Source organism: Lissotriton helveticus, chromosome 10, assembly GCF_964261635.1.
Source record: "Lissotriton helveticus chromosome 10, aLisHel1.1, whole genome shotgun sequence".
In the NCBI taxonomy this organism is placed as follows: Eukaryota; Metazoa; Chordata; class Amphibia; order Caudata; family Salamandridae; genus Lissotriton; species Lissotriton helveticus.
This window is the reverse complement of record NC_136071.1, coordinates 518,488,766-518,777,123: the sequence shown is the minus strand read 5'-3', so window position 1 is coordinate 518,777,123 and position 288,358 is coordinate 518,488,766. Positions and strand designations below refer to the sequence as shown.

Genomic DNA, 288,358 nt, shown 5'->3' with positions numbered 1-288,358 from the left:
CCAACTGGTTGTCAATCATGAGAGTCTTCCAATAATGAAAGTTAATAAAGACACATTTATAATGTCTCTTACCTATGTGCTTATAGCCTTTTCTGATATATTTGATGCATGGTTGGCCTCTTTTTGTTTTATAGTATGGGACACACGCATGACAAGAAGTGGTCAATACTTGTCTTAATAGCAAAACATTTTTTTTTTAGCAAGGCTAGTAAAATATTTTGAAGTTACTGACAGACATTTTAAAGAGCTGGATTGATAAATATTATTTAATAATTGTGCATGCCTCTTTTTTCTTATTTTTGTCTTTCATTCCCTTTTTAAAAAGGTTTCAAGTTTTAATTGTAAATTGCTGTTTTACTGATCAGTTATTTTTTAGATGCAGTACATCATTTAGGGCAGGTAATACTGTTGAGATTTTGATGTAGGTGGCATGATTGTAAATCCTCACATAATAAACCTTGAACTTTAAATTTCGGTGCACTCATCATGCACCTGTAAGTCTATAGATTCCTTGCACCTGTAGTTCCTACAAGTTTCTCCAGTCTTGCATATACCACAACTAGAATTGGTATTAATCCTTACTATGCAAACGGGAAAATAAAAGCAGAGATGAACCAGCCTGATGGCAATTGCATATGTGAGCTACACAAAAAATGGGATAATTTGCACATATTAGTGGATTGCTTAAAGGTGTTGCCCTTGTGGAAATTGATTTTACGTCCAATATTTTTTAAATATGGAGCAGTAAACCGAACGCAGGCTGTAGAGTTTTTTTATGGATATGTGCCATTTGAACACTGCAATTGCTATTAGAAGGTTTATGAATGCAATGAAAAAGCCATACACGGATAAATAAAATTAATAAAGTGTCATGATGAAATATTTTTAGCAGTTACAATACTATATGAAATGTAATATATATAATTTGGAATTTTAAATGTCACTGTTTGTACTATGGCTTTAAATGAGAAACTCCAGAGGCGCTAACCTTACATAAGAAAATGGAAATGCATTTATCAAACAACATTGATTGTTGAGGCAGCTAAGAACGATAAGGCTCGAGTACCCAATTTTAAAATTAGGAACCCTGTTCATTTTGTAGGAATGTTATAATTACATATATAAGGGGTATCTAATATTATGGCATTTTACATATTTGAACTTGTATGGCTGGCATATGAATATTGATGCTTGAATAATTATTTAATTTATTACATTTTTAGATAAGGTGACTACATTTGCTCTATGTTGTTTCAAGATCATTGACCTAAATAAACATTCCTTTTGACTTGACTTGCTGTTTACCTGATTCATTATTTTTTCGATTCTGTACATCTTTTAGAGCAGGCCAATACTGTTGAGGTTTTGATGCAGGTGGCATGATTGTAAAATAAATCACACAATAAACCTTGAACTTCAAATTTCAATCCATGCAACTGTAAGACTATAGGCTCCTTATACCTGTAGTAGTTGCTACAAGACTCTCCAGTCTTGCACAAATGTAATTGTTTGGGGGATACATACCATAGTCAAACATAAACCAGACCTGCGGCTCCTTCCTCAGACCAGCAATGCTATTTAACAGACACCAGAAAACATTTGGCAACTGTACAACTGAATGTTCCACCACACCTGACCATACAGAAGACACAAAAGCCTTTCTGACAACCAAGTCTAGGGTCCCCATACTCTACCCTATGACATGACCATCACAGTAAGCAACAACTACCCACAATTCAAAAACACTTCAAGTGTGACCAAAACACACCAAAGTCAGCCACATTGATTCAATGACTTATACCTCACTATGCCCAACAAACATAATTGCCTCACTCATTTAGCATACACCATGCACAAAGTCTGTGCTCATCAATTTCACAACGACTATGCAACACAAAAGCAGAAAAATACCACACATACTTATGACACCGATTGACCCAACAAGGTGCATCACAGACTACATACATCTGACTGCACTGCTACACCTAACATTCCTGAGCACAACAATACAATTACTTCAAACTTACACAAATTAGGTATTGCAAAATAACATCAGCACATATAATAACATAATTACTTGTCAACTGTAACAAAGACAAAAAACACATTTTACTTAATATCGGATGCCCCACATCTTCTGTAAAAGAAAACATTTGCATATATTCCGATGTCAACAAAATTCTGAATCTCTGCTTTTATAATTATTACACAGCCTTGTGTAGAAACAATACTGTTTCACTGTACACAATAAAAACGGTAATATTTTACAGACTGACATATATAGCCTCTTTGCAACTCAAAGTGTATCTGAGAAAAATTAAAAATCCCTTCCACTATATACAAAACGGTCTTTATTTTGGCAATATAACTAAACATGTAAATTGTTTCCGGAGAGAAAATATTTCCACCTGGGGCTGGAAATACTGACCTCATCCATTTAAGAATATCTTCCATAAATGTGTTATTCATCCAGTTCCAAATTTCCATCTAAAGTCTTCATTTGGAGTATTCAGTAATTACGTTTGTGCACTCTTGTAACATTTTGTTAACTGAAGATAATTTAATTCTTAGAGACCTAAGCCTCCTTTTGTCTCTAAAGGAAAAATGTATTAAATATCAGTTGCCTTCTCATAATGGGATGTTATCATACATTTTTGATTTTATCTACTTTTTTTTCACCTTGCGTTGTCCAACAGACGTATCAGCCACAGCACGAATAGCTTTTACATGTAGCCCTTTTTCATTTCTGATATGCAGAATTTAAGTTCTTTAAAAAGATAAAGTTTGATCTTGTTAATCATAAATTCAATATTTCTGTCTGTTTTCTAAAATAGGCTGTATAGTTTAAGTCCTGAATCTTAAGTACCACTAACCTCATCGTATTTATTCCTTTGCTCAAATAGAACAGATTGGGGTAGATTTACTAGATTCTCACGGAGCGCAGTGCAGAAGCCGCAAATGCTGCACTGCGTGAGGAGTGAGCAGGAGAGCACCATATTTACAGAAATATGGCGTTCTCGTCTCCTCTCTAGTGCTGGCACAGAAATATGCTGCAGTGCGCTACAGACACTCCTTTGCACCATAGTGCAAGGGTGTCTCCTTGAGTCTAGTATAGGTTTTGTACTGGAAGGGAACCCTTCAAATACAAAATACCATGCATAGACTAACTTGAAAGCTTTTTCCACTTTGTTTGTGTACTGTACAGTGCAGCAGACCTAAAAAGTTGGAAAAGCTTCATAGCGCTTATTTCAAATGGGTGCTATTTTCTCTCACTAAACTATATCTACTTTTTAAAGTAAATTGGGCTTAGCATCAGAAACCTTGAGTGGGTGCACAGGAATGCCCATGCGCCACCATGGTAAGCCCCCTTGATGCTAAGTAATGCAAAACAGCGCTATGGACTGCTGTGCGTTACTTTCAAGTTATTTTCCGCCATAAAACAGGTTTTATGCTGGAAAGTAAATTGGTGAAAAAAGTTTTTGCATTGTTTAGCGTCACTTTTCTGACTCAAACAACTTGTTAAATCTTAGTAAATAGAATCCATTATGTATGTCTCTTTCTGTATTCTTCATTAAGGGGGTGGAATCGGTGTTTCTTGATCGTTGTCCTGGTAGTCATTACTTTCTCGTACATGTGCAGTGCCAATCAGCCAAAAACCACTGCCCATCTTTCTGGCAAATATGACATTTGTACTGACTCCAGTTTCTCTATGTTCTATGTTTAGCCATGGGATTCAAAATGATTCCCAACTCACACTGATCTCTTCAACCTAACACTTTATTCACCATATTTAACTTAATACATTCCACTCTATCATTTAATGCCATCTAAACTCTAAGAAATCCAACTATATTTATGCAGTGTCCATCGCAGAATTCTTGACTGATATCAGATTTTTCCATTTCTTCCAGACTGAATGTGACTCCAATGTTTTCAATACATTTCTGCTTCTTAATATTTGTCCTGGCAGAACTTGGGTCAGCCATCACATCATCTCCCACCCATTGAGGGGTACCATACACAGGAGATTCATGCAGTGTTTCTTCCAGCTGTGTTTGTTTTTCCCCAAGATAAGACAAAACCATGTTCCGTTAGACTTCCCTCACAATTCTTTTGTTCCTCTTCCATACTTTCAGAAATTCAAGCTACAGTCGCCTTATTCCCTTTCCCATTTTCCCAGGCTCTTTACTCATTCTTGTAAAGTACCCACATTTACCACACTTTTTGCAGTCCTTGTTAATTGTAGAGCAGCATTCTTTTGAATCTACAAAATGCAATTATGTGCAATATTCAAAGTACATAATACTTGTCTCTCAAATGTCACAGAACCTTCTGTCTTTTTCCCAGGCTCAGAACCTGAGACCTGCAAAAGGATCTGTATTACAAACACATGACCACACCTCCAGATACATTTTTCTATTGTTCATCAGAGTGAAATATAGTTACACACAATCCCTGCAGAAGGTTCATTAACCTTCAGAGCTGCTGTATTAAGATTCAAACCTATGACCAGTAGATTGAATACTGAACCCTGCAGTGACAGCATTTTCTGCCAGTTTTCTGTCCAGAGACACCTGCATCTCAGCAACAGGCACCTTAATCCCCTGTGCTATTCTACAAGCAAATAAGCATGGATTAGTTCTATTGTAGTAGTGAACACATCATAAATAACGTTGGGACTTCCCCAAAGCCGTGGTTGCTAGCACTGTGAAATCGCCCATACAGGTCCATGAATTCAATTACATTTAATTTCTTGATTTGCTTTTTCAAACAAAGGTGCAGTGTATACTACAGTTCAGGGTCACAGCATTATCCTAATCGTGAGAAAACGTGTTTGTCACACAACTGATGGCAGTAAGTTATGGAGACACAATGTGTACCTTTGGATAACCTTTTCATGGATATTTACTTTCACTTTTAAAGGAAAAACGTTCATCAAATTAAGCTTTCATACAAAATAACATCTCCTGTATCCCTCTCTCCAGGAGTCAGCTGGTCTTCACATTGCAAAATATCAAGCACAGTAAAATAAGTATTATATAAGCATTGATTTTCAGATGTTAACATGTTCTCTGTCTGATCTTACCAAAATGAAGTTACTTGTTATAACTGTTTTATTCTATGTCAGTACCAAGCATTGTCAATAGATGTCACCCGAGGAACGTGGGATATCTAATCAGAAGGCACATTGAAAACAAAGAAGCCACTGTAGTTTCGAAAAGCTGCTCCTCTAATTGATCCAATTTGAATATTGTTCATCTCCTTCAACCCCAAGGGGGAGAGAGGGTTCAATGTAATCAGGAAAGGATCCATATGTTCACAAAATATATATATAATTAGCCCGGTTGAAGGAGCAAGCCAAAACGCGTCAGCTTTCCATTGTGGGGTCTTGCTAAGATGCAAGAATAAGAATAAAATCACCCAGCACTTGGACCTGTGGTCACGCGGTCGTCTTTTTTAAATATGAGGGAAAGTGCGGCTGGACTGGCTTGGAAGAGTGGATAGTCGCCTTCCACACAGATACCGACACAGCTAAGGATCAGTTCTCAAATCTGATTTCATTTAATCTCAGTATGGTATTACGCATTTCGGCAGACACAGCCGCCTTGTTCACAATACAAAGACGATGCAGTCATAGTTTAATATACACATGTCACTCAGTTTACCACTCCTTCTTCATTGAGATGAGAATTTTAAGAGAGTTGATTTTCATTTTAAGAACTTTTTCAGCATTATGTAAATGCAAGTGCTAAAAACAAAAATAAATATTGTAATAAACTTACATCCGTTCATTATATACATAAAGTGCAAGTGCTCTAAAACATTCTGTAAAGATGTTGTATTTACTTCAGTTCTAGTGCTATGGTCTTGCAAATCATGCAGCATTGCAGTTCACCTTTGATACATCTTCTTTGTACAATAGCAATAATATTGAACTCATGATTGCATATTCAAAGTTTTGCTATCATCTCTATTCACTAAATCAATAAAGTGCTAAAGTGCTTCATATCAGTGCTAAGTGTCTTAAGTTTATGTGTCCTAAAATTCACGTCTTATCATGAAACTGGTGTTCTTATCTAAAAATGAGCCAAGATCATACCCAATTCTGATTTCTAGATGTGTATGTAAAGCTCTTCATCTGATTTCAGACCAAATGGGTTTTTCGAGTTAAGAATAACAATATATCTTGACTTGAGCTGTCTTAATTTTAACTCCCTATTACCTCCCCTCCTAGTTTTTGGTACTAAATCGAAGATAAAGTACTGTAAACTTTCACATCTGCCATTGTGGTGTTCATGGATATGGCAGGCAACTGGGTAAGTCCTGTCATCATTTCTGATTGCTCGCAAGTGCTGCAATATCCTTACATGGACCAAGTAAATATTGGAACAGGGACATTGCAGTATATACACACCAAATAATCACTTCTGCCAATGCAGGGATTACATATCTTCAATGGGTTTTTCAAAAGCTGTGAATCTATTTCTTTTATGTTTATACCATGTTTGCAAGCTTTGCCTTTCTGACATATATATACACACAAACACACATACATCCACAATTTGCGCATGACCACAAAAAAACATGAAAAATTGATTGCTACACCATAGCTGCCAAGTTTTCTGATTGCTTAGGTGCGACATTTCAATGGTTTCACTGCACTTATGATTGACATTTAAGTTTCAAATATGTGAGACTTGGAGTGATACTTTCACGCAACTAAAACCAAGCAATGAAGTGCTAAGAAAGAGATTAATATTAGAAATGACACCCTTCTGAGCAATGAGAAGCTCTAAAATATCTTGAAAAGGCTGCAAAACCCATGAAATAGAAGGTTAATATTTACTTTTTAACACTAAATCCCTGCACACTTTGCTGCAGCCTATCTTATACAGAATGTACTACAGTTTTAAAACAATGTGCATATTCAAAGTGCTTTCAGTGGCAGGCTTAAACCTCGCAGCACTATAATCTAGGCCACAGCTATCAAATTGCGCACCACTAGACTATGCCCAACACTGCAGGAATGAGGATTGCCCCATTCCTCTGCCACTACCCCGTAACGTCCACTTAAACACACACACAGTGATCCTGTCGCTGGAGTACTGGGAGAGGGTGGGAAAAAGGTAAGTGGGAAAAGATAGGACACGTAGATTGAGACAAAACACCTCTGCTGGCCTCCTCCTTCCCCTATTCTATGTAACATAGGGCGCGGACAGCACCTGCATAAGGAGACAAACAACACCCTTAATACATGCAGTTATATGTCTCAAAGTACATGCACACACAAGCCCAGTCTTCAAAATACAAGAAGAATCCCTTACCAGTCCAGGCTAGTAGATGTACTTTATAATGGGGTTCAGGGATTCCACAAAGACTCAATGTCCCAGGATACCACTCCTCTCTTTAGCTGAAATGAAAATAGCTCCAGGGGAAAAAAAACTCCATAAAAAGAGAAAAACCCCTACTTATAGCAAAAACAAAAATAAGGCAACCCGAAAAACACAGCGAAATAGTGGCCACTATAAGAAAAACAAAAAGGAAAACGCGATAAAACAACACACTCGCATTTCCGCCCGAACTCCACACAACAATGTAGAGCGGTAACACAAGTTCAGGAAATGAAAAGAACGCGATTCACCTGCAAAGCAATATCGCGTTAACTACGTACAAACACAAGGGATTCTATTACAGGACCGGAGGGTTCAGATTATGCTTCTCAATCTTTACTGCAATAAACACAGCGGCCAATAAAAATGTATATTTTCATAAATAACAGTAACACAAACTACATTTCCCATGAGTACACATGAGTATAGGCACGCCCCCATAGTCCATAAGAACCCCTTGCGTGCTCCCATCATCCTCTTTCTTTGCTGCTCACAGCAAGAGTTAAGTGCACTTATTTACTAGTCCCCTCACTCTGCTGTAGCATGGGGAATTTTTGATGGAATGTTACGCTATGATTCTATGCTTTATTGCTTGATTACCTGATTACTTGTACTAGTGGCGCTGTTTGTAGATTTACTTTGTGCACTTGCATTTGTTAAGTTGGGGCATTCTTACGGAGCCTGTTGTCGCGCTCCGAGACGATCAGGGACTTCAGGTTCTTAGTCGCTGGCTTTTCGCCGGTTTTTGCAAACTGTTCCCAATCGCGCTGCGAGCGCATCTAGTCACGGTCTCTGACCGGCAGGGAGCCGGTCGCATTCAACAGAAGAGCCCGTTTTTTTCTGGTGGCGCTTTGGCGCGAGTTGGGCATCCCTCATACGCCCTTCACATTGTGTACCGGGTGGCTCACGGCCAACGCGCGCGCCCAAAACACGACCCAATTGGGCTTGTTTTTAGTTGGTTTTGGTCGCGTTTGGGCTGCGCGCCTCGGCACGATCCCCAGGCAGACTCAAAACGCATTTGCTGAGCGTTTCCACACCGGCAGGCTCCCTGTGTGATCGCCTTTTGTCACAAGAGTGTTAAGGTCGTAAAATATGAGGCCATTGAGTGTGCACACGCTCTTGGGATAATTGGCCAAGGTCTCTGACCATACTGACTACAGCATTGCTGAGGGGGTTTGGGTAACGTTATAGAATTGACTGTGTGCTGTGGGCTGACCCCCCCCCCATTACCCCTCCTGAGTGTGGACAGTAGGGAACTGTCCCAGTGTATCTATACTCCAAACTTTCTCACCATGGAAGAGTGGGCCCAGGCCCCTGAGGAGTATTATGGAGGAGAGGAGGAAATTGGAGAGGGACAGCAGGAGGCTGTGCTAGAGGACAATATTGTTGAGGCTTTAGATGCCTCAGTCCAGGCTTCTGTTAACAAAGCCATGGAGACTAAGGTTCCTCAAACTGTGCAGCAGGCACTAGCTGTGGCCCTTCGCCCTATTAGGAAGCAACTAGAAGGGTTTGCCAAGCGTCATGGGTATGACAAACCGAAGAAACAGAAGAAGGAGCAAGCCTCTTCCCCCGCCACTACTTCAAATTCCCAAGATCAGTGGCCGCACTCTCAACCACTAGCATCTTTGCCAGCGTCAGGTACGGCGGACCACGCTTACGCAGGCGGGAAGGTGAAAGCTAAGCGCCCGGCTCCGGTGGATACTGACACTACTACCACCAACACGGACACAGACACTGATACTTCAGAGGAACCCCCTCCTAAGAAAAAGGCCAAAGTGGCCCCTAAGGCTGCGGTGGACAAGGTCAGCACTCCTTTCAATTTTGACCCATCAGACATTATGCATCCCCGGTCCTCGGACTGGATACCACCCACTGCGGTGTCTGAGTATCTTCATGACAATCTGCGGAAGAGCTTCTCTAGAGAAGTCCGCAGTCGTTTGAAATCCGAGTGTGCCCGTCCGGATCTGCCGGACAACGGGGCAGAAACTCCAGAAATTGATGCCAGCATGCTGACCTTTCTGAAAAAATTCTCGAAGGACCCCGAATGTGGGCTCGACCGTGCTTGCCGCGGTTGCCAAGATAAAACGCTCGACGTCGTGGGTCCCCTAGCTAAGATACTAGAGATGGCTCTGGCGGCCAAAAGGTGCAACACAAGCGCGATCTCAGCAGAGAGACCCAAGTCCTTACTCCTTAGGATGGACAGCAACCTGGCGGAACTGGCTGAGGCCAAACCAGGCCCCCTAGCTGATGGTCACTTGTTCGGAGACCGATTTGTCAAGGATGTGTCCAAATACGTTGGAACATTCACTGCTTTGGACAAGGCTCAGAGTGGTATCAAACGAGCCCTTACCCAGGGTGTTTTCAACAGGTCCGGGCAAGGCGGGGGCCGCTCGTCAGGCCGGGGCTACCAACAAGGCTCCCAGAGAGGCGACTATGGCCGCGGAAGAGGAGAATGGGATTCCACCCGCGGTGGTAACTTTTACCCGTCCCGCAGAGGCTTCAACAGAGGACGTTTCCAATCGGGAAACAACAGGGCAAATTTCAAGTCCCAGCAAAAGACAGGTGAGTGTGACAGATCTCGCTCTATTTCCACGGGGGTCGCACACAACATTGTCTTCCACAGTGGCAGACTCTGACTCAGGATGCTTGGGTTCTGCAGACTGTACAAGGGTTTCAGTTGGAATTTTATTCTCATCCGACACAAGTGTCCCCCCCCTGATCTCCATTTTTCCCAACAAGATCACAGTTTCATAGAAGAGGAAATTGCAGACTTGCTACAGAAGCACGGCTACAGACTTGCTACAGAAGCCAAGGCGGACCTCACGGTTTCTGCAGCAATGTCTTTATTGTTCAGAAGAAAGGGGGTGGCAACAGGTTAGTGCTCAACCTCAGAGACTTCAACCAGTATCTTACTTAGAACCATTTCAAAATGGAAGGTATTCATCTGTTGGTGGATTTGTTACAGGAAGGGGATTGGTTGGTCTGGCTGGACCTCAAAGACACTTTTCTGTCCATACCAATTTTTCCTCCACACCGCAGGTTCCTGCAGTTTCTCTGGAACGGCCAGTGTTACGAATATTCGGCTCTTCCTTTCGGGCTCTTCTCAGCTCCCTGGTGCTTCACCAAGGTGATGAAGCCAGTGGTAGCTCACCTCAGAGAGAGGGGGGCCGGACTTATAATTTACCTAGACGACATACTCATTCTGGCACAATGCCAGTCCACGCTCAGGCAGCATTTAGACATGACGACGACGCTGCTTCAGAGCTTGGGGTTTGTTATCAATCAGAAGAAGTCTGTGATGGTGCCGACACAGGTAATAGACTTCCTAGGGTTCACGATAGATTCCCAGGCAGCACAACTGTGTCTTCCTCAGGCAAAATTGAGAGACTTGAAGAAGGAAATCCTGAAGTTGCTGGACAGCCAGACGGTTACACTCAGGACGATTGGCAGAGTGGTGGGAATATTGGCCTCATCCATTCAAGCAATATTCCCGGGCCCTCTTCATTACAGGGCACTTCAGCGCCTGAAGATCAAACATCTTCAGAGAGGTCTGTCGTACACGGACTCCATTCCACTGTCGGAGGAGGTCCGGACCGAGTTACAGTGGTGGCTCCGACATGTAGAGGCCTGGAACGGCAGGGCGATCTTCGGATCCCAGCCAGAGGTGGTAATCGAATCGGACGCCAGCAGATGGGGCTGGGGCGCGCGCTGCGGAGATATCTCCACAGGCAGATGGTGAACGCAAGAGCTCGCTCTCCACATAAACTGCTAAGAGCTGCTCGCAGGATCGTATGCGATCCGCACGTTATCCCCGAGGCAGACATCTTGTTGTATCCTACTGCGTTTGGACAATGTGTCCGCAGTGAGATATATTAACAAGTTGGGCGGCACGAGGTTGTCGCTTCTTGTTCAAATGGCCAAGGACTTTTGGCATTATTGCCTCGAGAATCAGATCTCGGTGATAGCGGAGTACATTCCGGGGCAATCTAATCAGGTAGTGGACTGGAATTCCAGGCACCTGAGGGACTACAGCGACTGGAAGCTGCTTCCCCAGGTGTTTCAGTGGTTACAGACAATTTGGGGTCCTTTTCAGACGGACCTATTCGCTTCCAGGCTGACCTATCAGATTCCCAATTTCTTCAGCTGGAGGCCAGATCCGATGGCGACTGCAACCGATGCCTTTCTCCAGGATTGGTCGCAGGGGATTCAGTATGCTTTTCCCCCGTTCTTGTTAATCCCCAGGGTAATGACACAGGTGATCAGACAACGGGCGGAAGTCGTCATGGTGACACCGTGGTGGACGTCTCAAGCTTGGTTTCCCAAGTTGTTGCAGTGGAGCTGCGATCGCCCACGGTTGCTGCCGGACTCGGAGTGGCTATTGCAGGGCCCTTGTCAGGAGCAGCATCCTCTGCTGTTGGAGGGCAGGCTAACCCTGATAGCATGGAGGCTTTCAGGGAGAAGTGGCACCTGCCAGGAGTTTCGAGCAAAACTTCAGAATTCATCAAGCAAGCATGGGCACCATCTACCAGGAAGCGTTACTCCGCGGCCTGGAAGAACTGGGTGGATTGGTGCGTGGGAAGACGGGTGGATCCCGTGGGGGCAGAGCTACCCCACGTGTTAAACTTTTTGGCGGATAAGGCAGCGGGTGGCCTAGCCTATCGCTCGGTAAACAATTTCCATTCAGCCATTTCTGCGGGGCATGCCCAGATAGACCGGTAGGCATGCACCCGATGGTTTGTAAACTGCTGAAGGGGATTAGGGTAGCTAATCCCCCTAAACCCAAATATACGGGTTTGTGGGACGTTTCGTTAGTCATCTCTTTGTTCAACAGATGGCCTGATAATGCACTCTTGTCCAGGAAGCAATTGTCAGCAAAGTTGACCATGTTACTTTGCCTATCAGCATGCAGACGATCTTCGGATGTGAGAGCACTCGACGTTACAGGTAGAGTGTTTAACCCGGAAGGGGTTTCTTTTACTATTACAGGTCGTACCAAAACAATGTCAAGACACATTGATTATAATGCATTTCCTGCAATGAAAAAGTATGTGTAGTCAAATGTTTAAAAGCATATGAGGAATGTACAAAGGCCTTGAGGCCTCAAGGTTGTTCACAATTATTGCTTGCTTTGCAAAAGCCATTTAAACCTGTGGCGGCGGCCACAATTGCCAGATGGCTTCGCTTCATAATGAAGGAAGCAGGTATTGATACGCAGATCTTTGGTGCTCATTCAGTGAGAGGCGCTATGGCGTCAAAGTCTTATGGTTTAGGATCTAGTATCCAAGACATTATGAGATGTGCAGATTGGTCTTCTGAATCAACGTTTAAGACGTTTTATTATAAGCCGGTGGGAGATATTACTTCTGTGGTTTTTAAAGAGCGTTAAACTAGCATAATCTGAAGCCTCCGGTCCTGTAATAGAATCAAAGATTTGCTAGCATTCGCGCCAAGAATTTTCAATTCTATTAAGGACACGGAGGCCAGGATTATCCCACCCGGCTTAATTTACAGTAATAAGTTTGCCCACCCAATTATGCAGTGATTACGGTGGTGTTATTTCCTTTCTTTCAGGATCAGATAAGAAGTATGATTGATCGACGACGGACGACAGGATGTTTGGCCTGAAACCTTGTTTCATCCATGTTGGAGGAGTTATTCATTATTCAAGTTATTGTTGGACTTGGTTCGCCTCAAAGAAAGAGGATGATGGGAGCACGCAAGGGGTTCTTATGGACTATGGGGGCGTGCCTATACTCATGTGTACTCATGGGAAATGTAGTTTGTTTTACTGTTATTTATGAAAATATACATTTTCATTGGCTGCTGTGTTTATTGCAGTAAAGATTGAGAAGCATAATCCTCGCCTTCGTGTCCTTAATAGAACTGAAAATTCTTGGCGCGAATGCTAGCAAATTTTTGATTCCAGACAACGTGAGTCTTATTGTTCAATCATAAGGCTCCTCAATGCTGCACATATGCCCCCATATTGGCCAGGAACAACAGCAAAGAACTCAACACGGAGGCACTGGAAACTCCAAGACCACGATCCTCCGGGTGAGCTTTAACACTTTAGATAACAAGCACCGGGATCTGCTCCAACACTCCCTTTATAGGCAGTTACCCAGACATGTGACCTAAATGTGCATGGACATAGAGACAGGACTGCGGGAAACAGGACTAATTCCTAACAACAACCAGGGGGAGATTTTAGGGCTGGGTCAGCCCATATAATCAATGCCCCCCAAATGACAGAGGCATCTGGCACAATATTTATCAAAAACCCAGTTTAAATTTAGTTTACCCAAAGAAAGTGCATTCACATTTGAATGCATACTGTCTGATTGGAAAGAAACATGCTGAAGTTCAGAAGGAGAATGAACAATAAAAATGTTTTTTATCTTGTTATTTTTGCTGCATGTTTAAAGTTGCTGCTTATTCTTATTAAGTGAAGATGTAGTATACTTTTCTTTTTCCTTCTGAAAAGTGGGAGGATTTAGTAAAGTTAACTATGTTACTACTGTACAAGCAGGGCAACTGGAATTATGCAGCTGGGAGGCTCACATTATGCGCCAAGGTTGACTAAATTATGCAAGAACAAAACACAAATTCTCAAGCTTAATGCAGCACAATTTGTGATATTATTTATAATTATGTGGGAAACACTGCAGAAACGCATAATTCCAGCAGCCATATGTACAGGGAGTGTGAAAAGAAAGACAGTGGTATGCCAATTTTGTACACAAAATATATAAATAGCTTAAATGAACGGTACAGATATTTCAACATATATCAGCAGTTATGAAAGCACAAATGAACCACATTTTGTTTTGTAATCTTTAAGTGTGATGGAAATAAAAGATTGTAAAAGAAACAAAAGAAATCTTGGTGAAGCACATATGAGAAATGTCATATTGTATTGTAATGCAGCATTTCTATAGCACTTACTACTCCAGTGCGTGGTACTGAAGTGCTTATGCACATGGGCAGCAAGCTACGCCATATAGGGTAGTGTGTGGTTGGAAGGGTGTTGTCTTTGTTTTTTGATCCTATGTGGGAAATGTTTCCATGGTGTGCATGATGACCACAAAGGTGCAGTTTTGATGCATGTTATGGAATGCAGCACATACCAGGGAGTTGAATTATGTGGTGTAAGATACACACATGCCCAATTTAGGGTTTTTCAGTATGCTGGAAGATTTGACCAGCTCTGCATGTTCCTAAATGGCATTTCTTATTGTTATAGTCTGCTTAGCTGGTTACTCCACTACACTGTACAATCAGAAATGTGTGTATAGTGTGGGCCTGTACTGCCATTGTTGGAGGGAGAGAAAAATGACGAGGTCTGTGGGAATGTGCATTGTTACTATCATCCAATAAGGAGTGTCATTGTGAGATGTAAAGAAGGGGCCATAGTATATAGATATTTCAAAACTGCAGCTGTGGTCTATATTAAAGTCCTCTGATTGACCCAAAGTGTGACAGCTCTTTTCAGTTACTCCATGGCAGATAATATAGTGATGGCTGGTTTATTGGTTGAACAGTAATGATGATGGTCAACCCTTGTAGCTCAAATGTCCTAAGTGGAATTCACAGGTGTAAGTTAAAGTTGGCTGCCGACCGCTGAGTATTATGGTAGTAGTATTAGTGTGAGCCGGAAATGTTATATATGAAATGACATAACTATATATAACCTTAGTGAACCATAGGTTATTCCTCCTAAACTTACCTGCCTTTCGAAAGTCGTTTGCTGGTTGGGTTGCTTCCAATCTGTACATTGTAAGTTCAAGATTGAGCTTAAGGGTGTGACTCTCTTTTTGGGTTCTGTTGCAAGAATGGTGGTGGTGTAGTGGTCTTGGAAATCACCATGTTTCCAATTGTCTTGGAATGTGTAAATGCTCTTGGATGCTTTTCATTCTGGATGGTAATCACTTTCAGAGCTTGGTAGTTAGTACTGAGAAAACAATGCCTCCTATGGATTTCTTATAATAAGGTGGTACGATGATAGGTGGTGCAAGCCTGGAGCACAGTGTCTTGTTTTGTTTGAGTTGCTTAAATTTAGCTTATATGTTTTTATCAAACTTAGCAAAGGAATTTTTTGAGATATGGGGTGAGACATAAGACCACGGCACTTTATAACCCAAGTGGTAACGGAACTGTGGAACGGTTTAACAGGGTGATTAAGGGTGTCATTCAGGCTGCTGTTAGCAAACACTTAGACTGGAAAATTCAAGTACATAAGGCTGAGTGGTCTTATAGGATTACTTCACAAAATAAAAATGGTTTGTCTCCTTTTATAATGATGAGAGGAAGGATGCCTAGGAGTAAGTTTAATCCTGGTTGGCTTATGGTTGGAGAGGTAAGAATGGTCACCAGCTGAGGTGAAGAGGGATTTGGTTTCTTTACATGAAAAAAGTAAAGAGTATTACGACAAGCCGCATGGTGCTAAAGATGTTACTGTTGGTGTTAGAGATTGGGTTTGTGTTAAGAAGCCGGTTAGGGTGCCTAAATGTGAAAGCAGATTTCAGGACCCTGAGCAGGTTACAGAGGTAATTCGCAATGCTGTGAAACTTGATGGTGGAAAGGTTTGGAATCTTAAGAGAATTGCCATGGATCCCTGTCAAGGTAAAGGAGGAAATATTTCTGGATATGGTGAGGTCAAGGATTTTGGTTGGGTTGAAGATCATTTTGAAAACAGTGATGTACAGTCACAGTTGGCTGCTGGGGTTGATGGTAATCACTGTGCTGGGGAAAATGTGGTTTTGGACTCATCCTTAGGTGGTGGTAGCCCTTCTTTTGTTAGGGGGGGGATGGGTCTGTAGATAATGGTCATAGCCTTTCTCAGGAGGTGGTGGAATCTTGTGGGGTTCCTGGTGTTGTTGGTGGTTCCGAAAGGAAAAGGTTTTTGCCTAAGTGGCTTAATGAGTATGTTATGCAGTTTGTGTAGTCTTGTTTTTTTTTTTTTGGTCTTTTGGATTTGTTGTTGTTTTTTTTATTGTTATTATTCCTTTCCTTTTTCTTTCAAGGGGGGGGATGTGTTATGTATGGCTTGTATTGTATTTTGTGGAAGATATTGTTATTGTACTGTGTTCCTTTAAGCTCACGTGTTATAGTTGGAATGTAGAATGGATGGTGATGTGTAGTGTTCCAGGGCTGGTCAGTTATCACTGGGTCCTGAGGTTGTAACTGTTACTTGGCACTCACCTGCTTCCTATACTTATTATAATACCAATAAAAGGTATTTATACTCTTTATCGGACTCTGTCTCATCACTACACAAATGTTCACATGTGTTTATACCGATAACAATGGATTTTGTGGTACAAACGAACCGTTACAAAGTGGATGCCGCTGTAATCATGCATTTGAGGCAGCGATGTAGTCCTTTGTTAATGTTGATTACACTTGGGTGCACTATATCACATGGTAAACACGAACTTCTGATTGACCCGTGACAAAGGAACTGCTATTCCGAAACGCGCCGGGCAGTGTTTGCCATTGCTTGTAAGCACACTAAGAAGGACTTTGGGCTTGGCGCAATCTTTTATATTGGAAGATTGGTGTGTGAGAAAAATTTGAGGTCGCGACCTCACCGGCAGCCTGCCACTATTGGATGGCAGAGGGACAACATGAAAAAACGAGTTGAAAATTTTAGAGTATTCCTCTGCCCGCCTGAAAAGCTCCGCAATCTTATCGAGGAAGTGGGAGGATCATCGCAGTGGTAACGTGAACACCGAGCGTGACTGTGAGGTCGGCTGGCTTCAACTTGTACCACAGCAGACGGCACCACTGGGCATAAAAAACAAAAACCTGAATCCAAGAGTGAAAATGCGGTAAGCCCCGGGGGCTGGTGGACGCAGTGTGACAGGCGAGTCACAACTGTAGAGCGTGGACGTACTGGGAGACACCAGAGAAAGGGAACTCTTAGTATCGGGTTCCCTTTTAATTAGTAGAATGCTGGCAAACAGAGAGGCAACACGGCAAATGGCCGAGTGAATGATAACAATCTTAATAATGCAACAACGAATGACTCACAAAGCAAACGAGAATTGTGGGATAAGTTATGGAAAACGGCAAAATCGGAACAGGCAAAGTGGTGAGAGGCAACAGCCCTCCAGAAATAAGTAGATCATGGGAGAATCCAGAGGAGCTTACGCATTTTTATTACCCCCACTTTTATAGATCCTGATTCCAAATCTGATAAAAGAATGGATGCAAAATAACCACGAGTGCTCTACTGTGATGCTTAAACTTCTACTCAAATATGCAGTAAAGTATAGAGAACGAATTTCCTTGGAGATAGAGAGACTATCAGATTTGCTCAAAGAAAAGTGTACTGAGAGTGAATTAGACACTGAAATTAGCAAATTGAAATCACGACTTGAAAAAGCAGAGGAGGAGATTAAGCTGAAAAAGCAGCGGAAATTTAACCACGATGAAATTGATTATAATCAAGGCCAGATTTTGACATTTGGCAGGAAATTCGATCATTTAAGGGAGAAACTGAAACCACACATTGGAACTGCTCAAGAGGCACAAGAGGTCCAGAGGGCCAACATTGGAGCCGTAAATGAAGCAGCTGCGACAGCATGACCCCGGACAACTGAGCCCATAATTATTGAGAAGGGAAATAATAGAACCCCAGACAAGCAAGAGGCAGTGGGAGTAAAATCCAGCATTTTAAAAGAATTCAACATCATTGCCAGGGGAAGACAAGAATCAGCGAGTCCCCAAGCAGCAAGAGGTCGAGGCGCCAGAGGCACCAAGCAAGGCGCAAAGCAGCAAGGCAGTATACAAAGCTTCATGGGAATGACAACAAGAGGCAAAACAACAACAAAATGAAGGACACCCTTATGGTACTAAATTTATCTAATGTTTTACTGACTGATGACCAAATAGATGTACTTTCTTTAGGACTAACTTTTTGTCCCACTAGTAGTTTTAATTACACTGAGAGCAGAATAGATTTATTTTTCTTTAAACGTAAACCTAAATTGAAAAAGTGGCATGCCAATCAACAGAGGCGAATGGTAGATACAACCACAGATAAGGAGCCCAGGCTAGCGATTGAGGATATAGAGACCCTGCACACACTCAGAGATCTGGGGGCAGATGATTGGGTGGACGACCCTTTAGTCAGTTTGGCACAAGAAAGAATCTCAATTGACCAATCCTGCACTAGTGGATTTAAGCCTAAATCCATGTTTTTGCCCCAGATATATAACAAACCAATTGAGGTATTTGAAAAAGGAGTTCAGAAAGAATTTAAGAAACTAGCAAAATGCAAAATACATTTCCAAAGCAATCTCACCCGGAAACAACAGATAGCTATTTAAGAATTACAGGATAATAAATCCCTTGTAATAAAAAAATCAGATAAAGGGGGGAATGTAGTTGTATGGCCTCTCACAATGTATCTGGAGGAAGGGAGAAGACAGCTTAACCTCTTGGATGCTATGGGAATTCCCCTGCTGTGCTGGGATTTCGCGATCCTCGCACATTCATGACGAGCTGGGCTCGTCATGAGCGTAGCAGGAGGCTACTGCATGACGAGCCCAGCTCGTCATGAGCGTCGAAGGGGTTAATGAAACAGAAAGTTATGTAGAAAGTGATAGGCAATGTTACGAAATCAGTAATGAGATGTTTAAGGAAAGTGTGGGGAAAATGGAAGAATGAAAATTTGATATAATGATGAGTACACATTTCTGCACGGTGAACATCCAAGGTTATCTGCAATGTATTTATTGCCTAAAGTTCATAAAGACAAATGTGTTCCACCCGGGTGGCCTATTGTATCTTCAATAGGGAGCATGTTTAAAAATACTTCAAAATACATTGATCATTTTCTTAGACCTTATGTACAAGCGTTACCTTCGTATGTACAAGACAGGGGGCGTTTTCTGAGAATGATTGAGAATGTAACCGGGGAACAGTATATACTATTCTTAACATTGGATGTGAATAGCCTCTACACTTGTATACCTCACAAATTAGGCTTGGAAGCCTGTAGGTATTATCTCAAACGTCGACCTGTCTGTCACCTCATGCATACCGAAATGTTGCTTAGTATGATATCTACTTGCCTGAAAAATATTTTTTTAAATTTCAATCATGTGATCTACTGTCAAGCCTGGGTAACGGCGACGGGAACCTGCTTGCTCCCAGTTATGCGGGCCTGTGCCTGGGCTGGTGGGAGGAGCAGGTGGCAAATAACATTGTAGCCTTTAACCATCAAGTCGTCCTCTGGGCCAGATATATCGATGATATATTTTGTGTTTGGAGAGGGCGGAGGAAAGGGACGCAATTACATTTGTGGATTCCCTGAATGACAGCAGTTTTAATCTTAAGTTTACCTGCTCAGTAAATAGGAATGCTATTGAATTCTTAGACGTAGAGGTAAAAGTGAATGGAGATCGGCTGGAAAGTAAACTGTTTCGAAAGAGCACGACTGGAAAACAGCATACTACATGCCAAAAGTTGTCACCCTACCAACCTCATAAATAGTATACCCTATGGGGTACTATTAAGGGCAAAACGCAATTGTAGTTCATAGATCGCATTTGTGGAAGAAATTAATATCATGAAGAATAGATTTGAAGAAAGAGGTTATTCTCAAAAAGTAATTAAAGCCTGTGATAAGTCAAAAGAGATGAATTGCTTAAAATTAAAGATGATGTTCATCCAGAGAAAGAGCCTATAAGATTCATTACTTCCTTTAGTAATCAGGCAGGAGAAATGCAAAAATGTTTAAAAAGATTTTGGAATGTATTAAGCACTGATGAAACTCTGGCGAAATGTATTGATAGTAACCCTAAAATTACATTTCGCAGATGGCCAGCATTAAAAGATATGTTATGCAAAAGTCTTTACCCCCCAGAGAGAGATCTTCGATTAAATATTCAAGGGTTCTACCCCTGCACATCATGCGAGGCATGTAGGAATAGCAAGAATTGCAAACAGATCAAATTATCCAAATCATTGAAACCATTCATTATCACAAAAAACCTGAGTTGCAAGTCCGATTTCTGTGTGTATGCCCTAATGTGTCCTTGCTAGTGGATTTATATTGGTAGTACCATCCACCAGGTTAAGAGGCGAATTTTAGAACACATGCGGGCGATAACAAATGAAGATAAGCAATATCCCATTGCTCGGCATTTTAAAGAATGTCACAACAAAGATGTGAGTTTGCTCAGATATTGTGCCCAAGATAGAATTCCCATTTCGGAGAGTGGTGGGAATCGGATTCAAGACTTACGGAGATGAGAATCAAGAATGATTATAAAATACGAATCTATGTGTCCTGAGGCCATTAATAAAGATGAAGAGTTATCAGTACATCTCGACTGAGATGTATTAGAATCATGGTTAGTGAACTGATGTTAAAAATATAAAACCCGCAAGATTGCCTCTTGTAAATGATGTTTGTGTTTTTATATTAGCTAATAGATCATCTAATGAACGGTGCACTTGGTTTTATTTACCTTGTAGGAGATGGAGCTCATGCCTTGTTGTGGAGAAAAGCAGAATAAGCTACCAGTGACGGTGTTATTTCATGAATTGAAAATATGCATGTTTAATTCGGTTATTAGCCCACTTGGGATGAATTGGAAATGGGTAGAATGTGATTGACACTATACCAGCACAGTGTGAATCATTTAGAGAAGAGGGACCCACTTGGGTGGAATTGTTGCAAGCTTAGCAATTGATGTTCGGAAAAATAAACTATTGAACATTCATTTATATGTTTTGTTTCCACATGGAACAAAATCATTAATGAGAATGATTTGATTTATGTTAAATTATTGTATCAAATACAAATGTTCACATGTGTTTATACCGACGATAATGCATTTTGTGGTACAAACTAACCGTTACAAAATGGATGCTGTTGTAATCATGCATTTGAGGCAGCGATGTAATCCTTTGTTAATGTTGATTACACTTGAGTGCACTATATCACAAAGGAACTGCTGTTCCGAAACGCGTAGGGCAGTGTTTGCCATTGCTTTGCATTAAATAAAGCACGCTAAGAAGGACTTTGGGCTCGGTGCAATCTTTTATATTGGAAGATTGGTGTGTGAGAAAAATTTGAGGGTCGCGACCTCGCCGGCAGCCCGCCACCATTGGATGGCAGAGGCACAACGCAAAAAATGATTTGAATATATGAAAATATATATATATATATATATATTCCAGCTCCGAAGTACCCAACGTACAAAGGAGCACCCGGACCTCAGCTGCACACAAGGAGCCTTGAATGGTAAGCACGCCTCCAGCACAACGATATCCTTTGACTGTTCAAACTGCCCTGGATGCCTGACGCGTTTCGAGGTGTCCCCACTTCTCTTCAGAGGCTTTGGCAGTTATGAAGGAGCGCTTGAGGCACCACACCCCTTCTTGCTTAGATGCACGCCCTGGATGGGACTTATGGGACTTGTAGTGTCTCACATCGCGCTAATGTTCAGTTGGTAACTATTTAGAGCCCACAGATGGGCCTCGCTGTGTGGAATTCGTGCAGAATCCATATGCTGCTGTCCCATGTTCTTGGCCCGTAGTCAAGACCGCATGGCCCCCGGTTCTTTGAGGGTGGTGCTCCTTCCGCGGCATGGGTCGCCGCGTAAATATTCCAGCTCCGAAGTACCCAACGTACAAAGGAGCACCCGGACCTCAGCTGCACACAAGGAGCCTTGAATGGTAAGCACGCCTCCAGCACAACGATATCCTTTGACTGTTCAAACTGCCCTGGAGGCCTGACGCGTTTCGAGGTGTCCCCACTTCTCTTCAGAGGCTTTGGCAGTTATGAAGGAGCGCTTGAGGCACCCCACCCCTTCTTGCTTAGATGCACGCCCTGGATGGGACTTATGGGACTTGTAGTGTCTCACATCGTGCTAATGTTCAGTTGGTAACTATTTCGAGCCCACAGATGGGCCTCGCTGTGTGGAATTCGTGCAGAATCCATATGCTGCTGTCCCATGTTCTCAGCCCGTAGTCAAGAACGCACGCCCCCGGTTCTTTCAGTATGGTGCTCCTTTTGCGGCATGGGTCGCCGCGTAAATATTCCAGCTCCGAAGTACCCAACGTACAAAGGAGCACCCGGACCTCAGCTGCACAGAAGGAGCCTTAATGGTAAGCACGCCTCCAGCACAATGATATTCTTTGACTGTTTAAACTGCCCTGGATGCCTGACGCGTTTCGAAGTGTCCCCACTTCTCTTCAGAGGCTTTGGCAGTTATGAAGGAGCGCTTGAGGCACCACACCCCTTCTTGCTTAGATGCACGCCCTGGATGGGACTTATGGGACTTGTAGTGTCTCACATTGCGCTAATGTTCAGTTGGTAACGCCCATCCAGGGCGTGCATCTAAGCAAGAAGGGGAGTGGTGCCTCAAGCGCTCCTTCATAAATGCCAAAGCCTCTGAAGAGAAGTGGGGACACTTCGAAACGCGTCAGGCATCCAGGGCAGTTTGAACAGTCAAAGGATATCATTGTGCTGGAGGCGTGCTTACATTTCAAGGCTTCTTGTGTGCAGCTGAGGTCCGGGTGCTCCTTTGTACGTTGGGTACTTTGGAGCTGGAATATTTACGCGGCGACCCATGCCGCGAAAGGAGCACCACCCTGAAAGAACCGGGGGCCATGCGGTCTTGACTACGGGCCGAGAACATGGGACAGCAGCGTATGGATTCTGCACGAATTCCACACAGCGAGGCCCATCTGTGGGCTCGAAATAGTTACCAACTGAACATTAGCGCGATGTGAGACACTACAAGTCCCATAAGTCCCATCCAGGGCGTGCATCTAAGCAAGTAGGGGTGTGGTGCCTCAAGCGCTCCTTCATAACTGCCAAAGCCTCTGAAGAGAAGTGGGGACACTTCGAAACGCGTCAGGCATCCAGGGCAGTTTGAACAGTCAAAGGATATCGTTGTGCTGGAGGCGTACTTTCCATTCAAGGCTCCTTGTGTGCAGCTGAGGTCCGGGTGCTCCTTTGTACGTTGGGTACTTCGGAGCTGGAATACATATATATATATTCACTGAAAAAACCATAGGTTATAGACCATATATAGTTAGGAATTAGCATTTAAAAAACCTTATTTTACTCACACAAAACCATTGAAATTCCATATATAGTTAGTTGCACTAACTATATATCGCGCACCCGCAATCCACTGCTGATCATGTCACATATTACATCATTCATGACATGGTCAGTGACATCACTGATGACAACATCCAGTGATTATGTGTTTCTGTAAAGTTTAAATATGTTTTACATATTGAAGAATGAGTGGATGTATAAGTGTCTGAATAAAGGTTTTAGTAGGTGCGTGATTGACTGTATGAGTGAGTGATTAAATGCGTCTTACTGAATGCACGGGTTAGTGACTAAACTGTCTAAAAGTGTGCATCAGTATGTCTGTTGTTGTGCAAGCTGCTGCACGTGTTAATCAGTAGCTATATAAGTAGCTATATGGGTTATTGATTGGTTGCACAAGTATTTGTATGGGAGACTGAGTGTGTGTATGGCTGGCTGGGAGGTGTGTGACTCTGTGCAGATCAATGTGTACTTGTATCAGTGATTCTATAAGAGAGTAACTATGTGTTAGTATATGTTTCAAAAATGCAAGGTGTTCTGTGTTTAACTGTATAGATGAGAAAATGGAAGTGTGATTGATTCTTTTCAGGACTGACTAGGTGTGTGAGTAACTCCATGGATGAGTGGCAGAGTGTGAGTGTCTGTATGGGTGTATGAGTGCATATGATAGTGTTGTAAAGATGAGTGATTGTATGTATGAATGATTGTATGAGTGAATGTGTGTGTAGACATAGGAATCAGTGAGTGTGTATGTAGTAACTAGTATTGGTGTGTCAATGGTTTCAAAAATGATACTCTCTATTTAACACTGGGTGTAACGGAGGTTATATTAGAGTGTGAGGAGATGCATTGTATTATCACATGAATGATATCATCAGTGATGTGATCATTGATGTCAAGTGAGATGTCATCAGTGATGTCATTTGAGATGTCATCAGTGATGTCATCAGTGATGTCACTGACCATGTCATGAATAATGTAATATGTGACATGATCAGCAGTGGATTGCGGGTGCGCGATATATAGTTAGTGCAACTAACTATATATGGAATTTCAATGGTTTTGTGTGAGTAAAATAAGGTTTTTTAAATGCTAATTCCTAACTATATATGGTCTATAACCTATGGTTTTTTCAGTGAATTTTCAAGGTTTTGTAAATGCTAATTCCTAACTATATATGGTCTATAACCTATGGTTTTTTCAGTGAATTTCATTGGTTTTTTAACAGCTAATATCTGTAGCTGTAAAATGTATTCTTCTTTAAATCCCAAAAAATATTTTATATGTTTATTAATAACTTTTTTTTTAAATATTTTTTTTTCTTCGTTCCCGCTTCGCGAATCGGGAAGCTTCCCGTTAGCTGACCTTGATGCCGTGAAATAGACCGCGAGCCGGTAAACGTTTCTTTACCGCAACTGCCGCGTTAGAAAACAACATCGTGACGCCTCCCGTCCGCATGACGTTTCGCGTTGTCGCGTGATACGTCATATGACGTGCTACGTTAGCGAACTCGTACGCTTACCGAGTCGCAAAGCACAGGTTTCTGGAAGCAAACCGGGAGGCCCTGCAAAGCGCGTAACATACACACAGCAGGTCATGTGACTTGGTAATAACACTTTTCATTGGTTCATTTCACTTTCGGTTTCCTAATGATGTAAGACTAGGTCATATGATCTAAAATGAACACTTTTCATTGGTTGAGAACTATTTTTTTTCCCAAATGGTGAAAATCCCTCCTTCTTTCCTCACTCTGACTTTCATCATTGTGAGAGAAAGACCCTTTGTTACCAGTGAGCAATGGCTTCTTTACTAGCTTCAGCTGGTGCTTCCCCACCACCTCCACCACATCCAAGGAAGAGTGGACCACCTGCTAAAGTTATAATTCAGCAAGAAGAGGAAGAAGAGGAACAGGACGACCTAGATAATCTCCCTATTATGGCCAGAAGATCTGTTGTACCGGAAGTAACGGGACCAGAGGGCAGGGAGATGGTGCCAAATATACAAACGAGATTTCGTGAAGTAAAACAAGTCTGCGTACATTGCAGTGGATTCATTTGCTACGCAGAAAGTAGCATCACTCTGATCAACAGAGCTATTGACAATCATGCTCATGTTTGTCCGAAACTCCCCAAACAATAAATTCTTTTTTTTTGTTTTCTTGCTCCTGTTGAGCCCTTTACAATGAATCGTTTTCGTTGCCCCCTCCGAAAAAAAAACAAAAAAATATAAAACTGTTCAGAAAAATTCAAAAAAAGTAAAAAAATGTTCAGAAAAATAATAAAAAAAATATAAAACAACAAAAACAATTTAAAAAAAAGTTCTTTTCAGAACTACCTCCCCGTTATTAAAAAATTGGTACAATATTTGCAACTGTGCCAACCTCTATTTCTCTTAGTTCGCTTCCCAGTTCGCTCCCCGGTACGCGAACCGGAAGCGAACCCAAACATTTTTTTTAAAAAAAAGAACAGTAAGTATAAGGGAAGGAAACAGACACTTATGTTAAAAGAAAGACAGCTATAAGGGAGTAAACTAGAGATACTATTACCCGTAATCCACTGCTGATGATGTCACATATTACATCATTCATGACATGCTCAGTGACATCATCAGCAGAGGATTGCGGGTAACAGTATCCCTAGTTTATTCCCTATAGCTGTGTTTCTTTTAACATAACTGTCTGTTTCCTTCCCTTATACTTACTGTTCTTTTAAAAAAAATTTTTTTACATCAGTCAGAAACAGTGAAAGTAATGAAATATAAAAGACTACGTAGAATATGAGCACTGTATGCAACAACTTTGACACTTACAGAAGCCTCACCTTCTCCATGCCTCCTACACAGTTCTACATGTACATCATAAATGCAAACAGAACAGAATTAATTATACATGTTAAATGGTTTATTTTTGCTGTTCTCAGAATGTATCAAATTTCACTAAAACAGTGACTTGAAGGTATTCATCATATAACAGCGGGGAAAAAAAAACACAATCAAAATGATTGTGTTTAAAAAACCCATACAACATTAGAAATCAGAATTCAGAACTCCTTAAAGTTAACTTACTTTCCATGACGGCCAAGGATGTCCTATGAACAGCTTACACTCTGTTGTGCTGTTATTACTTTCAACCCGCCACTTTCTGAAAGAAAACCTCCATCGTTTTCAAAAACATGTTACATACAATAAATTACTTCTTGCTCTCTACCACAAGATTCCACAAGGCCAAATCTTGTCAGAGCCATGTATAACTCTTGGATTTCTTGTTAGCCAATCCCGTCTTTTCGCATTTCCACAACTTTCAGAATTAAAATGTTGAAGATCATTTACACAATCCTGGACTAGTAATATCTTCCCCTTCTTGCTCAATCATGTTCTACATTTCCTATCACACTGATACTGCTTACTATGAAGCAGACTTACACTACCTTTATGACTAGTACAATTATTTAATTCTCTACATCACTTTTAATCACAAAGCAATGTAAAACAGTAGACAGCATTGCAGACTTACATTCCCTCTACTCCATGTTTTGATTCGCTGCTTCAATTAGCTTATAAAAAGAAATAGTTTTTCTGAACTCATTCAAAGTGCACATATTTCTCAATAACGTCCAGTGTTATGGTAAAAAGTTATGTCTCTGTACTACACTTATCTTCAAGGCCAAATAGTGTAGGAGCCATGAGAACTTCTTGAAATTCCTCAGAGCACACCCCGAGATTCTTTCCCTAAAATTTTGGTTTTAAAAACACCAGGTAAGAGTTTTTAAGGTCATATGGCAATTTGTTTTTGAAAATTAAAACAGAATCATTGCAGAATGACCAGCCATTTCTACACTTTAAATAAGCTGTATAATGTCCTGATGTTATTGAAGAACCATCATGATATATAATTGCTACAGTTACAAAAGTCCTTCCTGATATTGACAACTGTGAAGCCACAAAATTTTTAATTAAAGTTGTCAATTTTGTTCCATCAGGCCTACATCGTTGGAACATTAAAATGACATACTGGCCATATGTTCGTATAAATAATGTGGACATCATTTCAGATTTACATTGCCTACACTCCATATTGTGATCAGCTGCTTTTACTAGCTTATTAAAAGAGACTGATTTACTGTCTGGCAAAGTTAAATATATAAATCTTTCTGAGTCTACACTAGTACTACTTGATACCCTACAGTTCTCGCAGTCATGCTGCCATTGATAAGAAAGCCCAAACAGATGATCTACATCTACACCTTCAGCATACAATACATCAAGCATATACATTAAAAACTCCTGACAATCTTGCTGACTATTTTGAGAGAATTGTGTTTGGCCTGAACATCTGTCTAACAGATTTCGAATTTCAGACACACTTTCTATGTTTGTTCTATCAGTGCTACATTTCTCTAACACAGAATTTAACAAACTGCAAAATCTTTGATCAGAATTGACCACAATCTCTTCTTTTACATTTTGTAGAGAAAACAAAACATTAATCACTACATTAGCATAGCAGTTGACACCAGAACTGTTTTCAAATTGAAAACCAACAACATCTTCAACAGAATCCTTTTTGTTTCTGCTTATAATTTCAGGTTCATCGACTTTTCGTCTTTTTGCTACAACCTCCCCAGTATTGGTCACATTTCTTCGTTTCCGGCCTACCACACGTTTCTCAAACAAAGGATACTGAGGCAAATGTGGCGCATACTCTCTTCTCAACCTATTGTATTCCTTAACACAATCTAGATCCGCACAAATGTTTGTGACATCACACTCAATCAAGTACAATCCCGATAAAGTCCTAACTCGTGACAATGCCACATATGCCATACCCTCCTTGAACACAGAACTGCCAATATTCACCAATGCACAGTCTACACTTAAACCTTGAAATTTATGGATTGTCACCGCATATGCCAAGCAAACAGGAAACTGCTTACGACGAACATATAAGTCTTTTACAAGCAAAAATCTAGCAGAACAACAAGCAATTAGCTGTACTTCCTCAATGCCATCAAATTTAATTTTTAAAAATTCAATTCCATCTCTATTTCTGTATTTCACAAAATCAACAACATTACCCATTGATCCATTTACCAGACCTCTTTCAACATGTAAATTCCTTCTTAAAATTATACGGCAGTTCAAGCACACATTCAGAGTCTTTTCAAAACCCGCAGTTTTAGATATACTCTTCTCTAATGAATCCAATTTTGTTTTCAGATTCTCAGACAAAATAATTGTTGATCCCATATGCTCTACTCTGTCAATAGCTTCCAATTTCACAATCTCTTGCTTTTCTAAATGCAACATTTTGTTGTTGAATTTGGCACATTCTGCAAGAGTTGGCATCAAACATATTCCAGATTTTTTCTCAGTAACTTTCTGAAAAATATTCTCAGGCACAACATCTTCGTCTGGATATAAATTTGTCAGTAATCGTGCATGTAAAGCTTCTTTCCCATGCTCGGTCACTTTTCCAATTCTAACATCTTGTAGAATAGTCTTGTAAACTTCATCCTTTGCCTGACGCATATTTTCATGCAGTTCAGCATAATTGAAGTTTAACCATATATTGACGTTGCCAATACTCCCTAAGCACTTCCTGGTATCTTCATGCGTGAGCATTTTGAACACAGGTTGCCCTTTCACTGGTGTCAGCTGCAGAAGATCTCCGAAAACAATGATGTGTTTGCCACCAAATAACACATCATACTCTGTTTTGAGAACTTCTTGCATTCTCAAATGCACAAAGGCAAGCATGACATTGGAAACCATGCTTACTTCGTCAATGATAAGAAGTTTCATTTTCCTCAAGACTCTTGAAACTTCAAAACAAGCATCTCCAGATAGCTTGTGATATTCTAATTTGTTGTCATGCTCCACTGGCAGCATCAGTAAACGATGTAAAGTAATCCCTTTAATGTTATGTGCTGCCAGTCCAGTTGGAGCGGTGACAACACAAGACAGCGATGACTCTGTCCTTTCCTGCAAATAACATGAAATTGCTTTAATAAGGAAACTTTTTCCAGTTCCCGCTTCTCCACTCACGTACAGTCGGACAGGCTTCAACGACGTACATGAGCACTCTTTCTTGTCATGACTTAATCCATGATCAATTTGCATGGTAAGTTCGTCATATATTTTCCTCTGCTCAACGTTGAGTTGTCTTTCCAACTCTTCTAAGTTAACCGCATCCTCCTGAGCATGTGCCATGGCTCTTTCCACTTCATTCATAGCAGTGGCAGCTTCATTTTCGATAAGAGGTCCTCCTAGTGGATCCTGACTCAATGAAGCAGAACTCTGACTGTCCTGAGAACTGTCTCTGGCAATCTCGGCTGCAATCGTTGCTTCCTGCTCAATTTCCACATTCAACATTTCTACATATTTGGGAAAAGCAGGACATTCTATGGTCTCCTTGGCAGCATTGAATGAGTCTTCGTAACAAAGGAAATCTCCAAGCAGTTCCTCTTCTGCACGCCAAGGCTTAAAAAGTTGCAAAAGTGCTAAATAGAAAAACTCCTTTTTTTCAGGAGATTCGCCACTCAATTTTCGATGGTTTATCAAGTGGCATTTTCTTTGCTTGACCAGACATCCCTCACTTCCTATTACAGCATACACTCCTTTCTCAGTATCTTCTTTGATGTTCCTCTTGAATATGTAATTTTGCAGAACCTCATACAGACAAACATTCTCGAGGTGACTGCTTCGATTTGGATAATATGTATCCAACATGTTGCTCTTCAAAATGTCGGTACTGTTTGGCTCCTTTTCCGCCAAATACTCAATTTCCCGCACGGGTTTCAGAACTCGATTACGCGTTGCAGCAAGACCAACACTCGCCCAAACGATACTCCTGGACTTGGCATAGAGACTTGCTGAAGACAACCGGTCAGAACATTCGTAAGCTCCGATTTCTCGATGCGACAACATCTTCAGACTGAAACTGTACAACTTCTTGCTGAGGCTCTTTTCATGGGAAATGTCCTCCCACATATCCTTCAATTCTGTCTTCTCTTTTTTGGTGATGTAAGATGTCACATACCGAGCCACAGCCATACAGTTATCAGCCACAAACTGTATATCCATGTTAGCATTCCACATGGACAAAATCACCGGGTTGTAGTCGTTAATGTACTTAGACTCTTCGTTCCTCTTCAAATTGTATGTGTTTTTAGGTGATTTCTTCATCACATTATGTCGCAGCGAAGACATCAAACTGTTCACTCTTCCTTTAGAAATCACCGATCGTGGAAAGCCGAAACGACATTTGGTGTAGAACTTGTCTTTGTTCCGGAATTTACGACGACAGTACTTTCCACATCGATGGCTTTGGAAACGTAGAACTTTTTCTCTTAGGCTTTTTTTCTCCTTTGCGTTTGGAACAGCACACGTAGAATACTGTTCTATGAAACTCATCACTGAGTCGTCTGCATCCGTTCCAAATTTAGGTGCATCCTTGATCCACAGCAACATATGTATATGAGGAGCACCTCTTGCTTGGTACTCCTTCCTCCAGAAGAAATCCAACACCTCTCCAAGAGGTGGATTCTTCTTATTCATGATGAAAGACATCATACCTTCAAATCTATGATTGAAGTACCTACATACATTGACTGGATCCAAAGAGCACAGTTCTCCGGGTGTCTTGAATTCGATGTTTTCTACGTTAGCATTTGCCTCTCGTAGAAATTCAAGTAAGTCTTCCCAGCCATACTCAGCACAGCTCAAAGTGAGGAACCATGTGGGAGTTCCTAAGTTCCTTAGCATACATTTTAAATCACCATGACGACGGTACCAGTACTCATTAGTACCACGCTGACACGCCATGAGATTAATCAGGTGAGAATCCAAAATACTGTCTTGGACATTGACTTTATCCATAAAGTCACTTGCCGAGATGTTTTGCATGTGTATACCACTTTTCAAGATGTGGTTCACTGCATATGACAGTCCAGACAGATCGCTTTCAAACAGGAGATGAAACAAATAAGGAATGCATTGTCGAAACCTAGGATCTCCTGCATACAATCGCAAAGTCCGGTATTCAGAAGCAGGAATTTGATGAGGTCGCTCATCATATCTTCCTCCCTGACCTGTTGGAAAAAGCTGTGGGAAACACCGAGCTTCCAAACTTTCCTCCCAAACACTAATGGGACTCCCTTTCGCTTGTTTCATTTGAAACAACTCAATAGCATTCCCCATGACTTCCTTGGAATGCAAAGGATGAACACTATAATGTTCATATATTTCTTCACTAGTACAGGGTTCTACTTTCTCAATTTGACCAGCACACAAATCGTTATCCTCTTCCTCACTTACTTCCTCTTCTGCAACATATACATTTTTATAGTACTTATTATATTTTTTCAAATACAATGTTGCCCTTTTGACTTTCCTAACATCTACTAAATCTTGCCATATTTTCTTATTCTTTGTCGGAACCCCATTAACTAAGATAACAAGAGGTTCCTCTTCCACTTTTTCTACTCCAATTGTGTTAATGTTTTTCTTCAAATCTAGAGGCAAATAAACAACTCTTCCCTTTAATCCTCTCTGTAAATCTGATGGAGGCAATTTCCCTGTCTTTAGCTCCATTCTTACAATAGCCTGAAAGGGATGGATACTTTGAATCAAAATAGATTCATAAGTATTTAAATCCTTCAATTCAGAAGGAATCTCAACCAATTCCAGATTATTATGAACTGCTCTAGCAGGCATCTGGTTTTGGTTTAATTTGTTACAACAATAAGTACACACACGTTGATCCAATCCCAAATCAAAACAATTTTCTACCATCAAGTATGTTGTAAAATCCTTCCATTCACTATTATTTTCCCTTTCACTTTTTCCATATAAATCCACTAACTTAGTCTGATTCTTATAAGTGCGTCGACAACACACACAAGTGAAATTTGGCCTCTCACTTGATTTCACCTCAAACGTCGCAATTTCCCTCTGGAAATTATCTGTACTGGAAACCTGTACACTATCTTCCACATTACTCTCTTCTTCTTGGTCAATTTCAACATTCTCCTCTTTACTTCCAAAGTAACAAAACTCAATTTCTTCACATATATTCTTCACATCTATTTCAGAACCATGCAAAAGAGCAGCGCATAATTGTTTAAGCATAATTGCTGGACTCTTAGCATAATACAACATTCTAACTAATTTCCTCACTTTATTATGATGCACTGCTAGCATCCTGAAATGATGAAAAACACTCTGGCATACTCTCCTGGAAAGACAAGCCAGTGAATGACCATGCAAACCTATCACTTCTCTCACTCTGCAAGGATCTAATTCTTGCAACAACTTCATTTTCTGCTTCAAACTGTTCTTACTAAATGACCGTATAAAATCACAAAGCAAATTGATGGAATCCTGTCGTACACTGCAAATACTACTACACTTCCAGGTGTACACAGGACCCTTAGGACGTCTCCCTAAAACCTCATTACCTAACACCTCTTCTATCTCTGTTCTCACAAGTTTTTCTTGTTCAACTGGACAACCATCTTTCACTTCATAAGCTCGACCACTGGTGTCAACTGCATGCACCAAATCATTATCCTGGAAATAACTCTCCTCATTAAAAAATGCCTCAGAGCTTGAACTATGCATCCATTCTCCAGAAAAAACTTCACAAAAATTACTACGATTAACTATTCTCTTCCATCTACTATTTCTTTTGAAATCAAAAATTACCTTGTTTAGCTTCCTAATTCTATTGATTGTCAAAATAAATAACTTACGTTTAATTTCAAATGCCTGATCAATAACTTTCTCAACTATTTTTTTTCTCTTATAAAAAACCACTTTCTGCTGACCTTTCTTAATATTTTTTAACAAATTCCCAATTATCCTGTTGCGGAACATTCGTTTACGAATATCCCTAAACTCTTGTTTCCTTCTACTTTCATGCATAGAGTTATCTCTTACTCTAGCAGTAACATTTCTCATTGGACTTTCCTTACCATTTGAATTCTTTCTCCTTCTCTGGACTGAAACATTTTCTGTAGTAATATTTTTTTTACTACACATATTTCTTATGACTGTTTTTCGACTCTTACCCGGTGCTTTCTTGGTGACTTGACAAATCTTTTTGTTAGAGGACTGCTGCATTATTCCATAGTCCTGCTGTCTTTGACGTTTTGCAGCCTTTCTTACTCTTTCTTTGCTAGGCATCCTAAAATCTTGAAATAATCTGCAGTTGAATCTGTGGTAAAATATAATAAAAAATGTTATTAACCACTATTACCCAACAGTAAATTAATAACAGTCATCAAAAACTTAACACACTACTTAAGTATATAATATACTGAAGCCTATCTCCAATTTTTCACTGAACAAGACTCATCTCTTCTTAACCTTGGATAAACCTCACCTACTCTGTGTCCCCTGCACATAATTAAATGTAAAGGGGCAGATTTATATTAACTAGCACATCCCCAGGGATGCACCAGTTAACGTGCACCACTGCTCTGCCACCCACGGTGTGCCGCATTTACAATCAGATAGGACAAAGCTACATCAAAACCCTGCGCCTGCTTGAAGCAGGCATAGATCTTGACGCAGGTAGGCTGAAAGCTAAAGCAACAACTAAGTATCGTGTGCAGAAGTTACAAAAAAGGAAAAATGGCGTTTAAACCAGTAATGAGCCCATGCTAACGTAACACAGAGTAAAAATATCCAGGATCTACATCAGTTTGGGGTTCACGAACCTGGCAGGTACAAGGCACTGAGGCTTTCCACCGTGCATGTCTCATCCCAAATCATATGTTGTTTGTGAATGAAACAATTTCCCAGACCAAATGCTTTGGATTGGCTACTTCTAAAAAATTAAACACCCCTACTATCCCGGAGTTAGAGGAATATGATGGTTGGAGTAATTTTACTCGTTGTCCATTAAAGATTTACAGGCCCTACTCCGTAATTCTTCCTTTAACATTTCCAGTATAAATCCAAAAGGTTGACTGCTTTGGCAACGTGCCTTATCCACGGTTTAATAACGCTGCCTTTTGCTTTATATAAGTTTTCAAATTGTATGAAATATATACCAATAGGTCGTTATTAACCTTTAGGTAGTGGTTTTCTTCATGAGGTCTGGTCGCTTCCATACACATACAGATTTTCAAAGATGATCAAGAACTTTATCTGAATGGAGAGGAATGCACTGAGACGCCACATCATTCACTAATGTGTAGGCACATACAGTTACACGGTTCATGCAACAAACACCGACCAAATATGGCTTGCGTGTTGCAAGGCACACCAGTTCCTGCTATCATCCCCACGTTCAAGTTCTTGGAAAATGGTAGTTATTTGATGCTCAATAATGAAGATTGTTCTGGGTTAATTAAAAGTATTCATTTTATCGTAACAGTAAATGAACGGGTTATTTGCTGCAGAAATGTTCTATTTCCTCCCACACATGAACATAGGGAGTTTTCAATCTGGCCACAAATACCAACCTTGGGAGCACATTTCAACGGCATGGCAAGAATAAGAGCTCTTTTGTCTCAGAGAGAGGTGGCCTTGAGTTCGGCCCGTGAAACTTTCGTGCTTCACATAGCGAACACCCGTACAGAGGTGCAGACCCTTTTAAATACAGATTCGACTTTGCATTTCAGCAAGATTACCCATTCATTTCCATGCAGCAGGAGGCCCATAGGAATGAAGGTGCAATTTGCGATTAGCAATTACCTCATCGCAAATTACGAATTTTTCCGACGGTGCAGGGGTGTCTCAAGAACACCCTGCTGCACCCCTGAAAAAGAAATTTGGGGTCATATGGTGCACATAAATTTTGAAAACATTCCTTTACCTCAAAAACGATTTTCAACTCATAATTTGAAAACACTGCACATGGGGAAATGACTTAAAATGTCCTTAAGACACATAAAAGCATTTTTTGATTGCCTTTGCAGCATATTTCAGTCACCTTTAACATGCCTATGTAACGGAAACTTTCAAAATCTAAATTTGCCATGCACAGGTGGGAGCATATTTACAAGCAATTTGCTCCACAGACAAACTTCTTACATTGAAATGGGAAAAATAACATCAGAGACTCTCAATTACCTTATAAAGAAGCAGACACCATTATGTCCTTCTCATCAATATTAAAACCATTGCTTTTTCTCAAAAACGATTTACAAGTCATAATTTGAAAACACTCCACAACTCCTATGCACATAAAAGCCCTGTCAGTACTAATACTTCACATTTTCTCCAATTACAATTTCTCAAAGAAACAAAATCTATTTGTGAAACACTTGAGACAAAGCAACATTTGAAAAACACAACTTTCTTCATAATTTTCTCCTTAAAGCACACTATTTTCTATCTAAATTAAAGAAATTTTTTCTCACCTTAGCAAATACTTTGAGTTTCAAAACAGTCTCAGAAACACACCAATTTGTCTTCAGCAGAGCAAAAGGTATGCACTCCAGAGTCTGCAGCTATCAAAAGCACAGAAATGCTGTAATTCCTCACACAGATCTCTCATGTCACCCAATCAAAACTCTTCCCTCACTTTTTTTCAAAGCAAAACCCTTCCCCCCTCTGCCCCCTCTCTGCTTTTTCTGCATAGCAACCACCTCTTGCAAGACCTCTCACACAACAATGTTGCAATTGAACTCTGAACTCTCAGTGCACCTGCATATCCAGAGCATTCTTTCATTTAATGATTTTTTCTTCGCCACTCAAAATACATCTTTCAACGAACTCATCCATGCACACTAACTTTCTGTTTTCAGCAATCAAAATCCACCAATCACTCTTACTGCTTCATTAACACAGAAACTCCTCAGTTTTTTTCATTTTACACTCTCATTTTTTCAACTGCCATTTCATTGCCACACTTCATCTGACTGCAGGAGAACCTTCTCTCGCCATGTTTTCTGTCTGGATTGCTGGACATAGCTACATCTATTGGGCTCAAAGGTACGCTGAAAACAGGAATTTACCTAACCTCAATTTACAAGATGTGGAAATTAAGTGGTTTGGCCACAGAGGATTAAAATGTCACCAATTGATACCATTGGTGAAAACCTTTATGCATTTGCCAAAACCTGACCTGTTAATTGTGCACTGTGGAGGTAATGATTTGGGCACTTTGACTGGGGTAGGTCTGGAAATGCTTTTAAAGGACACCTTTGAGCAATTGATGGCACTTTTTCCTCAGACTGCCTTGGTATATTCAAATATATGCCAAAGACAGAAATGGAGGTGGTCGAACCAATTTTGTCCACAAATTGAGAAATCGAGGAAGCATGTAAACAAATCTGTTTCAGCTTACATGAGAGACCATGGAATGGGCTCCCAGTACAACAATAACTTGCGTTACTACATGCAAGATATCTACAGAGCAGATGGAGTTCACTTCTCAGATGAGGGCAACAGAGTTTTCACTCTGAATTTAAGACTGTGCATTGGTACCTACTTATAAGTACCTAAATGTACCATAAACCCAAAAGCTCTTCTCAGAGCTACCCTACATCTGATCACTCACAATTATTATTTTACTCTAACTTTTTTCGCTAATTTTCAAGAAAGTACGCTCCCCAGACCGCTTCCCGGTTCGCGAACCGGGCGCACTCCACGCAAAAAAACTAAAAACTAAAAAAACGGTATATTTTTTTTTTGCCCTGCGAGACCCTTTCAAAGCCTCCACATCAAACCTAGGGGGTCAGGGAGGATCTACTATGCCCCCTTATGGTCATTTGCCCCTTCGCTTTGGCCTCCTCTTGTCTCTCGATCCTACCGAGAGACAAGATGGCGGCCGCTACGGACTGTTTGGAATGTTGACAGACGCCGGAGAACCAATCAGCTTCGCAAACCTCCGTAACGCGAAAAGTACGCGAAGCGGAGCGCTGTTACAGATATATATCTTTTTTTGAACGTTAATTTCTCAAAATCCACTAGAGCACATATATTGAGACCTAGCAAAGGCACATCGGGCTACCAGTCCCTACAATTTTGCCAAGTTTCGTGCAAATCCATTCAGCCGTTCGATTATTATTATTTTTTTTTTTTTTGCCCCGCGGGGCCCTTTTAAAACCTCCACATCAAACGTAGGGGGTCACCGAGGATCTACTATTCCCCCTTATGGTCATTTGCCCCTTCGCTTTGGCCTCCTCTTGTCTCTCGATCCTACCGAGAGACAAGATGGCGGCCGCTACGGACTGTTTGGAATGTTGACAGACGCCGGAGAACCAATCAGCTTCGCTTCACAAAGCTCCGTTGCGCGAAAAGTACGCGTCCTGGGCCGCTGCCAGGTCCGCTGTTACAGATATATATCTTTTTTTAAACGTTAATTTCTCAAAATCCACTGGAGCACATATATTGAGACCTACAAAAGGCACATCGGGCTACCAGTCCCTACAATTTTGCCAAGTTTCGTGCAAATCCATTCAGCCGTTCTGGCTAAAAGTGAGGCCAACCGCCCTATGGAAATTAACATGGGAAAAACGCGTTTTGGGACCCCCCTTTTTTCTCGGCCCCCCCTTGACGAACCCCCCCAAAATTTTCAGGGGCTGCTCAGACACAAAATGTGCCATTTTCCTGAAAATTTCAGCCAATTCCGTCCACAAACGCCAAAGTTATTAGACATAGAATTTTCAAAAATCCCATAGAGAAAAAATCCTAACTATATATACCTACTGGCGACCGCCAGTAGGTAATATATATATATATATATATATATATATATATATATATATATATATATTCACTGAAAAAAACATAGGTTTCAGGGACGTTTTAGTTAGTTGGACATTTGACTCATACAAAACCATAGAAATTCCGCTGTTCTAGTTAGTTGAGCTGACTATAACTCACGCCCCCGAATGCACTGCTGATTAACAGCGATAAGACAGAGATCCTGGTTATGGGCAATCAGTCACATTTCCGTCCTGAGACGCTGTGGCCTCCATGCATGGGCTCGCCCCCAACCCCAAAGTCTGACATCAAAAGCCTTGGGATCTGGCTGGATCAAGGTCTGACACTTAACTCTCAAGCTAGGAAAACAGCCGGGGCCTGCTTCGTCCTCCTCCGCACCGAGCGAAAAATTCTCCCGCTGCTGCCCACACAGTCTAGGAAGCTCTTGATTCAGGGCCTTATACTGTCCAGACTGGACTACGGAAATGCGCTTTTTCTTGGCGCTCCAAAGAAAGTGACAGCCAAATTGCAGGTTGTACAAAATACCGCTGCTCGGATTCTCACGTGCACCAACAATCGTTGCTTAGCGAAGCCAGCCCTCAGGTCACTGCACTGGTTGCCAATACTCGAAAGGGTACACTTCAAGGCTCTTTGTCTCACCCATAAAATCTTGCATGGCAAAGCCCCTCCTATTCTAAAAGATCCTATTACTCCACACAAAACCAGCAGAACCCTTCGATCCACGCATCTCCATCTGACTACAATACCTAGGATTAAGAGGGCCCGGTCAGGAGGACGCCTTTTTTCGTATAATGCCTCCAGACTCTGGAAGGCACTTCCACTGGACATTCGGTCCCAGCCCAATCTTCTTTCCTTTCGTAGGCTTCTGAAGACCTGGCTGTTTCCCTAATTTCCCCTCACCTGTTCTCACCTATTCTATCACAAGCGCTGGGACTCTCACGGGCAGCCATGCGCTCTAGAAATCTACAAACATAAACATAAACATCACATATTACATCATTCATGACATGGTCAGTGACATCACTGATGATATCACTGATGACATCATCCAGTGAATGTGTTTTTCTTTAAAATTGTATTATATATATATATATATACCAAGCTGTACTGAAGAATGAGTGGATGTATAAGTGTCTGAATGCAGGATTTAGTAGGTGTGTGACTCACTATTTAAGTGAGTGATTAAATGTGTCTTACTGAATACATGGGTTAGTGACTAAACTGTGCGAATGTCTGTATCAGTCTGTCTGTTGTTGTATAACGTGCTGCATCAGTTGGTCAGTAGCTCCACAGGTTAGTTGCCTGAGTAATTATATGGGTGACTGAGTGTGTGTGAGTGGTTGGGTGGGGGGGGTGTGACTGTGCATAGATGTGTGAGTGCTTGATTCACTGGGTGTATGACTTTAAGAGTGCATGTGGAAACATTTGTATGGGTGAGTGAGTGTGTGTATGGATGTGTTGATGAGTAAATGGATCTCTCAGTTGTAGATGTCCAAGTAAGTGCAAAAGTAAAAGGTAGTTCATGTGAGAGTTGGACTATATAAATGACTATATATGAGAGTCAACGATTGTGGGAGTGACTGTATGGATGAGTGTATACTTGTATTGGTGATTATATAAGAGAGTAAGTATGCGTTAGTACCTGTATGAATCAATGAGGTGGTGTGTGCATAACTGTGTAGGTGAGTAAATGGAACTATGATTGATTCTTTGCATGACTGACTACGATGAGTGCATGACTGACTAGGATGAGTGCATGACTGACTAGGATGAGTGGTGGTGTGTGAATGTCTGTATAGATATATGAGTGCATATGATAGTGTTGTAGTAATCAGTGACTACATGTATCAATGGTTGTATGAGGGCATGTGTCTGTAGACTAGGAATTAGTGAGTGCGTTTGTAGTAACTGGTATTGGCGTCTCAATGGTTTTGAAAATGGTAGTCTGTATTTTACAGGGGGTGTATCAAACATTATATTAGGGTGTGAGGAGGTGCATCAGATTGTCATGTGGATGATGTCATCAATGATGTAATTTGAGATGTAATTTGAGATGTCATCAGTGATATCACTGACCATGTCATGAATGATGTAATATGTGACGTCCTCAGCAGTGCATTGCGGGGGTGCGAGTTATAGTTAGCTCACCTAACTATAACGGCGGAATTTCTATGTTTTTTTATGAGTGAAATGTCCAACTAACTATAACGTCCCTGAAACCTATGGTTTTTTCAGTGAATTTCAAAGGTTTTTTAAATGCTAATTTGTAACTAAAGCGTCCCAGAAACCTATGGTTTTTTCACTGAATTTCAAAGGTTTTTTAAATGTTAATTTCTAATTATTTTCTTCTTTAAACCTCTAGTTTTTCAGTGATTGTAAATGATCACTTCTTTGTCAACCTAGTGAAAACAGCCAATATCCCCAGTTTTCCAGCAATAGCTTCCACAAAAAAAAATTGTCACAAATAAGAACAACTAACGGTAATAATATAAAGAGTAGACCTCCCCATGCAAAAATAACACAAAAGCACCAGTTCCCGATATTTTCAACAAGCAGCCAAATCTGGGGGCGATCCAAAAACAGGGAATACGCCACGTTTGCAGTAGGAATCTAACATCTGCATTTTACTGGTGTAAACCAGGACGACTACCTACAATGTGAAAGGGATCGCAGCCCAGAATCACATCTAAAGTGCAACATATGTCATAGAGTAACTGATCACGCAGCTAAAACACCCATGAAGACCGCAACACTCACTGCCACCAGTCTCAGCAAGTCTCCCCGGACCACCCCTCTACCTACTACCATAGAGACAGTGCAGAACAGGACAGCGGACCTTCCAAAAACGGTATGGTCCCTCAGCCACACAATACTTGAATGTTGGCATATATGGCAAGCAAGTATGTGTGAAGGACGCAACTCATCCATCAATAATAATAATGCACACAATACCAAGTGTAGCGGTGATGTGATGGACAGACTGCACTATGCAGATCACAAACCTCTCCATGTGTACATATACTGCTGGTGCTTGTAGCGCTGTGCACAATAGATGCAACCATATTACCTAGGTAGTGGGGAAGATCTCGGACAAGTAGCTGTGTTGTCCCCCTCTGGAAGCGGAAGCGCAGTGGACAGGTCCAACGTATGCCACTCCAGCATAGGCGTATAAATAAATAAGCCGGGGCTCTGGGCGTAGTTCACTTGTGAACTCTGAAGACCAAGGAGTCTGCCAGAGCAGCGGGCCTCACCCTGCCACGTGGCTGCCACCATGACCGTGGGCCTCCTCGACACTGGCCCCCTGCGAAGCCAGCGGCACAGCAGACTTATGTCTGTACAGACTAGTGCCTTCGATCTACACTGCGGACAGCAGGGCTTACAATTCAGATCGAGTTGCGATTGCAGATGACGCAGTCCAGTACGCAAGACACATTGCTCCTAGTGCGGCCCCCGCACTACGCATCATCGCAGGCTGTGCACACAATGAGCGCCAGAGTTACCACTAACTCACTGCACCATAAGTCATCGCCACATGGCCTTATTGATGCAGAATTCAACAGACAAAAGACATTGGTCCCTCTGCGGCCCCCGGACTACGCATCATTGCAGGGTACGTACATGTTGAGCACCAAAGGTACTACTAACTCAGTGCACCATAAGTCATCGCCACGTGGCCTTATTGATGCAAAATCCAATAGACAAAAGACATTGCCCAGAGTGCAGCCCCCCCAGATCACGCATCATCACCGGGTACGTACACGCTCAGTGCCAAAGGTACTACTAACTCAGTGCACCATAAGTCATCGCCACGTGGCCTTATTGATGCAAAATCCAATAGACAAAAGACATTGCCCAGAGTGCAGCCCCCCCAGATCACGCATCATCACCGGGTACGTACACGCTCAGTGCCAAAGGTACTACTAACTCAGTGCACCATAAGTCATTGCCAAGTGGCCTTATTGACGCTGAATTCAATAGACACAAGATATTGCTCCGAGTGCGCCCCCCCCGGACCACGCATATTTGCAGGGTACGTACACGCCGAGCGCCAAAGGTACTACTAACTCAGTGCACCATAAGTCATCGCCACATGACCTTATTGACGCTGAATTCAATAGACAAAAGACATTAGTCCGAGTACGGCCCCCCCGGACCATGCATCATTGCAGGGTACGTACACGCTCAGTGCCAAAGGTGCTACTAACTCAGTGCACCATAAGTCATTGTCACGTGTCCATATTATGGCAGAATTCAATAAACAAAAGACATTGCTCCGAGTGCGGCCCCCCTGACCACGCACCATCGCAGGGTATGTATATGCTGAGCGCCAACGGTACTACTAACTCAATACACCATAAGTCATCGCCACATGGACTTATTAAGGCAGAATTCAATAGACACAAGACATTGGTCCGAGTGCGGCCCCCCTGGACCACGCATCATCGCAGGGTACATACACGCTTAGTGCCAAAGGTACTACTAACTCAGTGCACCATAAGTCATTGCCATGTGGCCTTATTGACACAGAATTCAATAGACAAAAGACATTGCTCTGAGTGCGCCCCCCCCCGGACCACGCATCATCGCAGGGTACATACACGCTGAGTGCCAAAGGTACTACTAACTCAGTGCACCATAAGTCATTGCCACGTGGCCTTAAGACAGAATTCAATAGACACAAGATATTGATCCGAGTGTGGCCCACCCCCGGACCATGCTTCATTTCAGGGTACATACATGCTCAGTGCCAAAGGTACTACTAACTCAGTGCACCATAAGTCATCGCCACATGGCGTTATTGACGCAGAATTCAATAGAAAAAAGACATTAGTCGGAGTGCGGCCCCCCGGACCACCCATCACCGCAGGGTACATACACGCTCAGTGCCAAAAGTACTACTAACTCACTGAACCATAAGTCATCGCCACGTGGCCTTATTAAGGCTGAATTCAATCAACAAAAGACATTGCTCGCAGTGCAGCGGCCAGGACCTTGTATCATCGCAGGATGCCTATACGCTGGTTGCTTCAGGTGCCACTAACGCAGTGCACCACTTATCATCGCTGTGTGCACGCACGCTGAACTGCCAATACTGTGCAGCTCTACTCAACGCCACGTGGCTGTGCACCCTTGCTCACCGCTGCCTCATGTCTACACTGCAGTCATCAGGGCTCACAAATAAAAGTTAATTTTCAGTCAGTAATTACAGAGTGGAGAAGGCAACTATAACGTCCCTCAAACGTACACAATATCCTTTTAGTATTCTTGCTTCAAGAACTTTTTTGATATCAATTATAGCATCATCGCAGGCTGCACACACACCGAGTGCTTCAGGACCACTAACTCAGTGCAGCACACCTCATGGACCCTTTGTGAGACACTATTTTGATATTTTCAACAAAATAGATTACTGCATGCAGTTCATACCTGTGGTTGTTCTAATAATTGTAAAATGTCTCACCAATTGAAAAAGAAAAGATAGTTCCTAGAAATGTTAAACAAGTAATAGCTGAAGAACTTCAAGGGAGACGTACCTAGGTACCAGTGTTTACATGGGATTGTAGCAGTATTTGTAGTATACGTCAACAATCTATTGATATTTTACTACATTTCCTAAGACAATATAGAAACAAAAATGTGAAACAGAATATTAAGATATTACAAGAACTAGATCCAAAGTGAGATAAAGTACAAGGTTGCAAGGTCATTCTCTGGCTTGTCTTTCTAGGAAAGTGTATCATAGTCATTTCATCATTTAACAATGTTAGCAGTACATCATTCTGAAATGCGAAAGTTAGTTAGAAGATTATACTACGTGAAAACTCCTGCATTATGTCTAAATTAAATTAGTTCCCCTCATTTGCATGGTTCCAAATTGGATGTAAAACAAATTTGTGATGATAGAGAATTACGTTTCTTTGCTAGTCAAGAGAAGTGTACAGAAAATAACAGTTTGATAAGTGTTTGTGTTGAAGAAGAGATGGAAGATAATACTGATGTGAAGTTTGAAAAGAAATAAAGTTTAAAGTAGTTTCTGGTGAAAATCTCAACTATATTTGTATTTGTTCTCGACGTACTCATCATAAAATTCAAACTAGGAATGTAGACGTGTTTTTAAAAACTGAAAAGGAAAACAATGATAAATAGAAAGTATTTCCTGCTCTGTTTGTGGAAGCACGTTTTAAGTTACGTACTGTACGATGTATTTGTAAATATTGTTACAATAAATTAGAACAAAACAAAATGCCAACTAGAGCAGTCCATAATGACTTAGAATTAGTTGCTATACCTCCTAAACTTACAGACTTAAATACATATAAGGCCATCCTTCTACAATCTGTGCACCCTTTTCGGGCTATAATTTGCATGCAGTCTAAAACAGGTAAGCTGCCTTCAACAGATCTATAAAGAGGTTTAAAAGGTAGAGTTCTGTATTTACCTTTAGATTTTAAGAAAAATGTTGAAACTGTTAGTGTAGAAAGAGACGATACTGAACCTGTAGTCATTCTTGTTAATGGTGTACCCACAAAGAGCGGGAAAATATGTCAAGAGTTACTACATGTCACGAACGTCCAAAAGGCTACATTATATCTGGTGCAAAACAATGTATACTATAAAATTGTAAATGTAGAAGAAGAAACAATTACTTTAGAAGATGAAACACATATTTCAAGTGGACAATTCAATAAAAGAAGAAATGTATGAACAATACACTATACATCCTTTACATTCAAAAGAATTGATAGGAGATACTATTGAATTGTTCCAGATGAAAAAAGCAAAACAAACTCCCATGAGTGTGTGGGTAACAAGTTTGGAAGCTCGTTGTTTTCCACAGCAGTTCCCTACTGGAAAAGGTAGGCGATATGATGAACGACCAGTTCAGATTCTAGCTTCAGAATACCATACTTTACAACTGTACTCAGAACAACCAAGATTTCTTCAGTGTATTCCATAAATGTTTCATCTTTTGTTCCATACAGCTACACTGCGGTCAGCAGAGCTCACAATTTAAATTCAAACATGATTTATTTATTAGAGAGAATTGTACTCTATGTCCTCACACTTTGTCAAGAGGAAGTGACTAAAAATATTCCTCGATGTCTGTGCTGACTACTGCTTTCGATGTACACTACCGATAGCAAGGCTCACAATTCACATTGAGTTGTGATTGTGTGGCTGGCCCGCACCACGCATCATCACTGACTGCGCAGATGCTAAATGCTTCTGATACCCCTATGTCAGTGCAGCATAACTCATGCACCCTTTCTGTAACAATATTTTGTGTATAATTTCACATCTGCTGTCCTACCTCAGTGTATCACAAGTCATAAACCCTTTACGATAGAATCTTTTCTGTATGATTTCATATCTAGTACCCGTACCTTAGGCAGCACAAATCATTGACCCTTTATGATTGAATCTCTGTGCCTGATCCAATGATAATTGTTGTACTTGCTGCCAGCACCAACAATTCCCAGAGGGTTGGCTTACAATCACTCCACACGCACGCCACTGGACATGTGACCCTTGTAATAAAAAGGAGTCGAGCGCCCATGCCCGTACCCAGTTCCACTATCTATCTGTGTGTGTGTGTTCATTATGTATGCAACATGCTGGTCCTGGGCCCTATCACATTACATAGTGCTCTGGACAGCGTATGCAACCATCTTACCTTTGACAGTGGGGGAACACTTTATTTATGTAACTTTGTCTTGGTCATTGTACTAGTACAAACGTAGAGTCTGCATCATTAGAGTACTGCAAGCAGAGTGTATAGTGAATTTATAAATGCGTGAGGATTGTCGCAGTGATTGTATAAGTGCATATGTTGGTGCAGCCTAACTCCAACAACGAGCTTGTCTCTAATTCACTGCCCTCCATGTGCCAAAAACTGAAACTTCAACTTTCCATGGCCCTGTATTGCTACAGCTGCAACACTCCACTAAATGTGCAATAAACATTCATATCCACACAGATGTCTCATTTTCACCATATTTATTGTGTGGAACTATGGATGAATATAGGGTCAGTGAGTGAGCTGCATGATGTGGAGGATCGCCTGACCGTGAGAAGGTGAGCAGTGAGGCCTTGGGGCGCAGCATCAGGCAGATACCTCTGGCCGGCGGGAGTGAATGGGGTACAGCAGCCTGAATGCAGAAAGACGGCAGAGCGATTAAGGTGTACGCACTCATATATACTCTGTCACAGCATCGGATTGGTAATGCGGCCACTGGTGCAATGCCCGAGGGTCCGGTGCCGAGTTCCAACTCTGGGCTGCTTTTTGGAGCAGTCGGGGTGGGGGGGCAGATTTGGGCAGTGTCGCTGTTGTTCGGATACAACCAGCGGTCCAGTGGCTGTCTGAATGGCCTTTCTGGAGGCAGATGGGCGTCATTACCTCACGTTTAGCAACAGGCAGAGGTGTCACTTACTTTCTCTCGCAGGGCCGGCCCATTAATGTATGCATACCTAGCAGGGCAGGGTGCCTAAGCAGAAGTGGCCTCACTAGTTTTTAAGTCACCAGTGTAAACAAATCTGTGCATTTTTTTGTATCTCACCCAGCTCCTCTTTTTTAAATTAAATTTCACCAAAGCAGTGTTTTGAGGAAAGGCAATATGCAAATATGGGCCACTTTTTTTTGTGTGCCCGGGCCAATTTGATTCCTCATTCAACCCTGCTCTGCCATTACTAATTATGGACTATCTATCAGATGTGGGAGCTTGAGAGTTCCACTAGGTCGCGGCACGTGGTTGGAGACAGAGAGGTGGCATAAAGGTAAGATGTGATGGTTATGTACACAGTGTGGGCACTCACTGTCCCTCCTCATCTCTTCTTTTCTCTCCCTCACACTCTTTCCATCTCCCTCTTACACTGTGTCTCTTTCTCTCTCTCTAATCCTCTCTCTCTTCCTCGCTCACTGTTTCTCTCTCTTCCTCGCTCACTGTTTCTCTCTCTTCTTCTTTCTCACTCTTTCTCTCTGTCTTCTCACTTTCTTTTTCTCTCTCTCCTCTCACTATTTCTCTCTCTGTCTTCTGCTCACTCTTTCTTTCTTTCTTTCTCTCTTTCTTCCTCTCTCCTTTGATGGATGCATGATGCACAATCTTATCTTGGTTTTTATCTAACAGGCTGTGAATCACGAATCGAGGTTGACCCCCCCCCCCAACACCACCAGAGCTGAACACGCGAAAAATCTGCAATAATGCGTGGCCATGCTCAACGCATGAGAAAGCTGATTTGGCACATGGTGGACCCTCTTACACACACGCCGGTGGCGGAAGGTGAGCAGAGAGACTTCTTTCCGCAGCAGTGGGCAGTCACCTTTGGGCGGTGGGAGTGGATAGTGTGCAGCAGTCTGGGCGCACAAGAGCGTACAGACACCTCCGAGCAGTGGGAGTAGATGGGGTACACCAGCCTCATTGCGCATTGGCGAAAGAGAGAATTATGCATGTGCTGTTGTATGTACTCTGCAATTACTAATTCTATACTATCTTTCAGATCACTAAAATTGAGGGCTGCACTATCTCCCGACACGTGGTTAGAAACACACCTGTGGCACAGAGGTGACCTGCGAAGATTTTCTCCAGTGTCAACACTCCCTCTCCATCTCTTCCTTTCTCTATCTCACACTTTCTCTCTTTCTCACTCTCTTTCTCTCGCTCTCTCATTCTTTCTTTCTCTCATCCTCTCTCCCACTCTTTCTTCCTCTCTCACTCTATCTCTCTCTCTTCCACTCGTTATCTCTCTCTCTTCCTCTCTCTCACACAGTTTCTCTCATTCTATCTTCCTCATTTCTTACTCTTTTTCACTCACTCTTTCTCCTCCTCTCTCACTCTCTCTTTGTCTGTCTTCCTCCCTCTTTCTCTCTTCCTCTACCTCTTTCTCTTTCTCTCTCGTCCTCACTCTCACTCTTTCCCTCTCTCTTCCTCTCTCTCACACTTTCTCTCTTCCTTGAAACAGAGAAGTACACATGTGCAGTTGTACGTACACTGCAATAACTAAATCTATAGTATCTTTCAGATCACTAAACTTGATGGTGCACTATGTCCCGGCATGTGGTTGGAGACACACCGGTGGCACAAAGGTGAGCTGCGAAAATGTTCTACAGTATCAACACTCCCTCTCCATCTCTTCCTTTCTCGCTCTCTCATACTTTCTTTCTTTCTCTTCCTCGCTCTCCCATTCTTTCTTTCTTTCTTTCTCTCTTCCTCTTTCTCCCTTTCACTCTCTCTTTCTCTCTCTCCCTCTCACTTTCTCTCTCTCTTCCCCTCTCACTCTTTATCTCTATCTCTCTCTTTCACACTGTTTCTCTCTTTATCGCTTTCTTCCTCTTTCTCACACTGGCTCTCATTGTCTTCCTCTCTCACTTTTTCTCTCTCTTCCTCTCTCTCACTTTCTCTCTTCCTCTCACACTCTTTCTCTCTTCCTCGCTCACACTGATTCTCTCTTTCTCTCTTCCTCGTATCTCACTCTCTCTCTTTCTCAGTCTTCCTCTCTCTCACACTGATTCGCTCTTCCTTGTAGCTCACTCTCTCTCTCTTCCTCTCTCACTCTCTCTCTCACTATTTCTCGCTCTCTCTTCCTCGCTCTTTCTCACTGTCTTCCTCTCTCACACGGTTTCTCTTTCTCTCTCCCTTGTATCTTACTCTCTCTATTTCCCTGTCTTCCTAGCTCACTCTCTTTCTCTCTTCCTCTCTCTCTTCCTCTCTCACTCCTTTTGTCTTCCTCTCTCTCAATCTTTCTATCTCTCTCTCTATCTGCTTTGCTGGATGCATGACGCACCATCTTATCTTTCTTTTTGTCTTGCAGGCTGTGAATCACAAATGGACTAGTGATGACACACCACTGCTGTACATAGTTTTATTTGTTGTTGTTTAGTTTTAATAAAATGTTTTATAAATAAATCTCTACATTACTAAGATTCTTATTTGTCCAACCTCACAAGCATCTTTTTATTATTGGTTTGCAAAGGAACAATTCCGGGCCCAAGAAGGTTGTTGGGGGATGCTGGTGATGTCGGAAGAGGGTATGTTACCTGCTAATGTGGGGAGACGCAGCGTAAAAGGGATATCTCTCATAGAAAGAGCTCTGGTATGTTTTCAGAAATGCCTCGGACAGATGCCAGCTGACGGGCTGAATCACAAAATTGCTTTTCAATGCTCATATAGTGTGACTTATGAACAGTTCGCACCCAGGCTCGCAGAGGGACAACTGCGGCCCGACCGCTCGACTCAGAGGCAGAACTATGAGCCGTCCGCTCCCAAAGGAATAGCAGCGTAGTAGCTCCCAGAAGTAGAGGCACAACAGCATACTAGCTCGCAAAGGTAGAGAGCTGTGTGCCGAAGGACTGGCTTCTAAAGGTATAGCTGCGATGTGGTGATGTTGGGCACAAGGAGGGTGAAAGGGTTATCTTCCTACTGGTGTCCTGGACTGGAAGTCGTGCTGCCTGGCGCTCACCTGTTTCTCCTTTATTGTTAATAAATCTTAAACCTTTACTGCGTCCAAATCATTATTACACAGAGCTCACCTATTTTAAATTGCCCCTGGAACCTTTCTTTTGTATTTTCACTCGATGCGAGGCACAAGATGGCTACTAACACTTCCTGGTTTGAAGTGTTAGTAGCCAACCAGAGGCAAGCTCATGCTCGGCAGTTAGGCATCAACCAGATATATATATATTTTTTCCCTTTAATATCTCAAAACACTACTGAATGGATTTACACCATTTATACAAAGATGCGCTTTCTGGACCAAGACCTTTCTCCCTGGAAAATTTGACGTAATTCTGTTCAGCAGTTTCACCTGTAGTCTTGTCTAGAGTTTCATATGGAAAATGCACTAAGAAAACACGTATTGGGACTCCCCCTTTTTTCTCAACCCCCCCTTGACCCCTAAAGTTTCAAGATAGGAGCTGATCAAAAAAGAGAAACTTTTGGGAAAATTTCATAAACATTCGTCAAACGACACCGAAGCTATAAGCACAAGAGAGGGGCTGCGCAACACCCCTTCCAACATAAGTAAAGCAGCGGGACTGCGGGGACCCCAGCGAGCCCCGGGACTGCGGGTACCCCAGCGAGCCCCCGCTATTTTTCTTCTTTTTAATTCCCCCAAGACATAGACCACCCTGGGGTCTCATTAAATAAAACACAGAAACCTGCAACCCCAGCGAGAATTGCGCCGTTTTAAAAAAATATATAAATACTTTCCTTGGCCCTGGGGGTCTTTCTGAGACCCCCTAAGCATGCCTATGGGGTCAGGATGTTTCTACCCTGCCCCCTTCTCGCCTTTTCTACCTTTGTTTCTCTGTTTTGTGGCGACTCGCTTCTACCAAGCCACAAGATGGCTGCCAACACTTCCTGGTTTGGAGTGTTGGCAGCCAATCACAGTGAAGCTCGTGCACAGGACTTAGGCTCCGCCCAGATATTGAAACTTTTATTTTTCTAATTTCTCAGCAAATACTGAACGGATTTACATCATTAAAAAAAATAGTTGCTTTCTCACCCACGCACTAGCTTTGTGCTAAATTTGGGGTAATTCCGTTCAATAGTTTTGGCTGTAGCCTTGCACAAAGTTTCCTATGGGAAATTGATTTTTTTCACTCTTATTTTTTGAATTTCTCAAAACCTACTGAACATATTTACACCATTTAAACAAAACATCGCTCTCTGAACCAAGCTCTATCTTGCTGTCAAATTTGGGGTATAACATGGGGAAAATGTGTTTTTCGGACCGCCTTTTTTCTCAGCCCTAGCTTGACGAATCATCCCCAAACTTTCAGGATAGGAGCGGACCTGGATAGACTTTTTTTTTGAGAATTTTGCAAAGATTCGTCAAACGACGGCAAAGTTATTAGAAAATCAAAAAATGCTTTTCCTATGAAAACTAGGTTGTAACTATAATTACTTACTGGCGACCGCCAGTAGGTAATTAATATATCAAAACCTTCACGCAACATCCAAAGCGCGAAATCAATCAGTCAGATGTCAGGTAAGAAAGTTTTAATCTCGTGTGCTCATTGTTCCGATTTTGAATGTAGCTGCCTGTGAATTGTTTCACTCCGTCTGACTGTGCATGAGTCCAGCAACTCACGCAAACCCTGGCTGCCTGGCAAATATTGAGAAATCTCCAGCCTACAGGCCTCCTAACAAAACAGTGGCGGAGCCTCCCTTGTTTAAATTGGCACTGTTATGGCAAAATCCTTCTTTCCAAAATTAAAGAAGCTGGCGGGCTTCCTGTAACATGTAGATTCAAATGCAGATGCGACGAAAGGGACGCCCATCCAAGCGGGCAGGGGCTTGTGGGCGATGTCACCGCCATAACACAGCACAACCTTCACGCGACATCCAAAGCACAAGATCAAGCCATCCAGTCAGACGTCAGGTAAGAAAGTTTTAATTTTCAACAGGCAAAGCCTTACGCGTTTCGACCGCCAAGTGGGTCTTAATCATATGCTGATGCGAGGGTCAGTGACATTGGGATTTAAAAACACTTAGGTAGTCAACAGTGAAGAAGGACTGCGAGTACGCCACGTCATTTTCAATAAAGAGTGTCTTTTACTAGTATCAGGAGCCAGGCAACATTTCTATTTGTTTAGTACTCTTTCAATAACCTTGCTAATGCCCACTATTAAATAATATCCAAGTTTTAGTAGTCCTGGTTAGAAATCCTGCCTTTCAGCGGACTACCACGTCCATAATGTGTGTGTGTGTGTGTGTGTGTATATATATATATATATATATATATATATATATATATATATATATTCATTCACTGGAAAAAAACAAAAGGTTACAGGGACGTCATAGTTAGGCTCAGAGTTCCCTCGTACAAGCCATTAAAATTCAGAAGTATAGTTTCCTGAGTTAACTATAACTTTCGCCCCTGCAATGCACTGCTTATGACCTCACATATTACATCACTCTTGGCATGGTCAGTGACCTCTGCGCCTTGAGACCCTCATGGGTGAGTAGTGCGCTTTACAAATCCCTGATTGATTGGTTGACATCACTGATGACATCTCAAATGGCATCACTAATGACATCATTCAGTGATTGTGTTTCTAAACATTTTTGTGAGTTAATCGTAAATACTAAGGTACCACAAAACTTAAATTAGTATACTTTGTGTACTGCTGAGTAATTCCTTTCTTAACATACTTTGTGAGTCTCTTTGTGACTGTGTATATCTGTGTGTGTCTGAGTGACTGTACAGCTGTGTGAGTGGGTGTTTGAGTGGCTGTATGTGTGTATAATGGGGTGTTTGAGTAGCTATGTGGGTGACTTAGTGCTGCGTGAGTGGTTGTATTGATGAGTGAGTGGGTGTGTCACTGACTGTATGGGTGAGTGGGTATCTGAATGGCTGTGAGTGACTGGGTGTGTAAGTGGCTGTATGGGTGAGTGTTTGCTTAAGTGAGCTGGTATGTATGGAAGAGTGAGTATCTGTAGGAGTGGCTGTATGGGTGAGCAAATGGATGTGTTCATAGCTGTATGGATGTGAGAATGGGTATGTAAGTGGTTGTGTGAATGTGTGAGTGGTTGTATGGGTGAGTAAGTGTCTTTTTTGAGAGGCTGGTTGGGTGAGTAAATGGGTGTGTAAGTGGCTGTATAAGTGAAAAACGTATTAGCTGTATGGGTGAGTGTGTGGCTGTATGGGTGAGAGACTGTTGTATGAACAGGCTCTGTGAGTGAGTGGGTTGTTTTATGTGAGTGGTCCATAGATAAGTGAGTGGTTGTGTGTACTTGTATGGGTCTACGAATGGGTATGTGAACGATTGTAGGGGTGTGTGAGAGGGTGCATGAAAGGCTGTATGGGGTGTGAGTGGGGGTGTGAGTGGTTCTGTGGATGACATCATTCCTCAGGATCTGGTCTAAGATTGCTTGTTCCACCTCCCGGCAGCTCCAACTCAGAACACTACTATAGCACTGAATATTGGAGTGGCCAGGTGAGGGAAGGGTAGGAAGGAGACTGCAGGATGTGAGACATGAAAAGGAAAAGTTAAAACATACACACAGACAGCGCTTATCAGCAATAATGCCCACCAGATAATATTAGGTAAGCTACTCAATAGGGATAGAAAACAATGTCCAAGGAAGCGGAGAGAAATGGTGTGCTTCAATTCCTTAAAATGCACATTCTTAAATAGAATCTATAGCCTTGCATACCCACAGATAACTTCAAGATAAATGTAGCTCTATGAGGACACTGCTTAATTATCCTCACAAGGCTTCACTACAGGTTTCAGCATCAAAGGTAAGAATGTTAGAGGAATTGCACAGAGTAGTATCAATCACCTTACTACTTGAGTTGTGGACAACACAATCTCATTTCAGTCATGCACGAGGAATGACGTAGTGTAATTAGGCTATATATGCAGATTACTTCACTCAGAAACAAATGACATAATGAAACCATATGTTCCGTATTATATAAATGAAGCAGAACACCATACTGCTTCAACAGATTCACAATGCTGCCCAAGAATCATGTTGAGCGAGTGCATTGGAGGGACTGCAGGAACATTACATTGTTTGGGAAAGAGCTGACTGAGAATCCAGAACGGGAGTCCAGGAAGTTTCCTAAATAGTGAGTACATGTCCACAGGGGTGCCACTTCTTATAGGCTCATGCCCACATCCAAGATGGCTGCCACCCTGGACTTCTGCAACGTGCAGTCCCCTTAAAGAAAACAGGGCAAAACACATTAGAAAAGACAAGAAACAAAGACAATTATGCATGCACACATGTATATTGGCAAGCACAATAAAACTATAGCAATAAAGCACTGGACACATGCTTAACATAGAAATAACCATTAAGTGGCATCATGCTAGCATGCTATTAGCAAGACTTTGCACAGCATAACCACCAGTGCATCAGCCTTCATTGGAAATGGAACTTACTATAAGGGAAACCATGTCCTCTGCACCTGCAACAGCACTGTAAGGTCATCAGAGTGGTAACCAAGGACACAGAGTTCAGTGGATAGCAAGGAGTGGTGGCAGCACCAGGTTAACACTGTATGTCATGAGTGATGTAATATGTGACATCATAAGCAGAGCATTGCAGGGGTGTAGGTTATAATTAGCTCAGGTAACTATAACAGCTCAATTTCACTGGTTTTGTATGAGTGAAATCTGAGCCTAACTATAACCTCATCGGATGCCCGCCCCCTTGCTCACCCACACTGCAAAGGGGCCTCCTGGGGCACTACTGCTTGGGGTTGAAGTTCCCTAGGCTGCAGAGGGTCATTGAGATCCAAGAACCCCTATTTTTGCCACAAGTAAGTTCCCCATAACTGGATTGCTGAGTCCTCATCAGAGGCCCACCCCCTTTCTCAACCTCTCTGCAAAGGGGCCTCCTGTTGCACTACTGGTTGGGGGTGAAGTCTCCTTGGCTGCTGAGGGTCATTAGGAGCCAAGAACCCCAATTGTTACCACAAGTCACCCACAGTGGGATTTCCGAGACCTCATCGGAGGCCCCACCTCCTTTGTGTCAACCACTGTGCAAACCTGCCTCCTGGTGCTCTACTGGTTGGGGATTAACTCCCCTTGGCTGCTGAGGATCGTTGGGTGCCAAGAATCCTTCATTGTTGCCACAAGTAAATCCCCCACAGCAGAATTGCAGCAATTGTGTTGGAGGCCCCACCCCCTTTTCTCAACCAATCTGCAAAGGGCCTGCTGGCACACCAATGGTTTGGGGATGAAGTCCTCTTTGTTGCTGAGGGTCTTAGAGGACCAAGAACCTCGAAAGCTGCCACAAGTAAGTCCGCCATAGCAGGATTGCAGACACCTCATTGGAGGCACCCTTTCTCAACCACTCTGTAAAGTGGCCTCCTGGCGCACTCCTGGTTGGGGGGATGGAGTCACCTTGGCTGCTGAGGGTTGTTGAGGGCCAAAAACTCCTATTGTTTCTACAAGTTAAGTCTCCCACAGTGTGATTGCGGGTAGATCATTTGAGGCCCCGCTCCTATTCTCAACCACTCTGCAAATGCATCCCCTGGTGCAGTACTGGTTGGGGGTTTCTGCTTGTTTATCACCTTTATTGTGGCTCTTTCTGCTCTTTGCTGACCTTTATTCTGTCTCTTTCTACTTGTTTCTCATCTTTATTCTTCCTCTTTCTGCTCTTCACTGAGCTTTTATTTGAGCTCTTTCTGCTCTTGTCGACCTTTATTCTGCCTTTTTTCTGGCAGTTTCTGAACTTTATTCTGCATCTTCATGCTCGTTTCCAACCTCTAATCTTCCTCTTTCTGCTCATTGCTGACCTTTATTTTGCCCCTTTCTCATCTTTTCTCCCCCAGGACCGTGGAGGGAGGCTCAAAGCCCCCGTAATACCAGCTGCTCCCCGCCTCCTGCTGGAGCGGTCATTGCTCTCACAGACAGGGAACTGCTAAATATGCAGCTCCTGGTCTGTCAGAGCAATCCTTTTGTCTGTTTCCATGCCCACTGTTCAGCAAACAAGAGCATTTATCAGCCAAGTCAGAGCAAACAGCTTTGTCCCGGGATGGTTACGTGAGGTAACAGGAGGGGTAGTTGGCCCCCAAGGACATACTTGGGGGGCAACTACTCCTCCTATTACCTCAAGTAAGTCCCATGCAGCAGGATAGCTGAGACTTGATAGTAGGTCATGCTTCCTTTCTCCACCACTTTAAAAGAATATGTGACGTTACAACGCGATGATTTACATTGCGGTACTTTAGATCGCAGTTATTACAACACAAGTCGTTTGAATGACTTGCGCTGGGGGGTGCTGGACTCCAACAGCAGAAAATTGGGACCCCCTCTATTTTGTTTTTAGCCAGGGAAAAGACAGGACAAAATTAACAAAAACACGAGAAATTCACCTGTGGCTTTATGCTTTTACATTTGACATAGTTCTAGAAACATTTCTGAGTAACCTAATTAGACAACACTGATAACTTAGTTTTATGTTATTTTCATTATTTTCTTAATTTTTTTATGTATATAAACATTTTCTTTTCATTTTTTTTAAATTAAGTACTTTCACTGTATCAAAAATCATTTCACAATTTATATAGACACTAAAAAATACAATACATTCTACAAATATTTAAGAACAAGTAGAGGAGTGTGGCTCACTGATTAGAGCGGCAGACCCTGATGCAGAGGTCTGGCCCGGGACCAGGGTTCAATTCCCGACGCAGCAGGGTCCTGAGCCCAAAATGTCCACGGACTCGATAATTCTCGCCTCGGTGCCTTATCTAATCATGGGGTCCCACGCTGCAACTCTGGGCAATGGTTGCTTAATCTCCACTACGGCGGCCAACCCGCTGCGGGATGCCTGGCTTTCACCCTGGGGATACCCAGAGGGGTTATCTCACAGGGAAAAGCCAGGACGGGTTCCCAAGGCAAGCGCCTTGATGCCTTCAGGTGATACGTGCGCTATATAAGTCGCAATACATACATACATACATACAGATCAATAAGGTGAACCCTGATAACCACACATCTATCAATAATCACTCTCTATTCATACATCCCATACAACATTCAACAACTAATTTCTGCGATGGAGGTAGTCCAGATGATGCCTGTGACTAGAACGCCAGGTCTACGCGTTTCGGTGGGTTAGTACCACCTTCCTCAGGACCAACAGAATTTATCTTCCTGCCTTAGTGGTTACAGGGTATCTTCTATGTCTGACCAGGCATAAAATGCAGATGTAGTTTCAAGACATGTGGATCAGAGGGCGCAGTTAGTTAAACCGTTCCCTGATATATCAAGGAAGTTGCCCAAATCATGGTGTTCGATTTATGTTGTGAGAAGAAGTTCTTTTAATCTTCCTAATATACAAAGCAGTCTTCAGATCCTTATAGTTGTCAATGAAAATATCCGGTACGTACTGACATGCAATTATTGCAATTTCTTCAACTTTCTACAGGCAATATGGCTTCCACAGATAAATTCTTTAGTTATAGCTTTACATAAAATAGAGATCGCTTTCCGTCAGATTTTTCTTTTTTCATGTGTTATTCCTATGGTAGTTTTGTGTCCATTCGCCTGGTGTTAATTTACTCGAGTCGCCATGCTCCGCGTAATTCAGTCATCCCGAAAGCTGGGTGCTGGACTCCAGCCTATGTAACAGTAGGGAAGGTGTTGGAATAGTAAATCATACTATTCCTTAGTGTATGGCACCATCTAGTGCAAGTCGCTGTAATGAAAGCGATGTAAATGTATTGTGGTGCACCGACCGCGTTGTAAAGGTTGTCGCCACTTTAAAAATGCATCTCCTGGCACACTACTAGTAGGGGGATGAAGCCCCCTTGGCTCTGGAGTGTCCTTGGGGGCCAACTACCCCTCCTATTCCCTCCAGTTATGCCCCCTTTTTCTACTACTCTGTAAATGCGCCTCTTGGTGCACTACTAGTAGGGGAATGAAGTCCCCTTGGCTATTGAAGGTACTTGAGGGCCAACAACCCCCTCCAGTAATTCCAGATAGTGGGTTTGCAGAGAGGTTTTTGGTGCCCCCCCCTTTCTCCACCACTCTGCAAATGCACCTCCTGGCACACTGCTGCTTGGGGGAAAAAGTCCACATTAGTCCTGAGGCCCTCAGGAGGTAAGGAGACATCATTCCCCACCAGCAGTGTGCTGATTGGCACGTTTGCACGGTGGTGGAGAAAGGGGTATGGTCTCTGACCACCTCTCAGCAATTCCACTGTGTGGGACTAACTGCAGGTGACAGTAGGTCTCCTTGGCCCCTAAGGACCCTCAGCAGCCATAGAGACTTCATCCACCAGCCAGGAGGTGATTTGCAGAGTAGTGGAGAAAGGGGTCAGGCCTCCCACGGTCTGCGGCTTTTTTAGTATTTCTGTTTTTTAGGTAGGGAGACCACGTGGCCCCCCCTTCCCTGAACAATTTAGGACTGTCCTTATCCCATGTGGCATGATCCTTTTTTAAATTATACATTTTCTTAAATGGGAAGGGGCTGCTAGACCCCCCTCCTGGGCAAATTTTGGAACTGGGGACCCGATCTCCCGGGGCCCTGCCTTTGTTATATCTCTTTCAGCCCCAGGGACCCTATCCCCTAGGATCGGCCTTCAACATTTATTTGTTTGTGGGGACTGGGGCCAGTGCAGCCCCCCTCCCATGACTGATATTACCCGGAGGACGTACCTCCTAGGGCAGGGCCAGCTCATTGGGGATGCGGGCCAGCATTGTGTTTGGGCCCTCAGTCCAAAAGCAATTCTGCTCCGCTTCATGGAAGCAAGAGCATTTTCAATGTTCTCGCTTCCATGAAGCGGAGCAGTATTTGCTATGGCTTGGCGGGAGTAGTGCTCCTGTCAAGCCATAGCAAGCTGCAATGTCCTGGGGGTGGGCACCCCAGGACATTGCTGGAGCCAGCAATGGGGGGAGCCAATCCTCAGGGCTCTAGAAGGGGAGCCACGTGGCCCCACTCCCATTTTGTATATAGCCCAGGGAGGTGGTGGGCCCAGGCTGGGGCTCGGCAACAGACCCCCTTCATTAGTGTATGTGTGCCTCGGGGAGGTCTTGGTCCCTGGGAATGCGTGGGGGCAAGACCCCCCCCCCACATCTTTATTTTAGCCCAGGAAGGTGGCAGTCCCCGGGGCTGCGAAGGAACATGAGCATGTGCATGCAAATGCATGTACCCGGGGGAGGTGGCGGTCCCCAGGGCAGGGGGGTCCACAAGAACCCCCTTTATAATGTAAATTAGCCACAGGGAGGTGGCGGTCCCCTGGGCAGGGGGGTGCATGCGGTCCCCCACATGATAAAAAAAAATAGCCCTGGGGAGGTGGAGGTCCACATGACTGCAGGCTTGTCCAGTAGACACGCCTGCATTAATAATGTAAAGTGCCCCTGGGAGGTGGCGGTCTCCAGGGTAGGGGGTCCACGAGGTCCCCCACTTAATGGAAAATAGCCCTGCAGAGGTGGCCATCGCCAGGGCAGGGGGGTCCTTGAGGCCCCCATATTGTTTCAATAGCCCCATGGAGGTGGTGGTCCCCGGAGCTGCGGGGAGGCCCAGTGGACCCACCCACATTAATAATGTAAAGATCCCCTGGGAGTTGGCGGTACCTGGGGCTTTGTGAAGATTAGGAGGTAGGCTCTGTGTGCTGCCCTCTTATATTAATGATATGCCCCCGGGACCTGGCCCACCCAGGGGATATTTTAAAGCAAGCGTGGGAGACCGTGCTTGCTTTAAAAAAAAGAAAATCCCAGCAAATTTACAAATATCGCGATTACGTTGCAAATCTATTTTTACAAAAAAATGGTTTTATGACGTGGCCGGGTCCCTCGGGGACCACAAGACCATGGCTTGGGGTCACAGTCTCTTCACTTTTTTTTGGGGGGGGGGGGACTCTTGGAAGCAGAGTTCCAAGATGGCTGCCAACACTTCCTTTTTAAAAAAAAAATCTTTTTATTCAAAATTTTTACATAAAATAAGCAAACCCCGCAATCTCACCCCCCACCCACAAGACCAAGATCAGACCGTAAACAGAAACAAAAAGACTTATTACATTCATAAATCTAATATCATTTCATTATGGTTCATTGAACATATGCAGTGGTAAAAGAAGAAATAAAAGCAGAGAAAACAAAAGAAAAAACAAAAAAATAGAAAATATACAAGGCAACCTAAGTATGTCTCTCAATCCAGTGCAAGATCGGTGCCCAGATCAGCATACCCCTTCTTCTTTTGTTAGAGCCTTTGTTTTTATAGATTGCAACCTCGAGACTACAGGTCGCAAGTAGCCTGGCCCTCCACTGTACAAATGTGGGTGGATTAGGATCTAGCCAGGCTGAAGCAATACAGAGTCTAAGTATTGCCATAGCCACAAAGATCAATCCCTGGATGTTTGTCTGCCGTCCACAATTCGCAATCCCCAACAAAACTTCCTCTGTTCTAACCTCTAATCTTATATCGCACACTTCTGATAAAAATTCAGATATATCTTTGATCAGGATATTGAGCATATTACAAGTGGCGAACATATGTATAATATCAGCCTCAAGCAATGCACAACGTGGGCATGTTGTTCCCTTCCCTGTTCCCCATTTAGCGATTTTTTTCGGTGTATAATACAGGGAACAGAATGTTTTATAAAATTGTGCATGCAGCTTCAAGGACATTAGGGATGTTAGGGATAGCTCATATGCCCGGTGGGGAATTGTAGAGTGAACTCCCAGTTTGACCTGCCATTCAAAACACTGTTTGTCCAGATCTTCTGGAAAAGCTAAATTCAGGGTTTCATATATTTCCCCTATCTTAGGTGTGTTTTTTACATAGATTATCAATCAGTTGATTATTCTGGAAATTACTCCGCCCACCAGTTTTTTTTCCTAAAAAATCTCTGACCTGCAAAATTTTTAAAAAATCCTTATGGCTGATATTATATTCAACATGAAGGTCTTCAAACATCTTGAGACCACCTGGTGCATAGAAACATCCCAACTGCACGATTCCTGCCGAGACCCATCTGTGTATGCAGCTGTCTTGGAAGATCTGGGGTAAATCATTATTAGACATTATTGGAGTATAGTATGAGTATCGCCCAAGCCCCAAGATCCTACGCACATTACTCCACACCTTGCACACCCCAGTGATGGTTTTAAATTTAACTTTCTTAAAATAGCTATCGTTGGTGTGTCGCCAAAAACAACCGGCACAATCATCACCTAATATAATTTCTTGAGGCGTCGGAGTCACTTGAATGATTGACTCATGAGAGATCAGTTTTGCACAATATGTCAGAACGGTAGACCAATAGTATAGTTTAAAGTTAGGTAAAGATAATCCTCCTCGTTCTTTTGGAAGTACCAACCATTTGAAAGCCCGTCTGGGTTTCTTATATCCCCAAATAAAACTTGAAAACATGGAATCAATACTTTTAAAAATGTTAGGAGAAAACTCGAGACAAATGGTTCGGAAAAAATACAAAAACCGGGGCAAGAAAAGCATCTTAATCACATTACATGGACCACCTATAGTCAGATGTAAATTGTTTAGTCGGGTCAACTCTTTTTTAGTATGTGACATCAGGGGGTTTATGTTAATGTCGACGATGTTTTGTATTTTAGCGCTTATATTAAACCCTAGATATACCGCATTCTCAATCACTCTCGAGTCCCTCATAGTAATTTTGTTGTTGAGAAGGATCTGTGTTTTGCTGGAGTTTAATTTGTAGCCGGACACTGACCCAAACCGACATGCCTCTTCTTCAATCACGGGCATAGCTCTAATGGGGTCTCTAGTAACAAGCGCGATGTCATCTGCGTATGCTAAAATTTTAGTATTATGATTCCTAGTGGAAGTGTTGACAGCCAATCAGAGCAATGCATTTCCCTGCACGAGCTTGTCTTTGTTCGCAGAGAATGTGCGACCAGAGATATCACTATCATTTTAAAATAAAATTTCTCAACAATTCCTGAACGGATTTACTCCAATTCAGCAAAAGGCACTTGCTTGAACCAACATTTACCTCCCAGCCAAATTTGGTGTAAGTTGTTCAGGGGTTAGGGCTGTAGGTGTGGCCAACAGTAGGTTAGGAAGAGTAGATGTTGAAAAGACAGACTTCATGCCAACATCTGCAATATTACCTGGTTCAGAACCTTAAATCCTAACAAAACAAACAGGAAGGAAAAACTGCCTGAAAACCCTGACCCGTGTTCATCAATATTGGGGAAACTGCATATATTTTTTATGGGTGGGGTCGCAAGTTTACTATTTGAGCTTCTGTTCCATCAATCTTAGGTGAAATGCATATATCTGTGGGTGTATGAGGGAAAGGGGATTCACAGTTATTATTCTAGCTCCAGTCCCACAAACATTGGGGATAATGCATATATTAAGGGGGATCTGGTTTATTATTATAACTCCAGTCTCAGAAACAGAGGAAAGTGCATTTATTTGGGGTTTGAGATTTACTATACTAGCTCCAGACCCAGGAACATTGGGGAATGAGCATATATTACGAAATTGGTGACGTGGCGGAGTGTGCGGGTTGATGTGTGTTTAGATTTAATTTTCTAACTCCAGCCCCATTAATATTAAAAAACATTTTAAATAAAACACTACCCAATCGATACCCCAATAAACCCTTCAATTATTATAAACATAACTACACTTGCATTCGTAAATAAAATTCTTCCACAAAAAGAAAATACAAAATATCAACATTAACATTAAAAGCACTAAAACAATATACTTACCAATCAAACTTTTTGTAGTCACAACATTGTCACAAAGATATTATGGTCACTTAATAGTTTGAAATCAACTTTCAGGATCTGTACTGATTCAGAAGAGCCAGGTTTTCACATAAGACAGTTAAAGTTAACTAAATGAAAATCTTTCACATTGCCATTGGCTATATTGAAAATCAAAAGACACACAGTTGATGGACGGAATGCAGAACAAATCAAAACATTCACACCCAGTCAAGAGATCTGGGTTAAATCCATCATTATTTTGCTCACCATGCTACCCCAGTTTAAACCTGGCCATATGCAAATCAGTCTTGACCCTGTGCCTCATGGGAACAGTTCAGCCCGAACTGCTAAGCCAGGCCCTCCCTGACTGGAACTAAGCATCCTAGGACCAGTTTCAGGGTTTCTCCCCACATCAGCCAGTATAGTTGGAATACAGCAGCACAGTGAGTTTAGGACCTATATCTGGGCAGATTAGGCACATATCCAGCACTCCTGAAACTAGGTCCCATGTCTTTTGGCTAGGTACATGCCATAGAAATACCAAAGACATCCATCCATCTATACAGACAGACATAGATTTAACACCTCCCTAGGGATATACAGCAAATACACCTTAACCTGTTTACCCGTTTACCTTAACCAGTTTACCACAGTGAACATTCCGCTACGGTGCGAGCATTCTACAGAATGGGCAGGGCTGCGTCAGCAAACGGTCAAGCGCAGCACCCGGAAGATAGTGCACAGAACGGGTTAATGACCACTGCATAACTTTGTGGGTTTATGATCATCCTGATATTTAGTAGAAATTAAATGGATGAGGGTGGCGAGCAAGCATACTTATGTAAAACCACTGTTTTTGCTAAAAGAACCTCAAAGAAAAAGCAAGGGGTGGGTGGGCAATTGTAGGTGATTGTCCAGAGATTTAACTGAGCGACAAAGATTTATTAGCAGTTTTATATTGTACAATATAACACAACATTATCCATCACAGACATACAGGATGGGTTCCCCATCTCATGGCTGTAGCAATTACACGTATTCTTAACTTTTGTGTTGCAAGGTAGGATGCCATACCCCTTACACTAGTATTGACAACAGTACTATCTGCACCGGTAGGTAGGTAAGGGTGTGTTTCAACCAAGGAGAAAAAGTCCAGGACATACATTGCAGTGTACAATTATTCACGCCCTCCCAATCGGGCTTGTATATGTCATTATACATTGACATTGTCTGCATTAATAAAACAAAAACTTCCCCAACATAAGAGTCCCTCCCCCACCCTCTAGTTCTTTGAGCATATCTAAATAACCTAGTAAAAGGTAGTCTGCACAGAGTCAACTGGTGTATACAGTCTAATACCAACAGTAGCATAAACAATTGAAGATACATATCTATTGCAGTGATTTTTTAACATACAAATCCAGCAATGAAATAAAAACATACATAATTATCAGTAACGTGTACTGTATAGGTTCATTGGGCCCGTGGGTGTTACTGTGAGTTGTTACGAGGTTCCACCACAACCACCTCTTGTGTTTTCAAGGATTCTAAAAAGGCATCCCACTCCAACGCTATTGGGGTTTTATGTAGGCCTCTGGCCTCCTCACGCCTTAATACTGAACTTTCTGTACTTCCCCACCTGATCACTTCGCAATGCCATATATGTAGGGGGGGGTGGTTTTGTGGACTTCCACCGTATGGTGATGGCCCTTACTACTAGAACTAATGACAGGTTGGCAAATCGGTACTGTATTTTGTGCTTCGAGGGAAACTTATGTAGGCCTAGAATGCATTCCTCCATAGTATTGGTGATTTCCCTTTGTATCACTGTAGAAATGAGCCTTCTCACCGAGTCCCAGAAACACCTCAGGTGAGGGCAGGACCACAAAATATGTGCTATTCCCACCCCTTCCGCATAGCATTGAGGGCAGTGGTGTTGCGTTTGTTGGAACATTTTGTCCAAGTGGTGTGGGGTAAGGTAGGCCCTGTGGAGGACCATGGCTTGGATACATTTAAACTTCGCGTTTCTAGTGATTTTCTTTGGGTGTTTATGATTCTCCCCCACTCCTTCTCCTCCAGGACCCGTCCGATGTCTTCCGACCAAGCATCTCGCAATTGGGTGAGGGGTATACCAGCATGTGTGCGAATACCTATATATAGCCATTTCACCAAGTGTCTGCCCCGTCCCATGTAATGTATCATTTTGACTAATTTGTGTGTATTCGTTTCACGTCTAAGCGGGGCCCACTGTGATTTCACATATTTCGTCACAGCCGCTTGCAGGATGTATAAATGGTTCGGTACCCCTGTGAGAAGTTGGCCTGATATGCAGTGCTCACTATTCTAGTGATCACTATGTATCAGTCCAAACGACCCTTATTGATGATTGGTTGTAAGTCAACCTGATAGACCAGCTATCCTAGTAGCATGGACAAGAGCAGTCTTTAGGCTAAACTCTAGAGGGCCTGTTAAGCCAGCTGTTTCATCATCACATTTATCCCTTGAACACCAAGCCTTCTTGAGTCTTCTTTTTCTGCTGTGAAGCCTGACCCCCAGCCTTTTTGGTTTGTTGGGGACCTGTTGAAGACTTCTGGTCATTTTGTTCACTCTTGTTACTACCCTTTTGGTCTGCTTTCTTCTGACCACCCTGGTTCTGAGTCTGGTTCTGCTTGACCCTTGTTCTGACCCATCTGTCTGCCTTCTTTCCCAATTCTTGGGGAGAGGTCAGATCTGAATCAACAAGGTGCTGATGCAACAACTGGTTCTGACAGTTATTTAAAATCTGTTCTCTCATGATCAGATTATACAACCCTGTGTAATCAGTAACCTTGCTACCCAGCAACCAGCCTTCCAAAGCCTTAGTGGCACAATCCACAAAGTCAGACCAATCCTGAGACTGAATTTTCTGGGTATCCCTGAACAGCAACCTGTACTGCTCAGTGGTTAGGCCAAACCCGTCAACCAGTGTATTCTTCAGGACTTGGTAATTGTTAGCATCCTCAACTCTAGTAGTGAGGAGCTTATCTCTACCTTTGCCTTCAAAGGAGAGCCACAGTATAGCTGCCCACTGACTCTGGGGGATGCACTGGACAGTGCAGGCCCTCTCCAAAGCAGCCATCCATTTGTGGATGTCATCCCCTTGTTTAAAGGGGGGCACTATCTTACTCAGGTGTTTAGTGTCTAAACTCATTTCTTTATCTCTAGGGATATTGCTGCCACCAGTGGGGACTACCCCACTCATCTGCTGCTCTCTAGCAAAGACAAGCTTCTTTTTGGCCAGGGCAAGTTCTTCCCTTTCAATCCTTAGATTAGCCTGTTTCATCCTTGCTTCATGTTCTCTTCTCTGAGGGGAAGTCAATCTCCTCTGGGGAGAAGTCCTTCTCCTCTGAGAAGAGGCATTAGAGTGCATAGATCTATTGGAGTCCCTAGAAGGAGATCTATCTCTTCTAACTCCAAGGTTAGGCCTCATTAGGGTCAGTACTGGGGGTCCCCCAGATCCTTCCCTAAGTAGGTCTAAGTTGGCCCTAGTAAGTCTGCTGACTAGCTCAGGCCTGTTGTCTGCCTCATCCCCAGAGAGTTCCTCTTCTTCCTCCTCCTCAACTGCATTTTCAGTGTCAAGGAGGTCTGGATCACCAAGGGTACCCTCTAAGGCTGGCACACTCCCATCTGTATGAGAAGCTTTCCTAGCATCATATGTCTCTAAGAGACCTAACAGAAAGGGAGTGGTGGGGTTAGACTCCTGTTTCAATTTCCTGGAGGTACACAACTGTCTCAACTCCTGGAAACTGAGAGCTGCATATCTTGAGATGACCCGTGGAGGGTCACTAGCCACTAGGGGAGTCTCTGAAGACTCTCCATGGGTAGACATGCTTCTAGTGTGGTGTACGTGATGCACCTACCTACACTATGGGTTTACCTACTGATCCCTTGCTAGAGTTGTAGTTTAGGGTGTGCTAAGCCCTATGACACTACAACAGCTGGTTCAGTAGAACTCAGAGTATTCTAAGCTAAGTTATATGTACCTATGTGATCTTTCAAATGATATTCTTAGGATACGTGTGTGGTAAAACAACAGCAAGCTCAAATCCCAACCGCTGCTCACCAATGTGAGAAGTTGGCCTGATATGCAGTGCTCACTATTCTAGTGATCACTAAGTATCAGTCCAAACGACCCTTATTGATGATTGGTTGTAAGTCAACCTGATAGACCAGCTATCCTAGTAGCATGGACAAGAGCAGTCTTTAGGCTAAACTCTAGAGGGCGTGTTAAGCCAGCTGTTTTATCATCACATTTATCCCTTGAACACCAAGTGAAAGGACACCACACAAGTTGTTATGAAAAATAAAGTATATTTATTTATAACAAGACTACCCTGAACTCTTTATGAGTCAGGGAGCTAAGCACAATACAAAACTCTTGAAGAAATACTGAAAGTCGCACAATTTACACAAATGCCCGAGGGGCACGAAAAACCATATACTACAAAAGTGGAATGCGAATTACTAGCAGGTAAGTAACTATTCTCAGAGGCTTTGGGATCGCTAGGACTAGACTACTGAACCTTTAGATTACGAGCGGGAGGCCTAGGGAGATCGGGTGCAGAGTGTGCACTCTCACGCGGGATGCGGAACAAAGTCTATGGAGGCTAGTAAATGCAAAGTTAGTGTTATCGGACGAATCCGACTAGGTAGAGCTGAAACGAAAAAGGATCTGGACACTTAGATAGTTAAGCTATGCTGGAGCACCGAAATGCTCAGGTTACCTAGCCCAGGGGCTGCGGCTGCATAGGTCTGAAAAGACGTCGGGAATCCTTGTTGCAGTCTATGGAGCCTGAAAGAAGAAGTTGCTGGCAGGCGACCAGTGAAGATGTTCGATGTGATCCAAGCCTGGATCGATGAAGATGGAGACCTGTAAGCAGAGGGGACCAAGTCCTGAATCACTAGCCAGTGATTAGGTGGGCACCAGGATGGCACCGGGCGAAGTCACCTCGACCAGGTGAGTGGGCGACGCTGGGCTCTGCTGTCTCTCGGACCAGGAGGCGTTGTCGGCAACCAGGATGGAGGGGCGAGCTGTCCCACGAAGGTATCTGCTGTCGACGTCGCTGGACCCAGGATTGGGGCAACAACTCTTGGCAAATGCAAGCCCACGCAGTGGACTCAAAATGGCGTCTGGAGTGGATCAGGAGGGTCCGGGGTGCTCCTCTGTTGGAGGGGAGCAAGGGCCAGTCTGGAGCAAGCAGACCAGCGGTGTTGTCGTCGTGGTTCGTCGTCAGAAGGGCCATTAGCCAACGGGCAAGTGACCTGGACAACGCGGTGAGCAGCAAAGAGCAGAAGGGCCCCACGCAGATCTCGTGGATGCTGGGGGGCTGGACTTTGGTGCTGGAGCTGCTCAGGGTCGGGGCTTCTCAAACCCCAAAGCACTCACTCAAGGATCCCTCAGTGGTCGTGCTGGGCAAGCGTCGTGCAGTCCTGAAGATGGCCGGTCCCTCGAGGTCTCGTCATACCCACGAATCTCAGCTGGGCTGATGATGCAGGTAGAGGTCAGAGGTGCCAGGGAAGCCAGTTCTCGTCGAGCTGGGCAGTCTTGATCCGGAGGAGAGACTTACAGCAAACCGCGATGCTTGGTTGGTGCCTGCTGCTGCAGGGTGACTACTCCTTAGTCACAAGGGAGAAATCTTAGGAAGAAGTCTTGAGTTCCTTTCGTAGAAAGTAGTTTCAGGATTCAAAGATGATCTGATTTGGAAGGGGGCCTGCTCCTACCTTTATCCTGAGAAAAGGGGCTGGCACGCGACTAAGTCCTGCCCTATGGGTGGTACTAGGAGGGGGGTGGTTACACCCCTCTCCTTTGTCCGGTCTCTCCCCAGCTCAGGGGCTGGTGTGCCCCAGGAACTGGTTTGAGCCGGCATATGCACAGTGAGCACCGGGGTGCCACTTGCAGTCACCTTCCTCTATTGCCTTGCATACCTGGGATACACAAAACCCTGTCTGGGATGGTGCTAGCACCGCCCCTGACAGGAAACCCTTTGTCCAAGCACTCCTCGCTGGAAGGACTCCCAGCAGCAGGAGGTCAGACTTGTGTCTCGGTGGCAGCATCCATTTTGTGGAGCTGAGGCTATGTTCAACTTTAACCGGGGTTACAGGCTACCAACATGTCTTCTCCCTCTAGAGGGGTGGAATGCTACCCCCGTCGCCAGAACTGGCGAGGGGGTAGTATTCCAAAGCGTATGACACCTTACACGACATGTTTAGATAATGTCAGACCAAAGTTACCATAACCGCGAAGATTATAAGGCACTTAAGTGTATATGGTCTGACGCTATCATGGAAACGGCTAAGGGATAGATCCCGAAAGCCGCAGACAGGCTCAGCTCATGCCAGAGCACCATCTCACACGATTCCAAGCACTCTGCCTTCAGGATTGTTAAGGCCTGCCATAGGAGTGACTGATAGGAGATCTGTGTGCCCATTTTCAGTTTAGATATAGGTATACTATATGTAGAGCAGGGGTGATTACACCTCCTTGCCCCCAGCTGTCAAGCAGCCAGTTGTGTCTGTTTAGTTAGTCAGCCCAGGGGTGGCATAATACATGCTGCAGCCCCTGGGAGACTTCTGGGTGCACCTCTGCCCTGTGTACAGGGACTTGGAGAGGGCCCAGTGCCAATTCAGTACCTGGGTACAATTTGGAATAGAGAGAACAGCTAGGCTGTGGGTCTGATTAGCAGGCCCACAGCCAGGGAAAGTCGTAAACCAGTGAAGCAAAAAGCAAAAATCTGGGTGATCATAGGATTGCAGACCCTACTCTCCAGGTATTTCCACTTAGAGCAAGAAGACTCACCTGGTCAAGGTTAGCTTATTGTCCCAAAGTTTTGGGGGGGGTCATGTAGGAGAGTAGGGTCTGCAATCCTATGATCACCCAGATTTTTGCTTTTTGCTTCACTGGTTTACGACTTTGCCTGGCTGTGGGCCTGCTAATCAGACCCACAGCCTAGCTGTTCTCTCTATTCCAAATTGTACCCAGGTACTGAATTGGCACTGGGCCCTCTCCAAGTCCCTGTACACAGGGCAGAGGTGCACCCAGAAGTCTCCCAGGGGCTGCAGCATGTATTATGCCACCCCTGGGCTGACTAACTAAACAGACACAACTGGCTGCTTGACAGCTGGGGGCAAGGAGGTGTAATTACCCCTGCTCTAGATATAGTATACCTATATGTAAACTGAAAATGGGCACACAGATCTCCTATCAGTCACTCCTATGGCAGGCCTTAACAATCCTGAAGGCAGAGTGCTTGGAATCGTGTGAGATGGTGCTCTGGCATGAGCTGAGCCTGTCTGCGGCTTTCGGGATCTATCCCTTAGCCGTTTCCATGATAGCGTCAGACCATATACTCTTAAGTGCCTTATAATCCTCGCGGTTATGGTAACTATGGTCTGACATTATCTAAACATGTCGTGTAAGGTGTCATACGCTTTGGAATACTACCCCCTCGCCAGTTCTGGCAACGGGGGTAGCATTCCACCCCTCTAGAGGGAGAAGACATGTTGGTAGCCTGTAACCCCGGTTAAAGTTGAACATAGCCTCAGCTCCACAAAATGGATGCTGCCACCGAGACACAAGTCTGACCTCCTGCTGCTGGGAGTCCTTCCAGCGAGGAGTGCTTGGACAAAGGGTTTCCTGTCAGGGGCGGTGCTAGCACCATCCCAGACAGGGTTTTGTGTATCCCAGGTAGGCAGGGCTATAGAGGAAGGTGACTGCAAGTGGCACCCCGGTGCTCACTGTGCATATGCTGGCTCAAACCAGTTCCTGGGGCACACCAGCCCCTGAGCTGGGGAGAGACCGGACAAAGGAGAGGGGTGTAACCACCCCCTCCTAGTCCCACCCATAGGGCAGGACTTAGTCGCGTGCCAGCCCCTTTTCTCAGGATAAAGGTAGGAGCAGGCCCCCTTCCAAATCAGATCATCTTTGAATCCTGAAACTACTTTCTACGAAAGGAACTCAAGACTTCTTCCTAAGATTTCTCCCTTGTGACTAAGGAGTAGTCACCCTGCAGCAGCAGGCACCAACCAAGCATCGCGGTTTGCTGTAAGTCTATCCTCCGGATCAAGACTGCCCAGCTCGACGAGAACCGACTTCCCTGGCACCTCTGACCTCTACCTGCATCATCAGCCCAGCTGAGATTCGTGGGTGTGACGAGACCTCGAGGGACCGGCCATCTTCAGGACTGCACGACGCTTGCCCAGCACGACCACCGAGGGATCCTTGAGTGAGTGCTTTGGGGTTTGAGAAGCCCCGACCCTGAGCAGCTCCAGCACCGAAGTCCAGCCCCCCAGCATCCACGAGATCTGCGTGGGGCCCTTCTGCTCTTTGCTGCTCACCGCGTTGTCCAGGTCACTTGCCCGTTGGCTAGTGGCCCTTCTGACGACGAACCACGACGACAACACCGCTGGTCTGGTTGCTCCAGACTGGCCCTTGCTCCCCTCCAACAGAGGAGCACCCCGGACCCTCCTAGTCCACTCCAGACGCCATTTTGAGTCCACCGCGTGGGCTTGCATTTGCCAAGAGTTGTTGCCCCAATCCTGGGTCCAGCGACGTCGACAGCAGATACCTTCGTGGGACAGCTCGCCCCTCCATCCTGGTCGCCGACAACGCCTCCTGGTCCGAGAGACAGCAGAGCCCAGCGTCGCCCACTCACCTGGTCGAGGTGACTTCGCCCGTTGCCATCCTGGTGCCCACCTAATCACTGGCTAGTGATTCAGGACTTGGTCCCCTCTGCTTACAGGTCTCCATCTTCATCGATCCAGGCTTGGATCACATCGAACATCTTTACTGGTCGCCTGCCAGCAACTTCTTCTTTCAGGCTCCATAGACTGCAACGAGGATTCCCGACGTCTTTTCAGACCTATGCAGCCGCAGCCCCTGGGCTAGGTAACCTGAGGATTTCGGTGCTCCAGCATAGCTTAACTATCTAAGTGTCCAGATCCTTTTTCGTTTCAGCTCTACCTAGTCGGATTCATCCGATAACACTAACTTTGCATTTACTAGCCTCCATAGACTTTGTTCCGCATCCCGCGTGAGAGTGCACACTCTGCACCCGATCTCCCTAGGCCTCCTGCTCGTAATCTAAAGGTTCAGTAGTCTAGTCCTAGCGATTCCCAAAGCCTCTGAGAATAGTTACTTACCTGCTAGTAATTCGCATTCCACTTTTGTAGTATATGGTTTTTCGTGCCCCTCGGGCATTTGTGTAAATTGTGCGACTTTCAGTATTTCTTCAAGAGTTTTGTATTGTGCTTAGCTCCCTGACTCATAAAGAGTTCAGGGTAGTCTTGTTATAAATAAATATACTTTATTTTTCATAACAACTTGTGTGGTGTCCTTTCACTTGGTGTTCAAGGGATAAATGTGATGATAAAACAGCTGGCTTAACACGCCCTCTAGAGTTTAGCCTAAAGACTGCTCTTGTCCATGCTACTAGGATAGCTGGTCTATCAGGTTGACTTGCAACCAATCATCAATAAAGGTCATTTGGACTGATACATAGTGATCACTAGAATAGTGAGCACTGCATATCAGGCCAACTTCTCACATTGGTGAGCAGCGGTTGGGATTTGAGCTTGCTGTTGTTTTACCACACACGTATCCTAAGAATATCATTTGAAAGATCACATAGGTACATAGGTACATATAACTTAGCTTAGAATACTCTGAGTTCTACTGAACCAGCTGTTGTAGCTCCTAGGGCCTAGCACACCCTAAACTACAACTCTAGCAAGGGATCAGTAGGCAAACAAATAGTGTAGGTAAGTGCACCACTTACACCTCACTAGAAAAGCATGTCTACCCATGGAGAGTCTTCAGAGACTCCCCTTGTGGTTATTGACCCTCCACAGGTCACTTCAAGATATGCAGCTCTCAGTTTCCAGGAGATGAGACAAGTGTGTACCTCCAGGAAACTGAACAGGGGTCTAACCCCACCACTCCCTTTCTGTTAGGTCTCTTAGAGACATATGATGCTAGGAAAGCTTCTCATACAGATGGGAGTGTGCCAGCCTTAGAGGGTACCCCTGGTGATCCAGACCTCCTTGACACTGAAAATGCAGTTGAGGAGGAGGAAGAAGAGGAACTCTCTGGGGATGAGGCAGACAACAGGCCTGAGCTAGTCAGCAGACTTACTAGGGCCAACTTAGACCTACTTAGGGAAGGATCTGGGGGACCCCCAGTACTGACCCTAATGAGGCCTAACCTTGGAGTTAGAAGAGATAGATCTCCTTCTAGGGACTCCAATAGATCTATGCACTCTAATGCCTCTTCTCAGGGGAGAAGGACTTCCCCTCAGAGAAGGGAACATGAAGCAAGGATGAAACAGGCTAATCTAAGGATTGAAAGGGAAGAACTTGCCCTGGCCAAAGAGAAGCTTGCCTTTGCTAGAGAGCAGCAGATGAGTGGGGTAGTCCCCACTGGTGGCAGCAATATCCCTAGAGATAAATAAATGAGTTTAGACACTAAACACCTGAGTAAGATAGTGCCCCCCTTTAAACAAGGGGGTGACATCCACAAATGGATGGCTGCTTTGGAGAGGGCCTGCACTGTCCAGTGCATCCCCCAGAGTCAGTGGGCAGCTATACTGTGGCTCTCCTTTGAAGGCAAAGGTAGAGATAAGCTCCTCACTACTAGAGTTGAGGATGCTAACAATTACCAAGTCCTGAAGAATACACTGGTTGATGGGTTTGGCCTAACCACTGAGCAGTACAGGTTGCTGTTCAGGGATACCCAGAAAATTCAGTCTCAGGATTGGTCTGACTTTGTGGATTGTGCCACTAAGGCTTTGGAAGGCTGGTTGCTGGGTAGCAAGGTTACTGATTACACAGGGTTGTATAATCTGATCATGAGAGAACAGATTTTAAATAACTGTCAGAACCAGTTGTTGCATCAGCACCTTGTTGATTCAGATCTGACCTCTCCCCAAGAATTGGGAAAGAAGGCAGACAGATGGGTCAGAACAAGGGTCAAGCAGAACCAGACTCAGAACCAGGGTGGTCAGAAGAAAGCAGACCAAAAGGGTAGTAACAAGAGTGAACAAAATGACCAGAAGTCTTCAACAGGTCCCCAACAAACCAAAGAGGGTGGGGGTCAGGCTCCACAGCAGAAAAAGAAGACTCAAGAAGGCCAGTCAAAAAGGTGGTGCCAATACTGTAAAAGTAAGTCTCACTGGTTTAGTGAGTGCACCAAGAGAGGAGGGCAAACTCCTACCACTACAGCCCCTAAGGCAACTGCACCCCCTAGTACAGCCAGTAGTGGTAGTGCACCTCCCAAGGGAATAGTTGGGTTAACCTTGGGAACTGAGGGGTCTGACAACTTAGTTGGCACACTCACTCAGGCTGTCCTTGTCTGTACAGGGGATGTGGTTATATCCCCTGATGCAAGTCCCAATACTTTGGGCAAATACAGGCAGACACCTTTAATTAATGGAAAATGGCTCAGGCCTACAGGGACACTTGTGCCAGTGTCACAATGGTGACACCTAACTTTGTGTTCCCTGGACAGATCATGCCAGGTGCAGACTACCTGGTGACCAATGCCAGCAACGTCACTACCAATCATAGTATGGCAGTTGTTGATTTCTCATGGGGAGGGGTAAGTGGCCCAAAGAAGGTTGTGGTTAGTTCAGACCTCCCAGTAGAATGCCTGTTGGGCAATGATTTGGAAACATCCCTATGGTCAGAAGTAGAGCAGAGGACTCACATGGAAATGTTAGGCTTGCCAGCACATGTCCTTGCTGTGACTAGGTCACAGGCCAAAAGATGCCCCACTGAACAGGTGCTGGATCCTGGAACAATGGACCAGACACCTTCCAAGAAGAGGAGCAGTAGGGTTAAGGCATTGCCTTCCCCCTTGCCACAGGTTGGGGATCAAGTCTCTGAGGAGGCTGATCTCAAAGAACTGAGGGAAACTGAGCCTAAAGAGCTTGAACCTGATCAGGTTGAGTTTCTGGGCTCAGGGGGACCCTCCAGGGAAGACCTGGGAAAGGCACAGTTGGACTGCCCCTCACTTGAACCCCTCAGACAGCAGGCTGCTGCTGAGGCTGCAGGGAATGCCACAGGTACCCACAAGGTATACTGGGATGATGGACTCCTGTACTCTGAGTCAAGAGACCCCCAAGCCTGGTGCAACCAGGAGGCTGGTCATCCCCGAGAGGTTTCCTTCTTACCTTGGCCCATGAAATTCCCCTTGCAGGTCACTTAGGCCAGAACAAGACGTGGGACAGGCTTGTCACACACTTTCACTGGCCCCACATGAATGAAGATACCAAGGAGTTTTGTCGCTCCTGTGTCACTTGCCAAGCCAGTGGTAAGTCAGGTGGCACAACAAAGGCCCCCTCATACCACTACCTGTGGTGGGGGTACCCTTTGAGAGAGTGGGGATTGACATTGTTGGTCCAATGGAACCCCAGACAGCATCAGGGCACAAGTTTATACTGGTGGTAGTGGATCATGCCACCATGTATCCTGAAGCTATACCCCTTAGAACCACTACAGCACCTGTTGTGGCAAGAGCCCTAATTGGAGTGTTCTCCAGAGTGGGGTTCCCTAAGGAGGTCGTCTCTGAAAGAGGTGCAAACTTCATGTCAGGATATCTGACTGCAATGTGGAAGGAATGTGGTGTCAACTACAAGTTCACCACACCCTATCACCCACAGTGCAATGGGCTTGTTGAGAGATTCAACAGGACCCTCAAAGGGATGATTCATGGACTACCTGAACCCCTCAGAAGGAGGTGGGATGTCCTGATACCCTGCCTCTTGTTTGCTTACAGAGAGGTCCCACAGAAGGGGGTTGGCTACAGCCCTTTTGAACTTCTGTTTGGGCATCCTGTAAGAGGACCCCTTTGTTTGGTAAAGGAAGGATGGGAGAGACCTCTCAAAAAGCCTGGAACAAACATTGTGGACTATGTACTTGGTCTCCGCTCCAGGATGGCTGAGTACATGGAAAAGGCATCTAAAAACCTTGAGGCAAGCCAAGAACTCCAAAAAGCAAAAATCTGGGTGATCATAGGATTGCAGACCCTACTCTCCTACAACCCATGTGTTCCTGACAAAGTTATCGTAGTCTTCCAGATGTGCTTACACCTGCGGCAGTCCAGGGGGCAACAGCACGGCGTGTAAGACGTCCAGTAGCTAATGGTATGCCCACTAGGGGAATGTTGCCTGCATAGGGAGGGAGCTTGGGTGTATAAAGGAGAGCCGCTTTCCAGCATTGCAGTGCCGTGCGTAATAAGGTAGGGAGCTGTCGGGGGAGTTTACAACGCGGTAGTAACAGTGTGTGTAAGGCTCCCGCTGCTATGTCACGCTCTGTATAACCTATCTCCTGGAGGTTACGTCCGGACGTCCAGAATGAGAGCCACTGCAACTGGCAGGCGTTATAGTAAGTCCTCAGGTCGGGAACTCCGAGTCCCCCCTTGTCTGTGCCAAGTTGGAGCTTCTTGAGGCTAATCCTCCGTCTGCCGGTCCCCCAAATGAGATCGATCAGTAGGGTATTTAAAAGTTTGAAAGTGCATTTTGGGAGTAGTATTAGCAAGTTTGTAAAGTAATAAAGTAGTCTCAGGAGGACCACCATATTCATAATGGCTATCCTACCTATCACTGACAGTGGCAATGTAATCCAGAAGGCTGTGCTAGCGAAGAGGGCTCCAATTGCCCCGTGTAGGTTGCCATCCAATAAATCATTGGGTGCCCGGTACACCTGTATTCCCAGGTATCTAAAAGTCTGTGGGGCAACTTGTATCTCCACTGACCAAAGGGAATAACCATGGGGATCGGCTGTTCCCGGAAGAAAAAAGCATGAGATTTCCCGGGTTAATAGCCAGCCCTGATATGGTTTCAAAGACAGCGAATATCTCCGCCATGGGCGTAAAGCCTGAGCGGAGATCTTTGACATATAGAATTATGTCATCCGCGTAGGCTGAAAAAAGATGTACAGTTTTTCCGATCGGGATGCCTAGGTCCTGTACCTCCACCCTCAGTTTAATAGCCAGGGGCTCCAGCGCCAGTATAAATAAAAGTGGTGATGATGGGCACCCCTCTCTGGTCCCTTGGAAAATCGGATAAGCATCTGATATATGGCCCCAGTGCGGACCCGAGCCGTAGGGGCACGGTATAACAGACGGAGCCATTTAAGATCATCTTCTGGTAGCCCAAATTTTCCCAGCACCTTAAACAAATAATCCCAATTCAGTGTATCGAATGCCTGGCGAAGGTCCAGTGACAAGCAACCAGCGTGAGTGAAGTGTGGCAGGGTGGAAGACATCAGAGAATGTAGCCGTCTGATGTTCAAAGATGTGCTACGGGCCAGCAAAAAACAGTCTGGTCTATAAGTGTCAGTTTATGTAGGAGTGGTAGGAGCCTATTTGCTAGTATTTTAATAAGGATTTTATATTCCGTTGCCAGGAGCGACAATGGGCGGTAGCCTGCCATGTCAGTGGGGTCCCTGCCCGGTTTTGGGAGTGTGATCGTTAGTGCCTGTGCCGTCGTAAGCGGCAATACCCCCTTTTCTAATGCCGTTTTATACAAGAGTTCCAAATGGGGGATAAGTGAATCCCCAAAGACGTCATAAAATTCTGCTGGCAGTCCGTCCAAACCAGGAGTCTTATTTCGGGGAAGCCCTTTGATTGCTGTTTTTATTTCAGCTTTAGTAATTGGGACTGAAAGATCCTTGAGTGCATCCGGAGTCAGTTGTGGGTACGTCAGTGTGTCTAGTAAATCATCTATTTGGGTGCCCAGATGGTCCGCGTGTTTGCTGTAAAGCATGGCGTAGTAGTCGTAGAATGCTGTGTTAATGTCACGTTGTGTGTACACTGCATTACCCTCTAAGGTAGTGACTGTACTAATCACCAGTGCCGGGGGGTCGTCCTTTATTATTTTAGCCAACAGCACCCCCGATTTATCCGCTTCAGTGTGGGTTCTTTGTGTGTATCGCTGATAGTCTATGTTGCGTAGTGATTCAAGTGATTCCGCATGTTGTATACAAATTTTCTGGAGAGGCCACTGTTTCTCCCTGTCGTGCGCCGCCTCCTGTTCTAAGCGATCCATCTTACGTTCAGTGTCTATGAGGGAATTATTAACCTCCATTCAAGCACCCACAGTCGTACCTATGGCCCTCCCGCGTATTACCACCTTAAAGGCATCCCATTCAATTAAACCATTTGAAGCTGTGTTACTGTTTTCAAGAAAATAATGTGTGATAGTGTCGTCCATGGCAGTACGGAACACTGTATCTTCTAGCAGTTGTGGCTATAATCTCCAAGTGGGCACCGGGGCAGGTACCCTGCCCCATGTATTCGTCATCTCCAACAGGTTGTGGTCTGAAAAAGTTTTGGCGTGGTAAGTAGTGTGTGTGACCTGCATTGCAATACTATTTGAACAGTAGATGCTATCTATTCTGGTGTGTAGCATGTGAACAGGAGAATAAAAAGAGTATTCCCCGTGCGTTGGGTGTCGCATCCTCCACACATCACACAGGGCCCAACCGTCCGCGCACCTACACAACGCCTTTGCTTGTTTAGTGACGCCCGCCCCATTTAAAGGGGGATGTGACCTGTCTAAGGATAGGTCCATAACCATGTTGCAGTCCCCTCCTATAATCCACGGGTGCGCTTCCCAACCAGTTAGTGCCAGGTTCAGGGTGGTAAGGAATCGTTCCTGATCAGTGTTTGGTGCATATGTGCTACCTAGCACTACCATTTGGCCATCCAGTGACCCACGTACAAATATATAACGCCCTGTTTATCAATTTGGTGTTCCAGTGGGGTAAAGGGTACCCCATGACGGATCCAGATCGTGACCCCCCCGGGCATACCCCGAATAACTAGTGGTGAACACCTGCCCTCTCCACTTCTTGCGGAGTTTCGCTGCCTCTAGCTGTAACATGTGGGATTCTTGCAAATATACTATTTGTGCTTTCCGTCGCAATAGCTGGGCGTGTATTCTAAGGACGTTTCCGTACGGATCCCAGTCCCTAATGTTCCACGTTACTATGTTATAGTGGCTAAGTGTATGTATTGGGATTGCTTAGTGGCCCTACTGCAGGGCCATGGCATAATTGTGACTGTAGACAGCGCTCTCAGGGTCTTCAGACATAAAGGACCGCATTCCACACAAGAAACCCAAATACACAGTCCGGTCAAGTAACTATGCCGGACCATTAAACTAAACACAGTGAACAGAACAACACCCTGTGCTACAATAGCATTCGCCGATTGGGGGAAATCACAAAAGCCGTCTACAGAGCGTGGGTCACGCTCCATCACATATACGAGTTCCGAACCTCACGGAACCCGGGGTCACGAAAGTATAATGTTATGTTATGTTATGTTATATTAATTTCTTATGCGCACAGATACTCCAGCCAAGGAGCGTCCCGGCGCAGAGACAAGGTAGTACATAACACAACGAGAAAATAATATTACATAAAGAAACAATTTAAAACAGGAATGTTTTTATAGCCCTCCGAAAGGTCAAAAGATCCTCCAATAAGCGAATTTCCACAGGGAGGGAGTTCCACGCTACTGCAGCTTTTACACTGAAAGAGCGGCCACCCATACGACTAAGCCTGAATCTGGGGACCACAGCAAGGGCCAGACCCTGGGAGCGGAGGGTGCGGGTGGGAACATAGAAGGAAAGACAGCTGGATAAAATTTCCGGGCCTATACCTCTCAAGATCTTGAAAGCAAGACACAGCACCTTAAAGAGGATACGCTTCCTTACCGGAAGCCAATGTAGGGAGCGCAAAACATTTGTCACCGAACAGAATCTGGGCAGGCCGACAATCGCCCTCGCCGCAGCATTCTGAACCCGCTGCAGACAAGTTAGCTCGGCCTGGTTGGCCCCGGCCAGAAGAGAGCTAGCATAATCCAGGCGAGAGATGATGGTTGCCTGGATCATCAGCTGCCTGGTCGGGGCATCGAAGAACTTGAGAACAGGTCTCAAACCTCTTAACAGACCGAAGCAGCAGGCAGCAGTTTTTTTGGTGTGCCCTACAAAAGTGAGGCCCGCATCCAGCCAGACCCCCAAATTTTTCACCTCCAACACCGGGGTTGGAGTGGGTCCCAGCTCTGTAGGCCACCATTGATCGCCCCACAGCTCCACTCCCTTGCCGACAACCATCACCTCTGTTTTTGTGGCATTTAGCTGGAGACAGTTACCTGTCAACCAGCTAGCCACCGCCTTCAGTCCAGACTGACACCTAGGGGCCTCAGTCTCCGCGTCCCCGCTGAGAGTAACCGCCAGCTGTGTGTCGTCGGCATATGAGACCAAAGTTAGGCCCCACTGCCTAGCGACATCAGCCAGCGGTCTCACGTAAAGATTGAACAACGTGGGACTCAGCGAGGACCCCTGCGGGACCCCCATGGCCAGTGGTTGGATCTTGGACTTGAAGGGAGGAATGGCAACACAGAAGGAGCGGTCGTCGAGGAAGGAGCGGAACCATTGCAACGCCTGGCCACCAATGCCATACTCCTCAAGCCGATGCAGGAGGATGCTGTGAGATACCGTGTCAAAGGCGGCGCTAAGGTCTAACAATATAAGCGCCGCCGTTTGACCAGCATCCAGCCTTGCACGGAGATGTTCCACCATCACAAGTAACGCGGTCTCCGTGCTGTGACCAGCACGGAAGCCGTTTTGTGTGGGGTCAAGGGCATTGGTCCGGACAAGATGTTCAGACAGGGCTAAGTTGACATGGGCCTCTGCGATCTTTGCCGGCCAGGGTAGCAGCGAGATGGGACGGTAACTTTCAGGCTTAGACGGGTCCAGTGAGGGCTTTTTAATAATTGGGGACACCACAGCTTGCTTCCACCTAACTGGCACCACGCCAGATTCCAAGGAAAGGTTGACAAGGGACTGCACAGCCAAGAGTCCTATAAAAGCCTGATCTCGGAAGAGAGCAGGCCTTACTGGATCAGAGGGAGATCCAGATTTGATCTGCAACGCATGTTTGTCAAACCCATCCGTGGTAAGAAGGGGGAAGGCAAGCAGAGTAGACTGATGAGGTGGCCCACTGGTACTCTCCCAACCGGGCCCTATGCTAGAGAATGTCCGGTATATAGCTTGGACCTTCCCCAAGAAATATGCAGCAAGGGATTCACAGTGGGAGAGAGAGGTTACAGTCACGGAGGTCGTCCGCTTTGCCATAAGATCTTTTACGGCCTTAAAAATGGCCTTCGACGGATTAGCACTGTTCCTGAATTCTGCAGCATAAAAAGCCGCTCGAGCTCGGCAAATAGCCCGATGGTAGAGCTTTACGGACCTGGCATATTGAGCTTTTAAATCAGCCCCATAGGTCTTACGCCAGGCCCTCTCCGCCCGTCTACAGGCTCCCTTCAGGGCACGAAGGGCGCCATCGTACCAGGGGCTTGACTCTCTAGAGTTGACTTTAGACGATACAATAGGTATCAACGAGTCAAGAGCCCTGGTAATCCAGGAACAGAAGAGGTCATACCCCTTTTCTACATCCGTCAAAGAACCCAGCGGCTCCTCTTGTAGAAGAAGATGGAAGTCTTCTAACCTCAGTTTATGCCAAGCTCTCCTCGGTACCCGCCTAGCCGAAAAGCTAGAAACGGTGGCTGAGACAGGACAACGAATGGACACCAAAAAATGGTCTGACCATTCTACCGGTAGAATAGAGATGGTTTTAATCTCCGGTAAATTAGTGAAAAAGGGATCTAAAATATGTCCCCCGATATGGGTCGGCTGGGAAACCATCTGGGCAAGTTGAAAGGCCTCTAGGTCAGAAATAACGGTACGCACTGTCAGACCTGAGAGGGTGTCAAAATGCAGATTTAAATCCCCCATGATGGAGAAGTTGGCACAGTCTGCGACCAAAGGGCCAACAATGTCGGGGAAAGCATTTCTAAACCCCACATCGCTGCCGGGCGGACGATACACGACCATCCCGGAGAGCGTGAACTCAGTGCAGACAGAGACCTTAAACAAGGCACTTTCACATCCAGAGATATTAAGGGCGCTCCACACACAGGGAAAGCTAGATCTTACTATTAGGGATATACCTCCACCTCTGGACGATCTATTCAAGGTGTACATAGAATAGCCAGGGGGGCAAGCTAGATTGGGGATAGCATTGTCCACATCCTGGAGCCAGGTTTCAGTTAAGGCAAATATGTCCGGGGCTTCCTCCTCAATGAGGTCATAGATGTTCTGATGATGTTTTAAAGCTGACCTAACATTAAGGTTCAGGATCCGCAAAGAAGAAGGGGAGTCTCTAGTACGGCGAGCAGCCAAAAGATTGTTCCGAGGTAAAAGCCTCGGACAGTCAAGATCCCACCCTCTACAGGGGCACTGATAAGGGCCTCGTAGCGGATGCACTGGTGGATGGATGCAGCAAGGACTCACCTGACCGATAGTATACAGGCACTCACGCGAGTAAGTCAGCATGGCAGCATAAGAATGGCACACTAGCCGTCAACCAGAATCCCGCGACGTCCTGCGCGTCCTTAGCGCGGACGGGCGCAGACGGGCAGGACTCTGGCACGACTCCGGCCACGCGAGGACACGCCCGCTGCGCGATACCGCTGCGCTAGGGGATGAGCGTTAAATAGATGTTCCCAGGCGGCGCCTGCGCACTGAAGCGCTGGTAGGTGGAATCACCTTACTCCACTCACCCCACTCAAAGATGTCTGCCAAAACGAGCAAGGCACCCACCACAGGACCAGACCCGCCCAAACGGCGGTGAGGGGCACAGATTATGGTGCAAGTGAGGGGGGAAATTAAAATGCAGGGCAAAATGCCCAGAGCCAGCAAATGCAAAGAAAAAAGTTAAAACAGCGTTTTTCCTGCAAAAACGCACGAAGCGCTCTTACAGGCAGCAGCTACCTTGTCAGGGGCTGAGAGTGGGAGGGACTCGCCTAAATAGATGTTCCCAGGCGGCGCCTGCGCACTGAAGCGCTGGTAGGTGGAATCACCTTACTCCACCTTACTCCACTCACCCCACTCAAAGATGTCTGCCAAAACGAGCAAGGCACCCACCCCAGGACCAGACCCGCCCAAACGGCGGTGAGGGGCACAGATTATGGTGCAAGTGAGGGGGGAAATTAAAATGCAGGGCAAAATGCCCAGAGCCAGCAAATGCAAAGAAAAAAGTGAAAACAGCGTTTTTCCTGCAAAAACGCACGAAGCGCTCTTACAGGCAGCAGCTACCTTGTCAGGGGCTGAGAGTGGGAGGGACTCGCCTAAATAGATGTTCCCAGGCGACGCCTGCGCACTGAAGCGCTGGTAGGTGGAATCACCTTACTCCACTCACCCCACTCAAAGATGTCTGCCAAAACGAGCAAGGCACCCACCCCAGGACCAGACCCGCCCAAACGGCGGTGAGGGGCACAGATTATGGTGCAAGTGAGGGGGGAAATTAAAATGCAGGGCAAAATGCCCAGAGCCAGCAAATGCAAAGAAAAAAGTTAAAACAGCGTTTTTCCTGCAAAAACGCACAAAGCGCTCTTACAGGCAGCAGCTACCTTGTCAGGGGCTGAGAGTGGGAGGGACTCGCCTAAATAGATGTTACCAGGCGGCGCCTGCGCACTGAAGTGCTGGTAGGTGGAATCACCTTACTCCACTCACCCCACTCAAAGATGTCTGCCAAAACGAGCAAGGCACCCACCCCAGGACCAGACCCGCCCAAATGGCGGTGAGGGGCACAGATTATGGTGCAAGTGAGGGGGGAAATTAAAATGCAGGGCAAAATGCCCAAAGCCAGCAAATGCAAAGAAAAAAGTTAAAACAGCGTTTTTCCTGCAAAAACGCACGAAGCGCTCTTACAGGCAGCAGCTACCTTGTCAACCTAATCACATGAATAACTTAGCACAACGCTGCAACTTACATATATATTATCATTTGACAACAAGGGTATCATACCAATGGCCAAAGTCAATACGTGAACAGCCGCACCATACCAGTTTCAGTCGAATAGTCCATCCGCCGTTTGAGGGGTTACTGAGGGAAAGAGAGCCACGGTACCCTCTGAGTCCGATTTATTCCGGTCTTCTTCAGAAGAGGTCCGGTCTTCCACAAGTGCAGGTGGACGAAAAGTGGCGGCCGTTATGAGCGCTTGCTCCTTACCCTGTCGCCTTTGTTGTGATGTCGGAGTAGGTTGACTGAGGTTCCCATGTATATGTCTGCTGCGACGTACGCCCATCTGATCTGCACGATAGAAACCACCTTGAGTACTCTGAGAGGAGTTGTCCCCAGCCTCCGAGGGGTCTGTTACTTCCAGCCATTCCTCAAGGCTCTCGAAGAAATACGTCTTATGGGCATAAATGATTTTTAGATGAGCAGGGAAGAGGAGAGCATATTTGAGGTTCAGAGCTCTCAATTTTTTCTTTATGGCCATGTATGAAGAGTGCTGTTGTTGCACCAAAAGCGTGTAGTCCAGGTACAGTGATATTCGCGCATTTTTAAAATTGATCTGGCCCAGCTCCCTCGCTCGTTGCAGCAAGGTGACCCGGTCTCTATAATTTAATAGCCGGACAATGAGTGTTAGCGGGGGGCGCCCGGTTTGGGCTGGCCAGTGGGTATCATATGCACACGTTCCACGCAGAAATGGGTGGAGAGCCCCTCCGATGTAATGTGGTCATGGAACCACTGCTCCATATATGACGCCGGGTTGCGCCCCTCGCAGCGCTCCAGCAGGCCAATGACATGGACATTGTTCCGTCTTGTTCGTCCTTCCGCATTTTCCACCCGATTGATTTAAGAGGACAGTAACTTGTTGCTGTAGTTGTTGCAACATCGTCGTGTTCTGAGTTTGTTGTGCGGAAAGGTCTGCCAGCGCCACAGCGTTATCTTTCACTTTGTCCGCCAATTTTGCGTGATCTGCCTAGAGCAAAGAGAGGCCTGTTGTAAGTGCCCCAATTTGTTGTTCGATGGCCTTCCTCGAGTCCCTGACCTCCTGCAAGATGAGGTCCAACTTGTCTCCAGGTTCCTGTTCAGCAGTAGGTGGGACATAACTGGGGAATTGTGAAACCCCATTGGGATCCACCTACGCCATGATGGGGTCCACGCTGGGTCCAGCTTCTTACTGTTTCCCACTGTGCTGGACCATTACCGCTGGGCAGTGTAGAGGAGCTCGCCGGTACGTTCTCGTGGCCGCTCTCCCTGTGTAACACGTGTGGGCGCCCGCCCAGAGCAATATTCAGGCGTTCCAGGAGAGGCATCAGACAGGGGCCAAGTGTGTCTCTCAGCCAAGTATGGGATGGGTTATCATAGTCATGTCCACACAGTCACCACAATAATTAGGCACAATTTGCTGTTCCCAACACACTGCTAGCTGGCCTCAATTGCCTCCCAGGGGCTTACATGCATCTGTCCCCGGGGCACCGCACCGCGCACAGCCAGCACTCACAGCCACACCCGGCCCGTCTACAACACCGCGTTGTTCACTATCGTTGGGGCTCATCTGTGCCCACCGGATCTTCGCGGCCGGGCGCCCCCCATCCAGGCTAGCACCAATCGAAAAGAGCAGTATGCGGGCCCTCACTGCTAGGCTCAGGATGTTGTGGAGGGCGTGTAGGCCTCAGGCAGTTCGGCGGACACCACCGTCTCTCCAGGCAGTGGTAAGCTCTGTTCCTGGGGGTTTAGCGCATGTGTGTAGCCATCCTTACAGTAGGGGGGGGGAGAGGATCGCCATGGCGTGCCAAAACAGGAACAGCATCTGGTTGCCAGCGCGACTGCTGGAGGCCGCAGGGCATCCCCGGGGCTTGCGTGATTCCACCCCGGGGGTCTACCCTCCAAGTGCGGCTGCCGCTCGCGAACTTACCCGGTATGGTTGGTCCTCCCGTAGGCAACCGGCGCAGGGACACCCCTCCGTCCCACGGGCAGGCTCCCGATAGCAGGTCCCCCTCGGGCTCACAGGTGGCGGGAAGACCTCAGGCGCCAGCACCCTCCGATCCGGTGGCCAGAGTGTCCAGGGCCGGTCCAATGGTCACCCCCATTCCAGCGGGCAGCGGTCGTCTCGTTTGTGGCAGCTTGGTGCAGCGTTAGGCAGATTTATTCAGGATATGAGAGCCCGGGTCCGGAGCTCCGCTAAAACACAGCCGCCATGCTCGGCTGTCGGCCACGCCCCCCCAACCGCGCGATTGTTGCTTTAATCCATGTGCTCTAGGGACCGCATAGTCATTTGTGCCAGTATAATGTGTTGCATCACCGAAACCTAGATAGGCATGAAGAGAGCAGAAAGCCAGCAACAGGGATTGCATACTCGCCTGTAAGTAGAGCATCAGGAACACCAATGGTGAGAAGCCTGGGAGGCAATTGAGTATTACCAGTTGTCCCCGAGTTGGTGCTTCTGTGTATGGAGCACTCTGTGGGGTTTCTACAGAAAGTGATTACTCGGACTCAGACTTGCTGCTATCCTCTTATCGATGATTTCACATCACAGGACACACCCTTAGAGTAGTCCTTACCCATCAGCTGCCCAAGGAGCCTGTGCTATCAAGAAGAGGCACACAATCCAACTTCCAGAGGCTAATACACTTTCAATACCGTATATTCTCATAAATTGGAGATGTTTTTTATTTTCAGTCGGAGTGCCATTTACTGAACTGATGGGGCAGGTACTGGCGAATGTGCCTTAATTGCAGACTCTGCTGGACACAGTCCAGCTGAGGTTTACTGGTGCCATTACAATGTGTTTTCATGAACGATTGTGTTACCTTCATTAAAGAACCAATGGATGCCTGCACCACAGGTGTCCTATCTCATGTGAAAGAAAACAGTGACACTACTAGCTCTATCTTACCATCAGTCGGTATACTACGCGATGAGCATGTTCTTGGTATCAAGAGAAGAGAAATCCAACAAAAGGTTCTTTGAAGGAGATCAAAGTGTAAAATGTTTAAAGTCTTAATGTTACACCTGGCTGTCGAGCCCAAAAGGAAGACAGTGTTCGGGGATTGCGTACTTGCTTGTGCTGCCCATTCTGGATAGGACGTGGTCTGGCAGATCCGGCTGGACTGTTTCTAATGGAGCAGGACAAAGACTGATTTGCCTATCTAGACAGTGGGTGTCCTGAGTGGTATAGTGGGCATAAAACAATGAACTGGAATACAGTCTGTGTAATTACCAGTGTTTAAGATTAATTTAAGCATTCTGTACATCAGTTTTAACATTTAAAAAAAGAAGAATAGTACACAAATAAATCTATGATACGTTTTTATTTTTTTTTGTTCATGCCCTATCTAGATACTGGATTCGAATTACAGTCTAAATCTCACAATGATGTGAATCTCAGTCGACAAAACAATTTTACAGTGAGCCTGGCCTCAGCTCAAACGTCAGTGACGCCACCGTATCAGTGAACCCTCTCATGTGGGCTGCTGTGTCAATGGTATAAATACCCAGTATTGGTATTATTACACAATTTAAAAATACAGCAGGCTAAAGGTGATAAAGTAATTGTCTTATTACAAATGCAGTGATAACACACCCTAGTAGGAAAACCAGAGACTGGATAACACTTGGGGTGCATTAAACGTTTGGGTGAATTTTAAAACAAGACAATTGTACCTGTTTTTTTCTGCCGATGGACTAGAACTAGGGCTGCTCTGGTGTTTTGATGGTATAAATAAAAATAAAAACCAAAGCTAAAACCACAGTTGCTTTTAGGAGTGCTCTGCGGGACCAGGCAATCGATTTACCTTAATGTTACCTGCATTAAGGTAAATACAATACGTGGACACCTGACGGTGCGCTTCAAAACAACTTCCACAGCAGGTACCTTTGTGTGCCATGACTCCCTGCAGGGTCATCCTGCATCACTAACATGTGAGACATACAACCTCCACAGCAGTTAACTGTGTATGGCATGTCTACCTGTGGGATCATCCTGCAGCACTAACATGTGACACATACAAGATCCAGAGCAGGGGACTGTGAGCCATGTCTGCCTGCAGGGTCATCCTGCCACACTAACGCGAAACATAAAACTTCCAGCAGGGAACTGTGTGTGCCATGTCTGCCTGCAGGGTCGTCTTGCAGCACTAACATGTGACACGTACAACTTCCACATCAGGGAATTGTGTGTGACATGTCTGCCTGCAGGGTCATCCGCCGCACTAACATGTGACACATACAACTTGCGCAGCAGGGAACTGTGTGTGACCTCTGCCTGCAGGGTCATCCTGCCGCACTAACATGTGACACATACATCTTTCACAGCAGGGAACTGTGTGTGACATACAAAACAGAACAACTGCAGTAAGGAATAAAGGCTGCACAACCCTACTATACACACACTGTTAATATGCTACCCACCTCATTGGTCCACTGCCACAGGACCACACAAATAAGGTATAATTCAAAGCACACAGGGAGGCAACACAAAGTATTATGAAAATGCACAAGTGTACAACAGGTAACTCAATCCAGACTCTTCAGAAATATGTGATATGTTCCATTTAATAGATTCTTGCATCATTCATGTATTCATGTGTGTAGATGATTGGACACGGCAGCAAACAATACAGCCAACGCGTTTTGCCCGAATGGGGCTTCATCTGGGCAGTAATTAGAATCCTCCAATATTAGGGTGATCACTGATGTAACAGGATCACTGAATCTTATACTTAACGTGTATGACATGTCTGACTGCAGGGTCATCGTGCCGCACTAACATGTGTCACAAAAGATCCACTGCTGGGAAAGTTGCTTTGAAGAGCACAATCAGGGGCAGCCAATGCAATTCACTTAATTGAATTTACATTAAACGTTTTACGTTGTCCTATAGCAGACAACGCGGGAAGGCACAATAAATCCTTATTCTTTGTATTCCCCACTGTGTGGAATGAGAAATTCTTGTTCCGCAGGGCATTCCACTTACATTCCAATTTTAATCAATCCACGATAGGCAGATACCAGAACAGCAGAAAGCGCACAATTGCCTGTAGTTTCACATAGCTTACCATTGACTGAGAAAAATTATTTTTACCCACACCCTAGCTTGCAAAAAGCTGATTGTAACACAGTGTACATGAATGTGAAAAAACATAGTATAAAAATACAACAAGATATTTCCCAGTTAAAAGCCAACAACTCTAAATTCTGGAGTGATTCCATACAATCCAACTGTAGTAACTGTATCATCTAATGTTGATATTAACACTGAATATACAACAGCAGAGTAAATGAATGCCACAACTGTTGACAGATGTTCCAGCCTTTCTCTATTGCTGCACGTAACTGAACCTTGTGCCACAACTGTGGACTGGTTTGTATATAAATGTTGCAGTAAAATACCTTCAATTCCTTAACTCACAGCTTCACATGTATGTAATGTCCACATGCCACTTTGCCAAATCTGGATCGCACTGTACAGCACTTCATGCGTGACACCAAATTTCACCACTAAAATATCTGACTTGGTCATATGAGAAAGTTTTTGGGAACTTTACTTAAGATTGGAAAGCTCTACACAAATGGTACAATACTCTAAAATACTGATTGAACTTTGTGTTCTTTGTAGTGACACACTCCCAACCGTGGAACGTTTTAAGAGGAATCAGGTCCTTTTTGATACCAAATCAAATAAAAAAAGAAAATCTAAAGGGGACTTACATTACCAAAAGGTTTTATGACACACTTATTTTTCAGATGGGAAGTGAAACGTTTTTCAGGCCGAGAGCAGTGTACAAACAGTACCAGGATAACGCAGAATCATCTGACACAAAAAATAAACAACCCTATTATACTTTGGGGAAAAAAGGAGTGTGCAGGTATTGGAAAAGACATGTTTGGCAGTAGCAATCATGCAATGTTTTGGGAAAATTCGTTTGCAAACATAAGCAAAGGGCATTACACGTGTAAAAGTAATAAAAAGTTAAATGCTCAGCCTCTGAAGGTGGGGTGCAGGCATTTGAAGAAAAACCATAGGAAAAAATGGCACATTGAAAAAAACAAAATTTAAGCAAAACTACACATTTAACACAGAAAAGAAAGCAGCAGAGATTGGCCCACCAGCCTTGGCAATGAATTTGAGTGCATTTTAGGTAGATGTGCAAAAGCAAAATTCTGTAACTCACTGTCCTATACATATTTGTAGGAAAAAGCCTCTTTTTGAGTTGTCACCCTCATTTTGTGAGGACGGATACTGCTGTTTTTTCACTCTGTGCACTGGGACTCTTCTAACCAGTCCCCACTACACATGCTTTGAGCCCTGAAGCATGTTGAAACTGGTTATACTCCGGATTGAGATATTTACCTTACCTATACATCCCTAGTGCATGGTTCAAAGTATATCCAAGGCCTGTAAGTTAAATGCATTTAGAGAACTGCAGCACCTATTGTGTCATCCACTACAGAGGCAGTGTAAACATGGCATTAGGCCTACTACTGTAGCCCAACTGGGATAGTTGAAAAATTGCAGCTCAGTCAGTCAAAATAAACCCTTTTGACAGCTTTAATCCTTCCTTTTAAATATTAAAAAGCCTTCCTCATAAGTAAGTCTAACAGTTCATAAAGCAGGGTGCAAGGTACTTAAAAGCAGGACATGTGGAAAGTGAATATTGAAAAATGTCCTTACGGTGACTAGCACCTAAAGCAATTTTCACTGCTGCAAGGCTGCCTGTTCCATAGAAAAACACTGAAGTGCTATTAAATGTAATTATGACATTTTTCGCTAGGAAACACTGAGAAATGAAATTCTTGGACTCTTTGTAATATTTTTTACTGGTAATGTGTTTTTAATCAATATTACAAAAAATGTACTTTAAAAAAAATTTACATTTTCCCTCCCTAAAGCTGTTGGAGGCTAATTTGACAACCTCCAGCAGCAGACCTCTGCATGCTCAAGCCATACACGAGGTGTGAAAACTACTCACAGAGTAGAAACAAAGGCCTGGGTATGTAGAGATGTTATGCTTTCTCTGGCAGGATGACCCTTTGGGCAGTGGCCTATATAATATTAGACAGGGACAAGCTCCTTTTTCCCTCAGTCAGACAATCTGGACCCTGCTGGTGGGTTTAGCTGGAGTGGATTTTGACCCCCAATTGATGCTCCTATGGTCCTGGAACAATGGGCTATGTTAAAGTGTACACATCCTAACTTCCTGAAAAACGTGGGACTTTGAAACTTTTTGGCACCGATGGCCTCCAGAGGACTGGGAGATACGTGCCAAGTCAATCTGACCAAGGTACACTGCTGATGGGCTGATCATTCTGGTTTCTCCCACTCCAAGCTTTACAAAAGCATCAAATCCATTTCAGTGGAACCTTATGGAGAAGATATCTGGCTACGAGGAGCCGTCTTCGGATACCCCCTAAAGCCCTGCCACGCTAGAGGAATCTGAGCTCCAAAAAAAGGACTACGTTTGAACGTAAAAATTTAACTGGGTGCAGGCACCAAAAGTGTTCGGTTGGGAAGAAGACTTCCCTGGGGGAAAGTTTTTATTTTCCCGCTCAGAGCTTTTCCTGCCTAACCCAACAGCTTCACTCCGAGATTATCCAATTACTATCCAACATTGTGGATCCCTTCCCCGCTGATGTATTTTGACTGCCAGAAAAAAGTCTAAGTCCCTGGGTATAACCTCTGATTGGTTCAAACCTGGTTGGTGTATCCAACCCATGCTCCATCGCAGTCAGCCTCTAATCCCGCCTGGGTCCCAGTGTCAGACCTTCAAACTTTATCAGAACCGCTGTTCTGATTCTTACCTTGACTTTCACGGGAACAGAGATGCTAGGTCCCAACGCCCCTTCAGGAATATCCAAAGGTCAATTATAATGAACCTCTGAACTATCCCTTTAGGGAAAGGGGAAATTGAATAAAATAACAAACAAGAAGAGACTGGTCCTGGTGGTTCTTCTAGCTCTTAGCCTGTCCCGCAGACTTCTTACTTCCAGGGAACCTGTGAAACGAATATTTAATTACTGACAATCCTACATTGACCTTTCCTCTACTCTACTCTTTTATTCTTCTTAATACACCTACCCTTGCTTTCCAAGATTTTAGCTTCTCTTCTATTTTTCTTTCTGTGGTATTATTATCTGAACTGTGGTCTAGTTAGTTGCATCTGAAAATATAAGTCAAGGGATTATAGAGGTTTGTTTCCTTCTGGTTTACTTCCTATTTATATATTTTGTATTACTCTACTTACTTCACTAACTTGCTGTTTAATCTTTATTGTCCTTTTTATCTCTGCTTTTGTTGTAAACGAATCTGGGACCCTATTAAAATATTCCCGATTTATGCCCTTATGTGGTTATATCAAATCATATCCTTATAAAGGCATAAGAATCATACCCATATTAAGTCATAGCCAATGCAGTCCAAATACGGCAAGGCTACTCCCATAGACTCCTAGAAAGCACAACGTGTTTTTAAACAAACCAAGCCTCCAGCAGCCCTGGAATTCCCCCTGCTTCTGTATTGATTTGTCCTAGAACTCCTGGAGTCCTGAAAGAACTGCGAGTTCTTAGTGACGTCTTATGTCCAACCTTACGTCAAACTCGGCACCTTCCAGGGATAAATATACCAGCATCTGCCCTAGCAAACCACACGGTGGTTTGGAGCAGATCGGCTATCTAATTGCCAGACGCCCTGCTGTAGCGAGTGCCGAAAGAAGCCGACCCATTGACGCACTGAGAGAGACGCTGTCTTTTCTCCTGCCGAGAAATCCAGCTCCAGTGTTTCCCTGTCACCCTTGTGGGTTGCTGGGACATCAAGTCCTGAGAGAGAGATACAAGACCTCCTTCATTCTATAACCAAGGTACGGAGCTGATTAGACCCTTAGAGAATTCTTGATTCAGATTCTTGGCAGAAAACTATCTTAACTAAAACTGTAGCTCACTTACTCCTTTCCATGTACTAGGCTTAGGTTAGGTACACCGGGGTAGGCATATCTTAGAAGCACCACTTGAGTACGTTTAGTCATGATTTTATCTATGTATATATTTTATCTATTTTAAACACTGTATGGCTTAGAAACCATACCATGCTTTTACAGTATTATTTCATAATACTCCTTTTACTGTACGCACTTTACTTTATGACAAGTATTGCAATTGTGGCAACTCACTTCTCTTGCATGAGAAAGAAGACTGTTTAATAAATAACCATTTTTATTGAAAACACCCATCTCTCTATTTCTCTGCGCTTCTGGTGAAACTAAGCATGCACGATTGACTGAGTAAAATAGTTATCTATTGTTTCCGCGACTCTGGAGGTATACTCATTATTCTGGAGGGATCAAAGTTGTCATGTTTATGCGGTTGTCAGAAACTAATCCCTTCTTGTCTATTCAGGAAAGTTAACACCTTCTTGTTTACTCGAGAAAGTTTCTAGTGACCTCTGAGCTAGCTGGCATTCATAATTAAGTCTACCATATTCAATAGAGACCTAGTCGACCTAAGTCCTACATCTAAACTATCGTTTATGTTATTCCAATGCGCAGAGCCTATTGGGAATATAGCAACTACACTACATTATTTAATATCTTCTTTCTATCTTTTTGAGTAGGTTAGTTCTCCTCCTCTACTCCTCTCTTATTTGATAATACGGTCTCTTGTTCTTCAATAACAAATCTCTCTTTTCTTTAACAGGTCCCAACAAGACTGGCTGAAGAAACACAATCTACTTTTCCTTGGATAACTTGGGTAAGTTGCTCTTTATCACTAAACAATGAAATAGTCTTTATTATTTCAAATCTCTTGAGTCACTTATCTTATTGTTCTTTATTTGTCTTCTCTTCGAAACTCCGCTCCAGTTCGGGTCGTGCTGAATACAGGTGGCGAACTTCTGAAGAGACGGTTGGCTGCGAAGCTCTCAGGTAATTCTCTGATTAACGAAACTCCTTCTCCACTCCGACTACGCTCTTAATGAACCCACGGTTACTATGATTTCATTCTCAAAACTACGAAAGATTTTTAACACTAAATTCTGGAACTACACTTAAATGCTGCTACTCGGTTGACTACTTCTAGTGAAGTGCGCAATTCGTATCGCGCTCGCGCTTCACATAGATTGCCAAGCAGCTGTGGTCGAAAGACTAGACCGCGACTCGAATGTTGAAATCGGCGGCTATCTTGGAGTGCCGTTTTCTAAAGAGCTCGGTCCAGGATCGATCTCTTGGTAATGCTTCACTCATTTTAGCAGAATTCACATGAATTGTTGCCAGAGTTTGAGTTGGGGCTCTGACACCCGGTCTGCTGCGACTAGATGATCTGCATTGGAATTTAATGTTTTTTAATGCTATTTTTATTGATTTTTTTATTCTCTATTTCCATAAATTAGAGTAATTTTTATTGAGTTGTGTTTTTTACTTTTTAACTATGTTGATACTTAGAAATCCTTTACCTATCAAAAGAGGGAGGAAGAAGCAAAGGTTTCCGACACCCACTCTGCTTCCGTTGTGTATATCAAAAACATTAAAGAAGAGTGGGATCTTGTAGTCTAGGAGGATGCCTGAGGGGAAATCTGTGGGACCCTCAACAACTACTTTCGGTTAGTGGTACGTTTTTGCCACTGACATACTGGTAGCTGATAGCATCATCATTGGGTCTTGTCCTTCACCTAGAGGTAATCTCTCTGACTGAAGAGATTACGTGGGATCCATAAAGCAGTACAAAGATCTAAATTGAATTCCTATCTTGCGTTGATTGATTTATTGGAACCTAGAAGGGGTAACGTTAAAAACAACAACAGATTTATATGGGAATGTAAAAGGTATCCTCATATCTTTCATTTACAAAACTGGTCTACATGTTTCAGCCTATTAGCGCCCCAGCGGGTCGGTGGCTTTTGTGAGGACCATCAGGGATAGGAAGATCCCTTTCTTTTCTCAGTAGGGACACTGTCCCCAGCTGTGTTCTTTGTATGAATAGGATCAGTCTCCTAGAGAGGTGGAGAAAGCAAAGGTAAAGCAGCAGTTCTGGCAGGAGAAGGGGCCTACAGTGGTCCTAGGGGAGGCCTGGGCAGAGCTGTTCTGGCGTCCAGGGCTTGAAGTTCATTCAAAGTGAAATGAAGGCGGGCCATGGTGGTTGGACTCCTGGCGCAGAGCAAGATCTGTGCATGCGCACAGCGTTCCCTCTATCAGCGTCTGCTGCGTGGGTGCACTGTCATGCAGGACAGGTGGGGTTGCAGTAGTTTTAGTGGGGGAAGTCACCAGGTGCAACAGGAGGAGTGGCGCAGGGAAGCATCAGGCCTGCGATGACAGTAGAGAGGCCCCAGCAGGGATGCTGGGCAAAGGGCATGTCAGGGGGGCTCAATTATGCAGGGCAGGCAAGGTGAGAGGGAAAGGAAAGCCAAACTGCAAGGGCAGGTGCAGCTGGACCAGGCTACCAGGTGCAAAGAGGGGTCAGCCGGGCAGTCCGCTACTGGGAGCCTGGCACAGGATGAGCATCAGGCGCAGTGTCAGAGTGCACAAGGCAGCAGGGGACTGTACCTGAACTGTGGGCGAAATAAGGGTGGCCCAGCACAGACTCCTCTGGGCGCAGATGGGCCCGCCCTGGCTGGGGCATCACTTGCACGCGTCCTGCAAGGTGGGAGCCATGGGAGGTTTAAATCAGCGCCAGAAGGAACAAAAGGGGGTAGGTCAGCCCCCCGGGGTTGATGGGAATGTAGTTCCTTAGCAGAGATGGTGGCGCTGGCTCCTAAGTGGAGCAGGAGCAGAGCAAGGCAGGCGCCTGGGGTCCGCAGAGCAGTAGAAGAGGGGCAAGCAGACATATATCGTTTTTTCAAATCTGTTAAAATATCCTCATTTTTCATTTTAATTGCCCCTTGATTTTAATACCATTTTATTAAGAAGCACTAAACATAGATTATATAGTGATACACTTTAAGTCAGAGTTGCGATCCACGCTGCCCTGATCGCGTGCACGCTACATGAATCTTTAGCTATTATTTAGCTTTATTCATGGCAATGTGCTACCAGCCCTGTTGCGTCCTCTAAAAACAGTGAGTCTGACATTCTGGCAGGTTCTCTACCACCTTGATGACTTTTCAGATGACTTATGTTTTTTGTCTTTTTTTCCTAGTAATACCATTCTCTTAGACGCGTTAAACAAGGACTAGGGTGAGTTTTACGCGAATGACTGCTAGAGAGGTTTGTTTCCTTGTTCTTTACATTTACTGTTTTGATGTTCTTTTTAGGCTGTCCAGATATGTGATTATTGGTCTGATTTCGTTAGCATGAACCTTTAGGGCTATGAAGCGGGTTAAAGTGGTCAAATCCTTTTTGTCTCTTACAACAGTCAGTCACCAGTTCATCCCATTGGTAGTTAACATTGAGCCCAGTTCCCTCCACTTGTTTTTTAAGGAGTAGCAATGTGTGGTAGGTAGTGTGGTGTCTTGTGCCTGGAATCCAAAACGTTTACTTTCGTTTTGGATCAAGACAACTGCCCTGGGATGGCTAATTTCGATCGTTAAAAGGCTTCAGCTGAAGTTTCATTAATTGAGTCTCATGTAATGCGAAAAGCTTTCGTAAAAGGGTGCCTGCTTGCCAGAATGAAATGCAAATGGATGCTATTAGTTAATCTGCAAGTGTAAAGGGTGATTGGGAACGATTGATCAAATCACTCCAAGCTTTGTGATGACAAAGATTTGTTTTTTTAGTTAACAACTGGGCTGTGAGTGCATGCTTTTAATTGTAATTGTATGTACATAGCCCTTAGTACCCGTAAGAAGGTGCTGAAGGGTCAGTTATGTAAAAAAAAAATGTGCATTACATATGCACTGGTATTACTAACATTTACATTTTGGAAGCACCATTTTATCGTAAAACTATTTGCACATTTTGTACCAGTCTATCTTATAATGTGTGTAATCCAAGTATAAAATAATGCCTTGAACATTACAGTGCTTTCCGTCAAAGGCTGTGACCTCCTAGTACTAAAAATACACAAGTCACTGTTTTACACTGCACCAACCAAGATTTAATTCTGTATCTTTCTGATTACACACAGATCTCTGCAGTGCATTAAATATTAGAGGTTTCGTAACGTACTACAGTGCATTTCACACTGAGCAACAACTTTTTCATTTAAGCTGCCCATTATTTTATATGTAGCTACCCGATGGTGAAAGACCTAAAAAAACGTCTAGAATATTTTGGGGCTAATTTATGGGAGACTTGCACTGCCAGAGCATCACTGTTTTTAGGCTCCTTTGGTGCAAGCGTCTCAATCAAACCTATGAGGCGGCACAAAGTAACCCCGCATGGATTTGCAGGCCTCATGGAAATGAAGTAAGACAAAGCAGCGCAAGTCACTGCATTGCCTTTCTCTGCGTCGAGGAGGCGTTGCATGGGGGTTCCCACGCAACACACATGGATTTTCATGCTACCCCAGGTTTAATAATCATGTGTAAATGTAAATGTAAATGTATAGGCATTTATATAGCGCACTACTTACCCGTAGGGTCCCAAGGCGCTTCGACCGCTGCGAAACCCTTCCTGGCTTCCCTGAGAGATGGTCCCTTAATGGGTATCTCCAGGGTGAGACCAGGCATCCCCGGCGGTCTGGTGGGGCCGTTAGTGAAGATGAGGCAAGCTAATGCCCAGAGTTGCCGAGTGTGAACGCTGATCAGAGTGGGCACCGAGGCGAGAGAATTATCGAGTCTGCTGACCCTGGTCCAGAAACCTGCCGCGCTGGGAATCGAACCCTGGTCCCGGGCCGTCCTCTGCTCTCGTGTCTGCCGCCTCTAACCAGTGAGCCACACTACTTCACTAAGCCTGGGGCAGGGCCAAAGCCTGGGGCAGGGCCAAAACCTCACACCTCCTCAGCGAAGGTGTAACAAGAAGAAATTTTTTCATTCCCCATTGCTGCTCCCTCTTTCCATGTGTGCTACATTCTGCAGCTCACATAGAAAGAGGAAAACACAACTTGGGATTGATTTTGTGAAGGAAGGTGCCCCTTCCTGCACAAAAACAATCCTGATTATGTAGGTGCTAGGCAGCAATTAGTGCGCCAGCACAAGGGGAAAGGACAGGAATGCACCGTATTTCATAAATACGGTGCATTCCTGCCTTTTCAAGTTGGTGTAGGGCAGCGCAGCAAGAAGACTTGCGGCGCTGCTCTACGACAATTCCTCATACATGAGGCCCATTGTTTTTAGCTACACCTTTAACCTCATCCATGCTGCTGATGAGCTCAGTTCGTCATGGAGTACAGTTGAGCTCCACTCATGACGAGGTGAGCTCGTCACGGCCGTTGGAACGTTCGCACGCGGGGCGAATTTCCCCGCTGTGCTGAACGTTCCAAAACGGGTGAGGCAGCTCCGCTTTGCCTCATGACGTGCTCAGCGCGTCTCCAGCATGGGGGCGCTGCGCACAGCCCCTCCCCCCCGCACAGCGGGGGGAAAACACCCCGCAGCGAATGGGTTAACAACACCTCCACACTCACTGACCTTTGTTTTCTAAACACAATTCAATATTATTTCTCCACCGTAAAAATGATTTGTTGTGGGAATTGGGGAGTTTATGATTGTCGATGATGGGGAGTACCAGGTTCTAGAAATGTTTGACAGGAGGAGGTCTTTATGCCTAAAAAAGTTTGACAAGGGGGGTCTCAGCATCAAAAAGCTTGAAGACCTCTGCCCTACAGTCAGGTGGGCAGAGTTGAGCTTTGCTTGCACGATTTGTTTTGCAAATTTGGGGGAAATGCTTTTGTACGATAGTGTGGGGTTTATTTGCAGATGCTGTTTCTGGCGAGCGAGTCTTTTTGTTTATTGTGATGGTTTTGTATAGACATTTGGCCATGGTTTGTTTCGCTGTAGACCAGTGGCATACTAAGGGGGTATGCCAGAGGCAGCACAAGTTTTGAGGGGAGGCGGTTCCCCCTACAACTCTTACCTGCAGCCGTTGAGAGGTGACCGTCGCAGGAATTGCCAGCACCCACTGCTCTTAAATGCGGCCACCAGGCAGCAAACGCAGGGACCACGGGCGGCACATCTAGCAACGCCCCTGCTATAGGCTGGACAGACAGCTCGAAGGGTTATTGGGGCGGGTCTTGGTATATTTGTGGGGGAGGGGACATGGCGATTAATAACATTTCTGGAAGGAAGTCAGCCTGAAGCTGGGAAAGAGAAATAATTTTGACCCAGGTAGATTGCACTTGGGAAGTTACAGGATATAGGATGCTGTGTTGTAGATTTCAGAGGAAATGTTTTGGGGATTAAAAAGTGTTTTAGGTTTGATTAGGCATGTTCGTGAATAGTGAGGTTTTATTTTTGCTAAAAGGCACTGGCCAGGTGTGTTGTGATTGTGTGGATTATTGTGGGACTATTTTTAGCCCCTGACGAATATTTCCCCTTCAAATTTTGTGAACATATGGATCCATTCCTGATTACACTGATCCCTCTCTCCCCTTGTGAGGGAAGATGAACAATATTTCAGTAGGATCAATTTGAGGAGTAGCTTTTCGAAACTTCAGTGGCTTCTTTTTTTCAATGTTCCTTTTGATTAGACATACCACGCTCCTCAGGGGACATCTACTGGTGATACTTGGTACTGACCAGCAATAAATCAATCGTTTCAACAAGTGACTTCATTTGGGTCAGATCAGGCAATGAAATGTTAACAGCTGAAAAACAATGCTTTTAAAATACTTATTTAACTGTACTTGATATTTTTGCTATGAAGGCCAGGTGACTCCTGGAGATAGAGAGATACAGGAGATGTCACCTTGTATGAAAGCTTACTTGATAACTGCCTTGCCTTTAAAAGCGAAACTAAATATCCATGAAAAGGGTACTCAGAGGAACACATCGTGACTCCAAAACGTACTGCCATTTATCACGTGACAATCACGTTTTCTCGCCATAAAGATAATGCTGTGACCCTGAATTGCCCTATGCACCGCACCTTAGTTTGAAAAAGCAAATCCAGAAAATAAAATACCCTGGGAAAAGCTCAGAAGGTTCTGTGACGTTTAAGAGAAAAGTCATATGTGCTTTAAATATGGCACCTATATAAATGTTGTGGATTCAAAAGAATGTTACCCCACAATTGAGAAGGACTGCAGAGATTGTGGAAAATAGGGATACTTTGCAAGAATGAGTAAAGAGTCTGAGAAAGTGGGAAAGGGAATAAGGCAACTGTAGCTTGCATCTATAAAAGTATGAAAGAAGAGGATCAAAAGAATTGTGAGGGAACTCTAAAGGAACATGGTTTTTGTCTTTTGCAAAAGCACTGATAAGGGTCCTGCACCCTCTGCCTGCCGTTTGGAATCCATCCTTATTGCCGGGTGTTCACTCCAACGGGGTATAGACCCTTGGTTTCCCCTTTAAATGTCTTGTTCAAATAAGTGCAGCAGTGTCTTCTCTTTTATTAATAAAGCTTACTTCAACCCATGAGCATTTCTCCAATTTTATTGTATTTTTCCTTTTTTCTTTTTTCCAGAATGACAATCCGTTATTCAGTGTAATTTAAGAAGTGCCAACATGTGTTTCACCCCCTAGGGCTAATAGGCCTGGGGCTTTCTCAAGGCTTAAAATGTACAAATATTAGATTCTTCACCTTCCTTTGCAAAGTTGACTCACAATCTAGAATATATCTCCTGGGGGTTTCAGCAGTTGCGTCTTGGGCACTGCACTGGTTTGGTCTTTTCATGTGGGAAAAACAAACACAGTTTGAAGGCACACTGCGGAAACCTCCCATGTGTGGTACCACTCAATGGGTGGGAGCTGAAGTGACGGCTGACCCACGTTCTCCCAGGACACTGATCAAGAAGGAGAAATTAATTGAACAATTGGAGACACAGTTCAGAAGAACTGGAAAAATCTGAACTCAATCAAGAAACCTGCGAAGGACACAGCATAGACAGACGGTGGGATTTTGCAAAGTGTAGATGACATTAAATGATAGAGTGGAATGGATTAAGTTAAATGTGGTGGAGAAAGCGTTAGGTTGGAGAGAGATCAGTGGGATTTCGGAATCATTTTGAAACCCAGGAATACGTACTATTGGACACAGAGAAAATGGAGACACTACAAATGCCGTATTTGCCAGAAAGATGGGCGGTACTTCTTGGCGAATTGAAACTGCAAATGTACAAGAAAATAATGACTTTCAGGACGACAATCAAGAAACACCCATCCCACCTCCTAAATGAAGAAGAGAAAAAGAGATACATAATATGTTCCATTTGAGCAAAGAATAGGATGAGGGGAGTGGTACTTTAGAATCAGGACTTAAACTATACAGCCTATTTCACAAAATAGACAAAACGTTTGAATTTATGTTCCACTTGATCAAACTTTATCTTTTTAGAGAACTAAAATTCTGCACATCAGAAATGAAAAAGGGCTACATGTAAAAGCAATTTGCAGTGTAGCCGATACATTTGTTGGACAAGGCAAGGTGGGAAAAAACTTTAAAAAAATAAACATTTATGATGACATCCCATGAGAAAGAAACGGATATTTAATATATATATTTTTTTTTTAAGAGATGAAAGAGGCTCAGGTCCCTAAAAATGTAATTATCTTCTGTTGAAAAAATGTGACAAGAGTGCACAAACATATAAATACTGAATAATCCATTAGCTAAAGTAATTACAAATTAAGACTTTAGATGAACATTTGGAACAGGAATAATAACACATTAATGGAAGTTATTCTTCAATGGATGAGATAACTAATACCAGCCCCAGGTAGGGATATTGTCTGGAAACAAATTGCATGTTTAATTATATTGGCAAAAAAGACCGCTTTGGATATAATAGAAGGGATTAGTTATTTCTCTCAGATACACCTTGAGAGGTTATACATTTCGGTCTGTAAAATAGTCCTTTTTTACCGTATGCAGTGAAACGGTATTGTTTCTACACAAGGCTGTGTAATAATGATAAAAGTAGAGACTCAGAATTTTGTGCTGATAGTTTTGCTTGCATCGGAATATATGCAAATGTTTTCAATATTACAGAAGATATAGGGCATCCGATATTAAGTAACATGTGATTTTTGTCTTTGTTACAGTTGACAAGTTACTACATTATTAGATGTATTGATGTTAGTATGCCAAAAGCACAATACCTAATTTACTTAAGTTTGAAGTATTTATAGTCAGATGTACTTGATCTGTGGTTCATTTTGTGGGGTGAATGGGTGCCATAAGTTACATGAGTGGTATTTTTCTGCTTTGTGCTGTATGGTCATTGTGACATTGATGAGCACAGACTGACATGGTGTATGCTAAATGAGTGACGCAATGATGTTGGTTGGGCAAAGTGAGGTGTAAGTGATTGAGTCAATTTGACTGTCCTTTAGTGTGCGTCAGTCACACTTGAAGTGGTTTTGAATTCTGGGCAGTTGTCACTTGCTGTGATGGGTCATATTATAGACAGGGAAGGTATGAGGAACCTAGCCTTGGGTGTCACAAAATCCTGGGTCTCTTCTGTATGGTCAGAGTGCAGGTGTGGTGGGACATTCAGTAGCCAGTTGTCTTCTGGTGTCTGTTGTATTGCTTTGCTGGTCTGAGGAAGGAGCTGAAGGACTGGTTAATGTTTGTTATGTATAATAATAACAAACAATATTTATAGAGCATGCAGCTACCCCAAATGGGGTGTCCCGGGGCTTACGTAGACAGTACCCAAGGTAGTGGAGAGCGCATATCTAGTCATTACGACTAAACAGCCAGGTCTTCAAGGCCTTTCTGAATTCCTGTTCGGACTGCATCATGCGTAGGTGGAGGGGAAAGTTATTCCAGCACTAGGTGGTCCCCCATTCAAATGTCCTGCCTCCCATTCTTGTTTTCGCAAAACTTGGGTGGAGAGGTAACGTTTGTGGTTGGACCTTAGGGGTCTGTCCTGTTGATATGGCCGAAGTCTCTTCCTCAGGTAGTTGGGCCCTTTTCCTTGGTACGCACGAAAGGCAATCGTAAGGGCCTTACATTCGATACGTTTGGCTATCGGCAGCCAGTGGAGTTGCCTGAGGTGGGGTGAGATGCGTTGACGGAAGGGGACCTTACAGACCAGTCTAGCTGCGGCGTTCTGAAAAATCTGTAGTTGATGGATCAGTCCAATCGGCATGCCCATGTACAGACCATTAGCGTAGTCAAGGTGGGAGGTGACTAAAGCATGGACCACGGTTTTTCGAGCTGACTCTGGCAAGATATCAATACATTTTTTGATGGTTTTCATTTTGCCAAAGCAGGCCGCCGATACCTGTTGAACGTGGGTGATGAGGGATAGGTCTTTGGCCCATCTGACTCCTAAGTTCTTGACAGAGTCCTACGGAGTGGGAGTATCTCCCAATTCAGCTGGCCACCACATATTCGTCGGAGGAGGGATGGCTTGGTTGAAAAACAAGACCTCCATATTGTCAGTTATTAGCTTTAAGAAGGTGTGGTTCATCCAAGCTGAGATGTTTTTAAGACACTCCTTTAGCTGGTCAAAGGTGTACGCTGACACTTCGCTGAAGGTGGAAACCACAGCAATGGAGCGCACACCGCTAGCCCCTCCTCCGGATCGCCCCTCGGGACTCTGGTACTTATAGTTCAATAGTGGATCACCCAGGTGGGTGCAAGTCGGTACTTGTTGGACTGATGAATCTCTAGACCCGATACATGTCCCGGGTTTTTGGGTATCGCCCGAGACATGGCTCGGGTTTCGGGATAACTTCCCTCATCAGTAGAGAAAATGGTTAGGGGTGGAGGAGAAGGCCGCCAAACAACCGTCAATGGCCTCGATGCCCGAACCGGCACGCAGGGCAGCATCCAGGAGCCCGTCGGCTCAACGCTCAAGGGAGCCAATTAGTAGAAACCACAGCAATGGAGCGCACACCGCTAGCCCCTCCTCCGGATCGCCCCTCGGGACTCTGGTACTTATAGTTCAATAGTGGATCACCCAGGTGGGTGCAAGTCGGTACTTGTTGGACTGATGAATCTCTAGACCCGATACATGTCCCAGGTTTTTGGGTATCGCCCGAGACATGGCTCGGGTTTCGGGATAACTTCCCTCATCAGTAGAGAAAATGGTTAGGGGTGGAGGAGAAGGCCGCCAAACAACCGTCAATGGCCTCGATGCCCGAACCGGCACGCAGGGCAGCATCCAGGAGCCCGTCGGCTCAACGCTCAAGGGAGCCAATTAGTAGAAACCACAGCAATGGAGCGCACACCGCTAGCCCCTCCTCCGGATCGCCCCTCGGGACTCTGGTACTTATAGTTCAATAGTGGATCACCCAGGTGGGTGCAAGTCGGTACTTGTTGGACTGATGAATCTCTAGACCCGATACATGTCCCGGGTTTTTGGGTATCGCCCGAGACATGGCTCGGGTTTCGGGATAACTTCCCTCATCAGTAGTGAAAATGGTTAGGGGTGGAGGAGAAGGCCGCCAAACAACCGTCAATGGCCTCGATGCCCGAACCGGCACGCAGGGCAGCATCCAGGAGCCCGTCGGCTCAACGCTCAAGGGAGCCAATTAGTAGAAACCACAGCAATGGAGCGCACACCGCTAGCCCCTCCTCCGGATCGCCCCTCGGGACTCTGGTACTTATAGTTCAATAGTGGATCACCCAGGTGGGTGCAAGTCGGTACTTGTTGGACTGATGAATCTCTAGACCCGATACATGTCCCGGGTTTTTGGGTATCGCCCGAGACATGGCTCGGGTTTCGGGATAACTTCCCTCATCAGTAGAGAAAATGGTTAGGGGTGGAGGAGAAGGCCGCCAAACAACCGACTTGCACCCACCTGGGTGATCCACTACTGAACTACAAGTACCAGAATCCCGAGGGGCGATCCGGAGGAGGGGCTAGCGGTGTGCGCTCCATTGCGGTGGTTTTTACCAATTGGCTCCCTTGAGCTTTGAGCCGACGGGCTCCTGGATGCTGCCCTGCGTGCCAGTTCGGGCATCGAGGCCATTGACTGTTGTTTGGCGGCCTTCTCCTCCACCCCTAAACCATTTTCTCTACTGATGAGGGAAGTTATCCCGAAACCCGAGCCATGTCTCGGGCGTTACCCAAAAACCCGGGACATGTATCGGGTCTAGAGATTCATCAGTCCAACAAGTACCGACTTGCACCCACCTGGGTGATCCACTACTGAACTACAAGTACCAGAATCCCGAGGGGCGATCCGGAGGAGGGGCTAGCGGTGTGCGCTCCATTGCGGTGGTTTTTACCAATTGGCTCCCTTGAGCTTTGAGCCGACGGGCTCCTGGATGCTGCCCTGCGTGCCAGTTCGGGCATCGAGGCCATTGACTGTTTGGCGGCCTTCTCCTCCACCCCTAAACCATTTTCTCTACTGATGAGGGAAGTTATCCCGAAACCCGAGCCATGTCTCGGGCGTTACCCAAAAACCCGGGACATGTATCGGGTCTAGAGATTCATCAGTCCAACAAGTACCGACTTGCACCCACCTGGGTGATCCACTACTGAACTACAAGTACCAGAATCCCGAGGGGCGATCCGGAGGAGGGGCTAGCGGTGTGCGCTCCATTGCGGTGGTTTTTACCAATTGGCTCCCTTGAGCTTTGAGCCGACGGGCTCCTGGATGCTGCCCTGCGTGCCAGTTCGGGCATCGAGGCAATTGACTGTTGTTTGGCGGCCTTCTCCTCCACCCCTAAACCATTTTCTCTACTGATGAGGGAAGTTATCCCGAAACCCGAGCCATGTCTCGGGCGTTACCCAAAAACCCGGGACATGTATCGGGTCTAGAGATTCATCAGTCCAACAAGTACCGACTTGCACCCACCTGGGTGATCCACTACTGAACTACAAGTACCAGAATCCCGAGGGGCGATCCGGAGGAGGGGCTAGCGGTGTGCGCTCCATTGCGGTGGTTTTTACTTCGCTGAAGGTGAACAGCAGCTGGGTGTCATCCGCGTAGGATGTCAACTTTATCCCCATTTTGGCGATGAGCTCCGCCAGAGGTGTTAGGAAGACATTAGAGAGAAGGCTCAGGGCCAAACCCTGCAGTACCCCTCCATTTTGTATCCCCCAAACAAATGCATCTGTCCAAGACTGGAGAGCCTAGTAGGAACTACAGGTGTAAGGTTTTACAGCTGCATGATATGTGTATTGAAATTTGAAGTTGAAGGTTGATTGTGATTATTTTCAATCTTGCCACCTGCATTAAAATCTCAACAGTACTGCCTGCTCTAAAAGATGTACGGATTCTAAAAAATAAATACTCAGTAAAACAGCAATTTGCAATTCAAATCTAAAACATTTTAAAAAGGGAAAAAAAAGGAAAAAATGAGTTAAAAGAGGCACGCCCCATTATTAAATAACATTTATCATTCCAACTCTTTAAAATGAGTCAGTAACTTCAAAATATTTTACTACCCTTGATAAAATTAAGTCTGTGGCTATTAAGACAAATATTGACCACTTCTCGTCATGCGTATCCCATACTATAAAACAAACAAGAGGCCCAAGCCAAACTCTTCATGCAGCTTCAAGTGGCTTACGAAAACAAAGTACATGGCAAACTTCAGCTCACATTATAACAAAGCCTATATTTTACCTCTTCCTTCAAGATTGCATTTCTTAAATTCGGTAAATAGCATTAAAACCGGATGTAAATTATTTTGCTTAAATTATCTGACTTAAATTGCTTGCTAAACATCCTTATTGAATCCTAACCTCACAAGAGGAGATCACTTAGGAAGCTGCTCTTTTTTTCCAATTCTAAGCAACTCATTGACCTTGAACAAATTAATCAGTAGTCTGTTGTACAGCGTTTGAGTTGCGTAACACTGGTAACGAAGGACCAGCAAGCGCCCCTCTAATTCACGTTGCGATTCAACATATGCTAAATATTCAGCCCAAGAGCTCAGTGCAGCAGAACTGTCCTGTTGTAACTCCAGACTAGAGCACTTACCATTGCTGTTGTCTTCCTTAAACAGCAATATTTTAAATAGTGAACCACAATCGGTTTTCAAAGCCCAAACTCCAGTTTGACTTGTTTGTCACTAGTACGCTCAGGGAGATGAAAATAATTCCTGTAGAGATTACATTGTACTGTGCCCAACCATGCATCAACTTTTCCAGAAAAGGATATTTGCATATAGGTAAGAGAGGGAAGAAATTTGTCTTAATTAACTTTCATTATTGGAAGAGCTGTAGGGCTCTCATGATTCACAACCAGTTGGCATAAAAGTAAATAAATGAAGATCTTTTGTAACATAGCTATGTGAAATCAATTGTGGCGGGTGCGAGGGCATAAGATCTGAAATTATTATTATAACTGCAAGTTGTATGAATCAACTCATGGCCAATGTGCCAGTAGCCCCAATTGTTTACTTTTTTGAAGGAGGGGTGGTGATGGTAGTGGGGGGGGACAGGGGGGAACCTTATTATTCAATGTGTTTACAATCAGGAATTGCAGAGTAATCTGCTTACTGCGACAAGTGAAGAATGTTGCCTTATTCATTTTTTATCTGGAGATGTTTGGGCCAAAGAGCACTCATGTATGCAATATGAAGACTAAAATGCAAAGGTACTAGGATGCAGCCCTGCTGTGGAACCTTAGTTGGTGAAGATGCGATTGGACAATTGATCTCAATGTCTGCATTATATTTGAATCCACGTCACATCATAGAATCTTGATTGCTCTTATCAGCATTTTCATTACTCAGGTCAGTGGTTTAGACAATGATAATTCTTTGCCCATGGCCTCGAAAGCCACACTGTAGTCAATGAAACAGACACCTTGGTTCTGATGACAAGGGCACAATAGTTGGCAATGATAGACCCGGTCCAGGAATTAACAGTGGTACTGCAGTTTGAGAGCAATCTAGTCTGAAAGAACAGAAGAAGTTTTTAGTCGCTGACCCACTCTTCAAATTCATTCAGAAGGGTTTTTGCTTAGACTTTCGCCTCTACATAGAAGAGTGTAACCAAAGGACATTTGTCACAGGTTTCAGTGTTACCTTTTTGAAAAATTGAGTCAAGTATGAAACCCCTCGCAGTCAGGAAAAGATGAGCGTTGAAGCCCTGATCACATAATAGCTAATAACACGGACTGCATTTGAGAAACACTTTTAGATTCATTTGGCACAAAACTCAAGACACAGATCTTGAAGCAAAAATGAAGCAGGTTCATCAAGACTGAAATGTAGAATGAAGTCTCCCAATCGTGGCAATATGCAGATGAATTAGAATTGGGGTCTACGTACAAGTGCTCAATATGCTGTAACCACCTTTTATGAGTCACACAATTTGCCTCCATCATTACATTGCATTGTCCAATGTATTAATGAAGACCCAAAACTTTCAAAAATGACGGCCAATATTTCAAACCATTATCCATTCATGATCTCTTGCTTGGATGTCCAAACAATAGTCCTCTATCACCTTCCTTATTCTCTACATGCGATCTATTGGGGGCATCGACTGTAACAGGGTACATTTCTAGCTGAGCATCTCCCACTGATGTAATTTTGGCAATGAGGGAACAAATCCAATTTTCACCATAATATGTTAAGCTAGGCCTAATTTGTGTGAGAATAAATTTGTATTCAACAATTAATTATGATAAAATTAATAATGAGGTGCTACTAGTTGGCATGTTAAGAATTTTTGAAATATAGTACGATGCATTTGAGCTTCCAGCGTTCTAAAAGCTGTCAATTCCAGAATTCTATTTTATCTTCTTGTTCACTGGCAAACCTTTATATTACCTTATGCACCTAAAGGGCAACCCTTTTCAAAATCTATATTTAACAACAAAACATTGGTAATCACTTTCATTCCATATGAAAATCATCAGGTCCAGATAAAAAAATAAAAAAAAGAGGATAGATAAATCAACAGTCTAAAACAGCACAGCCTTGATGACAAAAACCTGTGTAATAACAATGGGGTATTAGTCATGGTTAATTGATAAAATAATTAGTGCTGGTGGCCAAAACTCTGCTCATTAGCCTGTGCACAGCGCTATTGAAAATCAGCCTGCCCAATATCAAGTCTGTGTAGTCTTGAATCCACCTCAGGCCTCTTTAATTCACTGCCAGACACTCCCTGTCCTTTTATCTCACTCTTGCATGTCCCTGTTTTCTCCCTGTGTCACGGTTTGTCTGTTTTGCTCTGCCTCCTTTCACTCTGTGGTTTTTTCCTCTATTGCTCTCGGGAAATGTCTGAAAAGCAAAACAATTAGTGAAAGTTCACGGAATTGATTGCCCATTGGCAACCATCGGCTCAAATTAAGCACTGATATCTGATAGAGCAGGTATGTTAATAGCACAAAATTTAAAAATATGCAATTTGATTAAGACTCTGTCAACTAAATCCTTTGTGTGATGGGCTGGGGACACAGTGGGAATGCCAATTAGGTGATCCCAGTCATCCATAGTGTCACTAGTATCTTTTGAAATTAAATATAAATGAAAATATCAGACTCATATCACTTCAAAAAGTACATTACTTAAATTTATATTTCTCAATGCTTTAACAAATTCTGTATGGATTGTTTCTCTTGCTTCTCTTATGTGCACTTTGATGTATTTCTATGACCAACCACCAGGACAACCAATTACGACCCATCAGTTGAAACAGGGCATATCACATGAAAGTCGGGACACATTGTGGTCATTTGCAGTGATTTGGTTTTAAATGCAGAGATATGAATCCCCCAGCTGGTCTACCAAAGCAACTGCCTGTGGCTGCAGACACAAAGTGTTCAAGATAACCTGGTAGTAGTCGTAGGGATTCCACAGCCAAGTTTCTTGTAGAAAAACAGTCAAGTAGGAACATTCATGCAATAAATGCTGCAACCCAGCTATATTCAAGCTACATTCCAAGAAAGGATGGATAATTTATCCAGCGTCACAGAGTTTTGTGATGTGCTATTTTTTTCCCCCTAGGGTGGGAGGCAGCCATCTCCGGCCCGTTTCTCTATCTTGATGCAATATTATAGGAGCTAGATTTAGCTGGTCTCTCTGTCTCAGACCTGGTCTATGAGAGTTGACTCGCAGATCATGGGCAAGTGATTTTTCAAAAGAGTAACTGCCAGTCCCGAAGCCCACTTTGGTTCTTCAGTTTTTGCTACAATGGGCTAGTTGGTTTTCAAACTGCTGTCCACCATGGAAACAGATTTTTAGAAACAGAAATTCAAGGAGAATAATTTACGCATTAAGCTTTCTACATTTTGATGCCCCAACAAGTGAAAACTTCTCTGGCAGTCCATACAAATTCCAACATTCTTGGACTCCTGCCATGTATCTGCTGCATTAAACAAAATTATCTATTTCTTTAAAAAGCGGAGGTTTCCTATGGTGGTGGAGTGCATATGTCAATGTAAAATGTGCATTGTATACTGGATGTGTGTATTGTTATTGTCAGCCAGAGGTTCTGAGCTCTCAAACAGGTGTAGTTATTGGCTGGGTTTTGGAGCCTCGAGTCAGTCTAAAACCGCAAGGCGTGCAAGTCTGATGAGAGTACCTCAGCGAGCAGCCTATAGTTATGCACAATCTCAAGTTGTCTTTGTTGTCAGAGATATTCTGGTGAATGTGTTCTTTTGTATTGGTGTGTAGTGGTTGTACAGGTTTGCGGCGTAATGTAACTAGGATACCCAGAAAAGGTAGGACATGGGAAGGGAGATACAAAGCAAGCAGCACACAAATTAGGACAAGTCTCACGTCTTCACGAACAGAATACAATACGACATTACAATAAGATATTTTGAAGATTCAAGGTCAAGATAAAAGAAAATCTACCTCAGAGTGGGTAGCCAATCATATCTCACTTACAGAAGCATATGATGCTCCACAACTACTGTAACAGTCAATACAACCCAACAGGTCTTAGTCAATATGACTTAATGTGTAGATGACCCACTCGCACCAGTCTTCCATAAATGTCTCCACCTGAACATGCAGCGACAAAAGAAACAGAAAAGAAAAAACAGAAATGGTCTTAGCGAGACCAAACCAATAGCAAGAACTGTATAACTGTTCAAGAAGTATTGCATTGACTCAATGGAACTGCAAAATTCTTCAATTACTGGAACTAAAGGCAGCACTGAACTCACACGACACAGATCAAGTCAGCATGGGGAAAGAAGCCAATGACCTATACAGGTATTTAAGAACATTCAGAGACCTTGGCCACTGAACAAAGAAATAGGACAATATTGTGCTTAGGGGGAAAGGTCGATCAGATGCCTTCTTTGTGCCATCGAGTGATGTCGGAGCTGCACTCTCCACCTCAAAGTCTTTCACCAGCTGCTATCACCTACTAAAATCCCTATGGCAGTTCAACTTGTTGCCCATAATCCTAGCCACTTCCATTTCACATATTAAGTTTTCCTTCACTTACTAACCACTGTCATTTTCTTTTCCCTTTACTATTTTCTCATTCTCTTTCACCCTTCTTTCAGTTTCACCATCTGATTGTCTCTAATCTATTTGCACCGTGCCGTCATTCCCTCGTTCCATCCTTTACTTTTACTTCTCCCGTACACGTCACCGTTCTTACCTACTTTCAAGGCAAGGATTTCCACAAAGACTCCGGGTACTTTGTGAATAATACAAAGTTTTCAGAATTGAAAAAGATCAGATTGTTAACATTTTGAACTACACTATTTTCTAATGTCTTCTAATGAAAAGATACATAATGCCTAAAGCCATGATTGCTATTTAACTACCTAGATTGGCTGTACATTCAAAACCATTTACACTATTTTCCCTAAAGCAGCAACGGAGGTCACCATCTAAGTGCTTGATTTGGACTCCATGGCATCACTGCTTGAAATTTCAGGGTACAGATAGTGCATACATCACAAATATCAAACACTATAGTTTATAACTTGATTGTGAGAGACATAAGAAAATATGTTGAGGGCAAACTATGCACCTACTCATGTAACGTTTGATCTTTATCCTTAAGCACAAAATCTCCATTCACTATAGCCAACATCATAAAACAACACAAAGACACCTTAACCTGTTTGACATCCAGCAATCAAGAATAGAAATCGAGCTCTGCCCTAAACCCACCAAAGCACACATGTCCTTTTCCTCCGTTTGGCATATGGACTTTCTTTACCTTTCAGTAGGATTTTCCCTTCCTCAGACTTGTAATGTTTGAAGAATGGAAGAAGAACGTATGTACTCATGTTCATTAATGACTTTTCTTAACCCCAAATAGGCCATGCTGAAAAAGAATGCATAGAGTGATACCGTGTTGCAATTATGCTCTGAGAAGAAACAACCCCTTGCATAGTCATCTAAAAGCCAAGAGAGTTTCTTTAGGTAATTTGACTATGTCTCCTTAGCAGATGTACGCCATTGGAAAATGAATGGGGCTGCTCCCTTGATGTTGTGTATTTACTTACTGAGCAGTTAATAGGATTGCACTGTATTTTATGGTATAATACAACATAATACATTTTTAAGAAACTAAGTCTATGACATGGGTACCAACACTTCATAGTAGGCTTTAAGGCGAAAAGTGAAAACTCAAGACTTTTCTTCAGCTCATCATTTAATGAGTTTTAAAGAGAAACGATGCAAGTTTTTTTTTAGTGCATGGGATCAGTCTCACCAATATGTGCAAAATAGTGAACCAGCTTTTCTACATTGGATAGGCAAGGTTTGCTTGAACCACACAGCTTACCGCCTTAGTGTTAACTCCCAGAATTTGACTCTAAAAATAAGAGCCAAGACCTTCCTTACAACGCTTTATAACCCTCAATGGACAGTGCAGTTTTCTCGCTGCATTTGGGCACAATTTGATTCTGAAACAGATCTCCCCGTTTATGGAAGTGACTGGTATTATGTACAGTAAACAGTTTCATTCCAAAATCAGTGGGAAAACATTAATTGCCAAAGTCTACAACAACATTTAGGTGACGCAGACTTGTGTAATCGTCTCAGCCTTGCCTGTATTAATGGTGGCACAAGCAATTACAGCATAAGCTCCACCTGACAACCCTTCCACCTACTAAGCAAAACGAATTAGAGTCTTCTATAAAGAAGATATATTTTGGCCAATAAGCCGCAATCCCTATCACGGGTCCCATGCATCCAGAAAAAGAAGGCATGATACCGCCTTAACCTTAAAATGTCATTCCCTAAGCCTTTAGAAGTAGATCATTTTAAAATGAGATGCCATTCATATTTCAATTTACCACTAAGCCATTAAACCTCGCCCTGTATTGGAAGTCATTGTATTGGATGCTGCAGTCATTGGCTTCATTATAGCACAATAGGTCAGCAAACAACAAGTGCAAGTTCGCCACGGCTAGCCCCACCAAGCTAGCATGTAGGTACCATAAACAACAGAACCACTCCTGTTGGATTTATGCTTACATCCAGGGTTGTGTCCATGTTAAAATCTCCCACAAATTCTTTGGCAAAAGCTTCGTATACTTTATACCCAGTGGTACATTCAGTGACATTGAGCATTGATAAACATGTAGAATATCGCCGTGGTGTCCCATCATTGCCCTTGTTCATGAAGGCCACGGCATACTGTCCGCTCACCAGTTCTCGTTTCCACACCTCCAGAGGTTTTTTCTATGAAATAACAGAGTATGGTTAGAAAACGGTATTCTGCAAATTTTAACTCAATAATCAAAATGTGCTTTCTCGTGTCAGGCAAAAAGTGATTCCTCTTCATAAAAATGCATTGTTTTTCATATTTGTCATAAGGAATGACAATATTTATATACATGCTATTCTTTTAATGTGCTATACAAAAAACACCTACAAACATGCATATACATATAAATTCATCAACAGCAAACCTGATAATGGTTGGGAAAACCGAGCCAGAAAAAGGAATGTGACTTGCAGATCATACATGTATTCATACACAATGAATTCCAAGTTTGTGAGTAGCTTTAACGAACATTCACATTTCCCTGCTGAATAACAGAAAGACCTCTTTGTTTAAAGCCCACTGGAAAATCTACACAAAAATATGTAACATATCACTACAATACAATTTTTTTTTAACTATAAAAAAGGCAGTTTTTTCCCCTAAAAATGGCATATGGAAACCCACTTTTTCCAAAAGCTGTGTTCAGAATACGATAAATGCTTCTGAAATGCCCATCAAAAATCCAAATATATAAAAGAAATCTGGCATGAGATGTACATACATAAGCGCTGTGCGTATTTAATGCAAAACGCCACATTTTCAACAGCTAACTTACTGCTGCTTGCAATTAAGTGTAGGACATGTAAGATCTTGCTTTGCAAAGAAGTGCTGTATTACATATGCTGATATCACTAAATCTGCTAAGTGGACACAATCAGCTGTGTATTGGTTTAAAGAGGCTATTCAATGTAGAAAGAATGGCCTCTTTGTCCACTCCTGAACTTCTCAACAGTTACCAAGAATAGGCATTCTAGAATGTTGCTTTGTTTGATGATGCTATCTGGGTTTTTGTGACCTAATGTGACATCATTCATCAGATGTTAATATATGAATAACTTTCTGGAATGTGGCTTTGCTTGGAAGGAGAAATAAAGAAATCACAGCTAAATGCATTTGTCCCTAAATTAATGTTAACAGAAAAACGATAAAATGTGCACCTAATGAATGAAAGTTTAAAGGTATTACATGGGCATAAAGCTAAATTATGTATAACGAGAAATTATACATTTTTCTTCCCACAAGCATACACAAAGCTAATTTAAAAGTGACATTATTAATTCATAGTGTTTCGTGCTGCAGGGGGTGATACATTGTGAGGCCCATTCAGAAAGGCGATGTGGAGAATATAATACGTGGTGTAACAGGCCTTTGTAAATAGGCCAAAAACATCTAAAATAGGAATACAATGGGGCTACTAAAGGAATAGTCATATGAAATTTGTACAAATAGAAAACACTGTGCCTTCTTTTCAATTTACTAATAGGAGTTGGATGATTAAGAGTCTATACATAAAGTCACGTAGGAGTATGTAAAAGAGTACCCAGTTAGTACAACTTCCCTCATTCATAAATGCTTTTGAGACCCGCCCCCGCCCCTTAGGATAGGCTTCTGTTAACTGCCAGGGGGGTAAAAGATAGTCTAGTAATAGGAAAGAAAACATGTTCAAACCAAAGCAGGCCTGTTGGCTGCTGTCAATATGGAAAATGCAGCATTTGAAGGTTATGTCTGGACATTTTCTAAAATGGAAGTTAACTTAATAACTGAATACAATCATCAGAAATGCCAGCTCATCTGCCCCATCCAGGGGACTTTATAAATAGTGTTTTTGGCCGAAATGCAGGCTAATTTGGGTATTTATTTCCATTTACAGAAAACCAAAATTCCAAATCAGAGTTCTATTTAAGTGAAGAAGCAATTGATCTTGAGACATTTGGTACTTTCTCCAAGAAGGATTTGACCCTTAGCTCCCAATTTAAAATGTTCAGTAGCTGACTACCTTATTGGCTTTGCCACATTCTTTTACAAAAGGCTTTCACCAGTTCCTGATTGTTATTTTCTAGCTCTCCGAAAAAATGCTGGCTAGTTAATTAGCAGGTTCTCATTATAGGTTGCTTGTACCTCCCTTAATCCGAATTGACACTATATTCAAATTCCCGGATTGCAGATTATGCTGCAGTTCTTGCTGGTGACTGATCATGAGGATGCCGCAGACTGGCTAAGCGTTCGTGACTTTTTAATACTTGGGAAATAAAGGCATATTAAGGGAAATTCATTTTAAATGAACTTTCTCTTTCAAATGAACTCACAAATTATTTTACAAGGGAGTACAAAAATAAAGGTAATTCAGAACCTAGACAACAGGACTTATTTTTATTTTATTTTTTTATTTTTGGTTTTTGTATAGCGCATAGTCACCCTTGAGTATCCCAGCGCTGAAACCTCGAACTCCTAATGGGGGCACAGGAAAAAGGAAGAGAAGAAAAAAAAAAAATAATTCAGAGAGACTCAGGGAAAAAGGAGGGTTTTGAGGGACTTCCTGAATCGAAGGAGGTTTGGCTCAGCTCTGAGATTTGGGGGGAGAGCGTTCCATTTTCTGGCTGTGTTCACCGAAAATCTACGGCCGCCTATGCGGGTCTTCTTCACCCTGGGGACGACAATAAGGTTTCCTTGTTCGGACCGAAGCGCTCTCGAGGGTCTGTATGGGGTGATCCAGGCGCTCAGAATGGGGGGACCTGTATTGTTCATGACCTTGTGTGCCAGACAGAGGGCCTTGAAAGCGACTCTTTCCCTTACGGGGAGCCAATGAAGTTTTTTCAAGGCAGGTTTGGCCGAAGTTCTTGCTGGGGTCTTTGTCAGCAGGCGGGCTGCGGCGTTTTGAGTTTTTTGTAGTGTTTGCAAGGTGGCTTCCGGCGCCCCGAGGTAGATTGCGTTACTGTAATCCAGCCTTGCTAGCACTAAGCCTTGAATGAGTAGCAGCCGGGACTGGAATGGGAGTAGGGGGAGTACTTTCCTGCATGATCTCAGGAGCCCATAGCAGATGCCGGCTGTTTTCCTGGCCTGTGTCCGGAAAGTAAGATCTGTCTCTAGCCACACTCCCAGACTCTTGACCTCTGTCTTAGGGGAGGGGGGGTCACCCATACATGCGGGCCAGATGTTCGGAGGGAGACTCGGAGTTTTGTGTCCGAGAAGCAAGATCTCTGTCTTTGACCCGTTCAGTTTTAGGTCGGAGTCGCCCATCCATTGATGAACCGTGGACAGGCAGTCTTGCAGGTTGGAAGGCTGCAGCTTGGGGTGGGAGAGGGTCACCACCAATTGAGTGTCGTCAGCGTAGCTGACGATCGTGACTCCAAAAGGGGCGACCAGCTCCTCCAGGGGGGCCATATATACGTTAAAAAGCGTGGGGCTTAATGAGGAGCCCTGGGGCACTCCACATCGGAGGGGAATTGAGGGAGACCGGCTTTCTCTTTCCCAGACTTGGAAGGAACGTCGGGAGAGAAAGGATGTAAGCCATCTCAGCGCACTGTCTTGTACGCCAGTGCTCTCTAGGCGCTGGACTAGGACCTGATGGCTGACAGTGTCGAATGCTGCGCTGAGGTCCAGGAGGACCACTGCCACTGATCCTCCTGTATCCATGATTTCCCTCGCTTTTTCTACGGCCGCCAGGAGGGCGGTATCTGTGCCCTGGCCTGGTCTAAAACCTGTTTGAGAGTTCTTTAAGCAGTGGTTTGATTCCAGGAAGTGGGACAATTTTTTGTTTGCGAGCTTCTCCGCGACCTTACCTATCCAGGGGAGGAGCGAGATGGGCCGGTAATTAGATAGGTCTGTAGGGTCTAGTGACGGTTTCTTCAGCAGACCTTTAACAACGGCCTCCTTCCAACTTTGTGGGACTATTCCTTGGGAAAACGAGGTGTTGATGAGGGCCGTGAGTCTGGCTGTGATGGTTCGTGCTATGTCTTTCGTGAAACGTACGGGAACTGAGTCACTGGGGGCTCCGCTTTTCGTGGCTGCTAGACTTGGTTTGAGACAGAGATTAAAAAACAGAGGGATTATTTAAATTGAAATTAATTCCATAAAGGCAGTTTGTGACAAAGCATTAAAAAAAATTGTCAGTTGTAGGCTTCCAAGTCGGTCTGTGACATTAAAATATGCCAACGGATTCTAGCATTGGGACTTACAGTTTCCATGGGTACATATCTAAACTGGGAATACTGCAAAGAGAATCATGAGAATTTATTGCAAGTTTTTACAAACTGAAAAGAGCTTATCGGTGATGCTAATGCTTTCACATTTCACAGATAAGCCTCGCCTACTAATATTGCTGGACCGTTAAGCCACCACTGCCACTGTGATTCATCCATCAACTACATCCTTCCATCTCGAAAGGAATACACTGGCAACACCCTTCACTGGTTCTCCACCTACCTATCCAATCAATAATAGTTACTTCACATGGGCACCTCCAAGTGCTAGAATAATCTTCTCACCAACAGAGCCACCAAAGGTTTCATCTTGTCCATAGTCATGTTCAACCTTTACATGGAGTCCCACAGAACTCCACTCCCTGATAACAGCATCACAAAGCACTAGTATGCTGAGAACACAACTCTACTTGGAAGACTCATCTCCTACAGTCATCCTCCAATGATTCAAACACTGCCTGCATTGTGTCCAAACCTTGATGTAAAGCAGCTAGATGAAACTAAACAGATCGCGATCAAAACAGAGTTCAGACTTTTTGTCAAGAACATGCAACGGCTATTCCTAACGTGACAAGGTCAATCTGGACATATTCAAATCCCAACTTTCCCCCCAGTGCCAAGACATTCAGTGTCACCCTAGACACCGACCTCACCCCCCAATAAATGCTTTGCCAAGAAAACCAATACACTCTTTCCAATGTCAATTTTCCTTACTCATTCATTACTCTCACTCAAATTATGGGAACGTTATTTCTGTCTACCAATTATTTTCGATTGAAACAATTAACAGATTTCTTCACAAGTAATGTAATGAAATCGAACCATTTATTAACAGAACATGAAATGTAGAGTGAACTTCAAGTGAAAAGTATAATATTCAGATAGACTTTGTACCTGAATGATGAGCCTTCCTTGTCTCCCGAGGGAATCCTGGTTGATGTAAAGCAGCAGTCGGTTCTGCAGGATGTCGCGGGCACCTCTTGAGATTGTCCTTAAGTCATTAGACATAAAGAGTGGAGCTGCTAGGATGGCCCAAAGTGCCATCTGCGTTTTAGACTGCTCTTCGCTTAGGCCGAAGTCACCAGTGATCAGCTGAAATAGAAGCAATATGCACGGTATTAAGTGATACAATGGGCCCATGTTAAACCTGGAGAAATCATTCATGGTGAAAACAATGTCAATTAGATATCTTGTTGACCCCAAATAACTCTGTGGGGTTCACATTTGGAGGACTGGTTCTAGCGCAAGGCAATCTATGCAGCTGCCTAATAGGTCACCGACAACATGGCAGCTTTTCTGCATTTGTAGGTTATGTTTTATGGTAAGTGTTTCTTGGTGGGATTCCTTGTGAGGTAGGTAAAACACCAAGAAACCTCCAAGTGTGTAGATATTCACTTATCTGTTAGTGAGTTTCTGAACCTCACAATGCTTCTGTCAATAGCAGGAGTCAGTGTTTCTAAGGGGCAGATGGAGAAGAACACCCCAATGTTTAATAGGGGTGTATAGTAAGTACAACTTCTCATCGCAAAACTATTTCTTCATGGGAACAAAAAAAATGGCCTAATGTGTGTGTGTGAGACATTCACACAAGCAGGCTGTTCCACCAGCTGAGAAACCTGTATCAGTAGGATTTATTCCATGACGTACTATAGAAAATCAACATAATTATTGTTTTGCATAGCTACAACTCCCATCTCTTGGGAGTTCCATACAAGTCAGAAATGTGCTTCAAACAGTAATTTTCACATCTAACAGCAAGGACATGGAATTCAGGCCCTTTGATCGAAACTTTGGTTTACGATGTATCACAATGCCTCGCACTCTAAAACACTGTATCAATGATACATGCAATGGGAGGCTGAGGCACCATTAGTCTGTCAGTCAGAGGAAAACAACTAGCACACTGGTCCGCTTTACAATTGAATGTTCAATTTTAAGACCTGGCAATGTAAAGTAAAAACACTATAATTTAACACTGTCTGATCGTAACCAATAGCCTAGTGTTATGTGAACAGAAACAGCAGTTTGGGACTTCAGCAATTTGAAAGGATACACCGTGACCTAATAATATATTGGCAAAAGACACACAATTGATGGAAGGAATGCAGAACAAATCAGAACATTCACCCCAGTCAAGAGATCTGGGTTAAATCCATCATTCTTTTGCTCACAATGCCACCCCAGTTTAGACCTAGCCAGATGCAAAACATTCTTGACCCTGTGTCTCATGGGAACAGTCCAGCCCGAACTGCCATGCCAGGTCCTCCCTGGATCAGAAACAAGCATCCTAGGACCGGTTCTGGGGTTTCAGACTGATTTGCATATGGTCATGTCTGAACTGGGGTGGCGGAGTGAGCTAAAGAATGATGATGGATTAAACCCAGATCAGTTGACTGGGGGTGAGTGCTTACAATGTTCAACACTCAGTCCATCATCCCCTTTGGTTTTGCTTTGTTCGCCCTAAGTTGGCTGGGTATGCCCAGACGTGGGTCCCTTGCTCACTTTGCCACTGGATTCAAGCTAGCCTGGCTGATGACGGCTGATTAGCCAGAAACCGGTCCCAGGATGCTTGTTTCGGGTCCAGGGAAGACATGGCTTGGCAGTTCGGGCTGGACTGTTCCCATGAGGCACAGGGCCAGACTGATTTGCATATGGCCATGTCTGAACTGGGGTGGCGCAGTGAGCTAAAGAATGATGATGGAATAAAACCAGATCAGTTGACTGGGGGTGAGTGCTTGCAATGTTCAACACTCCGTCCATCATCCCCTTTGGTTTTGCCTAATAATATATTGGTTCAGCGGAGATATTATATGGAATGGACTGGCCCGAATGGGGATAAAAGCATTCAAAAAAAGCATCACATAAACAAGAGATAACAAAATCTAAACATCATGAAGTGACAATGAGAATAGTTCTATGGTGGACCAGTTCCAGTGGGTGATGGAGATCTGAATATTGAGACAACCGCCCTCCCTATGAGTTGCCTTATTTCACCTGGACCTACAACTCCAGGTGTAGTACCCCACATTGTAATTATGAGGCTATGGGTCTGGAATAATCAGATCTGGGTCCAGAATCCTGAGACCAGATCATTCAGGGCCCAGTGACACTGGGCCTGTTATTTTCGCTGCAGTGGCTGCGGGCAGCTGACACGGACTGCTCAAAACAGGCGGAAAAGGTAAAAAAATACAAAACCCTACATATTGGAAAACTGCCTGTAAAAAGATCCAGTAACAGAGTCCCAGCAGTTATTCACCATTTTGTTGAAAAAAAACCTTAAAATGGACACAGTTTGGATTAGAGGTACTAACCAGTATCTCTGTACTAAGTTACAGTCAGCTAATAAAGTCGGCTTTCGAAAGACAAAATTAAGATATGATGTAAACATTTTAGAAGGATTAATTAAATTCAATTTACAAAATGTGTGAAAATACAAGAGCCAGAAATTGTACGTGAATTACGCATGGTACACGTGTTACTGGGGTTGTCAAAAATAACATTCATCATTGGCAGGTAGAGAATACTTTGAGTAAAAGAGCTTGAGAGGACTGTGGAAGGGGAGTTCCAATTCAAAGACAGATTATAAAGTCATATTTTGCAAAGAGAGAGACTCATCAATGGACTGTCAAAATCTGTTACAGAAGTACAGTAGCGGCTGGCAAGGGATAAGGGAGGAGAGGCAGGGGGGACAAAAAAAAACAAAACCGAAAAAAAACAATTTCACTTACCTTCTACGCGCATTTCCTCTACTTTTCTGTCCCGGCTCCCAGAGCCTATCACAACCTGCAATGCAGCGTTGCGAGTGGTCTGAGAGCCGTGGATCGACGCTCAGATGGAGCCTGGGGGCATATTCCCCACCAGACTGTATAATGCAGCCTGGTGGGTAACATGCACAGTATGCATGACTGGCCGGGCGGGTGAAGCAGTAATGCACACTTGGAGTGTGAAAATCACTCTGCCTCCAGCCGTGCCCCACCTCAACCCAACCCTGATCGTGCGAAAAATAAAATGATAATAACTGCGCTATTATCATTTTATTTTTCATGCTCAAAGTGCAGTAGGGCGGCGTGCCTCCACCTTAGCGTAGGAGCCGCCCCTCCAAAAGTATCTCTGTACCAATAGTTTGAACTGCCTTTAATTCCTAAATATTCTTTTCCATATTCACTTTTCCTGTACCTCCCTTCACTCTTCTTACCTGGGGCCTGATTTATACTTAGGTTTACAAGTATGTACCACCACCTTGGTACTTTACTCTCGCCATAGCGAGGGTACTCCACTCGCCAAATTTTGAGATGTCTTCCAGGCCAGCGGACACCTCTTGCATTTAAAAGGAACCGTGGTCACAGCGATTCCTGTAAATGCATTGAAAGCTTGACGGGTGGCTCCATCAAAAACAACAAACTTTCAATGTTTTTTTAAAATTTTCACAAAATCCCAAGGCTAGACTTTGTTTTTGAAATATTACAATAAAAAAAAATGAGTCCTCTTGCCATGGGAGTTTAGCCATGGTATTTGGGTGATTTTACAGTTTTCAATGTCCCTTACCTACAGGTTCTACCTGGCAATAAGGTACAGTGAAAACTTGCCATTTGTCAACCCACTGTACACAGGGTGGGCATACAAGTGGATAAACCTTTGATGGCCCTTGCTCTTTCGGGTTGTCAAGTTGTATGTCAGCAGCAGAGATGGAGCAGTCTCTTTCGACTAAGAATGGCAACAAAGTACCCTCTCTGCCAAATTCTAAATCTGGCCATTGTTGTATAGGGTTTCTGGTTAGCTAGGGTATGCACCCGAGCCAGGTACACACCCACGATAACCCCTTATCTCCCCCTTGGTAGCCTGGCAGAGCAGTCAGGCTTATCCCAGAGGCAATGTATAAAGCGTTTGCGCAACACACACACCAGCGACACAATTAAAACACCACAAAAGGGACTCCCTACAATATTATTTGAAAATATCTCATATATTGTATATAACGCAATGGCCAAACATGAAACCATAAATCACTTTGCCAACTAAGCAATTGTCATAACATCAGTTAGTGCAATAAAATGAAGACATATGCTGCACATGTCATATAAACACTATCACTACACACACACATACAAGGTGAAGCCTGAAATAATGATGATTGCACTGACAATGAAAGCCACAAATGACAAATTAGAACACACCATGGCCTGAAATGCAGGTTATATCATACATAAATCATAGTTGCTGGGTATAATATGCAAGTCCTGGGAATGTGAGGAAAACAACATACATCACATCAGGGCATGAAGTTGCAGCAAGTATCAATTAAAACACCTGGTTCACCATAATCACAATGAGAACCAAGCCCACAGCATTCCTGTCCTATTCAGCTGTAAACGGTAGTCAGTACACCATGTAGAGCGCTGAAGCCTCTGGGCGCCTCCTACATAGACTACGGTAGTCTTGTCAACTTTAGAGATGCAGCCAATTACCACCAGGAACCTGGAGCCTCTGTTGAAATTCCACCCCGCAATATCCACATACAGGGCCAGTACCCCCAGGTAAGTGTACACACTCGGAGGGGAGCAGACACTGTTGACTTTCATGAGGGGACCTCGCAGGGCCCCTCCCATGATCAGTCAGCATTAAAGGTCTGTCCCCCAATGGCGAGGAATGCGATGCCACCATGCTGGGTCCGCTCTGGTCCAAGTTGTCTGAAATGGCTCCACTCTGGCCAGAAGTCCAAGGCGGCCATCGGGATCCAGGAAGTGAGGGAGTAGGCGCGGCTTCCCTCGCAGTACTTCTCTATTCCTGGTGTGGTCCTGCACTACTTGAGCAAGTCTTGGAGTTGGCAATTATGCGTGCGGGGAGCGGAGTACCTAATCATACGTCGTGGCTCCTTACTTTGAAAAATGCCTTACCCCAAATACCACACGCTGCGGCAATCACCAGCCCTGCTGCGGGGGTCATGGAAGCAACACAAGGCAGAGGAGAATCGCTGGCATTCAGGGGCAGGAGCGCATCACTACGAACTGTCTCTACGCGAGCTGATCCCCAGGTAAAAGCCCTCCACCCGCACTGATGGCACAATTCAGCAAAAGTTGCAGGTTCCTCTATGCAAGGTGCCCCCATACACAATACCAGTAATGCCACTCTATACAGTGCTCACCATGCGCTAGACTGCCAAGAGACACAGGAGCCATAAACAGTGCTCCAGGGATCTTCCCATTACACGATGAGGGAAAGCATAAGTCCCTCCTACAGTACTTACCATGCGCTGTACTGTCAGGGACAAGGGGCATACACCAGCACTCAGGGGGCACAAGCAGTAGGTAGGCAGGCACACCAGCACATGTATCACTTTTCTATTACCATCACTTGCAGGCAAAAGGCAGTTCTTCCAGCAGGTCAGCACAACAAAGCAAAGCCCGAGTAGTGGTTTCTTCTGACAGCCCAGCAGTTCCTCCTGGCAATGTACAGCCAGCAGCATCTGGTTACAAATCCCACACAGAGTCTAAAAACATGGGCTCAGAGCCTCTGTACTTATACTCAAAATGTATTGGATCTGGAGGGAATGTCAAACAAACTTTAGAAGTGCACAAGACCCCCATTCAATCTCAGCCCTGGCTCCAGACACACTATTGGGGGTCGGTCGGAGACAGCATTGTGAAAAGCAGGCACAGCTTTATTCAGGTGCAGGTGACAACTCCTCCCACCACTCTAGCCCGGGAAGACCCATGAGCCAGGTGATGGCTCATCAGGATGTGAAGGAAAAACCTCAGCTCTGTTTGTGATTGTCTAGAGTGAATGCACAAAACAGGCCCGTCTTTCTAAACAAGACGTTGATTGGAGTCAAGCTGCAAAGCACAAAGAGTCCCAAGCACACGGAAATGCCCATTTTCTAAAAGTGGCAATTCTACAATAGTAATATCAAATCTGCTTTCACCAATAAGCAGAATGTATCACCACTATGCCAAACATAGCAACGCTACTCGTTTATGCATAAATTACTACTGAAACATCAGGGATTCCCAATGCAAACCTATTTGAGGAGCAGCCTCACAGTAAGAGAAACCAAATGGGTCTAGCGAGGATCAGGGGCCAAGGGTTACAGGTCTTAAAGGTAAGCACCCACAACAGAATCTGTTTAATCTGGGCGTACACAGGCCCTTTTAATGGCTTGCATTGTCTAGTTTCTCTACCACATTTAATGTGAGTATTTTATTGAAACAGAAGCTTAATCCAAGGTCTTTTACCATATCGGGGTCATTCCATTTCCCTGGTCCAGCTGCAGGCTGCAAGGCATCTTGATTCTTTCCATACCATTCAATAATATCCAGGACACTGTCCCACGAGTCTTGGATATCATCATAGTTCCTCCACATGTTACAGATTTCTCCAAGCAATGTATAGTTCACCTACATAGAAAAGAAATATATACATTAACAGAGTTCTACTGGTTGATGTCAGTCACCATATTAAGCTAAATAACTGGGTATACCCCACACCTTAACTTAAATGACTTGTATTTATTATGATCCAATATATACTCGGATTTATTTAGTAATTTACATTATTGTGTAGATGAAGAAGTGATAAATGAGATAAGAGAGCTCTTTTATATGGTGACTTGAAGGGTGTAAGAGTAAAGTAATCAAACACAGTAAAGTTTGCCAATACAAACACCAGGCAGCAACAAAGGTTCAATAAGGGGCATCAATGGATAAACTGGTAAACAATACAGTAAAGATCTTCTGTCAAGGCTTGGTACTGCCACAATGGAAATAGGTAACCAGTAGAATTTTACGGTCTTTCGTACCAGGTTTGATGTCACCAAATTGTGAGAGAATATGAGTTCACACTAATATCATATGCAGATTATACTCAGCTGCTGTTTCCCTTTCAGACAATGACGCCAGCAGTTAAAAACTCCTTTGCTGCTGGGATGAGAGCTGTATCCCACTGGATGATCTCTAATTGCCTGCAATGCAACGTAGGCAAGACGGAGGTCATGCTCTTTGGAGAGGCCCCGCTCCTTTGGTCACCTGAGTGGTGGCCTCCCGAACAAGGCTCTGTCCCTACTCCCAAAGAGGTAGTAAAAAACTTGGGGGTTCGACTTGATCAATCCTTGACACTTAAAGATCAGGTCAATCAGGTGACTGGATCCTGTTTTAGAGTCATTCGACTTCTGAGAAGGGTTTTCCCTTATCTAGCGGACTGCCATACGAAAACTTTAGTCCAGATATTGGTAATCAGTAGACTGGACTACTGTAATGGGCTGCTCATCTCTGCCAATGAGGAACAACTTGGTAGACTACAGGTAGCCCAAAATACAGCGGCCAGACTGATCCTGAATGTTCCATCCAGATCCCCCTCACGCCCTCTATTGAACAAATTACACTGGCTGCCTATTCGCCTGAGGGTGAAGTTCAAGATATGTTGTACAATTCATAAATGCCTGTCTGGTGCTGGTCCTAAGTACCTATCAGAAATGTTCAGATCCTATGAGCCTGGTCGCTCTCTGCGCTCTCAGACCCAATCTCTGCTCCAAGTACCACGGATCAAAAAGGAAAGACAGGGAGGCCGAGCCCTCTCCTACCGAGGCCCAACCCTCTGGAACTCCCTGCCTCTTACCCTTAGGCAAAATCCTAATTTGGCCACCTTTAGGAAATGCTTAAAGACTCATCTGTTCCTGACCATGTAGATACCTTTCACTGCCTGATGCTTTGTCTTTCTGGATATAGCTTTGGTAAGAACACAAGCGCGGAGATACCCCTTCGGGGGTCGAATTCCTGCACTATAAAACCACGGTCGCAACCTGGGGGTCATCCTGGTCTCAGCGTTGTCAATGACCCAGCAAGTAAACGCAGTCTCCTACTCCTGCTTCAACACCCTCCACATGCTCCGCAAGATCTACAGATGGATCCTCATCGGAACAAGAAGGACGGTCACCCAAGCCCTAGTCAGCAGCAGGCTGGACTACGGCAACACTCTACGCGGGAACCCCAGCCAAACTCCAGAAACGACTACAACGCATGCAGAACTCCTCTGCACTCCTCATCCTAGACATCCCCCACCACAGCCATATCACAGCCCACCTGAAAGACTTGCGCTGGCTCCCGGTCAACAAGAGGATCACCTTCAAACTCCTCACCCACGCTCACAAAGCACAACACCGGACCAGCGTACCTCAATGAACGACTCACCTTCTATACCCCGAACCGCCAGCTTTGCTCCACCGACATCACCCTCGCCACCGTTCCCCCGCATCCGACGAGCAACTGCCAGCGGCAGATCACTCTCCCACCTTGCCGCTAAGACATGGAACACCCTCTCCCTCCGCATGCAACATACCCAGGACCTGCTGACCTTCTGGCTGTTCGAGCAGTAGCAGCATCCCCGCCCCTCCCCCCACAGCGCCTTGAGACCCTCACGGGTGTTGTGCGCTCCACAAATGTACTGGTTGATTGATTGTCATCTAGCAAAGTAATTAACTATAAATAGGGTGCAGCATTGTGGGTTATCACCAGACCCATATACATTGCATAAACAACTGGTGCAGTGTAGTGGGGCCTTTAAGAGGAACACTGATTCTATGTTAAACAAAATGTTTCCCGTTCCTAAGTGCGACTCTTAGATAAGAAGCTTTTGAATTTGGTCTTGAAGCAGTCTACGATAGGTGCTTCCCCAATGGAAAGGTGCAGGGGGTTTCAGAGCTTAAGGAGAACTCATGAGAAGGCCTGCTTCAAGGGTTTGTGTTTTGTAAACCAAATTGTAAGCACGGTCCACTTTGACCTGGGCATGCATGCTTCTCTAGAAATCTGTGGTTTTAGTCCAATACATTTTGTTGTGTCCAGCTGGGCTTAATATATGTGACTAAGTTGGCACCTTTCTTCAAGTCGTCGAGGTCAGAAAAATTCTTATAATAAAGAAGTCACCTGAAATTTGCAGCTGGTGCCTTCAAGTACACATGGTGCTGCATGAGGAACATTTATGTGCTAATCTTGACTAGTTGAACCTGGTTAGTAAGATCTTTCATTGCCTATTCTCTTCAGGACCATTACTTATACCACTGCCTTTAGGTTTTGCTTTGGAATGAACAATTTAATTTTCCATATCATCTTTAGTTGATACTGGTATCCCTTTACAGTATTTTTCATGTATTACAAGGTGATGCACATACCAGATTTATTCCAATGGCATATGACTCATTTTGTTGAACAAATGAGATTGAAACAAAAATGTGTGTGAAGAATCCAATCTGAATATTATATAAAACATTACATTGTATTGAACATTAATCTTCTGTTAATTGTTTACAAATGCACAGCCAACACATTTTTGCCCTGAGTGGAATGCAAGCCTAAGTCATTATCAAGGTTTCTAAGAGGTTTATTGCCTAAAAGGATAATATACAGCAGTCATGGAATTTAAGATGACCCTGTGCGGGTTGGTGGTTATGAAGGTAATGTTTGAAGATATTTGAAGTAATAGCCATTAGTCCTGGAAGGAGTAGGCAAGTTTGTGCGAAGTGAAACTAACAGTGTACAAGGTCTGTTAATACGGGGATCTACAAAACGTCATTAGGTGGATGCAGTCAATTGCCACTGGAGCCATGGGCAACAGTCTAATGTGGTCTGGAAAATCGATTTTCCATAAAGTTTTTCAACCACAAAACATTCAAGGAATTTTGAAAGAAACAGCAGACTGGTAACAGATAAGTAGCTATTTGGATTATCAGCGTGACTACTAGTTATTTTTTTGTTTTTTCTGAAGAAGCTGTACATGATAATTTTAAAATGGTTAGGTACAGTGTACATCTTCATAGAGGTATTGATGATATTCACCCAAAATGCACTACGTTATGAGTTACTCAAGGCAGAGATGGTATTGTCAATGCGGGATGATGGTTTCATATTTGCTACGGATGTACCTGTAGTGCTAATATCAATTTGTTTAAATAATGACCACCTGACCTCAAATCTTCCCTTTATTTCAGCACCTGGCATTGATATTTATTGTCATTTAATAACATCTCTCTTGTTGAACATCATGTTAGTCAAAAAGTTAGCCAGTCTGATAAACCTGTCTCTTGATTGAGAACGCGGAGTAGGCAAGTCTCCGCACACTCTGGGGGTGGAGCGGAGATCTCCGCCTGCCCCTAATTTTCCAACAGCGACACTCTAAAGCACTGTATAGTAAGTCATCCATCTCTGCAAGGTACTGCAGGCAACTAAGCAAGTGGTAGCACTTATTTTGCCCTGGTATAGTGCAACCCATTAAAATAATCAAATTGCCCAAGCCATCTGGGATAACTCAGACACAAATCATCATCCGCGCCTTACAAGACATGGGGCTAGACGTACAAAGATCAAAGTAGCGAATTCCTAATTGTGATTTTCTGAGAATCTCAATTAGGAAATAGCTATTTTTTTATGTGTGAAACTCATGGAGTTTCATTTTGCGATTTGGAGTGGGCTACTAATAGACCTTGCTCATGCATATTAATGAAGTAGGTCGCAATTTGCAACCCACTACAATTCGCTGCAGTCACAGGGCTGGTGGCCTGCAGGGGTAAGCAGACCACCATGTATGTGATTGCTTTTCAATAAAACTTTTTTTTTAGGCAGCTCATTTTCCTTACAGAAAAACTGGATGCGTTTTAAAAGAAAAAAAATTAACTTTGGCGTTTCCTTCTTTAAGAGTAGGCCTTGGTCCGTGGGACACCTACCTGCTGTTAAAAAATATACTGCCAACCATTCTCAAACGGAAAGGAGTTCCTTGGGGACCCATTCCCATGTGTGGTTGGGTTAATACCATTTTTCAAACGTGGGAAAATTGCAAAAGTTTGCAGCCGCATTTCGGTCGCAAAACGTTCATAAATACAATTTCAATTTGTTTTTACAAAGGGACACCCCCAACATGCCCCAACCACATACCAAATTGAAAAATCCTAATTGTAATTTGGTAACAAGTTACTGAATCACAATTTGGGTTTCTCTACATCCCCAAAAGCATTTTTGTGGTCGCAAACGGACCAATTCTGCAAACCGGGCTGTTTGCGATTGCAAAAATGCTTCCTACATCTAGCCCATAGTCTCCTGCCCCAGGGGCCCTCCTACAACCTGCACAAGGATGTCCACTCTGATGTATTCAGTACATGGTTCCATCAACAATGAAAAGAACCCTGTGAGTATCCTTTCTAATGTTTAATAGGCTAATGAGAACTCATTCACTCCAAATTCGGCCAGTTGCTGCTCAAAGGATTTTCGTGCAGTTTATAAGCATGGGGTATATGTTTTCAGAGATATGAAAATAAGATTTTTCTAATTTAACAAACCCAGGAGTTTCTCAGCATCTAAAAAAAATCATCATTTAGCAGCCAAGTCTTCTATATGTCTTTCATTTAAGGAACTGCTCTGGTATCTGTTGGTGTGAGGGTGATGAGGAAAGCACATACAACCATGTGTTGTGGTTGAGCACTTGGGTGCAATATTTTTGGACCCAGGTGGGGCAGAAAATTATAGAGATCACCGCTGTCCAGCTTCCAGTAGACCCTATGTTGGTACTGCTGTGGGAGGTGGATGGCGAGAGCCTGTATCTATTGGCAACACCAGCGGGGAGACTCATATCGCAGCTATTGATGGCTGGGAGGTTGAAGGTGGCCTACAGATGGAAGGACCATGAATGGCCAATATTAGAGCTACGGTGGAGTAAAATCTGGAATTTTTATGCTATGGAAAAGTGGACAGCAATTCTGTGCAACCGGCTAACCCATTTTGAACAGATTTGGCACCTCCCATTCATTTCAGTGGCAGGGCTGGAAACTGAGTCAAGCGATGATATTGTCTAGATAATGGGTAGTCACAAACTTTCTCTCGGGCCACATTTACAGAGTGGTTTGTGGCCGAGGGCCGCACTGGTGGGGGCGGGGGAAGTGGGGGAGGAGGGCAGGGATAGAGCCACAAATAAACTGTGACCATGAAGTTGAACATAGGTCCTGCAGCGGACGCCTTCGTCCACTGAGCCACCAGACCTGCCATACACAAATATCTCTGTCTCTCTCTCTCTACCTCCCTTCCTCCCTCTGTCTCCCTCCCTCTGTCGCTCTCTCCCTGTCTTTCCCTGTCTCACTCGGTCTCCGTCTCCCTCCCTCCCTCCGTCTCCCTCCCTCGGACTCCCTCCCTCCCTCTGTCTCCCTCTCCCTTCCTCGGTCTCCCCCTGACTCCCTCTCTCTGTCTCCCTCCGTCTCCTTCTCTCTGTCTCATTCTCTCTGTCTCCTGTCTCCCTGTCTTTCCCTCCCTCTATCACCCTCTCTCTGTCTCCCTCTATCTCCCTCCCCCTGTCTCCCTCCCTGTCTCCCTCTCTCTCCCGCCCTGTCTCCCTGTCTGTCCCTCCCTCTGTCTCCCTCCCTCTGTCTATCTCTCTCCCTCTGTCTTCCTCTCCCTCTCCCTCTGTCTCCTTTTCTCTGTCTCCCTCTCCCTCCCTCCCTCTCTCTCAGTTTCCCTCTCTCCCTCTCTGTCTCCCTCTCTCTGTCACCCTCCCCGTCACCCTCCCCGTCACCCTCCCCGTCACCCTCCCCGTCACCCTCCCCGTCACCCTCCCCGTCACCCTCCCCGTCACCCTCCCTGTCACCCTTCCTGTCACCCTTCCTGTCACCCTTCCTGTCACCCTCCCTCTTGTCCCCATCTCTCTCACTTCCTCTCCCTCCCTCTGTCTCCCTCTCCCTCCCTCTCCCCCCTCACCTCCCTCTCCCTCCCTCTGTGTCTCCCTCCCTCCGTCTCTCTCCCTCCCTCCCCCTCCCTCCCTCTGTCTCCCTATGTCACCCTCTTTCATCTCACCCCGCGTCTGTGTCAGCCCGGGCAGAGACAGCTTCCCGGGCACACACACAGCTGCACTCGAGCACTTCACAGGTATTTAAAAGACCATTTGCTTGTTAATGAGGCTTTGTTGTATTTCACTTCTTCTTAGCGCTCCTGCAGCTCCACTCTGACTATCCCTGGAATCCTCGGGCCCCCACAGAGCAGAGACGCTCAGAGTCGCGCTGATGCAACCGGCAGTGTTTGGGAACACTCTTTAAATTTTTTTTTAAAAACACAGGTACAATGTCAACAAGATACGCGGGCCACCAAGGAAGTCTTGCCGGGCTGCAGACGGCCCGCGGGCCGTACTAGGAGTACCCGTGGTCTAGATAGTGTAAGGTGGGTTAGGGTGTGAACATTATGGAGGCGTCATTTGGTACAAAGTGGACCCACCAGGCATGAATTCACCCTGATTTGGGTGGATTAGCAAACTAATAATTCTCACCAGTTTATTCCTCAGAGTTTTTGATAGCTTTGCAGAATCTCTGTTAAGCAGTACAATGGTCAGATAGGAAGCAGAGTTCAAAGTAACAACTGACCTTTGGGATTACCTTAATGACCGCCTTGTTTAAATTCACAGATACTATTCCTCATTTGTGGGTTTTTTCTACCCGTGTCCCTCAAGTGCAGATCAGTCTCTTTGGTGAGCCTTTTAAATATTCCTATTGGGAAATCACGGAGTAGAAAACTTTTCCCAGGTTGGAGCTGTCCAGCAGTCTCTGACAATTCCTCAGCAGAAATCACACACAAGTGACTCACTCCCTTCCCCAAGTTTCGTCAAAAGAAGCTCATATACATATTCCAGAATGCCAGAAATTAACCAGTGAACCTTTATGAAACCTGCTTGTTATAAGTTTATTTTTTTGTTTCTGGGCCAATGTTATGTGACAAGTTTTCCAGTTTTGTTTCCTTATTGATGGATGCTTCATTGATACAACTTCTACAAAACCTGGTGTCATCTATTACCACCTGCCAGCTGGAAGGACCCTTTTATTCCAGACTTCTTGGTGACACTCAATCTACTGAAGCCAGATATCACGTAACTAATTCCAAAACAGGTGCATATTCCATGCTGTTACTCTTTTCTCTGTTCCACTTTTGGAGATATCCCATTGCCTTCCCCATAACAATAGGTTTGAAGACTTCCTATAAGATTTGATGAGTGACTGCAATGTATTTGCAGGAAGAAGCTGTACCTCTGGCGGGAGTCCACCTTCATACGCTGGCCAGCTGCACGAGTACAGAATGGGTCTCCCTGTAGCATTCAAAGCACTACTCATCTTTGGATAACCTAGGAAAAAGGAGAAAGTGTAAAACAATGTCAAAATAGAATGATGAATAACGAGCAGCACATACCATGGTAAGCAAATCACACATTCCACTGATAAGTAATATGAATACAATATGGAAAGGATGATGCAGGGCATAAAGAGAGTCATGTAATTCAGAAACACTTCCCCCAGTCTATAGTGGATAGGACTGCAAGTGCTAAAATGTTGCTTCTGCCTCGATGCCTGAATGTGCCGCAAAACACATTATGCCCCATTCCACGATCTACGTTGAAAGAGCTGGAGAGATTATTAGTGTGGTCAAGGAAGAGAAGCGAGGTGCATCTGAATGAGCTGAAAGTAGAATGGGCCTACCTGATCTTGAATTACGCTACACTGCGGCGCAGCTGCAGCATGTTGTTACATGGTGCGAGCATATAGATAATTAGAGAATAGGTTGCTCAGCAGGTGTGGAATAGCTGCAGGTACTCATCATGAGGGATGGAAATGTGCACAAAACATACAGCCATATAGTATGGCGGACAAGATTGCTATGGGAGGCAGAGGTCAACCTAGTGCCTGGACACCTTTCTTTCTCAAAGAAACTGAAAATGTGGTGGCTACAGCTGCGGAAACAAATGAGCAAGGACATTTTAATAGCAAAATGTATTGAAGGGGTTTATCATACCCTGAGGGCCTTGTACCCGCGATATTCATCTCCTATGGGGAGGTACAGGAGGCACTTGCAGTGTGCCCCAAACTGTTCCTTCAAGATGTAAGGCTGACCTGGACAACCAGAAAAATATGGACTGGCTTCCCCAGCACTGGTTTCCCCAGCACCAATGCTACATGGGAAACCGTGCAGGCACTACTGAGAATGGGAGTTTCGAGCTGGCATAATCTCTCTAGAAGGCCCTGGAAAAAAGATAGCAAGAAGGTCCTGAGAAAGCATGCAACAATTATGGGATGGCGATTTACAGACATTTGTAACAGCTAGCGGTTGGGACAGAATATGTGCCTCAGTGAAAGATTTCTGGTAATGCTATATTTAAAATTATGAATCTCAACTTTTTACACCTAACCTACACGGACCCCAAGAAAGCACATTGAATTTATCCTGATATGCCGTACATATAGGGCACTGGAAGTCACATTTATACCTATAACTGGGCATGTGAAACTGACGAACTACTAGAGGCAAACAACAAAGGAAATCATTTGCAAAGGTGTTGGCGACCAGAATTGGCTGACCCCTCCCATACTGGGGCACTCGGAACAGTGCGGCTCTATTGCGGCCAAGAGCACTCGCCATTACCTTCGAAGGGTGCAACAAGGCCACTCTAGAGCACCTCACCTGCGAGGAAAGCTTGCTTCAAAAGGCCTTTGATACGGTCTCCTGGTCCTTTCTCGAGGCGGTGCTTCAGTGTGCGGGTTTTAGCTCTGTCTTCTGTAAGCTAGTGAAACTACTGTATAATGCCCCTTCTGTACAGGTCGAGGTCAACTGGATCCTCTCCTGCTGGTGTCCCTTGGAGTGGGCTGACCGACTGGAGGTGATTTGCAATAATTCAAAGTACAGGCAAAGTGCTGGCATTGAGGATTACAGAAAATACAGGTTAGGATTCCCTATTCCCCTGAATTACCTCTGGACAGCATGAGGGCACTACCCCATCGGTGTCACTGGTGGGATCTGGATATCTGGGTTGAGGCTCTGGCGAAGAAGATGGGAGATCTTTATAGGGACGCAGAGTTGCTCCCCTTTATGGATCTCTGCTGGGAGTTTAACCTCGGACATCTCTTGCTGCACAGAGCACCCACAGCAGCAATATGTAAACATTGGCATACGGGAACTACTGAACCCCCTTTGCATCAGAGCTATTATATGGCTCTCTCTGCAGGCACCGTAAAGGCTGTCTCTTGCCTGTACAGAGCACTACATGCAGATCAGCAGCTTTCGCTGGAGAAGGAAAATGCTACTTAACAGTATGCATCTGTTCTTGGCATGTAGAGCTGCAGAGTTACACACTGTGCAGAGATCGCCACCTAGTGTTGGGCCCGGATGTTTGCAGTTTGTTTTTGTCCTGAAAAGTTCTTTGGAAGTCACGAGATAGGCGACTCCTCCTTTGGACCATATTGCGCATGGGCATTGGCTCCATCCTAGGATTGGTTTTCGCCATTAGGGAAATGATGGAGCTTTGCAAGAAAAGGAAGGAGTCCATGTAAACTGTATCTAATTAAGATAATACTGGAACAGACAAAGGTAGCCGGAGAGGAAGGTGGGCGTGTGCAACTCTGCAGCTCTACATGCCAAGAACAGATCCATACTGGTAAGTAGCATTTTCCGTTCGAGGCATATGAGCTGCAGATTACACACTGTGCATAGATCGTATAGCAGTACCCACTCTTAGCGGCGACCACCCCTATCTGTTGCAGTAGTTTGAAATAATGTTTCGAGAACAGCCTGGCCCACATTAGCTTGTTGCTTGGTTTGCACAACTACACAATAGTGTTTTGTGAATGTGTGGGTGTAGACCATGTAGCGGGTCTGCAGCTGTCATCTAGGGGAATGTTCCCTATAAATGCCATTGAAGCCCCTATTTTCCTTTTAGAATGGGCTTTAGGAGGAACAGATAACATACGTTTCGCTTTGTGGTAGTGTTGGAATTGGGGGTTGCCCAAGTCTCAAAGGGGGTAGCATGGCATCAAGCGGGCAGGCCAAACTTGGAGGACATGTGAAGCATTCACGCAATACCCACAGACGACACACCAATCACACCACAAAAGAGTCACGACACCACCTTTGGTTGGAAAAGAATAAGTTTAGTGTTATCTCCAACCTGCAAGGTAAAAAGGAAAAATACACTGGTAATCACAACAAGGCGCCAACTGGCGCCAGAGCCAAATACTTCATGGGGAATTATTTACATGGGACAAAAAGAGTTGAGTCCAAAGTCCATGCTGAAATAAGAATGGTTGGTTAAATTAACATTAGACCTGGGGCCAATCTGGCGGGGCCAACTCAGGCTTTCATCCTCGGGGGTAGGCTGAACAGGTAAGATACAACATTATGCATAAATACACCTCATGCATTATAACGCCAATCCCCACCCCTGTAATGCAAAATACCAGTAGTATGAATACACATAACCTGCATTATCACTCCACCACGACCTCTGTAAAAGGAAACATCAGGGCATCATAGCACATAATAGCCAGGAGCACCTGTAACAAATCAGCAAGGCTTGCTCCTTAACAGGGGAGGTGACTAGGGGCATCCTTGTGGGTATATCACAAGAGCCTAAATGCATTTAACATTCGGCACACTCCTTAGTAGGATAATCCGCCTACAAGGAACACTAGGCGTAAAAAATGCATCGCTCCTGACCAGGTAACCTGAAAATACCAGGCCGGAATAGAACTACATATGACAGGGTAAAACACTTCCTTCAACAGGAATAAGCAGGGAATTACATGAGGAAATAACATTTTGGTCAATGTAAAGCATTTCATCAGATGTAGAACATTTTCTCAACCGTAAACCTTTTCATCAGGCCAGGCCTAAGAACCTCGGGCGTGCCCATGCAGGGGGAATATCAGGCCTACACAGGTATCATGGGGCAGGACACACCTGACTAGTCCCCTAGGCACAAAAGTTAACAGTCGCCCTATAGGCCCCCATAGTTCCTTGGGTGACCCTATGGGCTAGATATAGGGCCCTCTACAACCGGCACAGTCTGCTGGGGTCCCTCGTTGCGCTGGGGCCCAACGTTGCAGGTGCCCACTGCCAGACGGGGCACCTAGAAAGTTAGTGCAGTCATTGGGGCGGGCACCGACCCTGTGCCCCGGCTCCAGCCCCCCAACCACCACGCAGCTGAGGCCCCACTCACCGGGCTCCTTGGATTGTCCTCCTCCCTTGCAGGGCTCACTCTCCTTGCCGTGGAGGGGGCCAAGCACCGACCACGTGCCTCGAGGCTCACCCCTCTGTACTCCTGCAGCAGCACACGAGGCACTCCTTTCCAGGCGGAGTCATCTGGGCCCCTCTTGCTCACGGGGGCCCGGAGTTTCAACTCGGCCTCGGGGAGGCCTCAAGGGACACACGCGGTGTCCTGGCACACGTGGGGGAAGCCGCCCGGCTTTCCTCCCACCTCACACGGGGCTCCTTCGATCTCCCGGGAGCCCCGCAACGCCGGCGAGTCGCTTCCTCTGGGGAGGCGGGGCTGGCACCGACAGTGTGCCCCGGCCCCGCCTAGCTCACCGGCCCCTCACTCCGGGGCACAGACCGGCGGGGTGGCCTCCCGCTCCGGTCGCTCCCAATCGGGGCTCCCTCCTGACCACGGGGGCCCCGCACCAGTCACAGGTTTCACCCGGGTCCCCTCCTTCCTCACAGGGACCCGGGGCTTAAACTCGGCTCCTCTTCTCTGGTTGTCGGCCGGCAGCCAATCCCTGCGCGGCGGGGGCGGGCCAATGACGCGGCCGGACGCCCCCGTCACGTGATGCAGGACACAGCGGCCTCAGGGCCTAGCGCGGCCCTCTTTCCACCTCGGCGGCCCCCTCCTGACACCGGGGGTCGCTGCAACGATGCGCTGCCCAGCGGGGGATGGTCTCCTCACGACGCCGGGTTGCGGCGGTGATTCCGGTGGCACAAGGGGTAGGCTCCCTTTTTATTAATTATTTACTTAGCGACAGCGCGATGACGCGAGGGTAGGCTCCTCACAGTCTCCTCAGCACCCGGGCTGCGACGGTGATCTCCGGCTGCGACAAGGGGTAGGCTCCCTTTTTAATTAATTATTTAAATCGGCCCAAAGCGCGCCTCCACAACAGCGCTATTCACAGGCTGCCAGTCTCCTCAGAAAACAGCGAAAACGGCGCTATTCACAGCGCACTGCTCCTCCCTCTGCCCACAACCTCAGCTCCTTCCTCAGACTACGCAGAGGGGGCAGGAATCTAGCACTTCCTCAGCGCTTCGCAGTTATAGCGCTTGTCAGATAGGCTTTACAGCACTAGGGGGCCACAACAGTCCCAGGGCCCAGCGCTTTCACAGGGCCTCACAGCACCTCAGCCAGCAGCATTTCTTTTGGGGGCACGATCTTCCCCATGGTGCTTCAAAGGGGCAGACAGTCCCACAGCAGTTCCTCAGGGGCACACTCCTCACCTCCTGGGCGCTTCTTCACACAGCGCTGGCGCGATACCCGGTCAAACAGCGTCAGTGACCTGGATAGGGGCCCTCCCTTGTCAGGGGCCCATGGGGACAGCAGGGGGGGGGGTTCTAGGGGTGCAGGGCCCAGCTCACAGGTCCATGTGGCGGTAGCACCTCACAGCAGGTCCCCTCTCTTCTTTGTCCCAGCGCTGACTGACTCTCTGGTGACACTTCACCCTCTTTATACCCTCCTCCCAGGCAATGCCAGGACCTTCTAGAATGTTGGCACATCTAGCCTAAACTGGTTCTAGGGGAGGGGGTGAGCACCCTGGGTGCCAGGCTTTCCCTCCAAAACTAGGGGTAGCTGGGTAATATAATCTAGACTGCTGACCTATGTCAGTCCAGTGGCAAAACCCATGGCCATGGCATCCATTTTAAAAACAATACATTTCAGTCAGGTACATTTCCAAAATGGGGGTGCAGTTTTAAAATGGGGGATTTTACAAGTGCTCACATTATGTCAGGTAATTACATTTTCACAAGGTGTCTCACACCACTCATGGCCTATACAGGTTTAATCCCATGGGGGAGACATTCAAGTTAGGGGGTCAAAAGCGAAACATTTTGGGGGGAAAAGGCCAAGTCCAACAGGTAGCAAATCTTTATGCATTTGACAATCCATCTAGCTATACCAGATTTTGATATGGGATTACCCTTGTGTGGTGGTGAGAAAGACACAAAAAGTGGTTTGGTCTTACGAACGGGTTACTCTTTTAACATCTAGGGTATGAAGAGCTCTTTCTGCTACTGTTTGTGGCTGCCAGAAGAAAACGGGCAGTTCCACAGATTGATTGAGGTGGAAGGGAGAAATGACCTTGGGCAGGAAATTTGGATTAGTATGGAGAACGACCGTATTATGATGAATTTGCAAGAAAGGTTCTTGAATGGTTAGTGCTTGTAGTTCACTAACTCTCCGTAGAGAAGTAATAGCTACTAGGAACGCAACCTTCCATGTCAAAAATTGTAGTTCACATTTATGTAAAGGTTCGAAGGGAGGTCCCATTAGCCGTGTGAGAACAATGTTCAAATTCCACACTGGTGAAGGTGGTACTCTGGGAGGAATTATTCTCTTAAGGCCTTCCATAAAGGCTTTATTAGCAGACACTCTGAACAGAGATAGATGCGGTCTGTTTTGAAGATATGCTGCTATGGCCGACGATGTAGTCTAATAGACGTGTAGGCTAAGTTACATCTTTGGAGGTGTAGTAAGTATCCTATGATGTGTTGAATAGACACGTCTAGGGGATTAATATTGTTATTGTGACAATATATTACAAAGCGTTTTAATTGACCTTGAGCCTGGTTCCATTGACGTGATAAGCACTCTTGTAGAGGACGCATTTGAAGTCTTGCATGGGGCACTATGTAAATGCAAGAGGCCATCGTCCCTATGAGCTGCATGAACACTCGTGCTGGAAGGGAGTGTTATGGCTGAAACTTTGTGAGGAGAGTTTGCATGCTGGCTATCCTTACTGGAGTGGGATAAGCTAGCGCTGTTGAGGTGTTTATTGTGGCACCGAGGTACTGTTGTACTTTGGATGGTTGCAGATGAGACTTGGTGTGGTTTATTGTGACCCCCAAGTTGTGGAGCAGTTGGATTGTGGCATGAGTGTGTTTCACACACTGATTTATGAGCTGGCTTTTATGAGCCAGTCATCGAGGTACGGGAAGACGTGGATGTGCTGTCTTCGTAAATGTGCTGCCACTACTGCTAGGCACTTGGTGAATACCCTTGGTGCTGTTGTGACTCCGAATGGGAGTACTTTGAATTGATAGTCTTGCCCGTCTATTACAAATCTGAGATACTTCCTGTGAGCTTTGTGAATGGGAATGTGGAAGTATGCGTCCTTGAGATCTAGAGTAGCAAGGAAGTTGTTTTGTAATAGGAGAGGAAGGACTTGTTGCAGTGTGACCATGTTAAAATGGTCTGACTGTATGTACATGTTTAGTGGTCTGAGGTCTAGAATAGGCCTTAGAGAGCCATCCTTCTTTGGGATAAGAAAGTATAGGGAGTAAACCCCCTTGTTTTGTTGGTGCAGAGGAACTGGTTTTATTGCACTTTTTTCTAGCAAAGATATTACTTCTTGCTTTAACAGTGATAGATGTTCTTGTGACATTGGACGCTGTTTGGGGGGGGTAGATGTTAGTTCTAGACAGTAACCTGACTGAATAATTTGTTGCACCCACCTGTCCGATGTGATGTCGATCCAGGCAGGAAGGGATTGTTGCAGACTCCCCCCCCCACAGGAGTGGAATGATCGGGGGGGAAGGGGAGTAAAGTCATTGGGTAGGGGTGGAGGCAGAGTGGAAGTTGTTGGTTTTGCCTCTGCCTTTGTTGTTGTTACCCCTGTAACCCCCTCTTTGCTAGCCCCTAGTAAATGTAGATTGGCTAGGGGTCTTGTAGGAAGTGGAGGGGCTTTCGGAGGAGTAGCCTCTTGCGTTGCCTCTATATGATGAGCGACAAAAAGAACGTCTGGGAGCTTGCAGCTGCAAGGCTCCCATAGATTTAGCTGTGTCAGTGTCTTTTTTCATTTTCTCTAAAGATACATCGACATTAGGGCCAAATAAGTGTTTCTCATCAAATGGCTGCTTGAGGATGGAATTTTGTACCTCAGGTTTAAAACCTGAAATGCGTAGCCAGGCATGCCTACGCAAAAGGACACTAGTATTGATTGCCCTTGAGGCAGTATCTGCAGCATTTAGGGCACAACGGATGGAAGTATTAGTGATATTTTTACCTTCTTGTATGAGTTAATTGGCCTTATTTTTACATTTGTCTGGTAGATGCTGCATTATGGACTCCAGTTCATCATAATGTGCCCTGTCATATCTTGCCAAAAGCGCTTGGGTATTGGCAATACGCCATATGTTAGCTGCCTGTGACGCTGTTCATTTGCCGGAGGCGTCAAGGAGTTTAGATTCTTTGTCTGGTGGTGAGGCCTCATCTGATGTTTGTGAATTGGCATGTTTACGTGCGTTAGAAACTACTAAAGAATCTAGGGATGCTGGTCCTCTAATGTAAGCTGGATCTGTAGGGGCAGCTTTGTATTTTTTCTCAATGCGGGGGTTGAGGACTCGAGCCCTGACAGGATCTTTAAAGACCTCTGTTGCATGCTTAATGACCCCCCCCCCCTTAAGCATTGGCAGAATGGCAGTAGACCTTTGTGTATTGTCAAACGTGTCCAATAAGAAATCTTCCTCCACAGTGTCTGTGTGCAAATCGACCCCATGGTATTGAGCAGCCCTCTGGACTAGTAGGTTAAAACCTATAGTGTCCTCTGGGGGGGGAAGGCCTGGAGGGATATACATCGTCTTGAGGGACGTAAGGCACATCAGGGGTGTTAATATCATCCCATGGATTAGGTGACTTAGGGGGGACTATCATTCCCTACTGGTTCATAAGCACCCCCACCTGTGTCATCAGAGTCTGTGTCTACATCATCATCTGGGTTAGGGGATGGGGTAGGAGAATGATGTGGTGGAGGAGGTGAAAGAGTATGGGGAAGTGGAGAAGGGACCCTTAATGGAGAGGTTGCAATGTCTCTTCTTTGGAGGAGGAGGAGGAGGAGGTGCAGGTGCCTCTAGTGGTCTCTTCTTGGAGCTAAGAGACAGTTGTCCAGTCTTAGGACCCTTTACAAGAGTCTTTTGAGTAGGATCTGGTAGAAAAGGCTCTTCTGTGGATGGCAAGTCCTTCGGTTCCGGATGTTTTTTCGACACCGATTCGGTAGCTGGTCTAGGGTCTTTTGGATTAGAACTGTGACCTTTTGCAATGTCTTTGACCGGAACATGTTTTTTCGGTTCCGAAGCGTGGGAGTCGGGACCTTTAGGTAGTTTTTTACTGGGCTCCGAGTGCCGTTTTGACGTCGATGAGCCGGTGCCAGTCTTCGGCGCCGAGTGCTTGGGTGTTGAAGCAGCGGTCGGCGTGGATGAGGAAGATGGCTTCTTTTTCGGTGTCGGTGTAGGGTCGACACTGGGAAAAGGCTGACTCGAGCCCGAGCTGCCTGAAGGCTTAGTAGGCTTCTTTGCTGAGCCCGAGGGCGGGGCGTGGGAAGCAGGCTCTAGGTGTGCACCCAGGCCCAAAGGTGAGGTTGTGACCGAAGCCTTTTTGGAGGGTGTCGAGAAAGGGTCTGGGTCAACGTTCTTAATTCCGACCCGTTGAGCTGGAGTGATGTCCTCGACGTCTGAGTCTTCGGCATCGGAGGAGCTGGCGCTTATTTCGGCCCACTGCTGTTCTGGCACGTCAACGCCCTCCTGGAAGATGTCGTCCGGGATCGATGCTGACGAGCGAGCCATTGTTCTTCGAGCTCGTTGGTCCTGAATTGTCTTCTTGGAGCGGAAGGAGGCACAATCGGAACAGTCTTTGGCCTCATGCTCCGGGGAGAGGCAAAGGTTGCACACCTCATGTAGATCGGTGTGGGGAAACTTTAATCTACATCGAGGACACCTCTTGAAGGGTGTCCTTTCCATTAGCCAGAGAGTAAGGTCTAGGTAGGCCCGAAGGCTTTAGTCGACGACCGGAATCGAAGACTTCGAAGTGGTGAAGAGTCGCGTCGATGGGTACTACGATCGAAACAACACCGTCGAACTGGGTGAGGATTGAGAGCCGCAGGAAAATCGGTTCCAAACTGGAGCACTGGAAACACATCCGAGCCCGATGGCGGAAAAAAACAATCTGAGGATGGAGCCGATGCCCTTACGCAATATGGTTCAAAGTAGGAGTCACCTATCTCGTGGCTTCCAAAGAACTTTTCAGGACAAACACAAACTGCAAACATCCGGGTCCAATACTAGGTGGCGATCTATGCACAGTGTGTAATCTGCAGCTCATATGCCTCGATCATTATGCTCTCAGTGGGAAGCAGATTTAGACACCCCGATTACGGCAAACGACTGGGACAACATATTAGCCAGGGTACACTAGGTTTCCAGAAATGCACGCTTCAAGATCATTAATTATTGTGTCCCACATAGATCCTAGCTGACCCCAAAGTGCATCAGCCGATACTTTCAGATAGCTGATGCGGTCTGTCCTCGCTGCGGGGAAGAGAAGGAACACATACTCCATATGTTTTGGGCCTGCCCCGGGATTGCATGAGTTTTGGGAAGGAGTCTTACATGCAGTGGAGGAGGCCAGAGAGAGAGTGGGTGAGTGAGAGAGAGGTCTCACATAACCCAGCCCAGTGCTTAATATGATGGTTCCCCCACAATCTAAGACTAAAGTCACAAGCAAATTTCAAGACCTAGCTTTTGTCCATGCTAAACGCCGGATAGCGAGGAACTGGAATTCACTGGGTGGGGGGGGTCCCAGATTACATACATGGAGACGTGAAATGATGAAGCGAGCATGATGAGAGGGGCTACGATTGCTGAGAGAAGCTAGGAGTGGGAGTGTGGAGACCTCCCTTTTCTTGGATCCCCAACAGGCTGGTTTTCGCCCCCTCCATTCCACAGAGATGGTGATTGCGGCTGTCATGGACACTCTTAGAGCCGGCGCCGATAATAACTTCTCCCAAGCCCTTGTATTGTTGGATCTCTCGGCGGCATTTGACACGGTCGATCATACTATTCTGATCGACCGTGTCAGAAACGCCGGCGTCCAGGGCATTGCCCTGGATTGGGTTCGATCCTTCTTACAAGGCCGCTCACAGGCAGTCCACCTTTCTACCTTCTCTGCTCCCTTCTCCCCCCTCACCTGTGGGGTCCCCCAGGGTTCAGCTCTTTCCCCCCTTCTTTTTAATTTATATATGCAACCACTTATGGTTTCCCTTCGTCACTCTCCTGCCATTATATATAATTATGCAGATGACCTGCAATTGGTCTTTCCTTTGGACTCTTCACCTTCTTCTCGTTCTAATTTTCAAACGACAATGTTGTTCATCTCTGACTGGATGGCTCACAGCCAGCTTAAGTTGAATCCGTCTAAGACGGAACTTGTTCTGGTGGGTGGTCCTACCAATCCATGGGATGACAAATACTGGCCCTTATCTCTTGGCACTCCCCCTCGCCCGGTCAGCTCTGTGAAAAGCCTTGGAGTGGTCATCTCTGAGGATTTATCTATGAAATCCCAGATCTCGGCTGTGACATCATCCTGCTTTTTTCAACTGCGTAGGATTCGGAAGATCTGCCGTTTTCTTACCAGAGAGGCACTCATACTAGTCATACTGGCTTTGGTCATCTCCAGGGTCGACTTTGCTAACATCCTGTATGTGGGGATTCCTGCCTATCAGCTTCAAAAACTCCAGCTAATTCAGAATCAGGCGGCCCGCTTGGTGTTTCATCAACCTAAACACCAGCATGTTTCTCCCCTTCTGAGGAGCCTTCATTGGCTCCCAGTGGCCCAACGGTGCTCCTTCAAACTTGGATGCACCATATTCAAATCTCTCCATAACCGCGCCCCTGAATTCATCTCCTCCAAACTAAAGAGATACCTCCCCACTCGTAATCTCAGATCGTCTGCTGATAATCTTCTCTGTATCCCATCTAACCGCCGCAAAAAACACGGCGGATTGCGTTTTTCTTTTTTAGGCCCCTCCTTCTGGAATTCCCTCCCTTCTTCTTTTCGACACTGTCCCTCCTATGAGTCGTTTAGGAAAACTCTGAAAACTTTTCTCTTTAAAGCGGCCTCAGTATAATACCCTTTGCCCTGGCTTGCTATGTCTGTTATGAGCGCCAAGAAACCGTCTCGGTGTACGTGCGCGGTATAAAATTTTTAACATAACATAACAAGGAGCATAGAGGTGGCCCAAGCCTGGGAGGCCCTGGTGAAAGACTTGTCCAATCCAGATCCGAACAAGCTTGGGAGATCCACTGTGATGTCCCCAAGAGTGTCCCCTGGAGAATGCACTTCCTTACTTACTAGGCCTGTCATGTAGACCTTTAAAAGACCAAAGTGACAATAGATTTATATACGACTGCCCCAATCCTACCTGGGTATAATGGAGGAATGCTGCTCACACCACAAATTAAGCCCGTACATACAATAGAGGACTCATGGGGGGTGGGGCAGTTTCTAGAGTGATGTTAAGATTGTATCATTGCAATGCCTTGATTCTATACATATGCAGTATGACAACTATAGAGCCGACCTGGCTATGACAATTGTAATGATGCAATGCAGGATGTATAAAACCAATAAAATCTGTTTACAAAAAAAACTGGATCCTCTCTTCACCAATCCGGATTTGTAGCGGCATGTGTCATGGCTGCCCCTTGTACCCACTCCTCTGGCCATAGATTCTTTGGCCCACCTGATACAATGCGCTGGTTCTGAGCGGGAGCGGGGGGTATAGATGACCGCATTGCATTATATGCAGATGATATTCTGCTTTTCCTCAGCAACCCTTAGACAACGGGCCTCAGTGCCTTATGATTCTTTGATTATATGCGGAGTCATTGGGCCTTTGGGTGAATGCTGGTCTGGTCTGATGTAGGTTATTAGCGATGCGATGGGACAAACTTGGTGCCCTGATATTCCTACTAGACAAAATTATTTTTTTCCCCCTGGGGTCCACATTTACTGCTTTCCGGACCTGGCCTCATCTCTCAATGTCTGTCCTCTTCAATTGACATTGAACCAAGATATACATAAGTGGAGCCGCCTCTCACATTACCCTATGGGACATATTCACTTATTTAAAATGACCCAGTGCGTGGTTCCACTCCCCCACTTCAAAATTGACTTCATTCATGCGGGTGGGTGCCATTGGTTTGCCGTTGCATCAGCCCAGAAATTGGCCTTGGTGCCATTCACCTCTATGCCTACCATCTCGCCGCTCATCTGGTCCCAGTAAATGAGTGGTTCAGTGGGGGATGGGATGACACTGCCTACCGGCTTGAACTATATCTTCTGGGTTTTGACTGTCTATTGGATCTCCATTTTTGGCACACCATTGTCCAATGTGATTCCGTCCTGCACTTGGGTGATGGTGCTCTGCTGGAGGGCAGCCTTGTGCCTCACCCGCTGGATGTGCCGCCACACGTATATGACACCCCTGTGGCGGGGCACCGGTTTACACCAGGTGGCCGGCCTTGTGAGGTTCTCTCAATGGGACTGCATTGGCATTACCTACTTGGGTGACAATCCTAAGGTAGGGGCTCCTGATGTCCTTTCAATAACTGCAAGAACAATATAGCTTATTTTGTGTGCAGTTCTTTAATTACTTACAGGTGCGTCATGCCCTTTTAACTCATATACCAGAAGACATCCAGATCCCTGAATACAGCCCTTCGAAGCAAAGCTTCTGACAGGCCTCCTGGGCAGGGGAGTGATTACTATGATTTATCAGTCCCTGATAATCAATGCCCCAGATCTCTTTCCGCATCTCTGCCATTGATGGGAGGGCTGGGTGGGAGAATTGGAGGATGAGGATTGAAGAGATGCTTGTCTCTCCCCATGGGAATTAGCTATTTCTTCTAGATTATGGATGATCCAATTCAACTATCTTCATGCTACCTACTTGACTGACAATTGCAGCAATGGGCAGGAGAGAGCAAATTGGTTTTACATGTTCCCAAGCCCCATGTGCCAATATTTTTTTTTCATATGGCATGGTCCTGTCCGCGCCGGACGTCTTTCTGGAAAGGAGTGGCATGAGAGATTGCGGAGGGCATAAGTCACAATATTGAGTTGGGCTCCCAGGAAGCGTTGTTGGAAGGGACTGGTGAATCCAGTGCTGAGAGGATATTTATTGGGGTGGTGTCCCTGGTGGCCAAGAGGGATATTGCTCGGTGCTGGAGGAACCCGGAGGCCCCATCCCAGGAATTGTGGCAGAAGGGTGTCGATTGGTGTGCGTGCCAAGAACGACCCATCTACGAGTCCTGTGGTGGCCCTTGAAAACACAAGAAGATATGGGAAGGGTGGTGTCCCCCTATGGACTGCCTCTGTACAGATATAGTTTGGTTGGGAGTCCTCTGGTGCTCAACGATCACATCCAGTGGAATGATATATACATTTTTATTTTACTTGTACATAGATGAAGCTGTGTATTACTAAATTCAATAACATGTGGTTATTAAAAAAAACTACAATGAAAATAAAAATTGTGCATTACTATTGATATGTGTATAGAACACTGATTATCAAATATGATATGCCCAGACCAAAACACATGAGAACCCTGTATTAATTTGTACTATTGACATTGTTGCTGGTCAAAATGTGTGTAGTGATGGGTGGAATGCTTGAGTTAATCTCAGCCACTGTTTATTACTCGGGCCACATCCCAGTCAATCATTATTTTGCACACCACACCACCTAAGTTTGGACCCAGCCATATGCAAATCAGTCTTGATCCTGCTCCAACAGTGAATTGTTTCTTTTTCCAGACTAATATTTTCTAATCAGGTTGATCACAAAATAAGAATTAAAGAGTAAATGTATGAGAAAGAGAGAGGATGCATAGAATCTAAAATGGACAACTCGATAGAATCTAAAACAATGTACAAGTCTAGTAGTATCATAGTGAAGATCAAAGTGAGAACATTCTAAGAAGGTGGGAAAATGTAAAATATAAGACTTCAACATTGACAAGTGCAAATGAGTACAGGGTGAATGCCAAAAAGTTGTGTTCCACACCACTGAGCCAAAGTTGATTTGAAAAGATTAAAACAGGGGTACAGAATTGTATTTTAAGTAAAGAGAACAAAATAAGTCAGTAAATAGACATAGGATGGTGGCGGAGCAATTTACATTATGCTTATGGGTTGTATTCTAACTAATAGGAACAGCGGCCATCATTGGCGAATTTACTATTACTTATAGATATAAATATCATATCCAGAAAGTGGATTACCACAATATGGTGAAGGTAGCATATACAGAGATCTGTATAGATTTACTGTTCGGAACATTGCACCTACATACTGTACCAGTATCTACATCCTCAAGGAATGTAGAGAGGGGTTAATATTAGCTAATCTATATATCTACCTTCACACTACTGTGGAGGTCAATATTCTCAATACAATATTATTGCAGGATGATATCCTGCCACTTAATATGGTGAGATACATCCTGTCATAGATAACGAATATGGTATCCTATGACAAGCAATAAGTACACATAAGGGTTTGAAACAAGATAAAGACCTATATCTTACTGAGGGAGGGAGCTAGGGCACAGAAGAAAAGCTCTGGTTGGTTTGCTTGCTTCTACTGGTAGGAGCAGCCTCGGAGCACTAATCACATTTCAGATAAATTGTAATTGTATTTATATAGCGCTTACTACTCCTGACGAGGTGCTTTTTCGGTGAGTAGCAAGCTACTTTGGAACCCAAAAAGGATTAGCAAATGCTTAGTATAGGGAAATATGTGCTAATTTGAGCAGTGGACGTGTGATTCGGATAGCTGGATTGAATAGGATAATGGAGGGCATAGCAGAGCGAAAGGTCTAGAAAGTGTTATTTGGTAAATCATAGTAGTAAGATGAAGCTTTGGATAAGCAAAAGGAGAGATGGAGGAGGGCAGAGTCTCTAGAAAGGGATTAGGGAAATCATGGTAGTAAAATGAGGTTTGGGATGAGTCAAAGGAGGGATACATGAGGAAAGAATTTAGAAAGGGTTGCTTGGGAGATCATAGTAGTAAAATGAGGTTTCGGGTGAGCCAGGAGGGATAGAGAAGGGAAGAGTCTAGAAAGGGTTATTTTGGAGCGCTTAGTAGTATAAGTACGTTTGTGATAGATAAATGGACCAAACCATGGATAACCTGCTTTAAACTTTTCCAGAGAAATTAGATCATTTGAGAGGACAGGTCAGATGTGGGTGCGTAGCATTCTGCCTGTGTTATGAACTGGCTGTAAAATTCTTCTCTTTTCAACATATAGTGATACCCAGTAGAGTACAGAATCAAAGACTGGCAATAAATGTAATCTGCTTAATCTAGAAGGGATGCTTCTGCTGAGGGATGAGAACAAGGAGGTCCTACTTGGAACAGATAGACCTAGGAACAGAGATGTAATTTATGCGTTCAGTAAATGGCTAACGTGGTGTAGAATTAAGAAAAGGGACATATAACACCGTTTTATTATAATCTGGTATTGAAGCCTTCGACGTTACCCTTGTGAGACTGAACCTACCTAATTCCCACAAGGAGAATAAAACCAGTGTATGATTCTTATGCCAGTCAAGTGAGACCTGGTATATAATATTCAAATTTGAATTCATACATATGGATGAAGCCTGGGATGGCAGGCACATCCTCGCTTATAAAGACGATGAATATTGCAATGGCCCAATTACTTACTGGTAATATTCACTACTCAGCTTCCACACTTCCTTGGTACAGTCATTGAATTGTGTGGCCTTAACCAATAGAAACAAGTGTTGGTAATATATAGAAAGTCATGCAAATCTGGGAGGCCCTTCTAGCAACTGGAACATGAGGGATTCATTAGAAATTTGCACTTTTATTTTATAAGGGAAAGTGCACTTCATGTCTTAGGGTGAGGACTCACTTTATGAAGAAAGTACAACTGATGAGGAAACTTTGGACTTGTAACAATGAACATGACAGGCAATAAACTAATCCACCACAGGAACACTGATAGAAGCTCATATAGCTGCAGCCATGGTATGATGCAGAGTAAAAGGAGACTTCAAGATATGCTCTGCATTGATAGGAAATCTTGCCTGGCTTTGCTTTCATGGGTCATTTGAAGATGTGTTTCATGTAAACAATCGTCATATATAGGAGGACTCCAGATCCCTTTTACTCGCAATCTAGACACGGGCACATACACAGATCTGGTGTTGAAGTAAAATGTAGCATCAAGATGCCTCTGCCCGAGACTGGGTGAAAAACACATTTTGATACGTGGCCTGTTGCGGAAACATATATTTGGAATCTAATAATAAAAATGTAAAGAAAGTTTCCGATACCAGCAAAGTTATCTAAACGCTTGTGTACTGGGCACTGCATTCCTTTAATTAATCGTAGATGGTTGATTCCTCATCTTGCTGTATACCCAGATTAGTTCCTTGTTGCACTGTTCACATTGAAAGGATTACAATTTCAGCAATTTTTTTAGTGCAAGGTGTATTGACCTGTTTAGGTTCAGAAAGGGTCTTTTTTTTTTTTAATTTTATGGAAATTTGTATAGCGCGAACTTGACCCGAATCGGGTATCAGAGCGCATTACATAGCATCAGTTGCATTACATGAGGACACATTAATTTTTCTTAGGCACGGGGAGATTAAGTGATTTGCCCAGAATCACAGTATGTTCAGCATCATTGCCGAGACTTGAACCCAGTTCCCCAGATTTGAGGTCGACCGCCCTAGCCATTAGGCCAACTCCTCTCCTCTTTTGATGCAAAAATCACCAAATGCTGTTATCGCAATGTAGGTCATGACATAAGAAATGTTGGCAAAAGCAACTTCATTACCTCAGCGCATTAAGGTACAAACAACAAATGAAAATAAAGTTCACGAGCATTCGATGAGCGTTGGGACATACATTATTACAGACCTATGACTTTAACTGATGAATTGGAATAACAGCCGTCAAATTTCAACATGTCAACACCCCATTCGGCAAATGTGTTGGCATCGATGGTGATGGTGTCCAGTGTGGTGCCCGGGTAGCCACCGCATGTGTAGTTACCAATGTCACTGTAGATGCCAAGCTTAAGTCCTCTAGAATGAACCTATGGAAGGAACAGGCACAATGGTTTGAGTTTCAAATGCTCTTAACACCAGAATGTCATGGAAATAATGCATTGTTTTTATGTGGAACCAACCGTGAAAATACCAGCTTCTGCTCCTTAAACGGTATACAGTGCATTTCAGAACACATAGCTGCACTTCAATAAACACAGTAAAAAGTAAATTGCTTATGTTTAATCTTCTAAACCAGAAACAATGAAAGGCACAATATGAATAAAAAGAATAAAACAGCAATTTAATGGTCCACACAGTGTAAGACATTCAAAAGACAATGTATGCCCCAAATATTCCTGGATTTGGTGTTGTGGCAGTAGACAACCCTGCCCTCTCCCTAATCTCCTTTCTGTGAGCACCCGAACAATTCCTCGGAGTCGTGTGAAAATCATAGGAAGCAGTTGTTAAAAGTAACAGGTAGAATTCAGGAATGGCGAAAAGTAAATATGACTTGAAGCCTTTCTTATAAAGGCCAGCACCCCGTCAAGCCATGAACAAATATCTTACCCCCTTCCTCAATTCCCCAATATTTTGGGACCTCTCACCAAGAGCACATCCCTTTTTTGTCTACGTTTGGAGATGAGCTCTAATCCTGAGAGCGTGATTACTTTATTATGTCCCATTGTGCCCTAGTTGGAACATTTAAGAATATCCTTCTGCCTCGAGACGCTTGGGCAAGGCTGAAGGCCCACAAAGAACCTATTATTTGTGAGGCCTTCAGGTCTCAGATCTAAGATATGGTTGATCCTGTATGCTGTACCCTTCCAGCAGAAAGCAGGATTCAGCGAAACACTTCCAGGTTATTGCTGCAAAGTCTGTTGGGGCAGAGAGCGAGGAGAAGCAGGCTTTTGCATCTTTTGTTGCTGCCAAGTCCTCTCAGTGGTTAGTTTCCTGGAGTCAAGGTATATGTTAAGCAGCCTACAGGAACACAGGTAAGACTTGGGAATATATTTCCAGAAAGAAGAAGCAATGGAGTGTGTGTGTGTGTGTTTGTGGTATGTGTGGGTCTGTCTGTCTCTCAAACTCAGTCGGCACAGCAGAGTTTACCACCCACCCCTAGTATTCTGCCTTTTTCATGCTTGTTTCTCACCTTTATTTTGCCTCTTTCTACTCGTTACCGACCTTTATTTTGCCTCTTTCTGAACTCTATTTTGCAACTTTATGACCTTTATTCTGCCTCTTGCTGCTTGTTTCTGACCTCTACTCTGACTCTTTCTCCCTTTCTGCTCATTGCTCACCTTTATTTTGCCTCTTTCTGCTGATTGTTCACCTTCATTTTGCCTCTGTCTGTTCATTGCTGATCTTTGTTCAGCCTCTTTCTGATCGTTTCGGACTTTTATCTTGCCTCTTTCTGCTCATTGCTGGCCTTTATTCCGCTTCTTTCTTCTCTATTTCCTGACCTTTATTCTGCCTCTCTCTCGTCTTCTCCCCCCAGGCCGCGGAGGGAACCTCAAATCCCAGAGGACCTAACCAGCTCCCCGCCTTCTGCGGGAGCCAGCATTGCTCTCACAGACAGGAAGCTGCTAAACATGCAGCTCCTGGTCTGTCAGAGGAATCCTTTTGTCTGTTTCAAACAGGCAAAACCTCCATTCTGAGAAAGCGGGAGTGCTTTCACTGCTCTCGCTTGCTGACAGCAGAGTTTGTGTTTGTTCTGACTTGCTGGGAGTTGTAAATCTTTCTTTAGCCCCGGGGAGGTGGTTATCCCCGGGGCCTATAGAGCCCATGGAGGGAGGCCCTGTGTCTCCCCTCCTTTTTATCAATAAAGCCCCGGGGAGGTGGCGATCTCCAGGGAGATCAATGAGCCTTAGAAGGGGGGCCTGTGCGCCCCACTCCTTTTTTTAAAAAAATGCCCCCGGCCCACCCGAGGGCTGTGTTCAAAATAAGTGCAGGAGCCACGGCTTGTTTTTTTAAAACAATTTGCCACAGATTCACGCTTTCATCATGTTTTTAACATTATTTTTTGGCCTTTTTTTAACTGTGTTTATTCGTTTTCAAAGAGAAAATACAGCAATGAAGGAGTTCAGCAACCATACAGACACAAGTGCACATAGTTAGAGATTGACATGGTTCAGGCATGGACATTGAATGGCATAGGGTGGAAACAACAGTTGAAGCAGTCCTTGAGCGCTGTATCAATACAGAGGTTCAAGAAGTGCTGGGAGACAAACAATGCAAGACAGTAGCATTAAGTATATGCTTGTGTATGTGCAATACTGCACAACAGTAAATATCAATAATCAATCAGCAAAACATAAGCAATGCACAGTGAAATGGATAGTGACAGAAAAGTCTTAGTCAAAAAAATATAATGAACCTAATGTGAGCCTTATGGGGCATTCTGAGGAAAAGATCCTGTAGCGGCTGTATCTCCGGAGGAGTGTGGGGGAAATGTCAACAGATAATTTTTTAAGGGGTCCCAAATGTCTCTGGGTCGTGACTTGAGGAAGAAGTTCACCATAATTATGTAGCTGTTCTTGGCAGTATATTAAATCAGTAAACCAATCTTTTAATGTGGGTGCCCTACCCCCCCCCCCATCTACAGGCCACACGCCTCTTAGCCATTAGTAAAGCTGTTGTGAGACAGCAACGGTGTGGTTTATCTATTAATTCAGTGTAGCTCAATAGGTCTAATAGGGGTGTGGGGACTAAAGTAGTTGCAATCATTGAGGCCAGAGCTTCGAAGACCTGCCTCTAGAACTTGTGTACCCCTGGGCAGTCCCACACTAATTGGAGAATGTCAGCCCCAGTCATGCTGCATCTATCACACCGGTCTGAATCCTTCAATTTGTATTTGTGCATTTTAACCGGCGTGTAATACAAGCTATATAGAAATTAAAAATGTGTGATGCGAAGCCTACTGCTTGCTGAGATTTGTTCCGTTTGCTGGCAACAATACGTCCACTGTTTATCCATGAGTTTGTAACCTAACTCTGCTTCCCAATGTGCACGTGCGTGCGGTGTACGCGGTAACCTCCTGCTGAGTATGTATTGTGGTATAGAGTAGGGAAACCATGTGTCCTGTCGAAGTAGATAGAAGCAGGAGGTGTAGAGGGGTCAGTGTTGGGGCACTAACGGGAAAGCCGGAGTGCTATGTCGTATACCCTTGCAGAGTCGAACATATAGAAATACGTCCATTGAAGCGGAGGCAGCCTAATGGAACATCTGTCCCTGTGAGAGGAAAGTGCTGTCGCGATATAGATCGCCCCAAGTTGAGATATTAGTCAGTTCTGCTACCCTACGAAATATTGATTCTTGAAGTAGCTGCATTTGGAGATGATAGAGTAACAGAAGTAGAGGGGAATAAAGCATTGGGGCTTTTAACAGGGACACAATGCGTATCCATGCCGCAACTGTGCATGCGGTGGATGTGGAACCTTTGTCTTTGGGTTGGGAAATTGTATAAATTATGCCTGCAAGGGGGACAGGGTCGGCCAGTCAATGCTCCACTGTGATTTGCGGCATATATGTGGGTGGGTGGAACATATAATAGGCATAAAATGCTTGGGCACACGTCTAGTATAATTCGAAGTTAGGTGCGTCAAACCCTCCTAGCAAATACGGTCTGGTGAGTATATTCCATTGTAGATGTGGTTTCTTTCCCACCCCAGATTAAATGGGTCAACATTGAATGCAATGCTTTGAAGTGTCCCCCGGGTGGCATAGGATATTTAGGAATAAGTACAGAAGTTGTGGGAGAATCCCCATTTTGATGAGTGAGACATACCCCGCAATGGCAAGAGGTAGTGCGATCCAGCAGGTGACGCATCCCGAAATATTATCTAGCATCCTGCTGTAATTAAGGCGTAGTAGCTCCTCCCGGATACCCAGATACTTCATATCGGACTGGCACCAGTCTAGGGGGTAGTCCAGTGGGAATTGCATGGCTGCAGGCGTGAGGGGGAATATTTGAGATTTCCCCCAATTTATCTGGATCCCGGAAAGTTTCCCAAAAACAATACATTCTAGCAGTAAGGAGATTAAGTAGTGTTGTGGATCCCTAATATACAGAGTAATGTCGTCCGCGTAAAGGGAAATAAGTATCTGACACATTTTGCAATGCAGCCCTTTATCCTGGTGGTGTTGTCTCAGTCGAGCTGCCAAGGGCTCAACCGCCAGGCAAAAAGCAAGGGGGAGAGAGGGCATCCCTGCATAGTGCCTCTGGTAATAGGGAAGGCTGGAGATATTTGTCCATTAATCAGGACTTTGGCTATGGGGAGCCGATATAAGAGACTTATCCAGGAAAGGAACAGTGGGGGGGAAGCCCATACATTGTAGAACCCCTAGGAGATAGTCCCATTCAAGGGAATCAAACGCCTTAGTGGCGCCTAAAAAATACTTCCGCTATTGCTAGGTCAGGATCCACATTATGCAAAATAGAAAAAAAGGTATGCAAGGTATGCGTGGTTGCGCAACCCTGGATAAAACCAGCTTGATCTGGGAGAACAAGTTTTTCCATTAGTAAATTTAGTCTATTGGCTAGGATCTTGACAAGTACTTTAGCATCAGCATTGATGAGAGATAATGGCCTATAACAATCACATTGATTCGCAGGTTTTCCGGGCTTCAGGAGGGAGGTAATAAGTGACTCTCTCATGGAGGAGGAGAGTACTCCAGTCTCTAAGGAATCTTCAAAAACTCCTTTAAGGATGGGGGTCAGCTTGTTAATGTACACTTTGTACAAATCGATGGGCAGGCCATCTAGGCTGGGGGCCTTACCGGACTTCATATGCATGATTGCTTCCCATATCTCATCTAGCTCGAATGGAGCACACAGGAACTCTCTTTGTGAGTCTCCTAGCCATCCTAACGCCACATCTTCCAGATAGGCAGCGAGATCAAGAGAATCTCGCCTGCCAGAAGAGTATAATGTGGAGTAATGAGCGGCAAAGGTGCCTAATATGTCAGTAGTAGCTCTGTGTACCTCGCCTTCAATCTCAAGGACATAGTTAGCAAAGCGGGGCTTTCGAATGGTTTCCGCCAGCGCTCTGCCAGGGCGTTCACCCTCCCAGTATCTGCGGGCTACCCAGTATTTCCCTCTACATTTGATGTCACGATCTGCAGTTGCTATGTAGTCTGAGAACTTTTCGCGAAATTCATGTTCAGTCTTCCCTTCTGTGCCTGAAGATAACAAACCCTCAAGACTCTTTAGTTCCTTTTCCAATTTAGTTAACGTTCCCTGGATATCATTTAAGACTCGGCACTTTGAGATACAAAACCCCTAGATCGTAACTTTAAAAGCTTCCCACACTGTTTCAACATGTTCTACGGAGCCCTTGTTCTTATGAAAGAAGTCTGTGATTTCCTGTCCTAATTCAGTGTGGTACACATCATCAAGTAACATAAAGGGCGATAATCTCCAAGCAGCACGAGGGTCCCCCATATCCTGGAGGAGATAGCGTCAGCTTGACCAGTGAATGATCTGAGTATGTCCGTGCTAAGTGTGTAACAGCTAGGATTGACGGTCCGAGGCCATGCGACACTAAGCAATAATCCAGTCGGGCCCAAGATGCGTGTAAGGCAGTGTAGTGTGTACCTTCCGTGTGCTGAGGGTGCACATGGCACCATGTATCTAGCAAATCATTAGTGGATACTATATCGTGAAGCAATCTGTGTGATCTAGTGTAGTGGTGCGGTGTGGGATCTGTCCATGGCAGGGTTGAGTGCTGTTGAAATCTCCGCCCCATATAATGTGAGTAGAGGTTATCTCCACAATTTCCCCCCCCAAGCGTAGAAAATAATTCTGGGGGTTAGGGCCATAGTTACATACCAAGGTGACCGTTATTGCCTGCACCATGCCAGGCAATAACGCCCGTGTTGATCCTGTACAGAACTAGAGAGAACGAAAGGAGTGCAGTTTTTAAGTATGGCCGTACCTCTGGAATAGGAGGAGTAGCATGAGAAAATCCTATGGCTCGCCCATTTCTGTGCAAAGGTGCCCTCATGTTTGGGAGTTAAGAGTCTCTTTGAGCATTGCAATGTGAACCTGGTGTCTGTTTTCAAGTATCGTTTAGCCCCCTGACATTCCATGTGAGGATATGTAAGCTATGATGAGATGTGGAACCTGCCATGTAGGTAAGTAGACAGCAAGATACAGAGTAGTATGTGCACTGTGTATGTGAAATAGGCAATAGAGTTGCGTTATTATTGCCTCCTGAGCTTACCTGTACCTGCCGTGAAACATTCTAAGAACAATCCGTCCCACTCCCACCCACTGTAGCACCCCCAACATGCCAGAATGAACATTCCCTCCCTCAACCCAAGGCCCCAACAGAACAAAAACTATTTGCATTATAGTCAGTAATAAAGAAGTAGGGGAGCGCCCCCAGGGGCAACGCCTAGGGGCAGGCACTCTTAAACCCCTTCCACAGAGTTGTAAGTTGTTAAGGTGGTCAAACTCTGCAAGGGTGGGGGTGTTCGATAACAGATGTTGCACAGCACTAGGAAGTCATTTATCTGGTGTGCAGTGGTAGATCTCTCTCTCTGTCAGTTCTCGTCATACTGTGCATGTATCGAGGCAGGAGCACTGGTGCCTAGCATTTCAGAAGTAAGTCGTCGTTGCTCGTAAAGTTTCAGTTATGAACCATCCGGGGGAAGGCGGTCGTGAGAATGATTCACGTGACGAACGAGAGCTGGTGTGACGTTTTATACTCTTCAGAAAGTCCTCAACTTGTTGTGGGTTCGTGAAAAAGTATTGTTTGCCTTGATGGGTCACTTGGAGACGGGCTGGATACATGAGAGCGTAATCAATTTCTGCCTGGCGAAGTTTTTGTTTGACTGGTAGAAACTTTTGCCGTTCCTCTTGAACAGTGGCAGGGAAATCGGGATAGAGGGTGAACGCGTTCCCTTCAAATGTGAGGCGCCGCTTCTCTCATGCTGCTTTGCGGGCCACATACCATTCGCGGTAATTGAGCAACCTCGTGATGATGGGTTGCGGCGTACTGCCCGGAGGAGGCCGAGGACCAAGAGAACGATGGGTTCGCTCAACGATGAATTGAGAGGAGAAGGATTCCGCTCCGATTGTGTCACGTAATAGTCGCTCAACAAACTCTTCCATTCGACCTGTGTTGGTGCTTTCTGGAATTCCTATGGTGCGTATATTGTTCCTCCTACTGCGCCCCTCGAGGTCTTCATTTTTGGCAGCAATCAATTTGAGGAGTTTATCCATATGTGAAACCTGTGTCTGAATGTGAGACGTGGTATCTTATGTGTCCGAGATGCGACGCTCTGTTTCATTGATGCGTTCATCGTGGCCATCCAGCTTATGTACAATAGCGTCCATCCGCGTGTTCATGGCATCAAATTTCCATGTGATTGATGTAAAGCTCTGACGCATTTCAAGGAGGAGGATTTTCATGTCATCGTCACGTGGCGGTTCTGTTCCTTGTTCCTGATATTCAGGTGACTGGCCAGGGTCTTCACGCAGCTCACGATATCCCTTTCTAGCTTCAAATGTTAACAGAGTTGGCTTGGCATCTGCCTTCCCCATTTTGTGGTTATACGACTGAGGGGGTTGCAAGAGATGTGTTCATTGGGACCTGGTGCAGAGACCCCCGGGGATGAAGAGGCTAGGGAGGTCAAGCTGCACGTGTAGATTCTGTTTCCAACAGTCTGTGTGGCGCTGATATCTCACCTGCTAGGGCAGGGATGAGCAGACAGCGCTGTTGCAGTGCCTCTCGTAAAGGGTGCCCTGCGACTGGTGAATCCAAATGAGCTACCAGGGCGCGGTAGTAGCAGCAGAGCATCCCAGGAGAGGATGGTTAGTTCAGTACATTCAAATATTCCCCAAGCAGGTGTTAATATACATAGGCCTCAGAGCCAGTCTGCCATGCAGCATTAGTGAGCATGAGCACAGCGAGCCCTACCAGGGCCTAGCGGCATCTTCAAATCCCAGGGATGGGGAAGGAGGGCAGGACAGCGGGCGTGGGTCAACATAGGATTCCCTCTGTGATGTGCGCCGTGATGACTCAAAAGCGTGCGCCGTGATGACTCAAAAGCAGCTGTAGGGGTTAACAGCCCGGGTCCTACACGCATGGCCGTACTGCCCTCACAATGCTTCGTGGCCCATGCAGCAAGGAAGGCCACGATGAGTGGCACCTGAGGTGGGCGCAGGCGCAAGTCACTGCCTCTTATCTTGTAGGTGATCAGAACGGGTGCAGCATGGCGGTGAAGCTACACACCCGCCGCGTTCTGCGTGTTTCCCCAAAAAACGTGCAGCGGTCTCCGGCCCGCATGCAGGGACAAGTTGCCGGTGGCCCCTCCTCTGACGGATGTGCACCCACTCAGGACAGGATAAGGAGGCCCATTTCGCAGCTTATTCCACAAGCACACGAGTCAGGTAGGGGCCGAGCAGCAGCACAAGGAACGTGGGGGCCAGCTGCCCGTAGTATCACAGGAACCCGTGCAGTAGTGCAGATGCGGTGGTTGAGGGCGGGCACGGCGCGACCGGGTCCGTAGCAGTGGCATGGTCAAGCCGCCATATCAAACTCGTCAGTCACGGGAAGCAGCAGCAGTAGAATAAAGCTTCCAGAGGTGATCGCGCAGCGGGGAGCAGTGTTATTTAAGGAGCGATGACGCTGGAGGCGACTCGAGTGAGTAGTGTTAACAAGGCTGGGAACCAGCAGGTAGAAGCCTGGTGCGCACACCACGTGGGCACCGTGGTGCCCGCATACCAGGCGCCGCCAAGGAGGGCTCCAGGGATGGCAGGCCAGCACGTCACTCAAGTCAATAGGAGTGCAAATAGCTCAGAAGGAGCGTCCAGAGCAGCTTCTTACTTTCCCCGCTCAGGCTCTGTTTGGTCTGGAACTGCTGGGCACATCAGGATGGATCCTAGGACCTCCTAGGCAGGATATTTGGGTGGATGAGTGGATCGAGCTGCAGGAGCCTCATGCTTGTGCGCCACCTAGCGCCCCCCATTTTTTGGCCTTTTTGGGTGTCACAGGGGGACCCCACCACCACACCTAGGGGGTCAGGGTATTCCTGATCTGCCCCCTTTTCTTTTAAGCGCTTTCTGTGGTACTTGGCTGAAGCACAGTTTCAAGATGGCTGCCAGCAATTCCCAGTTAAAGTGTTAGCAGCTAATCAGATCTCACCATGAGTTCTGTGTTCAGGCTTACTCAGATATCCTTATCCTAATTTGCTTTACCTTAAATTTCTCAACTACTGAACGGATTTCCACCGGATATCTAACAGCGTGATCTGCAAACCAAAATCTATCATCCTGCCAAATCTGGTATAGTTTCATCCAGCGGTTCGGGCTGGAGTTATGTTCAAAGCTCCTATGGGAATTGACATGGGAAATTTTTTTTAACCCACAATTTCTCGGCCCACGCTTGTCGGATCACCCTGAAACTTTACTTGCACAACAAGACTTACTATGGCACTTTTGTTGGAAGATTTTGTAAACATTCGTCAAACTCCGCCAAAGATATAGGCAGGTCAAAAAATGTTTTTTCTATATAAACATGGTCCCAACTATAACTAGCCAGTAGGTCACAAACACAATAACTTTTCTCTTTCTCTCTCTCGTCTATTCACATTTATCCTCACAAACCTGGTTGTCTCAATCAGTGATCGATTGAAGAGTCTATGGCCAAAACACTTAAGGCAGAGGAGCAAGACACTGTCACAATAATCAACATACTTTCAGGGAGCAGTAGAATGAAGGGTTTCTGTGGTAGTAGAAGTTAGAGGATGTACAGAAAAGGATTTGTCTTCTAGCCCCAATACGAACTATTGTAACCATATACACTAGTATGGAGAACTGGATATTGCAAGGTTGCTGGTCTATGCAAGACAAACACTCTTCAAATTGGAAGGAGCTGGAAGCAATTTCGTTGGCTATCTTTGGTTTTTCACCAATGGTGAATGGAAAGGAGTTTTGGTGTGGAGGGGCAAGGTAATGGTCAAAGCAAACATAAATACCTAGGGAGGACCTTAACCACAGGCTGTGGCAGAAAGGACACCCCAGAACTCATCACTAATTTGTCTGGAAAAAATCATGGTACTGGGCTGCTGTTCCTCTGAAAGTGGGTGAACTTCACTGATGTGACATGGTGACACAACAACAATGAAGAAGTGAGTCTTCATTGTGGGGACACAAAGTGAACAGTTATGCATAGGCTAAAAAGGGCCCACAGATGAGCAATGTCAAGACCTATTTAATGTCCCACTGTGGGCTCACAAACACCTTGAGAGGTAACAAGTGTGCCAAATCGTTAACAAAACTCACCACAGCAGACAATTTAAGTGTGTAACGTTGGTCCAGTAAACAAAGAAAGCCTGAAATGGCCACAAATAACCTTCTAGAGTGCCCACTGCAAGGCATTGCTAGGCTACAGACAAAAGAAACAAAATGAGGTCTACCAGCTTTACCTGTAAGGGGCTGTGTCCTGATCACCACATCAGGTACAAATGTTTTCCAGCACCTGGCATAAATGAATGCCTAGCAACAAGGATGATATCCTGCTCCTTGGGTGGCAAATAAAACACAGTAAATTACTACTTTTTCAATCTCCACACATGGAGATGTAGATTGTGTAAGTTCAGGTGGAGGACCAGGCCCTATAGGGGAAGCATGAGGTTGTCCTGAAGTGGTAGCCTCATCAGCGGACAAATGCTCCGGCATTCTGGGTACAATATTCTCCTTGATCAAACTGGGGCAACCTGGATGACTTGAGCAGGAAGTCATGCAGGAGTCCCTTGTTCCCTTCCAGCCAGAATGTAGCTCTTAAGTAGTGTTAGTTCAAAAACTCCAACACACAAAGTTGTTAGCACTGCGCATTCTTAACAGTGGCAAAAACATCTAGCCTGGGTTTCCTCTACTGGTGGGACATGCCTTGCACCACCTCAGGATGTAGACACCACTCATGATCTGCCAGAGGACGTTTGCTCAGTTTGTCTGATCTGGCATTCAAGGATGCTGACAGGTGGTTGGTGACCAGAAATATGCCCTGAATCTGCAACCATTTCCAGAGACTTTAAGCCTCCTGGCACTGGAACCAAGACCCCCACTTGGCATCCCTGTTTCAATACCACATGTCTCTGTCTGTAAGAAACTACATCAGCCTCCACCTTGGTAGAACGCAGGAAGACCTTCAGACTAGATGTATGTCCCACAGCTCCAATAGCTTAATTCGGGGCCAGCCTTCTACTGCAGACCTGTTGCTATGGAGATAAAGAACTGAACTAGAGTGTCCAGAATTGACCCAAAGAATGGAAGCCTCTGAGAATTAATCAGGTGGTCTCATTTATGGTGAAATCCAACAATTTCAAAAGGTACCTTTGTCTGGAGGACATCCACAACAGACTGCATCAAGCTCATCTTCAGCAGCCAGTCATCAAGGCACAGGAATACATTAACTCAGCCATCCAAAGATGGGCAACTATTGCCATTACTTTTGTGAACACCAGAGGGGCACTGGTGAAGCCGAAAGGGAGCACAACAAACTAAAAAATATTCCTAGCCCACCCTGAACCATAGGTGACGCGTGTGGGTTTACAGGATGGGTATATGAAACTACACATCCTGCAAGATCGAAGACATCTACTCGACTGGGTCTAAAGCAGATGGCATCTGGGCCAATGTGCGCATGATGATTTTGTCCTTTTGCTGCTAAGCCAAGGAGAGGACAGAGGTCCAACAAAGCCTGGAGTCCGCCATTCCTTTTAGGGACAGGGAAATAGCAAAGGTAACAATGCCTTCTTTTCTCAAGTACCCGCTCGATGGCACCTCTAGAGAGCATAAAGATTGTCTCCTGTAACAGGACAGGCAGATGTTCTTCCAAAATACGCTCTGGTGTGGGAGGAGTATTGGACTGGGAGGAGAGAACAGACCAGGCAAAGCCTTTCACAACATGTTCCAAGCCCCACCTGTCAAACTAAAGCAGTGTGTTGGCCATTGTAGCTGGGGAGGAGGTGGAAAACTGGCACCCGCGCTGAACCACATGTTTAACTACTCCAACCCTTGCTGGGAAAGCTATCTCTGCCTATACACTAGCCTTCGGAAATTACCCCAAAATTCCAGGAACTGGTACGAAAAGTTTTAAATAAGCCACCCTCTTCTGTTGGCGGCCTATATGGCAAGTCAAGCTCAGTTTCAGAGAGGTATCAAGCCAACTTTCATTACATAAATCAAGGTGCACGGCATCATCAGTATAATGGTGGTGATGGTGGGGGGGCATGCAATTCCCTTCAACAACATAATCAATATCCTACTGTAGCACAGGAACAGAGTCAGAACCAAAATTATAATGGCGCCACTGCTGAAAGCTGCAACGCAGTAGAGTCAAGCTGTTTGACAACAGATTGCCCTTTGTTGATTTAATATTGTGACAGCGATCAAGCTCAAGTCAATATCAGTTCATGTCTGAAATGGGCATTGGTTCCGGATCATCTACTGCATCGGTGCAGCAGGAAACAGCATGGATCCCTCGGGCTGGAGTGGAAGCCTAAACAGGAGTTGGTATGTGTCCCACAACAGGTCTAAAGGGGACCGAAGACACAAGGGAAGGGACCTGCCAGTGGTAACTGGCAGGTCCCTTCCCTCCCGTATGGTTTGGTGTGGCATAAAGAAGCACCAGTGGAAGCCGGAAGTGCACCCAGGATTTGCAGCATGACTTCTCTGAAGGACTCAATCTGCCTCTGGGTCGAGGATGACTGAGCACCTGAGAAATTTGTTCCATGGCTGGTGACCTCAATGGAGAGTCATGTACATCTTGACACCCTTGCGTCTTGTCTTTGGAGTGACAGCGGCAGAATAGGATCTTGTCTGATTTGTTTTTTACGTTTGCGGTTTGACTTTGACTAGTGGAGGTCAAGTGGGAAGTTGAACTGTGGTGAGAATGTCCTCCTGAGATGGTTGGAGTTCAGGTCCGGGACTTGGATAAGGATCTACATGAAGACCACAGCTTCTTGAGTTTAGAGGTATACAACTTCATCTCCCGGTCTAAAAACACCTTTGGATGTTGCATGAGGGTGCACTTATCAAACAAATTTGAGTCGTGTCCCAAACCCAGGCACTAGACACTCACTGGGAGTGGGGCTTTGACGGACACCTACTTCTCCAGCTGCAATAAAGCTTGAATACAATCGTTTTCAGTGGGGCTATTATTGTCCAGCACACTGAAAAACTTTGAAGTCATGAGAAATCTGGCAAATTTGGTAGCATACCTCCAGATCTACTTTGAAGGGCACGGAAAGAAAGGAACTGATATCTGCTCTCAGGAGTGGAGCAGACATGTGGCACCGCTCAGTCATTTCGGGAGCAGTATGGAATGAGCACAGAACTGTACAACACCACCTAGTGGCATTAGATCACCCACTCCAGTTCCAGCCTTTTCCCCCTTAGTGTGATTCCCGTTCAAGAGATGCACAATGTGGAGGCTGGTGTCATGTCAGAACTATAAATCCAGTCCAGAGTTGTGAACAGCTCTTTGCTTGATGTGGCAGATGGCACATGCGAGAGTGGTAGCGCGCTTTGAAGAGCTGGGAAGGATCTCACATACCATATCTGCTCCAGAACTTGGATGGACAGACCTGGGGGTCAGATGTTCTCTTGTCTCTCTTCTTTATGCCTTTCCCTGTTCCCTTAGATAACGAAAGTATAGAGTCAAATCAGGAGGGATGAAGCATCAGTGATTCTATTTGTTCCAGCATGCTCTGCTTCTTCTGGTTTCTGTATCTTCAACCAATGAGAATGAGCCAGAAATGTTTGTTTCCCACTGTTCCATCTCCTCTAAGGTACATAGAGCTCACACAATGTTTGCAGGCACCTCCATTTATCAGCTTCGCAGTTGAGCGGTTTGGTGTACAAACAGAGGATTGTCCAGAAACTAGCTACAGCTGTTCAAGGCTCAGAAGGAAGTCAACTCTAAAATCTTATCTAGGTGACTGGGTGCCACATTGAAACCAGTCACCACAACACTAAAAAGGTTGAGAGAAATACACATCTGGCTAAATGGAGCAAACAGTTGGAAGAGCAGAGCTGTTGGTGTCAGGAGAGCCTATACATTGAGACTCAAGTTGGACAAAAGTTGAAAGAAAATAAAAACATCACTGGGGTCACAGGGTAGACACAGGATGTTAAAAGATCATCCTATGGGTTCTTAGAAGTACCCTGGCCGGTAGGGTACCATGGTAATTTGATGTAGGCATTATAGGGCAAGTGTAACAGATGACATAAATATATCAAGATCGACTGGATAAGCATAGAGCAGGAATCACTGCAGGTTAGTGTAAGAGAAAATTTACATTTAAGGGGGGCAGGACAAGCATTAAGTGAGGGTCCTACAGCAGGTCTGAAGAACCAGAGAGGGAAACAATGGGTAAAAGGCCTAAACAGTATTTTGAAGGAGAGAGAGGCACTGGAGGGGAGTTAGGCAGGACATTACAGAACAGGTAAGGAACTTTCTAAGGGTCGGGTAAGAAGGAATGAAGGTTTGCTGCACATGGTGGAATGTGATTAGAGAGGGCCACAGAGGACTCTTCATTTGATGGTATTGATTTAAACAGTCATGGACGTCAACTTTACATCATTAGATTGAATGTATTTAGTTTTCTTGCTCTAGAATGCCAGTGCAGAACTCAGTATACAAACCTGAAAGAATATTTTAAGCCTTGGACGTTAAAAATAACTCACTATGAAAGCAGTCTAAAGCAATAAGGCTCAGAGTTAAGAGATGCAAAAGAGTTCCTTTGGGGAAGAAATGAGAAGCAACACTCTTGCTCCATTCAGCGATGGACTGAGTGCAGGGCAAACAAACCGGGAAGGAAAAAGAGGCAAAACACGGATGCTGCCCTGAACATAAAGTATAAAAAGCGACAACTGTGAAAAGGAGCAAGGATGAGGGCAGGGAAAGGTTAAAGTAGTCAACACAAAGGTTTTGGTTTCATTCATGCCCCAATGAATGGTTTTCTAGTAACAGAACAAAATAAATTAGACAAAAATGGGTTTTAAGATCAGTACCCCTCAAGAAATGCTAATAAAAAGTACTTACAAACAAAAAATGAAAAAAAGTGCACCTAGAAGAACCCGGAGAGAAAAGCTGTAAGAGGCAAACACTCCCCTAAAACCTTTGTTGTTGGATCTGGGCAGGAAGGCAATAGCCAGAAAAGTAAGGCTCCATCCTGTACGCTATTGGCCAGACTATGGTCTAATCCAGAATGCGTTGATTTTGCAGTAGCCCTCAGAGATGATATAGAAGCAGACTGCTCTTAAAAGATTGGCTCCAAAAAGTCACAAAAATGTAATAAAAAAAAAAAAACGCTATTCGATATTGGTATGAGGGAGCTATGGGATGACCCCTTTGGATCTCCCATACCCGCAGCTACCACCCTAAAAGAACAGTACTGGCAAGTAAATTTTGCTGCTGAGGTGCATGCAGTAGACAGCTCATCCCCGATGGGAAGGTTTGTGAAATTTAAATTGGGTTGCATGTTGGAGTCTTATGGGGACGCTATATCGGTCTTCCTTGATAGGAAAGGAAAATGCTCCTTACCAGTATGCATCTGTTCTTGGTATGTAGAGCTGCAGAATATCATATTTTTGCATAGATCCCCATCTAGTGTTGGGCTTGGATGCTTGCACCTTGTTGTTTTCTTGGAAGAAGTCTTTGTAGTCACGAGATAGGCGACTCCTCCCTTGGACGCACGTCGCATGGCCATCAACTCCATCCTTAGATTGTTTTTCGCCATGATGGGAAATGATGACGTTTGTAGGAAACAGAAAAGATGTCCATGTGAATGTATCCAAGTAAGATAACACTGGAACAGATACAGGTCCCGGGGAGGCGGTGGGCATATGATATTCTGCAGCTCTACATGCAAAGAACAGATGCATACTGGTAAGTAGCATTTTCCGTTCGAGGCACATGAGCTGCAGAATTCATACTTTTGCATAGACTGTACAGCAGTGTCTCCCTTAGCGGTGGTCACCTGTATCTATTGCAGTGGTTCTGAAAAGTGTCTTAAGAACAGCTTGGCCTAAAGAAGCCCGTTGCTTTGCCTGCACAGCTATGCAATAGTGTTTGGTGAAGGTGTGTGTAGTAGACCATGTAGCGGCCTTACAAATGTCTTCAAGGGGAATATTCCCTAAGAATGCCATGGATGCCCCTAGTTTACGTGTTGACTGTTCTCTAGGGGGAATTGTTAATATGCGTTTGCCTTTTGGTAGCATATTTGAATGCATTTAACTATCCACCTGGCAATTCCAGTTTTAGAGATGGGGTTTCGTTTATGCGGTGGAGAAGGCTATAAACAGTTGGTTTGCCTTTCTAAAAGGTTTAGTCCTATCAATGTAATGGAGTAGAGCTCTTTTTATGTCTAGTGTGTGAAGAGCTCTCTCTGCTACGGAATCTGAGTTTTGAAAGCACACTGGTAACTCTACAGATTGCTTAAGATGAAAAGCAGAGATTACTTTGGGAAGGAATTTTGGATCAGTTCGAAGAAACACCTTGTTATGATGTATTTGTAAGAATGGTTCTTGTATGGTTAAAGCCTGGATCTCACTTACTCTCCTGAGAGAGGTGATTGCGACAAGGAAAGCTACTTTCCATGTAAGGAATTGCAGTTCCCATTTGTGTAAGGGTTCAAATGGAGGACCCATGAGCCTAGTAAGTACAATGTTTAGATTCCACACTGGAGAGGGTGGCAGTGTGGGAAGAATTATCCTTATAAGGCCTTCCATCAAAGCTTTGATAGCAGGTACTCTGAACAACAACAAATGTTGTCAGTTTTGTAGGCAGGCGGCAAGGGCAGCCAGATGTAATCTTATGGATGAGTAAACTAGATTACATCTTTGTAGATGAAGCAAATAGCAAATGATGTTCTGAATTGAAGCATCTAGCGGGTCAATTTTGTTGTGATTGCAGTAAATGATGAAACATTTCCATTTGGCTGCATAGCACGCTAGTAGTAGGGAGTCCGGCTTCCTTGATAATGTTCATACATTCCGGTGGGAGGTTAAGGGAACCAAACTCTAGGACTTCAGGGGCAGATAGCTAGATTCAGTTGTGCTGGATCTGGGTGCCTTATCTCTCTATGGTCCTGCGTTAGCAGTGTTGGGGAAAGATGTAATTTTTGTTGTGGAAATACTGAGAGTTCGAGGAGTGTTGTGAACCATGGTTGCTGTGCCAATGTGGGAGCAACTAGGATCATTTTGAGAGAGAGACTGTTGCTTGAGCTTGTGTACTACAAGTGGAATGAGTGGGAGTGGCGGAAAAGTGTACGCAAATCAGCCTGACCAGTTCATCCATATCTCATTGCCATTGGACAATGGGTGTGGAAACCTGGCGGCGAAGGTTGGGCATTTTGCGTTTGCATGTGTGGCGAACAGATCTATATATGGGTGGCCCCACATGTGGAAAAATGGTTGAAGAACTTGAGGATGAAGTTCCCATTCGTGGATGTGCCGTGTCTGACGGCTGAGCAGATCCGCAATCTAATTGTGCACTCCTGGAAGATGTTCTGCCAGAAGATATATATTTTGTGGAATGGCCCATCTCCATATACTTTGTGCTAGCTGAGACAGCTGCAACGAGTGTGTTCCTCCTTGTTTTTGTATGTAATAAATTGCTGTCATATTGTCCGTTCTGACTAGGACAGTTTTGTTGAGAAAGCGTGCTTGAAACGGCTTTAACGCTAGAAATATTCCTAGTAATTCTAGGTGATTGATGTGGAGCAGTTTTTATTGGGTGGTCCACTTGCCTTGAATTGTATGGTTTTAGGGATGGGCTCCCCAGCCTGTGAGTGAGGCGTCCGCTGTTAGCACTATCTGTGGAATTGGCTCTAGGAACGGCCGCCCTCTGGAAAGGTTTTGTGTGTTTTACCACTGCAGAGAGCGATGTGTGTGGCTGTCCACCAACACCAGATCTGTAAGTTGACCTAGAGCCTGATTCCACTGACTTGCTAAGCATTCTTGTGAGGGGCGCATCTGAAGTCTTGCGTGAGGTACTATGAAAATGCAAGAAGCCGTCATTCATATGAGCTGCATAAACACTTGAGCTGGAAGGGAGTGTTGTGGTGAGATTTTGTGATGAGGGTTTGCATACTTGCTATCCTAGCTGTATTGGGGTATGCTAGAGCTTTGGAAGTGTTCTATGGTGGCCCCTAGATACTGATGTAGTTAGAAGGGCTGTAGATGTGACTTGGCGTGGTTGATTGTGAACCCTAAATGGTGTAGCAGTAGAATTGTTTGGTGATTGTGATGAACACACGGACAGTGTGACTTGGCTTTTATCAGCTAGTCGACCAGGTATGGAAACACATGGATTTGCTGTCTTCGCAAGTGTGCAGCTACCACCGCGAGACACTTTGTGAAGACCCTGGGTGCTGTGGTTACCCCGAATGGGTGAACCTTGAACTGAGCGTGTTGGCCATCCACTGTGAATCTTAGATATTTCCTGTGAGCAGGGTGTATGGGAATATGGAAGTCGGCATCCTTGAGCTAATGTTGCAAGGAAGTCCCCTTGTTGAAGTAGTGGAAGGACTTGTTGAAGAGTGATTATCTGAAAGTGATCTGACTGTATGTAGAAGTTGAGAGGTCTGAGGTGCTGTATTGGTCTGAGAGTACCGTCCTTTTTAGGGATTAGAAAATATAGTGAGTAAGCTCCCATCCCTTGATGCTCTAGGGGAACTGGTTCTATTGCATGCTTTTGAAGCAGTGAGAGAACTTCCTGTTTGAGGAGCGTTAGATGTTCCGTGGACATTGGACGATGTTTAGGCGGTATGTTGGGGGGAGTTGCAGTAAGTTCCAGGCTGTACCTATACTGGATAATTTGTCTTACCCACTTGTCCGTAGTTTGGAATTCCAGACAGGTAGGAACTGTGAGAGTCTCCCTCCAAGTGGAATGGTCTGGAGGGAAGTCGCTGTTAGTTAGTGGTGGAGGTGCGAGTATTGTTACCTCGGCCTCTCCCTTTGTTGTTATTTCCCCTGTGTCCACCTCTGAAATATCCCTTGTTGGGGGATGTTTGTGTGGTAGTTTTGTAGGAGGAGGAAGCAGTATCTGTACTGATGTTTTTGGATCCACCCCTATAAAAGGAGCGACGAAAGGAACCTCGTGTAGACGGAGACTGTAACGGACCCATAGATTTTGCAATCTCAGTGTCTTTTTTCATTTTCTCTAATGTTGTGTCTACAGCTGGGCCAAAAAGTATTTCCTGATTAAACGGCTGATTAAGGATAGTAGTTTGCACTTCTTGTTTGAAGCCAGAAATGCACAACCATTCATGTCTTCGCAGTACCACACTAGTGTTGATTGATCTAGATCAGGGGTCTCCTACCTTTTGTGTAGTGAGAGCTACTTCTGGTCAGTGAAAATGGCCGTGAGCTACCAAACCCGAAGCAACTCGCGCATTTTTCCGAGTGACCGCCCACGCCCATTTTCATTGACGTTAAAGGTCAAAAAAACTATTTTCTTCATAGCCCACCATACTGTGGTTTGAACACAATACTTAAAGTTCCCTAGAAACACTGAAAGGATTGATTTTGGATTTGTGTTGTGTTGTCAAACCACTTTCTGACCTTTCACAATAATAGATTAAAAATCAAGAAGACCTTGGTGAGGGAAGTGCAGAATGGGGAAATGACTATGGCACAAGGACTCTGCATTGTTGGAGTCTACGAGTCCCAGCTCGACATCTGTGGCAAAGGAGTGGGGCCAGCAACTCTCCTGTGCTATTAAGCAGGGATATTTAATGTTACAACTCTGGATGCAACGACGGAAGCAGGTAAATACCAGTCGGTTGCCACACTATGCTAAGCACAGGTGTTGAGCTTTTATTAGCTTGCCCTTCTTAATTGCGGCACCTGAGAGACCCCCCAGGTTTTTCATCCCACTTAAAGCCCTGCTCAAAAGGCCTGTACAACACATAACATTCTTAGTATCTCTTGTGGCTGGCGTAGTAGGGCGTAGTAGGGCCTCGAAGTGCTGACTGTGGTTCTATGAGGGACAGAGCAGGCCTCAGAGTTCAGTGCAGAAATACATTTCATTTGCATACCGGAAATATGCATAAACAGCACAAAATACAACAAAACTGCCTCCCAAGTCTGTACAGTACACATAAAAAGTTTGCATTTATCTCAGGGCAACACTACCCTGAGCAAAACAGCGTTTGGATTCAGGAAAAACAGTAACAAAATATGTGCAGCAAAAACCAACTACAATTTAGGAAAGAAAATGGTTACTCGGTGGTCGACAATAGGAAAACCAACGGCTAGGCAACCAAATGATGGACTGGGCCTGACCTATCACCCAGCAGAAGCGACCTTTGCAGAACATTTTCAGGGCAACCAGGTTCTTTTTACTTTTCCCCCTACCCATCTACCTAGGCACGGGACAGACGCGCAGCTGTCCAAGTGCAGCTATTGATGTGCTCTAATAATTATTTGCAGACACTGTAATCAGGAGCCGCGAAAGCATTTTTCCGGCTACATTCAAAAATTGTATTTATTGCCCCTTTTCTGCACTCTTGGCCACAGCGCCCTGCACTACTTAAAGTGCAAGTCAGCAGCCCTCACTGCCTGCATGCACCCTCCGACCACTGGGGTGTGGAAGCTGCGGCCCGCCATAGCACATACATACACATATATACACTCTATGTTTTGAAAGGTATGGGTCGGGAGATGTCGGCTGTGCATTTAGAGACGACCGATACCTTCCCTTATCCACCAGCCATAGGCCAGGCATAGGCCTTGGGAATCTGCTCCGTGTTTTATGGTGATAAAAAGGACAGCCAAGACGGGCACTGCTGGCCGCCGAGAGGCCTCACGGTTTGCCTGCCTTACCTGCTGCTGAACTGCTCGGTTGATAGAAGGCAGCAGGCTGATGGCGCAGTTCAATTCTCCAGCTTGCGGGACCTGCTGCTTTGCCCTGCCACGCCCGCTTCAGCTCCGCACTCGTGACTGAGCTGCGCGGTGCCTGTTAGGGAGAGGCAGGGGGCGCTTACACAGGGTCACGAGACCCTGATCACGGAGGAGACAAACGTCATCCTCTCCACCCCGCCCCAGCTAAGCGACTTGGCCAATGAAAGCTGCTGATTTGGGTGAGGGCGGGTGCTGTTGTCTGCAGAGACCGTTCAAGGGGGTGGGGGGGTTTTGCATCACTCAGACTCGGCGTAATAGATTCAGAAGAGCGCCGTAATATATAATTATATATTAAGTACAGACGCGGGAATGCCGGCTTCATATCCGCACATAAACATGAATAGTACTACAATACATTTCTGTCGGCATTTACAATGGCAATGGCGTTGGCTGGCATATAAAGCACATTCAGCACAGGGCAGCGCGAGCTACTGGCAGGGTCTCGGCGAGCTACCAGTAGCTCGCGATCGACGCGTTGGAGACACCTGATCTAGATGCAGTGCCTGCTGCATCAAGAGCACATTTAATGGGTGCGTTTGTTATTAACTTGCCCTCCTGAATCAAATCATTGGCTTTGGCCTTGTATTGGTCAGGCAAAAGCTGCAATAGGCTCTCAAGCTCGTCGTAGTGAGCCCTATCGTATTTGGCAAGTAATGCTTGTGCATTAGCTATCCTCCAGTGATTAGCTGCTTGGAAGGCAACTGGTTTGCCGGAACGTCTAGCAATTTTGACTCTTTGTCTGGAGGTGGGGCATCACCTGAGGTTTGGGAGTTGGCCCGCTTCCTAGCATTGGTCACTACCCGGGAATCTAAGGGGAGTTGACCTTTAATGTAGGTGGGATCATATGGGGCGGGTTTATATTTTTTATCAATCCGAGGATTGAGAATCCTGGTCCTGACGGGGTCTTTCAAGATGTCTGGAGCATGTTTAATTAAACCTTTAAGCATGGGTAAAGTTTGTACTGTCCTTTGTGACTGTGCAAAAGTATCTACCAGGAAGTCCTTCTATGTGGGGTCTGAATGCATTTGCACGCCATGATATTGGGCAGCCCTATCAATGAGCTGACTAAAGCCAATGGTGTCACCTGGGGGAGATGGTCTGGTTGGGTATGCTTCCAGATCAGGAAGGTCTGGAGGATCTACAGGGTGACTGTAGTCATCCCATGTGTCCTGTGGTATGTCGGTGTCATCTTCAGGATCACGGCTTGCTTGGTCCCAAGCCGCCGGAAGGCTTTTCTTTTGTCTTCGGAGCCGGGCTTGGAGGTAGGCTTTCCAGTTCAGGGTGGGACTAGTCTCTCATCGCAACAGAAAATTAATAATTTTTTCCTGAGAACACAAGAAGTACCTCCACACAACATGCAGTAAGCTTGTGCTAGCAGCCTACTTTTTTATGGAATTGGCAGTCGCCACTGGCAGTCACATAAACTTGAGGGCAAATCTAGTACTACAGACAAGATCCTTTCCAGTTGGCGGCATAATCATGGAAATTAAGGAAGACATTTCCGCATGAGTTTTTTTAGTTGCAAGCCATTCTGTAGCTGGAAATGAATGTATGTATGTATGAGTATGCTTGGTATGCAATCATTGCATGAGAGGTGAGTGCAAATTTCATTATGGCATGGGGACAAGTTGAAGTTAGACACTATGTATCTAATTTATCGAAAACTGTGATCGCTCCCGGTTCCCTCGTACCTGGAGTCCCCCTGTAGCAGATATTGTATAAAAAAAAGAGAGTTGAAACACAACTGAGGACTCCGCATAGCTGTTTAAAACATCCAACTCCAGTCATGTGACGCCAAATTCATGCCACAAAAAGGACAACACAGAAAACGAAAGTGTTCTAGTAAATACAAGATATGTTGGAGCACTAGTAACTATAAGACAGAGTTTTTACCCAAGCGAAACATTTGCAGGACATATGGGCGTGACTTTGAGAAAAGAGAAGAATAGCCAGATACGGACCTATTGATCCCCTTTTTATACCTCCGCTGCATTAAATGAAAGAAAGCAAGCGGTCCCGATGAAGGTAGATTTAATCAATTTGTATCCACTGAAACATGCGTTGGCCTGATCTGTTCCAGCTGGCGGCATAACCATGGAAATTAAGGAAGACATTTCCCCATGAGTTTCTTAGCTGCAAGCTATTCTGTAACTGGAAATTAATGTGTGTGTTGTGTATGCTTGGTATGCAATGATTGTATGAGAGGTGAGAGCAAATGTCATTATGGCATGGGAACAAGTTTAAGTTAGACACTATGTATGTATTTATTGCATTATTTGTTTAAATGTGCACATCAAATACGATTTGCATCAATGCTGCTTCATTCTAGTTTTGTATTGTATAAATCAATAAAATCGAAAGTCTATGGGTTTTTTAATCATTTAAAAATATATTCACCGCCAAAAACCTATAAAAAAATGGATGAAAAACTAAACTAAAAATAATAAACAAATGTGATTGATGTTTTTGTTAATTATTTGCGATGATTTAAAACCTAGGGATAGCCCTATAGAGCTTTAACTAGCCATAGTTTATTCAGTGTTGGTGAACAGGATCCCTGCTACATGGCGCCCTCGTGGGGCCGCCATGTAGCAGGGATCCTGTTCTCCTACAGAACTGTGCATAGAGACTTGGAACCTCAGTGAATTAGGGTGTGCCAAAACTCACCTTAGTACCCAACATCCCCTACCGAGCTAGCTACAGTGTCTCATTGGTCATTACAAACTCCCAATACTTAGACAAACCAGAACATGAACTTAGAATACCTAAGGTCACGTGGAACACATGAACACTCTTTCGTTATACTATCATTTCAATCCAAAACAAGGAGTAAATGAGGACCCGTGCACATTTTAAATGTTTATTTACTAATTAAGTGTTCTCAAACGAAGTATCTTAGATAATACAAGCAAACATATTATAAGAAGCAAAGTTATCAGCATAGTTACTAATCCATAGAATACAAAAGGTGACAACATGCTAAAATGAATAGGGTTTAACAACACCTAATTCTCACCCTCCCTATCTAGTATATTATATTATATCTAAGAAGGTCTCTTTGGGTTTTAGCAGGGCGGCCCCATACCTCAAGATCCTAGTGGTAAGGGATCACATCATCTTCCACCAGCTCTCTGCATGCGAAGCACCATCAAGTGTGTAGTGTGCTCTGTCGGGAGCAATATAAAACGTGCCTAAAGCCAGAACTTGGCCGCCGCTTGCATGTATGTTATGTCTAGGAAGGTGCGAAGATCAGACCTCACAACAACACTGTGTGGAGTTATCCTTGAATGCTTCAGCACTCACTGTACAGACACAGTTTACCAAGCAAAGCTGATATCAGAGCAATAACATATTATTCTCGTGTAAACCACAACGCTCTACTAGGCTGAAAGCTAAAACAACAATTATGTGTCGTGTGCAGAAGCAGCAGAAAGATAAAATGGCGTTTAAACATTTAATAAGCTCATGCTAACTTAACACAGCATATAGACAACGAGTAACTATATGACAATACACTGGGATCAGAGCATACGCAGCAATCACACTTACTACACTTAGGGACACTTGGGTTCAAGACACAGACACGGTACTGACAGATTAGGCATGGCAGATTATTCTTGAGCATCCCAAGCGGGTGTCGCGGAATGTTAAATTTAGATTTATGTAAGCAATGGTACTGCATAGGGCGTATTTAACCCCCAAGAGGATACACAGAATGTTCCCGGACTCCCCCCATTGTTGTCCACGTTGCGGAGCAGAGGAAGCTGGATTCCTACACATGATTTGGTCCTGTACACACATACGGGATGCTGGGTGGACATTTGCCAGGCACTGAGAACTACTACCCACCTGCCAGTACCTGAGGAGGCTCTATACTGCCTAGTGGGGTCCCGTAAAATGTCCAAAACACTGAAGGCCAAATTGAAATTCCTAGATCTGGCTCTTTTATTAGCGGTCAGGGCACCGACGATGAGATTGAATCCCCTAGGCCACCTGGGACGGCCGTATGGCAGATGGACCTAGTAAGGTGGGGCAGAGCAGAGGGGACGACTCTTAGAAAGGAGGAGGAGTAAGGCCAACGGAAGTATCCTATAGCACAGGAATGGGAGGTCATGCTGTTGGCCCTGAAAGAGATAGATCTTGTGCCATCACAGGGCGATAGATGGTAATATCTATACAGGGTGCGGAGCATGGTTGATAGGCAACATTGGCGCCTGGGGCAACGCACAGGTTATTTGAAACCCTTCCACTACAGCATAAATCCTTGCAATAACAGTTAGGAGACCGTTTTTTACAGAGGATTTATACTGTGACCAGGAGACGGGAGGGAAAAGGGTGGGGATGTTGGGGAGAGAGGGAGGAGGGAACGTTGGACTTTTGTTATTATGCATGGCGGGGCTGAAGAAACACTGTTGATCCCCTCCACAGATGGTAATGAGTGACACATCACTGTTCGCCGGGGACATTCTAATGTTTAGGTTCCCCCCCCTTTTATTTCTATCTTTCTGGAATCATGGAGGGACATAGGTACTGTGGCAACTGCCAATAGTTATGTTTGGGGAGAAAATGGAAAACACGACTGATAGATGCTTATTATACCTTGTAACTGTTTTACACTGTCTTGATCAGTCTTGAATAAAGAGTTTAAAAAAAAAAAATGCATATGCTTAATATGGAACAGTTACAGCGACAGCAGACTTTGTGGAATCTCCGATATTAGACATGGTAAAATCACACAGTATACACCATTCTAGTATAAACATATGGGACGACTGCGTACACATCGCATATCTCCACAGCACCATGGGATACAAAGATAGTTAATAAGACATGTGAATTGTCTTGACTAAGGCAGTCAAGACCCTCCCAATAAACATGCACCCATGAAGCGTAAGCATCCCCGGGGTGGCGGGGGGGGGGGTTAGGGGTGTCTTGCCGGGAACGTTCGGTGCTAGGACTATGCGGTGGGTGTTTCCTGGTACTGAGTAGTCAGCAACGGTCTTGTATCACCAGTAGGGTGTTCATCCCTCTTCCTGAGCCAATTTATGAAAAGGTTCCCATATGTCCCTTGGACGGGTCGCCATTGGAATAAGGTCCCAGAAGGTTGCCAGCTGCTCCTGACAGTAGGTAATGTCTTAGATCCACTCAGGGATTCGAGGGTGTTTGGGGGGCCCCCCAGTGTATAACAAGTCTTCTCTTTGCTAGCAATAGTAGCATTGCAGTGAGCCGGCGGGATTCCAGAGGTAATCCCTCCACATATCAAAGCAGTGCAACTATTGGGGAGCATTCTAGTGTGTGCCCGGTGATTGCTTGAATGTTTACATATACCTCCCCCCAGAACTTGGATACTGCAGGGCAATCCCATGCAATGTGCAGGAAAGTAGCAGCTTCGCGTTTACATTTCCAGCAGCATGAGTCCAGTCTAAGCTTTAGCTTAAATAACTGCAAAGGAGTGCAGTAGTATCGATGTAAGAATTTAAAATGTATAAGCTGTAGCTTGTAGTGTGGGGACCGATACCGTGTTTGTGAGCAGCAGAACACGCATTGATCATCAGTGGGCGCACCACCCAACTCGGCTCTCCACTGTTCGAGTGCACACGGAGCAGTCCATCGGGTGTTTGATTGCGTGAGGGTATAAAGTCTGGTGACCAGTTAACGAGGGGACGGTGTTACCAGCAGATGTTCTAATGGCTGCATAGTAGTCAGGGCTGTTGGAAAAGTAGGGTGCAGTGCTTTACAAGTGGCTCTTAATTGATAATATACGAGTACATCTAGAAACAGAACTTGTGTTTCAGCTAGGCCGGTGGGAGGTGTCAAGAATGTACCTTGTGGGTAGAGATCTCCTACCACGGATAGACCCATTTTGCGCACCCTGTCCACAGCTCCCCTGTCGTGTAGGCATGGAAAGTGTGGGTGAAATGCCTGTGGCGTTGCTGATGCGTGCAGCAGGGGATTATTTGTCCGCCTCCTTAAGCCCTTCCATGCCCAGCATAATGTTTCCACTGTGTTAATTTCCTTAGCATTCCTGCAATAGAGTTGATATACAGCTGCATGCAGCGGAATGGGGTCAGCTATGTCCCTTTCTGTGGCTACATGTGGTTGAAACAGGGTCGGATGCACCCAATAGTGTAAAGATTGTGCCTAAGCACTCAGCACATACAATTCAAAACTGGGTGCACCTAGTCCATCCTGACAGTGGCTGAGTTAACAACTCCCAGCTCACCCTGGGTTGACCGCCAGCCCAAGCCACTGCAATCGCAGAGTTTTAAAGAACGCTCGAGTAAGGGGTAATGGTACGTTAACAAAGAGATAAAGCAGCTTGGGGAGGACTATCATTTTTAGTATGGCTATTCTGCCCGGAAGTGTCGGGGGCAAAGCGGCCCAGAATTTAGCCTGGTCTTCCAGCCAGTTCATCAATCTACCAAAGTTTAAATGCCACATTTGTGACAGATCGTTACTCAGCCAGATACCCAAGTATTTCACAGCGTCATCCGCCCATGTCAGGGGAAACTCCAGTTCGATATTCAGCGGGGCTTCTGTGAAGGGTAATATATATTTTTTTAAACTTAATATCCACTTCCTGATAACTTGTCTGCGGCAGGAAGAAGCGGAGCTTCATCTGTGGGTTTAGCCCACTTAAGCCCTCATCTATTTCTGCAACAGATAAGGTGTAAAGAAGTAATAAACCTAAAGCAGGCGTCATTTCTTCACAGTGGTACTCAGTTAGAGTCGGGTGGCTGCAACAGGATAGTTTAGATGTGCAAGAAGGGTACAAATGGTGGTACTAATCCTGTAGGGATGGCCTGTGAGATCATGATGCAGTAGATGTAGGGGTGGGGCACATTAAACTGTACTACATACACCAATAGTGGCAGCAGCCATGATGCTAATGGTAGTGCACCACGACCACCGTCATCCTCAAGCGGCAATATTAGTTTAACAAAGGCTACTTCTTTCTAACTATTTGTCAGTGGAAGAAATGGGTAATGTTTCACTGTAGTTTAGGACATGCACTGCTCTTTTAAGGAACAGATGAAGAAGCAAGAAGTAAAACACAGTGGTGAATACCTAATAATGGTGCCCTTTTTAGTGGGGATTGTAAATGTACTGGTTGCCTTATAAAAGCCTCTGACCCCTACCTCCCACAGGCTACCCCCCCCCCCCGGTTTGCAGCACTATACAAAACATGCCACAAGTAAATAAATACATTTTATTGCACAATTTGTAATCTATACCGTTGTAACAGACCATTCTATGACCTGGTCTACGAGTGAAAGCATGTTCAGAAATGTGGAGATAATCCAAGACAAAGGGGATGGTCCTGTATCTTGCTAGACATGGGATTCCAATCATCATGCATGGTGGTGGTAAGTTTAGTTACTGAACTTTGTTATGATTAATCTTAGCATACAGAATTGCCTCGGTCCTTCACCATTAAATAGCACAGATGGAGAGGTGATTTACCATATTTTACACTAACTATGAGGTCTTCCTGACTGCCACAGCTGCATAGCCAGAGCTCAAAATAGTAAAGCTGTTTTGTTTTGTGGAGGCTTTCCCATTTTTAGGCAGGGTGATATTTTGACGCGAATATACAGAGTAACTATACCCCCACCAAAAGGGCACTGTTGCGAGGAGCTGACCACATTGTTCAGTAACAGAGGAGGAAGCAAAAGCAAGATGCAGAATAATGTGGCCAAGCCGTAACAACAGTGCCCTTTTGGTGGCAGTATAGTTACTATGGACAGTAGCATCAACTGCAAATAATCAAAATACCACCCTACCTAAAAGTGTTAAAGCCTCCGCAAAACAAATCAGCTCTACTATTTTGAGCTCTGGTTATGCAGTTGTAACAGTCAAGAAGACCTCATATCTTCAGTACTACAAAATAAAGTACACTAAAAACTACAGTGAGAGAGAGGCCTTTCGATCAGCCCTTTTTAGCCACTGACTTCCACTTATTCCTTCCACGCTTTGCAACTGCTTGGTTGGCTATCCATCATGGCCATGCATTTCATGATTGGTTACATCGTCCTATTTGTATTCTTACTTACTATGCTGAGACAATGAAATAAGGCTTTGGTTTAGGAAGTGTGTGGTGTATGGATGCTTTGCCCCATCAGTGCTACCGACTAATTATAGGAGGAAGGGAGCACACTGCCTCACATCCCAGCACTCAGTACACTCAGATGCATTATGGTCAACACCACCATCGCAGCACTTACTTCAGTTAAAGTCTTTAGCTTTCACCACTGTTGGAGCAGTCGGTTACCACAATTAGTCAAACTCGGTTTCGAACATAGCAGGTACTTTCTATTAAGTCAGTATACATTTTAACAAATAATGGAGAGTTTTTTGCTTTACTTTTCCCATCCATATTTGTTTTAATTTGCCTTCAAGAACTGTTCAGTTCATTGGGCAAATCATGATACCTCAGTTATGAAAATGCTTTTTGTTTTGTGCCATTCTGCAAGTACATAAAATTCAGCTTTAATCTGCCTCTAAACCTTCTTCTTGTTAATCCAGCATCTGTCCCAGACATACAACACTAAAACTCAACAATGGTATAGTGGTATAAGTATGTACACAATGAGGCGTAATGGGTTAAGCAGCTGTAATAGTACATGCCATGCACTGCCAGTTCCAGTCAGCTGTGCCAGTACAAAAGCGGAATCTTTAGTTTGACAGTTGGGAGGACTGAAAGTTCCAAAACGAGGAAAAGAGAGGGGAAAACAGGGAAGGAACATACAGTAAGTCTCAACTGTTCTCATCTCAATCTTGAGTAAGAGATGAGCAATGTTGTACAATCTTCTATAAAAGACCATAGTGTAGCTTCAGTAAATATGAAACGCGTGTTCATTAGGTCTAGAGGACATTTTGTAAAAACTTCCTGCCTGCCCCTTTATGGTTTGTGACTTCACACTACAGATACTCAAGCTCTGTATTTTGCAGAAGATCCAACCAAGAAGTGGTGATTTGAAAAACTTTTAAGGAAGATCGAACCATCTACAGACCCTAACTGATGGCACCATTTGGCCAACCCATAATGTAAATATATGCCCCTAAATCATTTTGGTGGTTCTGGAAGCATAATCCTGCCTCGTTTCCAAATGTATCAGAAGGCCACTCTTTTAAATTGATCTATGTGGCATTTTGGTGGTTCTGGAAGCATAATCCTGCCTCGTTTCCAAATGTATCAGAAAGCCACTCTTTTAAATTGATCTATGTGGTGTGGTCATTCTCTCCAACTCTCGCACAGGTATTCACTGTCTCTCCAGAGCAGGATTCGGTTTAGAGGGTTATAAGTGTCTCTACTAACAGGTCTGTCCTCACTTGAGATCCTGGAGCTTACTGTAAACATGCATGCATCTGCCAATCAACCACCATCAGTTGCAATAACAGATGGGCTTTGTCAGTAAAGGGTTTTTGAACAAGAAGGGGGGGGCAGCGGGGAGCTTCCCCACTAATTCATAGAAGGGACCCCCAGGAAGTATCACATGGAGAAATTCATGGGGCGGGGTAGGGAAATGTCTTCATCTCAGCAACCTTACCTGGATACAGAGAGAGCTCCGTCTCTATCAGTCCCAACTTCGGAAAGCAGATACCTTAAAGTAAAAGCTTCAGACACAATCTACAAATGCCTTTGGTTGTCGGTCCAATCAGCTACTGACAGAACACTGGAGCAGCAGCACACTGCATTCACAGATCATACGTAAAGCCTCAGTTTAAAAATGCAGCAGAATGTACACCTTCAAACTCAGCGCAAAGAAATCAGGATAAGGCAATGGAAAATGATATGGAGAAACCCAGTATGCAATATGTCTCTCGTTAGACACCTCCATCATACCTGAAACACACATTACCATATAACAATGTGACCACCTGTTACATCAGTGTCATGCTACCATTATATTGTTTTATGATTAGGCTGTCCTGTTTTCAGATTGTATTTTTGGTAAATTCTGGTGTTTTTTTTTCCCCAGTGTTTTCAATATCTTAAAAAACAGTTGTTATCAGTGGTTACACATTTTCACGCCACTAAAAACAACAGACAAAGTGTTTTTCCGGTGTTTATGGAACGCTTTGCTTTTATCATTGCTTGCTTTCTGCACTGAAAGAACATGGCATATAGACAGTGTACGTATAGTGTATATGAGGTCCAAAGATATTTTTGCAAATTAATCTTATTGTATTACATCACACAATACTTCTTCAGTGAGTCTTTGTTCATGTGTGCTCATGCTTTCCTTCCCATGTAAACTTCTGTGAAAAGGCCCTCTAAACATTCATAGCCCCTTGGGCTGAGAACCGTCAGCTAAGGGACACAGTTGGGATGACTCTTTCTTTGATGCCACATAAAGCACGAAATGATAAATATTTGCGTTTTAGTTACTGGGCATAAGAAAACAGTGCACCAGAATGGACTAAAAAGTCAATAGCATCACTCATTAACTCTGAAGATTGTAAAGATGCTTTCAGCATACCATCTAACAAGTGGCAAGGATCTCCTACAGGGAATCACTTCAGCTCGGGTATCAATTTTGACAGGTCATCACTCACATTTTTTATATACGTAGCTGTATCACTACAAATACAAACAATATCACTCCAATCTTTGTTGAACTTGGAAAGAACCTTTTTTGCAGACCATAACAAGTGACACTGCGTTCCATGTTTTCCAAAAGTCTGGCGTCACGTTTTCACCACTATCCCAGATGCTTGGTGATATATATACTTGTCACTATACCTTGCATTTAATGTTTAAAGCCTGAGGTGTTGGCAATTCACCTACTATCAATACTGACCCACTAGAAACTATGGTCTGATGTATTAAGGGTTTTTACCCATTCTCTGTGGGTAAATGTGATGACACATATTAGGAAAGATTTTTATGAAACTAGCCATTTTACCGATCAGTGAAAAAATCAAATGCAGCCAAAATATCAAATGTGAGTTTGATATGTCCTGATTCTCTACCGTTTATAAAATAATTAAACTAAACCTAAAACGTGAAACTAAACCCTGCATATTTAGACCAAAGGCCATAAAACTGAAAAAAGTAAAAGGAAGAAGAAACAATATTTTAGAGGCATCCTTAAAGAACAAAACTCAGGCAAAATAATGTTAGCCAGTCTTTCTTACTGCTAGCTTGTATAACAAAGTTACATTTTATTGACTCCTTCAGTAAGAACAAAATGACTCTTTCACTTTCTTTTTCCTTTCTTTGAATGGCATTTAGTTTGTGGTTGTGCAGGTGTTTTTTTAGTGTTTATATGTTTTCACCGGTGAGGGCTATTTTTCTTTCAGTGGGGTTTTATCAGTTATTATAGGTTTAAACCTAAAACTCCACAGCCTATATATGATGGATGCAATCCTATACCTGAGCATAGGTCAACACATTTTCACTATAATGATAGTTTACTTACATAGTCTGCAAGGGCTTTCATGCCACTTGGAAACCTTTCTGGGTCAGGCTGGAGCCGCCCCTGGGAATCCCTCTCCTTCAGAGACCAGCAGTCGTCTATGCTCACGTACTGGTAACCAAGCTCCTTCCATCCATCTTCTGCCATCCGGTCGGCCATGCTTTTGAACAAATGCTCACTTAGGGAGGAAAAGGTACAAAAATGTTAATGGAACAAATGGAGATGCAAATAATATGTTCTATTTTGTGAGCTGTAACAGAACCTGTAATCCTTACACAGCTCTCCTCAATATCTAACATTCAACCTACCAGAAGAAAGGCTAAACCCCATTAACTCTGGCTTTCAAAGCGAAAACATCTACTAAAATATTTCTTGTAATTGGAGTTCCCTTCTTTTAAGCTTTAGAGAGAAGCTACAGAGCTTTGAGAAATCGCAAACGTCTGGACGCCATGATGTCCAGAAACCCCAGACAACTAGTGTTTGCACAATACAAAGACCACATACATACATTTACTTTGAATAACTCCGTTAATACATCCTGTGCCAGCAATGTGAACTTACAAGTTAGGCAAGCATTCCTATTAATGAAACATTTCTGTGCTCAATGGACTGTGTACCTTGTGCTCTGAAACTTTTGTGGGCTTCTTCCTTGGACGTCAAAAAATGAAGAAGAAAAAAAGATTATGTCCTTGGGAATACAGGAGGAGAAATAGAGACATCTAAAAAGTAGACTAAGGTCCCCTCGGAGCGGATATGTATACCATTATTTATTTATAAGACAAGTATGCAGTTCCTATGTGAGAGTCTAGATCTACCAGTGGGTCAGGTGGAGTGCTCCTTTTAGGAGCAAGTGCCCTCACACACAAGGGGTGTCATGCTTCATCATCAGGCAGCTCCTCGTTGGCCCAGTGCTGCAGTGCTCAATGGGCCACACAGGGAGGCTCTTAGCTAGGGTTCTGTTCTTTTTGCCGATGTGAAAAGTGAGGTGCGGTGGGTGACTAAATGTGAGCAGAATGGAGAAGGAATGTGCAATAAAAATAACTAAAGGAGTCCAAAGATTGTTTAACCACTGGGTTCTTTGTCATGGTTAAAAACGTGTGTGGGGCGAGAGTTGGATAGAATGGTCCACTCCGGTTCTGGTTGGTGTAAGTCAAGGGTCAACATGTTTCATGCCCGTTACTGTCCATAGGATCATGATATTTCGTCAGGACCAATACTCATTTTCTACTCAGCAAGGGATGGTGAATTAGTGTTTGTAGATAATACTATACCATGCATTGTAGCTCTATAAATGACTACAAACACCAAGATGAGACTTTGACCACCAATCTGGTAGCATGCAGATACCCCTCACATGATAAAAAGGGCCTGTTAGAGAGAAAGAAACAATAGGGCAGGACTATTGGAACCACATAAATGACTGGAAATAGAGTCTTAACCTGTGACACATCATTTACCTCTCACTCCCACCAAATACAGACAATTATCAGGAAACATTGGTCGATACTACATACAAGGACCCCGACACTGGCCCCACCTCACTTCACTTTCAAACGCACAAACTTCTTAAAGAACTGTTGTACACACCAGGCCCAAAACCAACTAGCACCACAACAACTACTCTGAGGTCTCCCCATGGTGACAGGCCACAATCTATGCAGATCATGTAGTGTTTGTACACTGACGCAGTTCTCAAAAAGAAATCCACGAACACCTGGATCAAAAAATCCTTCCCTAACTGCAACACCAGAAATTGCATCTACGTGATCACCTGTCCATGCCAAAAGCACTACATAGGCTTGACGGCCAGGGCAGTTAAAACCAGAATTATAGTACATCGGAGCAATGTCTGGTGCAGAAGAATAACAACTAAGATGAGCATCCAGTACATGGAGCCTGGACATACCCCTGGCAACTTACGTGGACTGTTCTTGAGGCTCACACACACTTGCACAGTGATGCCCTAGTTTGCAAAGAACAACAATGGATTTTCTGTCTTTCCACACACGTCACTGAGGTAAATGCAGATATACCATGGGGTAAGGTAACTTTACAGTAACCATGTTCATATATCACAAATCTTGACATACTGTATGATTAGTCAACTCCACCGTAAACAACAGCCTCGACACACGCCCAGCAGCGCATGCCTTCCTAATAGTGGACTGAGGAGATATCATATAAAGAAATTGTTACCATCCCCTGTGATCACCGATTCATCCTTGGTGTGTACATTAACATACGGCACCTAGCTCTACTCTAGGTCCAGCTATCACCAGATTCACCTTTGATGGAGGTTCTTCTGTGGACAGGTCCATCAGCTGTTCAGTTGCCCCTTTCAGGAGGGTATTCCCCCCTCACACCCATAACGATTCAAATCCTCCTTCTAGGACAAAACAGGGCCATCAGGTGCCTTGTGACCTCTCTAAAAACAAAAATAACAAATGATGCACAGAATGTAGAACGTTGTCATACATTCACCTCAGTACAGAGATCTGTGCCTAACTCCATCGTTTTTGCCCCACATGCCATTCCAGTTTGAACCCAGCCATATGCAAATCAGTCTTGACCCTGTGCCCAATGGAAACAGTCCAGCCCAAATGCCAGGCCAGGTCCTCCCTGGACTGGAAACAAGCCTCCTAGGACCGGTTTCGGGTTTCACCCCTCATCAGCCAGCCTAGCTTGACTCCAGTGGCATGGCACTGGACTCACGTCTGGGCATACCCACCCTACTCGGGTTGACATATGCAAAAAGAACAAATGATGGACAGAATGTAGAACATTGGCATACATTCACCCCAGTACAGAGATCTGGAACTAAATCCATAATTATTTTGGCTCACCATGCCATTCCAGTTTGAATCCAGCCATATGCAAATCAGTCTTGACCCTGTGCCCAATGGGACCAGTTGGATTCAACCCAGATCTGTTACTGGGGGTGAGTGTCTGAAAAGTTTCAGCGCTCCGTTCATCATCTGCTTGTGTTTGCTCTGTTTGCCCTACGTTGGCAGGGTATGCCCAGATGTGGGTCTCTTGCTCACTTTGCCAATGGATTCAAGCTAACCTGGCTGATGAAGAATGCTACCCAGAAACCGGTCCCAGGATGCTTGTTTCCGATTCAGGGAAGACCGGACTTGGCAGTTCAACCTGGACTGTTGCCATGAGGCTCAGCGTCAAGACTGATTTGCATATAGCTGGGTCTGAACTGAGGTGGCGAAGTGAGCTAAAGAATGATGATGGATTCAACCCAAATCTGTGACTGAGGGTGGGTGTCTGAAAAGTTTCAGCGCTCCGTCCATCATCTCCTTGTGTTTGCTTTGTGACCTATTTAGGCACAATATTTATGACAAATACCGGACTCCCTTTTAGGACCCATAAATTACCTTCAGCCAAATCATTGTGCTAAGGCGAAATTAAGCCTGTACTAATAATTTCTTCATTTCCTGTACTGATTATGATGCACGCTATATGCACAGGGCATTGCTGGGTTATGCACTACACATAAGATGGTGCCCAAAATGTGACCTCCCCATTTAGAACTTGCATCCTAGTTCTTAGCTGCTCCATCCCGGAAGCCCGATATAGGCAAACACACATAGCAGGAAATGCTACTCCCACACCGGCAGAACTAGGGATAGGTCGGCAGCCCAAATGAAGCACCCACTACTGTGAGTATACTTTCTCTGTCCTCCATGGCAACCCGGCCAGCTCTTCTACTTCTAGATGGGCCGCTCATCCCATGACCCGCCTTGGAGCCCAGCAATATTTCTGTTTAATTAATCCATCCTGACTTTGATTACAGGATCTTCGGGACGCTAGTAACCGTTCGTTCTGGCCAGTCCGGTTGGGGTCCCTTATCCTTGGTGATTGGGTTAGTCCTGTATACTGCACCATTGCAAAATTGCCAACATTTACTTTGCGTTCTAGTGGGGAGGCTTGCACTAGTGTTTGTGAAAGGTGGACAACCAACTTTTATTCACCAATACTTTTATAGTAATGATTAACTGGACATGCACACTGCTGGCTACTGGCCTCTTCTGTGGTCATCGCTGTTTAGGTGAACAGCACAATCATGTATTGAAAGGGATTGCAACTATCAAGAGGATAAGGATGTTAATGTTTTCACTTCCTTCCCTAATTATTTCCTTTTCTTATACTATATATCCATGTGATGTATGTAGGGTATGGTATTATCTACACACACTAATTCACCATCCCTTAATTAGTAGAAAAGGATTATTGGTCCTGGCGAAATGCCATGATGATTTGGACAGTAACAGACATGAAACATTTTGACCCTTGATCAGTGGCATAGCAAGGGGGGGCGGCATGAGTTTTGGGGGTGGCTTCAAGCCCCCCTTCCATGAGTTTGGCGGCACATGCAGAATTTAAGGCCAGCACCCCCACCACTCTCCCCCACTCTTCAGCGCGGCCGTGGGCAGAAAAGGCAGGGTCCGCCACAGGCCGCAGAGTGCCTAGTTACACCACTGCTTTTAATATACACTAACCAGAGCTGGAGTGGACCATTATATCCACCTCTCACCCAACTCACGTGTTTAACCAAGACAAAGAACCCAGTGATTAAACACCTTTGGACTCCTTTAGTTATTTTGACTGCAAATTCCTTCTCCATTCCAATCACATTTAGTCACCCACCACACCTCACTTCACTTCGGCAAAAAGAAAAGAACAAAGAGCCCCCCTGAGGGGCCTGTTAGCAATTGCAAGGCCAACCCAACGATGAGCTGCCCGATGATTAAGCATGACACCACTTGGGTTGTTTGTGGGTCCTTGCTTCTCAAAGGAGCGGTCTCCCTCACCTGACCCACTGGTAGACCCAGACTCTCACCTCACATAGGAACTGCATACTTCTTGTCTTATAAGTACATTGGAAGGGGCACGCACGTTTTAGTGTGCAGAGAGGCAAGATGGCGCCCACGAGAGTGGATATGTAGGCTGACCGCTCCTCGTATGCCCGCAAGCCCTGATAGCGGAGAGACCTGACGGCGTAAAGGTGCAGCACTACAGTGAACCACGATACCGGATTCTGCGAGCCTCGAATTGTTAATGCCGGATAGTGAACCGCTGATTAAAATCTTGTAGGTATCGACAGGACTTGTATCTAAGGTCCGGTGCTTGGTGCCTGGTCTTGTTAATGGCGTTTGCAGACTTGCGGCCCCAGTGAGCAGAGTGGAACACTCACCAGTACCTGCGCGGCTGTGTCTGTTTGGCGTTAGGCGTTTTCCAGCCCTCAACCGGGCTGCCACCTCACCTGTTCCTGATTGTGGCTAAACGTGTTTCCGTGGCTCTGCGGGCTCCGGGGAGAGCCACGAAGAAGGACGAAGGAGGAGAGGATTCTTCGCTTTTTTGGAGCACTGTAGCATCGGGACAGGAAACCCAGCTGGCGAGCGCTCCATATCAGGCGGACTGTTCAGACCCGCGGAGCCGTAGCGGTGAGTGTTTCTTACAAGGGTCAGAGAGCAAGTTTGTGCAGCGCGAGATTGCTGCTATAATATATCAGTTATCTGGACGGTAAAAGCCAGGAAAAGCAACGGCATGGCTCCTAAAGGAACAAGGGGGAAGCAGAAGGTTTTGGAAGATCAGGGGGAAAACGGCGCTCCCAAAGAAGTGGGCAAAACAGCTACGGGCAAAAAAATTCAGCCCAAAACACCAGTGGAACCAGTGAAAATAAAGGGAGCACAGTCAAGTGCTAACGTTAATGCAACCGGATTGGGGACAGATAAGAATGTAGTAATCCCCTCCATCTTTGCAGCCGCGACAGCACTAGAAAAAGATAGAGCTAAAGGGGCACTTGCAAAAGGTATAACTGAGGGCTCTTCTCCTAAAACCTCCATTAATGTCGAGGAGAGTCAAGAAATTGGGAAGAACCCTCCAGAAGATGATGGTTTACCCCCTGTACTAGGAGCAGTTGGAGGAGAGGAAGAGCAGCATGTTCAACCGGATGGTGAGTCTGGGGATTTCTACTCATTGTCCGAAACGTCGCTACCTTCATCTTGTGAGGATTTAGTATCACAATATGCTCTGCATATGAGTCTTGAAAGAGGGAGCCCGGCAAGCAGTTTGTGCCAGGATGACTATTGATATTACCGAAGATAGCCCTTCCACTGTTTGCGATTTAGACATCGAAGCCTCAGCCCATATAAGCAATGACGCTAGGGTAGATCGATCACAAGAGGAGACTGCTGCTGGAGCAAACACTGACATTTCATTGGCTCTGATTTATGAGTCTACAATGTCGCTGCTGGATGAGACAAGGAAGGAGAGCCGAAGAGTGCAAAGTTTGTGTCCTAAGCTTCAAAACTCAGTTTGAAGGCTTGTGAAATCGCAGGCAGACTCCACTAACAGGTTCAACGAGGCTAAGACTCATATTTCCAATTTGGAGGATGCATTTGAGCAGCAGAAAGGTGCTACAGAGGCTTTACAGGGGTTAAAGGAGGACACTCTGTGGAAACTTGCCGACTTTGAAAACAGGGCTCGTCGCAATAATCTCAGGGTCCTCCAAGTGCCTGAAGGCAAAGAAGGTCAAGACCCGCGCAAGTTTATAGTAAATTTGTTTAAGGAAGCCTTCCCGGAACTTACAAAGTGGGATTGGGACAGGGAGGTCGAAAGAGCGCATCGCTTTCCATTTAACTTGAAGGGGACTGCCGGTCAAGGAACTGAGAAAGCGATTGATAGAAATATGGGCAGGCCTAGGGCTCTTTTGATCTCCTTTAATAGTTTTCTTGCTCGGGAAGATGTTTTCAAACTTGCAAGACCTGACAAGCGACGGCCTGGCCCCGGGTTTGAGTTTTTTGTAACCCCTGATTTTTGCAAATATACAGTGGACAACCGATGGCAACTTCGACAATTAATTACCCCGCTGCAGGCCAAGGGAGCACAAGTGTATCTCCTCAACCCCGCGAAGTTGAAGATTGTTTACAAAGAACGAACACAATTTTTTACTAATGTGGGACTGGTTAAGGAATTTCCAAACAAGATCACTGGTTAAACAACATCTAGAGCGGGGTAGAAAGGAGGAATTGGGGGGGGGGGGGGGGTACCTCAACTTTAGAGTTAAGGGAGATTGGCAATTTGTGATAATCAAAAAAATTTTTTTTTTTAACTTTTCTAGGTGGTTATGGTAGCTGTATGTCTCTTTTTTAGAGAGGAGTTATTTTGGTAAACACAACATCTTCAGTCAAGAAAAGGTTTCTCCGGATAGGAAGGAAGGGTCTCCTTCCTATTTATTGAAAAGCAATGAGTAGTACACCAGGGGTCTTGCGGGGGGGATACAGGGATATTGCCAGCTACATCTGCAGGACCATAAGTCCTAATGCCTCGTTATTGGGAAGGGTGGGGGGTGGACAAGGGGGATGGTGGGAAGAGGGAGGGATGGGCACGTGGAGGGATTTGGTGATGGGGTCAAAAGGGGGGAAAAATCCACTGCATTTAAAAATGACATGGAACTCGAAAGAGAGCCAATAAAAAGTATGATGGGCAATTTGACAAAAGGTTCTTGTATGACATTTGTAGGGTTAAATGGGGTCAATTGGGCGGGATATTTAGCTGAATCATATGGCTACCGCTAGAGATCTTCGGATATGCTTGGTAAATGTTTCTGGGTTAAACAATTTCAATAAACGAAGAAGAGTAGCGGCTGAGTTACGCCATGCTGCTCCGGATGTGGTATGTTTTACAAGAAACCCATCTCCCTTGGAATAAACACCAGGTATTAGCAGAATTGGGGTTCTCTATTTTAGTTTCATCTCAACAATCCGGCATGACTCGGGGGGGGTAGCTATCTTAGCAAAAAGGAATTTGGTTACGGTACGACGGAAATTAGCGGACACAAATGGGAGGTGGGCTATGGTTGAATGTGGCGGGCAGCACGGGAATTTTACAATATGTAATATTTATGGTTCCAATGTAGATGACCCAGGGGTTCTGGAACAATTACATGCTGGACTCGCTTCTTGGGCCACCCCCTTGATTATCTGTGGGGATATGAATATCAATTTAACAGTGCATGATATTGTTGAGGGTGTGAAGGCTTATAAAGGTCGGAAACCGCAGGTGTGTAGGGCTCTTTTTAATATGTTAAAAGATTATGGTTTGGTGGATGTTTGGAGCACCCTGTTTCCGACGGACCCTGGTTATACTTTTTATTCCCATCCCCATAAAAAGAAGGTTAGGCTGGATTATTTTTTCATGGAAGTGACTCAGCTAAAGTTAAAATGCAGGTTTATCCAAGCATCTCATCTGATCATACACCTATTGTCTTGTCAATAGCTGGTTGGGGGGCACCGGGTATGGTGAGGAAATTTACCTTTGACCGAAAACTATGTTTCAATGAAGAGTTTACAGTGTGTATGAAGAAGTGGATAAGAGAATTTCTTAACAATAATAGAAACACAGCCCCAATCAATACCGTTTGGGATACACTTAAAGCCTGTTTTAGGGGGGAGGTCCTAAGTTTTGGGTTCGCTCGGCAAAGAAAATTAAAAGCAGAGATGGAGAGGTTATATCAGGGACTGCAGCTGGTAGAGGAGAAGTTAACAGCGGGGTTAGCTACTCAGGGAAATGTGAAAGCATTAGAGGTTGAGGTTGCAAAGAAAAGGGCAAACATTTTGGGAGTATGGGACAGTGAAAATGCAAGAGAATACTTAGCACAACGGAAGATCTGTCATGAGTATGGTGAAACAGTAGGACGACCCTTAGCTTTAAGGCTGCGTATGAAAGACGCTAGTCGCAACATACCATCTATGAAACATAAAGGCTGGGATCCTAAAGACCGAACCCAAAGACATACTAGCCATTTTTCATGAATTCTACTCAACATTGTATAAGACTGAACAAAACAACTTGGAGGAGCTAGACCTCAATGTACTAGAAACACTTGTTAAACTAGATCCATTAGTGGCGGATTTATTGGAGGCACCTCTCTCAATGGACGAAATAGTTATTGCAGTAAAAGCGCTAGCAATGGGGAAAGCAGCGGGCCCGGACCAACTACCAGGGGAAATATACAAATTGTTTTTTGAGGAACTTAAATAGATAATGTTAGACACATTTAGGGCTGCTCAAAGGGGGGTAGCGCCAAAATCATGGGACGAGGCTATTATAGTTGTCTTCAGTAATAAGGGAAAAGAGACCGATCTCCCGGGGTCATATCGCCGCATTTCACTCTTAAACAGCGATGGGAAGATATACTCTAAAATTCTCGCAAACCGTATATCAAAAGTTATTACTTCACTAGTATCTAATGATCAACACGGCTTCATTCCTGGTCGAAAAATGGTGGCACATATAAACAAAGTCATTACTTTGTTTAATATAGCTGAGATAGAGAAACGTAGCTTAGGGCTGATATTACTTGACGCTGAAAAAGCGTTCGATCGCGTGGAATAGAAGCATTTATGGCTACTAATGGAGAATATGGGATTTCCTAGGCAATTTATGACGGCATTGCAAATTTTATATGAGGCACCAACAGCTAGAATAGCGTCTATGGGCGCAACTTCAGACATAGTCCAGATCACCAGAGGCACAAGGCAGGGATGCCCCTGCTCTCCCCTGCTTTTTGCATTGTATATAAACCCCTTCATTGTTATGCTCTCTAGTAGTGAGGCTATTAAACCTTTTTGGGTACGTAACATCCCCCACATAGTTTTTGCCTTCGCAGATGATATTGCGGTGACTACAGAAGATCCGGCACTGGCCTTGATAGAAATTGAGCGCCTAGCCAAGATTTTTGGTCAATTGTCTGGCTACAAGTTAAATGCTGCGAAAACACAGCTGGTTTGCTCTGAAATGGCGAAAGTCAATGACTCTAGAGTAGTTGTAGAAGCAACTAATCTGGGGGTCAAGATAAGGGCAGCTATGTCTGAGGTAGTCGACGCCAATTGTGGTTCACTCTATAGAAATATAGCAGAATCTTTGGTAGAAGTGGGGGAGGTTACACTTTACCTTAATTGGTTGAACAAATGTATTAAAAATAAACACTTTGCCAAGGGTATTATACCTCTTTAGATCATTACCATTAGAAATATTACCCGCTCAAATTCCGCAGCTACAGACTGTGTGCTAGATTCATATGGACCCCGGGAAAACCGCGAAGAGCTATGAGGTTTATGACGCTACCAAGGGGCAGGGGAGGACTATCGGTCCCGGATTTTGTGTTATATTACTATGCTTGTTTCTTACAAAGGATGCGTATTTTATTGTTGGGCGGTGAAGAGGACGATAATCCAATAGCACCAAGTTCTAACATCTCTATATATCATTTAACCCTAGGAATGGAAGCTAATCGTAGTTTATTCAGAGAGATAGAATGGAGCTACTACAAAAGAACTAGGTTTAAGACGGTAGTATCAGCCAGTAAAATTTGGAAGAAAATACGTAAATTAGTTAACTTAGGAACTTTGACTTATTATACCCCATTAAATGTGGCAAAATTGCTCCCATCCATTTGTGGGGACAGTGTGGCGAGGGCCTGGCAGGTAAAAGGGATAAAGACATTAGGTGACTTATATGACCAAAGTGGAACGTTCAAACCATTCTCAATACTAGCACAGGATCATGGGTTACCACAAGCACCGTTTTTCAAGTTCTTGCAAATTAGGGACTTTGTAGTCAAACATAATTTGAAATGGATTTCTAACCCTTTGATGGAGGCTGTAAAGGCTTATAGTAAAATTGGTGGGTCGTACAAAATTTTAAGTTGGGGTAAGAATGATGATTTGGCAAAGCATAAGGCATATTGGGTGGAAACTCTTGGTGAAAATGAAATAGATATTTCAATGGATGAAGCAATTATAAGAGCTAGGGAAGTCCTTATGTCAGCAAATCTACAAATACAATTTTTTAAGACTTTATTTAGGTTATACTATACACCCGCGCGGATGAAAAAATGGGGTAGTTGCTATGATGGTAAAGGTTTGATGCGCTACATCCGATGCGGATATAGATCATATTTTTTTAGGGATGGGACAGGCTGTTTCAAAGGAGGGGTGCTTATATAAATATAGACTCTTTTTATTTGTAGCAATGACTATAGCCCGTTTATGTATAGCGGGGGATTGGCTATGTCCTGAGCCTCCAAGATTTGAGGTGTGGAGGGCTAAGCTATATAGAATAGCTAGCTTGGAATTTAGTTTATATTCATTAAAAGGGGCAAGAAAACGGAAATCGGGTCTTCTGATTTAGGAACCTTTTTGGCCCATATGCATTACTGAGAGTATCAGTATGCAAATAGCAAGGAGGTATGGAGTGTATCATAAGACTAACAGTAGTTCAAAACATAATATGTAAATTACAATGTATAAGCTAAAGTTCAAATGGGGATATTTGCAATTTTAAGGGAAATTCATCTTTTTGTCAGGCTGTTGTAATTTATGTTTTATCTCGATTACTTTTACTGAGAAGGCTCAGCTACAGAATGTACGAACTTCATGCAAGAATTATATTGTGAAATTGTGTATTGTGTAATGTCTACCATGCCTTGGAAGTGTGGAATCAAAATAAATAAAAAAAAATAAATAAAAAAAAAAAGGAAGGGGCACGCATGCTGGACCTAATATAGCCCCAGTCCCTCAGTCTTTGCTTTATAATTTTTTTGGGCGGTGACTTTGGTTTGATGACAGGAGACAGGTGAACTGTTCCAGTCTGCCCCAGGTCGTAAAATATCATAGTTCACTAAAGTCTTCTGAATTTTAGGGCAGAATGAGTAAAATTGACTCTTGATGCACAGCTACTAAAAAGGGTGGGATCCCGTCTTAATTCTTTTTTACATTGTAAAAGTGGAAGGATGGAGTCTTAACATATTGTTTTGATTGGAGCATGTCCAGTTATGGGGAAGAGAGCTTGTGATGCTTGCATAGCCATGGAGGGTGTCTGTTCCCAACGCTCTCAACATAGCTCCTTTTAAAACCATTAGAGATCCTTCACAATGTTCCGTAAATGCCTGGAGGTCGTTCGCTTCACAGTGTCAATCTCACAGAGAAGACATCACTAAAGGACACAATATCTGGTGTAATCTTTAAAGAAAGCCATTAGATTATTTTCCTTGTAGTAAAGTAGCAAATGCCTCAATTTGTGTTAGAAATTCGTTGCTGGGTTTTTAGAGGTATAACTCCAAAAATAAATGCAGTTTGTGTCACAATTTCACTGATATGATGCAAACCCAAACAAATTAGCACTAGGTAAAGACCTCCTGACCAACAAAATCAGACCGCTTCCCTACATGATATGGCGTTTAGTAACAGCAAAGTCTTTGAGGGTCACCTTACAAGTTTCAATAAACCACGTGCCATACTCCGTTTAAGTAAATTGTTAAGCACTGGATATCAAAATATAAAACGGTTTATTTAATCATTGTCGAATTTCAAAGAGTAACGCCGGTAGCAGTTCACTCTATAAACCACTGAGTCACTCATTCATTCATAGTGCTTGAAAATCACAAAACAAAATGGTTGGGTGACTACCACACAGTTTTGTGCTTGCAGTAACTTATAGGATTGCTATAGAGATTTAGGTTTTTTGCCAATTTATGAAGTGCTTTGGGTTGACAAAAGTAAATGAGAGGACAAACCTCCTATAAAAAGACAATACTAGCGTGACACCAATGTCCTACCATGCAGTTTGAGATCCAACGTACAATGAAGTAAAGTAAAACTGTGCTTCATTTATACCCAAAAGATGCAGATATTGCAATGAACAAATGCAAACAGAATCAGCTAGAGCTTGGTGGGAAATACGAGAATGGAGAACCGTACAGAACCAACAAGAATCCCTACGCTAGACTGCTGATCTTATTTCATAAGGTTTCTGTTCCTTGTGGCCTGTCTGTGACATTAATATTGACCTTCCTCCCTTCCAATGTGCTGGATAAACACAAATCTTACTTCTTGTTTGGACAGTTTTCATTAAAACCACCAAGATACGAATAGTATTGCACAACGGAGCATGGTTACTTGCAGATGGTCATGGCTGCCTGAATCCACTATGCCATTCTCAAGATATGTGTACATACCACGCATTTCACTGTATCACTATCAACTGAGCATTAATTAGTTACATGAAAGCATGAGTAGGTGTAACTTGGTGACAAACATGAAGTGCTGAAGGAGGGTAGGGAACGAACCATCGAACAAAGTTAACGGATGATATAGTGAATAATGTCATCATTTGCCTCAAAGGCCAAGCTGACACCATCAGAAGTCTAAAATGCCTATCGTTTGTGACTGGTACAATGCAGACCTACATAAAGAGAAATGTTTCTGATCTACAATAGACGACCCCTTGAAAGAAAATGTTTCTCCGCCGGACTTAGCCAAACATGTGACCCCATCTTCAAAATCAATGGACCATTCTGCCTTTCAACTAACAATTCAATAACTGCCCCAACCTCAACCTTTGCCAACTATATTGATCTGCTGAATCCACTGACTCCTATTATTTACTTCAAGCTTTTGGTTGCCTAAGTTGCTACCTAATACAAACAGTTAAACAGAACACAAGTTTAGACGAGGATTTTCATCTACTTTGAAAAGCAAGATAGCACATGTGGATATTGGAATTTTTAAGCCAAATAGTAAAAAAAAGTAATTCACAATTAGCAACAGTAACTAGATCCTCGTTTTTTATTTGAAACAGTCACTCCCTTGAGCAAGAGATTAGAGCAAGTTCATAAATCCACTGAAAAGAACCTGCAATATCCATACATCTTACCAAAGCACAATCAGCAGAGCAATTGGGCTGTCTTCAATAAGTAAAGTGTAAGGCATATGCAGTGCATAATTTGTGCTGGTGGGTTGCAGGCAGTAGGCATCAACACTAAATTTTGGGGACTGGGACTCACCCTCATCCTTGAAAAAATGCTGTAATGAAGTAAAAATAAATACAGAAGTGTGGGAGGGTGAAATAAGTATTGAGTGGATTCAAGACTAGCGTAGTAAGGTCAATATAAGTGTTAGTTTCAAGCTGATGATGTTCAGAAATGTTTACCATTTAATTTCCATTTTTGGGAGTATTCTGTGTCGTTGGACTTTTCAATGTGAGTTTCAGTTACTCTGTGGGGCCTGGCCAGGTTGGTCACAAGGTTTGCTGTATTTATATACACCAACTAGACAGCCTTGGTATTCAGCAATGCTGTGGAGGACTTTGAAGAAATTCTTTGGACTTGTGTCCTTATTTTTTATTATTTTTTAACAAATGGAGCACTGGGTAGATTTAACCACAACGTCATGATGCAGACTTTCCTTATCCCACCTTACTCGGTCAGAAATTTAGCTCGGACTATACCGGATGTTAACTTCACAGAACAGATAGATATTGCCATAGTTTGCTTGATACAACTTACAAAATGAGGTCATGGTAGATAGCAAGCCCCAAATCCTGCAAGAATGCCTGGGGGACTAACCACATAGTTAAGAGGAAGTTATCAACTAGAAGGGAGCAGAATTAGCTCGCTGACAAAGACTATACAGGTAATTAAATGGCATCTACTCAGGTGATGTGCCAGGTCTAGGCCTAAGCCAGAACAGCTAGAGATAGAAGGACTATAGTGCTACTAAAATATTCCACTCCATAGGAGTAGAATGTTCTAAATTAAACATTGGAAAAAAAGATAAACATTGGAAAGTTAGAGTACAAGTCCCTATGGGACATTATTCATCCTCTGCCGCTCCATTGTCTTCAATGAACTGTCCAGCATTTGAATGTACTGATAAGGTGTGCAATAACAATGATTTTGGCTTGTAGTTGGTCAAAATCTATGAAGCAGAAACATATCCTGAATACAAGACACAGCTAATTATAGTCAGCCAACATGTCTCTGTGCCTTGGTCATATTAAATCTACCTGTGAAAAGTAAAAGGTGAGATCTACTGTCAAAGCGCCCAGTGGCACATATAACCTAAAATTCAAGTTTACAGATTATCTTTTCTGAAACTGACAGGGCATAGTACATTTACCCCAAAGTTTTGCTTTCTAGATCACCACGCATAATCAAACGTTTGAACATACCATTTTAAACAAATTGTGAATACTACTAAATTAATAAGATTAGCTATTATTCTGAACTTTCGCCATTTTTAAATTTTTAGAAGGAATCAAAACACTCCCACTTGGTTTCCATATCAACAACAAGAGGGTTTTAACCCCCATGGTTTCCAACAACCTCCTTTTCCTCCTATAATGGGCTGGCACCCACCTTTTGCACCACCCCCTCAGTTTCAAGGCAACATGTACCCACAGCCTTTTTTAGAGAGAGGTTGGAGAGGCAGGGGCAGAAAGAGAGGGGCCAACCAGGTCCATTGGGAGTCAACGGAATCAGTAGGAGACAACACCAGGAGCAAGACCCTAGAACAGAGAGCCGGCCCCAGCAACCAGAGAGTTTGATCACGAATTTATCATCAGTCCCCCTCAGTTCAGCAGAGATTGCGGTTTTGGAAAAGGGCTTGGGTTTCATTGCTACACCTCGCCTCAACCGTTTTAAATTGAATTGCGAACTGATGGACTTTTTCCGTAAACTTCGTCTTAAGAGTTTCTTTGAAAACCAATCACAGACAGACACCCAGATTATGAGCAGCGATACAGGCTTCAGACTTAAGTCCACTTTCACTCCTCCCCCACATATGGTACCACCTGAGATAACTGCTTTTGAACAGGCAGTATTTAACGAAGTGGAAGCATTGGCAGAACCAACTCCATATAGAAATCTGAATGCAGAGGAATATAAGGCTATCCAGTCGCTTCGGAACAACACAGAGATAGTGATCAAAAGCGCGATAAAGGGGGCGGCATCGTGATCCAGAATGCCGCTGCTTATGACCTAGAATGCCGTAGACTTATGGACAATGCTACTAATTATGTTACTCTCAGAGAAGATCCCTCACAATCATTGAAGGATGAGATTCTGGAGTTAGTTATGACGGCCACTCACTGCTGCATCTTTACCGGAGGGATTTCTAACCGCTGCTGGAGGCTTACCATCGGATTTTGGCAGGCGCGGCTCCCGCTCCACGGGCGTGCCGCAGTTCCTGTTTGCACCGCTGCGGGACTGCGAGGCAGGGACAGGACACCTGCAGCCTCTTCCCGCAGCGGCTACGCCCTCCTGCTTGGCTGCCTATAACTTTTCGCGGCACCCGCTTCGCAGGTGCCACTCACTGCTGCATCTTTACCGGAGGGATTTCTAATCGCTGCTGGATGCTTACCATCGGATTTTGGCCGGCGCGGCTCCCGCTCCACGGGCGTGCCGCAGTTCCTGTTTGCACCACTGCGGGACTGCGAGGCAGGGACAGGACACGCCTGCAGCCTCTTCCCGCAGAGGCTACGCCCTCTTGCCTTGGCGGTATAAAGCCACCCAGCTCATTGCGGGACACGCGCGGGACGGGGCGAAGCCCGGGCAAAGGGTGGGCCGTTTGAGGCCGTTAGAGGTCAGAAGAGACCGGGACCGGCCCACCCCCCCCGGTCCATCTCGGAGGACGTCCATGAGGGAAACAAGGAGCAAAACCGCGATGGCAGCTACGGGAGCGGCCAAAGGTACTTTGGACAATTACTTTGTAAAAGCGGGGTCCTTACTGATTGATGAAATCACTATATTAGAGAGGCGTATTTCGCAAGAAATAGACTGGGTGAGGAGATCCTCTATGGGCCCCCTGGCCCAGGCCAAAACCCCAGACACAAGACATGAGCGTACAGACACTATTGAGTGCAACTATGGGGGAAGCAGCATTAGAGAATACTCTGAATCTAGATTTGATCAACCCTATCTCCCACAATAGTACGAAGGACCCTAGTGACCTTGGCGATCGGAGTTTGCTAAATCTCCCATTGGCCCAAATCCATCTTACCCTACCTTCCCCTTCTGAATGCGCTCCGGACGTGGGTATTATCAATGGCGGAGATGGTAATGCGCTACGGGGTGCGAGGGAAGGAGCGATCCCAAAACAGAAAAAAGAGGCACAAAACAAAGGGGGAAGGAAGGCAAAGACTCAGAAACCCAACTCTACCCAATAGGCCGATAGTCCGTTATTGAGTACAACGGGGATTTTAACTATTGATAGAGACAAGGCCTTACCTACTGAGACTCCACATGTAGAGAATACAGAACATGGTAACATGAACCCTTTTGAGACCTCAGATGAAGATGTTACCCTGGCAGATATAGGAACTCTTTTGAGGGCCCTATTAAGTCCCCTGGAAGCTCGCCTACTCAAGATGGAAGCTAGGCTAGTGAATATAGAGAAATCCATGGTGCAACTAGCGGACAGCCTGAAAGTAAACAAGAAAGCTGATAGTAATGGTGAAAGAGGGGGGCTGAGGTAAAGAACAAAAGGGGCACTCTAGTTACCACCAAGGCGCTCATTAGTGCAGCACCCCCGGCCCGACAGGCCAAACCAACCCCCTCTAAAAACATCACCACGCATCCTAGACCCAACATATCCAACCCTAAACAGCCCCCAGCCCGACCCGCACATACATCCCCACCACAACCGAAGCCTAAACAGCCAAAGGATAAATCTCCTGCTTCCAACCAGCCCCAGACAGCAGTAGCACCAACAGATGAGGCTCCAGCTAAAACCAATAAGGCAAGGGTAGTAAACCTGCCCCCAGAGGCAAGCCCCTATACAGTAATCTTAGCAGGGGTCCCAGAGCTAAAAGCAATCTATAAAGAATCTACTGCCTCTCTAAAGAACAAGGTGATAAGTTGGCTATCTATCTACAGACCACTCCCACAAGGTGTAACAAGCGATGTCCTCATGGTAAGACGGGTCCCATGGGTGGGTAGCACTAGAAAATCCATCAATGGAGACTGTGTCCTGACTAGCTTCAGAGACCCTAGGACCGTTTCCCACATCTGTGCCTGGCCTTCTGATGACCAAGAGAGCAACATTCAGCCCCTACCCCTTTCTTTTTTCTACCCGCCACTGACATGTATGGGAGGAAGAGAGATGGGATGGCCTACAGGAGAGGGTGGGTAGGCGGGATGTAAGAGCGAGAGGAGACTTCCACTGCCCAAGAACCCAGTACCAACCGTACTTTACATCAAGCAGCGGGGAGGAGGGCTGGGAAACTTGCTATGGGAGGGGGGGTGACTGGAGAGGTAGAGAGAGAGGAGACTGTCGCCGTCCTGGGGCCCACTACCCCACATTCTTCCCCATATCAAATAGGTACTCTTGCTTAGACATGAAGGATTGACAGTTTTTGTGTGTTGGCAGTAATCAGTACTCCCACCTACGGGAGGATAAGGAATTAGATATCATACCTCCAAGATCCATCACTGCTTTGATGACAGAGCTCGGGCAGCCTAAAGATATAGTGTACAGCTCGGAGGATAATCAGGCCAACTCTGACCTGCCCCTCCCTACTGTAATGGTACCAAGAGAAGTACAGGGAGATTCGGATACAAAATCAATGTCCCAGGGAAGTGAAAACGATAGCGATCCCTCCCCCGCCACTGCCTCTAACCCAGGTTCGCCACCTTTGAAAATAATATCTTGGAATGTGGCCGGCCTGGGCAACAAGCACGAACTTCAGGAGTGGATTGCTTTTATTAATTCTAAAGACATATGTCTGCTGCAAGAAACCTGGGCAAGGGACGAGTACTCTTGCCAGGGTTTTGCGGCATTCTCCATTCCTGCAAAATGGGCGGGTAGGGGCGGCCCCTCCGGAGGCCACGCAACCTTGGTGGCTACCCACCTGGGTTGTCAAGCCACTCGCCTTCCCTTGCTTTCTGAAGACATATTAGCAGTGTTATTAGAATGGCCAAATTCCTTTAGATTAGCTGTAATAAACGTAAATTCTAGGCCCTAAACATAGGACGAGATTCACCCACCATAGAGGAATTGTCAAACTTCCTGAATGATATTCCCAAGGGGACTGTATACGTGGTAGGAGGGGACCTAAATTCACACTTCGAGCCCCTAGCAGGCCTCTTGGATGGGTCCTCCTTGGAAGAGGACGCAAGGTGGTCAGTGCCCCCTACGGTGGCTTTGCCGCCCAGAGCATGGACACCCCTTGCATTACAGATTACTGCTCTGACTCTTAAATACGGTCTCAGAGCGTGCAACGGGCGTACCAAATCTGACATCCCCAGCAGATATACCTTTAATAGACCAGGCAGGGAGTCTAGATTGGAATATGTTCTAGTTCAATTGTCCTCGTGGTCGCACATAATTGATTTTAAGGTAATAGATAGAACGGATAGCGGCCACAACGCCCTTGAGTTGGTCTATGCCCTCCCTGGCAAGGAGGGTTTGGACCAATCCACGAGAGCGACAAACGTAGGGCTCTCACTTGAAAATAACAGGAGAAGAATAAGGTGGGATAGGTTAGCGTCCGGTAGAGAGAACCTTCCTAAACTTTACGCCAAACTTATTCCGACACTGGAAAAAGTTGGCGTTCTAAGCGAGGACCTTAGCACACTGGAATCCTGCAAATCACTAGGTTTGGCACATGAGGAACTTATTAAGACTCTGGCCACAGACCTTTTTTTCATGGGACAAACTAAAGGTGGTGGACTTCGCCGTAATACATGGTATAACGCCACATGCCGTAAGGCAAAGGGGGGATCTCCTGACCAGTATTAAGAAGGGCAAAGGAAGACAGGAGATACAGGCTAAAAGAAGCGAATACAAGCAAATTCCTCTATATAGAGGAAACTGGAGCTATGTCCAATCCCTTCCTTGATAACATTACTCATCCTGAGGGCTACCCCTTCACTGAAGAGGAGGTACGCGTTGCTATCGCACGCCTATCGTCAGGCAAGGCTCCAGGGTTGGATGGTCTCCCTGGCGACCTTTTTAAACAAGAGCCTGACGTTTGGGCCCCCTATTTGTTGACAATATTTAATGCCATCCTAAAAGGCATGGAGGTTCCTAATACTTGGCTGGGTGCAGAGGTAGTTCCGATATTTAAGAAGGGCTCGCCTCTGCTCCCAGCCAACTATAGGCCCATCCGCCTAATAGATGTTTCCCAAAAGCTTTTTGGTAGGCTTATCCTGGATTGTCTCCAAAATTGGCTTGAGGAGACTGCCACTCTGAGTCCTTACCAGGCGGGATTCAGGAGGGGGGTGTCTACAACTGATCAGATATTCCGCCTGAATCTCATTTACTGGAGAACTGCGCTAATCGAGGGCGGCAGCTTGTACACAGTCTTTGTGGACTTGCGAGCCGCCTTCGATTTGGTGCCAAGATCCAAGCTATGGAACGTTCTGGCTGACCTAGGTGTTCCGCTAGACATTCTTGCTATCCTGATGAAATTGCATCAGAATAACTTTGCACGTGTCAGATGCGGTAGAAATGGTAACTTAACTGATAGATTCCCCGTTGACAGAGGGGTGAGACAGGGCTGTGTGCTTGCACCGACCCTGTTCTGCCTCTTTGTGAACGGGGTAATCACCCATCTGACCAGGATTAATGACATTGATGCCCCCAAATTGAACAGCAGCAGGGTACCTGCAATTATGTTTGCGGATGATACCCTGCTGCTGTCGAAATCCCCCATGGGAATTCAACGTGTACTGGATGGGTTTCTTGAATTTTGTATAGAGAGGGGCCTCGAGATCAATGCCACTAAAACAAAATATACAATCCTAAACCCCACCCCATCATCACGCCCCAACCCCTCCCTAGGTCTTGCGCGGCTAGAGAGGGTATCTACTTTTGAGTACTTAGGAGTAACCCTCAATGAGCACATGACTTGGGGCACACAACAGATTAGGGCAAATATGAAATTAGTCCAGATAACGGGTGGAATCTCTAGGATGGCGAACACATCATCATATCGTCCACTTGGCCCTGTCATCCAGATCTACAAATCCCAGGCAAGGGGGGCAGTCACTTATGGGGGTGAGTTGTGGGGCCACACCTCTGTTAAAAACCTAACAAGCACGGAAAATAAATTCATCAGGCAGCTGGCAGCTCTTCCATCAAGTACCTCGTTACTTCCATTGAGAATGGATTTGGGTATTAGGCCAATTGCAGGTGAACTGGGTCTCAAACCACTAACCTTCTGGCGACGTCTATGGAGCAGCAAAGATCTTATCAACTACAGATTGGAGCTCCAGGAGTTTTTAACTTTACCAAAAGCCTTCACCATCCCATGGCTTGGATACATAAAGTGTTCCTGTGAGAGCCTGGACCTATCAGAACTTTGGTCTGATCCGGTAAACGCAAGCACCAGGATTCCACCCAAGGTATTGTCAAAAGTCTACTATGACCGAAAGTTGGCTAATATCTTGAACACAATGCGTGAGGGATCTTTAACAAACTCATTTATCCAAAGCAAAGACTTCTATCTACTGGAACGTGTTCTGGATGGTATAACTCCTGTGCTGACCAGAAAGCTATTCCTGCAATGGAGATATGGCACACTTCCCCTTAGGTCATTCACTAGCTCCTGGTCTTCTCCGCCGACTGCCGAGCATTGCCCGGCGTGTGTGCATTCTAAAGAAAACTATCTACATGTGGTCTTCTTTTGTAAAGCCTATAAAAGAAGCAGGAGACATTGGCTAATCCCCCTTCTTAAAAATCTGGTTTTCAGACAGTGCCTCCCTGCCTATAGAATTTTAAAAACTGATCTGTCCCCCCAATTGTGTTCGCAGTGGCAAAGTACCTTACAGCAATGTGGTTTACTCGCAATCGCCTTTTGAAAACGGAATTGGTCTTTTAAACAAACTTAATTTCACTATCGTTTTTTTTTGTTGTTGTTTTAACCTTATCGTCACGATGAATTGATTAATGTGTAGTAGTGCAATTTTACAAGCAATGTTTTATTGATTTGCGAAATGATTTTTATTGTTTGCATATCTTTGATGATCAATTGATCCAAATAAAGATTAAATGAGTTATGACAGCCGAACATGATGGTTTGATAAATAAACATGAAGCTGACTTTCTTTTTCTTGAAACCTTTAGTCCAAGCAACCAGCACTTACATCAAGGACACTAAAAGCCTCCTGAGCATGCTGCTCACAGTGGAAATGCCTGAAGATCCTTGCTTTCTTGTCGCTCTTGATATAGAAAGCTTATATACTTGCATCCTTCAGGATGCAACTATAAAAGTATTAGCAGATGTCCTGGAGAAATCATCCTGGGACTAGAACACCTCCGGGTCCTTTGTGATTGACTGTGCTACATTAGCACTGAAAAGGAATTTTTTCGAATACCAAGGCCAGATCTTCCTTCAGAAGACTGGCACCTCGATGGGCAGTACTTTTGCCCCTAGTATAGTGGGGCTATACGTTTACAACTTTGAAAGCACTCATATTCTGGGTGCTTCCAACCCGTATAGTACCAATGTTATCCTTTGGCAAAGGTACATTGACGACATACTGCTCATCTGGAAGGACTCAGAAGAAACCCTTTTGGCTTTCTTTGACTGGGTAAACACTTGTGATCCCCATCTGAAGTTCACCTATGAATACTCCACCGAAACCATTGTCTTCTTGGACGTAACTATAACTAGAGAAGCAAATCATTTGCAAACTAAAACTTACTACAAACCAACTAGCAAGAATAATTTGCTTCATTTCTCCAGTTTCAACCTTCGTTCTCTTCGTGAGAATCTTCAGTTCGGTCAATATCTCCGCAAACGGAGAAATTGTAGTGAATTGACCGATTTTAGAAAACAATCAGAGGGTATGACCACAAAACTGCAGAAAAGAGGCTACCCTAAGAAGATCCTAAGTAAGAGTTACAAGAGGGCAAAAAACCAACACTGAGAGGCCCTTTTGGAGGACTATCCAAGAAGTCCAGAAGATAACCCCCCTTTAACCTGTGTGACTACTTATAGTAGCATCTCCAATGCAGTAAGTCGCTGCATATCCAAACACTGGAAAATTCTGACTAGTAATAAACACGAGTGGCAAAAAGCGTTGTTCTCATACAAACGAGAAAGGAGTCTTCGAGATGCCCTTGTGCATACCCGGCTGAGAGAACATACTGATAATACCGAGCATAATGTTTTGACAGCCTGGGGCCTTCCACCTGTAACTGGCCATTTCCCATGCGGTGGCTCTGTAGTGTGCCACCTTACTACCAGCACCAAAACATTAGCATTGTTATGTTATGTTATTTTATTTTATATAGCGCACAGATGCCGCAGCCAAGAGGCATCCCGGCGCTTTTTGGAGATGAAGCACACAACACAACAGAGAAAACCAGGTTGCACTAAAGCTAAGCAGAGGAGAATAAATGAGTTTTTAATAGTTTCCTGAACTGAAATAGATCAGGGATGGAACGAAGTGATGCAGGCAAGGAATTCCATAGTGTTGCCGCCATCACCGAAAAGGAACGTCCACCCATTCTGGACTTTTTAAAGCGAGGAATAATGGCTAAGTTAGACCCTGCAGACCGAAGGGCTCTTGAGGGGACATAGTGGAGAATAGTCTGGGTGAGAATAGGAGGGGAGGCCAAATTAAGAATTTTAAAAGTAAGGCACAAAGCCTTAAACTTAATTCTTTGGCCTACTGGGAGCCAGTGGAGATCGTGGATAGTGCGGCGAGCAGAGACAAATTTAGGAAGGCCGACCAGCATCCTGGTCGGCCTTCCTAAAGGTGTTTTGTACCCGCCGAAGGCCGGCTAGCTCAGCTTGATTCACACCCAGAAACAAGGAGCTAGCCTAGTCCAATCTGGTCAACACCAGAGCTTGGACTATAATCTGCCTGGTGTCCGCGTCAAAGAATTTAAAAATAGGCCGTAGGCACTGTAGAGCACCAAAACAAGTTCCAGCGACACGCTTGATGTGAGGAATAAAGGACAGTTTATCATCAAGCCATACGCCCAGATTTCGGACTTCGGCTACAGGAGTGGGAACAAGACCCAGTTCAGAAGGCCACCATTGGTCTCCCCAGAGCCCGCTGTCTCTACCGAAGATAATGACCTCCGTCTTGGTGGCGTTAAGTTGTAGACGATTATTCGCCATCCATCCGGCCACAGCTTTGAGAGCTGCCTGAAAAGTAGGGGCGTTCATGCTGGAATCGCCATTAAGTGACACAGCCAACTGTGTGTCATCGGCGTATGACACCATTGTGAGACCAAAACTGGCAGCTACCTGCGCCAGCGGTGCAACATACAAATTAAAAAGGGTGGGGCTGAGAGCCGAACCCTGTGGGACTCCCTGCAGAATGGGGCGTGGGGCAGAAATATAGGGAGGTGTAGAAACTTTAAAGGTTCGATCCGTGAGAAATGATCGAAACCATTCAAGTGCTTGTTCTCCAACTCCTGCCTCCACGAGGCGATGTAAAAGGATCTGGTGAGAGACCGTGTCGAAGGCGGCACTTAGATCCAATAGGATCAGTGCCGCCGTCTGACCTTGGTCTAATATTTTTCTGATGTGTTCCACCACAGCCAAGAGGGCAGTCTCGGTACTATGGCCGGTACGAAATCCATTCTGGGAGTTGTCCAGTATGTTTGCTTCTTGCAGGTGGGAGGATAAGATTCTATTGGCGTGAGCTTCGGCTATTTTAGCCATCCAAGGGAGGAGGGAAATAGGTCGGTAATGCTCTGATTTGGCAGGGTCAAGAGAAGGTTTTTTAAGGATTGGTATAATAGTAGCCTGCTTCCAAGCAGTAGGAACACTACCAGTTCTAAAAGATAGATCAATCAAGCTCTGCATCGCCGGGTAACAGCAGTCGGCGAAATCGCGGAATTGCATGGGTCTCATAGGGTCATCCGGAGACCCAGATTTAACTTTGATCGTCAGAGTTATAAACTCCTCTTGAGTGGGACCTGGAATGGCTAGCAGGGATTTAGAGACCGGAGGGGCACTATTAATTTCCCTGACAAAAGGCAGAGCAAACGACCTGTATATGTATATGTATATTGGAAGCGGGCAGGCTTTGGGAACAAAGAAATCACACAAACTAACTCCAGCAAAGTGGTTTATTTGATAGTCTGCCCATGCGGATTGAAATATGTGGGCATGACAACCAGAAAAGTTAAGCAGCGGATTTGCGAGCACCGGAGTAATATTCGGTGCCGCAAAAATACGACTAAACTAACGGGACACTTTCTGTAAGCAAATCACACCCCGAATGACATGCAATGGACCATCATTGAGCAGCTGAGATATAGCACAGAAACAAAATTGCATGAAAAAAAGCAGAGATGGATTTACCGCCTCTCAACTCATATCGCAGGTCTCAATGATGCTATTCCCTGGGGTTCCATTCTGAAAAGATGATGGTCCAATGATAAGGACAGCGTTTCCTTGCGTAACAATAGCAATGCCTTTATTTCTGACCTATTTTTGAAAGGGAGACTGAGACAGGATGTAGGATCACATATATAGGAAATATCCTCTCTAAAAAGCCAGAGTAGTTTTTTACTTTCTTTTTTTCATTTGCCTCACTCTTTACTTTCAATGCCTGAGATAACAACAGGGTTGCCAAGAAAGTTGATCGAAACAGTGTTATCGGCATCATATTTCCCCCGATTAACACGAATATTACCAGTATTTCTAAGTCATCGATTCAGGGGCATGAGAGCTATACCCTAGGGCTCTTTTTCTTGGGCTTTGATGTTTTTTGGTAAAGTTTTTTGCAAAATTTCTATGAGAATTACACCTCAGAGCTACGTATGGCTCTTTTCTGTGGGCCTTAGTTATACTAGCAGGTTGGCAAATATAGTTTTTTTGCTAAAGTTTTTTTGCTAAAGTTCTTTTGCAAAATGTCTCTGCACAAGTTCACTGAGACAGGGGCTTTAAACAAAATATCGCCCATGTTTATCACCCTTTCATGTTGAATACTAATTGCAGGGCTAATAAGAGCTTACGGATGTATATGGTCTTCTGGTATGGAGGCTGCTAACGCGCTTTCATTGAGCTCAAGAAAAGATTCATTGCGGGTGATATTTTACTGGAAAGCGAGGTTGATTATATTACGTGGGTTTTGTGTTAAAAGACTGCTGCTAAATAAAGCTTTTTTCTACAATAAAGGACAACAATCAGATCCAAATGAGCGGGCCCTTTAAGGTGGGATAGAGTGCCGATCACGTGCCCGGACGTCCTGACACTAGATAACGCTAGACGTCACTCCACCCGGACACCGTTCGGGTCATGGAGTTGTTTCGCCTAGGTTCCTAGCGGGGAGTCGCTTGATAACTGTGAGTATGTATGATTGCTATTTTAGACAGGGACGCCTGCTACTAAAACACACGCGGTTTTTCCTCTGCAAACATTTATCTGAATTTTTCGGCCAAAGACGTGGCTACGCTTTGACCTGATAGAGATGTACTTTTAACTAAGCGACATTTTCTTGCAGTCAATATCGAGCGTGAAGGTTGCCCCTACCATGAACCCAGGACGCTTAGTTATTCCGCATTTGGAAGTGAGTGGTTAATTTTTTCAATGTTATTTGTCATTTATTAACAACTTAATTGATTATTAGTCCTCCATGGTGTACGATGGAGGCTTGGCACAGGCAGAGGTGTTTTTAACTTGTAAGCAACAGTGTCCATGGAACAGTGGATGTTTGTTTGGGGTTTTTCCCCGCAAATGGGGGTGTGCCCGTACAAAAACTATGTTATGAACATTGAGATTGGACAGGCACATGGTTACACTGATATATCGACATGTGCGACTAACGTCTTAAAACCTACTGAGTGGGTGTCACGCTAGAAACGTCAACTTGAGAAATTACTCCAGTTAAGAGAGCGTGGTTTAGCAGCATGACGCTGACGAACTAATAGTGGGGACATTTAAGTGTCTTGCGGGGGAATGCAGGGATGTGCTTTTTAAATCATTGGGTGCCGAGTACAGCTGCAACCAATAGTTTTTTTGATTGCAAGGATGTAAGGTATAGGATTAAAGTCTTGTATATGCCATACCTATGTCACATTGAATTTTTGTGTTACAGATACAAGCACCTTAGTATTCACTAAGGAGACTCAATACGGGAGTACCGCGAGTTGGTGAAACACCTTTTATTTTGACACCATAGTATGGGCATACTTTAGAGTGTGTCCCTAACTGTGGTTGTTTATATTTGATTCTCTTTTGGTCCTGACGAATGCTGAGTGAATGAGACTCATGATAGCAGAAACTTGTTGACCGTATTTGATTTGTAATGGACACTAGGGTTCGCATCAACACTTCCTAAGGGTGTCCTTTTTATCACTTGGATTTTAATGGAGTATGGCTATCCCTCTATTAAATTTGGATTAGGGAACTGTTATACCTCCTTTTAATTGCACGATTGTTTATGGGCTGGACTGGTTATGCCCTTTCTAAGAAAAAATAACTCAATGATGAGATTACACACCAACTTGTCTGGTGTATGAGGGTTTGTTTTTTCTGTACGTCACACATTCTTCTAAAATACCTCACTATTGTTCCTGTACTATTTCTTTGTTACTTCCCTGCTTTTTTGGTTTCCTACTATCGAGATTTTGTATGTGGGTTACAAGGTGGGGATTTTATGTGGTGTGTCGCTCTTCAGTTGTTTTGATATAGTTTGTATCTGGGGTCCAAGAGCGGTCTTGTTGCAGCCCTTTCTCTCTTTTTTTTTTTTTAATACATTTTTTGAAAGCCACGACCTTTTGCCTAGTCAAGCCTTTTCACTACAGGATGGACATAATATACCAACAAGCTATGAAAAGTAAACTAGAGATGAACCAACTGCTTTTTTGGTAGAGGAAAACATCCTCCACCCACGACAGTTTGGTTTCTGCCCTAGAAACTCGAAAGAGTTAGCTTTATTGTAGGATGCAGATAAGCGAAAACTGACTTTGGATGCTGGGAAAAATGCAGTTTCTGATTTTATTAGGCTTACCAGCAGCATTTGATGCCATCTTCCATGGCATCCTGCTGCAATGTATTAAAAACTGTGGGCTTACCAATCATACCCTGCCCTAGTTTAAATCCTTATTTATTTATTTATAAAGTTTTATATAGCGCGACAAACTGTTATGGCTGTTCTTCCCCTCTGAAAAGACTGTCTCCTCAGGGCTCATCTTTGAGCCCTGCATTGTTTAACATATTGATGCCCCCACCTGATTTCACTGATCACTTCTTTTAGGATGGAGGTCACATCTTATGCCGATGCAGCTGATCGTAGCATTAGAAAATACACCTATGGGCTCTGAGCTCAACTTCAAAAACTTTCTATCTGAAATTGTCCAGTGGATGCAACTCAATCACTTAAAATGCAACACGGTTAGGACGGAGACGATGTTGTTCGGCAAATCCAATTCCTTTGACCCTGCTTTTTGGGGGCCCAACTCCTCCGCCTGACACTTCAGTGGTTGTAAGAAATTTGGGAGTGAAATATGATGGTTCTTTTTCATTTTACCCACAAGCTGATGCAGTGACGGGAATGTGTTTCAAGCTGATCTAATCACTGAAAAGATTTTTTGAAAACCTCTCTAGTGGCAAGAAAAACAGTGGCCTTTGCATTAATAACATCCAGACTGGACTACTGCAATTGCTTGCACGATGGTTCTTCAAAACAACCTATTCAGAAACTGCAAATAGTACAACATGCTGCTGCCAGATTGGTTTTAAAGCTCCCACGTCGATCTTCAGACTTGGCAGCTTTAAATGTATTAGACCGTTGCCAGTACCTGAGAGGATAATCTTCAAAATACGCTTATTTACTTTTAGAGCATACAGAGCGTTGGGTCAAAATATCTAATCGCCACATTCACCCGTCACATGACCAAACAAGGTCTTCATATGTCAATCTTTAGAAGGGCCTTTCAAGGGAGGCTTCCTCCCATTTTATCAAGCATTCCAAAGGGAGTTTATGGGTTATTATACCAGAAGCAGCCATTAATGGGAGCAGCATGGGGTTTCTGGTGTGCTCATGAAAAGGAAGCAAGTTTTCATAAATATTTATTTTAATCATTTAATAAATATTACACAGTAACTGCCTTCAACATGTAGAAACTAAAGGAAAAACACATTCATATGCTATATTTTTTTGCAATTATGCATGCCACAAGTTAGAGTGCTTTTTCTTCCTGCCTACCATGTAAATAGCACTAAGGGCAATGGCCCGACGCCTACTCAATTGTATCAGCTCACCATTTTTCTTTTAGACATTGACTTGTCTTTTTCCTATCAACGCCAATTTGTGGGGCCATGATCACGATGGATCCTCAAAATGCAAAGTTGGTACTCTTCAGGGACAACCTTTTGTCTTCCTAAGGAAAGACAGTCCTTTACTCTTCACATCCTGTAGGATCGAAATTGTATGCCCCACTCTTTAGCCCCTCCTGCACGGGGCCTTGCTGGTGTCCACAGTTCTAGGTGTAGGGGCACAGTAACTGTGGTCACTGGTGGTGCCTAATGAGCTCAACGCGTGAAATCCAGTCACCTGTAGTAGTTAGAGACCACTTTGTTTTTGGCATGCTTGGGAATGTTTCTGAACAAAACGTACACTGGAAGCTCTGGAACGTGCTATTGCTGTAACTCTTGCATAGTAGCAAAACAATATGCATCAATGAACATGACATTTGAAGGGTCAAGGATGACGGATGCCCACTTTCACTTTTCTTTCGGTTCTAGGACCTGTCTGGGAAGTAATGCACAGTTTATTTAATCTGAGCTGGAGGGTGCACATGGAAAACTGCAAGACAGCAGTGGCCAACACACTGCATTCTGGGAGGAAGAGAGGGTATGCCTCCCCCCCAAAAAATGCTCTGGGGACGAAAGCTCTAATCCAACATGATTGTTTGGATTTCTGACTAGGAGGATTACATCAATTCAGATCGACAGAGGCTGCTGTTCAACTGCAAGGGCCTGGAGATGTAAATTGCACCTTCCCTCAGTCTTAATGAACACCTCTTTGGCCACAAAAAAATGGAAACCTGCAGCCACTGGTGCTTTCAGGATACGTCGATGAAATTAATACAAACTTCGGATCTAGATCTGGTATCGTTTCTGAACTCCTCTACAGGGAAAATAGCCAGGGTCAAATTACACTCTAAATTGGTATTAAATCATATCCTTCACTGGGCAGAGGAATTACAAATAAGAGGGATAGATGTTGCTCCTTTCTTTGAGGAACAGGGTAACAAATTATTCACTAACTTGTCTACAATTCATGGAGTAAAACCGGTCTCTATAAACTGGTCCTCAGCTAAAACTGAGGATCTTAAAATAAGTATATTAAAAAATGAACGACAATTAATTTACAAAAACCCTGTTCCTTTAAACCCAGTTTTAATGGATGATATATTTAAATGAAGTTGGTTGCCTGGCGTGCTTTCAAGCAAATCCACATCTTCCCTTAAACCGCATTTACAATTGTAACATTGATTTAAAAATTATCTCTTGGAATATTGCGGGTTTTAAGAATAATCTGGAAAAATTGTCATTTTTGCATACCCTAGAAGCTGATGTTATTTGCCCTCAGGAGACTTGGGTGGAGGGTAAACTAATGCTGGAAAAAGAGTATTATGTTCTAGATGGTAGAGCACTCCCCTCTAGGAGAGGCCATGCGAAGGGGGGATTAGCCTGTCTACTTTCCAATAAGATTAATTGGAATGCCTCCCATTATTTGGAGCCAAATAAATTATTTCAGGCAGTAACTTTGAAAAATGTGATTAAGGATGACCCTACTAAATCGCTTGTCCTGATAAACTCTTACATTCCCCCTGATAGTTGTTTTAATGTTGGCCTAAAGTCACTTTTCTCCTTCATACTTAAATTAATGGACGCTGCTTTACCTCCACATATATTGTTATTAGGGGACTTCAACTGTAAAATTTCTAATTGTGGCCTTGATCTTTTTAGGAATAAGCTTAAGGAAGAATTTCTCCATATTCCGCAAGCTCAGTTCCCTGCGAATATTAAGTCCAACAAAAGAGGGAAATTGTTTTTGGAAGGTCTATCTAAGGTGGACTGCCTAGTATTAAATGGCAGATTCCCCTCTGATACCTCTGCAGCTTTTACACATAAATCTCAAAATGGAGAATCAATCATTGATTATGTTGTAGCAGACAGCTCCTTCTTCCCTTTTTTGAAGGATATTTTGGTTGTTAATTCGGATGACAGTGACCACAAGGTGCTGACTGTCACTGTTGGTCTTGAGCCGCTCCTGTCGGACTCCTGGCACATTGATACTGATTTGGTGAATTTTGGAGCCAAGTCGGGGAAATGTTACTGGAATCTTCGAGCAATCAAGAGCCTGCTGAGTATTTTGGTACCTACTGTGGAAAATTTGTCCCACTGGGATGTGAGGGAATTCCTAGGTTTTTTCGATTTTTTGAAATTAGTAACCCTAACAGCAAAGAAAGCCCTTCCTGTTAAAAAACCTACAGTATTCCCTATACCCCTTCGGCAATTAAATATTGAAATAAATAAACTAATAAGGGATCAATATTTATCATTTAACCAGGAAAGGTACCATAAAATTGTCCTGCTAAAAAGAAGGAGAACAAGGTTGAAGGCCAGACTGAAAAGAGATAAAGATGACTCTCTATGGATTAAACTTCGGGAATCCTCTCATAAGGGTCAAGCCAGGACATTCTGGTCATTAATTGGCGAGGGTTGTGGTTCTAGATCCAGACCCACACCAATATGTATTGAGGAGCAATACATTAAGCATTTATATAGCAGTAATGGCACGTCACGGGATCATGATTCCCTGTACGAGGACACTCTTCCCCATGATTCCCCGTCCGAAAAGGACATAGAATTAGCTATTATGGGCATGCGCTCCTCTGGCGCTATGGGTCCCGATGAGGTTCCTATTTCTGTTCTAAAAGATCAGAGCGAACTATGGAGCAAAATCCTTTACCCTGTGTTTAAATTTTGTTTTATTAGTGGCACCGTTCCCCCTTCTTGGAAAGGGAGCATTCTAGTCCCCCTTTTTAAAAAAGGGGCAAGAGACCTCCCTCAAATCTACCGCCAAATCGCCCTATTAGATGCTATCGGCAAGGTCTTTGCTAAATGTCTTCTTAATTTAATTAACGATTGGGTGTCTACGGCCAAAATTTTACCCTATCAACAAACCGGCTTTAGACAAAAGCACGGTACCCTTGATAATCTGACGGCACTTCAGGTTATAACGGAGAAATATGTCAAGGTTCGTGGTGGGCGAGTTTATGGGGCCTTTATCGACTTCTCCACAGCCTTTGACAAAGTAGATAGAACAACGCTGTGGGGAAAGTTATCCGCTTCAGGGATGCCATCCACTCTTCTTAGATTAGTCCGCGCCTTGCACTCAGATACCTGGTGCAGAGTGCTGTTGGGAGGGGAAAGAGGACTGTCTGGAACTATTCCCACAGCTAATGGGTTAAAGCAAGGTTGCCTACTGGCTCCTTTGCTGTTTTCTCTATATATAGCCGATCTACCACAGGTTCTTTCTGTAAGTACAGGTATTGCTCCGAGCCTGGGGGGCTACCCAATCGTATGTCTTATGTATGCTGATGATATTTTAATTCTTGACTTAACGCCTTATGGGTTGAATAATCGCCTGCATGCATTGTACAATTATGCTGGAAAGCATCATTTGCTGATAAATATCGCAAAAAGTAAAGTGATGTGCTTCTCGGGTAGGAAGAAGTCGAAATATGTGAACTTTATTTTTTGGACTGTGGGGGGCCAAAAGTTGGAAGTAGTGCAATCTTACACTTTCCTTGGCAAAATTGTTATGAGCAATTTAAGTGAAAAAGCTCATATAGCTAATAACACCCGGAAAGCTATTGTCCAGGGAAGGAGTTTGATTTCACTATATAAGGCTACAGGCAGAAGGCATTTCTCGATACTGCTGGAGGTGTATCGAGCAAAAATTCCTGCCTCCTTACTCTATGGAATGGAGTTAATCGATATGAAATGCTGGAGTTTTTTTAACTCCTCTGAAGGTAAAATCCTTCGTAACCTCTTATCTGTCAACACGGCTAGCTCTACAGCTGCTCTTAGACAGGAATTTGGATTACGAAGTAGCTGGGTCCAAGGTTTAGCGGGGAGTGTGCGTTGGGTTTTTAGCCTGGCAAAGGGTGAGCCTGGCTCATTAAGACATCTTATAAAAACGGAGCTGCTGGGAAATTTTAATGATTACTCTTTAATTCTAATTTTTTTTAGATTTGCCGTGAGCCAATTACATCTAGACGAAGCTGTTTTGTTTTCGTTATCTGCATACCAGCTGAAATCCCTCCTGAAGTCTGCATCTTGGGAATTAGGGTTTAAACTGGATAGAGAGAATTGTACTCTAAAAAAAGGTACTACTCCAGTTACTGATTCCTGTCTGGTGGGGAAGGCGCAACCCTATGTTTCTTGGAACATTCCCCATGGAGTCAGGCGTCTATTGTTTCTAGTAAGGCAGGACTTACTTCCCCTGAATTCTCTTCTATCTAAATGGTATGGCTCATCAGCCTTATGTGATCTTTGTAATATGAATGACCAGAATTTGTTCCATGTCATCTTCATTTGTCCAGCTCTAATGTCGTACAGGCGAAAGTGGCTAAGACCCATTTGCCTCATATTAAATATTCTCTCTGCTATAAATTTTATTGCGGCAATGAACAACCCCCCTAATGAAATGTTCTGTTTTAAATTATATAACTTCTTCAAATGTTTCTTGCCATTGTATTAGTTGGGAGTTTCTGCGTCCAGTTCACTCTGTATTTTTATTTCCCAATTTTATGTTTTTGTAATATTATCTTTTCATGATTTTAATGGATTGTAATACTATGTCTTTTTATGTGGATCTAATGTGAGTTCCGTAAACATAAATAAATAAAACTTGAAAACTTGAAACTCGATGAGTGCCACTCATTTGCTCTTGCCTGCAACCTATGCTGAATACCCTTCTGAAGCTCTCTTGGCCTACCATGCTGCCCGGTCTTCATGAACACCACCAGGCAGCTCAACAAGTCCAAAGGTACAAACTCATTGCCTTCCCTATCCCTCACTGGCCAGAGGAGGGCTGCATCGAGAAACAGACGCTGCAGGTTGAAGCCAGCAGTGTGGTGACTCTGCTGGATGAGCCATTTGTACTTACACACCATATCTTGTGGGACAGACACCAGTCCTCTTCCTTCATCGATAAAATTGGCTCCCCAGTATTGAAGTGACACCGACATGGGTATGGTTTAACACTTTCCGTGCTCATGACGAGCTCAGCTCGTCATGAGGTACGGTTGAACTGAGCTCGTCATGACCGTTGGAACGTTCGCACGCGGGGATAATTTCCCCGCTGTGCTGAACGTTAGAAAACGGGTGTGGTCATGACGAGCTCCGCTCGTCATGAGCACAGCGCCGCCGTGCAGCGTGACGAGCCGAGCTCGTAACAAGCACGGCGGCGCCACGCGCCCACCCCTCCTCCCTCCTCCCCCTCCTCCCGCACAGTATGAGGAAAAAGGCCCGCAGCGAAGGGGTTAAGGATGACCATAATGAAGCGTGTGCCAGATATGCAGGTCGGCTTGGTACTGTTTGGAAAGTTACTTTCACACTTACAAAATTTCAGAGAAGGGACAGTCTTCAGCGGGGTAAGATTGCAGGCTGGATGCGAAAACTGGTTTGCTGATGATGGGTTGACTAGGTCTCAGTGAAGCGGTTGATGAAGTGGGGGGGATGAAGGCCAGAATTCAAGCCCAGGAAGTCATCACAATTGAACGGATGTTGCTAGTCGTCAAGCCCAGTGAATATTTCTGCTCTTTGTCTTAAGACTCTCTTCTGGCAGTAGGATTTTGTCAACTGACCAAGACTGCCGGCTGTAGCTGAAGAGGGTTCAACATCATCAAATGGCAGTTGGCTTGTGGCCCGCCAAAATTAATTTGCTGCTACTGAGAAGAATGTAGCCGGAGCTTTGGCAAAGTGCCACATTTCTACATTTAGGCAGGAGAAGTATATTCTGACTTGTTCCAAGGGCTCCAAGGCCTCAGGAACAGCACTTGGGGGTCGGAATCCAATCGAACTGAAGGCACCAGAAAAGTCTCTGGCAGGTCCAGTTGAAACTGGTCAGCTGGGCCCCTTCAGCAAAGTAACCAATACAGGAAGGGGCCCCCTGAAAAAAATGTAAGGCAGACTAGCAGGGGATAGAGGACCAAAGACCAAAGGAGATAAGTCTGCCCTATGTATTTTAATTAGAGGCTCATAAAGAGTCCAACAATTTTCATAAGCATGGAATTGAGCTCACTGATATTTTTGGCCGCCACATTTAATTCTTCACACAAAATTTGAAAAAAGATATCATTTTATTTGCATTTGTCAGGATATAAGAATTATTCAATAAATATGAAAGAACATCGTCCGAATATATACAAATCACAAACATGTCATCATAATGGGAGAATTACGATTACAACGCCCCACAAAACCCACTCATCTTTCATTCATCCTCACAAAATCATTCCTCTAGGCTTACCACACATTCCATCAATCGCACGAGTTAACAAAATATAGGGGCCTCAGTGAAGATCGTGTAATAATATACTGAGGTAGTCCTGCGGAATCCTCTCAGCAAATGGCTGGGGAATCAAGATGGTACTAGCAGAACAAAAGACCACCACGCCAAATGCAAATAAAATGATATATTTTTTCAAATTTTGTGTGAAGAATTAAATGTGGCGGCCATAAATATCAGTGAGCTCAATTCCATGCTTATGAAAATTGTTGGACTCTTTATGAGCCTCTAATTAACATACATAGGGCAGACTTATCTCCTTTGGTCTTTGGCCCTTCAGGAAAGTAGGCTTCTTGAAGCGTTGGTGTCCCTGTAGCTGAACAGAAGATCAGGCACCTGAATGTTGCAATCCACTTCTTTGTCATCAGTACAAGTGGTAGAGATCCATCCCCAAAGGTCTCAACAGCAGGTGCAGCCCTTCTTCTGTCTTCCACAGGACTGGTTTGGCAAAAAAGGTGTTCAGGGGTGCCACATTTAAGTGTGGCTGGTGCCTGTGGGTGCGGTTGACTTCTGGCTCCTCCCTAACCAATCATGAAAAGGTTCCAAAGGACAACCCAACTTACTTTTGCAGTAGTTCCTGTTTGCCTGGCAGCAAACAATTCCACACTGCACTTCTCTACCCAAAACCAACATGGCGCAGAGCGCCTTGTGCCCATACAGAGGTGTAGCAATCGAAATGGGCAAACCTCACCTCAGGTTACTCTAAATCAGTTCTGGGGCAGTTCCTCCTCCAACTGGGTTTAGAGCCAGCCTAAGAAGACAAAACTAAGGAAGGCCCCGTTGTGAGCTACATCTGTCAGTGACAGTGTAGGCAGACATTGACGCTCAGGAAAGACCTGGGCACAGCCACCAGCACATGCTGCTCAAGGGAGAAAGACACCTCCCCACACCCAAAGCCCTTTGTCCATTGTCCATTGTTTGGGAGCAATCCATGTCTCACTTCAGTGGAGCCATCAGGGGTCAGTTGACAGCTGAACACTGGTAAGAAAGCCTTTTGTCTGGGCAGAAACAGATACTTTTGGAAATTGTCTGTACCTTAATAACCGTATAAAACCTGACTTTAACATTACATAGGATTTTAAATTACTATAAAAATGAGTCCTTGAACTGTTTTTCTAGCTATTCCCGTGCAGAATTTAGCACATATTACATGGAATATTGTACACTAGTGTGCACCTATGGTAGAGTCAGCCCTGCCACAGTGAAAACCAACTTTAATGTTTTACATGCCCTGGCAGTGAAAGACCTCCAAACAAACCATGCACCCTCCCCCATGGGTTTTTAAGGCCTACTTTAGGGGTAATTTTTAAGTATTTAAATGAAAGCTTAGGCATGTCAAAAGGTTAATTTTGACAGGTCAAAATTGTTTTTTTAAACTGCACCACCAGGCTGCAGTGGGATGCTTAGAGGCTTGTTTTACCTTCTCACTTCAGTGGTGGCACAACAAGCGTAGCAGTCCACTAGTGACATTTAACATACACACCCTGGGTACACTTTGTACCATATACTAGGGACTTAGAGTGAAGTTAAATTAGCCAATTAGATATATACCAATACGACATGTTTTAGGGGTCAGCCAATACATTGACTGAAGCGCCCCAGTGTGAAGAGTCCAACAACCCGCAAAAGAGCCCAAACAAAGGGGGTGGCCACGCCAAAAGGGGCATTTTCTTACACCATTACACCCAGGCCATATGTCATTCCTAATTCAACTTCTCGGATTTGCTTTGGGTTGCAGTTCCAATATTTGGACAAGAATTTTTTTCTCTTTATACGAGAAAATAGTCAAGACTGCGGTCTACTCGGACTACTGTGTAACTGCCATAGAAGAAGAAACCAGTGGAATAACTGGTTGGTCTCTTATTGTCTCAGGAGGTCAATTTTTATTTTAGTTGTTCAATTATAGGGAGTTGGGTGTGTCACATTCGATAGGTGCACTGGAAAAATTGGAGAGGGATTCTTTAGAAAGCGGTCATGAAACCTCATCCAGTCACAAAAAGCAGGGCATGTATTCAAATGACATTCCCACGCAGCCTTCGAACTGACCAAAGCATAATTACAAGACAGACTATTTGATGAAACGCCCCAGTACGATTTTATAACCACCATTTCTGCTCGAAAAAACACACCATCAGATAATCAACTGAGCGCACACATACAACATACCTGTGCCAAAAAGCACAATGTGGGATGGCAACATACCTGTTATCATTCCAAACAAACAGGCATTACACACAAGCAGGAACGAAATTTCTATATGTCATTAAAAACGTAAAAAATAACCATAGGATTCATATATTATATTGTGATGCTGCAAGCAAACACAATCACAAAATAAAATCCACAGAGTTCTTTGAGTGAACAAAGAGGTAATTTGCAAGCCCAGTGTCTGAAACGTTGAGTGACTCACCATCACATGCATCAACCACAAAACCACCAGTTTCTGAACCGAAAAATAGGAGAGAAGATAATTCCATGTAGTTAAATATGACATTCTTGTTCGAGGGGTGTGCTGCTCAACTGAGAAAATGCAGAATTTCCAGTGCCACTCAGTACAAACCTAGTTTTCTGATAATTACATTTTGAATTATTATTTTGTGTTTCTAAAAAGACTATACCTGATGCAGTTTTCAGGGTCCCTCTTACAATCGGTGTTACACCTGTAACGCTCCCACGACATCCAGCCCATTGGTGGAGTTTGAACCAGTCCATTATCCAATGTAAAGCAAGGCACAGCCAGCAGCAGCAGGGCAGTCAGGGAAGGCAGGGAAGGCAGGAGCATTATTGACAGAATCATCCTACGATAAAAACATTGAGAAGTAAGCACTGTTTTTTCTGTTCATGATCAGAGGAGGTCAAATACTTATCTTGTAAGAAACTCGGACAACAAAAAATGAAATGCAAAACAATGAATAAGAGAATAAATGTATTTACTACAAGGGTAGGTATATCCTCTAAATTTCCAGGTGCTGAGGGTCAACATTTTAATAAAACAGTAAAACAGAATTTGTCACTTCAGGTTCACAAAAATAATGCCAATTAGGTTTCGTGATCTGCTCAGTCAGTGCTATGAAGTATGGATGACGTGCACTGCAGACAGAGTTCAAATTCAAAATAGAGTAATGCTCAATTTGTAACAGTGGTTGCAGGCAGTCAATAGTTACCATCAGTCTTTGACCCACTGACAGACCAACAAGAGAGGACAAGCATTGGAAATGCAATAGGTCTCGGATTTATTGGAGTTAGAGCTAATGGCATTGTAAATGGCAATGTCTTTTAGCCATGTGTTATGGAGTGTATGCATGTGGTGTGTAGTGGAATTATGTGAGTTGGATTGGAATTGTAGCAATGGTGGCATGCTGCGCTTTAGATGAATATGTTTGAAAGTAAAGTGCGACATACTGCGATTGCTACAATAGTTAATTCTGGATGTGTTAACAATTGATGTGTGCACTGATGGCTGGTGGTGTGTGTGCCTGGTGGAAGTGTGCACTGGCGGCCAGTGGTGTGTGTGCCTGGTGGAAGCGTGCACTGCCGGCAGGTGGTGTGTGCCTGGGGGAAGCCTGCACTGACGGCTGGTGGTGTATGTGCCCGGTGAAAGCGTGCACTGACGGCTGGTGGTGTTTGTGCCCGGTGAAAGCGTGCACCGACAGTGTGTGTGTGTGTGTGTGTGGTTGCGGGTGTGGTGGTGAGTGTGTGTGTGGTTGCGGGTGTGGTGGTGAGTGTGTGGTGGTGTGTGTGTGGTGGTGTGTGTGTGTGGTGGTGTGTGTGTGTGGTGTGTGTGTGTGGTGGTGTGTGTGTGTGGTGGTGTGTGTGTGTGGTGGTGTGTGTGTGTGTGTTGTGTGTTGTGTGTGTGTGGTGTTTGTGTGGTGTTTGTGTGGTGTTGTGTGTGGTGGACTTAGTTCGAGTTTTCGTACCCTACACTCACACACTGCCCCTACACACTCACACACTGCTCACCCTACACAATCACAGTGTTCGCCCTGCACACTCACACACTGCTCTCCCTGCACACTCACACACTGCTCACCCTACACACTTCACCCTGCACACTCACACAATGTTCACCCTACACTAAGTTGAAACGATTGCTGACATTCTACATATGGCTTTGCTAAATGGCTACCTCCTTAAGTTGAGAACAGACAGATCTGTTGCGGTTTTCCAGGACAGCCACATACTATTATTATATACAAATAATCTAAATCGGAGTCTTTCACAGAGTCGAAGTAGTAATTGTCTGGACATAGTTCCTGCTCTCCTGGAGCTATTTGGACACCCGGGCGGTTCTTAATTAAACCAAGATAATGTGCACTAAAGAAGAGGAAACTCACAGCAGTCTCGATGAGAAATGCGGCAATTCTTGAAACAAAGTGAGTGCCAATGATGATAATGACCTACTGGTCACAATATACTTCGGTTTATATTATTTTTTCATTTGCTCTGCTGACCCATTTTGCCAATGCTTAAGGTGCGCCAATAAATTTAAGAAAAATAGATGCAAATCGAAACTTTCAAATGAGCCTGAAAATAAAGCTAGGTTCTTAATCAAAGAGAATGTGGGTGTTAAATGCGATATTAAAAGGCAATATGAAATGAAACTATCAGTCTGTCGCCTCCCGGTCAATGTGCAATATCCAGAAGACTGAAGATGAACGAACTGAGAAATCATGATGCGAGATAAAGCCTTAACTGAACTCCAATCCAACGCCAACTGCATTAGAGCATAACATCGTGATCTCGGTTTGAAAAACAAATAACAAAGATAGGCAGGTGTGTTTAAATAACGTATTTACACCACACTAAAAAAAGCTAACAAATCACAGAAAATTAGCCATGTGTGTTACATTGACAGCCGTCCTTGGCCACTTAGCTGATATTAATGTCGTGTTGTACTTGTAAGTCAAATAAAAACAAAAGTTAAGAAGGAACAGCCGCGGGTAAACCATCACTCCAACATTTAACATCAGAACGAAAGTAACGGAGACAAATCATAGGAGTAAGGGGTTGGCCAAGTAAAACTATTTTGTTCAATTACACACTGAAAGAGACAAATTTAGCATTTTTTTTTAACGCGTGAAATTACAACAAACTAAACAAAAATAACAGTGAAATATGTACAACAAAGGGGAGAACTCGGTGGGACTTAAAGGAACATTGGGCAAAAAGTCAGAAAAGATAAGTTCGCAAGTGTTCCAAAACACTGTGACTCCTAGTTGTAAAAGCACGTCAATTATTAAACAGTTTATTTTGTTTTCCCTAAATAGTGGTGAACAGTGCCCAAGCATCAATCGGTAACGGCACTCGCCGCAAAGGAGGAGAGCCAAAGATCTGCTGTAAGTGAGTTGTGCAAACTAGTGGAGGCGTGTCTGAGTCGAAGCTGACAAGGTCTCGCTGTCAGCAACATAGAAAAGGGACCGACAGCCAACTCCGAGACACACATGAGAGTGAAAGCAGTCCTTATGTCTACCGAAAGTTTTGAAAGAGGAGCATCTTGTCTTGTGCTCAGCGGTTTAGTTCTGCGTGAAAACTGAAATGAAGCACTTATATACACCCAGGTATTATAAAATATATTAGTGTATATTTTGTAATTATTAATTCTGTTGTTCAATGTATATTTCAAGCAAGCTTACACAATGTAACAAAAGCAACATATTTCCCTTTTTTTGCTCACAAATTAACATTATTTGCATTCACCTGATATACGTTGCAACTTTTGCTTGCTTTCTTGTAGATCTGTATAGACTGGGCTTGGTATCTCTGTCTTCCAAGATGGTGGCTTCTGTAGCGTCCTTTCAGTTCCGATGTAAGCCAATCGGAAGGAACACAAACGAAAGGGGTGTGCGAAAGGGCGTAGACGAACGCTCCTATGAGTGTGCGCACGTTATTTGCATATAGCCAAGGAGCATTTTGGAAATGTAGGAATTCGCTTAAAAGGCGACATTTTAATACTTATTGTGTGTATATACTTTTTATAGAAGAGTGTCTGTGTCCATAATTTCAACTGCACAGTAATCATACATTTTTTCAGTTCTTTACTCATCCTAATATTACTAGTTCTCTAAACATGAATCATATATACAGAATTGGACTCCTCTATGTTCGGATGTGACAGCGATCTGGCTGCGACATCTTTCACCCCATTGATCGCTAGGCTCACATTGCAAACACAACGAGAAATGAAAGTGAGCGATCGCGAACTACAAAAACGAGCCTCTTCCACGCGCCTGAGCACACTGCAAAGAATGGTGCACGCGCGCCCGGCATCTGTCTTCAATTACCCCCCTGACAGCTGGTAATTGAAGAAATATGCCCTTCTGCTGCGCGTGTCCGAACGGAATATGCACTAGGCGGAGCAACTCTAACGCCTATGGCCTATTGCGTGCTGGCTTTTAAAAACACAGGCATGCGAGGCCCAATTGCCATGCAGCTGCCATAAATAAGTAGCAAAAATCACGAGCTTTTCTGGAATTTGTAGGTTATATTTTCGAACTGCTCAGAAAGGGACTCTTAAGCCACGCCCACTTCGTGGGACGTAGGCCGAGCCCTAAAAAGGAGAAAGGTCAAGATGGGGAAACAGACACACAAAAAAGAAAACCGAGATAAAGAAAACAAGCATTTGCAATGCAATAGGTCTCACATTATGAAAGTTTGAGCTATTGGTCTTGTAAATGACAATTTTTTTATTTATGTGTTGATTTTGAAAATAGCTAAATTAATAGCTTTGTCATTTTCAATGCCAATAGTTATAACTTTCGCACATGTGACGACTATAGCATTTGTAATGCAACATGTTTTGTATTTACGTGACTTAGATGTATTGATATTACAAATAGCAACGGCTTTTAATTTTTTTAAATAATTAATACTTAAATAAAAGTGATTGTAATTTATATTGGCAATAGCTTAAACTTTTGTAAATAACGTTTGTGAAGATTATGTTCAGTGTATTTTATTGTGATGAAAATATGAAATAACATCTTTTTGTGACATTTGTAATAAAGCTTGAAACATTGAGAGAACATAATTGAACCAGTTGTTGTTGAATGGTTGCACAGATTGATGTTGTGGTGGTGGTGCTGCTGAGTTTTCTCTGAATCTGCACTCTGAATCTGCACCCACAATCTGCACCCACAATCTGCACCCACAATCTGCACCCACAATCTGCACCCACAATCTGCACCCACAATCTGCACTCTACATATGGTATGTTATGCTTACATACGTTCCATATATTATCCATGTATATGCCACATTTAGTTAAGAATATATGTTCTGTTTAGTTACATTACTTTGTTTGTATACCCTTTTATGCTGCTCTAAAGTTATTTCAATGGGTGAAATGCGGAGCCTGGGTAGCAGGAAGGAGAAGAAAACAGTACAACTTAACAATACTAAATATATTGTAAAAAAACACAAAACGCTCGATTTCAGAGTGCTGTTGTTTCAGCTGCTGTATTGTAATTGTTGTTGATAGTTTAAGAATCTTCTAATAAACGACTAACGACCAAGTAAAACGGTTAAAAGGAAATGTAAAGAAAAATAAAAGAAAGGGAAAACAAGGCAGTGCTGGGAGGGGGGCTGCGCACCAACTGAAGTGCTCTGGTTGCACGGCCTGCGGCCGTGTGAAGTGATAAGCCTTTGAAGTATATCACGGCACCTGAGGGGAGAGCAGAGTTCTGACGGCAAAGTTAGGGGAGGAGAAGTAAAGGCTGGGTTTGCGAGGGGAGGTGCTGGTGTGGGAGGAGTGCTGCTACGGCCTGGGGGAAGCTGGCTATGCAAGTTTATGGCCCAAAAGCGCGTGCCTGTGGCCACGTGAACTTCATGAAAACGCCAGCAAAAAGCTGGTGGTTTCATGAGGATTTTGAGCACTTGAATTCTCGATCCCTCAATGCGCTTGCGCGCATTGTAGGTCACGAGACCTAAAAAACAGTGAAGGTAAAACAGATCAGAAGAGTTGGTTGGGCCACAAGAGGCAGGAGTAGGAATGTAATCTAAGTAGCCTTGGTATCCTGCAGCTCTGTCATTCAGCAGTATCAGCTTTGGACTCCTAAAAATAACTTTGGGCGATTTCACATAATTTGTATTAAAATTAAGTACTGTATTAGAGGGCGTAAAAGTAAAGTCAGTCCCAAAATCCCACACCCTTCCTGGGAAGATGTACAGCTTTTTGAGGTCCTGGAAGAAGATACTTGTGAGAAGTAGGAAAAGAGGTTGGGGACCAACCTCACTTCCGTTGCCATCAGCTCTCACTCTGGCATCCAACTGTATATCAAATCTTGCTGACAACTGCCGCCATTTTGGAGCCTTTTTTTGTGTGTTGTGCATCACCAACATTGAAACCTATGTCAATGGGTTGCCGAGGCCAGAATAAAATGGCTCTCTTAAATGCAGCTTGTCAAGGGATCTGAAAACGACAGGCCTTTTTAGTCCTTTATTGGCAAATTCCAAAGCATGCATGTCATGGTGGGTGAAACTGCTGAGGAGACCAAAATAGACTTTTTAAAGTCCATCACTCTCAGAAACTGAGGTGAACCATAGTGTTTCATAAAATCAGTTTCCCTCTTTGCCTCCAACTGTGATTTCTATGGAGGTTGTGATGCTGGGGGTTGAGGGAGGTAGACAGGTGGAGCCTGTGCAGACGTGCATGAAAATTCTGAAGTGATCGGCTAGTTGATAGCGATCAACGGTTTGCCTTTTTGGTTCAGCTAGGTCAACTCTAAGCTTTTCATAAACCAGATAAAAAATGCATCAGGACGTGTATAAACCAGATATAAAATTCACCAGAACGTGTATTCAAGTCTTTTAGGGTAAGTGACTGAAATCACTGTGTCCTAAGGGACATTAACTGTGTCTGGCTTAAACATTATGTGGCAAACGCTTGAATATCATTTTTTCAGAAAGGTCTTTAGCCTCGAAATTGCTATGATGACTTTCTAAAAGAGTAAAAGTAGAACGCTCTAAATTAGTGAAGAAGTTAGTCATAGGTACTGTGTTGCAGTTCTGGCATAAATCAGGAATGTAGGGAGGAAAGGTAGAGAGTGGTTGGCTAGGGCGATGATAAGGCCTTTTCAGAATCCTGTACAGAAAATCATGTGCTTCATACATAATATAGACAGATTGCAGACATATTAGCTACTCAAAAAGAGGATTTTTTTTATTTGAAGAAAAAAGTGAAAAGGTCTGGAGGGCGTTTCGTGGTGTAAATGAAAAACAATAATACATGCCAATGGTGCTGGAGCCAAACCAAAAAAAGAATTAAGAAGAGAACAAAATGGGATTGGTAGTAGTCCTCAGTGTTCTGGGGAAAATAAGTAACAGTACCTAGAGTCTGGTGAATAACAAACAGAGCAGAGTACAGGGGATGACCAGGACATGAACGGCCATGAAGAAGGACGTTAAAAGAGGCTCTAAGGCAACTTCCTTAAAAGTGCAGCAAGTCAGCTATAACAGTACTGAAATTTCAAGGGTACTGCCATGGTGGCCAAATGTGTACTGGGAAAATAGAAAAAGCATAGTTTCAAAAGCACACATTCCATGAATTTTTGCCCAAAAGAGGGTTTCTGTAGCAGTGGAGGAAGAGAACCTTCATGGTGCAGATCAGTGATTTTCCCGGTCTGATGTAAGTAGGACTGAGGTCCTTCTTACAGTAACTGTTTCCATCCAGGGAGGCTCTTGTGAACTTCCAACTTAACCCGTCTGAGTCACAGATTATTTCACTGGCGTCGTTCAGGGCCGCTGTCCATTCACCTATCCCTTGTCACGAATTGCAATTTTTAGAGTACTGTGCTCTTCCTAGGCCATAGATAGTATGTCAGAGTTATCACAGTACAGCGTTCATAACTCCTTTATTTGTTTTCTGTTTTTTCTAGGCTTGCTCCTGAGCGTCTCTTTTATCCTGTTCGTACCTGGTCTCCTTGTAAATGGGACAGATCTGTCCTCTTCTCACCTTTGTTCGCCAGTCCCTTGTCTTTCTATGCTTTATTTGGCATTTTTAACCCAGTGTTTCACTGTGCAAGTTTCTGTGGTGTCACATCCCTTCTCATGTTGTGTACTCGCCTTAGCTCGGCTAGCGTGTGTACTGTGCCTCTGAATGCCAAATAAGCAGCTCCCCCAGACTCTGGCAATAACAGATACACTTAGATACACTTACCGGCAAAGCTCACTCATCTGCATCGGAGTGGAGGCTTAGAGTAACAAGCATTTGCAATGCAATAGGTCTTGCATTTGCATTAAGCTATTGCCATTGTAAATGACAATGTCTTTTATTTATCCGTTTGATAATTAACACATAAATAAAAGGCATCGTCATTTACAATGCCAATACCGGACACTCCTGTAAAAGCTAGACCTATTTCATTTCAAAGAAGCGGCCGCCATTGCCCCGGGCTACTTCGAAAGTCAAAGCGCGCCAGGCACGATGAATGTTGCAGGAAAGCATGTCTGCCTGCAGTAGTAGAAACTCACTAAAGAAAAGAGTGCTTATAGACTAAATGAGACCTACAGTGAAATAACAGACGTAAGGGGGTCAGTCCTCATGGGAGGTTACAAATGAAGGCAAGGCAGTACTAAGGAGGTACTAGGAAGTCTATCAACAAATCCGAAGCCAGCATTTACAGAGGGCAATGACAAGCCAATTAAAAATATGGGCGGAGAATCAAATCCAGCATGCCTCGCAGAGCAGCGCATGCGCTGCCCAGGCTCGACCTAAAAAAGGTGCCCTGTGGTTTTGAGAAAAAGCACTCACCTTCTAGGACACGCCCTGGCACTTGATGTTTCTAGAGAAGGTTGGTCCACTCATGGTACGGTCCAGTATCTAGACTATCTGCTCTGGTAACACCATGGCAGTGCATGCCGGACCAGGACTTTGAATGCCTATTGGAGCAGACTGGGGAAAGAAAGGAGTTGTCCAATGTCGGGTCTCTTTCTGTCCAGTCTCCCTGTTTTAAGAATTTACTGCCTAGCCTTCCAAGAATGTATGTGCAGCGTACCATGTGAGCGAGTGTCCCCATAACCCAGTAGGAGGGCTGAGGTACCAAAGAAGTCCTCTACCTGTAATCCCTTAACAAACCTCTCTAGGACATGATGAAATCACACAAAATCGCTTAGATGTTGGTTTGTGCATAGTTACATGGAGGAGAGAAACCAGCCTTGAAATCAGGTGCAAACTTGGGTGTCACTTCTTGGGTGTTTTATTCGTCGCATTTACAGTGGGTAAAGAGCATAAATCGTAGGTCTTCACCCAACCCAAGGTGGCTATATCATTCCTAAATAGCATCAATTCTTGCCAGTCTTGAAAACAGGACATGAGGCACTTGATAAAGGTGGTGGTTGAAACCCCATGTAGGCCTTATCCCCCCCCCCCCCCCCCCCCCCCGGAGGAAATTGGGGGGATAGACAGACAGGTATAAAGTCCCGATTTTCAGTTCTGTATTAATTCGAAAAATAAAAACAGCACATTTAGCAGCAATCTCGCTCTTGTTGCTAACAACAGCAGAACTATTGGTTGATGAACTTAAGTTTGAACCCGTGTTTTCAGACTTCCAGAATAAGGAAGGGTCACCTGATTACCCACACAATGACTCTCTGGTGAGCACATATTTGTTGGCAGGATAACTGAACAATGAATGGCACAGGAGCGGTCAGAAAGGGCAAGAATCCCTGGTGCAGAACCACCTCAATAGCACGAGAGCTTGGTTCAATATCTGTTAAGCAAAATGACTCTCAGGGCTACAGAATCAATACAAATAATTTTGTATTCATATTTACTTTAATGAAAATACCTAGCGCCTTTTACAAAATGCTTAGGTCTTGCTAGAGACAGCTTTTGCTGTTTGTTATAGAATACGTGATGAAAGTAGAAGGGATTTTCATCGTTGATCACTATGAAACTTTTTGATATTATTTTGTGCATTCACTGCTGAAAACGCATGCAACATCACTATGTGAATAACATTTAAATGGAAAAAACACGAGAGTGGCTTACGACACCCTAACACCCTTTATCTCTTGCTGACTTTAGAGAGCAGCCCTCTTCCTCGGCAGACAAGATAAAACAAACTTTCCAAATGTTGTTCTTCCCAGGTTGTCAAAATAACAGGACATTCCAAAGAATCTCAACTTAGTCTCAGCGAAATAGTGTGAAGACATGGGATTTCTGTGTATGTGTTTACCCCTCCTTGCATCATCTGACACCTCTTTTTACTACATCGATCCCCTAAAACAAATCTTTCTAAACTCTCCCCTCCGACTCCTTCCCCCCCAAAACTCCTTTTTACTCATCCAAGCCTCTTCTTACTGCTAAGACCTTAAAGAAAATCCTTCACTCTTTTATACCTCCACTATCCTTTTCAATCAAAATTAACAGATTAACATGTTCACTTCTCAAATTCCATATTCCATAGGCAACTATACTAATATACTGCCCAAATAACGGAATAACATATCTACTACTCAATTTACTTCATATTTATACTATACTAATTTTCAAAACTAATCCTTTATGGGTTCCGGAGTGGCGTGCTACTCGCCAGAAAAGCGCTTCAACACCCATCAGGGGTAACAAGTGCTATATGAATGCAAATCTTTCTTCCCCTTTTATCCATCCGCTATCCTTCTCACTCCAAGTAACAGACTAATATCCACCACTGAAATTACGTCATATTTCACGGTATTTAGGTATAATTACAATTGGCAATAAGTACATAATAGGGCAAGGGGGATTCAAACTACCTAAAAGTCCCTAGTATATAATAGGGCAGGGGAGTTTAGATTTTCTGCACTGGAGTGTGCACTGCTGTGTGCCTGCAGTCCTTTTTAAAGGCAGCCTTGCTTTGCAGACTAGCTTTAAAATTACATTAATTGCAATCTTAAGGAAGTTGGCCTGGTATATGATGTCCACTAATTAAAGTGGGCACCTTGCACCAGTCCAAACAGCCCTTATGGTGATTTAAGAGGTCTAGGATAACCTTAGAAAGCTATTCAAGTGGTAGCTGTGGAGATAAACCTTCAATCTTAATCTTGAAGGAATTTTAAGCAGCGTGTTTTTACCAGAATACAACCCTATTGTATTGGTTAAATGAAAGGAGAACCACACAGTAGTTATAAAAATAGGTATTTATTATTATAACACACTCTAAATACGTCACAGTATCTGCTACATGCAGATAAACACAAAGCACACAATACTGCTGCACAGAAACAATTGTAAGTAACACTAATACACAGTCGGCTCCAGAGGGAGACCAAACCAAATTCTAAAATAGTAGTATAAGAACCACGACTAGAGTCAACACATTGTCTAGAGGAAGTAGAAACGCTGGTACCCCAAGGAACCACCCAAGGTGAGTAAGTAGGGACCCCACGGAGGATGGGTGCAGTGTGGGAACACGACCGCGTGCACGTACATTCTATGGGAGAGTCGCGGTTGCAGTTTTAAAGTTTAAGGACCCTTCTAAGTGGGCTTCAAAGAACTCCTGTGGAAGTTAGAAGGTTGGAGAACCACCTTACCCGTGGATAGCACAGTACCAGAGTTACTTATCCCAGGGAAGTCGGGTGCATAGGGTTGAAGTGGCGTCGGAAACTGCCGTTAATCTCTATCGAGGACTTCAAAGAGAAGCCACTGCTGGAAAGAAGAAAAGTGTCAGATGGAATCCAAAGGTGGATTCTTGATGAAGAGTAACTGAAAGCAGAGGGGACACTCAGGAGTGACCAGGGCCTCGGTAGAAGAATGCCCACCGATGTCGGGTGCTTCAGGTGCGTTGAGTGGGTCTCGACTCTGCAGCCATAGGGACCAGGAGATGTCGAGGATGACCAGGAGCTGGATATGAGCTGTCCCACGAAGGATGTCGAGAGCACCAACAAACCTTGGCAGCAGCAACCCAAGAGGAAGGTCAAGAAGGGTTACGGTTCGGACCAGCAAGGTCCACGAGACTCAAAAAACACAGGGGAGTCAGGGCAAGCCTGGAGCAACCAGGGAAGCCCAAGAAAATCAGTGTAGACCAGCAAGAGAACCCACAGGGTGGAGGCACAGAAGTAGCGAGGGGACCTTGACCAGTTTCCCAAAGCAGCAGCCCATGGAGCACTCGGTGCGAGGAGGCCTGAGTTCTTTGTAGGAAATGGTGCCAGAGGTTGGGGCCCAGTACTCTTGTTTTGGAAACGCCAACAAGCATATGCACTTGCAAAAGTACGCAGTGCACAGGGGTACGGGTATTGCAGCCCCCATGATGGATTCTGACCTCAAACTGGGGGGGAGGGCAGCTTGGACCTCGAGGAACTTGGTAACCCACCGCCTGTGTTGCTGGAGTCTTTGGAGTCCGTAGGTGCTTAAGAGCTGCAGACCGGTCAATTGGGATGTGGTGCCTGCGGTTGCAGGGAAGTGACTCCTTCAATACAAGGTAGATACCTTCCGTTGTACTTGATGCTCCACAGGTCCTGCACGGAGCCTGTATGGTGCACGGGTCGAGACAATGCTTTGGACGGAGTGGGAGACGGAGTCGGGCCCAAACGAAGTCCAGCAAAGTCCAGAGTGTCCAGAAGGTCGAAGTTTAGTGGTTTCTGGTTCAGAATCTTGTCCACATCGAATCTAGGGTCCTGCAGCCGGGTAAGCCCTTTTGTACCCACCGGAGAGGGTTGAACAGATTCAGGGGACCCTCCCAAGAGAGGGTCTGGACAGAGGGGCGGGAACTCCCATGTCCTTCATCCACTTTCATACCAGAGCAGGAGCCAATGGCTCCCAGGACTGGTTTGAACTGAACTATGCACAGGAACACCAAATGTGCCCCTCATGCAGAGTTACGGTTGCTGGCAAGCGCACCCACCCTGGCCTAATACACTAAATCCTGTCTGGGAGGTGGTAACACCTCTCTGTGACAGGAAGCTTATTGTTCTGCCTTCCCCTGCTCTAGCTTGACTCAGCAGCAGGAGGGCAGAAATGTGTCTCTGGTCTGCAGCAACCCTTTTGGGCTGCCCGGGACCAGAAGGCTGGTACTGGGATCACCAAGGACCTCACAAAACTAATTTCTGAGGGGTGAAATCATACCTCCCACTCCGGTTACCGGTGTGTGGGGGTATGATTCCACAATGTTTGATACCAAACACGATAGGGTTATGTTCAGCCATTTTAGAGTTGGTCATTACGCGGTCGCATAATGCCACTCTATATGTGGTAAATGACTGACAACCCAGGAGAATGGAGTCCATAGGCTGCAGGGGTGTCCTGCTCATGCAGGGGCACCCTCTCACTTAGAACCAAGCACCCTGCCTTCAGGATTAATAAGGCCTGCTATAGGGGTGACTTATAGGTTTTAAGTGCAGTGACCCTTAGATATAGGAAACCTATATCTAAAGTAAGGGGTACATGCACCATCTTACACAGGCTGCAATGGAAAACCTGTAGTTCCATTTTGCATTGCCTCTCATGGGTGGCATAATACATGCTTCAACCCATGGGAGGCCTCTGGGGTACCTATGCCCTGCGTACATAGGTACCATATACTAGGGACTGACAAGGGTACCCCAGTATCCAATCTGGGGTGTACCGAAGTACATGGCTTAACAGTTTAGGGAGAAAGCAGATAGACTGGGGTCCTGATTAGCAGGATTCCAATCAGACTAGTCAAAAACAGTATCACATGAAGCAAATCGTTGGGGTAACCATAAGAAGCAGATCCTACTTTCCTACAGGGAATATTAATGGAAATGGGCCACATCAGTAGGTTGGTTTAGCTACGGCTGACGCTGCTGGAGAGGAATCCTCAATGTTGTGCAGTATTTTGTGGGACAAGAAGACGCCACAGTCTGGAGGAAGTGGTCATGCTTTTGGGTGGCATCCTGCACCTCATTGGACAGGGCTGTCCCCCTGCTTGTCACACCACATCATTGAATACATATGTGAGAGCAGGACAGCAACTCAGATTTGCTGCCTGAAACTACAAGAACAAGGATTGCCCCACTGGAACCCTTGTTTGCACCACACAGGATTGCTCCCTGAAGGACTGTTCCGGTTACATACTTCGAACTACAGCCCTGAGGACTTTGCCTTGCTTCAAAAAGGATTAAGGAGTCGACTCCATGAAGGCAACAGGTTAACAGAGCTTTCCTGCACCATCCCCCTTAAGAAGTCCCCAGCCTGGAGTGCATTGTGTGGACATTTAAGGAGTTGGCTAAGTGCACTGTGGGAATTGTAGTACCAAACTTCCAAGGACCATCTCAGAGCGTCAAGGCCCTTGGATTTGTGTAATGGACACTTTAGACCCTCAAGAGGAACTTCAGGAAGAAGTTCCAGAAGTTTGTAGGAACTTTTAGAAAAAGCCCCATAAGTGGAGTGGCATAACGTCGAGAGTCAAGCCAGCTACCTTCAACCACGACCCGGCCTGTATTTCAGGTTTGTCCTGCTGAAAGCTGCTCAGCTCCAGATTTCTGGGATTTGACCAGGGCCTCGATGAAAATCTATCTGATGATGTTGCATCAGTCTGTCTGTTGGAGGGGACCACATGAGAGAAAAAATCCTCAAGATTCTACGCATGAAGTTTATTTATTTTTTGTGCAGGCCTCCCACTTAGTGCATCCGACCAGGGATCCATTGTGGTCGGCTCAAACTTTGACTTTGTCCCGGTCAAGCGCGACCAGATGCCCCAGGTTGGCGCTATATGTTTTTAAGCACTAGTAAGTGGTTAAACTTTAGAAATTCACATCTCCCGTTCCTTTTACTGGATGTTTGTAGTTATGGTGTCATTTTAAAGATAACAATATTTCCTATTTTGATAAATTGGTGAGAGATTTTCATTGTGTGTTGTGCCTTAGTCATGTAACATAATATTGTTTTTAAATGCTTTAGATACCTGTGTTCTAAGTTAAGCCTGCCTGTTCGCAGCCAGCTACCAAGGATGGAGTCAAGGCCTTATTTTTTTAAACCTTGACCGAACCCAATATTGAGTTGGTGGCCTTATTGCTTGTGCATACTTACCCCTACTAATAATCCACAATTGAATAATGAGGGTTTATGAATGTGAGCGATTGTGAATGTGTGTGCCAAGGAGTGGGAACAGATGAGCATGTGAATGAGTCAGAGTATGTCAATGTGTGTGTGAATTAGTTAATACATATGTATGGATGCACCAGTTGAGTATGTGTGCATTGCTGAGAATGGGAATATGTCAATGATTGTGAAGGTGTGAATGTGTGTACAGTTGAGTGAGAGAGTGTAAATGAACATGTTTGTGAACAGTTTCAAGCAGGAGAATACAAAAATGACAAGGCATTAATACATTGTGCAACTATGTCAGGTGTGAGCAAGAATTTGGATTGTGAATGTAAATGAACGCGGATCAAAGAGTGGAAGTTTGAATGTGTAGGTGAAAAGTAAGTATGCAAAATTATATCACACCCTTTTTGAACGGGTGTGCACAAGAGTGTGTGTAAATGAGTGTGTGATTGAGTATGAGGATCAATGAATGACCTAAGAATGAAAGGGTGCAGGTCTGAATGGGTCTATAAGAGAGTGTAAATGAAAATATGAATGTGTGCCAGTGTGCGAGTGGGTAAACTGTTGAGAGTAAGTGAGAACAAAATTTAAATATGTGTGAATGGACCAACAAGAGTGCATGTGTGTTGGAGAAAGATGGTGGAAGGTTTTTGGATCTAGCAGTTAGTTTGTTTAGCGGTCTCACCAGTGTAGTTTAAAAATTCTAATTATATATTGTTACACTATATGTTATATAAATACTCATATTTCACAGGCAATAGCGAAATATGAAGGAAATAGTACAGTTTCCTGTGTAATATGGGTTTTATAATCGCACTAACAGTCCACAAAACACTTGCATATTGTCTGCTTTGTCAGGGCTACCAGGATTATATGAAAAGGTTACCTAAAGGTAATCTAAATTATGCCGCAAGAAAAGGAAAATTATGCAGCACATTCTCTGGCAGTATTATTTTGATCCATTTGCACTAGAAACAATTTTTTTTGCATAATTATGCAGTAAGTACAACAGTCACATAGATCTACTTGCCCTCTCGATTTTTCATTTGTTTTAGCAACAATTTATTAATGAAATGTAAATAAAACCTAAACTTTTTAATTTTTATATGTGCCCTTAGTTAGCTGCACTCTAAAGAGAAATTCTTTTTCAAGACAACTACCCCACAATAACAATGTAATAAATAACAAGTAATGTGTAATATGAGCAAATATTGCCATCTTGGGTTTTGGTGATGGCTACTAATCACCAAGCCATGTTATGATGTCACCAGAGGAAGGATAGATAGAGCGTTAGAGGGGGAGAGCGAGAGTGAAACAGATATACAATAAAGAAATTGCACTCCCTAAAGGACAACAATAGATTTTCACAACAGTGTTTGAGCTTCCACCTTCCTCAGGTAGTACACACTAGTTTTCTTAGTGACTGCACTGCTTGCACAGCTGGATTTTCCAAAAGCATCATGAATGCAGATTCTATTAGGAATGTTGAATCAATGCAGTCCTGAGATCTTTTAAACTACGCAGTAATTGGCTGGTATGGTCAGTGATGTACAGTCCATCTAGATGCAATGATTTTAAACGGTGCACTCAGAAGTTTTTCATTGTTCCTTTAAGACACGTTCCACCGGGAAAATCAGACAGAAATTGGCTCACAAAGCTAAAATGTTGGTCTACAGATTGGTCTAGTTTCGTATTAATTATTGCCGATTTGTGATTCCTGAGTCGTGCACAGAGGTCATTCACTGTTTGGCCTACAAACTGTAACTTCATCTTTAAACAAACCCTATTAATAAAGAGGTCTGTAAACGTTTTTACAGGTGATGCGCCTTTTAGAATCACAGCAGTGAATGGCTACATTTGTAACAGCTTGTTTGAGATAAGCTCCCACAAGAAGAGCTCGTAGATTGGTCGCTAAGGGAAAATCAATTACTGGTAGTTTTGTAACAAAAGCCTATTGCATAGGTTTGCAGGTAAAATAAAATAGCAAGATGCCAAGACCAGACCTCCTGCCTTGATTGAAGCTCATTTAAGTAGTTCACACAATTGTGTACACACGACCCTCTTCGAGTCGATCCCCCTCCAGTGTGGAGTCCCGCAGGGCTCTTCGTTGAGCCCGACGCTTTTTAATATCTACATGGCCCCACTGGAGGATGTGGTTTCACCCTTCGGGGTGAAAATAGTGACCTATGCGGACGACACCCAGCTTGTAGTCTCGCTATCCCACCAGGAAAATGCGGCAGAAAGATTCCGGTGCTGTCTGACAGGTATTATGGCCTGGATGACAGAATCACGGCTGAAACTCAACGGGTCCAAAATGGAACTTATGCTGTTGGGGAACCTTTCCACCTCCCTTCTCAAAGCCATGTGGCCCCCCTGTCTGGGCGAGGCGCCCCAACCCAAGAATGAGATTAAGAGCTTGGGGGTATGGCTGACGTTCAGAGTACAAACTAAGAAAGTGGCAGGTATCTGCTATGGTTTGTTACGCTCTGTCCGGAAGGTGTTGCCTCTTCTTCCCTTCAGCTCCAGGAAACTTCTGATCCAGGGGCTAATACTGTCAAGGTTGGACTACAGCAACGCCTTGCTGCTCGGTGCCCCTGAATCAGCCATTAACACCCTTCAGCGAGCACAAAATGCGGCAGCCAGAGTACTGACAGGCACGGCGAAAATAACTTCGGCCAAACCTGCTCTCAGATCACTCCATTGGCTCCCCATCCGGGAGAGAATTAGATTTAAGGCCATTTCCATCGCCTTTAAGTCTCTCCAGGGAATGGTCCCCCCTATTCTCAGGGACCTTATATGCCCCTACAAGTCCTCGCGTTCCCTCCGCTCTGACGCGAGCAACTTGCGGACCATCCCCAGAGTGAGGAGAGCACGTTCCGGAGGCTCTCTGTGAATGTTGCCAAGATCTGGAACGATCTTCCTGTCGCTCTTCGCCTGGAACCCTGTCTCCAGAAGTTTCGGAAATCCTTAAAGACCTTCCTTTTCCCGCAGGGAGTCTGAGTCCGTTGTCTGAGGATCATGGAAGCTTGCGGTGTGTACCAGCGCTGGGACGCTCTTGGGCAGCCATGCGCTTAAGAAATCAATTTTCATTTCATTTCATTTCATTACATGATAAAGCCTATGAACAGGAGATAAAAGAGGAAGAAAAAAAAAGTTGATGTTCGTAATGATGGTGGCGGTCGTAGCTGCATCTTGATGTGGAATGTATCCTACTCAAGCAAAAATTAAGAAACAATGATATCCTTGCGTGCACTTTCTTATGAGTGTCTCTGAACTGTCCAAGAGGATTTCTGTAATAAAGTATGAATGCCCCCGGTGCGTTTAACATCAAGATGCATGACTCTACCTATGCTTCCGCACAAGTATGAGAAAGTGCCCCATTGTACTGAACTATTGAAACCGGCTAGTATATAGCATGCTAAGCGTCAGCATTTCGGCATGTTTAGACGGCTGATTCATTCCAGGATCTCCGTTTTCTGCATTTAAGGTGCACCATTTGTTTCTAATAATTGAGAATGTGAATTATCTATCTCTCTTGGAGAGAAGCCATTATGGTATCAGTGCTGAAGAGTATAATAACTTGGTTGAATTTCTCACACCATTGGTTGCCCATTAAAATACATGGCATTAGCTTATCATGCAGATCACATTGTGAAGGCATTTTTTTGGTGCTAGCACCAAGGCATTTTTGATAATGCTCAGCCACCTAAGAGTAGGAGAAATAAGCCAACGGATGAACATCAGTGCGTCTTAAAGGAGAGACCAATAAAGGGTTCCAGTGGTGACAGAACTATAATTAGGATCACTCCAAAATGTCCCTTAAAAAACTTTGCATGGAGAGAGCTTGAATTCTAAAATATAATCAGTATTAAAAACCCATTTCAATGGGTATTAAACTTCCCTTAGGATGAGGGTGGGAGCACACTGCCTCACATCCCAGCACTCAATTTGCTACAACAAATTGTTTTAGGGAGTACTGGAAATGCTGCCCAAAGTCTTCTCAGGTCTCTGTAACACTCGCTGGATGCAGGAGCATCCACCAGAGCTCGTCAGCTCATTAGCTCAAGGGAGCCTTTTCAAACAGAAGGAGGGTGGGTGCACACTGCCTCACATTCCACCCTTCTCCTATTAAACTTCCCTTAGTAAAGTATGAAAAAAACGCAAAAAAATAAGCAAATGCTTATGGAGGCCAACAGACAGCCCGTTGATGTTTGAATCTCAAAGGTGCCATCAGAAATGGCCACATCATTTGACAACAAACTCTCTCCAAAGTGACTTTAACTATAGACATTGTGTAGGATGAAGGCACAAGTAAATTGAAAAACCATTACTGGTTATTGTACAAATGCATGCATACAAAAGGGGTACCGAAATGTACACCGAACCCAGACCTATAACATTTTTTCCACTGCCCGTTTTAAAAGTTGAAACATAATTGCAAAATAATAGTAGATGTGATATCAACAATAAAAAAGCAAATCACAAAATGACTAAAGAAAATATAAACTGTGAGCAAAAACATTTATGGAAAAAATACAATAAAGCTGGCCATTGCATTACTGGGTGTGCCAATGGAGTTAAGCTGTAGTTGAAACTTCTTAACCACATACCAACTTTTGAAGTTTGTGAAACTGGTGTTTCAGCGTTTCTAGCAACAAGTGGGAATGACAACAGGCAGTAATAGTATAATTCTCAGTCAAAGACAGTTTGAGGAAGCTGCTCTGGTAGTAGGGAACAATCTGGGAAACAGTCTTGAGAAGTGAATTTATGTGCTGCATTAGCATTTGGAAGTCACCTTGTTTCGGAAGTCAATTTGTGGGGGAGAAATCTATGACTTGGTGATCTTGCTATGAGGCTTTCGTCAGACATCATAGACGAGTTAATAATCCAGCAGGGCTTTCCCGAAGCATCATTGCCTGGCATAGTAGGGACAAAAATACTTGAACTACGTACAGCAGGACATCACCATCAGCGAATGCATAGGGATTCTCGCGGACGCAGAACAGTTTCTTGGATTCGAAGCCCAATAAGCATGACAAGTGAAAGACAGCAATTTCACGAATGTATTGGAAAGGAATCACTCAAAGCAGAGTCTATGCAGGTGGTGCATGGTGGAAGAAAATAGCAATCCACTAGGTATATTATTACTAAAAAAATAATGTGTATTGAAACAGATTATTTGGATATAATGTGGCCTTCAATAGCTTCGCTTCAAGCAGCATCCTCTTAATGGGTCCCAAGCTGAATGGAAGAGGATCATAGAAAATGCATTTCCAAGGAAAGATTAATGGTCGTCTCTACTTTTACATCCCCCAAGTGACTAGACTATTGCAATGTGTAGAATTGACTCAGGAGTTTCGAAACCCATTTTTCTTCAGACACTGGTGAAGCATCAATGTGTTGGGAGGACAGGAGGGGCGCTTTGGAAAATTAACTCAAGGAAACAGGAGGGGGGAGGAGGGTTTGGTCCCAAATGTAAATAGTCATTTTTAAAACAGTCTAGGAGCAGAGGGAATACAATGTTTTGAGCAAAGGCCAATACCAAAGAAGGATATGGTAAGTGAAGCTGATCCAGACCTTGAGAATCGAGGAGACGACGAATACATATAGGCCATGAGGGCCTTAGTGTATCATAACACCAAAAGAAGTTTTCAGGCGGAGAGACCTTTTTTCCAGCAAATAGTTAACTGGGTGAATCTGTTAACCGCATGCGTGCGGCCACGATTTTTGCGCTGTGCGGCTATTTACGAAAAGCCGCGTTACATGACGAGCTGAACTCGTCATGAGCATGCGAGCGGCGCAACTCATGACGAGCTCAGCTCGTCATGCGCATGGAAGGGGTTAAACAATAGGTTTCTGTCCTGTGTACCTTAGCATTAATGTTAGAAATGGGATTTCTGGTTGGCTAGGGCAAGCGCCTAAGCCAGGCAGAAACCACCACTCTAGTCAGGGCAAGGGAGTTACACACCGAAGATGACCCCTGCTCACCCCTTGGTAGCTTGGCAGAGCAGTCAGGCTCATCCCAGAGGCAATGTATAAAGCGTGTGCACAACACACACACACACACACACACACACACACTAGGCACACCACCAAAGAAACTCCACACAAGGTTATATAAAAAATAGCCTTCGTATTATCCAAAACACATTAGAATCATAATCCCACATATACACTGTGCCAACTGGCACCAGGTCATAATTTATAGGAGATTATATACAGGACAGGGCCAATCGGGCCACTATCAGAACCTTTAGAAAGCACTAGTGACTACTGGTAAAATACTGTACTTCGCATTATCACCTGCAACATAAATGCATTATGTCTGCATCACATTAGGCATAAAACACATTATGCATCAATCACAATGAGGATGGCACCTTAGTGACACTCCCTAGGTGCATACATCACCTTCCTTTAGGGCCTTGCGCCCTCCTTGTACACACAGGTACCAAACCTGACCCCAGGCCAACTGGCCTTCCACTGGGGATCAAATGCCCTCGGTCCTAATTGTCAGGGTGTAAATGTAGGGTCTCTCAAGTAGCCCTCTGGATGCCAAAGCTGCAAAAATACAGCATGCAATGCGCTGGGGGCAGGGGGTGCGTCTCACCCCTTCCTCATCAAGAAGTCAGAGGAAATGCCCCTGTTGCAGCTGCCCGCCCTCTCGCAGTGCAGCGGAGTAATCACCTTGGCACTGCCGTGCCTCCTGAGCCCCCACTGGGACTCCCAAAACAATTTGCCCCATGTTGCAGCTGCCCGCGCCTCTGCGGTGCAGCTGGGGAAAAATGGACAGCACTGACAGGAACTGTACCCGGGGAGCCCCCTTTACTGGGACATGTCAGGCGCCACAATGCGGCAAAAAGATGATAACAGGGGCACCCACTGTGCCTTGGAGGGCACCAACGATGCTCTTCATTCAGCCTCACTCACCAGGGCTCCTGGTCGCTGCTCTCTCACTGCGGGGCAGGCACCGGCAATGTGCCTTAACGGGCGCCGCCTCCATTCTCCGCCGAGGGACCCTTCCAACGCGGCCGTCTCTCCGGGCAGGACAAGACTTGTGGGTCTCTCCCTACGGCCATGCTGCAATTGGCAGCCTCACCCCCCTCCTCCTGTTGGCCCCGCCCAGAGTCAGGCAGCAGGCACCTAGCTTCTGGGTCGCTGCTAGTCTCGGCGGCGGCTGACTTCGCGGGGGACACCACAATGCGGGGTAGCCTCCCGCTAGAAAGGCATTCATGTGGGTGGGCTCATGCAAATTGGCATAAAAACCACAGGGTAGGCTCCAGCCCAATCGAGCACACAAAATTGGAGGGTGGGCTCCCACTCCTCCTATAAGCTCGGGGGAGATCCCCACGTCTGGATCTCCTCTGTGGCGCTATGAACAGTGTTCACCATGAAACGAGCCCAAGCCATGGACTCCAGCATACAGGGGATCTGCAGTGCTTCCTCAGCCCAGGTCCAGGGCTAAGTGCTCTCCAGGACACGTAGTCCACAGCTTATCAGGGGCAGAGCTGAGCACAGTCAGGCCAGCATGTAGGGACCCCCAGGAAGCAGCAGCTGGGTCCCACATCGGTTCCTCCGGTCACCCAGCAGTCCTTCGCCCCGAACATGTACCAGCAAGCACCCTCAACACGGGGTCACAGCACCAGTACTTATACCCTATTTTCCTTTGTCTGCACTGGCAAAGGGCTTGGGGAACCAGCCTCAACTTGTTCTGGGGGTTGTTGAAGCACTTTGTGTACAGTGTTCACACCCTCCTTTGTCAGATGGGGGCTCGGTCCTCAGACACACCACAGGGGGTGGATCCAGAATTCACTTAGGCAGGCACAGACACAGACCTATTCAGGGTCAGGGGTCTACTTCTCCCACTACTCCAAATGCACATCTCCTATTCAGCCTAGTGCGGACTCACCCTGCCCTCCTTGGAGCCACACACACCTCCCCAGCCCCTGTCACTCCAGAGCCAGACATGCAGTACACATCAGGCAGGCAGACACATAGCACACAGAAATACCAACTTCTAAAAGTGGCATTTTTAAAATAGTGATAATAAATCTGCACACACCATTGCGCAGCATTTATTTTTACTATTCTAAACATACCAAACTTTACCATGCTGCTCCTCTCATATCAGGAATTACGACTGAAACACTTATCAGGGAATCTCCAATGCATTCCTATGAGAGGGAAGCCTCACAGCAGTGAGAAACCAAAATGGCTGTTTGTCACTACCAGGACATGCCACACACATTAAGGTACATGTCCTACCTTTTACCTACAATGCACCCTGCCCACAGGGCTAGATAGGCCCTACCTTAGGGGTGACTGACATTCAGTAAGAGGGGGGGGGGGGGGGGTCACCAACATGGCACACTTTAGGTGCCACACCACAGCAACAATAACACTGTGCGCACAGGCCCTGTAATGGCAGAGGCAAGTGATTGCTTTGAAAGGCTACTTTGGTGGGTGGCACAATCAGGGCTGCAAGCCCACCAGTAGCATTTAATTTACCAGCCTTGGGTATATGAGATACCATTTTACAAGGGACTGACCGGTAAATTAAATATGCCAAACAGGTGTAGACCAATCTTACCATGTTTACCACAGAGAGCACACAAAATTTACACTGGACAGCAGTGCTAAAGTGCCCAGAGTCCTAAAACCACCAACACCATGTCAGAAAAAAGGTCAGGAGGAAGGTAAAAAGTTCATGGATTACTTTGTAAAAAGGGCTAAGTCCAATAATTAACATCTACATTTAAAGATGTACATGAGGAAATTAATAGAGTTCCATTAATTTAGAGAAGGAACAGTCTCAAAATCCTAGAAAAACTTTCAAGTTTGAATAAACTCCCATTGGAGAAAGATGTACTAATTGCCAAATATGATTGAGAGCACCACCAAATAAGTAAACGTGGTGCAGGATGGTGCAAGTGAGGTAGTTGGGAGAAGAACACTAAATATATGAACCGGCCAGGACAAACAAAAATGTCAAGATGAAGAGCATACAACTTCTAAAAGTTTTAAATGATTTTGATGCAATTGCATTTAGCAAACCGCTACATTCAGTGACTGGCAACAAAAAAAATATATATTTTTTTTTAATTCAGGAAAATTTGGCATTTTTGTCAATTATGCAGCTATGACAAACTAAAGATGTTAACAATGGTGCATTAAGAACAAATGGAAGTAGTTAAAAGGATGACTTTGTGGTTATTTGTGAAGAGAATAATACCAAAATGAGCCATGTTATTGAATGTTGTAGCCCTAAATAAAATATCACAATAGTTAATGAAGAGATAGATATATGGGCTGAATTCTTTAGGCCTTATAAGCTCATATATAGGGCCGGTGCTAGGCATGGGCAGTGTGGGCAGCAGCCCAGCGCCTCACGCTCAGCTAAATCACAGAGGGCCCCCCCGCTTCACTGTGAAAGGCCACGCTTTCACAGTTAGCCTCCAGGGCCCCCTGCCCCACGCAATCAAATTACAAATGCGAGGTGTCTTGACCTTGCTGTCAGGGTGTGATGGTATTCCTGTGGGTGCAGGGGTGGGGAGAAGGGACAAACAAAGTAGCTAAGGCACAGCAGCTGGGCCAGCAATTATGGCTCAGAGTGTCAGGGGCGAGGCAACACCTCTGTTAAGTACCGGCCACTGCCTTTCTGCATTTTGTTGCTAGAAGTGTGGAGAAGTGTGGCTCAATGGTTAGAGCGGCAGACCCTGATGCAGAGGTCTAGCCCGGGACCAGGGTTCAATTCCCCGCCTCGGCGGGTCTAGGGCTCAAAATTCCACGGACCTGATAATTATCGCCTCGGTGCCTATTCCAATCATGGAGTCCCACTCTGCAACTCTGGGCAATAGCTTGCTTACTCTCCACAACGCTAAGGATACCTGGCCTCCACCTTGGGGATGCCCAGGAGTGGACACCTCACAGGGAAAGCCAGGATGGGTTCCACAGCGGTATTCGTACAAGCGCCTTGAGACCCTTGCGGGTGAGTAGTGCGCTATACAAGTATCAATTTACATTTTTTTACATTTTAGGTGACAGAAGGCCCCTTTGTTTGCAGGACCAGCCAGACACAGGTAAGGAGAGGTGGGTGAGGGGAGGAGGGGCAGCCAGATCAACTGGCACTTGTTTACTTTTGTATCACCTATTTTATTTTTTATGGGAATGTGCATTTAAAATATCACGGTAGGGCAGTGTTTTACTAAATGCGTGTTTACTGCTTGGAGGCCCAGGGGAGGGGGGGGGGGCTTTCCCCATGCCTCTAAGCACTAGAGCAAGCTGCAAGATCCAGGTGTTGGGCCCCCTTCCTTGGGCCTTGTAGCCATTATTCCCTCTTTCCTTTATTTGTCCCCACCTCCAAAAAACACAGTAGCAGGAAAAGTTGTCTTTTTCTGAAATTTTTCACCTCAAATGTGCTCCCTGGGGACAGAGAGAAATAAAAGGTTAAAATTTAAAAATAACTAAAGCAAGACAGAGTGGGTCGAAAAGGGGCAAGATTGATTTTATTCAAACCCAAAGCACAGTTTGACAGTAAAACGCTACTTTTGTTTTAATATCTTTCTCTGAACAGCACTGTTTTTCCCGGGTGGAGAAGGGCACCATTCCTGGAGGTACTAAAATACCTGCTTGATGTGTGGATTGGTAAACAAAACGTGTACCTCCGCTCTGTGTTCAGGGATGTGGTCTTTTTAAACCATACTGCTTACATTTTGTAAGGATATAAGCAATGGACATTGAAACGGGTCCCTTCTAGCCCTGTAGTCATGTCTTTAACTTTTTATGCAAAAGCACACATTGATTTCTGAATAATGAGTGCAAAAGCGTTAAGGTAACCAATTTATTCCTTCTTACATTTCACATGATTTAATGAATCTTTTATTCCCCATCAGTGTTTGCTTTTTCTAGGATGTTGCCACTTTGGGCCAGATGTACAAATTATTTTTGCATGTGCAAACGGGTTTGCGACCCGTTTGCGTATGCAAAAACACGTAATGGCCATGTACAAACCCTAATTAGTGAGTCGCAATTAATTAGTGACTCGCTAATTAGGATTTGCGACTCCTTTTAGGAAAACGGCTGCATTAAAAAAATAAACCTGCTTTATTGAAAAGCAGGCCACCATCCCTGGGAGGACCAGCCATTCCCAATGGAGTCGAAAATTGCAAGTGGCTCATTAATATTTATGACCCTCGCATTTTGCGATCCCATTGGGAATCGCTAACAGGGTCTCTGACACTGTTGTACGTTTGCGACTTGCAATTTTTCGCAATTTGCGAGTCGCAAAAGCAAATGGTCGTATATTTGGGCCTTTTTTTGTAGGCAGAATATTACTTTAGTCTAATGCATAATTTGAATTGAGTCGCATCCTGATATTTATAGCGGGGCACAATTGGGTTATAGTTGAAGGCAGTGCGAGTTTCTCTCAGTGAGGCAGTACGGTGTTCAGTGGGGAGAGGATGTGGCACTATGGCCAGAGCTGCTGACTTGGGAACTTGGGGGCCAGGTTCAACCTTCATAACCAGATCACTCTCCTGAGGTAGCACTAGACCTTATAAGCCGTGGTGTCCTAGAAGCAGCAGGTGGACCCTAGCGGTGGCAAGTGTGGGTTAACCCTGAAGACCTGTCCACCATGACCCCTAAAGCGCACCTCAAGTCGTTTGGGAAGGCCTATTAAGCAGCACACCCTAGGGCATCAGTGACTGTCACTGAGGTCACAGGACCCTTGAGCAGGGAGGCTCTAGGGTGGTGGGACCGGTGACATCGCACTGAGCGCTCACTTCAGGTGGGGCCGTCATGTTTGCAAGTATACTATGTTTTTAAAAGTGCTTGCTGCCTCCTTCCTGGCTGCCAGCAATTTTCGACAACAATAAAAATGGCATGATAAATCCAGTGATTAATGTTCCTCCTTGAGAGAGATCAGAGGTTAGTTTAGTGGAAGTTTTGACTTGTGGAAAGGTAGAGCAGAGGGTTAATGTGCCTGATGCAAAGTACATACCATGCAGATCACAAAGTGCAAATAATGTAAATAGGTCAGTGGGTTACTGCTGTTGTCAGTGAGAACCTTTTGTTACTTGCAGTTAATAAGTCAAAATCCTAACATAGAACAGTGAGCTATTAACTGTCATCTAAGAGCTGCATGCAAACTGAAAGGGATAAATTGGAGGGTTATGTTTTTTTCCCAGTCTTTGGTTATCTTTATGTTGCAAAAAGGGTTCATTTGGATAGAATTCAATTCTGGCTATTAAAGAGAACCCAACCATGGTATTACATTCTAAATTCAGAGTTTGTGTTTATCCAGACCAATCACTATTAAACTACAATGCCTACTAATTTGATTGTCATATGACTCCTATACCTTGGTGATCCTTTGTATTATGTAACCTTTCCTATACAGTGATTTACACACGTATGATAGATTGTCTCTGTATAATGTGTGTGATATAAAATTCTCTGACACCCTACACTAGTATAAGTAGCGCTGTAGATCAAATTAAATGCATCTGAGCTAGAATGTGGTTATGGAGACTTGAGTGTCGCTGTTAAAGAGTGGTAGTGAGGGAGTCCGTGGCAGAGGGAGTCATTGGGGGGCACTAACAAACATTGTCACAGAGGGCTCCACCAGCGCTAAAGCCAGCCACGTGCATTTCCACAATTCTAATACCGAATCAAAAATGTTGATTTGAAAACCTCTTGAATCTGCAACATACCTTCAAGTCAATGTATGATTTAGCAGTGGTCTCGGTTGTGCTAGGTCTTTTTTTATTTATGTACAATCTTAATTTGTTTGCAATGGTGTCATGTTATTTTCTATTATATGTGTTGTGTTTTTGCACTTAACATAATTGTGGCAAGTAAAGAGCCCATACACAAAAAAAGATTGTCCAACGACTCTTAGCTTGGGCGTGTGGGATACTGGTGAGAAGATTTATGTTAAAAGAAATTACTTAGTATTAATGTCATCCTAGGGTGGCACCATAATGACACAGAATTATATGGGAGACTTTTGAAATTTGTGATTATATCCATGTTGTGAAAGGTTTTGTCTTGTATAATTTTATATTTTGAATGATCCCACTCATTACTTCAACAGGATCTCTCCCTTTTATGAGATAGAACTGGAATGTATACCATGCTCTCATCTGGAAACGATCAGTTAACATGGAGTAAAAAAACATCCATCTTTCTAAGACATGGAACTAGCTTTTCCATCCAATATGACAAATGCAATCCATTTCATACAGTTTTAAAATATATGGACTTATTTCATTTGCATATTTAACTTTTTGTCATTGTTACCGATATCCACGTTAGGTCTCTTCAGTGATGCCAAATAAGATCAATAGTTCTGCGATGTCACTTTCTGTGATGTCACTTCTTGTGATGATACATGCATATTAGAGGGGCCTCACATCTTCCCTTTCGCCCGGGCCCCAAAAGTTCTAGGACCGGCCCTGCTGATATAGACTTAAATGTTTCACAGCTGTGAAGCTAGATGCTGTTGATGCGTCTCCAATGGGTTACTGTGGAGAAGAGTCGCTTTGCTGGGAAGTTTCATTACATGCATTAAGCAAAGTCTGAAAAGCAAAAGGAAAAATAAATTTGGTGCGAAAAGGAAAAACATAACTGAGGTGGAAAGAACAAGAGGCATTTGAAATTGTGTTTGAACCTAATCATCCTGGTCAAGTCCTTTTGACCCAAAAAAATATTTTAGTAAGTGGAGGTAAAGTTTCCAGATGTGCTAAAGAGGAAGTTGGGATGTTTGAGAGGGTTTATGCTTAGAGTGGGTGTAACATCTTGCGTCCATAAGGTGAGAAGTAGAGGTGCAAAAGGAGAAGAGTTAAACTGACTGTGTAAAGAAGGCTGCAAAGACCCAATTGAAGCATCTGACTGAATGGCCCTGTGGTTTTATCAAGTAACATAGATGACAAAATAATGATGTGCATACATTTACGAGACCTCAAGAGCTGTATTTGGGTAAGCAAGCACCCTGGAGGTACATTAACACAAGCAGCATTTTAATTCAACTTGTCAGTGGCATCGTAGATTTGTGCACACTGCAACACGCAACAATAGCTAAGAGACAACGATCTATTATAACACAGTAGAAGTGTACAAAAACGCACAAAGGAACAAAAGAATACTAAAAGTACAATTGTTAGTATGGAGATTCAGGTAGCATATTTCTAACTACAAAGCAACAAAGAAGGAGAGTATAGAATACAGAGGAGTGTAGTGTGTGTGGTGGTAGGCAAAGGATAGAGACCAGAGTCTTAAAGCATGCAGCTCACGTTTGCAAACCATGCATGACAATGTATCAAGTGGAGATCATATTATCCACGATGTTTTAAACTACTGGATTTTATTTTTTATGCCAGCATACAATCCCCTTTTTCAATAGTCCTGTCCATTGTGAAGAAATATTTGAGCCAGTTACAACACACTCAAGATATTTGTTACCTTTTCAGGGACATATGGCGCAACTGTATGAATTTTGGGGGAAACTATGTATTGGAATATAGACTCTGGGAGTCTGCCTGTCTCTCAGGGCAATAGACACCTTTGGATCTGTGAGACTTAGAATGTTCCGTTACCTGAATTACCCAACCTGAAATTAAGGGAACACAAGCCTGGTAAGAGATCACATTTACCAAAGAAAACAGGTTAACTTACAGGCGTCTTCAGAGGATTCGGTTGGTGCAGAAAAAGTCAAGCGGTTCACTGATGAAAACATTTTGCAGGAACCGTAAATATTGTTTACAGAATTGATACCAATTACAAGCCATAAATAGACACATGGAACATGGGAAAGAGTGGCAAATGAGTTTGCATATAACAAAGTGCCCTCCTGTGTCTCCCATCAAAACTAGAGATACTAACTGCTACCAACTACAGTAGAGAATGTAGCACACACCCTTCCGCAGCAAAACTGTGCAGATCGATCCAGCTTGACTGCAAAAAACAACTGCATGAAAAGACTGTGTAGCAGACTGATCTGGACTGAACGATACGTTATTGACCGACGTTTCATAACTAACACTCAAGTGCAAAGCAACCCAAACAGAAAAGTAATTCACATTTACCCGGAGTACAACATATGAAATATATTGCTTGCTCGGCCTGTGTGGTGTGTTCCTGAGAGCCCACTGTAATCTATTGTGACGCACTGCCATGCAAAGTATGGGCAGACTCACCGCGAAGACGGAAGGTCCGGACTGCTTGCCGATGACTGGCTGTTGTGTGATTTTACAGCCCCAGCTGGTGGTTTTGGTTTCATTTTTGCTTTTTTTCCAGCTGCTCACAGGGTGCGTGGCTCTTCCTGTATCTGTGATCATGAAAAACAAGCCCCCTCGTTGCCGGGGTAACCCTCAGAGCTGGTGCCTATCCCGGAGCGGCTTGGTGGTGATGTTGATGGTCCCGGTGAATTTAATTGAAGTGCTCTTGCGTCTCCCGGGCCAGCGGCAGTTGTGTAATCCGCATGTAAAGTGCAAGTCAAACAGGGGCATCAAAGGAAGCAGAGGAGATGGTGGGGGACAGCTGGGCATAGCGACGCGACCAGAGCCCCTTACAATAAAGACTTACCCCAGAGAACACGTGGGAGAGGGCTCAGCAAGGTGAAAAGGTACGGCTGAGAGACACGCTCTGTGTTGGGGGAGGGGGAGGAGCGTTAAAGCGCGCGCTCAAGAACAGCGATGCGAAGAAAACACCCAGCAGGGAAATAATAGAGCATGGCAGCACACGTGTAAAGAAACGCGCAGCAATGAAATCATAGCCGAGGAAGCAGCAAACGAAACGCCCGGCAGTGGATGCAGAGCAAGCCCAGCAAACTTGCAAAGAAACACCCAGCAGTGAAATCATAGCATAGAAAGCTGCAGCAAACGTGCAAAGAAACATCCGGCAGGGAAATCATAGCAGAGCAAGCGCAGCAAACATGTAAAGAAACGTCTGGCAGTGAAATCCTATCAGATGAAGCAGTAACGTGTAAAGAAACGCCCGGAAGTGAAATGATAGTAGAACAAGCGCAGCAAACGTGTAAAGAAACAGCCGACAATGTTGAGCAGCATAAACAACGCACCGTGAATTCAAGTCACAGCATCGAATTCACATAGGAAGTGCTTACGGAGCGGGGTGGGGAGACATAAAACAAGCATTGGCGGCCGCAAAAAAAAAAAAAAAAAAAAAAAAAAAAAAAAAATCGGCTGTGAAATGAAGAAAAAAACAAGCTCTTGGCATTGCTGTGGGGGGGTGGGGCGGCAGCGAGTGGGAGGGAACAGGGTGTCATTAAGAAGTGAGCTCAAGCGCGCGCTGGGGAAGCGTCGCGCTTGAGTAACTCACATGCATTGGGGACAATCCTCGGTGGTTTCAAGAGCGGTTTTGCCCACTATAATCTCGCAGAACAACGCATGTGCGTTGGTTCAGCGAGACCTAAAAAATATATAATCCGTAAAAAAGTGCATTTTGAAAAAGAAGCGGTCCAGCAGCAAACTGTAGCTGCCCAGCCCTTCAAAACAGTTATAAAAAAAGGCAAACAAAGTGACAAGAAGGTTGGGAAAGTTTGAGATAGAGAAGGAGGAGGGAAATAAAGAAGCATAGCAATGGATGACCTGTGGTATAGGAGAAAAGAACACAGAGTGTGAGAAGTGCAGATGTTCGAGGGGAATATAGCACATGAAACAGAGAGCAATAAAACACATGTAGTCCCTTGGACTGCTGAACAAAGTTGTTCCCTGAATGCAAGCGATGAAAGTACACAAGTCATCTAATCAAAACAAATAAAGAACAAATGCTTTAGAGTCGGCGCTCTTAAAAAGTGAGGAAGGACAAGGAATGAGAAGCGGAAAATGAGTGACAAGAAATAAATCCAATCCAAAGCAAGGGGCAGGCCCAAAGGACAACGCATGCATATCGCTTAACAGATTAGTGACAAAAGGCATTCAACAGCAACAGCTATAATTGTCTGTAGGCAAGGTTTAAAAAAACACCTAAAAAACATTTGCACACCTCTTGGTCTGTGTTTGCTTTGCTTAGTACACCATAGGCTTAAATGCCCTGTAACATGTATTCTGGTTTAATATCAGTGTGCTGCTATGGTCCCTCACTGGAAGGACAGAAAGAAAACACAGCCAAGAGTTTTCACTTAGAAAGAAAGTCTGAAACTCCTGCTGAGTGGTGATGGTCTGCCGTGTGTGACAAGGGGAATGATCACAAGGTAAGTTCAAACATGGAAGGAAGTCAGTCCAGTGACATCTTAAGGTGTGTGGGCCCCCAGGCAATGTTTATTTTGGGGGAAAACACTTTAAAATGTATCCCCCTTTTGGCTCATTCACAACCTCATGAAGGCAAACAATATTGAAATATGTTAAACCTTCAGAAAAGGGTACACAAAAACAACAGATTGGCCAAGGTGCCTGGAGTCTGCCAACCAAATAGAACCAAAAGAAAGCTTGAACAAGCGTTGATCAAGTCAATTCTTTTTGAGTCTGGGTCTAGATTTTTATAAATTCAGTGGCAAACAAGCTTGTTACTCCCATTGTAGGAAAAGCAGGGTATAGGTGACTTGCTAAAATGTTTAGTGGACTATTAAATAAAATTAAAATAATTGAAACGAAAAAGGGCAGAAATTTCACGCACCCAACTGTTGCACTGCTAAATGAGGATAATCCCTCTAGGTAAACCACTTTCTCCAAAGTTCACCATTTTTATCACTGTATACCAAATGTATTTATCAATCATTTGTCAATGTTCTGTTCATGTTCTATCACCACGGATACAAAATGGTTGCGTCTGAATACTTTATTCACCAGTTTCAAATGCCACCTGCTGCCCATTCAGGCTTAAAACAGTAGCACGTGAGGTCAACCATGTTTCAAAGAAGGCTCTTAGTGTCATACCCAATACATTTTGAGCCTCTTAGTCAGCGGGTCACTGCAGCATGACTGCTCATATGGTTTTCATCAACAATTTTCACAACAACACTGGATTTAATCATGAACTTTTAACACGTTATTGGTGGTTATTAGATTGATATTAGTTTCACAGATAACCTGTTGTCTTGATGGTTTAGGTTTGACGGGGGTGTAACGTGTTTTGTTTAATCTGATTGGGTGGTGGCAGTGAAAGAGCATTCTGGGATTTAGAGTTTGTATTACTTTGTTTTTTGTATACAAGCACGGATATAGGAGGAATAGGTGATTGGCTTAGTTTGAATTAGCGTATTAGAAGGGAGTAAGAGGTACACGTAGGCAGAACACACCTGACATAATGGCTTGAGTAGTATTGAGGGTTAACCGATTGGTACAAACCGAATGACGTTTGCGGGATGGTCGGGTTGACGGCAGAGGCTCTGCAGAGGTAACTTGTTTAAGCTCAGGTTATTAAGGACACAAGGGAATTAGGTTGTTATGGAAGGTGGGATTTCATTAATGGCGGCAGAGGGGTAATCATGATGGGAGTAGTTGAGATGTGGAAAACGTGTAATATTTTATTTGGCATAAGCAGCAGTCAATTTGGATGTGGTGTCCATTTCCTTTCCTTCGTAATTCTCCCGTCCTCTGTTGCTCGTCTTTTCCTGCCTGTGCAATCTATTTTAGTTGACTTCCTGACTCAGCTAAAAACAATGTACGTGCTGAAAGTTTGTAGCTGCCAGTACATCTGTTGTCTGTCAATCATTTACTGCTGCCATAAGCACTCCTACTCCCCCCTCCCACTTTGCTGACCAAGTGGTTATTGATCTGTCCTAGTTTGCTGAAAACTATTTCAAAAAAGTGTCCTTCCTATTTCTGTTCACATGCTTACTGAGCAGAATACCTTTTTAAAAGACCTGTGTTCTGTGACTTCAGTGTACTACCTCCTCCAGCACTTGAGAGTGCTGTGTGGACGTGGTCCCACTCATGAGTGATTAATAAACTTGTTATTTATTCCTACTCCAGTGCTGATCTCTATTTTGTTGGTCTTTGAATCCGTGGACAAAAGGGTGACCCTGCACCAGTGTACCCCTAAGAAGGTACATTTCAACAGTGATGAGTTTTGTATTTTTCTATCATGTCTCTAGTTATTTTACACATTTGTTTTGTATAAGATGGGTTTCTTGTTACGAGAGCCTGAGTTTGGAGAGGTTGAGGATATAGAGGGAATTGATGTCTACATCGACATGGCCCCGCTCGCCCACGTCGCCAGACTACATAACCTCAACCTCATCTCCTATGCCACACAACTGATCCTCTCTATCACCAAGGACCCCCTCACCGGCAAAACCATCCTCCACGATTGAATGACAGCCATCGTTGAATGGATGAAGAACAGCCGTCTGAAGCTGAACTCAGACAAGACAGAGGTCCTCATCCTCGGCTCCACCCCCTCAGCCTGGAACGACTCCTGGTGGCCAACTGCCCTGGGAACCGCACCGACACCCACCGACCATGCACGCAACCTGGGGTTCATCCTCGACTCAACACTCTCCATGACCAAGCAAGTCAATGCCATCTCGTCCTCCTGTTTCAACACCCTCCGCATGCTCCGAAAGATCTACAGATAGATCCCCACCGACACAAGAAAAACGGTCACCCAGGCCCTCGTCAGCACCAGGCTGCCCTACGGAAACGCCCTCTACGTGGGAGTCCCGGCCAAGCTGCTGAAAGAAGTCAACTTAGAGAACAAATTAGAAGAGGTATAGGAAAACAGGTCAGGTAAAGAAAGGGTAGAAAATAGAAATGTAGAGAGTGGGTAAAGGGTAGAAAGGGAAATGTGGTGTAGAATGAGGGAGACCGATAGAGAGATCTATAAAGATAGCGGTTAAGAGAGCTAGTTAAGGTGGAGAGGGCGAGTTGAAAAGGAGAAGGAGGTCCAGAGAGATGTGTTTCAGAGAGACAGAAAACAACAGAGAGGAGTTAATGATAGAGAAAAAGGGGGACTATATTTAGAGAGGTCAAGTAAAGTAAAGGGGGCAGATGTGGAAGGAGAGAGCGGGGAGGTGGAGTGGTGAGGTAGTGAAGTAATGGCGAGGTGAATTGAGAGTTTCCGTAGTGGGAGAGAAAGAACAGGGAGGTATAGAGGAGGTAGTGAAGGGGGGCATGAAGAGAGAGAAAAGGTTCTGTTAAGCATGCTCGGCTTTCAAATTAGAAAAATAAGCTTTTTTTACGGGCAACATTATTATAGCAAGACTTTCAACAATGCTATCACATTACCAGGCAGCTCCGGGCAATTGTCCTCTTAGCTCATACCTTTAAACCTTACTGAGTCAGCCAGAAGACTTTAATTGGATATCACGCCCTTACAAAGTATGCTTTTGGTAAACAAACAAGCCATCTTTTGTTGAAACCTTCCAGTCTCACACCGATACGCTTTTGCATCTTCGGATGCCTGTGTAATTGTTACTGTTTATTGCACGTGGAAAACCTCTTTTTTGCACATCTTCTTAATATGCCACAAGTATTACTGTTACTCGCACACACACTTGTCTTTCAACAAATCAAGCATATTTTGCAAGCACAGAAGTATATCTGAGGGAAGCGAAGATGAAATGAGCTTTTCTCTGGAAAGCGGGGGGTTTACAACTACAAATGGAAAGTACAGCAGTCTGTAGGACCTAAAAACGATGCAAACTTCGAGGAAATATTGTTTTCATTCACCCGAGATAACACTCAGTAAAATGTCCGGATCGCTCAGTTCTACCACGGTGCCGTTTTATTACTCACCGCCGGCGTTGGAGCTGCTTGTACGCCGGTGCGGTGGCTGTGTTCCAGGCACCCTCTGTTCCTTCTGAAATCGATTCGCTGGCTGTGAACGCGGCTTGTGATTGAAACTGACCTGCCGCTGGCTTCCTGGTCACATGCCTCCGGGTCACGTGCTCGTGTTTCCGCCTTCGAATCCGCTTCCTGCTCGGAGAGGGAGACCTCGGAGGTTTCTTTCTCGGTCTACTTCCTTATTTAAACTACTTTCTCGCTTTTCCACTATTCCAAGTATTTATATGGCGGATTAAGAAATGCTATTAAATGACTGGCTGTAATTGTGGGGCAGCACCTTTTGTTCATGTAGTGTGCAGGTCTCCAAATGTTCCGGTTGCAGCACGCGACATCCGCAAACCCCTGGGTTTGGATCGAAAACTCGTGCCGCCACGTTCATATCATAAATACTGCTTACCCTGCTGTAAGCGGCATCGCGGAAGAGTGGGGATCGCACGCTACTCCCTAAGTCCCATGACACAAAACCCCTGTTTGCTGTTATTGTCAATCAATCGACATTTATGTAGCGAGGCAAAACACCCGTGGGGGTATCGAGGAGCGCTGGAGATGCTTGCTGCTGCTGGTGGTTTTCATTCGACCATCCCAGGTCTCGTGCTTTATCCTGAACTGCAGGAACAACGGGGAGGGGGGGGCTGAGGCGCAGGCAGGGCTTTAAGTGGTCCGGGGCTGGCTGGTGCTCAGCACCGGCAGTTCTAAAACCGCAGGTGCGGAAACTGGACCCTATCGGGCTCTCAATTTTCGCCCTCACCCTTGTGATGTTCGTGTTTTACCCCTTGAAAGAAGCAACTGAGAATGTTGTATGGGCTAGAGATACTTTTATTTACTATTACAAGCAATTACTGGAAGAGCGCCGGGCGTCTGAGCTGCGTAGTGCTCCGTGTCGCTCTGTCCCGTTCTCTGGCGCGAACCGGCGCTCGCGCATGCGCATATCATCGCGTTCTAGTTCGTACGTGCTACGTCATCCGCACGCTACGAACTAGAACGCTAAACACTACATATCTCCCCTTTTTTATACAATAATGAAATGCGAAGAAAGTCCGATAGTCCTCTCATTCAAAGTCTCTGAGATGGGCAGGTCTGATGACTACCCTTCCAGCACGCGTGCGTCTTACCGGTGTGGAGGATTCAGGGGCACCAGGCGAGGGACTCGCTACCTCTCTCCGTGGACCCGTTTCATTTCTCTTGGGCGTCATCTCCTTTCCTGCTGTTGCCTCCTCCACACTCGGCCTTTCTGGGTCTTCTCTTTCCACGTGCACTCCTTCCTCTCCTAGATCTTCACCCTCTACTGTCCTTCCTGCTGCATCACTCCTCTGTCTCCGATCTTGCATTTCACTCTCTTTTTCCGCTGGCCACTGTACAATTTTATTGATCTTCGCCATGCGATCATGGGACCACACTCTGCCGTCACTGAGCAGCGCTGCTCTATCATATACTTCTTCTACTTGCAGGGGTGGGCAGTACTTGCTTTCTCCTTTCTTTCTAAGTACCGCCTGCTTTACTCTCACCCACTCCCCTCTTTCCAGCGCTGTTTCAGTTAAGTTTTGTTTTCTATTGTAATGTTCGGTATACACTTTCTGGGCCTTCTCCAGATTGTGCTGGACCACGGCTGGGGACCACTTACTGGTGATGGTTTTTTCTCTCCATACTACATTGTCTTTTGTAAACGGGTGTCTGCCTCTTAAGATTTGGAAGGGGCTGTACCCCGTCGCCGAGGGAGTGATCCTGTACGCCCACAGCATTCTCTGGATTTCTGCTTCCCAGTCCTTGCCTTGCATAATGGCAGCTTTTATAGAACCCATGAGGACTCGGTTAAATCTCTCCACCTGTCCGTTGCTTGCAGGGTGATACACCCTCTCCATGTAACGTTGCCACTTATCCGATGTGAATTGCGGGCCGTTGTCGGTCAAAATGGTTCGAGGGATTCCTTCTCTCAAGAACACAGAGGTGAGGAACTTGATCACTACATCAGAGTCCATTTCCTCTTGCACCCTCACTTACGGCCACTTGGAGTATTTGTCTACCAACACACATAAGTATTTTGCCGTACCTTGGTTGTCCAATACTGGCCCTAGGATGTCAACTGCGACTTCTTCCCAGGGTTTGCAGGGCAGCTCGAATCTTCCCAGCGCTGGTCTCAACGGTTTGAGTACTTTGTCTGCACATTGGCACTGGATGCAGTCTCTCACGTGCCTCTCCACCTGGACGTCCATTCCCGGCCACCAGTACATTTGTTTCACTCTCGATTTGGTCTTCACAATACCGAGATGACCTTCGTGCAGTTGGCCCAGGAGGGTGGAGATTAATTTCTCTGGGGACACTACTTTGTCACCGCGATACAAGAAGGTGCCTGAATCGCTCATCGATAACTCCTCTCGCACTTCATAAAATTTCCTGAGTGTCTCTCTCAGTCTTTTCTTGTCCGGCCATCCTTTGATGAGGCAGTTCTTGACCTCCTGGATGTCTTCGTCCTCTTCATACGCCAGTGTCCACTCTTGTTTGCTGATGGCTCTTTCTGTGTCCTCCATCACCGCCACCATCTCTTCGTTCTCTGTTATGTGTATGGGCGCATCCTCCATGGCTGAGGCCCTGCTCAGATAGTCAGCTACCTTGATGCGCGTACCCGGTATGTACACTACGTCATACGTGTACTCCAGCAGTTTAAGAGTCATTTTGGCTATACGCGGGGTGGCTATGGCATGCCCACATGAGGTGAGCACCTTGACTAAAGGCTTGTGGTCAGTCTGTAAACGAAACCTCGTGCCCCACAGGAACTGCCTGAACTTTCCCATGGCCCATGTGGCAGCCAGCATTTCCTTCTCTATCACGCTGAACTTTTGTTCCGTGGGGGATAACGCTCTGGAAGCAAAGCTGAGGGTTTCCACAGTGTTGTCTTCACGTTCCTGCGCAAGGACCGCTCCTAAGCCTCTCTCGCTGGCATCGGTGGTCAGGATCGTTTTTCCTGTGGGGTCATATCCATGCAAAGGCACTGCCTGGCTGATGTTTCTCTTCACCTCATCGAACTCCCCCTGTGCTTCCTCATCCCAGAGGAACGCTGTTTTATCTCATATTAGCTGTCTCAATTTGTAGGTTTTTGTGGCAAAATGCTGGACAAACTTACTATAGTACTCGGCCATCCCGAGAAATGACCGCACTTCGTCCTTGGAGACCGGAGCCCTGGCATCACAGATGGCTTTCACGTTCTCACTTTTGGGAGTGATCCCTTGTCCACCTATTTTGTGTCCCAGGTAGGTGACGGACGTCATTCCTAACCTGCATTTCTCCCATTCAGCCGTGAGACCCTTCTCCTGCAGCACACTTAGTACTTTATTCAGTTTATTGTCATGGTCTTCACGATCTGTTCCCATTATTAAGATGTCGTCTTGGAAATACTGGATGCCTTCAACGTCCTTGAAAAGACGGTGCATTAGCTTTTGAAACACCGCTGCAGCCGACGCCAATCCGAAGGGCATCCTGCGGAATTGATAGCATCCATATGGCGTTATGAAGGGCGTGAGTTTCCTGCTAGACGGATGCAAGTCAATTTGATGATAAGCGGACGTGAGGTCCACAGTTGAGAACCACTTCACTCCTCTCGTTTTGGCCAACATCTCCTCAATGCGGGGCAGTGGAAATTTCTCGACTATCAGGCACTTGTTCAGCTCGCGGAGGTCCACACACAAGCGTACCTTGCAGTTCGGTTTCCTGGCTACCACTAGGGGGGCCAACCATTCTGAGCTGTCAATGAGTTAGATTATTCCCTGTTCTTCCAGCCTGCGTAGTTCCTGTTGCACTGCTTCTTTCACCGCTATGGGCACATTGCGGACTTTGTGGGATACTGGCCGGGAGTTCTCTTGCACTTGCTCTTTGCCTCCTGGATCTAGTTTGATCCCTAGGTCCCCCTGATCTCTCCATCCTAAAACTGAGGGGCCTTTCTCCGCCACGTACAGTTTGCATGTCGCGGTCCTTCCTCTGAATTCGAATTTCAGGCTCCTGTATCCTACCATGGGGATCAGGTTGTTTGTGTACGAGATTGGTCTTATATCCGGTGGCTCCAATTTGGGACCCAGGCGGGGCATGAATTCTTCCTCCCACACTAACCGTTGAACAATTGTGTATGGGGATCCGGAGTCTATTGCAATCCTGATCTTCACTCCCCCTATTAGCATGTCCGCACGTAGTTTATCGGAGCGTTTGACGTCTATGCCCAACACCTGTTCTTCAATGCATAGCACCTGGTCATCTTCGTCTGTTTCCTCGTCTTCTTCTTCTGCTGGCTGCGATTGAGCTATGTATTTTACCACCGACTTCTTCTCTTTCCTGCGACAAACCTTCTCATAATGTCCTATCAGCCCGCAGAACATGCACTTGGCACGGAATGCTGGGCAGTGCCTGTCCTGCTGTCGGCAATTGGCTTCCTCACTTGGCTTGGCTTTCCCGCCCATTTATTGGTTCCTCTACCATCCCTGGGCGCAATTTTATGTCTCCTGGAGGGCTCAGCGTCGTCTACTTTGTTGACCATGATCCTCTGTGCATTTTCTCTTTGCTGCTTCAGCACAACGCTTCGAAAGCTCCGCTTTCTTTACCATCGTGATCACCTCCTTTAGCGGCGCTTCTCCGTGTGCCCACAACTTGTCCTGTACAGTCTTATTGGTGGTGTGCATCACAATTTGGTCATTGATAAAATAGTCCTGTGAAGCTCCATACCTGCACGTGATCGCCAGTCTGCGTAAGGCCGCGACGTAGTCGTCTATGGACTCTCCTTCGCCCTGTTTCCTCTGTTGAAGGTTGAAACAATCAATGGAGACACATACTGCCGGGCGGTAGTGCGTGTCTAGGTCTTCCAAGGCATGCTTAAAGACATCTACGTCTGCCGCTTGTCGAGTTGCGGGTACTATGTTCGTGAACACTCTTATCCCTTTAGGGCCCAAGTTGTGTAAGTGTATCCGTTTTCTCCTCGCACTAGAGAATTCTTCTCCGTTTTCATCTTCCAATGCTTCTAGGTAATTCTTGAAATACTCCCTCCAGTCCTCCCATTTCATTTGGGGTTCACCTGGCTTGGGCAGAAACAGAACCGGCGCCGTGAGTGAGGAAGCCTGATTGCTCCTCTTGGGTTGTTCTTCTGGTTCGCCCCCTTGGTTCGTGAGGCTGCCTGGCGCGCTAGCGCCCCTCCCTGGTTCCTGGGGCTGCCTGGCACGTTGGCGTTTCTTTCTTGCGACGTGCCGGTGTGGGGTTCTCTTCCTCCCCCTTCACCCCGTCCACTTTGTTCAGCCAGGGCCTAGCTGTGGTACTGCCCCTCTCCTACCATGTTTCTGTGCACGATTTGGCGCAGTTTGGCTCCTGGGCTTATGGTGAACTCTGTTCCCTTTCTCTCTTCCTTTTCTTATTTGTTTGCCACTGCCGCGCTCTTCCAGTGCTTTTCTGTTGTCTATGTCCACCAGTATGGGTGGCAGATTGGATCTCTCAGCGCTCACCAGGTTTCTCCTGCACTTCCACGCACCGAAGAAATTTTGCTCACTTTTTTTCAGGGGTTGGTGTGTGGGAGATCCCACTCCTCGTCGCCACTGTTATGTTCGTGTTTTACCCCTTGAAAGAAGCAACTGAGAATGTTGTATGGGCTAGAGATACTTTTATTTACTATTACAAGCAATTACTGGTAGAGCGCCGGGCGTCTGAGCTGCGTAGTGCTCCGTGCCGCGCTGTCCCGTTCTCTGGCGCGAACCGCCGCTCGCGCCTGCGCATATCATCGCGTTCTAGTTTGTACGTGCTACATCATCCGCACGCTACGAACTAGAACGCTAAACACTACAACCCTCTGTGAAAAAAAGAAAACTAATTTCTGCAGCGGTACCACCCTTTACTGCCTTTCATATAACATTAAAGAGACACATCATAGTGATGTGTCATAGTTCTTTCACAGTCTCATCAGTTCTTTCACAGTCTCTTCAGTTCAGCATTGAAGCATTTTCAATATTATCTACAACGAAGCCATAGATGTTACTTGTTTATCTTATGCAGCTAACAACTGTTGACAACGCCAATAGTCCTGGCTTGTTGTAGGTTTAATGCTATTATGTAACTGGATGCAATGACCAAAGCATCAAAATACCAGTCAGGTGGCACACTATGCTAAGGATAGATTTTCAGTTTATGTGTTTTTAAGCCACGCCTTTAAATATATCGGCCATGCCCTTTTGAAAGACCCCCCATTTTTTTCATCCCTCTTAATGCCCTGGGTGCAGGGGAAGGTTGTTCCATGTCCTGGCATCCGGGTGCGAGAAACAGCGTCCTCCGCTGTTCTGCTAGGTTCCAACACCATGTAGGACGCACTAATGTTTCACACTAGTGTAAATGTTTGCATTCTACTGCTGTGCTTAGCGGCCAAGTTTTCAGATTGCTTAGGTGTGACTTTTCCATGGTTTCAGGGTACTTATGGGTGACATTCAACTGTTAAATGTGTGACACTTAGAGTGACACTTGCACGTAGCGCCAAGAAATGAATGAATGAATCAATCAGTCAGGGTTTGTAAATCGCAGCTACTCACCCGTGTGGGTCTCAAAGTGCTGGGGTGGGAGGGGGATTTGCTCTGTTGAGTGCAGGGGGTCATCCGAGGTCTTGAGGCCTTCCTGAACTTGTGCAATGTGCTGTGAGGTTGGAGAAGGACTTTCCTCCCTTTCTGGTCGTGTTGATACGTGGGCCGGAGGCCAGAGAGAGCTGGGCTGATTGAAGGTGTCTTTTGGGTTCGTGGAAGGAGAGGCGGCTGTTCAGGTATGCAGGTCCGGTGTTGTGAAGGGCCTTGTACGCGTGGGTGAGGTGTTTGAAGGTTATTCTTCTTTTGACTGGGAGCCAGTGGAGAACGCAGAGGTGTTGGGTGATGTGACTGCAATGGGGGATGTCAAGGATCAATCTGGCTGCGGTGTTCTGGACAGTCGGGAGTTTGCAAAGTAGTTTCTTGTTGATTCCGGCGTAGAGAGTGTTGCTATAGTCCAGTCTGCTGCTGATGAGTGTGCGCATGACAGTTTTTCAGGATTCGGTTGGGATCCATCTGAAAGTCTTTCAAAGCATACAGAGGATGTTGAAGCAGGACGAGGATACAGTGTTGATGTGGCGGTTCATTGTGTTCGATGAGTCTAGTATGATGCAGAGGGTTTGGGCGTGGTCCGACGGGTGGGACACGCTGTTTTAGTCCACTGCAGCAGTGTAAAGTACAATATGTGCTCTTGTTTATATTATCAAACACCTATTCAATTTGTGTAATCCTTATAGCATGTATCATCACCGTCCCTCACATTACAAATGTACCGAATCCAGCATATTACAGTAAAATTTATAATCCAAAATTAAGCATATCCAGTAGGATAACATGCATTAAACAATGAATGAACATACTGCACCAAGGTGCTTTATCTTGTGCATTACGTGGAAGAAAACAGATAGGCAATGCCGAAAAATGAAATGTAAGACTTGCAGAAAGGAAGTGGCGATCGCATCCCTCCCTTGAACATCTTGCTGGACTATGGTATCGCAACACTTTGCGGCCTGCCTAGAGTAAGGACGGCTCCTCCTAGGGCTTCCCTCAGTTCCGCTGCTAGGCTCATAACTGGCACAAAAAAATATCACCACATCTTTCCGGACTTGCTGGACCTGAATTGGCTTCCATATGAATGTCGGATACAGTTAAAAATTGCATGCATGGCTCACAAGGAAATCCACTTCAAGACCCCACTGTACCTCGCACGGAAACAGGAGCTATCCTGTGGTTCTAGAGCCTCCAGAAGTGCCAGCACCTTTTTGCTAAAATCACAAAAATTAAAGTAAAAAAAGACCTATAACCGAGTCTTCTCAGGGATGGATGGCTCAGAGGATCTGGAATTCCCTTCCAACCGAAGTCAGGGTGAACTCTTCCATTGTCTTCTTCAAAAAAGAAGTCAAAGAGCTCCTGATGAAGAAATGTCTTCCTTATCCTGGCTCCTTCATCTGGTTCTGGGTCCACACCCGTTGATTCTGGCCCGGCCACCTGGTCACGAGTATCTCAGACAATTCTAGACTGTGATCTTGTTGCGCTGTCAATTCTGTTGTGTCTATTTTTCCCTCAGAATAATGTTGGACAATTTTAGACTTAGATTTTTTTGCTTTGCCTATTCTGTTTTGTTTGCGTATACCGTTCATGATGCATAATCTGTAAAGCGCTCTGATACCCTCGGTGGTCATGTTCGTGCTATATAAAACTTTCAAAATATAAATAAATAAATAAAGGCATGATCCTTCCCCCTTCACTACTCTCATGTGCTGGTCCCTGGGCCTCTTCGACGGGATAAACAGCCCCTTAGCAGTGTAATTGTAATTTAGTTGTTAGGAACTCTTAAATGCAGCCCTTTGGTCACGCCGTTCTTCTTACACATTCAGTTTCTCGGGCTGTTGCCAAACTTCTCAACAGATGTAGCAGTACCCCTTGCTGAGAGAGTGGTGAATCTTGGAGTCAGTCATGGTGCTGCCAGGCAGTTGAGCTTGAGAGGTATACAGGGCAAGGAGTCTACAATAAGGCTGTTTCTTGAGGAACAGTTTATAAACATCCTCACAGTTTGTGTGATTTGTTTAATATCTGGCCATTAGCCTCAGGACTTTAAGAACATCCTGGCAGTGCCTGCACTCAGACATTGTGCCCCTGGCCCCCAACATAAATACAACGAGCAAGGGATGTTTCCATGCGGCGGGAGGTGGCGGTGTCAGTCTGCCAGTGCTGGGGCAGTTGCCTACACCATGCACACAGTGAGTATGAGTGTTGGTGACTGAACCCTCTTCCTCGCTCATGCTGCTGGTCACATGTGCCATGGACTGTAAAGGCACCAGGCTCTGGTGGTCCCTTCAGACAATAACGGGGAAAGTGCCAAACCCTGTATCCATGTCCCTGACTCTGCCGGCCTGAAATTATTATCAGTCAGAAAGAACATTTAGGGTCGAGTTCTGGGTGGAATTTGATCATCCGCCTCTGATACACAGTTCATTCCTTGTTGTATTGAAGAGTCAAAGTGGCACTTTTTAAGAGACAGTGCTGTCTGCATAGCACACTCCAGCACCACAATCACTGTTTAGTATGCAGCTTTCTTAGAGCTCGGATCATCAGTCGTCGAGGGGCACTATAATTGTGTGACCAATGCATTCTAGTGCAGTGATGTGGGACCCAGCACTAACATGAGTTAGTCTAATCCCTGATGTGTGGTACTTGGCAGGGCTACCTGGGATTGGATGGAGCATTTCCACTTGAGAGACAATCTCCACCCCTGACCAAGTTAAATGATTAGTCTTCTTTTATCCTATAAGTATTGGGACCATTACAAGTTTTTTTTTCTCCAAATAGATGTTTGTGATATCACTCAGTACTATAGACATTGAAAGTTCCAGCCAGGCTCGAGCCAGACACTTGAATCTGGCTCAGATCGAGGTTCTCTTGGAAATTAGAACCCAAAACGAGAAAAGCTTTCACAGGAGGCCATGTGGCTTAGTGAGTACATATGGCGACCATGTTTAATTGGGAACAAGGTTAAATCTCATGCTCAGAGCTCTAAATCCTGACAAATTTCCCCGTGTCATAGGAAAAAGCATGAAGTCTGTGTGTGTTGTGAACATTTATGGCCACTGTGCGCTTTTGTGAAACTGCCAAAAATAAAATGTGCATTCTGCCTGTCGCCCATACCCTAATCTTCTGTTCCAAGAATTAAGACCAAATCATTAAATGTTAGTGTCAGAAAGTGATACCTATCTCAGACACGCAAAGCCCAGTGAGCAGATGGGTACTTCACTCCCCTTGCACTCACTCCTCTCACCCTGTGGTCACATCAGCACTCCACACACCCATCGCTAGTACTTTAAATGGTAAAAAACAATAAGTGCAGGTACTCATCAGTTTAAGCACTGCATGGGGGAAGGAGGAGAATTCGGCAGATCTGGGAGGCAGGCATTTACTGGTAGCAACATTTTCTTGGTGTGTAGTTGTGCATGATAATACAGAAGTATTTCTAATATCTGTAGAGTGTAGAGCATGTGTTTTTTTCTCCTTTGTTGATAAGGATAATTTTTTTTAAATGTCATACCAATACAGATTGTTTCTGCCCCTATGCACATATGAAACATAAAAGTTATGCATTTTCTCATCGTGCACAACAACAGATACTGTGGGAATTTGAGTAAAAAGCCTAGATAATGATAAACCTATCCATTTTGCCCTCCATTCTTTAGAGTACACCCTGCATCTTTACATCATTTTCTCTCTATTGCCTCCTCCACTATTCACATAGTAAACATCAAAACAAAAATCACTTTCAATACACTTGAAAGGTAACATTTTCAGCACAATGAAGAATACACCACTGTCTCAGTCGTCATTTACTACACAACACGCACCTACCGTTGTCAATCGAAATCCTCCACAACTCCTTGACTGGAACCATGAGGTACCTGATGTGAGCACTGGGCAAGTGAAGTAATAACAGGTAACTAGAGTGGTAACAGATATGATGAAGGGCTTAAATAAATTGTACATTGAGTGCAGTGTAGTGAGTTGAGCCTGCTTATGTCAGGGCAATGTGAATGAGCTGAGCAACAGATGGGGCACCTGGGTAACCAAAGCATGCACAGGGTGACCAAGGCAAGCACAGGGCAGATGAGCCCTGCACTGGCTAGGTCAAGTGAGAACTAGATGAGTTAAGTAAAGAAGGATGGGTCAGAGAAAGCAGGTTGAGTAAATCAAGCATGATGAGTCTGTGCAGAGTGGAAGAGCCAAGTACAGCTTGCATGATGTAAGTAAGGAGAGGAGTTGGGGAGAGGAGTTGGCCTAACGTTAAGGGCATCCGACCTCGAATCTGGGGCACTGGGTTCGAGTCTCGACAATGACGCTGAGCATCCTGTGATTCTGGGCAAATCACTTAATTTCCCCGTGCCTAACAAAAATGAATAGGTCCTCATGTAATGCAACTGGTGCTATGTAACGCGCTCTGATACCTGATTCGGGTCAAGTTTGCGCTATATAAAACGCTGTAAAAAAAAAAGTACGGGTTGACAAAGCAAATAGAAGGTGGATGAGTGGAGCACATTTGAGAACATGGTGGTATAGATGATTACCAAGTGAATGTAGCAAGTAGTCTAGGTCTGTCATACAGGATAGTACAGCTTGAGTGAGATAAGCACAATATGTGCAAGGTAAGTACAGGCTGGATAAATCCAGTACATTGTACATAGCACACAAACGGCCAGGAGAACCATAGTTTTAAAGTCATTTTTGTAGGATGGATCTGGCCTCTTGGTCATTGGAGAGATACAAAAGAGGTGTTAGTACAATGTTCTAGCATTTGGATGTCTCCTAAACCACCCCTCATGATAATACATCTGTGAATATTGGAAAAAACCTTTTGGATTCAGAAATGAGTTTCATATGGAAGGGGCCTAATGCATATAGGAGAGTAGGGTCTGCTTCCTATGTTCACCCCCACTTTTTGCTCTGATATACTGGTCTCTCGACTTTAGTGTGGCTGTGGGCCTGCTAATCAGACCCCCAGCCCAGCTGTTCTCTCTCTAAGTTCATACCATGCACTTTAGGTACATACCTAATTGGATATTGGGTCACCTTTGTGAGCCCCTGTATAGTGTACCATAGGTACCCAGGGCATAGGTGCATCCAAGGCCTACCAGGGGCTGCAGCATGTATTATGCCACCCCTGGCTGGCCATCCGAATTGACACAACTGACTGATCACTCAAGTAGGGCAAGGTTGTGTAATCACCCCTTGCTTAGGTATAGTATCCCTATACCTACCATTACATATAGACACATATATACCTATAAGTCACTCCTATGGCAGGCCTTGACAATCCTGAAGGCAGAGTGCTTGGTTTTATGTGAGATGGTGCTCTAGCATGAGCTGAGCCTGTCTGCAGCTTTCGGAACCATGTCCTTATAGCTGTTCTATGATATAGCCATACCATATACTCTTAAGTGCATTATAATCCTCGCGGTTAATGCTAACTTTGGTTTGGCTTTATCAAAACATGTTGTGTAAGGTGTCATCATACGCTTTGGAATACTACCCCCCCCCCCCCGCCAGTCCTGGCGGCGGGGGTAGCATTCCACCCTTCTAGAGGGAGAAGACATGTAGTTGTAGCTTTACCCGGTTAAAGTTATACAGAGCCTCAGCATCACAAAATGGATGCTGCTGCCACAGACATGAGTCTGACCTCCCGCTGCTGGACGAAACTCCAGCAGGGGAGGCCTGGACAATATGTTTCCTGCCTTGGGAGGTGCTAGCACCTCCCCAGACAGGCTATAGTGTATTGGGGCAGGGTGGGTTAAATGAAATGAGACACTGCCTGGGGCACACAAGGTGCTCCATGCATAGCCCGGTTCAAACCAGTTGCTGGGGCACTCTAGCCCCAGCTCCGGCGCGAAACTGGACAAAGGGAAAGGGGTGTAACCACCCCTTCCCAGGTTCCACCCATAGGAGGGACCTAGCAGGTAATCCAGCCCCTTAGATTAGTATGAAGCTAGGAGCCGAGTCTAGAGACTTTAGATTATCCTGAACTGAAACACTGAAACGAAACTCTGGACCTTCGACATTCTACTGCAACTAGAAGACTGAAGAATCTCCCTTGTGGTCAAGGAGTGACCACCCTGTGCAAACAGGCACCATCAGTGACTTGCCGGTTTGCTTTGTCAATGCTCCCGCCGGAGCCCGAAGACTTAGCAACGCAGCCTCTGGACTTCCAGACTTCTCTGACCCGACCCACATCCACAGCAAAGCTGAGACCTGTGGCGGACACGAGAGACGTGGGACCGAGCTACCTGCAGTACCTGCTTTTTGCTAACTGTGCAGCTTCTGAGGCGTCCTCAAAGTTGTGCTTTGGGACTTGAAAAGCCCCAACCCCGAGCCGTAAGTGCACCAAAGCTCAGCCCTCCACACTCCACGAGTGCCGCGTTGGGCCTGCGCCTACATTTCTCCTCGACGCGTCTTCGCGGTTACTAGCCCGTTGGCTAGTGGCCCTCCTGAAGACATCTTTGTGAATCAACACCACTTGCCTGGTTGCTCCTGGCTTGCTCCTGCTGTCCTGTAACAGGGAAGCTCCCTAGACCTTGCTGGTCTGAACAGAAGCCGAACTTCCCTTCCTGCGTGGGTTGCCTTTGCCAAGGCTTGTTGGCTCCAATCCGGAAGCTGACACCGCCAACAGTGAGATCCTTCGTGGGACAGTCTGTATCCAGCTCCTGGTTGTCGTTGACGCCTCCTGGTGCACGTGGTTGCAGAGACAAGCTTCACTTCTTCACCTTTTTGCAGCTCAACATCGCCTTGTTCCTTCCTGGTCACTGGCTAGTGACCCAGACTCTATCCCCTCTGCTTTCAGGTTCTTCACTGCTTCGATCCACCCTTGGATCCAACCAGACATCTTCCTCCTGGTTACCTGCAGCATCTTTGTGCAGCTCTCCATAGGATTCGACGACGAAACCCGACACAAAAGAAAACCTATGCACCCGGCTTCCCTGGGTGAGGTAACTCGAGTACTCCGGTGCTCCCGTGGGTAATAACTATCCAAGTGTCCTAGTCTAACTGGGTTTTCCCGTAGTCCATCCGGAAGTGCCCGAAATCAACTACTTTGCAAACTTTATGTTCCCATTGAAAAGCTATGAGAACCCGCGTGTGTGTTTAGACACATCACACGCATCCTGTGGGACTCCTGCTTCCTAACCTTTGGTTACTCAGTGTAGTCCCAGCGATTCCCTAGGCCCTAGGCCTATTCACTTTTCCTGAAGTGGTTCTTATACCACTTATTTAGTATATGGTTCGTGAGGCCTCTAGGGCAGAATTGTATTTGTGCAACTTATAGTATGCTTATTAAGTAACTTTTGCTGTATCTCGAATTCTGAACTCATAAAGAATGCAGAGGGGTTGTGTTAGTAATAAATACATATATATTTGATATATATCTTGTGTGGTGTCCTTTCATTTGATATTCAAGGGGTTATTATTGGTAAAACAATTGGCTTCACATGCTCTCTGAAGTATTAGCCTAAGACTGCTTTGTCCATGCTACCACTAGGATAGCTGGTCTATAAGGTTGACTTTACAACCATCACCATAAGGGTCGTTTGGACTGATACAGGGTGCCCACTAGAATAGTGGACATCACATATCAGGCCAACTTCTCACATTGGTGTGCAGCGGTTGGGATAAGAGCTTGCTGATTGTTTTACCATGATATCTCCCAGTGGAGGCAGATCCTTTAAGGATACCTTCCAGATATGATACCCTAACTTTCCATGATTTGAGGCACTTGTGCACCTCAAGAAAGTTAAAACAGGGTTCAAGCACCTGATAGAACTTATGGAAGAATATGATGCTAAGAAAGTATCTAACACAGGTCCTACAGATAATGCAGAAGAGGGACAGCCCTCAGCAGAAGATTTCCCTGATCACAATCTAATTGATGAGAGTGAAGTAGAGGAGGAGGCTGAAGAAGAGGATGACAATGACCTGGTCCAAGTAGGAGTACGTAGCCAGGCCAACCTAAGCCTACATGGGGCTGGAGGGGGCATAGCCCCATACAGACCCCCAAGCAGGCTTAACACTGAGCACAGGAGGAGGAGATCCCTATCCAGGGAATCTCAGCACTCTGGTGCCTCACTAGGGTCAGATGTTGTTAGGAGAATGTCTTCCACTGAGAGAAGGGAACATCAGGCCAGAATGAGAGAAGTCAATCTGAGGATTGAGAGGCAAGAACGTGCCCTAGCCAAAGAGAGACTTGCTCTTGCAAGAGAGCAAAAGTTAAGTGGGTTAGAACCCACTGGTGGCAGCAATATCCCCAAGGATAAAGATAGGTCCTATGATAATAGAAACCTAAGCAAGATTGTCCCATCCTACAAAGTCGGGGATGACATCCACAAATGGATAACTGCTTTGGAGAGAGATTGCAAAGTACAGCAGTTACCCCAAAGTCAGTGGGCAGCAATCTTATGGCTCTCCTTTTCAGAAAAAGGTAAAGACAAGCTCCTCACAGTCAGTGATGAGGATGCTAACAACTACACAGTCCTGAAGAGTGCTCTGATTGATGGGTTTGGCCTAACCACTGAACAGTATAGGTTGCTGTTTAGGGATACCCAGAAGACACAGACTCAGGACTGGACCGATTTTGTAGATTGTGCCACTAAGGCTCTGGAAGGCTGGTTGCTGGGCAGTAAAGTTAAGGACTATACAGGATTGTATAATTTGATCATGAGAGAACAAGTACTTAATAATTGTCAGAACCAGTTACTACATCAGCACCTGATTGACTCTGATCTCACCTCTCCCCAAGAATTGGGAAAGAAGGCAGACAAATGGGTCAGAACCAGGTTGAAGCAGAAAAACCAGAACCAAGGTGGTGATCAGAAGAAGCCAGACCAAAAGGGTGGGGATCAGAAAGTAAAAGACCAGAAGTCTTCAACAGGTCCCCAAAAAGCTTCTACTGAGGGGGGTTCCAAGAAATCCAAAAATAAAGATGGGCAAAGAAAACCCTGGTGCAATATCTGTAAAAGTAATTCTCACTGGACCAGTGATTGCACCAAAAAGGAGACAGCTCCAACCACCATTGCCCCTAAGGCAACTGTTTACCCTAGTGCAGCTAATAGTGGTAGTTCTCAACAGAAGGGTGTAGTAGGGTTAACCCTGGGATCTGAGATGGACTCTGGCCTAGTCAGAGTACCAACTCAAGCTGTTCTTGTCTGTGATGTGGACATGGCTATGTCCTCCACTGTGAGTCCCAATAACTTGGGCAAGTACAGACAGACACTTTTAATTAACAATAAAGTGGCTCAGGCCTACAGGGACACATGTGCCAGTGTCATCATGGTGACGCCTAATTTTGTGGACCCTGGACAGATCATACTAGGTGAGAATTACCTAGTGACCAATGCTAGCAATGCCACTACCACCCATAGTATGGCAATTGTTAACTTCTGGGGAGGGGTAACTGGCCTTAAAAGAGTTGTTGTAAGTTGAGACCTCCTTGTAGAATGTTTGTTGGGCAATGATTTATAATCTTCAGTCTGGTCTGAAGTGGAGTATAGGACTCATGCAGAGATGCTGGGCATATCAGCACATGTCCTTGCTGTGACCAGGTCACAGGCCAAAAAGTGCCAAACTGAACAGGCACTGGATCCTGAAACTATGGACCAGTTGCCTTCCAAGAGAAAGAGCAAAAGGATTAAGGCAGTGTCTTCCCCCTTGCCTCAGGATGAGGATCAGACTTCACAGGAAGCTGAGTATGAGACCCAAGAGGGAACTGTCCTAGAAGAACTTGAGCCTGATCAGGTTGAGGTTCTTGGGACAGGGGGACCCTCAAGGGCAGACCTGAGGCAGGCGCAATTGGATTGCTCCTCTCTTGAACCCCTCAGACAGCAAGCTGCTGCTGAGGCTTCTGGGAATGCTACAGGTACCCACAGAGTGTATTGGGTAAGGACTCCTTTATTCAGAGGCTAGAGACCCCAAGCCTGGTGCTTCCAGGAGGTTGGTCATACCTTTGGCATTCAGGGGCTTCCTTCTTACCTTAGCCCATGATATTCCCTTAGCAGGACATCTTGGCCAGAACAAGACTTGGGACAGGCTTGTCCCTCACTTTCACTGTCCCCATATGTGAGAAGATACCAAGGAGTTTTGTCGCTCCTGTGAAACCTGCCAAGCCAGTGGCAAATCAGGTGGAACAACAAAGGCCCCCCTTATACCACTACCTGTGGTGGGGGTTCCCTTTGAGAGAGCTGGGATAGACATTGTTGGACCAATGGATCCCACAACATCCCCTGGGCACAGATTTATTCTTGTGGTAGTGGATCATGCCACCAGATACCCAGAAGCTATTCCCCTAAGGACCACAACAGCACCTGTTGTGGCAAGAGCCTTCCTGGGAGTTTTCTCAAGAGTGGGCTTTCCGAAGGAGGTTGTCTCAGATAGAGGTGCAAACTTCATGTCTGGGTACCTAACTGCTATGTGGAAGGAATGTGGTGTGAACTACAAGTTCACCACACCCTATCATCCACAATGCAATGGTCTTGTGGAAAGATTCAACAAGACCTTGAAGGGCATGATCAAGGGTTTACCTGAAAAGCTTAGGCGAAGATGGGACATCCTTCTGCCCTGCCTTCTGTTTGCTTACAGAGAGGTCCCACAAAAGGGGGTTGGCTACAGCCCTTTTGAACTTTTGTTTGGGCATCCTGTAAGGGGACCCCTATGTCTGGTGAAGGAAGGATGGGAGTTACCTCTCAAAAAGCCTAAACAAGACTTAGTGGACTATGTACTTGGTCTTCGCTCCAGGATGGCCGAATACATAAAGAAGGCTTCTAAAAACCTTGAGGCTAGCCAGGAACTTCAAAAAGCCTGGCATGACCAAAAGGCTGTGCTGACTGTGTACCAGCCAGGACAGATAGTGTGGGTTTTGGAGCCAGTGGCCCTAGCAGCACTCCAAGACTAATGGTCTGGCCCCACACTATTGTTGAGCAAAAGGGAGAGGTAACCTACTTGGTTGATCTTGGGATTCCCAGAAGTACCCAGTGGGCATGTCAACAGACTGAAGGCATATGTTGACAGGGCAGACATGGGCTTGCTCGTGGCTACAGATGAGGGATAAGAGGAGGAGAATGACCCTCTCCCAGACCTGCTTTCTCAGAACCCTGATGATGGTTCAGTTGATGGAGTGGCCTTGGCAGGCAGCCTCACTGACCAGCAGCAACAGGACTTCAGACAAGTTCTACAGGCCTATAGACATATGTTTTCCCTGACCCCAAGTCAGACAAACTGGTGCCGCCATGAGGTGGACACTTGTGAGAGTCTGCATGTGAAGAGTAAAATCTACAGGCAACCTGACCATGTCAGGGACTATATAAGGACAGAGGTCCAAAAGATGTTGGAACTGGGAGTTATTGAGCCCTCAGAGAGCCCCTGGGCCAGTCCAGTAGTCCTTGTGCCAAAGCCTCACACCCAAGATGGTAAGAGAGAGATGAGGCTTTGTGTGGACTACAGAGGTCTCAATGCTGTCACTAGGACAGATGCCCATCCAATACCCAGGGCAGATGAGCTCATTGACAGATTGGCTTCTGCCAAGTTTTTGAGCACATTTGACCTGACAGCAGGCTACTGACAAATCAGACTAGCTGATGATGCAAAAGCCAAAACAGCATTTTCAACCCCAGGAGGTCATTACCAATTTGGGGTGATGCCCTTTGGCTTGAAGAATGCACCTGCCACTCTTCAAAGGTTGGTGAACCTAGTCCTCTCTGGGCTGGATGACGTTTGTGCAGCTTATCTAGATGATATTGCTGTCTTGAGCTCCACCTGGGAGGATCACCTGATCCACCTGAAGAAGATTTTGGAGGCCCTGCAAAAGGCAGGCCTAACTATCAATGCTACTAAGTTCCAGATAGGGCAAAGTAAGGTTGTGTACCTGGGCCACCTTGTAGGTGGGGGGTCAGGTTCAACCACTGGGGAGCAAAATCCAGACCATCAAGGACTGGGCTCACCCAACCACCCAGACACAGGTCAGAGCTTTCTTGGGCCTGTCTGGTTATTACAGAAAGTGTGTTAAAAACTATGGGTCCATTGTGACACCACTTAATGACTTAACCTCAAAGAAAATGTCAAAAAAGGTTCAGTGGACAGTAAGCTGTCAAAAGGCATTTGATGACCTGAAGCAGGCCATGTGGTCTGCACCTATTCTGAAAAGTCCAGATTACTCCAAGGAATTCATTATCCAAATAGATGCTTCTGAGTTGGGTGTGGGAGCTTTTACTAACTTTTGCCTTTTTCTTTATTGTGACTATTTAAAATAACATCGAGTTTCTCAGTCTAACAAATGCATTGAGGCAGGCGGCTTTTTAACACAAAACTCGTTCTTTCCCAAACAAGGGAATTAATATCAGCAACAAATATGGGAACAGGGTATCTCCCGCTCCATAAATGATCGCAGGCTCCATTAATGTGGAATTTTCCGAAACGCCCTGATGAGCGCAGACATACTCACTTCCGGGTGAGCTAAGTAAGAACGTAAACACACATTCTAGTCCTTCACTTTGAGTCACATGACTCAGTTCTAATGATTAAGAAGGTGGTTGCTTCCGGGTCACGTGTCCAATACCAGGAACACGGCGACCCGTGAGCAGCACCTCCACGCCACTCTCAAACGATACAGGTAAGCGAACTTTAAAGCGATAGGGAGCGATCTCTTATCTTTCTTTCATCAAGACCCCTTGCGCATTACTAGAGCCCTTTTATTGTCTCCCTAGAATTTGGTCCAGATACACAAATCGGGACTTTGGATACAGTCGGAGTTATCCGCTCCCATTACCTACACGGAATCGTTCCCGGGTCGTACGCGAAAGCAACTTATAACACTAAGGTAAAAGACTTTGATATTCGAACACGAGCCGTTTCCCACATAAATGTTGATAATTTAATGTACTAGACGTTGCTTTAGACTTGTTTTACAATAAGGGCTTTAGTGTGGCACTACCACGGCGAGCTCCAATTGTGTCTCAATGCGCCAATTGATTAATATGTATATAGAAATAATCCCTGACAACGATGTCAACGTCTAAATGGAAAAAGACTGTGATTTCACAGAGAGCGTTATACACGTTGCAGTTTAATTCCAAATCCCTAATACCATTTAATACTAGCTTGAAGTCGTTATATGGACATATCTTGCATTGCTTTTGAAATATAGATACCATTCTATAAACAGCCTGTTTGAATACATCTCAACAGGTCGTGATTTTTTCTCTTTATCTAATTGTATCTACAGCCTACGCCTTCATTTCCTATTTTGAGTTACAAGACGGTCCTGGGCCCCACCGGGTCGGAAGTATCACCGGCAGAGCGGTGAGCTTGAGCACACGTTTTTTTACACTGTGCTTGGATTCTCAATGGAAGATTTCATAGACATTTTCCAACCGCTTTTCTTATACAGATAATCTTATTTGTATTCTTTTTTCTCTTTATTCCCTTCCTCTGTTGTTTTCTTTTTCTTTATCTTACCTTGATACAGACCTTTGGCATATACGCAGCCATCTAGAGGTATGTGTGGATATAAGATTTTTTGGTAAATATACATCACTGTGTTGGTCACTAGCACTTTTGATCACCAGAAGGTTTTGCTCAGCACGATATCCGATTGAACAGATACACAGTCTAAATTCACTGCTCACTGCGCACGTATAATTCGATCTCGGATGCCAGTCGTGCATGCCAATTCTGGGAGATCTTTCACAATGAGCCAACCCACACTTACGTCGTGATAAAAACATCTAAGAACTTTCTAAAAATCAGCACTATGACAATATTGATTTACTACTATAAGAACACCTTGTTAAAGATGTCTTTCTTTCACAGCTCAGGGTTCTATGTTGTGCTCTTGTAACATTGGCATCATTTCCATGCTTGAACTTGTCGCCATCTTTTGAACATATACACAGACTAGTTTGTGAGCACTATATATAATGATATCTATCTACAATAGTATTATTTTGTTGTTTCCAGCCCTGAAGATTCGCTCAAGCGATGAAACACGTGGCGGCTGGCTGTTGCTAAGCATCGCACAATTGAAAAGAATCTATCAACGCTACCTGTTTCTCTTTCCAATTGTTTGAATAATTACTATTTCTCTGCCTAATTTATGTTACAGAATTTGTTTACAATATTACCAACGTGTGTAACGTCACAGTGTGTGTGCATAGGGTACGTCTATGTAAAGTTTGTTGGGGCTCGCTAGTTTATTCTGGCTTTTCCTTGAAATGGTTATATGGTTTTCCACTCGCCCAGTTGCACCACTTATACTTTGTACTAAGGCTGTTATAACAGGCAGTGCGCCCATTTTCAGATTGACAACCTAAAACCATTCTGTTTCTTCTCATTCTTTGAGTCAATCGAGGGTTGCTGCCCAGCACTTGACAAACACTCGTACTCGGGTGTTCTCGAATCATACTCTCTCTACTACGTGATCCATCATGGACCGTGGCAAAGCGGCAGAGGAACTCTTTGAAAATTTGGCTAAAGGCATGTCTACTCAGACAGCCACCACAAGTACTGACCCTCCACGTAAAGAAGGTCTTAGAGACAAGTTCATAAAATTAGAAAAATTAAAAGAACAAGAAAATGCAAAATGGTGGGATGGCACCACTTTAAAGCAATATGTAAAATTGAAAAGAATACCGAGGGATTTAAGGGGTCAGATCTTCCCGACTTATGATGAGCTGGACACGGATCTCATGGGTAAATGGGAAGACTCACTGACACATAACTCAATGACTCTCATAGACATCTTGATAGAGAGTGCAGACCGCAAAGTCAGCAAATTCCAAGACGAGATATCTGTGGTAGAGCAGGAAATAAAAGATCTTTACCTGCCAGAAGCCACAATCAAGAACTACACCATCTTAGACGACATTCTTCTGAAACAACAGTCGGACATTAAGAACAGAAAAGCAAGACAGCTGAAGAGGGATGAGCAAGATTATCAGCAAGGCAGAATATTCACTTACGAAAGGAAATATGATTCCTTAATTCCACACACTGCGGTCAGGAATATCAACAACCTCCCAGGCAGAGGAGCAAGTTCCATATCATCCAGTAACACTTCACTTAGCACTAATGGGATAAGTGAAAGTGAACCTGAGAATACTGAGGGATCCACAGCTAGTGGTGCAGCTTTTTTACGGGAAGTACAACGCATAAGGAAGGGCCACAGGCTCATAGCACAAAGAGATCCCCCAGATTCAAAACCCGCAGGGGTAGGAGACCAGAACACCGGAAATTACAAAAGCAAGCTCAGATCAGGGTCAACCAGGAAATAGAACCAATAGACTCTTCGGAGGTACAGGTGATCAATCTCTCCTCTTATGATCTCACTCAAGACATGATCTCATTACTGGGTAAAGGTTTAAGTTTCAATCCTTACGCCATGGGTGACATTTGTAAACTTAAAATCGATCTTTTCAAATTCATCAGAAACTTAAAACTGAAAAAACACTTTGCTAACATAGTGAAACCTATTACTGGTGCTAAGAATATTCCTGCTTTAATTGATACAAATGAATTTTTGTCAATAAAAGATGTACACGCAACTCATCTGCTCTTGTCAATTACTGAAATGGAAGACTCACCATATGATATGGATAGACTGTTATCTGAGCTAAACATAGATCCAGACTACAGCATCTCTAGTGACTTGAGATGTAAGTCAAAATGGACACCTACACTATCAGGGGGCAACTCAATTGACAACTTTCATAAACGGGTATTAGAAGATTTAGATAGACTGAATTGTAAACACACGCAAAATGTCTTCAAATACCATGACAACTTAACACAAGGAGAGCGGCTTGCTCTCATGACACTCAGTAAAAACAACCACATTACAATCAGGGAGGCCGACAAAGGTGGAAATGTGGTAGTAATGGACCGCATGGATTACGAGGGTGAAATTTACACACAGCTAGCTGACACCACCTGCTATGAACTGATCAGCCACAATCCCATAGGCCCCTTGACTATTGATGTAAATGGTAGACTTCCAAGTTGGAAACAATCAGGACTCCTCAACGACGAAGAATTTTTATATTTGAAAGTATTCAAACCCACTTATCCTTGGCTGTACACTTTACCCAAAGTGCACAAGAATTTGCCTTTTCCACCTGGCAGACCTATAGTGTCAGGTATAGGGGGTCCGACTGAGAGAATTGCAGAATATGTGGATCTCTGTCTCGGCCCTCTAGTACAAAATCTCCCATCATATATACAAGATACTAGACACATTTTGAGCACACTTAGTGATATTCAGTGGCAACCTGGTACCATTTTGGTAACGATGGACGTGGTATCCTTATATACCAGCATATATATTGACTTAGGTCTACAGGCTATGAACAAAATTTTACAAAACCGTCCAGCATCACTTTTAAAACACACAGAGATGCTATCAGATATGATGGAATTAGTACTAAGAAAGAATTACTTTGTGTTCGACCAGAAATGGTACCGACAAAAGAGGGGAGTAGCGATGGGGTCAAAATTTTCCCCATCGTTTGCTAACCTCTTTATGGGTACCCTAGAGGCGGACTTAATCTGGGGACAGAAAGGCATTGACTTTATCGACTCCATTATTTTTTGGGGTCGATATATCGATGACTGTATTCTTTTATGGTCAGGATCAGAAGAACTTCTAGAGCGCTTCTTCAAACACTTGAACAACAACACGTGGGAGATAAAATTCACAATGGAATCCAGTAGATCTCGAATAGAATTCCTGGATGTAGAGTTTTATGTAAATAATGAGACATTACACAGTAAGCTTTTTAGAAAGTCTACCTCATGTAATTCGGTATTACATGCCTCCAGTTCACATCCTCCTCACCAAATTAACTCTATTCCCTATGGTGAGTTCCTCAGAGCCAGAAGAATATGCAGCGAAGATTCAGAATTTGTCTGCTGCATTGACAGTATGAAGGACAGGTTCTCCAAAAGAGGCTATTCTGACACTATAATCAGAAAGGCGGAACGGAGACTTGCTAGAACCAAGAGGTCAGACACACTACAAACGCAGAGACAAAAGAGACCTACCGACAGGACTATTAGATTAGTCACAGAATTTAACTCATTACACCGCACATTACGTAAAAGTCTAACTAGACATTGGAACATACTTAGAACTGATAGAACTCTTCATGAATACTTGACTGAGAGACCCCAGATCAGTTTCAGAAAGGGTAACACACTCAAAAACAGACTTAGCCCCACAGTACCCCACGGCATGAGTCCCGTCAATTGGCTGTCGACACGCAGCATAGGGTTTTACAAATGTGGTTTCTGTGTAATGTGCAGATGGGCTAAACACGGTATCAAACCGTTCTCCAACCCAAAAGGAGACACTTTTACCATCGACACGAACATTAACTGCATGACCAGATTTGTAGTTACATTATTCAATGTAACTGTGGCAAACAATATGTGGGCAGTACGATTCGACCCCTCAAGGATAGAATCTCAGAACACATGAGGGCGATACTTAATCATGACCCTAGATACCCCGTAGCACTGCACGTAGAAAGATGCCAACCAACAGAAACAGAAAGAGCAGTCCGCTTTTTCGGTATTGACACTGTCAATATGGGGGTTAGAGGGGGAAACAGAGAACTCAAACTCAGACGGGCCGAAGTCATGTGGATAATGAGAATGCATGCGGTGGGACAAGGACTGAATTATGATTCAGAGCTTCAATTCTTTCTGGGAGACTAGCCGCTTAGTATCTTTGTCCACAACATATGCTTGACCGCTAATGATGCTTACCTCACTTCACTTATACATCATGACACACGTTCCTTTTAGAGAACATGCCCACAACATTGAAATAAGATAGATCCAAGAACCTTTCCTGTCACTTTCTTTTGTCCTGTTTTTTGTAATAGGTATGAGAAAGATACTAAGAAGGCTAATTCGTTAGATGTGTCTGAGAATATTTAAAATGAATCGTTAACTTTGTACGATGGTTGTACGAAATCGTGGTCTAGACTGTTATCTTCAGAAGATTAACACACAAATATTTGATAATTTAATTATATTATGTATCACCATGCCAGATAATTTTTGAAATATGTTGTTTTGTGGTAATTCACTGATGGATATGTTTCAACTCTTTCTTACAAACAAGTTAATATGTATACGAATGTCACTATTGTAATACAATGTAAGAGCGGTTGGAGAGACATCTTCACGCACATTTGCAGAGACGACTCAATTCATGCATGTTTCAATTTCACCCATTTTTAACGTCACAAATAGCTATTTTGACTGAATGTTGGGGACTTTTTCGCCACGACCAATTTTTCCTTTTACTAACTTTGCCTTTTTCTTTATTGTGACTATTTAAAATAACATCGAGTTTCTCAGTCTAACAAACGCAATGAGGCAGGCGGCTTTTTAACACAAAACTCGTCCTTTCCCAAACAAGGGAATTAATATCAGCAACAAATATGGGAACAGGGTATCTCCCGCTCCATAAATGATCGCAGGCTCCATTAATGTGGAATTTTCCGAAACGCCCTGATGAGCGCGGACATACTCACTTCCGGGTGAGCTAAGTAAGAACGTAAACACACATTCTAGTCCTTCACTTTGAGTCACATGACTCAGTTCTAATGGTTAAGAAGGTGGTTGCTTCCGGGTCACGTGTCCAATACCAGGAACACGGAGACCCGTGAGCAGCACCTCCACGCCACTCTCAAACGATACAGGTAAGCGAACTTTAAAGCGATAGGGAGCGATCTCTTATCTTTCTTTCATCAAGACCCCTTGGGCATTACTAGAGCCCTTTTATTGTCTCCCTAGAATTCGGTCCAGATACACAAATCGGGACTTTGGATACAGTCGGAGTTATCCGCTCCCATTACCTACACGGAATCGTTCCCGGGTCGTACGCGAAAGCAACTTATAACACTAAGGTAAAAGACTTTGATATTCAAACACGAGCCGTTTCCCACATAAATGTTGATAATTTAATGTACTAGACGTTGCTTTAGACTTGTTTTACAATAAGGGCTTTAGTGTGGCACTACCACGGCGAGCTCCAATTGTGTCTCAATGCGCCAATTGTTTAATATGTATATAGAAATAATCATTGACAACGATGTCAACGTCTAAATGGAAAAAGACTGTGATTTCTCAGAGAGCGTTATACACGTTGCAGTTTAATTCCAAATCCCTAATACCATTTAATACTAGCTTGAAGTCGTTATATGGACATATCTTGCATTGCTTTTGAAATATGGATACCATTCTATAAACAGCCTGTTTGAATACATCTCAACAGGTCGTGATTTTTTCTCTTTATCTAATTGTATCTACAGCCTACGCCTTCATTTCCTATTTTGAGTTACAAGACGGTCCTGGGCCCCACCGGGTCGGAAGTATCACCGGCAGAGCGGTGAGCTTGAGCACACGTTTTTTTACACTGTGCTTGGATTCTCAATGGAAGGTTTCATAGACATTTTCCAACCGCTTTTCTTATACAGATAATCTTATTTGTATTCTTTTTTCTCTTTATTCCCCTCCTCTGTTGTTTTCTTTTTCTTTATCTTACCTTGATACAGACCTTTGGCATATACGCAGCCATCTAGAGGTATGTGTGGATATAAGATTTTTTGGTAAATATACATCACTGTGTTGGTCACTAGCACTTTTGATCACCAGAAGGTTTTGCTCAGCACGATATCAGATTGAACAGATACACAGTCTAAATTCACTGCTCACTGCGCACGTATAATTCGATCTCGGATGCCAATCGTGCATGCCAATTCTGGGTGATCTTTCACAATGAGCCAACCCACACTGACGTCGTGATAAAAACATCTAAGAACTTTCTAAAAATCAGCACTATGACAATATTGATTTACTACTATAAGAACACCTTGTTAAAGATGTCTTTCTTTCACCAGCTCAGGGTTCTATGTGGTGTTCTTGTAACATTGGCATCATTTCCATGCTTGAACTTGGCGCCATCTTTTGAACATATACACAGACTAGTTTGTGAGCACTATATATAATGATATCTATCTACAATAGTATTATTTTGTTGTTTCCAGCCCTGAAGATTCGCTCAAGCGATGAAACACGTGTCGGCTGGCTGTTGCTAAGCATCGCACAATTAAAAAGAATCTATCAACGCTACCTGTTTCTCTTTCCAATTGTTTGAATAATTACTATTTCTCTGCCTAATTAATGTTACAGAATTTGTTTACAATATTACCAACGTGTGTAACGTCACAGTGTGTGTGCATAGGGTACGTCTATGTAATGGGAGCTGATCTTTCACAATTGAATAAAGATGGTCAAGAACAGCCCATTGCTTTTATTAGCAGAAGGCTGACCCCTAGAGAGAAACTTTGGTCAGCTATTGAGAGGGAGGCCTTTGCTGTGGTTTGGGCCCTGAAGAAGCTGAGGCCATACTTGTTTGGTACTCACTTCAAGATTCAGACATACCATAAGCCCCTCTTGTGGCTAAATCAGATGAAGGGTGAAAATCCCAAACTACTCAGGTGGTCCATTTCCCTACAGGGTATGGACTTTAGAGTGGAACCAGAGAGATGCATCTTGCTCAAATGATCAAAGGTTTCTTAAAAACCCAATAGCACCAGGCATCGTGCGGTTCAAAGGCAGACCCTTTGCAACAGTGTTCAGGTGCTACACCAATACTACTGAAAAATGGCATATGTGAGTGCTGAAAAGACAAGACACTGTAAAAAATACTGCAACAGATGGCACCAAAGAATGCTGCGTAATATACCTTTTCTTCGTGGATAGCTTACTCAATGCTGCCACATAATTTGGAACTGGATTACTGCATAATTCTAGTGCGCTATATTGAAGAAACCTCTACCTTGCTAAATGTACACAATATTTTTTTTAACTATACTGTTAAGGGAGTAATTGAACTATGTTTATGCTTTTTGACACGCTTTTTGCTGATGCTGTTCAGCATTGGCAAATGGAAAAAATATTATTTGCCAATGCTGCGAGCGCCATGAAAAAAAAATGACCACAGATGCACACAGGCCCTTCAAAATGGAAAAATGCAAAATTAATGCAAGCATTCAATGATTGGCAAAGCCGATAGGCATCACCTATGACATCTAGCAGCTTTGTCAATGTTTCACACCTATGTTGTAAAGCAGTGTGTTTGGACAAAGACACAGGCGGGGGAGTAATTTCTTTTTAAAAAGGGCTATGACGCTCCCAGCGCTGACTGTGTATCATAACGCTTTTTTGTTTGCTTCAACGAAGAAATACAGAGGGATGCTGAGAGGCAACACGGAGAAAGAGCAGTAACGTGGAGGGAAGGAGAGAGGTCAGGACTGGTGGACAACCGAGGATAGTGAAGGATTGTGAGGTGTGAATCACGGGCTCACAGCAGCCGCAGGGCCATCAGAGTAGCCATTTTTGCACCATGCTACACTGATGGCCCTTTCAGTCTCACTTTGCAGACCCATTAGACACAGCTGGGAAGGGGAGGAGGTCGGGTGCACTGCAGAGGCCTTCTGAATATTCACGTTGCACCACTCATGCGGGAAAAAAAAGGTGCAATTTTACAGTCCCCGGTACGCTCTTTCAAAAGTAAGAAGCAGGGGAACGGACTAACATAATTTTAAAAAGTAGGGGCATGCCGTGCCCTTCCGTCCCGCCCACATCTAACAATGGTTACTGCTCAGGACGGGGCAACGTAGACTACTCTTGATGCTACTCAGAGCCCCCCCCACACACACAGAGCCCCCCCACACACACAGAGCACCACACACACACAGAGCCCCACACACACACAGAGCCCCCCCACACACACACAGAGCCCCCCCCACACACACACAGAGCCACCCCACACACACACACACACAGAGCCCCCACCCCACAAACACAGAGCCCAAACACACACTGAGCCCACACACACACACACACACACATAGAGCCCCCACACACACACCCAGAGCCACACACACACACAGGAGAGCAAGCACAGCGAGGGGGCAGGGAAGCAAGCAGAGAGAGGGGGCAGGGAAGCAAGCACAGAGAGAGGGCAGGGAAGCAAGCACAGAGGGGGGCAGGGAAGCAAGCACAGAGAGGGGGCAGGGGAGCAAGCACAGCCAGGGGGCAGGGGAGCAAGCACAGCCAGGGGGCAGGGGAGCAAGCACAGTCAGGGGGCAGGGGAGCAAGCACAGCCAGGGAAGCAAGCACAGTCAGGTGGCAGGGAAGCAAGCACAGCCAGGGAAGCAAGCACAGCCAGGGGGCAGGGAAGCAAGCACAGCCAGGGGGCAGGGAAGCAAGCACAGCTCGGCTACCCGTGAGAACCATGAAAGAGTACATATATCTGTACATTGGCCCAACGCAGCCAGCATGTACCTTGCCTTGTTTATTGGTGTATATCTAGCTTTAACTGCCTGCCGTGTGCATTGGTTTACGGTGGAATGCATCTGCCTTGCCCTGTGTATTGGCCCGGGGAGGGGCAGCGCTACCTGCTGTTTGTGTCGGCCCAGGCTGGGGCTCCAACTGCCTCGCTATGTGCATCGGCCTGGGTCAGGCTGCAGCTGCGTTAGCTTGTGTCTTCGTTGGCTCGGAAGTGGGCTGCGACTCCTGAGGAAGCCAGCCTCGTAGCAGCAGAAGCCACTGAGTACCATCCTGACAGTCCAAGGCAGCTACGCTCAGTGAAGACACAAGCTTTGAATGACGTCCATGGTGTCCATTGCTGAGGCAGCACATGAATACCACCGGCCACCATCTGTGGTCAGAAGCCTCTCTGAAAACACTGAGGTGAGTGCAAGGACTAAAGACTGTTTTTCTGTCCAATCAAGCGACGGGTAAGAACTAGAGTGGACAGCGAACTGACTGCACATTTTATTTGTGGGAAACGTAATTTGCACCTGAGCCTTATTCGTGCTCTACCAAAGCTGGCTGGGGACAATCTTAGACAGGGTGACCCGGGTGACAGAAACATGAAGAGGAGGACTTACGTGCCATAATTAGTGCTGCATGCCTGCTAGTAGCGTCTAATTTACAGGTCCTGGGTATAATGTATAACACTCTACTAGGGGTCTATAAATACATTAGACATGCCAATCAGGTGTAAGCAAATTTTACCATAACTTAGGGTATGAGAAGGGTGCCGGTGGGCTGCTTAAAACCAGAACACTGGAGTGGCCTCGCGCTGCAGACCCCGCTTTCTCTAAATTAGTTCCTGCTGTGGTGTGAGGCAGCCTGGGCCGGGCTGTGCAGGGGGCGGGGGCCTCCTTGGTGGCTTCCCTTCCACGGGGCTCTGAGCCGCTGTGGAGGGGTGACTCTGTGCTAGTCTGGGGGGCACGTCGTCCTCAGTTGGTCCCTTGGGCGGGGGGCCAGGTGCCCCTCTGTGACGGATGCCCAGTTAGCAGTACAGTGCGTGGGCTGGGCGGTCTCTCGACCTCCGAGCGGTAGACTGTCTTTGGTGGAGCTGAAGGCCTCAGCGGCGTGTGAGGACTGAGAGACCCAGAGGGAGATTTGCCCTCTGCTGCAGGCCCTTGTTAGCTGATGCGCTTCCTGCTTCCCCGAGGACCACAGCACAAGCCCCTAACTGACGCAGGACCCTAGAGAGATGCCAAGGTTCTGCCAGACGCCCTCACACTTTAGTAGGTGATTTTCGCAACGGGGCTGCCTGCTGTGCGCTACAGGTTCTCTCCAGGGGTCTGTGCGAAGTTCTCCGGAGGTGGTGTTCTGTGTTGCGGTTTTCCGGGGAGTGTCTCCTCTCTGTGCTTTAAGTTCCCTTGGTGTGTTTGCTTTCTATGCCCCCTGCTCCATAGAGGTACCTGTTCCAGGCAGTGCAAGGTCTCTCCATGTCCAGCAAGACCTCTGGACGGATGCTTTCCACTTGCCTGCTCGCTCTGTGCTACTCTGTGGGTGGAGTGTTTGTGCGGCTGGCTGCTTCAGTGTGCCTGCTCCCCATGCGGCAGAACCCCACTGTGCCTGCTTCTTGTGCGGCAGCGTTTTCCAGACGTGCCTCTCCTCGTGAGGCAGGTTCCCCCAGATGTGCCTCCTCGCTCTGGGCTGCCCTCTGTGGAGTGATGCTTTGTGTTGCTGGCTCCTCGTGCAGCACGGTCCTCAGACGTAATTCCTCCTAGTGCGGCAGGGTCCCCACACGTGCCTGCTCGCTCTGTGCTACCCTCTCTGTGGAGTGGCGTGTTCTCTTGCTGACTCCTTCGGTGTGCCTGCTCCACGTGTGGCAGGGTTCCTTGACGTGCCTGCTCCTCGTGTGGCAGGGTCCCCAGGCCTACTTCTCTCTGGAGAGGTGCGTTGTTCTCCTGGCTCCTTCAGTGTGCCTGCTCCTCTTGTGGCAGGGTCCCTCGACGTGCCTGCTCCTCTTGTGGCAGGGTCCCTCGACGTGCCTGCTCCTTGTGTGGCAGGCGTACCTACTGTGCAGAGCTGCGTTGTTCTCCTGGCTCCTTCAGTGTGCCTGCTCCTCTTGTGGCAGGGTCCCTCAAGGTGCCTGCTCCTCGTGTGGCAGGCGTGCCTGCTGTGCAGAGGTGCGTTGTTCTCCTGGCTCCTTCAGTGTGCCTGCTCCTCTTGTGGCAGGGTCCCTCGACGTGCCTGCTCCTCTTGTGGCAGGGTCCCTCGACGTGCCTGCTCCTCGTGTGGCAGGTGTGCCCGCTTCTCTGTGCAGAGGTGCGTTGTTCTCCTGGCTCCTTCAGCGTAGCGTGCCTGCCCCTCGTGCCAAACTATTCCGTTTGGTGCCTTTCGTCAGCGTGCCTGCTTCAGGTCCACCCGGAGGGTTTTCCCTGATGTGGGGTTCAGTAAGTGCCCTTATCCGTACTCCCTCAAGTGTTACCCCTGAGCTCCAGCGCACAGAGACGTCGAGTCCTGCTGGAGATCCTGCTTTTGCACTCCTATCCGCAGGACTGCCCTCCTCTGCTAAACCACTCCTGCCCCCCACGCAGTCCTCCTCCCCCGGGGGCGGCCACCTGCACAGAGACGAGTCCGTGAGGGAGTGAAACCTGTGTGTCACTCACTGCAAGGGTCGGAGCAGTCAAAGGTTCACCAGTGTCATAGAAAAAATATATATCCGGCTCAGGGAGGGAGGCGAATTGTGCTGCTGGACTCCAGAACACCTAGCTGGGGTGGGGGAGGGGGCACAGAGCCCCGGGACCGCTAGGCGTGGTGTAACCCCTCCGTGTGTTAGAGGTGGCTATCCGCCCCGGCTCTGATGGCCTGCACACGGGGAAGTGTGAGCCAGGGCGGCAAATCACTGTCAGCGGGCGGGAAGGCGAACAGATTGCATGTGCCATGACTTTCCCGTGCCAGCTTCTGCCGGCAATGGTGTGATTCGGAAACTGTCATTACGAGTCACTTGAGCCCGGGAACCCATTAGGGTAAATGGACCTGTGATGCAGCCATAAATTCCCCTCCTCTGCTCAGTGCCTGCGAGGTTTGGAAGATGTAGAGAGAGGAGCGCGCGCGAGCACGGCAGAGGTCTGCGACGGGAAGGCTACGGGGTAAAGATGGGACGGAGGGTGCAGCCTTATTTCGGGGAAAGAGGCAGTCAGGAACTCTCCTCTTGCTTCAGCGTGGCACCGGAAATAGAGATGTTTCAAGTTTTTAACATTTTCATGAATGACGAGATTACATCACAGGAAGGATGCCACAGGGGTTTAGACATCAATGACTAGGCAGGGCATGGCGTCATTGAGATTATATAAAGAAGCAAGCAAGATATTTAAAACAAGACCGAACCTCGGAGCTGTTCCTCACAACAACAAAAAAACAAAATGACGGCCGCAAGCTTCCAAAATTTTCGGATTCGAGGGCGTGTTTAGGCGTTCTGAGTGACGGGTGACGTCACAGGGCGAAAGAACGCCAAAAACACGCCCCCGAATCCGAAAGAGACGGGGCTTGTTTGGAGTGACTCCCTTCTCCTCCAATGGCTGGCCTCTGTTTAGGAAGCCAGCCAATGGAGGAGAGGTGGAGGAGAGAGGCGGGTTCAATCACCCATCTAAAAAACATTAAATCTCTTCCCGGAAGCTGGCAAGCCAGCCTTCCGGTCCGAGACCTAAAAAGGGGGGGTTGGGGGGGGGCTTCCCCCCCCCCCAAAAAAAAAACCTAACATGAAGTCGAGATGTGCAGGCAATCGGCGTCGTATAAGAGGAAACGGAAAGAAACTTCCACTTCCTCTTTACGACGTATGACGTCAGCACGGAAAAATACGTGGAGAAGGATAAGCGTGGAAATACCATTCCGTTGTAATGCATGCGTGGTAAAGACATGCGTTACAACGGAGTTTCTTGTAAGAACATACAACCACTGAATCTACTGCAATGAGGATGACTTGGGCCTCTGGTGAGTGGAATAAGGTATGTGAGGGAACTGCAGGCACATATATACGATGGGCGGGACCTGTCATTACAGGATGAAAAACTGATTGCGCCACTTCATTTATTTTCTTTTAGTTACTGGTGCAGTCAAGGCGGACCTAGAACTTTTGGGACCTCGGGCAGAAAGGAAATGTGTGAGGCCCCACTAATTTGCATACAGCGTGAAAATGACATCATAGGAAGTGCCATCAATTGTCTATTGTGTAGCGACTTTGCAAGAACAACTTTCTTGGTGTGTATATCAGTAAAACAATAACATAAATATTAACACTATTAGAATAAGAACTT

The 288,358-nt window shown here is 44.8% G+C and overlaps 1 protein-coding gene across 4 annotated transcripts; it reads right to left on the bottom strand.

Annotated features, from left to right (window-relative positions):
- Positions 1–111,716: 111,716 nt before the first annotated feature.
- On the bottom strand, positions 111,717–255,306 carry LOC144784321 (alpha-N-acetylgalactosaminidase-like). 4 transcript variants are annotated; one of them, XM_078663029.1, is made up of 10 exons: positions 255,097–255,194; positions 249,598–251,007; positions 247,703–247,980; positions 220,038–220,217; positions 182,067–182,241; positions 149,593–149,770; positions 131,865–131,959; positions 124,063–124,224; positions 117,728–117,925; positions 111,717–112,768 (listed from the first exon to the last, which is right to left on the bottom strand). In XM_078663029.1, exons 4-10 carry the CDS (start codon positions 220,214–220,216, stop codon positions 112,508–112,510), a joined length of 1,248 nt encoding a protein of 415 aa, XP_078519155.1. In that variant the 5' UTR covers position 220,217; positions 247,703–247,980; positions 249,598–251,007; positions 255,097–255,194; the 3' UTR covers positions 111,717–112,507. The 4 variants fall into 4 exon arrangements, with proteins under 4 accessions (XP_078519155.1, XP_078519154.1, XP_078519153.1 ...); XM_078663028.1 differs by lacking the exon at positions 249,598–251,007 and having other exon boundaries at positions 255,097–255,225; XM_078663027.1 differs by lacking the exon at positions 247,703–247,980 and having other exon boundaries at positions 255,097–255,196.
- Positions 255,307–288,358: the final 33,052 nt, after the last annotated feature.

Bases quoted from the DNA above. Each gene is read 5' to 3' on its own strand.
- LOC144784321 (XM_078663027.1), bottom strand. From the start codon at position 249,680: ATGAAACCAAAACCACCAGCTGGGGCTGTAAAATCACACAACAGCCAG. The intron at 149,771-182,066 runs GTAAGTAAACTA...TTCCTTCCATAG, and splicing joins TGAAAGCCCTTGCAGACTAT to GTTCATTCTAGAGGACTTAA. The intron at 117,926-124,062 runs GTAAAAGACCTT...CTTCTATTTCAG, and splicing joins AATGGAATGACCCCGATATG to CTGATCACTGGTGACTTCGG.